The sequence below is a fragment of the Thermobia domestica genome, chromosome 12 (assembly GCF_964235325.1).
Source record: "Thermobia domestica chromosome 12, izTheDome1.hap1.1, whole genome shotgun sequence".
In the NCBI taxonomy this organism is placed as follows: domain Eukaryota; kingdom Metazoa; phylum Arthropoda; class Insecta; order Zygentoma; family Lepismatidae; genus Thermobia; species Thermobia domestica.
In genome coordinates this window covers 205113913-205339582 of record NC_137465.1, presented here as the reverse complement: position 1 = coordinate 205339582, position 225670 = coordinate 205113913, and the positions used below count along the sequence as shown (strand labels likewise).

General features: G+C 36.7%; 5 protein-coding genes across 11 annotated transcripts in view; 2 read left to right on the top strand and 3 right to left on the bottom strand.

The window, feature by feature from the left end:
- The first annotated feature begins 3036 nt into the window (after nucleotides 1-3036).
- On the top strand, nucleotides 3037-45879 carry LOC145666967 (uncharacterized). The gene is made up of 7 exons (XM_081734608.1): nucleotides 3037-3484; nucleotides 10990-11114; nucleotides 13131-13279; nucleotides 16374-19442; nucleotides 30878-30980; nucleotides 34537-34667; nucleotides 45233-45879. The coding sequence occupies exons 1-7, from the start codon at nucleotides 3356-3358 to the stop codon at nucleotides 45328-45330; spliced, it is 3804 nt and encodes a 1267-aa protein (XP_081590734.1). The 5' UTR covers nucleotides 3037-3355; the 3' UTR covers nucleotides 45331-45879.
- A 2016-nt stretch (nucleotides 45880-47895) lies between these two features.
- LOC145666968 (transient receptor potential cation channel subfamily M member-like 2) lies at nucleotides 47896-120984 on the bottom strand. The gene is made up of 13 exons (XM_081734609.1): nucleotides 120905-120984; nucleotides 114865-115019; nucleotides 102797-102970; nucleotides 98397-98609; nucleotides 94137-94610; nucleotides 86321-86569; nucleotides 73261-73435; nucleotides 67804-67945; nucleotides 63832-64010; nucleotides 62356-62485; nucleotides 55523-55573; nucleotides 53947-54037; nucleotides 47896-50597 (listed from the first exon to the last, which is right to left on the bottom strand). The coding sequence occupies exons 1-13, from the start codon at nucleotides 120948-120950 to the stop codon at nucleotides 50403-50405; spliced, it is 2274 nt and encodes a 757-aa protein (XP_081590735.1). The 5' UTR covers nucleotides 120951-120984; the 3' UTR covers nucleotides 47896-50402.
- Nucleotides 120985-124411: 3427 nt separating this feature from the next.
- On the bottom strand, nucleotides 124412-155751 carry LOC145666245 (transient receptor potential cation channel subfamily M member 1-like). Its single transcript, XM_081733309.1, has 7 exons — nucleotides 155705-155751; nucleotides 147539-147819; nucleotides 144010-144401; nucleotides 132969-133057; nucleotides 131091-131219; nucleotides 127379-127573; nucleotides 124412-124628 (listed from the first exon to the last, which is right to left on the bottom strand). The coding sequence occupies exons 1-7, from the start codon at nucleotides 155749-155751 to the stop codon at nucleotides 124412-124414; spliced, it is 1350 nt and encodes a 449-aa protein (XP_081589435.1).
- Nucleotides 155752-170260: 14509 nt separating this feature from the next.
- Nucleotides 170261-202868, bottom strand: LOC145666966 (uncharacterized). 2 transcript variants are annotated; one of them, XM_081734607.1, is made up of 2 exons: nucleotides 202731-202868; nucleotides 170261-174162 (listed from the first exon to the last, which is right to left on the bottom strand). In XM_081734607.1, exon 2 carries the CDS (start codon nucleotides 174014-174016, stop codon nucleotides 170363-170365), a length of 3654 nt encoding a protein of 1217 aa, XP_081590733.1. In that variant the 5' UTR covers nucleotides 174017-174162; nucleotides 202731-202868; the 3' UTR covers nucleotides 170261-170362. The 2 variants fall into 2 exon arrangements, with proteins under 2 accessions (XP_081590733.1, XP_081590732.1); XM_081734606.1 differs by having other exon boundaries at nucleotides 170261-174159; nucleotides 202731-202863.
- Nucleotides 202869-208024: 5156 nt separating this feature from the next.
- The window catches only part of LOC145666964 (uncharacterized), an 87637-nt gene continuing 69991 nt past the window's right edge, over nucleotides 208025-225670 (top strand). For 5 of the 6 annotated variants that reach the window (XR_014127842.1, XM_081734603.1, XM_081734604.1 and 2 more), the window contains exons 1-2: nucleotides 208025-208180; nucleotides 219880-222140. Coding sequence is in view for 5 of the 6 variants with exons in the window: in XM_081734603.1 (XP_081590729.1) it covers nucleotides 220028-222140 (2113 nt within the window). In the remaining variant the exon portion in view is untranslated. Of the gene's footprint in view, nucleotides 208181-209477; nucleotides 209496-219879; nucleotides 222141-225670 lie in introns of those variants that run through there. The other variant, XM_081734602.1, reaches the window with a different exon arrangement.

Here is a 225670-nt window from a genome sequence, read left to right as displayed (position 1 = left end):
CGGGGCACCACTCACTCACAAATACTTCGTTTCAATAATGTAAGCCTTACTTCCATGTAACCTCTCATGAGGGAAGTACAACAAAGATTATGCATACCCTAGTACTTTCCTTACATGTATTTTCTCAAGGCATTTTTAGTCAAAACAAACTCCCGCCCATGCGCCTTCCAAGTCCTAACCCTTTGCGCTTTGCGGATGGTCACGAAGAAATTGAACTGGAATTATATATGAGATCAAAAAAGAATCAGATTATCACGAGAGAAATACAATGGTATTCGGACGGCACATGAGTAATGATCAAATTTGCGTTGCATTTTATATCAATTCGCATTTCTACGATTTCGTATAGCAAACTCCGATGCGATACAACTTTACTAAACGCTGAAATGGAACGTTCAGTACACAAGGAAATCAAGTCCACTTTTGGTCTTTTGGACACATATCGTCTTTAAGATCTATATCATATCAGAAGCTGCTTTCAAAGCTTAGGCCTAAAGGTTTTACTCCAGATAGTAATAATAATATAATATAAAGTGTTAACTTCACAATGCGTTTAAGCGACCATACACAATTATCTTTTACAACTTTGATGACTAGACTGTGTACTTGATTCTTTTGTACTCTGAACGCCCCAGTACATAATAAGGTTATGACCTTCTTGGAACACTATGTTCCTGTATCACGAATCGAGAATCTTGATTAAAAAGTAATGAAGGCATTAATTTGATCAAGGATGTTATAAAATAGAGGATCTGCCCATACGTATCTTCATCATACGCTCAATGGAGAAAAAAAAAACAACAACTGAGCATCGTCTAAACCGGCAATTCTGATTGGCTACTCTCCTTACCGGCATGATTGTTGGTTCTAAACATTGTGATCTTAGTGGCGCGGAGTGGGCAGAGTAGGTGTGGCGAAGATGTGACGTATGGCTTCACGATTCTGTTGTATGGGCAGATCCTCTATTTTATAACATCCTTGAATTTGATTTAGTTTTCGAAACGACAAACAGATCTGTCCAATTTCGTTAGGCAAGGGAGCCTCAACCATTCAATTTCATATTCTTGTAGGACAAATATGATCTTTGTGTCATTATCATCACTGGTGATATATATAGCGCAACTAAGGATGCATGGACCTTCCCTCAAAAATGTTAAAAGACCCCCTGTTTCCACATATTTGAAGGCATTAAAATATATAAAGAACATTTTTGTTTTAGTTCGGTCTGTTACTTCTAGTCTGTCAGCTAGACATAAATGCAGTAACTTCTAGATCCTGCTCACAATTTTCCAAACTCATGAATCTTTGGAAGAGGGATTTGTTGATTACTTTGTCAATATTATTATGGCAACTTCCTTGGCTTTCAACGCTCAAGATTAAGAAAAAGCTCAAACACCTGTGACATTATGCTACGAATATACAGGTCTCGAGCAGCTGTTTCCCTGGAAGATCACGGATTCTGACTCGGTCATCAATGCGAGAAGGCTGTGTTGTGATTCATCGGACCTTGCTTGCAATGGTTTGGCATTGCTCTATGGTCCAATGGCGATTGGGACGTGCCCATTCCATTCGTTATCAACTATGCCGTGTGGTTAACACTGGTAGGGCTACATGTGAGGGACGTCAGGTGCTGTGTCCAGTCTTCGAAGTGGAAAATAAGCAGAGGCGGTATGTTTTATTATAATTTTGACTCAACATTCCGGCTATTTAAACATTGTTTTGATCACTGAAAATCCAGAGACGCTCATTACTGAAAAACGAGATGCGGTATGGCATACCACCGCATACCGTCTCACTTCGACCAATGGCTGAGTCCCATATTGAACTGTGTACAGTGAAGTATATACTCAAACACACTAATGCCTTGCCCACTGCTGAAGTTAGCTCTTAATTGTCCCACAGTTTTCGCCCTATTCTATTGTACCGACCTCAAGAATTTCATCATCTGATATTCTTAGTGAGGTGTGGTCGTTTCTCTTCTTGTGATTTGTTTTAGTGATGGTTTCACCGTCCTTTTTCCACCTTTGAAAGACACTAAGCATGGCAGATTGGGACACTCGACAAGTCCATGTTACTGAACAGCCATCTTGGCACTATATCAAATTCTGATACACCGTGCTCGTGGGTTTTCTCGGGGTTCTCCCGTTTCCTCCCACTTTCTTCATTCCACCATTTCACTCATCTTTCATCATCACCGTCTCCTTTAGCCTAACCGGCATAACCGTGGGACGTAAAACTCAAAGATTTCATTTCATTTCATTTCAAATTCTGATATATCGCACCCTTCCTCATTCAACGCACAAGGGCATAGAGGTTTGCATGAGCTGTACATTTTTAAATGTATAATCATATTTCTCGGGCCTAAGATTGTAAATATACTGCTCAACGATTTTTATCGGACCGTTTTTTCTGGAGAACTTTTGAAGCGCAACTGCAAAATTAAACCTCTAATTGTAGTAAATAAAAATACAATTTTGCATTAACTATTAAGTTTCTGTAATTTAGGGCTTATTTCGGGCTCATTTAATTATAACACGGGCTCGAGCCTAAAAGCAAAAGCATATTTCGGACTCGGATCGGGCCTCACATTATAAATTCACGAGTCGGACCGGACCTAGGCTAAAAATTCTGGTGTGCAGACCTATACAAAAAGTCTGGCGAGCGGTTCTGCTGTGTCTCGTGGGTCTTCGTCGGCCCAACGATTTCGTTCAAAGGATAACAGGTAGTCATAATATTTTGGTTGTTCAATGTATGTTTTGTTGACTTTTATTGAATAATTCCTCAGGTGTTGCCGTCGTCATAGGCAAGAGATGATATAGTTGGAACTTAGTTACTTAATTTTAATCCTAACATCTAAAAGTTGATCTTTGATACTTAAAGAGGCCCCCTATTGCTCTGGGCCTCCCGCATTGCGTTAGGCCACTGAGACAGAGAACATTTTATGAATCATATATAGCGACTAAACTGAGAATTGGTCTTTAAATCTTCCATTTAAGCGAGATTTTGTGTCAACTTTTTTGGCAACACTGCGAATGAATACGAGCATCGAGAGGAGCTTACGCCAGGTTGCGTTTTGTGCCCCTGGATGTGGTTAAAAATGAACAATTGTTGATTGTTCATCTGGGGATTCACGATGTGAATAGTTTGTTTACTGCACAAGAAATGAAAAGATACGTGTGTAGAGTGTAGTTTATTGAACGTGGTGCCAAAGAGAGTAAATTATGACAATATTTGAGTAGTGTACAAAATTATAATTCCAAGACGGAATAGAAAGGAAGTAATTACCAATGTTTTGTGATGTGATTGTTTACTGATTTTCTTTTTTCTGTTAGAAGTAAAATAATTTAAAGCGAAAATGAATGTACCAGTAATGCAGTTACCTCCAGCTGACAACGGACTTATTGATAAAATAGTGAATCAGCTCAAGTCACAAGGCATTTTTGACCAGTTCAGGAAGGAATGTATTGCGGATGTGGATACAAAGGTAATTTTTTACTTTTCAAAAATATTTATTATAGTAATAGTTATAATAATAATTAATTTATAGTAATAATTATAAATTATGCAATGTGTAAACAACAGTTCATTAGTTTAAAGACGGTGGGTTTATTGTGAAGCAGAAGTTAAACACACTGTTAGGAGTTGCTTTTCCTTAGGATCATGGTTCACATTAAAAATTTAATTTATAAGTTTCGGAGAGTCCATGGCTAAGTCTATCATTTTATAATGAAATACTAATGTCTAAAGAATGTATTAGATGAATGTCACTGATATGCAATTATCCATAAAGGAATGATAATACACAATATGTACAATTGAATAGGCTTACATTACTTCGATCGATTTACGGAGTTTGTGCCGCAGAATAGGGTCAAAATGTTTCTGTTAGATTTCATATTTTAGCACTACTCGAGCAGACGGTTCTACCGAATTTGGGCACATTTTCATGTTAGGTTGGAGCTTTGTATTTCTTTTAGCAGAACATACACTAAATGATGAGCTCCATTACTACTTGAAGCTTGACTTCTGAGGTGTTCAGTGTAAATACGGTGTGGACGTATGGTGTAAAAACTATAGTGCATAAAACACGAACCAACTTGTGCTAGGTGGCCACGAAAATGCACGAATGCTATCTAAGCGAGTGAGGGTAAGAGCGCAGCGGAAGGGGCCGAGCGGTAGGGAGCAGGTACGTCCGCGACGGTGGATATGCATAAACGAGGATAGTGGGTGCACACTTACATATGCAATACTTTCACTATCATTCAAAATTCATTTCAATATGCTCTGCACCGACAGTAATTACTTATATTCACAATCTCATTTCTTCACAAACAATTTTGCACATCGTATTTTACCTATAAATTTTATATTTGGTAGAACTGTCTGCTCGAGTAAATCCCATATTTGGAACCTACTTTACATGATCTCAAGGAACGCCTAGCCATGTGTATTCGACTCACTAACACAATGTTAATCGTCTCTTTTTACCCTCCCAGGGTCTCGCACTCCGCTCCTTCCAACATGTATAGTAAAAGGGTGCCAATAGAATAAGAGCTTGAAAAGCATAGCTAATTAATTTATGCAAGACGACATATTTATGGTCGTTATATATTGACAGTTATATTCTTAATCTGCACCCATATCCGTAATTACAGAATCTTAGAGTTAATTCGTTTTCAGGATCCACTAGAACGATTAATTAGGTGAACTTTATAGTGCCCGCTGCAGTTGGTATATTTACGCAAACACGAGAAATTGCACTCGACTAATTTTAATAAAATGAGTCGAAACTTCCCTAACCCTAAGCTAACCCGATCGTCTACTAGACTTCTTAAAGCGGTCTTTATCAATGCGCAGCTGGAGCGTGCATTTTAAGGTGAATTATTAACATATCAGACAGGGTTGGCTGGTTTAAACCAGCTGTTAAAAAAAAAAAAAAAAAAAAAAGTTTAGACAAAAAAGAGAAGAACGAAAAATGCTTTAAATTGTGTGAACTTCATGGTGACGTTTCCACATATCAAACCATCCGCATTACGTTTATCTACTTTTCACCTTCTACTCAAGGAGTCCCGTATTCAATTCTCGATCGAACCACCACTCATCTTTCAAGTGTAAACCAAGAAGCGATTCGATGTGTCCCTTTAAGCGAAAGTCTTCTCCGTGGTAGCCTTGGTATTTCATAAGGATGTTAAGCCTAAACATACGAAATGAAACCAAATTATATATTTCTATTGAATCAATGCGTGTTGTTTTATAAAGAAGCATGGTTGTTTAAATATATTGATAGGAATTGGCAAAATTTATGAATTGCCTACGTAGCTTCCAACATCAACTTGGATTTGACTTTAATTTTATTGAATGATATCTACATGCCAAATTTGTTATTTAATACCTCAGTTTTAACGTAGTGATTATGATACGTTGACCTTAAGATTTTACATACAAAATAAACAGGATTTTCCCAATGACTAAGGCTGGAGTTTCCCGATTTATATATAATTCTGGTATAATGTTTTTACTTGTGTAACTGTTTATCTTTTTGTCCTTCTGAAATGACTCTTGACAATTATATTAACAAGTAGGCCTATGTAAAGATCAGTACAACGTATTTTTATCAGGAGTCCTTCGTGAGTGAGTCGGCAATTGCATTTGTGACCAATTAGTCCCAGTTCCGTATCCAAATGGACAATTTCTCTTGGATGTATGTCGAGAAGCTGTTTGGATTCCGCTTTAAGCTTATGTAATCCCTTCCAGCATAACCTTGTTGTTGCATAATAACACCAAGGCGAAACAAACTCATTTCTGTTCATATCTAATATAAATACATAGAGTAAATTATTTAAACAAAAAGAAAAAAGGGTTATTTTCGTTTTTTTTCAATAAAAACCATGGTTTTTACCAACCCTGATATCAGAATCGTTGGTATAAGTGATGTCACAGAAATCATGGTGCTTGTAACATTTCGCTTTTGCAAATAAAAGATTAACCTAGCCTAACGTAAGCTAATTAATGCATTTGAAGGATCACAGTTTATGGAAAACATGACTTTCCTTGTAATGAGTGGTACTAACAAAGAACTAGTGCGTAGGTAAATTGAGACTTACCCTAATCAGAATTGCCATCGACTATAATAATTGGTCGCGGAAATGTACAAATGTGGCAATGACGTGTTCCGGTATGCCTCCGCTGCTGGAAGTGTTTCAGTAGGAAAAGGAGAGCAGGCACTATTGATGTACAAAAATATCAGAACACGTATTGTTTGGTTGAATGTAGTGTAGCGTGTCTTTCAGCTCTGACGCTATATGAGACGTGGTTCACTCGGACTTACCTGGGGGATTTATTTTGAAAGACCCTTCAAAAATTCCTTTGTAATTCAATGTAAGGAATCGTTTGGTGCAGGTCACGATTTCTGGAGATGACTGCATCCAGATCAAATCGAGGGCCAATAGTTAAAAGGTTTCGATTAAATTTTCGGGCTTGCGCATAGTCTCCACTCGTATTTCAAGCAACGAACGATTCCTTGATAGAGATCCGGAAAACAGCAGTCATACACAATTTAGTTAGGTTAGAGTTGAGTTGTTAGGAAATGAAATATAAAGAATAAGTTCAAGCTCTCCAAACAGCATTGGTGTGAAGAGCATATTTTCTAGATTAAAAAAAAAAAAAAAAAAAAAACTTATCAAAGCACCAGTTGGTATCTTTACTCAGGCAAGAACAATGGCACTACTTTCAGTAATGAGAACAAACATTCAATTTTTGCTTATGTTGAAACAAAGAAATCTTCCTGTAAGCGCATACCCACTTCTGATAACGAGCCTGCTCCCTACAAACTCTCGCCCGTGCTGTTGCATGCTTGCGTTTTCCACATTAGTTTGTAATGGCGACTCAGCAGCCAGCACAAGTTGATGGGTATTTGTCGCATAATTACATCTTGTACCCCAACTGCCGCTCGTGTGTTAAGGCATTATTCCACAGAATATTTCAGTCTTTTCTAGAATCATCTTCAAGTAGAAGCGTGGTGCTAGCCGGAAGTTTTGGACAGGTAATGAACTTTTTTTTTTTTTTTTTCACACAAGAAACAAATATCAAGATTGATCTTCATAACCAGTACGTAAAAGAAACAAAGCAATAAGTGCTCAAGTATGAATATTGCACAAAGGTATCTTGAAACATAAAAGTGACTCAATTGACATTTTTAGCGCTCTGAGAGTACAAAAGAGTAAATAGTATTTATTCTACAAATTCGTAAGCCCGTAAACAGGTGTAAGCAACTAATAACAGTAGACACAAGAAATAGGTGCAGAAGTTAAGGCAATAGATTTGTTCGCACAACAACTCCAAGTATTGAATTGAATTGACAGGAGTGTAGCGCGGAATATTTGGTGCCGATGTTTCTATTTACAGATTTTGGATTGATGTAATAATTTAATCAAAAAATATATTCCGGCTAGCATCGTGCACCTGTATTTGAAAATGATTCCAGAGAGGACTGAAATATTGTGTAAGATAATCTTAACCAGGAGCAGTAGTTGGGGGTGACAAGGTAAGACTTCGAGTTTTGAACTACGTGCTCAAGAGTACAATTTAAGAACTACATCGAGCATTCTTTATTTAAAAACTCAACAATGTCATCTACTTATAAAACCTACCTAATTTTCGTGTCTGCGTAAGGATACCAACTGTAGGACAGTTAAAACAAAGAAGACGGTGAAGTTGACTATTCAACTATTTTAGGTGGTCTCACAATTTATAACTTTGAATCGAGATTTGGAGATGAGAGAATTTGTCAAGATTTTTCGGCTTGGTGTAATATAATTCTTGAGCGAGATGATGGATACAAAAGATTGGATCCAAATAAAATTTTGAATTGAGGTTCGAGTTCATCGCTGCTCGAAATACACTCCAAAGGTAGAGATACACACGCAATAATACTCTGTAGCATAATGCTTCGGTTGGGCTTTTTAACCTTTAACTTCGATGGGGTATCTCGAGAAATCGGGTCCCTCACCAATCGATTTCTCGTTTTAAATTACATAAGAATCGTTCAAAAAGAATGAATAAAAATAACCCAGGTAATTCCGATATAACCAAGATATAGGCCTGCATTTTTAAGATGATATCCGAACTATCGGATTTTCACAACTCTCCCCACGTAGCTCGAACCTGGGACCCCGTACACTAAATGCGCGCGTTGGACACTAGACTTGCGGGGAAGACATATTGATCAGGTATTATATAGTAATACCTAATTTGGAACTCAAAGTTCCTCATACTACGTTAAAGAATAGATAAATAAAAGCTTTCATCTTGTTTCACAGATTTACAAATTGAAAGATTTAAATATAATGGCAAAGAAACAAGGATATGTAAACAAATGCCAAACCAGCTAAATAGATTACGTTTCGTGTAATATGCCGACAAAGTCCATCTGTTTAAAGGTGTTCATGAGCCTCTCATACATCCCAACTCTTGCGAAAGTCAGAAGTTAATATGAGCATTCAGTGCGTAATTTTTCACTACTTAATGAAGTAGGTTTTTATCTTCCAAACTATGCTATACATAAGTAATGAAGATCTTATTGGCAGATATCAGCGGAAAAAATGGTAAGAGATAGGGAGATTTTTTCTTGAAATAGATTCAGTTTTTCTTTCCCGCTCCAATCACTGTACTAAAATCAGAAGCTATATTAATTTACTGTCCCTTCCGGTTTGATTACATTTCCCCATAGAGCAGAAGTTGTTAATAAATAAGATGGTAAGTCCTTGTATATCATTGTCTCAAGGACGTTCTATATTAGCGGTTTTCAACCTTTCGATACTCGTGGTCCGGCAAAAGACAAGGACATACATTAGGAGAAAACACCACGCTCCATCTAGATGTTTAATTGTAGTAGTTATAATTAACTTCATTTATTATTGGAACAGTGAAAGTGAAAGTTAAAAATAGATCTAGAATTGCATTTTACTTTTGGTTAGAAACTTCACAATCACGGAACTACTGCGTTTAATCTAGTTTCCCTGAAAAGTCATTTTTATGGTCTCATTGCAACATTTGGTTGTGTTTATCTGCCGAACTTTTTCGATTCGTGGGTCCAGTATTGAAACTGGAAGATGTAAAGCGGGATCAGCGTTCAGTAGGTTCCTATATTCTGTCTCAATTGCACTCGTATAGGAATAAGTTGTTCGCATAAATCAATTTCAAAGCTTTTTAGCAAGAGGTCGCTGTTTCTCAGTGGTAGAGCGTTCACCTCTGGTGCATGGGGTCCCTGGTCCGATTCCAGCTCGCGCCAGGTGGATATACACTGAGTACATGGGTTTTTCCACGATTCTTCCGTTTCCTGCTGCTTTCTTCATTCCATTATTTCATTCATTTCTCATCATCACCATCTCCTTTAGCCCACCGGCATAAACGTAGAACGTAAAACTCAAAGATTTTATTTCATTTCATTTTCAAAGCTTTTTAGCTCAGATTCGGACACTCTTCAGTCATAGATAACCGAAACTAATGTGGTGTTTTGTTTTGGAAATGGGGTGGAGAATTAGATCAGAAGAAAGCTTTCATGGATGACACGACACACTTGATAGGCCAAAGTTGACCCTCGTTATTGCAAACCAGCAAAATATTTTCTAGAACGGCGGTTGAAAACTACTGGCCTATATCTCACGTTATCAGTCTTTTTAAGTCAGAACTGATATCCGTCTTGTAAAATTGGCCATCGTAGTTTGATTTGTTGTATGTCTACCGTAGCTCTACAATGTGAAATGAAATCCACCTGTGTTGTCATTTTCCCCATTGTCATTGAATCACATCAGTAGACAAGAAGGAAGACAATCTTAAAGGTAGTGGTTAGTTTATTGAGTAGAATTTTGAAATTTCTAAACAGTTATCCAGAACAATTACCTTTTACTTTTGTATAATATTTTGAAAAATGTGGAACAGTGGTATAGGAGTGATGAGTAGCTGTAACTGACATTAACCTAATCGATGTGAGGATAATTGTCAAGTTATAATCTCATTTCTGAAGTAAGTTTCATCTGTATAAAGGCATCTGAAGACATTCAATTAGTCAGAAGCCTTTGCTGTGATAGTTCGAGCGTTATGCGCTATAAGAGTGTTCTTACATTGTATCTTGTATTTTAGTAATTGACTTGAGTTTCAGTGTACTCTACCACTTTGTTCAGTAACATCTTAAAATTGCTAAACTGAACGCATTCTTAGTTTCTTGTGGAACTATTCTAGGTAACTTAGAAGAAGTTTAATCCTTGGAAACTATAGAACTGTTTTTCTTATATGGAAAAGTATTGTACTGTTAATAACAACTATTATCACTAGTTTTTAGATCTAAACTGTTCTTGTAAGTAAAATATTAAGGAAATTCTAGAAAACAACCACTTTCCACGTTAATAAAACAAACTTCTTAAAAACAAGTATAATGCACCAATTAAATTCAAAAAGTATAATGCACCATGTTGTTCGTAAATATTGGAATGATGAGGTGTCTTATATCTGTGGTTTGTAGACTCCAAAGCCGACTTCCGGTACACGGGAAGTAGGTTGAGTCTATAAGCTGAAGAGATGTCACTCCTTTATGGAGAAGAATGTGGGTCGATGTCCTAGGTTCGAATCTAGGTCATATCTGAGTTTCTTTCCGGTTTCCGATGGTACTTGATTGTCGAACTGAGAGCGTGCACTGGGGCAGTACAGGACCCCGTGTACAAACAAAACAGGTAGTTGTGATAAAGTACGTTGCTATGACAACAAAAGTGATTAGTAATAATGAACATACTGGACTATATAAGTCCAAAATAATCTTGTATCAAATTATTATTATTAATAATATATTGTTAGTAAAGTATACTATAAACCATGATTAAAATAACTGTGTTAGCATCACTTAAAAAAATGGTTTACATGTACGGTAACATTGTACTTTTATGATTGACATGTGTTTGTCTTTAAATTTCGTGTTTTTTGTTTTTTCTTCTACAGCCAGCATACCAGAATCTCAGACAGCGAGTAGAAGGATCCGTGACTGGATTTCTTGCCAAACAAAGATGGAAACCAGATCTCAATAAAAACCAACTGCGGGATAGTCTCAGGAAACATATACATGAGTAAGTATCAAGTGCTGATTAGTCAATTGTAGATGTGTAAACTATATATTCCACTCTCATAATGGACTATTGTCAGTCGTGCTTGAAAATTTCTCCAACTTTTTTTCTTTACCTTCCGTATGGGCAGTTCTTTTCATGTGTTTTGAGAATCCTTCCAAACAAAATACTTTCTTGAAATGGTTTGGGAAACCAGTCCTGTTGTCATTAACCACTAGGCACTAATTGAAAGACGTAGGCTTCACGAAGATTATTACATGTTATTTAACTTCATCATTTTCACGGACAAAAGAATATCAACAATCACTTTAAGAAATAACTATTGGAGCTGATGATTTCGGATAAACCTCATTTCAGAGCTACATATCTCTTGTCGTGACTTCCATCATAAGATTTGCTTCGTCACTGGAGATCGTTCCACGTTAATACCCACATCGCCCTCTGATCAGTTAGTCATACTTGAAACGACTACTTTCACATGCTTATCATAGTTGTTATCAGCATCTTGCTTAGGGCGGTAAGACTGATACGATCCCAATTCAAGGGGACACATTATTAGAAATACAGTTCTGAATTTTGGAAAAAATCCTATTTAATCTCCTTATAGTTGAATTGGTAATGACGAAAAAGTTGAAGAAATGGTAACACACAATGAGTCTTACAAATTTTCGACTATTAAGAGATTACCATTTAACCATATAAGGTACTTTCTAATAGTCTACATGAAAATCAAGCTCATCATTAAATATGACAAGGAAAATATATTCCTTTACATAGACAAACTTCCATAAATACTCGTATTTGTTAAGACACTTAAAATAACTTACCATTCCCATATTTACAAATATTACCCTTGCCTCCGCATGTACCGCAGAACTTAAGAGCTTGAACCAGATACCATTGCAGAAGAAATTCTTTCAGTCCGTAAGTAACAATAGTTCTACATATCTCTGAAATGCTTTTAAAGATGTCCATTTTGACTCTCCTGTAAACTAGTTGGCAACTGATTAAAATGTGTACCTTTGAAGTGAAATTGTGTAAGTCTTACCGCCTAGGGGTTGGCGCTGATAACAACTATGACAAGCGAGGGGGGGTGGGGTTAACCTCTCGCGTGGGAAGAGCAAAGTATAATTAATTGGTCAGATGAAACTATCTTTAAAGAAGAGGTAAATATTCTGATGAAAATCACGATAAGAAATTTGTACTCCTGAAATGAGATTTACCCCAAGAACCAATGAACTCGGTAACATAACGTATTCCATTTTTTAATTTACACATTTTCAGACATTAAGTGATTGTTCCAAGTGCAGGAGAGTGTAAAGAAGTGCATATTACATTTTTTAAGATTTACTTATAAGAAGCTAAGGTAGCTTTAAAGAGTTAGGAAGGATAATTTTTCAGCCTGCAATTTTAAGTAGAAACCATGTTCTTCATGTGAGCTTTGTCAAAATCGTTTGATAATTTTTAAAATCAAGATATATTTTGAGGGAGGTCATTCATAAATTTTAAATATTCTATGTTAGTTGATACCCTCTACCATTTCACAGATCTAATGAAAATTTGATTGTCATTTTTTTTTTCTTTTTAATTTAGCATGAAATGCCCATATACTTTGTAAATTTTTAGTACATATGCGGAGTATGAATTGCCTTATGATATACAAAGAGTGAAACATGCACGACAGAATGTGGATTCGAACCCGGATCTCCGGCTTATCTCGTGGACAAACACCGTGTGCGTGGGTTTCCTCGGGGTTCTCCCGTTTCCTCCCACTTTCTTCATTCATTACTCATCATCACCGTCTCCTTGAGCCTCACCGGCATAAACGTGGGACGTAAAACTCAAAGATTTCATTTCATTTTTTTCCGGCTTATCTCACCGTTGCGTTAACTACCACACTACTCAGTCCGCTCCCAAGTTTGCTCTTCGTATATCATTAAAGTCTCATCTATAGACAAATATTAGTGTTACATAAGATAGGTTATTTCCTCAACTTCTCAGATATTCCCTAATTTTCAGCTCCGGCTACCTGGACATAGGTGTGGAGAGGATCGTGGACCAAGTAGTAAATCCAAAGATCTACACAGTGTTTATGCCGCAGGTAGAGGATGTGGTGTATAAATTTCTCGGGATTGAGAAACCTAAGATGGGGAACGAGGCTCCGAAAGGTAAGACGGTTTAATAAAATCTGCTGGTAACTCGTGAAATAGGTTATAGAAAATCAAAGTTTACCAATTCCATCAGTGAACTAGGTAAAAGAACGTGAATTTAGTAGTACACTTCAGCCATTGTCTACGTTATACGAAGGTCACTCCGAAAGTTCTACATTCGTACAAAGTAGGAATCTCTTGAGAAAACTTCTAGCATAAATGTTAAAAGTGATTTCCATTACCAACAATACATTTCTGAAGTCTTTTTTCCAGAAATTGACAGCCAATTGCCATTCTTGTCTGGGGATACTATTGAAAAATTGTATTTTACAGTTTCAACTTTAAGTAATTAAACAACAAGTCACATATAGCCAAATGACGTGAATATGGAAGATAATCAATTCAAATTACTTAATAAAACAACAGGATGCATAGCAAATAATAATAATAATGACAAACATTCAACACTCACCTAATCATCCAAGTAACAATCCGATCACAGACGCTTTAGTAAATAAATTTTCACCATGATCAGTGCGTATTTTTGTATAAACTTAACATGTTCGGAGAACTACATTTTTGATAACTCACCCTCTCTGTAGAAACAGTGGTTGTGGGTTAAACAGTGCTCTTAAGTTCCACTAAAATTTATTGCTTAAACGTCTGCAATTAGCATTCTACTTACAGATTTCTGTAATTCCTGATTTTTCTTTAAACTTTTAAGCTTTCGACTCTCTCCAGGAGTCTTGGTCAGGGAGGTTAAAAACAAGAAGAAAAAGAATAGAAACATCAAGGGATAAAAATGGAACGTACATACCAAGGGAAGAGCTGTGTTGTACGGAAACATGTTGACAACTGCGTCAGTAATCTCCAGATGAAGTTGATGAAAACTAAAGTACGAGCCACCTTTCTCAATGTTAGTTTTTCATCTAAAAGTGCGTACACTGACGAAGATCTAATACCTGCATAGATGTATATATATATATATAATTAATATCTTTGTAAGTTCTGTTCTGCACAGATGCATAGCATGTCTTTCTTCATGATCATTTTCCAGCAATAAGTGATCCGTTGAATTCCTTGCATCACTCAAAAACTGTTACATATGCTGGAATGTTATCCGAAAAGTAACTTGAGCCGCTCATCTAGTTTTCGTCTCAAAATTTCCAGAAAAATTCTAAAAAGTCGTGGCTTGAAATGTTTATCGTGATAACTCCATTCCGACTTTTGAGAGTACCCATACCTCGTGTAATAGAAGACTACCTTATGTACGAATAACTGAATTATGTCTAGGCGTCTTCTTAGTTTCGCTTTGTAGGACTCTAATCTTTAGCGAGAACAAAAGAAAGAAAGCATTGCTGTACTTCTTATACGTTCTTTGTATTACAGATTGATACAGTATCCTTCCTAAATAGGACGAAGATGATTACATATAATTAGAATTTGTAAACTTAAGAGGCAGTATGTTAAACAGCACAGTATGGCGATTTGACTAGAGCCAGCCATTTAGAGAAATGAAATGTTCTTTTAGAAGATTCACTGAGAGAATTGGTAATTATTGGTAATTGTGTAAATCAGTTTGCTGTGTTTTTATTTATACTCCTTGGAAATAAATAGGCGATATATAAGAAGCAACCAGTCATTTGAAAGTACGACATTCAGTGCGTATGAATCGCAGTGAAGACTTGTAATTTCGAAAGAATAAACAGCATGGAACAGCATGAAGTCATGTACGTATTGTAGTGTTAAAAAAAATAGTTACGCAGTTTTTCTTTCCATATTGCTAAATAAAATTATTTAGAAAGGTTCCAGAAGCATAAAAAAAAGTAGCGCCTTTAAATTTTAATTGTACAAAAAGTGATATGAATGGCTGAGTACTCATCATCTATTCGTTCAAAGTGCTCAGTGCAATATTTCGAGTTAAAGCCTAAGTCGTGAACAGATATGTTAAAGAAAATACGCAGGAGGGCAAGGACAGCTACGAGTAGAAACATATCTAGCTCTAAGTGTAAAAATTCATTGACATGTAGTGCGATAATTACAGACAATCTCCCTTAGCCTTAAGGGCAAAACTATGGAACGTTAAACTGGGAATTTTTATTTCATTTCAGTTTTAGATAGGGCGCGTCCGATAGCTTTATAGCTGTCTTCTTTCTACCGTATTTCTTAAAATCAAAGTTACTGTTAAATTGAAGGATAAACGTTACGAGTTAGTGCTACGTAGTGTCATTCAATTGCTGCGGTGGGCAGGTCGCATGTACTTTTTCTTTCGTGTCAAAAGTTACTTGATGATAATAATATATTCGTAAACTTTCTGTAAGTACCATGCAAATGTTTATTCTTTAATTACTAAATGTGGGGTAGTAAAATTTCTATTTCGTAACTTTAAGGTAGATAGTGATAAGATATTTATGTATAAATATTGTTTATTGCAAATATTTTCACATATACAATACTTCTGTGCAGTAGCTCCTGTCAGTTCAGTTCAAGATGGGCCATTGGGCAGGCTTTTTGATTTGTTCCCGGCTTGGTGACTATTTGACATCAGACAGAAGACGCATTATTCCGTTTGGATTTGAACTTCATTATGCTATAATTACTGAAGACAGACTGAAACAAATATCATAGTTGTCAGTGTATTGTCCGAGAAGTTACTATCAGATATCTGGTAGGAAAACCGCCTGATTATTTTAAGTAAGGAACTGCAATATTTTTCCTAAACAGAATTGTAAGTAAGTAAACGATGACTGGCGAAAACCTAGCTTCAGTGCATGTTATGCGTATAAGTAGAGTCAGGTCCGTTTTTATACTTTCACATATGTATTGTGCCTTATTAAATTATAAGAAAAGTTTACAGGAAACCTACTGCTACAATACAGATAAATTTTACAATATCGTAGTGCAAATCCTACGGAAAATTAACGTTAGTTGTCATCACTCCTTGGGCTGTTGTTCTGATGTAAATTGAAAAGTGTTCGCTGAAATGTCCGTAGTACTAATCTGTTCAAATAATTTCATTGCAAGTTTATTTTTAGGTGCAAATACTTCAGAATTCGATGTAATAGATCTTTTATTTTGGGAGTGTGTAGTAATTGTATGATTTTCTTTGCAGAGAAACGCAGCATAATGGAAGAGGCGAAGTCCGCCCCGCCAGTAGAGAAGGAAAAGAAACCATTGACGTTGAACGACTTGTTACCAGCAGGGCTGGATCCAGTGTCTCCAGAGAAGCTGGAAAGCGATGATGACTTCGATGATTTCAACGAGGACGAAATCGAAAAGGATCCAGTGGACGACGAAGAGGAAGTGTCTCCTCCGTTTGAGAAATTGAATGATACGTTAGAGTCAGGGCAGCTGGAAGATAGCTCGCAGGATTCTGTTGCGAGTTGCACTTCAGAGGCCTCGAGTGTTCAGAGAGAGATGCTGGAGTTGGACGAATCAGATGTAGCCGTAGGGAAGATTAGGAAGGAGTTTAGGTTTAGTGTGGATAGTCAAGAGGAAAAGAGTAATAAGGAAATGGTGGAAGAAGATTCGAAGAAACAGGAGAAGAAAGTAGAGAAGGCAAAGGAAGAGAATAAAAAACCGGAGAAACCTCGCGTGGAAATGGACAAGAAACCCGAGAAGAAAGAGGAAGAGAAGAAGTCAAAGGAAGAAAGTAAGAAAAATGATAAATTGAAGGATGAAAAGATAAAAGACAAAAATGATTTTGCAGAGAAAAAGGTAGATAAGAAAGAGGAGAAACCGAAAGACGAGGGTAAGAAGAGTGATAAAGATGAGAAAAAGACGTCAAAGGAGAAACATGAACGCAAAGAAGAGGAGAAACGTTCGGAAAAATCAAAGGAAGAAAGTCGAAAGAGTAAAGACAAGGAAAAGAAAGATAGGAAGTCAAGTGAAAGTAAAGACAAAAGTAAGGACGGGAAACATGACAAGGACAAGCATCGAAGCAGTGGAAAAGAAAAAAGTGACAAATCGAGAAATGACAGAGAGAAAGACAAGTCAAAGTCTGATAAAGAGAAAAGCAAGTCAGAGAAACATGAAAAAGAAAAGAAACATGAAGACGAGAAACGCAGCAAATCTGAAACGTCGAAATCAAGTGAACGTCATAGAAAAAGTAGTGAAAAAGACTCTTCTCATTCAGGAGAGAAAAAGAAACTCGAGAGTCCGAAACATTCGAAACATAAAGACGACGGTAAATCGAACAAGACGCCAACGAAGCATAAAGACGAACACAAAAGCAGTTCAAAGTCAGGCAGCCAGCAGTCGTCAGAGAAGAAAGAGAAGGAGAAATCGAAAGACAAGCAAAGGGGCGACGACCACAAAAGTGAACGAGACAAACGTCATGATGACCGACGTTCCGACAGAGACAAAGAACAATCGGATGGAGACAAGTCAAGGTCTGATCATCATAGCAGCAAAGACTCTAGATCGTCTAGTTCCTCTCATAAGCACGAGAAGAAAGAGGGTCGGTCGAAGTCGGAAGGAAGCTCTGAGAAGGCAAAAGATTCCGAGGGTAGTCCGAAAGATCATGATGGTTCAGAATCAGAGAGTAGTCACGACAAATCCAAAGGCTGGGGAAGTATAACGTTTTGCAGTGACAACTCTTCCAACGCAGGAACGGGGGAGAATCTGAAGTTCAAAATTAAGAAACCAAAGATTGCAGCTAATGTGTTCGAAGTGAAGAAGATAATGATGGCAAGAAGAAATCTAGAGAAATTAGCACGAAGTTTGTCTGAAAATGCCGAAGTGCCAATAAGAGCAGAGCCTGTGGAGAATCCTTGTAAAAAGATAGAGGTTGTTGACCTTGTGGATAGACCAAAGGAGGTGGAGGTGATCGATCTCGATGGAGATGATTCGGTGGATGTTGATTTGAAGGAAAGGACTCGTCAAGAAGACTACAAAGACAAGAAGATATCTAGCGAAGTGAAAGTGAATTTGGTGAAACTAGATAAAGTAGAGGAAAGGAGGATAAGCCGTGAAGAAAAAGTGCAGATAGTTAAATTTTCTAGTGAAGAGGATGAGCATCAAATGAGTGGTGATGAGGAAGTGGGGCTTTCTCACATTGGAAGTGAAGACGAAACTGTTGATGAACGTTATAATTCAATAAATGAAGTCGTGGGTGGCCAGAAATCGGAAGAAGAAAAAGACTTTAGAAGTGAGGGTGAACCGGAAGAGAAAAATGATGAATATGATGAAGAGTCGGAACAGATTGAGATCCGGGGTTCTGCAAGGCCTCCAGAAGTGACGAGGACAAAACTTGGTACTGTAGAAAGTGCTATCCGTAAGGAAGTGACAGCTTCGTTAAGCGACGATGACGTATTAACCGTTCATGGTCGTAGTGAAAACAATGATGGAACAGATGGTGGCAGTGATAGTGAAGAAGAATGCTGTTTCCTAGATGACTTTTACGGCATTCTTCCCTATTTCGTGTCATACGTACGAAAACTGGAAGATAGTGATAGTTTATCGGAACTTTCCGCTAGTTCTGTTGAAACTGAAGACTTAAGTGAATATGAAGATGTGGTGAGCTTAGAAGATGTGGAAGTAACCCGAGAGACGGCACGAGTTATTGCAAATTTAGGGGGTAACGTTGAATCGGTTTCTCGTAAGTCACTTCCAAATCGTCCGCTATATTGTTCGAGCAGTAAAAGTGGATTAGTGATTATAGACCACTCGGGAACATCTCCAGATTCAGATCGAGAAGTTGCGAAATCTTTTCGTCCGAACTGCAAAATGACATCGTATTCATACGGGGTTAAACCTACCAGGGATGCATATTATTCAAGACCTGCAGACTTAGCACAATCAGTGTCCACTAATGACCTGTATTCGTTAAATCATAACAGCCTGTCGATTTCCCCTGTACACGCAAGAAGGTCACCAAGTGTTCCGTTAGTCTCCGCTGCTGACACTTGCTTCCAAGCGAACCCGGACCAATTGATGACTGTATCAGTGCCTGAGAATTTTTCAGTGCATAATCCACTGCCGACGCCGGAGAATGAAAACGATAGCAGGGACCAGGACGAGGAAAGCGTAAAGCAGCCTCGTCAGCAGAGGCCACGCACGAGAAGATTAAGTAATAGTACTCCTCCGGCGACTGAGAATTTTGTAATGCCTCTTAGTCCAGAGAGTGACGTTTCATCAGTGTCAGGAGATACAGGAAAGCGAGTGCCCTTGCATACCAAAGGTAAGTCAATTACCGTTAACGAATCTGTTTGTGTTTTCTTCTCTTCTATAGATTTTGTGTGTTTGTTTGTTCTTGTACTAGCAGTAAAGAACAGTTTATTAGAACCTTTACTCATAATAATGTTAATGATGATAATTTAGGGTGTTCAACTCGTGAGGGGTTCAAGCTGTCAAGGGATCTCACGTTTTAATTAGCTAATACATCATTAGTGCGTCGATTTCGATGTCAATATTTCTGGCTTTTTCATTGTAGTATCTTTTCACTGTCAAGTTATCTTATTATTAGCCCGAATAAAGTACAGTTCGAGCTTTTAGAAATAATTTTAATGATGATAATTATAAAAGCGTAAACTATTACACATACTTTAAAACGACTGTATATCGTAGAAACTCATTAATTTAATTTTATCGACTGAAGGCAGGGAATTTTCATTATTTAGTCTATACTCTTTTGTCTGCAAATTCTGTCAAAGTATTTGTAGAGCGATATGTATATTGTGCTGTATGGTTCGAAATGTGGTCGCTTACTCTGAAGGAAGAACGTAGACTGAAAGTATTTGAGAATAAAATCCTGACGCGAATATTCGGACCCAAGAGGAACGGGAAACTTCATAACAAGGAACTGCATAATTTGTTCCGTTTATTTAACATTGTTAGGGTCATTAAGTCAAGGAAGCCTACGAGAGCAAGTCATGTAGCCAGAATTAAAAAAAAGTAGGATCGCTTTCAAAATATGAACTAGAAATCCAACCGGTAAGAGACTAGGCACAGACGGGAGATAATATTAAGGTTGACCTCGAAGAATTAGGAATACAAAGTAGAAACTGGGTCCACTTGGTCTAATGATAGATTAATAGAGACCTTTTGTGAATGGGGCATTGAACTCTTCCATAGGTCGCACGGTGGCTAAGTGGCAGAATGCTTATCTCTGGTTCGTGGGGTCCCTGATTCGATCCCTGGTCAAGTAAGTTTGTGGTGATCAACATCGTGTCAGTGGGTTTTCTTGGGGTTCTGCCGTTTCCTCCCACTTTCTCATTTCACCAGTTCTTCCATCATCATTCATTGTCTTCCTTAGCCTAACGGGCATAAGCGTGGGACGTTAAACTGAAATATTTCATTTTATTGTCATTTCCTCCGTAGGTCATAGAGTTATTTATTATTATTATTATTTTATAATTTTTTTTTAAAAAGGTCTTCATTGTACTTTCTTTGGTGATTATCATCCCGATCTTCATCATCATAATCTCCTCCTAACATTTCATCTTCTGAACTGAAACTGGATTTATTTCATGATGAATATCATCCCGTAAAATGTTACCTTCACTGTCACATTCATTTTTGAAACCTTAAACAATAAACTTACGGGTAATTCCTGTTTCATGCTATATTGATCCACTGAGTCCAGATGTAAGTTCTCCAATCCTCCTGATGCAGTCAGTGCATGGTCGCCTTGCAGCAACCAGCCGTTGCAGTCCTTGCACATAGATTGTTCTTAAAGCGTTTATTCACAATATCAAGCATGTGAAGCCGAGACACCACCTTAAAGGGATGAGGAACGCTATGGCTGCGGGAGATTGATAATAGATGTTGACCTCAAAATTCCCTATAATATAGACCTAAGTATGAAGTACCTGTATTTAGATCCGTCTATGGGAAGGCAATGTACTATCGTGAACAAAAGTGCATTAGCACCTGTATTCTACATATTCTTAGTACATTCGCTGATAAGCTTAGTAGATACATTGTACTAAAAATGAGAAATTAAAGTCGGTTTTGATCATTTTATTGTATTTACCAGTAACTGCCACTTCTTTATAATTATCGAATCAGATAGACGTAAGCATTTATATTAATTCGTATGTGACAAATTTGGATTTCCAAAATTTACTCTTTAAATTGATATTCCAGTTACAGAAAATTGCTTTTAGAAGTCCTAAGGAAGGAAATTAGAAGTTTAAGGAAAGTTGTCATTTGCAGCAGCTAGGGACGTGAAACTAAAACAATGCAACAAACATTGTACAAACGAAATGCCTAAGAGTTATTTGCCCATAATAGATGGTCAATTTAAATTTATCGCTATATTTACGCCGCACAATTATGATAAATTATACAATTCTGTCTTTATTTAGTCTAATAAAATAAAATCGCACAAAAAGAAAAAATCACAATAAAATCTAATTGTTATCAAATTTCTTATGTTAAATAAATAGAAAAAATGCCATAAATAAATGTATCGCTTAATGTATAATACAACGGAAATTTGTATTTGTAAAGGCATTGTTGAAGAATTTCTATGTTCGATGTTTTACTCTGGATTACAGATTTCAAAATACCTGTCATATAAAGGGGCTGGTAAGAAGTTTGTACTGATCACGTGCCTTAATCAGAATAAAAGCAATATTTCCGGCCAGACCGGTGAAATACTGACCAGTTGGCAATCCTAGATGCAGTGGAAGATCATCCTCTTTGACATTTATGGAAGAGATTTTTGGAATTGTTATTTCTATACTTTTGATTTCTAAATTAAGATCGTATTTGTTGAAGTAAAAGAATGATAAGTGACAGTTATTTTATGTATTTGTCACATCATATAACAACGATCTGGTAATCCAAAATCCCCTTGTCAACAAAACATTTTTTAATCCTTCTTTATATGAACAAGCACTAATTCTGTTCTATTAATAACCCTTAGGGGAGACTTTGAATTACTGCAGTGAGTTAGATGATGTGATCATGAATAAAGTAACTCTATTTTATATATATTTCAACAAGTGGAATCTTGATCTTCAGGTCAAAGATGTAGGGGCACAACTGCTGACAAGAACCTCTTCGGTAATGCCCAGAAGAAGGATGTCTATCGCGCATTCTGAAATTACAGGCGGTTAACTGATAGTTGTTTTGGATCATTTAACAACCAATTAATATGGATTTGAAGTGTGTGTTTTCATGCGCTCTTTATCTAGCTCCCCACCTGTTTTCATGACACTGCATCAGCGCCGAGGAATCTTGATGGGGTTTTCTACATTGTAAAAGTTTTAAGCTAATGTACTGCTGCTTTTATGATCGGTTGAAATTGAAGGTGTTATAAATATTATTCCAACTTTTGCGTTGAGTACCTGTGTGGTAGGTTAATTTTGATTTCTTCGATCGAATTTGTGTGTTTTGTATGTATGTCTTTCTACGGACGATAAAGACGTTTTGACAACGTGTACTTTATCAGTGTTGTGTTTAGTATTTTGACGTATTTTGAAAGCTGACATTGTAACTGTTATATTTGGACTCTCAGATATGTATTTCTACTCTAATACATGCATGGTATTCTTTTCGTCATGCCTGTGTACGTCTAAACGTCCTGGCATGCACTTGAGACTTGGTAGACTTACGCGGAATCCAATGAAGAAACTTCGCAAGTTTCCTCTGTTCTTTACAGAGAAGCACTAATAGCATAAAGCATAGTACTAAGCACTAGGCCAGGGCCGCGGTGGCTCAGTGGTAGAGCGTTCACCTCTGGTGCTTGGGGTCCCGGGTTCGATCCCAGCCCCCGCCAAGTGAACTTTGTGGTGGACACACCTGTGTGCGTGGGTTTCCTCGGGGTTCTCTCGTTTCCTCCCACTTTCTTCATTCCACCATTTCATTCATTACTCATCATCACCGTCTCCTTTAGCCTAGCCGGCATAAAAAGGAAAGTAAAACTCAAAAACATTTCATTTCATTTCATTTTAAGCACTAAGGCTGTAAATTTTACGTCCTTAACACTATAGTTCGTTTGAAACTGAATGGATAAAAGACATTCCTGTTTATTTGCATTGGTACTGTCAGTTTCAGTTGATGTTTCGACCTGATATACTGGGTGATAAATTAATTTCAGTTCTGTTGTTCTGTCGTCGTAAGTTTTGAAACCGACAGAAATTCTTCCAAATGTTACGTTTCATTTTATTTGAGACTGCCCAACTTGTGTGTGGTGTGTGGTATTAAATACGTGTTCTCTCTATCCGTAATAATAATAATAATTCTGTAAATGATCAGGTTCATAAAATTTTTATAGAGTTGTTAGTGTTAATTTTCTCCGTGATTTTGATGTTAGAGTGGATACAATTTAGGCTGTTGTTTATAAATTCTAACTGAATCTCATCCTTACATAAATATATAGTATTCTCTGTGAATCTATACTATTTTATGTTTTGTAATTCTGGATACTTTAAAGTGTCGGTTTCATTTTTTCTTTTTTTTATCCAGAACTTAAAAAATCAGTCTCCTTATCAGACTTACTCGAGATATCGGAAAAAAGATTAATTGCAGCGGTAATACTTTGAAAAATGGATGGATTAGGTTGAAAGAGACCATACCAAAACAAAGAAAATTACTAGAAAATGGCTAATCGTGTATTTGTTCCACTCGGTTTCGAACATTTTGCATAACATTTTCAGGAATCAGATTTTAACAGAGCCTTAATACTCACAAAGTACATAGAGGAAAACATAACAAAAAGGCGGTTCTTCACTGAGCCGCAGGTGTCTGTCAAGCCTTATGCATCTGCCAAAAAAAATTTGCTAGTTGCAAAGGATCACATGCACTAGATTTCATGAACTCGTTCGTGATACCTAAATGATGCTTCATCATAAGGTTTTCCAAAACACCTAAAATGTACAAAACAGAAAATTGATATAAAGTGGAAGTCGTGAAAGAATCTTCATCGTGCATAGATGGACAGACATACAGGATTATTTTTATTCTCAGGAAGAACTGAAATTAAACTCTGACATGGGCACTATGAACAGAACATCATTAAAACTGCCACTGTCGAACAAACACAATTGCTACTGTAGAAAACGTGCATTGGGTGCTTGTGTTTATATGTTGTAGTGTGTGAGTGTATATACGAGTTGCTGCTGCTGTTGTTGTTGCCTGTGTAAATAATTCCCATTCGTTCTGTCCTTGTACTCATTGTTCTATCTTGTCTTCATCTTGCCTTTGTACAAAAGTACCCTTTAACCCCTTGGGGATCTTATGGTACAATTTGTACCATACGCGTTTTTCATGGTACATTGCATTATTTCTCTCCTATTTGAACTTTTTCGTCCGGGTTTTTTTTTTTTTTAAGTCCAGAAACATTGTAGAAGACATTACGTATGGTTTCAGACCGTCCTGCGTCCAGACATAGGAGGTGATGACATAATCTTAAAATGTATTTTTTCCCTTTTTAAGCCTATGTTCATTATTTTTTGGCGGGCTTATTTTTGAACGTAGAAGATTGAAATTTTGCACAAACATTCAGTCCACCGAGTAGTATTTACCAGATTTTTTGTTCCGATGTCAGTGTTAAAACAGGGGAGAACCAGAGGGGCAAAGGGTTAAAAAAAAGGGATATTTTTACCCCAAAAGTTCCGTTTTTCGTGATTTTCCCGCCTCACATACATGATGAAGACACGTGAGTCATACCGTCTGAAAGGTAGTTCCATTCTGAAGAGAATGACGGTCGACTTATTATTCTAGGGTAATTAGGGCCGTCTCAGGGAATTTTTAAAAAATATACTTCTATATAGGGAAAAATGGGACAAGGTATTTTTTTTGGGGGGGGGCGGGCTTACTTTTGCATCTAGAAGATTGAAATTTTGCATAAACATTCAGGCCACCTAGTAGTATTTATCAGATTTTTTCAGATCTCTGCATTAAAACATGGGGGGTCCAGAGGGAAAAAAAATTGAAAAAAGGGATTTTTAGATCAAAAAATCCCGTTTTTCGTGATTTTCCCGCCTGACATACATGATGGAGACACGTGAGTCATATCGTCTGAAAGGCAGTTCCATTCTGAAGAGAATGACGGTCGAATTATTCTAGGGTAATTAGAGCCGTCTCAGTGAATTTTTATCCAAATATACTTCTGTATAGGGTAAAAGTGGGGCATGGTCGGGAAATTTTTTCTGGCGAGCCTATTTTTTCACGTAGAGGATTGAAATTTTGCACAAACATTCAGTCCACCGAGTAGTATTTACCAGAATTTTTTTTTCCGATTTCTGCGTAAAAACTGGAGGGGTCCAGAGGGGCAAAATTTGAAAAAAGGGATTTTTAGACCAAAAATCCCTTTCTTCGGAATTTTACCGCCTTACATACATGATAGAGACACGTAAGTCATACCGTCTGAAAGGCAGTTCTATTCTGAAGAGAATGATGGGCGAAAGATGACCCTAGGGTAATTAGGGATGTCTCAGGAATTTTTTTCCCTGAGATCATGGTGTTTTGCGGTAGTTTTGGGCATGGTGGGAATTCCTGATAAAATTTCTCCCGCCCTTACTATTCAAGATAGAAACTTGAAAGTTGGTACACACACTTAGTTTACCAAGTACTATTTATCAGATTTTTTGGAGGTCTCTACGTACACACAGGGGGGCCCAAAGTTGGACAAAAAAAAATCCCCTCAAAATTTTCCCTTCGACATCAATTTTCCCTCTCCTGGTATATGGTATGGGCATGCAAGTGATACCATTTGAAAGCCAGCTCTATTCTGAAGAGAACGAGGTATGAACCATGATCCTAGGATAAATAGTGACGATGCAGTAGCTGCTTGACTGAAAGTCTCAAAAATAGCCCCAAAAGCCAAGATCCGGAAAGGGTTAAAGTTGGTATTTTAGAGTGTACCTAAAAGTCGACCTATGTATGGCTGTGAAAAAATATTTTGTTATTAAAGTATGAAGTGTTCGTGTTAGTCTGCATGTGTGTTGAGATGTGCATGCGATTGTAAAAGACGAAACCACGTAGATTAAGAAAAAGCTTCTGATGTGATCTGCTATGTAATGTAAAGTTATTGCAGTTGTAGTGTATAGGATTGTGTTATACATATACATTCCGTCACTCTGTTGCAATTTTTTTTTAATGATTGGGCTTTTCGCACAGATCCAAGCCTACATGCCTGGTGTACAGGGGTGTTGGAAATGGCTGTGCAAGATTAATAGCAGATTGGTCCAGAGCTTTTGTTATGCCATTCACGAAAGAAAGAGTAAATCTGGTACATAAATGTCGAAAGGGAATTGTAAATGTACAATCGTGAATTGTGAGTTAAAGTAAGTGCCTCTATTAAAGTCTAGTAAAATACCTAGGAAAGAACTGCCACGTGAGTTAGGATCATTTGCAACGGATTTTTCAAAATAATTACTTTTACCCGTAATGTTACAGACCTGTAAGCTTGTTAAATATCTGCGCCATTTTTTTGTTCCTTGATTTATATGGGAAACCATTTCCTTGTTCCTTGGGACGAACAGAGGTTTTTAATGTGTTTTTGGAAAGTCTTCCCATATTTCGCGCACTTCTTTTCAAACATTTGCAACATTTCCAGATAACATTTACTGTTCGTGATATCGCGGCGGTTAGGGCTCGAGAATACGAGAAGTTAAATCGCAACAGACTTGCGTTTTCTGCTTGGTCTGTTTCTTTTCAGCCGTGTCTAGGAAATGCTTACCTGCTCAATAGTGACTTATATTAACGAAACTCCTCACATGCCGTCCTCTGTAGGTAAGTTACTAGTGTACGTCGGTGCACTAGGCTCCGGGTTCGATCCCCGGTGAGAGAGCATCGAACGTACTACAATGATTCAGATCTCACTAGCAAGCGTAGGTCTGGTTCTATACCTGGAGACATCGGAAAGTTTCTGCAGTCAACCTGAAGACGAAGCCCCTCGGACATGCGTATTATATCTTTTTTCTTCTAAGTTAAGATGGAAATATTAGTTCCTAGGGACTTTTTTTTTTCGGTAAATCACTCAAGATGCATAACCGACAAACAGAGGCATGCCATGTTATCTTTTCCCTGTATCTCCGGAGGAAATCAGCCAAATAAATTCGCGAGGAGATAAAAGCAGTTCATGGGAATGAAAGTCATTCTACGACATGGTATCCAATTGGAAACGGAAATTTCAAACTAGACATACGACCACTTTGGATGCCTCTATATGTTGGAGACCATCTTTCATAGATGATACCGTCATGATGGAGAAAACAGGAGAATAACCTTTGAAAGTGTTATAGCTGAAATAGGTATCGGCTATGGATTCGTCTGGAACATAATTCATAACCAGCTGCACAATAAGTGCCAAGGCTTGTTTACCTTTTTCCAGAAGAGAGTTCGAGGGGGAACATCAAGGGAAATGTTGGATCGCCGTGAGCGTAATAAAAAGAACTTTTTAGACCTAGTACAATAGATGAAACGTGGGTATACCTTTGTGACTAGAAATAAAGAAAATGAGCAAGCTGTGGAAACACTACCCACGAGAAAAGCAAAGATGAAAAAGTCTGCCGCTAAAGTGGTGCTTTGTATTCTGCGACTATGAAGAGATTATTATGGCAGATTACTAACAGAAGATCGAAGTATCATAGTCTATATTTTATTCTAATCTAACCTAGCACGAAGTGATTTATTTCTTTTTCCGGAAATAAAGTGTCCACTCAAAAAACGGCATTTTGACATTCGAAATGACGTCATTTCCGAAGTAGAAATGTGATTTCAAGCCCAAATTACAGGCTTCTATGAAAAACACTTTTTCAGTATGAAGCACTGCTGACAGAAATGCGTCAAGAAGACAGCGACTACGTAGAGAACTAATATCATCATAGTCGGTAAGGAATGCACAGTTGTTCCTTCTAAGTGATTGCACGAACTTCTTGATACCTTCTCGTATAACCTCGATGCTGATAAAAGAGATAAATACAAATTCATCAATCTACAGCCTCCACCCTACTCCCTTGAAACACAGCTTCATCGCTTTAAACAATATGCTATTTTTTTTTCTTTCTTCAAAATACCGTTCGTGTTTATTATTATTAGGTCGAGGGACGTTATCCCTCATATACGTGACTGGCTAAATGGCCATAGATGCCGACAGCCCGGAAATCTAATCCCTAATGCATTCATATAAAACGGCTTTGTCCGTCCGTCCGTCTGTTGACAGTATCAGAGCTAAAACGGTAAGAGAGACCGAGATGCAGTGTTTTGCAATCAATTCAGGTCCCAAGATTAGGTTTCATTTGCTCCATTAACCCTCTATTCAAACCGGAAGGGGTTAATATTAGCAATTTCCGGTTTGAACGTTTATTTCCATAGAACGAAAACGGTAATAGATAGCAAGAAGTGTTTTTTACAAACGATTCGGCGCCTCAAGACAACATATCGTCTCATGAGAACCAGAGGAACGTAATTCCATTTTCGTAGATTTACAGGCTAGAGGACAAAAATGTTATTTTCTTAGAAAGATATGTTTTAATAAGATGGTAATTGAGCTATATTGCAACAGATGATCAACAAGGAGAACAGATGGCGTTACGTTCCATTTACAGCAAGTGGGGCTTTCAAAATTATGTCCAAACATGAAGAAAACGAAAACCGCATTTCTGGAGTTACGTTCCTCTGGTTTCCATGCGACGATATATCATTACTATCCAGAACACTCTACCAAAACTGTAAGTGGTACAGATTTACTGTTACTTCCGATTTCAATACCTATTTCAACGTTTATCGCCTATAGAACGAAATTATTAACAGATAATAACGAAGTACGTTTTTGTAAACGATTTAGCATCTCAAGACAACATATCGTGACCATCCACGACAATCTACCGAAACTGAAATTGATTCAAATTTACTATTACTTCCGGCTTCAATACTGATTTCCGTAGAATAGAAACCTTAAGTGCTTCCAAGATGTGGTTTTCTGCAATCGATTTAGCGTCCTAGGAATATGTTTCATTTGTTCAGTTGAAACTGTGTTAACATCGGAAGTTGCTAAAATTAGCTATTTCCGGTTTCAGCGTTTAATCGCTACATAACAAACACGGTAATATTTAGTGAGAAGAGTTGGTTTGCAAACGATTTAATGTTTCAGGACAACATATCATGACTATTTACAACCAATCATACCTAAACCAGAGGTGTTCAAATTTACAGTTTTTCCGGCTTCAATATTGATTTTCGTTGAGCAAAAACGAAAAAAGATATCAAGAAGCGGATGTTTGCAATCGAGTGTCCCAAGAATAGATTTCATTTCCTCTCTTAGCCCTCTATTCAAATCGCAAGCGGTTTAAATAAACGATTTTTGGTTTCAAGTATTATCGCTATAGAACAAAAACAGTTGAAGGATAGCGAATAATGGCTTTCTGGTATGAATGCAGCGTCCGAGAAACAGGTTCTGTTTTTGTTCGATCTTATTACTCTATTGCAACTAGTACGTACAGATGCACTATTTCAAGTTTGAGTATTGAATTCGCATAGTTTGGAAGTCTTAGTTTCACACTGTAAAACGATGCTCACTTGTTATAATTAAGATGTCCATATCTCGGAATCTCCTAAGGTTAAAGACGTGAAATTCGGTATTTACTTCTCATTTTAAATAATTAGACACGTGTTTCACCGTTGTTAATATTTGGCCTAAAAGTGAAGAAAAGAGGGTAGTGTTGTAATTGTTAAAATAAGATTACCATATCTCGAAATCCCTTAAGATTTGAGGCACGAAATTGGTAGTGGGCTTTTAATTTAAAATCATGAAAGGCTGTTTCCGAGAAAATTGTACATGAATTTGTTGTATCACTTGCGCCTATTCTCATTTGAAAAGCCAAAATTGAATCTAATATGGTGGTCCAAGATGGCAGCTGGGGTGGGCAACATGTATCAGACAAATAGTACTTGGTCCAATTTGTTTTGCATATGCCCATATTCATGCCGGGTTACATCTAAAGAAACTAAAAGCAAAACAATTTTTGTGTCCGAGCGTTATAGTAGTGTATGATTGAATTCCGCATATATGAAGACCCATAAATATGGAAATTGCCGGTATGGGCCGCTAAAATTAGTGCAATACTCATTGGGCCGCGGAGAAATTTGCTTTTGAATCAATTTTACACGAATCCCAAGAGGACATTTTGTGAAAGTACCTTGTTAGAAGCGAAAAAATTGGGGGTTGCAATTACGGCCATATCTCGAAATCCCTTAAGATTAGAGATATGAACAAAAGCGGAACCCTCGGGGGGTCACGTTCTCAGCTAGCCGAAAGCTAGTATCCAATAAAACAGTATGTTCCAACTTACGGTAACCATTTTTTTTTTTTTTTTTTCTTATCGAAATAGTTATTTCTTGATTTCTAATGAATACACTTAATGTTTGGTGTTGAGTACTGAGGCGATTGGAAAGTCACGTAAATTAAGAGGTAGGAAACTTTACTTCCAAAGCCAGAAATAACAACGATGTGAACCGTATACTGAGCACACATCAATTCAATTTAAAATCTTGTGGATGGCTATAGCTCTTACGGAATGGTCGGTAACACCAGCAATTTCTAAAAGAAAGTGTTAGTATATGGATTAGTAGGCATAAATGGAGTTACGTAATGGCTAAATTACTGGCTGCAACTTTATTTTATGTATATCCTTAATATTTTTTTTTTAAATTTTGTTTCAGAAAATCAGGGAAGACCTCTGAGAAATGAAACAAAGCTTCATGTGAACGATAAGCTACAACCAGCCAACAACGTTATTTATCCAGCGGACACAGAGAACTTGAGGTAATCACAATGAATTAATTTATTCTTAACTAAATGGACAAAATAGAGCACGTAGAAGTAATCCTGATTTGTTGCGCCAACATATTTTTATTCTGGAAAAGGAACGTCGCATAAGTGTGAAGTGTTTTGATATTAATCATGTTACTGATTCGTTTTGGATATTTCTTTAGCCTGTGAAAATAACGAAGTAAAATTCTCCGTGTGCGAAAGTTTTCTTTGATGGATGTCTGACTTCAGTATATGTATGGTATGGGTAATTGTAGACGTGAAACCGAGATATTGTGCCATGGACTTTGTGAAGGTGAGCCCGATTTTTACATTGTTGCAAAACGAAGTTATCTGTGTGTGCGTCACGAGCACTAAATGCCAAATGTTTTGTGTCACTTGACTATCACACAAGCGTCTGAAGTTCTCACAGTTATTCTACTTTTTCTTCATTTTTGTGTAATAGATTGACTGTCGTTGTTTTTATAATCTGAATCGTTAAGTAACCAAAAACTTACTAGTTCTAAAAGAAAATAGCAATTATTATGTAGGTTATGTGAATCGAAAATTAACGTCTTGTCGTACTATCAAGAATGTGAGCTTGAAAGAAAGATGAAACAATTTTGTATAACAATTGCTTTGGGATTGGTATTTGATTCCTTTCAGTGTTAGTTGCAGTATGAGAAAGCACTGAACTCTTATTGACGTTATTATTATTATTATTATTATTATTATTAAGTATTGTGCCTTTCGGCAAGTAATGGGACTAATGAGTTTCCCAGTTTTAGATTTGAGCCTGGAAATATTTCTTCCGCGTTTCTCGATCTTCATCTTCCTCTTTTAACTCCCAAAATTTTCTCCTATTTATCAAATCATCGATCAGTTGTGTTCTTCTTCCTATTGCCTGCTTTCCTTCCATCTTTCCTTCTATGGCAGTATGAAGAAGATAATGCCTTCGTAACATATGCCCAATCCAAGTGGCCTTCCTACGAAGGATGCTGGCTGGAAGTCTCCTCTTCTTTCCTATCTGTTTTAAAACATCTTCGTTTGTTCTCTCTCTCTATCCATTTTATCTTCTCCATTTTCTTCCAACACTACATTTCGAAGCTCTCTCAAGATTTTTTTCCCTAACTTCCGTGATGTCCAAGTCTCTGAACCATACAGTCCAATGCTCCAGATATAGCACTTGATCAGTTTCTTCCTAAGTCCAATATTGAGGCTCCTAATTAAGTGTGATCTTTCTTGTTAATTCTTTCTTTGGCTATATCTGTTCTTAACCTAATCTCTTTGGTGCAGTAATCGTCTCTCGTCAAAATACTTTCCAGACACTTGAAATGATCGATCTCTTCAAGTTCTCTTTATTCTACTCTGACCCGTAAGGACGCGTTTTCACGGGATATTTTCATGACTTTAGACTTTTCGATGTTGATTTCCATTCCATGTAGTTTCCCAGTGTCAACTATTTTGTCAACATATAGTATGTCCCAGTGTTGTATTATTATTATTATTTAAAAGTAAAAAGATGGCGATTTGTGGAAATTCAGTATTTTTCAGTTTTGGTATTATTTACTAAAAACCGAAAAGGTATAGAGATAATACAAATAAGTTTTAATTTAGTTCAATTACGGATTGTGAACACGTGTTCCTTGTTTGCTGTCTGTCTTGTGTTGTGTTTTTGCTGTATGACGTTGCAAAATATGCATGTTTAGTTCAGTTGCTGTGTGGGACACTTACAGACATTAATAGGCTTCTATATAAACGAAATGCAAGGGGCGTGGTACAGCGCACGTGAGAGTTGCATTTACTGACGTAGTAGTGTATGATGTGTCTGCGAGTAAAGAGTCATGTCAAATGAAAGTGAATCGAGTCAGGGAAGGCTACATTGTAGGACTTTTCCGATGCACACTTAAGTTATTCCAGTACAGGTAAACAGAGTAAGAGACATGGATTTGATGGACGCTCTCTGTGAATGCCATAGTGCAACAATATGCAGCGCAACCGCCTCCAGAGTATGCATCACCGAGTAAGCTACATCCAAACTGCCCTCAGTGAAGGTGACACCACCAGTGCTGTGCGGTATTAAGACATAGACAGCATACGACTATCTCCCGACACAACGTGCTATAGCCAGTCAATTTTGTCTGTCCCAACCAACTACCGACCATGTCTGTGACGAAGTAGGCCTTTCAAGGTGGTCCAGAAGGCGAATGTTCATGCTCTGAAAGCCAGACAGTTGTTTAATAAAAAAAACAAATGTAGAAAGCTGTACGAACGCCACCTGGCGAGAAATAGGTAGAAGTTTGCAGTCACCATAGACGAAACGGTAATATGTGTGTGACTGGTTGTGAGAAAAGTGAGAGCAGTACTCGTACAAAGGGCGAAGCAATTTTATTTTTCTATGCACCGAAAGTTATCCACGCGGTACTATCAGAAACATATTTTGACGGGTGTTTACAACAACGAAATTCCCACCTGTATGGAGGTTAGCCACTGTGACACACTTTCGGCTGAGGGGGCAGAGGGGCGGTGGTTGAGAGGTAGAACGTTCACCTCTGGTGTGTGTGGTCCCTGATTCGATCCCACAAGTGAGTTTTGTGATGGACAAACACTGGATGCATGGGTTTTCGCGGGGTTCTCCCGTTTCGTCTCACCTTCATTCCGTTTCATTCATTCTCATAATCATCATCTCCTTTAACCTACACGGCATAAGCGTGGGACGTAAAACACAAAGATTTCATTTCAGGATGCACAATTCTTAAATCATTTCCTGATTATTTTTATTACAAAGAAATCCATTTACACCAAAAAGAATAGATCATTTTACTTCCGTTAAAATAAATAGTTTTTCGTTCTATAATAAAGCCAGGAATCGTGCTCAGAAAATAAATATCGAAAGGATTAGACCTGGAGAAATATTGTCTTGAATTTGAAAAAGTTCGCGACTTTTATTAAAAAAAGAAAAAGAAAGAAAAGAAAAGAATAAAAATTTAAGTACTCTAATGGGCGAATCTATTGGCCTCACCAACACCAAAATTGGATGAATAAGACCTAATTTTTGTCGTCTTTCTTATCGAAAAGATCTTACGTATCTGACTGTACGTCACCAGCATAAAATCCATTGTACCAAAAATCGAAATAATTCCACAAAATTGGTGATGACCGACACGATTCTTTCCCCAGTACATTTTTGGGTCTTGAGACGAGAATAGCATCATAGCAGATCTTACTACGTTGCTGCTAGACATTCGGTAAAAGGTTACGGAAACTAGATATTTTGTTTCTAAATCTCGTGGAAAAAGATTGGCACATCTGCTAAAGATGATTCTGAATTTTTTTTTAATTATTAAGGAAGTATGTAGAGAATTGTGGCAGACATGTGGATTACGTATTGCATAAATAAATGCATTGTTCGTTAGGCAAATTTTATATTTGTTCTGTATAAAGAGTGTGTTCCTTTTTGTCTACAATTTGTATGTCGTTAATTTACTTGCTTTTGTGCGTTACTAGAATACCATGTATTTTTCTCCCTTTCTTCCTGATGTAATTACTGTTTTCATTTTTTCTCGTATAGCGTTCGTCACCATGTAACACCACCCAGTCGTTTACAGCGGTACAGTAGTGACGACTTGTATAAACCACGGCCTCTGTTCAAAGGAGGTTCCCGAAGAGTGCGTACCAGAACCCTAGCGGAGCATACAAATGGTAGGTGATAATTGGTTACGAATGATAAATATTCTCTTAACGAATGCAGGAGAAGGATTATTATTTTATGGTTTCTTTATTAACGTGATCATACTGAAACTGATGTTTATGTTATTACATATTAGTAATATTTTTAGAGTATGTTTCATACTGTTTTAAATTTAGTATTACTTTTATATATGGACAATTATTTTCTTATCTCACAAACAATTGATATTTGTGAAAAAAACTAAACTTGTGTTTCATTACAATGCAAAACCACGCTCAGGTATTCTATCATTCTACTTAGAGATTTCTCTTAATTCCTAAATTTCCTTTAAGCTTCCAAGCTTTCGACTCTCCCTGGAGTCTTGGTCACAGAAGTTAAAAACAGGGGGAAAAAAAAGAAAAAAGAAAAGAAACATGAAGGATTAAAAAAGAAATCGACTTACCAAGGGAAGAACTGTTGTAAATCGACTTACCTGTGTTGTAAAAAAAAATGTCCAGTGCGTCAGCGATCTCCAAATGAGGTAAAGCGAACTAAAATATGGTAGAGTCAATTTGTGCCCCTTTCTTGTTCCTTGTTGGAATGTTGCCAAATCTTGTTATTGTTTTTATTGCCATACCAATGCTGTGAAAATTTATTTATTCATTTAAATTCAGTTGAATTTAAACAAGGATAGGTGAACGACTAATGGAAGGCGGTAATTACAAAATTTTCACAGCATTGGCATGATAATGAAAATAATAATATGAATTGGCAACCTTCCAACAAGGAACTAGAAAGGGACACAAATTGACTCTGCCATATTTTTAGTTTGTATCGTCTTTATCTGGGGACTACTGATGTAAAGGAATGGAAATCTATAAGTAGAATGATTGTGTTTCATTAATGGCTGATAGATGCTGTAGGACTAAATATCCCTTTATTATACCATGTAATTGTGATGGAAAAGTATCCCGTAATATTGAAATCGAAAGCTTTTTTTTTTTTTTTCTTTCTTCTTTCTTCAAAACTATACAATCTTATTGTTCCTTCGTGTAGAACCTGTCTGAGTGGAAAGGTTAACAACACTCTTCCCAAACCTGTAATGAACTAGGCTTCGTGGAGAAAGTACAATGCGTACGTTATAGGTTTATAATTGTTTTAATTTGTTGTCCTTCCTGTGAGTAAAAATTGGAATAAACTTCCTCATAAGTGTGTGTAATTCATTTTTCTGACAGTTGGAGAATATAAACACAAAAATTCATGTGATGAACATATAAACTTGATACTTTTTTTAAGAAGCCCTGTTCACTACAGTTTTGAGAAGTGAGGCGTTTGCCTATTCACTCAGACAGGTTCCACAAGAAACCAGAAATCTTGCCATTTGTGTCCAGTTTAACGCTATTTAGAAGACATCTACAAACGTGTCAGCGCACACGGAAACTCTTTGATTTAAGTTCAAGTACTCCATGATACGATAGAAGACTGTTCATATTTGAGTTATTGCATTTCATTAATACAAGTGATCGAAAATGGGCGCTCGAAGAAACCATTCTGGGGGGGGGGGGGGGCTCATATCCCTGATTGCTATATTACGTATGGTATTTTTTATTTGTATTTAGAAAATCTTAAGAAATTTAATACATTTTCGTGAGCCAGAGGAGGGGGGTACTCGGGTCCCACCCTGGCCCCCTCTTCGGGCGCCTATGATGCACAGTAACTGAATTCGATCAGAGGGTAGGCGAGGACGAATTAGGAAAGTTTAGATGGTGAAATTGTTGAGTAATATATCATTCGAAAGATCTTTGTGTCACTATTTTGCTTTTACGAGATGGCGAATAAGCAAATTTGATAAATAAAAGTAGTAAGAATAATGAAAATACCGAAACCAATATTGCGTTAATTTAAAGGGATGATATTTTGAGCTAATAAAATCCGATTAGGGATAGGCGAAGAAAGCTTAGTAATGGTAAATAGCAAAGAGAATCAAGTAGAAGATGGTTTGAAAGCTTCTTCTTAGACAAACAGTTTAGATTTTCAAACTATGATGTGCATAAATATGAGGAGTCGTATAGAATGACTGTGCCCTCCATTTATCTGTGGAGAGGTATCAGAGCAAACACTGTAAGAAATAGGCCTTTTTTAGTATCATCCGAAGTACAGCCGTATTCCATTGGTTTTGATCTCTTTTACGTTGGCGAAACAAAAACGACCTATTTTTAGCTTTGGGAAGAGCGAAATATCCGATGGTGCTGAACTGTTTTTAAGGCTGTCAAATTGTCTGAATCAGATATTGCCTAGTTTGCACATGAACTTGATGTTTGCGCGTTCCTCGAACTTCTGAAATTACACCAACTGATCACTACACATTCCTCCATTTAGATACACTATTCGTACGCTGCCTGTTCATACTTGCTAAATCCATAATTAGAAACCTGAGGATTGTATTGTACAAGATTCATTGTGATCACATCACAAACGCCAGAACTACAACAGGATTCCGGGAACTTTTTGACTGCTCGTCGTATATAGGCTCATTGCTAGGTTCCATCTCAGACTTTATTCCTCTGTTGCATCCACAAGTTTAAGAGGAGGAGGAGAAAAAAAAAAAAAAAAAGACATTTTAGTATGAACCTTAGTTTTCTTATTCTTCAACGGAAACCGTAAGTATTAAAACTATTACAAGTTGTTGTTTCATATTTGGTTCCTATATAATAACAAAATTGTAACTGAAATGGATTCAGCATCCGAAGGACAGGCTCAATCTCTGACTTATCCATCTATTGCGATCGCAAATTATAAATCTGGCTACTTCCGGTTGCAGTATTGAATTTGCATAATTTGGAAGTTTCATCTGTAAAATGATGAAACTCACTTCTTGACGTAACTACGATATCTTCAGGTGGTTCCGATTCAAAATTAAGATCTGTAGATTAATTTCTGAAATCGACTTGTACGTTAGTTTCGATAGAGATCACATATTTCCAGTTTCAGTTTTGAGAGCAGTTAAATTTCACAATTTCGACCCCTGTCGTTCCAACTGGGCTTGAGTAGACGAATGTCGTGAGTACAAGGTTTTAAGTAATCGGTTTGTGTTTATGTTTTGACCAACCTGAAATCGAGTTCATAAGGAACAGGACAGAGAGCGTTTCATTTTTAAAATAAATTTCAAAGATGATGTTCGAAAGGATCGTGAAAGCCTAACTCTTACAATTTCTAAACATTTTTAAGTGATTTTGTATTTTATTATCGACAATGAGTTATTTTGTAGTCTTTCAGATATTGGTAATGGTTGGTATTTAGCCTTCCAAGGGTCTGTGTTAAGAAAATCCATGAATAGGATACCTCGAATTTTGCTTTGCGTGACCCCGCGTAGCGTAGCCGCTAACGCTGTCGCCTTCGGTGCGAGCGGTCCCGGGTTCGATTCTTGGTAGGGGCACTCGGTCGAAAAATGTAAAACGCTTTCTCGGGCCAGCCATCTTGAATGAGGTTCACTGGGTTTTCCTCATTCACACCAGACAAATGCCGGGGTGGTACCTAACTTATAGGTCTCAAGCTGCTTCCTTCCTTCCCCAATTCTTTTATCCTCCCCTTTCCCCGGATAGTGTGCTCGCGAATGACGTCATCCCTCATACGTGACGGGCTAACATGGCCATAGATGCCGAAAGCACAGAAATCTTAATCCTAAATCGAATTTTGCTTTGCATCTTCAGCACAGTGTATCTCAGTATTTAATTCTGTTTTCTTATATTAAATTAATATTTTTGTGTAAGACTTCATAATTTTTGTAGCAAATATCATTATTATTTGTTAGCGGTATTTCTTTTTTCAGCGCATTCTGTATGAATCTGCATTTTTCCTATTTGAAATATGCAGGGAAAATACGAGTGCCAAAGTAACACAGAGTTCTTTTCACTGGTTCACATGTGTGATCTGGTGACTTTCCCCTCTGTAACAGAGAGTGTCTTGTTGATTTCATAAGTGGTCACAAGTATAGTATTGAAATGTTTACTTGTTCAATCATACCTCATACATACATACATACATACATACATACATACATAATAACACATGGAATTGCAATCAGGGGAATTAGGGGGTCATACGTTGAGACTTGTGAAACCTGGGTCTTCTCAGTGGTGTGCAGGGAGCTGAATCTTGCCACATGTAGTGTTCCGGCAGTCACCCCCTCTACCCAAGACTACCACGGTGTTCTGCAACTCCACATAGCCATTCGAATTGAGCCTGAGTCTCTATTGAATGGTGTGGTGGCATCACATTACCCTCATTTAGAGATGTAACCAGACACCATCACTTTTTGGGTAAATTGAGTGTGCATGACACGAATAACGTGCGATGGATTGTAGGCAAGCCATCTGTTGTTCTGGGGTCGTGTACCTGATTCTGATAAACTTACTGTTTTACCATCACAGAAGAACCACAGTGTTTTTTGGTTCAACGGCAAGTCTTATTTTGTTAAGAAGCTTCTCTATCTTGAGCAGGCGGTTTGCTCGAGTTTTTCTGAGGAGTTTTCCTTTACGCTTCTTGTAGGAGTGATGGTAGATGTCCTCACGCACAGCCAGGTTCATGCAGACACTACAATACCTATTTCCTGTCGTAGAGCTCGTTGCGGCAATCGTAACATCGTCTGTGAAGAATTAAATGAACGAGAATTTCTCTTGCTAGAAAATAATCTATATACTAAAATGCTAGGTTTATATGTTTGTTGTCAAGAAAAGTTTATATGTTTGTGGCCAATTGTTTTCAAAATGAATATCGGAAACCACAAGCTCTAGAAAGATGCCGTTTTCGCTGATCGATTGCAAATTTTGTGTAGATTGTCCAATTCTAATTATTTTTTTTTATTTTTTTTTCTGGCCGCTATTTCTTTATTATAAAGGTAACCAAGAAAGTTGTGTCGCTTTTTGTGGAGGTTTGTGTTCGATTGGCCCTCACACCTTGAGTTGAATGCGAATCAAGATAAGGCGAAGGTCAGTTGTTGATGTGGGTACATTTCACATACTATCTGGTTGTGGCAGTTCAGTTATATCGTGAACTTGCGTAAGGACACAGTGAACATGAGACCTTCACAAGAGCGTCATAAAGTCGTATATGCTGTACGAGTTCAAGCAGGGGTCAAACGCCGCTGTAGCTAAACATTTGGTGAGGGTGTCGTGACTATGCGGATAGAGCAGCGGTAGTTTAACAAGTTTAAGGACGATGACGAAACACTTGAAGATACAACACGTGCCAGAAGACCAACACATGTACAAAATAAAGATCTTCAGGCAGCAATTGAGGTGAATAGTGTCCAGACATGTGAGGAACTGAGACTACAATTCAGTGTGAGTGGAGAAACCATTCGGCAGCACCTCCATCAACTTCGGAAGCACTACAAGTTGGGTCGATGAGTCCTACATGATTTGACTCAAGGCGAGCAGACACCTGTTTCTTTGCTGTCTCGTCTGAAGAAGGAGCCGTTTCTGGACAGGGTGTTGACATGTGATGAGAAGTGGGTCCTGTACGAAGCTCCACGGCGCCGTCATCATTGGTTAGCATCCCATAAACCGGTTCGAGAACAGCCGAAACCTGCACTGCATCAGAAGAAGGTCCTTCTGTGTGTTTGGTCGACTGCTCGCGGCATCGTGCATCGGGAACTGCTACCAGCTGGTCAGAGCATCAATGCAAATGTGTATTATTAGCAGTTGAGCCGTATTCAAGAAAAACTCAAAACCCTGGGGCCAGCACTTGTGAACCGCAAAGGATTCCTCCTGTTACAGGACAACGCTAAGCCCCACGCGGCTAGGATGGCCCGGACACCATTCTACGCGTTGGATGGGAAACACTATTGCATCCGCAATACTCCCCGGATATTGCACTGTTCGAGTATCACCAGTTCCATTCCTTGGACAATCACCTTAGAGGACACCAGTTCAAATCGCAAGTAGAGGTGCAAAATGCACTTGATACCTTGTCCGCTTCATGGCCCACCAAGTTCTACCGCGATGGAATCCATGACCTTTCAGAACGTTGGCAGAAGGTCGTCGATGCTGATGGAGACTATTTTCGATCTTCCAGGTACGTCTTAGGTGACATATCAATGTTCGAAGGTGGTGGGTGAAAAAGCGACAGAACTTTCTTGGTAACCTTTATACATTTTTAGGGGTACTCTGGAAGTATTGAAATTTTGAAAAGTAAAGCATCATATCCTATGAGTTATAGATTCCAACACCACACATTTGTATACGGGGTTAGTATATCTCTCCGACGTTTATTTCATGGCCAAATGATAATGAAAAGCAAAGGATAACCATTTCTCCAATCTAAGATGAATCTTTATTTTTTGGAGTGTTTTGCCCAATGAACACCATATATCCCTGACATTATAATTAATTGTATATGTAATGTATGTGCTTATTACATATTGCATACAAGAAGAAAGAAAACTCTGATCGTACATGATTTAGAAACTCCAACCGGAAGTAGGCTCAATCTTGCAAATGGTGCGAGATATTGTAAAAATACTCGAAAAAAAATCTCCCCTTTATGGTATCCCTTGCCGATTTTTGTCAGGACGTTTTTCACTTGTGTGTGTAAAGGGACATGTACAGATGTGAGGAATGACAAGGAGATTCGTGCTCATATGTGAATGATGCGCTGTGTAGAATGTGCAGGTTCAGCTTAGTAGTATTAATATAAATAAAAGATAAATGGACTTTGTTTGATAAGAAAGATAAAGAAATTATTGCTCGTTGGAACATTGGTGTTTTTATAATAAATAAAGGATAATTGGATGGGTTTCGCGAGCGTCACAGTATAGTTTCCTGTCTACTGGAAAGCGAGAACATTTTGAATGCAGATGAAAGTGAATCCCTGTATTGACAACTGCCAATCAGTCCAGGAGTCTCTTTTATAAAAGGTTAGCTTTTGCGAGAGAAAAGGAAATTGAAAAAACGCGTTATGATGCATCTCTGTTGTAAATGAAATGGAGAAAAGCCAAAGCAGTTTGAGTTTTTATTTGAAAAGCAGCTTATTTAGTGTTTTAAAGTGGAACAATATTTGAGTGCTTGTCCTACCAATATTCTGGTATTCTAAATTCTAAGACAGAGCGGTTGAAGAAAATCAACCTGCTGGTGAAACATTAAGTTACAATTCTTTCTTCAGAATTTTGCAAGTGGATGCAGCCTTTTTAGACCATTACTTAGACTGTGAAACTTCATTGTGCGAAGCCACTGCTCGAAGCTCTCGTAAAGGCAGCAGAAAACAGTTGTCAGTGCAGTGCGGTGGCTTAGTGAGCCTTCGAAAGAAAAAAAAATGCCGTCGTCGAGGAACGAGAAACGAAAAAAAAACTTATATAAAATACGAAGGCTAACGTGTGGAAAAATAATTCCTAAGACGTTATTGAATGTGTTCTCATATGGGAGAACTTACCAAATCTTGAAATTGGTAATTGAATCAGGCAAGTAGAACAGTTATGAAAAAATATGTTATTTAAGGGGAAAGAACAAGCTTGGATTTTTTCCAAGAATCAGGAAATAATTGAAATTATCCACCAAGAAAAGAAAAAGAAAAAAAGAAATGGTTTCTCTCCCTCTGTGGTCAGTCATTTCATAAAAGAAAAAGTAAGGGGGGGGGGGTAAGTCGAGATTAAATTTTTAACCAAATCAGGCAGAAATTTTGAAAAATTAGTGTCTGATTTCAAAAATTACTGTAAAGATCCGCTTTCTTCATGAAGAGTTTATTTGGCCACATGTTCTTGCTAACAATTTTGTATTAGGATGATGATAAGAAGCATCCATACAAGAGTCAGGAAACACTACAGAACAGGATGTAACAACTTCTTCTTTATCTAGGTATTTGCAGGAGTTACACCACAAAATAACGGATGTAAAGGGTTACAGCGAGGCTTTTTACTGACAGAATTGTTTTCGAATCATTCTATATCACGACTAAAAATCCTACCTTAAATCTGAACAGAGGGCTTGAGAAAAAACGAAAGTAATAGTAGTACACTGAAACTTCTAAATAATAGATACCAGTGGAACATGATTTTTTTGTCCGTAAATAAGGAATGTCCGTTTCAAGAAGGTTACACAAATTTAAATTACTCTCAGCTCATGTGGTAGTTGTATGGAGTATTCAAAATATTAATTATATACTAAATGTAGATATAGGTTAATATCGAAACACTATATACAGTATTCCAATAACTGGGAGAAATGAGCAAAGAATATCCCTCTGTAAAGAAACAAAAGCAATCGCTGGATGATTTATTTATATGGTCATGTACTGCAAAATATAATACTCGTGCAAGTTTTTTTATTTCCGTCTTAGGTACAAGTCAGGGTGTCCATAATATCTTGGGTCAATTTATACAGGTGATAGAAGGATCCAATGTACGTATTTTGAGATACGAAACCGGAGGTCGAAAATTGTTAGTTCAAGCGCCACGCCATCTTGTAGTTATATCAATTTGTGGGACGTTTCAACAACAAATGTGTTTATCAATTGATGTAACCAGGTTTATTGTGCATAACGCTACATCTAAATATTTAAGGTTTAGCACAAATAAATTACCGCTGAACTGTACGTACCAAAAACTCGCAGAAACTGCACAAAGTGACGACTATCAACCTCGAAGCCCATAGCACGACGCCCAAGGAAATTTTGCCTTACTTGCTCAAATATCCCTGGCGTCTCTTGCATAGTCAAGCAGGCAGTTTGGACTCTTGCAAGCAAGTCCTCCTAGGATTCTACTGGCGATTCATACACCAAGGACTTAATGTGTCCTCATAGTTAAAAGTCGAGAGGATTGAGATCCTGCGAGTGCGCTGGTCACCGGATGGGACCTTGTCTTTTAATCCAACGATTAGAGAAGGTTGTATCCAAATAGTGGCGAACATCCACATTGAAATCGACAGGTGCGCCGTCATGTTGCACCCACATTCTCTCGCGGACATCTAGAGGTAAAGTCTCCAATATTTCGGGCAGTACATCACGAAGGGAGGTCCTTCGTGTATGCATCACCAGTAGAATCCTAAGAGGACTTGTTTGCAAGAGTCCTAGCTGCCTGCGTGATTGTACAATAGACGCCGGGAATATTTGAACGAGTGAGGCAGATTTTCCTTAGGCGTTGTGCTACGTGCATCGAAATTGATGGTCGTCACTTTGTACAGTTACTGTGAGATTTGGTACGTACAGTGCAGCAGTAGTTTGTTTGCACTAGACCTTACATACTCAGATGTAGCGCTATGCACAATAAAGCAGCTTATATCAGTTGATAAACACATTTGTTATTGAAACGTCGTACTTGTTCCCACAAATTGCTGTAAGTTCAACATTGCGTGGCGCTTGAATTTTCGAGCTTCGGTTTCTTATCTCAAAATGCGTATCATCTGTATGCCCCTCTATCATCTGTATAAATTTGACCTAAGAGGTTGTGGGCACTTTGTGCATATATCTTGGAGAAAAGTCTGCAGTCTGCAATAGTTGCCTTCAAACTTGTATACACCAGTTTTGATCGAAGTTTGCTTGTTACTGCTGGATGAATTGAAGATTTATTTGTAGAGTGCAGACAGAAAATATTTTCTGTAGTAAATACGTAGGAGCTGAGAATCATTCCTGTTCGTTGTGAAGAGGTTCCGTAGCTGAGTGTGTTCCTTTTCATAATAATACAAATAGTTTTGCCGGGATTAAATCGTCTGTCCGTATTATCGAGGTGTCCGTTGAGAGAGGTCTCACTGTATTACACAAGCAAAGCATTTACAAAGACGCATTTCTAAATCGGACAATGTACCACGAAACCATAGATACCGATCTTAGAGGAATTTCGTAGAATTTCTTTCTTTCTTTTGTCGTTCCAGTGCTCAGTTTTATTAACCCTTCAGGCCTTGAATTAAATACCCATCAGCTGCTGCGAGAGGCGGTAATTTTAAATCACCAAAACAACAATTTTCGCATAATGTCACAAAATTGAACATATCTCTAAAACCATTTGCTCAATTACAATGAAATTTTCAGATCTTGTTAACGAAACTTACACTACTCAATCATGTGTAATAATGACATGTATACTATAATGACAAAATGAAGACTTACATGTTGCGCTTACAAAGGACTCCTTCTGTGTTATGGTCTTGTTAGTTTAGAAGTCAAACTGTGTATGGTACAGTTTGGGAAACCAACAGATGACAGCACATTGCAGTCTGCTCTTGAGTAGCATGCGTTTTAGTTCATGTGGGGAAACAACAGATGGCAGAATATACATAATTTCGTTAGTACTACACGGGATATGCCTGTGCGTCGAACCGGCTTGAAGGGTTAATACAGCCCCTTCTTCTCAATCACCTTTGTTTTGTGGAAGGAAACGTCACATATTTCTTCAATAAGCAATGTGATCGTGTGCTGAATAACATCGTGACCGTGCTTTTTCGTGAGGTTCCCTTACTTTCTCATTTCAGCAATTTTTTCATTGTCATTTTGTGCATTTTGCATATGTGTTCTTCAGCCTACGAGGCATAGTCGTCAAACTCGTTATTTCACTTTTTATTACGTATCTGTTTGTAGAGGAAATAATATTAATTTGTACAACTAATTTCAGATGCATTCCATCCACTCTCATCAGCGCCAGATGGCGTGATGAAACGAAGAAATTCTGCGTCGAACGAGCTACCTCTTCCAGCAAAGAAACGACGGTGATATTGGGCAATGGACGCCATTGGATGCTCCTCGGATCTCTGTGCCACCCAGTAATCGAAGCTGTTCCAGGGAGAAGGAGTGGTTGTCAGGCCAAGAGTCCTCAAATGAAATGAACTTCGTAGTTTTGTGTTTTCAAGGTTTCAGGTTATTTTTGTAGTTCTTCATTTTTCCAAAAAAAGAGAATTTTTAAAAAACAACATAGATTTAAGATTACAAAAACCATGTTAAAGTGGCCTCTGTTGGATGAGGCTACTGACGTGAGTGGAATTTCTTGTATTGGAAGCTACTGTTTTGGTGTAGCTTTGCATCTTGTTCTACTGTTCTTTTGTGCGTGAAGCATTTCTTAGTGTTGTTTATAGTGTTTCCAAAAAAAAGTGAGATTATTTCTGATAAAAAGAAAAGATAAAATATTTTATTAGTTGAAGACTGTTCTTCAATGTTAGTACCTCATATAATGCTTAAAAATATCAGCAACTATGAGTAAGGACTTTTGTATATAAATATGTAACATTTGTAATACTTCCAAAATATATTTAAAAAGAATGTGGACGATGCATGTTTTATTTTTATGTGATCTTGAGAGGAGTAAGTTTTGGGATAAGGAGTCAGTAATATGTAGATGATAATTCTGTTCCTATTAGGTACCAAAGGAAGTTCTGATGGATTTTGATTGTATAAAGTGATACGGGATATAAGTGGCGCAGCCCTTAACGACAGAACAGAAATCGCGTGTTGTACAATACCGGTAGTATTTTGAAACGAAATCGCCCATTACCGTGCAGAGAATCTTCAGAAAGGAGTATAAGTGTTCATATGCTTCGGATAAAACTGCAATCAAAAACTTTGTGAAGCAATTCCGTGCAAGGGAAACGTGACAGGAAAGAAAAAAGCCAGTTTGCTAACCTACAGACGACTACAGAAGGTCGTTTCACGTCCATGGTAAACGAAGTTTGAACTCACCTCACCTTAAGAAAAACGATGACGCTCCAGCGATTGTGTTCCATTTCATACCCCTGTCTTGCAGCAATAGCCTTGAAGCGGAGTTCCCATTGCAGGAGATTGCGTTGAGGAACACTTCGGTCCAAATGATCTAATTTCTCCTGACAAAGACCCTCAGTTCTGCGGGCACCTCTGCTTCCCAAAACCGGTTCCCACAACGGAAACCCGCAAAAATCCATCGGAGAGGCATCGAGGGATTTAACAGGGTGAATACCCGTTTCACGTGCCATCCGATCTATGTATGCCTGCGTAGACTTTGCATGTCTTGTCCTTGTGGATAACAACACGAGACGTGTCACTGCCATACTGAGAAGGCAAATCATCTGTAGAGTAACTCCAAAATGATGTTCTGGTAATAGGCAGCATTGATTTTGCCTTTTAGTCCACTCTGCGCAATGGAAGTTTACCATTATAGCAGTAACCACAAACAACCATGAACCCACATGGAAAACTTACAGCACATTCACGTACCTAGTCAGATCGATATCGTGGACGATAGTGCTTTTTTTGTCACATCCCGACAGATACACCCATGCTTCATCCAGTGACACTACATATTTCCAGTGGTCACCAGCCGGAGGGCGTCCGAAGAGCTTTCGGCTGTTGGTCTTTCTCTCCTGGCCATGGAAAGCATTCAGCTTATGAACTTGAGCTTGTACCTCTGCACGAGTTTTAAACCTTGGCCTATAATGCGATCACCAAAAAATGTCCCTAACATTTGCTGTAAAGGCCCTTCTCTTTCTACGAGAACTCCACGGTTACCAGCAGTAGGTGAGTAATTGTTTTATTGCCAGTTTTTGCATTAAAAAAAATCAATTACGAGTTATAAATTACGTACAAATTCTCATTGCTTATCATTAATTAACCTAAAACGCACCTGTTGCAGTAATTTTACAACAGTGGTTTACAGGAGCCGCGTTTCTGTCAAAAAAAAAAAAAAAAAAAAAGACTTGCATTAAAAAGCCTTTTTACATGGTAACACTGCATCAAGTTTGTCACATTTTCGCACCAATAGAAAAAAATGTTGATGCATACTGTACGTATACCACATATACACAGAGCTTCACCCGGAGGAAACCAATTTTCTGCAACTGAATATTGATTTTCGTTATTTTGTACGTTTTTTATTTTACACTTTTGGTACTTCCTTTCGCTACTACACAAACGTCATAAATTCCATCATCGGTCATGGTATCTCGAAAATATCTACATAGAACACGTTTACATTTGTTTCAAGTCTCAGGTCTTTATCGTTCTTAGTTCAAAAGATACACGAATCAAACTTTGGGTTACGCAACTTTACGGACACACTATACAACCGATGTCGGAAAGGGCACAGATGTATCTCTCCCAGAAAACTCGGATTTTCGGTGCTATGTAACCACTCACGTACACACGATCTGTCGTCTTTGCAAGTGAACACATAACACTTCCGCACTACCAGCTCTGGTTGCTCTCTGCTGTAAATACGTGTTGCCGATTAGTCACCTTATTTGATTAGTAAGTTTATTCTCCTCTATTTGATTGGAGTAAATTTATCTAATACATTCTGGTTGAATTCTGGTATTCCCATTATCAGGTCTTTTTCGATGGAAAGCATAACCAATGCTGAAAACCTTTCTTGGAGCATTAAATTCCTTGAAAGTGTCAATTCTTTTCGATGTGGAAAAACGCTCTCCTTTTGCTGACGTCATAGGTAAAGTTAATATTAATTTCAGAAGCTTTGTAGATTCATTAAATAATTGTTCCAGATTAGTGCGAACAGTTCATTCTAGCAAATCCAGTCTCTGATAGTGATCCTAATTCCTCTTCAGTGTACTGTGAAGACAGTTCGTTACGGAGATTAGTGTTACAAAAAAATGTAAATTGAATACTCTTTATTCACAGTTTATATAGGAAAATTTAAAACAAATTGTGTAAATATATAAGGCAAACAACATTGCTGCCATAAGATGCCCTGTGAATTTAAACATTTTTTTTTTCTTTCTTTCGAACACCCTTCTGAATTGCCCTTTGCTTGTTTTGTCTAAGCCTTAAATGCAAGTTCTTCCTCAGCGGAGAGCTGGGCAAATTGCTTTTAAAAAAATTACAGAAGTCATGGTATAGAATTCATTCAGAATTTGTAGGTTATTTACTAAATTAGAGCACACACACAACTCAAGTGAATCTAATAAATAAAAATCAAAACTGATTCAGAAAGAAACAGCTGATACAAAAGAGGTATCTATATGAATCGCGAATGTCACATATACACGAACACACACACGTGCGTAAAAGGAAAACTACATTCCAAATCATCCGTCTTGGTTGTAAGTAATGTACGATGAACACAATATACTTCCAGCGAGAGAAAACAACGCTTATCAACGTGATACGTTCTGGAAAGCAAACTTTGAAACACGCCAGATTTAGGATTATCATGTAACAGAAGCCAAATGTCAAAGATCGTCAAACAGCATTGCCAGTTCTACATCCAGAAATGTTTGGTAGGAGGGTTCCAGAGTATTTGAAGGGGTCCCATACGTCTATATAATATCGAACTTGTCTTATTCAGCATCCGAAAAGACGATAATTAATTATTATCACCTATATTTTTAGAAAAAATGATAGACCGATTATTTTTATAAGAAAAGAGTACAAATGAGCATAAAATCAAATCTTTAGCCTACATCAATCATTTCTCTGTTAAACAAGTATGATTTGTCAAAAAAGTTACAAATGTTAGTCGAGTTAAGTTTTGGGAGGTCCGGTCCCGGTGGACTCCCCTCGTGGCTGCGCCCCTGAGCGTTGCTAACTAGTCCCAAATTTAATGTGGCATTTTCTATCATACATTTTTATGTGGAAATTTTCAAGAGTATAAAATACATTTGTTTTATAAAACAAATATGTATATACTAAAATACTATTCACAGAGTGGGGATTCTATATATTGACTTATTATGTGGTTCACAAATTACTGTACAAGAAACCTTCATTATCTATATTAGCTAAGAATTAATTTGTAAATGCGTGTTTACTTTCATTTGATTTCTAGTCTATTACATATTTTGTTTCGTAGATTGTAATTTTGCGATCACTTTTTTTAATTGTCATTATATTGGTTTGCTTCAGTATAGTCCCGTAATTCAAAAATATGAATGCATAAAAGTAAATTCCATTTGTAATTGGTAGTGAAATAAATTCAGAAATCTTATTTAGCGCGAAAAACCTTCTCGTTCACTGGAAACCGTGCTGCGTTGTTGCAGAAGCACTGCAATGACCAAGAGTCTTCATCTTCTGAGATAGGAGAAAGGAGACTTAACATTCGCTCCAATTTCCGTGCTGTAGAAATCTGGTCGTTGTATGTCCGTTGCAACGCAATATAAATTAGAGACTCTCTAACGGATTGTTTTTCGCTTTTTTAAAACGAATTAATGGATTTTACAGTTATAGAAGTAAAAAAAACACACACACACATATATATATATATATATGTATTATTTAAAGTATATGGGAATATTAGAAAGTATTTCTTTCCTGTTCTTTACTACTACTGGTAATAATATTTTTTCTTGAAATACTTTGGTCGTTGCGCAACGCTGCAACATTAACACTAGCCGCCACTGCTATGAACGTGAAACAACCTTCTATGGAGCCTGTCGATTGGGAACAAGGGATCTGATGACTGTCATGCATATGTGCTCTCCATGCCTTAGGGCATATAATAATAATGACCAGATGTTTTTAGAACTTAATAGTTATGCAACCAGTTAGCAAGAATATGGCTCACTGATGATTAAAAGAGTTCGATTATGCACGGAGCGTTCAGAGATGTGTAATAGGGTCGCATGTATGAAATAAGCGGTTTTCCTTTTGTATTTAAATAAGTGTGTATTTCTCGAGTCATATATATAGTTACGCTACGCATTTCAATTGTCAGTTGTCTTTTTTTCTTCAAACTCAACAGCAATGAAGACTAAAGAAATAAATATTCTACCTTAAAATTTCAATTTTTTCTATTTACTGTAAGCTTACAACTACTACAAAAGTGTGGCCATGTAAAAATGAACGCAAATTATTTTGTTTACAAAAAATTATTGCTTTTTATGAATAATGTTCAACAACTCTTCAATCTGAGATTGTTGTCTGTGAGTATGTTCAGAGATCGTGCGAAGGTTCTCCATGATAGACTGCATTTGAGTTCTCATCTTCTGTTGCCAGAGCTTAGCTGTCTGCGAAGAAACTTCTACACCATTTGAATCCTCTTCAATTCTTGACCTGTTGTCCATCTGGCAAGATATAAGAAAAAGAGGATAAACATATTTATAAAGAAAGAACTATAGAATAGTACGACGATTAAAATTGTCTTAGGCCGGGGTTTTAAAATCAAGAAATATTGGTTGAATGCCGGATTGCCAACTGTGCAGATTTTGTTCCATGTTCTGCCTTTGCCACTTTTTCAGCCAGAATAATTCTCAGAAAATTTTGACATGAAAATCCCTAAGTTTGACAACAGATAAAAGACACAAATCACTTTATAATCAATATCTGTTGTTTCTGATCTTATCAAAAGAAAAAAGTGAATATACAAAAAATGAAAAGATTTCTATTTGAAATACCAAATCTTAAAGTTGTGGAATTTTGTACTGTCGGTTCCAGTGAGGAATTCAGTAGTAAAACTTTTTTTCTCTTTCTTAAATCATAAAACGTTTCAAAACATGAAAAACATCTGCATGGCTTCAGTGGAAATTGAGCTAAAACTAGATGTCTCGTATGAACTTCTAAGATTTGAGTGAAATCAAAAGGTACTGTTGCAAACGGCAAGGAGTGGAATCAGTTCTATATTGAAACGAGATTAATGAACAAATGGATTTTCTCTACTATATGCATCGGTACAGTGTGTGTTAAGGTTTATTATTATCACGTACTAAATATATTCCGACTTTTGTACTTTGCAGTTTGGCAACCCTAACTGAACGAGGTGTAAGTTTTGCTCTCCTAGACAACAATTATTTGCACATCGCTATTGTCCTCCCAGTTTAACTTATGTGTATAAGAATTACTACAAACGTCACGGCAATTTTTCTCTTTTTTAAACAAATATGGGAACAAGGCTAGAAATTCTGAAATATGCAAATAGAGCGTTAAACGTTACATGTACGGAGTATGTTACACACACACACACACAAAATATATATTCCCATCTTGATATAGCACGGGAAGAATTAATACAACGAATTGTGCGTTTCATACGTGTTTTACCTCGATTTACAACATTACAAACCATTACAATTACAATTATGCACAAACCCAGAAACACACACACACATATACACACACCAGTGACATTCGAATTGGTCTCCAGTGATGAATTTTTTTGGGGCAGAGCATATGAGCCAGAACTAAAACGCAAGTCAGCGGAATGGTATCATCCAGCCTCTCCACGCAGGTAGAAATTTCGACCTCATGTCAAAAGTGAAGGGGTCGTTGCGTGAATTTCACTTTCGAATACGTGAAGACATTGACACAGCAGTGAGCCGTAAAATCAGATTTCGCCATGGGTAGTAGGCGCCTTCCATATCATTGACTGCCGGTTGTGTATCGTTTGGGAGACTACTTCGAAGAACCCTACGACGTCATTGGTATGTGTTTCGAGGCTTTACGTTTAATTATTATAATTGTACTTATAATGTTGTAATTCGATATATAAAATGTACGAAACGAACGATTTTTCCCGTGCTATATCCTGATGGGAATATATGTGTTCATCCAATTTCCTGCATGTAATGTTTACATATGTACTAACCTTCCATTTGCATATTTCAGAATTTCTTGCTTCATTCAGTTCCCAAGACAAACACCGTGTACGTGGGTCTTCTCGGGGTTCTCCCGTTTCCTCCCACTTTCTTCATTCCACCATTTCATTCATTTCTAATCATCACTGTCTCCTTTAGCCTAGCCGGCATAACTGTGGAACGTAAAACTTAAAAATTTCATTTTCAGTTCCCAAGGCTTTTCGCGGTTGCCCTCGTATGCCTCGATTTAACGTACCTCGAAACAACGAACTTCGTATTTAACAACAAAATTTGACCAATGTAGCATATGTAGTTTGGAGGCAAAAACTCTGGAACAAAATCTTCGACCAGAGGTTTAGAACTCATGGATTCGGATGTGATTATAATAAATTAGTGGTTCGTATACGGATCAGTGCGAGCATCAATGCTCGTTTGAATTGGAATTGCGCTACATTCATGATTCGTGCGCACGCGCAGCTTTTAAGCGTCGTTTGCGATCAGTTTTGATTTGAGGAAAATTCCTTGGCTTACTGAAAATTTTAGGCAGTTTAGGTCTTTCACTATTGAGGAACAGCATTCAACTGAAAAGTAACTGAAGCTTGAGGTGTTTTTAAAAACCTCTGTAATACGCAATTGTACGAAGTTCTTGTTAATTATAAGGTATATGCATTACAATTTTACATTTACGTTATACAATATAATTTCAAGTGTGACATCCTATTTTAAATATTTTCGTAACATAATTCACGATTTAACGGGACACCCTTTCGCCCCAATTAGTTCATTGAGTGATGGGGTTACTGTACTATACACCTATAAAGGTAGAAGATTTTATACCCACTAAAACTTTGAAGAAAATGTTGAATTCAGGTATACCCTACTACAAAAAGATCAAACCTCGTATATGACGGTTTCCGTCACATACTATTAGTTCAGCAGAATACATGGGACATGGCAATATATACTCTATGAATTGAATAAACATTTCGTTTACTTAAATCGGATGTATAGCTTTCTCACACTTCAAAAAAAGATATTTGCAATGTTAACAGATAAGTTTTTTCGTCCGCAAGCGTAGATAACTGAAATTCAGAACCAGGTAATGAAATGTAACAAGGTGAAATGCAAAATTGTTTTAGTTGAATTAAGTTTTACTTATTGAGATCTTTAACAGCGAATATGTGTTGATGTTAAAATGGTAAAATATCTCCCCCCCGAGTAGAAAATGAGCCCTAGCGGGCATAACCGTGGGACGTAAAACTTTTGCAAGGTTAATCTTTGATGCATGGTTTACTGGTTCACGTTCACATTCAATGAACATCTGGTGGTCATCTTAAAAAAGAAGCAACATTTCATAGTTATGCCTTGTACGCTAAAGGAGACGGTGATTATGAGAATGAATGGAACGATTGAAGGAAGGAAGTTCGAAGAAACGGGAGGACCCCTCACACGGTGTTTGTCCACCACAAAGCTTACTAGACACGAACTGGGATCGAACTAGTGCCCCCAAGCACCAGTAGTGAGCTCTCTACCACTGCGCTCCCCCTTCCCCCCAGGCGAAAATGTGTCACAATGACTAAAGCATTCACCTCTCTTGTGAATGCTCTGGTTCGATCCTAGTTGATATTGGTTAATTGCGGGCAGTTTAATATTCTCCGTTCGTCCACTCTCTTAATTTCATCATCATTTATTTGAACTTTCGACAGGGCAGATCCACAAATCATTAAAAAAATCATTTAAAAACGAAGACTATGATAGTGTTTCATATGAAGATTAATTTCTGGTGACAGGAAGTGTGCGTCAACTATTCAAAATAGATACAAGAATATTGCTTGAAGCCTACCTTACGATCTGGAGTGACGACGTCATTCATATCTCCTTCTCCGCTTTGGTGTTTGTCCCAGGAGTCGTGATCTAGTGATGGTTCGTTGTCCCTGTGAAATAATAGCAGCAACTTATAAACGAAATGAGATATCTTTTATATTAAAGTTTACATAATTTCTTCCGTGAGTAAAACAAGCACGTACAAACATATGCATGTATTATATCGTAGTTTAAAATATTGGCAACCGATCGAGATGTTCTGAAATGAAACAGTTGATATGGGTATTCTACTTGAAAACACGATCTCTCATCAATAATGATACGAAATTAGTTTTACGTAAATTATAAACTACCTGGTAAAGATTGCAAATATTTCGAAAATGCTGGTTAGTGCTCAGTGGCGTATTTAGCGGGGGTTTCCGGGCTTAAGCCCCCCCGAAATCTTACTTACTATAGTAAAGTATATGGAATATCTTGCAGAATTTTCACATTTTCAGGTAAAGCCCCCCCGAAAGGTAGCAAAGCCCTCCCCGAAACAAAATCGTAAATACGCCACTGTAGTGCTATACTATTTACGGTACTGTTTCTTTTTTCAATATTACAACTCTTAACGTAGACATGTTAATTAATGTAATCAGGGAAAGTTGGGATCTATTAAAGTACTAACATAAATTTTAAACATTTTTAAATATATAAAATCAAAACCAAAATCAGAGGAATAGAATAAAAATGTTGGATAAAGAAAAAAAATGTTTGAAAGAGTAATTATTAGTTCACTTACTCATTGACTTAAAAATCTGAAGATAACCGCTATTGGATCTTTTCCTGTCCCAAATAAATCTAGTTACGGTTATTTTACAAATTGCCTCCCGAACATGCTGCTCTATATTCTTCTTCTACTTTCTTGTCTGACCAAAGAGTTCCTACTTGTACCCCTACTCTTACTTCAATACAGGATTTGTACTCACCCTATCTTGAATATTACGTTCTTTTATTTGTATCGTGTTTGCTCACTTGTCTTAAATGTCCCCCATTTATTCCTCTATTTTTACAGCATACATTAGTTTCTGTTTTTTCTTTTTATTTTATTTTATTTTATTTTTTTTTTTTGACTGCAAACCCTTTCTTTTCGAAAATTCTTTGCATTTATTTTTTTGTGAATTAACTGTCACATCAATTTAACACGATAGTAGAACTATGCTATTATAACCTTTTAATTGTTTTCGATGTTATACGTGATGCAAGGGTGCCCATCAAGGGGGGACAAGGTGGGGCGCTTACCTCCCCTTAGAGTAAAATGTACTTCGAAAGATCGAAAACCCAATAGATTTTTTAGAATAATTACAGCAAAATTTGAAACTATATTTGAAATGTCGCTTATACTTACCCCCCTCTGGAAACCACAACATGGGCGCCCTTGCTGTGGTGCAACGTTTCGTACGAAAGTAGCATAAGATACTTTCCATTAACCACCATACGACCGCACCATTAACCATCTTTTTTATTTTCTTATTTTAAAACAAACTGTGCCTAAGTATTTAAACTAATACATCTCCACTACGTTGTTTTTATTGATTGCAAATAAAACTACTTACCATATTTCAGTATCTTCTTCTATATCCAAAAATTTGCATATTTCTTCTAACCTAGAAAAGAAATTATTTTAAAAAATGAAACTTTAAACTTTGAAGTTTTAAGGAGATAGAGTTTTAAAAAAGCGTTATCTGCGCTTTAATTTCATTTGTTATATAAATCAAATATGGAGAATAGAGACTATTTTTTTGTATTAAACTGTTTTATGTATTGCTTTTCAACATACATTACTGTTTCTGAAAATTGGAATGCCAAGAAAGGCACGCGTGGAAAATGAAAGGACCCCGCTCAGAGGTTATGGAAATCCTGTTTCCGTTAAATTGGCTGGTATTGCAGTGTGTTGTGTATTTTGTTTCCCTGATGGGCTCCAAGCCCGAAAACTCCACGTTTCTGAGTTATCGGCTGATTATTATCGTTACTTAAAGGCACGTGTTCCCTCGTAAACTGAAAATAAATAATTAGGTCTACATTTTATCTGTGAAGTGTGAACTAGTCTCAGTAGGGTATACTAGGGTGTTTGGGATCGCTAATTCCGAATCCGAGACCGGTTAACTTTCATCACGTCAGGTTCAAGATCATTTGAAGGTCAAATAGAGAGAGAACGTTGCAAAAATCTGAGCAAAGAGCACTTTTTATTTTATTTTATTTTATTTTATTTTATTTTTTATTTTTTTTAGTCTCTGGATTCGATTATGTCATTTTCTTGATCCGACAAGGTTATTTCGAGGCCATTGCAGGGTCAAACTTGAAAAACCACCGGAAAAGACTGGAAAAAATCATAGATAGTTTTTGGGTAGCTGATTCAGAATCCAAGATCAGTGTTAATCGAATCAGTGATATTGTCCATTTAGTTTTCCAGTCAGTAATTTGTAGTGTCATCTTCTCCAATAAAGACTTTCCTGCATCTCTTATCTCATCATTTTCGAACTTCAACATCCAGTATTTCACCTTTATTTCCATCGTTGTTCACATTACGATTATCACCATCTTGTACGTTTCCAGTAGAGCTCGACTAGGGTATTTAATATGTTATTAATGTCGAGCCCATCCTGAAAACCATGGGGCACTGGCCAGGCCCGTAGCCAGCCCAAAAATGTAAGAGGGGTCGGCTGAAGTTAGGGGGGCCCGATCAAACCATATGATAGTTCATCACCATATTATAGTTCTTTTGCAAGCCTACTGTAAAAATTTAAGGGGGCCAGCAAAATTTATGGGGGGCAGCCCCCTAGACCCCCCTGGATACGAGCCTGGCACTGGCTACATGTGCACAACAACCTAATGTCCTAGCACGGACTTACAATTACAATAATGCCCTAATATCGGACCATCTACTTCCTTGGCCGATATCTCGTTATCATTCACTGCAAAGCGTATCCAAAGCTGATAGCGAGTAGCGTTTCTAAAGCATGAAAATATGCTAAAACGTCACTATCCTGGATCAAACTTATTTCTATCTAATTCAAAAAGATCAGTTTTCATGGTCTAAATAAAGTTTTCTTCAGCTACCCTAATACCCTATCTATGATTTTTTCCCGGCTTTCCTATGGTTTTTAAGTAAGACCTTGAAATGACCCTGCAATGACCTTGAAATGACCTTATCGAGTCAAGAAAATGAAATAATTGTATCCAGGGACCCTAAAAAAATGTACTTTTTGTTCAGATTTTTGCAACGTTCCCTTTTGATTTGATCTTTAATTGACCTTTGAACCTGACGTGATGGAGTTAACAGACCTCGGATTCCTATTCAGCGATCCCAAAATCCCTAGTACATCCTAGTGAAACTAGTTCATACTTCATAGATAAAATGTCCATCTGATTAGTATTTTAAGTTTACGAGGGAGCTCGTGCCTTTAAGTGACGATAATAATCAGCCGATATCTCAGAAACGTGAGGTTTTTGTTCTTGGTGCCCATTGAGACTTTTCATCAGGGAACAAAAATACATAAAGATATTGCAATACCAGCCCATTTGACGGAAACCGGATTTCCATAAGCTCTGAGCGGGGTCCTTTACACAACAGATTCATTACATGATTCTACAGAAATTATTGTAATTTTTTGACTGTATGCAGGGGTGGATCCAGGACGAACTTCTGGGGGGGTTGTAATAGTCCTATTTAGAGTTACTTTTAAGAGCTCCAAACTCTGAGATGGGTTTTATTTATATATATATAAAATAAGAAAGTTTCCTCTTCTGGGGGGCTATCGCCCCCATAGATCCGCCACTGACTGTATGGGACTTATGCAGAGTTCGGTTTGACATATGATTAGTGTCATACTAAAAGGCTGACTACTGCAGGAAACACATATTAGTCGAACTCTTTAGTATAACACTGATCACGCGTCAGAACGACTTTACATAAGACCCTGTATTTCTAACAGTGACAAATTCTATATGGTGTGAAACCTAATCATATTGCTGCAGTTCTAACATTTATACGTGGTGACATCGAATCAAATGGGTGTTGGATGTCTTCCTGGTGAATCACGGGTCACGTTGCTTATATGCAACTCCACAAGGCATCGACTGTCTACTGGAAGATATTGACAAAGATGTCGATGCTTCTTCAACCATAATCTTCACATGTTCGATGGGCGACATGTCAAACAATCGTGCCAGTCAGGGAAGCAACGATACAAGTCGTTTCTGGAAGAAGGTTGGTATATTTCAGGATACCAGGATATTGCCGGGCATTGATCTGTTGAAATATGGCGTGTGCACCCTAACAGCACAAGATGTGCTAGGCATGTGCCATTTAGGTGTTCCAGCTACTTTTTAGGTACTCGACACTTGGCACATTGATATTCATGGGCTTAGTATGTACTTCAGCTACCCACAATATTAGGTACTTGTTACACCTAATTGATATTTGCAACTACGTACCACAAATATAGCATTTATATACCTGGCTCAGTTTCGCACTCTGACAGTCATTTGTTTTTATGTCATCACTTCGGACATATATCTGTCATGTTCTAGGTACGTCCTTTAGGTACACATTGTTTCAGATATCCTAACAGCACAAGATGTGCTAGGCATTCGCCATTTAGGTGTTCTAAATTCATCTCCCACATTTGATGCATTTGTTGCTTCTTTTTCTAAGCGATTGTGTACTGGAAGCAATAAACGCATCAACTTTATTAGATGACAACTGTCCCCGATCATTTGAAAGTGAATATGGAAGAACCATGAAATAAAGTTAATAGATACTCGTCAATTTGTTATAAAATTACATGGCGAGCAGATTTTATTGATCCCAAACAGTTATAGCAGGGGTGCCCACAAAGGGAGGCTATGACGCAAACTGCGTCATTGAAATATTTGAGGGGGTTAAAAATCTATATAAATATGTTTGAGGGGGTGTAAAAAGTAATCAAAAAAATTTCATGGAAGAACACCTACGGATAGACAATTGAGGGGGGTGCGTCATGGAGATGAGGGGGTGGGCACTGGTTATAGTCGAATATATGCGGTTAAAGGAGCACTCTGATTAGCCGAATGCAAAAGACATCACTAATTTATCCCTCTACAAGCGACGTTCTCTTGATCGCATCTGTGGCCAAGTCGGAAGAGCACGCGAATAGTAATCCAGAGGTTGGTGGTTCGCGTCCACCCTAGGATAGCTTAATTTTTTTTACTTGTTTAAAGCGTTGTTTAGACTCACCTTAATGTAAAAACAATACGCATATAGGCGACTTACCATATTTTGGAGTAGTAATTTTGTGGTTCATTGACTCTTACGACATGGGGAACATACTAGGCACGTTCCCCAGGTACATATCAAGCATGCGCCTAGGGGTGGACTTAGACTGTGACTATAACTTGCCATCCATGTGATAAGGCACATACTGAATACTTTCCCATGTACCTGAGGGAACATGATAGACATATACCTGCTATGTAGTTGTGCTGTTAGGGGCAGTCGTCTGAACGAGGAGTGAGCCCGGCCCCTCACTGGAGACGTTGTTCTTAATGCGTAGCAGCCGAAATTAATAGTGCCACACACCATCACTCCTGCCATTCATCCGCACCACAATAGCGTCTAACGCGTAGGGCAGATTAAAACGAATGCCACTGAATGAAACAGTGTTGTTTAAGTTGAACATGGTAACATACCTAATGCATACGAAAGGGAAACTTGAATGAAATAAATAAATAACCAAGAGTAACGCCTTTGACGTTCCACCTGCCAATACGAGTAAAATAAATAATTAAGAGTAACCCCTTCGGCATTGCCCTTGTCAATACGAGCGACAGAAATAACGAAAGTAACGTTTTCGGCGTTGCTTCGTTAATAGTAGTAGAATAAATATAAAGAGTAACGCCTGAGACGTTGTCCCTGTCAAAATGAGAGAAAAAAAATAAAGAAAGAAGAGCCACGCTTGTAAATTCCCGTCCAGATGACATGTCTCTTTTTGCTTAAACATAGGCTTAAATGTTATCGGGGTCGTCACAAAACAATGGTCCCGAGTACTAGGTTGAACACTAACATTGGCCATTTTGGACATGTTATTTTTCACCTACCTTCCCTGACAGTGGGAACAAAACTTGGACTCGAACGGCTTTAGGAGTTTAACTATTCATCTCAGCGATCCAGTAAACTATGGGTTTGAAACTAATATCCGTTGTTTTCGATTATTTATACAAATTTCTTTCTCCCATTAGAACGGGATTAAAAGAAACACTGAGACATATATTTTTTCTTAATAAAGAGTTGATATACCAAAATCATCTTCCAAACTTCACGGATTCAATTTTTATGCGTGAGATACAAAGTTTTTTTTCATAAATTTTCACTCTCCCACCAATCCCACTCACTCGAGCCAAAAATTGAAGAAACGGCTTCGTATGCAATTAGATCTGGTGAAGATATATCTCTGTACAGAATGTGATGTCTCTAGGTGACCTATTTCTATGCGAAAAGTTCATGATAGATACAGACACTATTTTATTATTATTATTGTCATTATTATTATTAAACATTTGTCGCCCTATATAACTTCTTTCTACTATTTTTTTAAAGAATAAGTCTAGAAATGGAATGCGACTTCTACACCTATATTTATTTCAATTTCAGTAAGTGTTCCTGATTCTATGTTCTTTGACGTCCTCCTTGTTTCCCTGTTGTGCGCAACAATATTCTAGCGACATACAGTTCAGTGACTCAGTTAATATAGTTTGGATACAAACGCTTTATTTAGCGTTTTATAGTATGCATACTTTTTCTCTGGACGTACTGTACACACATACACATTTGCAGACGGGCGTGCAATTCTACATTTTTTTTTTTTTAAAACCACCTACACCATTTCCATGAGTAGGGAAGACTTCCGGGAGATAGAAATTACCATAAAACGCAGTAATCCAAGAAAGGACCCCTTATTCCACTCCGAATCTAGATGTTATAGTCATGGAACTTCGGAATATCTTAAACGATCCACGGAATCCTAGGATCGTGATACGCTCTAAAGTTGCGGAACGAAGGAGAACGGGGAGCAGATCATATATCCCTCTATGAGATGGTGCAAATTGTCATCTGAACTTGGGATCGGCAATGTTCTGAACGAGCCTTCACATTCCCCCAAACCTGGGAGTTTCCGAAGTATTTAAGGCGTTTAAAATAGTGAGTAGCGTCCAGGTCAGTGGCTCTGGGGACAATTTGCATGTCTATAAGTATCGCTTGCGACGGAATATAAGCGGCAATATTAGCTTCCTTAGACATTCAGAGGTTGAAACGTGGAACTCCCTGACCATAGACCACCCCTGCTCCCCACAATCCTCGTATACTGTGTCACAGATGACAGATGTCTGATTCGAGCTTCGTGGGTTCTGTCATAATTCTGAATGATATGAGCAGCTATCTCACTGAATCTACAGCTGGCCACAGGCAATGGATATCCCTAATGTCCGGCATTCATGTGAAGTTTGAACGTTACATTAAGCAAACAGTTAACCCTAACATGGACGAAGTCTATGAAGTCACTATCGGGGAGGCTTAGAGCACCACTCAAAGAAAGCGGTTACATGACGCGCGAGCACGGGAACATTCCCCTAGCTCATGACTGTCGGTAGAACCATGTAGCGGCCATCTGCTCCCTAACTGTGCGAGTATCCTTCATTTCCTGGCTGATAGTCTCAACTCAGCCACATGCCCATTCAACCTCTCGCTGGATGGACGGCGAGTGATAAGCAGCACGAAAACCTCAAGTAGACGGTTTTGGAGCTCGCTGACGTGCCTTAATTTCAGCACAGAGATGATCAAACTCAAGAAACAGATGCTAAATCCACCCTCTCGATGCGTAGAAGGATTTGGACACATTGTGAAGCAGAAGAGCTCTTCCTGAAGTTGAGCTCAGGGCCATTCTCCTGAAGCACCTCCACTGCATGCCAGATGCAGTAGAATGTATAAACCCAAGTCATCTGCAAAGTCAAAACACGCAGCCATATTCAGTAAGTTGTAATATTATCTTCCAAATCCGCGCACATAGTTCTAACTGCTATTTTCATCATACGTTCTTAATGTAGTTGACTGAGTGAGTAGACCGAACGTAACCATTACAATGACACTGCCAGAATATGGTATAAAAATGTATGCTTCAACCGGGAATGGAACTGGAGCCACACACACTAATAGCTGGGCTACACGAGAACACAGTTTTGTATATGCAGACTCAAAGGTGAGTTCTCTCGAATAAGTTATATTTTCTCAAATTTCTTGAAATTAATAAAACCACTGAAATGTAATTTGTGAGAAAAGCTTTCGTTAGAGGTAGTACACACACACACAAAAGAAAAGCTCCCTTAGCAGATACAATGAAGAAATGTTAATACGAACCTATTTTCTATCCGTTTCATCCTTTGATCAATGTCAGCGATCTTTTTGGACTCGAGATTTGCAACATGGGTTAACACACATTCTTTCTCAAAGCCATCAAGAATGTCGAATGCTGATGCATCTAACATCACTATTCAAAAGAGAAAAAGACAAAAAGTGTTACTTTGTGTTGTATTTGCGTATCTTTACAACCTAAGTTACTAATAGTATGTTCATTAAATATAAATACCGTTCACCTCTGGTGCTTGGGGTCCCGGGTTCAAACCCTGCTCCCGCCAAGTGAACTTTGTGGTGGACAAACACCGTGTGCGTGGGTTTTCTCGGGGTTCTCCCGTTTCCTCCCACTTTCTTCATTCCACCATTTCATCCATTTGTCATCATCACCGTCTCCTTTAGCCTAACTGGCATAACCGTGGACGTAAAACTTAAAAAAAAAAAAAAAAAAAAAAAACATAATTAGCTGTTAAATTGTACGTCACTGATGGCCTTCAGACAAGTGATATGAGGTGTTGAATTCTCTGCCAGTTTATTAGTTATTGAACTTTTTTCTTTCTATAGGACGTGTCAGTATTGTAACACCTTTTTCTTTTTATTATTATTTCTGGTTTGGCAACATTTGACATATTTCTACTACCACCCTGTAAGAACTTTAAACTGTTTCAGTTTCGCTATGACATTCCCCATCTCTACGGGAGTGACAAGAATCGTGTGTGAGTACATCAAGACAAGGCGTCAAGTCACACATCTTGCTCAATCCGCCTCTTCCTCCAACAAATGACAGCATAAACTGTAATTCGTGCCATGCCATTCACAGACATTCTAATAAAGTCCCCTGATTCGTCACCGATGGACTTTTGCGCCTCGGCCTCTTGAAACGAGCCTTGTTTCAAGCCTATCAGAAGGAGTGGTTGCGGCTTGACATGACTACACTGCGTGAAAGTTTCCTACAGTGGAAACTTTGCTGTCGGGCAATTGCTCAGATACAGGGCCACCAAACAGAGCACTCTCGATGGTAGCGACATGGTTTCTTTTAAGGTAAGTGCAGGTTGAAATCGTCACCATGGATCGGAAACAATCTCTGTATTCGATTAAAGTGATAAACACGGAGGTACAAAATGAGCCACTTTTATTATGAATTATGTGACCACTATAAATAGATAGGCTCGTAAGTAGATAAAGTTTCTGTAGGTAGATAAGTTTCTATAAGTACTAGATAGATGAACTCGCGTGAGTTTCCAGAGCTACTGATGAAGGCAACAGATATTGTTGAAACAATTTAGTACAATTAAAGTTCACTCGGACGCAGTATTTTTTTATTTTTTTTTTTTTTTACTAATTACATAAATATGCGTGAAATCGTATCGTTAAATAAATATACAGAGAATTTATTTTGTGTTTTGTAATACTAATATCTGATGACGGGGGATGAACATTTGATGTGAATACAATGATACGTAAAGTTGATGCATTGCTCACCTGTTCGAGTGCCACAGCGGCAAATTGTTGTCCAAAGCCAACGGAAGAATATAACAATGTCTTCGAACAGCACCAGAGGAGCCGGGAGACAAGGCTTCCACTCGTATTCTTCAACCAGGCGATACATCTCAGACTTCCAGATCTCCACCGAATGCTCTTGCACTTTTTGGAAAACATACCTGCCATACAACCAATGAAAAATACGATTATCTTCTGCTACTTTTTCTTTCCATATCACTTGCAATATTTATTAAACTACAATCGACTGGATGTCTACACTTTTTATTTATTTATTTTGTTTCACGGAATGGCTATGCATCTGCTTGCATATCTTAACTGTGATACCAGTATTAAGCGTATGTTTAGTAAGAATGTTAGTGTAAACATTCACTTCTCTAAATACAGAGAACCCTAAAAGTCACGCACCCTTTAGTTTCAAAGCATAGTTCAGAAAGGAAAAGGTTGAGAGGAAACTTTTTTTTTTTTTTTTTTTTTTTTTTTAAGATTGTGCCATGCGTATGGAGCAAATTTTGAAACAGTGACAAATTAATAACCAATTAACATTAATGTCAGTTGTTAAAAATGTTATTATTATATTATTTATTTATTTATAAAGTCAGTATTTTTTAAAATACTGAACACATTTATATGATTGATTGCAATATTTGCCAGTATCATTGAATAGCCTGTATGGCCGCTCAATAGAATAACAAACAAGAATTTTAGGAATGATCCAACAAAATGGATCAAAATATTGCGATCTTAGCCAAGAATTTTAAGAATGATCCAAAAAATGCATCAGAAGATTGCCAATTATTAGGTTTTGGATCAGCGGCCACAAAATTTCTGAACGACCCCTAAATCGAGTATTCGTATTTATTGCGGAATAAGCACATCATACTGAGTTAAATGATAGTTTGGGTTTGGCTACACTATATGTAGTTCTCCATATATAAGGCGTACAAGAAAATTTTTGTTGAACTATATTGAATCTTTTGATGCATTTTTGTATCAGGGGCCATAAAATTTGCGAAGGGTCCCTAAATTAAGTTTTCGTATTTTCTACGGAATAAGCACATCATACTGAGTTAAGTGCTAGTTTTGGTTTGGCTACACTGTGTGTAGTTCTCCAGATATAAGGCTTACAAGAAAATTTTTGCCCGAAATATATTGAATCTTTTGATCCAAATAAAGAACTTGATAGTTTTGTTACAAAGCTTAGGTAAACCTTAATAAAGTTTGTGGAGGATTATGAATACGAAATCAAGTTCATGTTCTTTTAAACAATAAGAAGTATACTAGTAATAGTATTGCAGATATGAACTAACATAATAATAATAATAATAATAATAATAATAATAATAATAATAATAATAATAATAATAATAATAATAATAATAATAATAATAATAATAATAATAATAATAATAATAAATTTTATTGTCCTTAAGTACATAAGCATAAATCTATAACTAAATCTATAAATAATAATCTATAACTATATTAATGATGAAATGACATTACAAAATAAATGACAATAACGGTATGCATAGATTAAATATTAGTTCAACACGAGATTAGGAAATACGTTACAATTCTATTGAACAATTAAAATACTTCTGTAAAGAATAAAAGGGCATTGCAATTAACCAGTTGTACAACTTAAGTTTAAACATATCTATATGTTCATTTGTTTATGTTACAGACAACTTGTTATAGGATAGTTTTATTCCGAGTGTCTCATAAATATTTAATGATTTGGACAGTCGTTGATATGGGACATTTATGAGTTTATTGCTTCTAGTATTGTACGAATGGATATCTTGTCTCAGGTGTAAATTTTGGTCATTACTTTTTATATAGAGGAGTACTGTGTAAATATATAGATTTATTATCGTCACAATTTTAAGATTGATAAAAAAAAAATGATGAGCTAATTTGTCTGCGTTTGAAATAATTCTGATGGCCTTTTTCTGTATTAGAAGAATGCTATTTACATGATAATTGTTACCCCGAAGTAATATGTCATACAAAATTATACTCTTAAAAAAAGCAAAATAAGCAGAGCTGACAGTTATTAGAAAATGAATTTTTAGTTGCTTTAACAGATATATTACCCTTGAGAATCTACCAGAAATATAATTAATATGCTATTCCCATGGTAACTTGTTTGTCAATATAAATACCTAGAAACTTTACATATATTGATTTATTCTCAATAGGGACTTCTTTTAGACTAAAACTTATCAGTTGAATTTTATTCTCATTAAGTGGAAAAACCATTAACCTTAAACCAAATCATAATCTGATCCCATGTTTTTTCAGCTATAGCATTAAGTGCACTAAGATCAGGACTAGTATTTAGGAAGGTGGTATCATCAGCATATAGTATAGAGTATGAAGACAAGAAGTATACTCTCCTCACTCCACTTCATTCCTATGTACCTAATTATGTCATGTTTAAATTTCGAAATTTTACGTAGTAAAATGTGTTAGTTTAGTGAAAGGAGAGGAATCTATTATTTTGTTGATTTTTTAAAATGAGGTTTATGTACTTCAAATGGTCCACACATTCAGTTAAAATTATTTCATTTAAAGCAGAAAAATTCCCGCGTAACAACAAAATTGTGAATATTCCTTCAAAGTAGTTATCGGGAGCTATTTAGCACGAAGCTCAAGAAATAAGTAACATAGAACATTTGCCCCGAAATCGTATATGTTCTTGGTTCTTTTGAAGCTGTTGTAGCCTACTAGTTAAAAAAGAAAATTGAGAATGTATACCTAGGTATATGATTTGGATTCGAATATACCTATAACTGACGGTAAAATTCCAATTAACTTATTGATGATGATAGCAGGGCCGACCCTAGGCAATTTACCGCCCTGTGCAATGACTTCATTTACCCCCTTTCTCCAGAAAGAAAAAAATCTTAAATGCCACGATTTTAAGTGTATTACCCAGGGAAAGAGCACTCGGACTCAGAAAGACCTAAACACTACTAATATAATCTCATTGTGTCTGTTTTCCCCTTTCTTTAACTAATACTCTATTATGTCAGTGAAAGATAAAGCAAACACACCTGCGGATGAAAGATAGTAATCCTTTCTGAGTTCAATATCGAGCTTCTATCTCAATATATAAGTTTGCAATTCTAGTGAACTAGATCTTTTACATTTATTTCTTGATTTTCCTTCTGCATCTGTTAAAAATAATTTGATTCCACCTTTAATGATAAGGAATTTGTTTGTGACAAAGACAAAACTAGTTTTCATATCAAAACTGTGATAATTATCTAAATGGAACAGGTGTTCGCTACTTGTCGAGAATTGAGTTGTTGTATTTGACAATAATCAAGCAATTCATGCTCGGATTTGTTTCACCATTTGTTTTACTACTGTCCATGTGACCTTAAACTAATGCGACCCAAACAAGATTTATGAATGTAGTATTCAAATAGGCCAGCTTAGTAAAATTAAGTACCATCATCATGAAATCTGTTTCCAACAAGAAATATTTATTTTACATAATATAGTTATGACAGATTTGGCCACCCTTCGAAATTTCCCGCACGGTGCAAATGGACATGTTTCATATATGGTAGAGCCGGTCCTGGTTTATAGCATCCTAAGAGGATACCGAATTGTTGCTTTATATATGAGCTATAGTATTGACTTAACATGCTTTCGGTACTATATTTCTAATAGTAATAAGCTGCTAATAGCTAATAGCCCTCCTTGCTGGTCTAATGACTAGCGGGCGTGCCTTTGGTGTGCGAGGTCCTGACTTTGATTTTTTGTGAGCTACAGTGGTTTATATCCCATTTTAAACTATAGGTCTCGTCATGTTTAATGACACTACTGACAAAGGACGTAAGTAGAAGAGAACCAGTCTAATAGCTAAGGCGTGAAATAGGTTTTGTCTAGACATTAGAAAATTTTGAAGTGAACGAATGGTAAGAAAGTAGTACTTACGTAAATATTGCGATGAGTAGATTGAGCAACATGACGTTACCGATGAGTAAGTAGATGGCAAGCAGCAGAGGAGATACCCAATGATAGGCATGCAGGTCTTCACAGAATGAGTCATCAGTGCTGCACACCTTCTTCTCTTCGCCTACATAAAAGAGACACGTCAAACACTAGATAAATATATGAAAATAAGACAAAATATTGTTGAGGAAGCTATGTAAATTCTTCAGGCCTTCCTCAATTTTGACACTAACTAGCTTAGAACCTAAGATGGTTAACACATCTTTATTGTGCTTTTACAATCTAAAGATATTTCATCGCCTCGTGTTTTCTTCTTCTCTCATCTGACATTGATGTTTACGTATTTCTGTTTAGAAGTATCAATGTAACTTTTGTAATAAACATGTAGTAATGATATAGCCACCTAACTCGATCCTTCTTCCTATTTACTTGTGCATAAAAACCTGACCCAGGTGTTTCTGCAAACTTAGTAACTCTTCGATTACCTGCTGAACATAAAAGGAAACAGAAATAAACGAGAATGAAGTTGACAGATCCCAACCCACCCAAAGTATACAACTCGCACCATGTTCAAAAAGAGAGTCTTCTATCCTTAATACCTTTAGCCTTATATATTTGAAAGTATCCACTTTGTCGGAAGTATTATTTGATATTTTGATGCATCCATAATTTGCAATATAACAATCCCGGCGACTTTCTATATATTTAGCCTTCTCTGCTTTAATTCTAAACCCATGTCCGTGCAAGCATTTAATAAGAACTCTGCATTTCTTTCTATTGTTCTTCTATCATCCGCTATCTTACTAACATCATCAGCATACGACATAACCTGGTGAATACCATTTCACTCTAGGACCTGGTTCTCCTTATAGAGTAATCAAGAACAAAGTTGAATAATAATGGCAATAACATATCTCCCTGTGTCAGGCCATTCTCTACGTGAAAACTCGTGGACAGGAATTTTCTTACTCAGACTTTAGTTTGGGATTTATTTAAACACATCTTAATTTATCTAACTAGCTTTCATGGTATTCCAAATTCTGTGAGAATGCCGTATACTGTTTCCTTCCTGACCGACTCGTAGGCTTTTCTAAAATCAATAAATAATTGATGAACCGGAATATTCTATTCCCATTTCTTTGCAAGTATTTATTGAAGAATGGTAAATATTTGGTCGATAGTTGATTGATTTCGCCTAAATCTGCACTGATAATCTCCAATAATTTCATCTTTGTATGAGGTCAATCTTGCTAATAGAATGTTTGAGAGGATTTTATAGGATGTTGACAGAAGAGAGGTGCCTCGATAATTATTCGTCTTTCTTGTGAATTGGAAAAATGATTGATTCTTGTGGTAATTCCTCCTTGTTCCAGAAAAAGATAATGAGTTTATATATCTTGTTCCACAATTTTCCCCTCCAGCTAAAATTAACTCAGCCAGAATTTCGTCTACCTATAGATTTGTGTTTTTTTTAATGTCTTTACAGCGATTTCTATTTCTGTTCGGTTAGGCTCTGCTCTGGAATATACAGCTCCGCTGTATGCATTTCCCTTTCTCCGTGAATATTAGTTTTTGACTGCGTGTTAAGCAAATTGTCAAACAAACCTTTCCATCTGTTTAAGATGCTACTTGTATCAATGAGAATTGTTTCATCGATTTTCTTTAATATATAAGAACGAGGTTGATAATCTTTCTTAAATTCTATAATGCCCTTATACATGTCCCGAATTATTATTATTATTATTATCTTCAAGTTTATTAATTTTAGCTTTCAAAAAAATCGTTCTAAACGTTTTGGAAGTTTCCCACCTGATATCAAGGAAGTTTTGTGTATTTATATCGTAAGGATTTTGTAGCCAACGCAGTTTTATCTGTTTTATCTTCTCTACAAGTTTAGTACATTCCTGATCGAACCATAGTTTGTTGCTATGTATTTCCATGTGCCCAAATTTTTCTTTTGCTGAAATTTTAATGCTATCCTTTATTTAAATCCAAGTATACTGAACGCTAGTGCGCTCCAAGCCTTCTAAAACCGAGAATCTATTTGACACTTCAATCTGATATTCTCCTCTAATTTCTTTACTTTGAACCTCTCCGTTTTCAGATGTTGATCAATGAGAATGTCTTCTTCCGTCTATTAAGACGTGATCAATTTGATTATGTGTTATATATATATATATATATATATATATATATATATATATATATATATATATATATATATATATATATATATATATATCTGTAAGGTCCAAGTATATTTATGAACGTCACGATGTGGGAATTTTGTACTCTTCACGATAAGGTTTTTGGATGTTGTAAAGTTCACTACTTTCCTTATACACACTTTTATTCCCTACAATCGGTTTGAAAATTCCTCTTGCCCTACCTAATAGAATTTTCATATGATATCTGGGAGTTGGTCAAATGCCCGTTCTACTTCTTCGTAAAAACTATCTTTTATGTCGTCATCCTTATCTTTTGTTGAGGCAGGTATATTTTATACAATATCATTACCGATCCTTAAGAGTAATAATAATAATAAAAAAAGCCTACCGTTAACCCATTAAATCTGTTCAATTGCTGATATTATTCAACTGCGTGTGAACGAAAAAGCCTTTTCCTAGTTACTAATGCACTTACTGATAGTGATTATTATTCAATAATAATAGTACTTTCATTTCAGCCTAGCAACGTGGAACGTACCAATTTTACAACGTAGAGTAAACTTGAAAATTTAAGTGCTCCTATTGCGACAATGTAATTCAAATTAATTCAAGAGCCACTTGAAGAAAAAACCAGTAAAATTTAGAAAGGAAAGCGGAAGGCATCGTCAACGTAATAATGCTACACTCAGATCTTGGCCTCCGAGAAAAAGTTGTTTTTGTTTGAATGTAAATTGTTTATTACATACGATATATGTAGCGAATGTCAAAGCGAGGATAGAAATCAGAGTTTTAAATAATAATACCGACTTAAATAAAATGAACTATGTTAGAAGTATTTTTGGTTACACTTCATCAGACAGGAAGGGATGGTTCAGGAAGAAAGAAAGAAGAAACATGGAAAAGAAGATTGGTGGCTAAAATGCATCTACAGAATTCACATATTAAAAAAAAAAAAAAAAAAAAAAAAAAAAAAAAAACAGAGGCTCTTAGTATGTTGTGGAAGTAAAACCGTAAATTTTGATATTTAAGAGATTACAATAGTTTCTCATTTCACCATCTTGGTCTCCTGAAATTAATATTAAATGAAAAGACGCACAGACCAATATTAATTCTCATGAGCCATACTTTGATTTCGTGATGGCCACCGCTCGAATACATCTACACTGGCTTCTATAGTCATATCATAGTGTTGCCAGGTTGAAAATGAAAACAGGGTAATGGGAACTGGTTAGTTGTGAGAGCTTGCAAAGAGAGAATATATGAGTAGAAGTGAGTAAACAAATGAAAGATATAAGCAATAATATGTGCATATATATTGAAAATCAAAACAAATTTAAAGTGATAGTTAAAAAAAAAATGAAATGAAATCTTTGAGTTTTACGTCCCACGGTTATGCCGGTTAGGCTAAAGGAGACGGTGATGATGAGTAATGAATGAAATGGTGGAATGAAGAAAGTGGGAGGAAACGGGAGAACCCCGAGAAAACCCACGCACGCGGTGTTTGTCCACCACAAAAAAGAGAAAGAAACATTGGTATTCAACCATATGAGGGTGAATATGGGCGTTACAAGAAATTGACACCAATCTATTCGTGTAGATAGATTGATATTATAATCTCTTTCCAAACAACGTAAAAGGAGCCTGAGGGAAGCATTTTGAGAATACGCAAGTGGAAGATGTGGCTGAATATACTGTGGTAATGGGCTACTGTTTTAGTGTAGTAAATGGAATTGTCCCTCATCTAACAAATTTTCAGGCAAAATAGAGGTTGGTTAGAATAACAAAAAGAGGGACAATTTAATTCAGTGTCAGCATTAAATGAAGCTTTCTGGTTAATATGTAATAAGAGCGAACTCAACAAAAGTTATGGAGCCTAGAATCTGAACGTCGGAAATAATTACATTTGAGATATTCGAGTGGTAATACCAAATTGCTCTATAACAGCCAGTTCTCGTGCCTATATGTATCGTTTATGGAATATATTCCTCTTTCCTTAGAAAATACATTTGACAATAAATGGACAATTATTTTGACCAATCAGAGACCATTTTCAGGAAACAAGACATTGTTGACTTCACCATTACTGCGTGGAAAACCACCATGTCTTGTTCACCGTCTTCTCTTTTTCTTTTCTTATTTTGTACACTGACCAGACAAAACATTATGACCACTATTTAATGTTGATGTATTCACCTTTGTCTCGTAAGACAAAAGGAATGCAATTTGGCGTGGAAGCAATGAGACCTATGTAGGTGGCTGGAGGTACGGCGGACCATATCTGCAGGCGCAAGTAATTTAATTCCTGTAAAACCTACAGAGGGGAGGATCAGCTCGGATCTGACATTCAATGATATTACAAAGGTGTTCGATTGGGTTAAGATTGGATGAGTTTGGGGGCTATTTCAGCAATTAAAATTTACCACTGTGCTCTTCGAACTACTGTAGCACAACACTGGCCTTGTGACAAGGAGCGTTGTTCTGCTGAAAGATATCATTACAAACTGGAAACATAGCCTATATGAATGGCTGTACATGATCAATAATACTGTGCACGTCTTAAGGAGCTGTTTCCTTGGAAGACAACAGATTCCGACCAGGCCATCGTCCTGATGAAGGCAGCATCGTGATTCATAATACCATGCAATGTTGTGCCATTGTATTTGTGGTCCAAGATGATGGGTATGTGCCAATTCTAGTCGCAATCGACGATCTCCTGCTGTTAACATTGGTGCACATGTGTAACAGTGTATGATCAACTGTTGTATGCTCATACACTCTTGTGCTTTGTTCATAGTTAATTGTCTCACAGTTTGGGCCCCAACTTGTTGTTCCAACCTTGATAGCCAACGACGTTCTATATTTTTTACTGAGATGTAGCCGTCCCATTTTTTGTGGTTTGGTGCTGGTATCACCGTCCTTTTCCCAACTTTAAAAAACTCTAACCACGACATCTCGGGAACAACCGACAAGTCGTACTATTTTCGAGATGCTTGTTCCCAGCCGTCCAGCCATCACAATTTGGCCCTAATCAAACTCTGATATATCGCCGGCCTTCTCCATATGCACAAGTGCAACTGATCGAATAAGATCACTGTCACCATCTGGCGAGCGATTCTGCTGTGCCCCGTGCCTCTTACGTGAGCTCAATGCCTTAGAAAAGTAGCGAGTAGTCATAATGTTTTGGCTGGTGAGTGTAAAATCTGATGATCAATGCATGATAACGTTTCTTTTCTATTTGAAACATACAATAGAATCAGTTATAACAATTTACCTTCTATTTGCTCAAGTAGCAATTCGCCATACATCTGCCAGTATGGAAGAAATAACACATCTTGAACTACAGACCATCCCAATTCTCTGTCAGGTTGCAGCAATGCTTGGCTGGCCACACCGTAGCTCAAAATAAAAACCACTAAGAGGAGAAACCACACCATCACCTCTCGAATCTGGAAGGAAAACATCACCACAATAACACTAATATTAACAATAGAACTTTTACCCCCCAAAATAAAGATTGAAACTTTCAGGAAATAATCATTATCTCAGCCTAAAAAGCTTAGTTCAAGCATGGTGTTACAGTGGAAGAAACCTCACTTTCGGTACGAAACATGGATTGAGTATAGCCCGCTCCCCCCAGTGATTTTAAACGAATCATAGTGATTCTGACGATTCATATTAGTTCATAATGAATCGGAATCGCTTGTTATAAACATTTTGGATGTAAACCCTGTGGTAAGGAAGCTTTAGTATAAGTAGTAGTAGTAGTAGTAGTAGTTAGTAGCAATAGTAATAGTAGTAGTAGGAACGGGTTAGAAGCCCCGCAGGGGTTGGTTGGGTTCTGTTCTCGATATAAGAAGAAGAAGAAGAAGTAGTAGTAGTAGTAGTAGTAGTAGTAGTAGTAGTAGTAGTAGTATTAGTAGTAGTAGTAGCAGTAGTGACTCTTCCAGTTCCGGTGACAAGGAACTGGGGGGAGCGGGCTATACACAAGCCCGAAACATCTCTGGTTCAGTTTCTGGCCATTATGACGACTCACCAAGGGTAGTCGTCAACCTGGTTCGATCGAGGATATATAAATCTTGAGTGGTAGTAATAGTTTGCGTGTAAAAATATCTTTAATAATTATACATATTTATTATTCTCACCTTTTCTATCAAAATTATAAAGTCGATGAATGGCACTAAATGGTTTATTAGTTGATACACTTTACAATATATTTTCATTCAAACTGTCATGCACACAGACACGATGATTAGGTATCCAAAAACAATTACATAGCCACCAACTACCTAACACTATCTATATCTCTTACAGATATTAAAAACATTCTTCTTTTGTTAATATTAAATTAACATTCTATTAAGTATAGTGCACATGTATGAGCACTTTCTGCCCAAGGTACAGGTAATTATTAAACTATCCAAAGTATTTCGTTATATAAAATGTCGCCCGACAATTGGACTGAATATAAAAGTCATAAGCGAGCTTGGCTTTTATCTTCAAGAACCACTGGTCCGTTTACAATAATGGTCATACATTACATATGTCCATCACATTTTGATCGCCCCTCGCATGTATCTTGATTACATATCATAGATATAGATACATTTATAACAAATCTTTCACTTCATTAATACTTATCTTTGACAATAAAGTTTCAACACAAATTAATATAATGAAAACAATTTTTGTGTTTAATCAACTATGAATTAATTTATAATCCTTCACGTTAATAAGAAAGAATTAAAATCATTGGAAACTTATCGTTGGTTAATGAAAATCAAAGAAAATAAAATTGACTAAAAATCAAAAATTAAACATAACCTACGTTCGAATGACCAAAAGGAAGAAAATAAATCTATTTTTACATAAACAGAAGACACCCTTTTGTGATTATTTTTTTTTCAGTCTTCTTCATTCCTATTTATTTGAGCAAGAATGTCAGGCGCAACTAACTCTTTCACTAGATGCATCCATTTTTCCTTTGTATACTGAGTAGGTTTCCAAACCTTTAACTCATCTATATTACGAAGTCCAATTGACGTACCCGTTTTAGCGTTCAACAATTCAAAAACTTTAGGATTTATTTCCTTAAAACATAAATAAGGACCTGAGAAAATGTCACAAAATTTATAAATCTTCTTTAACAACATATTACTTTGTGGATGTTGTTTAACAAAAACTAAGTCATTGACCTTGATCCGATATTTTCCTTCTTGCAAAGATTCTACTTGAGAATTACGTTTCAAAAATTTGTTATGTCTTCGGATTTTTACCATATTCACTAAATTGGAAGAATCTATGATTGTTGAATCTTCTAACTTGACATCAAAATGTTGTTCCACAGGGAAAATCAAATCAGAACCATTATGTACATTAGCAGGAGACACGCCTAAAGTATCTGATATAGAATGATTCAAAAGGTACGTGATTTGATTGACATGCTTGATCCATTCGGCATGTTTGTCTTTACAAAAGTGTCGAAACAACATACCAAAATTGCGATGTACATTTTCTACAACGGAGCTACTAGGATGGTACGGAGTTACAAAATGAATTTTAATGTTAGCCTTGTTCATGGCTTTGATGAACACATCACTTTTGAACTGTGAACCATTATCACATAATATGTGTTCGATAGGGCCACAATGGGGAATATATACATTCAAGATTTTATTTATGATAGCAGCGGAAGTTGCTCTACGCAGAGGATAAGCTACTACATAACGTGAAAAGATATCCATGGTTGTTAGTAAATAAGTTTCTCCAGTAGCTGCTCTTGGTAAAGGTCCATATAGATCGATTGACAGAAACGAATGTGGTCTCTCAGGCGTTATTGAGAGCATTGGTTTTTGTACAGCCTGGTAATTATGTTTAATTCGCATGCACTCAATACAGTCCTTGATATAATTTTTGATTTGAGTTCTCATTCCCTTCCAATAAAAGGATTTATTAATCAAGGCACATACTTTTACATAACCAAAATGACCGAAATCGTCATGATATGCCTTTAAGATGCGTGTTGTTAGCGTAGGTGGAATACAAATTTTGCTTCTAGATTTAAATTTAAAATCTTTAATAAGTAGAATTCCGTTGGTTAATTTAAATCTGGAATTCCAATGTTTGGGACAATTACATTCCTCACTGCATGAAGATAAATGTTCTATAATTTGCTTATATTCATGATAATTCATTTGATGTTCTCGTAGATCTTCTATTGAAATTGTAGCTATTTCATCCTGTAAGATCTTAAATTCGTTAATGGACAAGATATGTTGTTCTTCTCCAGGAAACAGACGTGATAAGGTATCTACGGGTCCATTATCTACCCCTTTAATGTGTCGTACTTCGAAATCATAAGCTTGAAGATCTAACGACCAGCGAAGTAGTCTGTTATTATATCCCTGTACGCTGTTAAGGTATCGCAATGAATTATGATCGGTAAGTACTATGAAATGACATCCGCTAAGATATGGAGCAAATTTTTGTATCGCAAAACGTACAGCCAAAAGTTCGATTTCTGTCGTAGTGTATCCTTTTTCAGCTTTCTTTAAAGTACGGCTAGCGCAATGAATCACAGCCGGTTCCTGAATAGTTGGATTAGGTTGCCAGAGTACTGCAGAGATTCCAAGTTGGGAACCGTCACACTGAACATAGAAAGGAACGTCATATCGGGGGTGATTCAAATGGATGTTTCGTTTTACGCACTCCTTCAACTTATTAAAACTGTGTTCTTGAATCGGACCCCATTGCCATGGTACTCCTTTCTTTATAATCATAAATAAAGGTTGGGCTATCTCGGCAAATCGCGGGATGGCTTTGCGAAACCAATTGAAGAGTCCTAATATTTGCCGTGTCTGTTTCACATTTAATGGGGCAGGCAAATCTTCTATAGCTTGTACTTTAGATTGACTGAATTGTAAACCAGAGGCATCAATTTGGTATCCAAGAAATTCTATGGAATTCTGCAGAAATTTTGATTTCTGTAGATTGATAGTAAGGCCCGAACTTTCCAATCTATCTAAAACTATATCTAAGTACTTCAAATATTCAGGTGGATTTTTTCCCATTATTAAGATGTCATCAGCGTAAGTTATTACGTTGCTACGTAAGTCTTGACCCAAGCAGGATGCTAACGCCGCACTACCGTTGATAAGTCCAAAGACTACACGGTTGTATTCGTATAAGTGACCTTCAAAACTAAATGCTGTGTACGGTTTCGAATCTTCATGTAGCTCGACCTGATTATATGCCATTACTAGGTCTAAATTTCCGAAGACGGCAATCCCTTGTAAAGAAGCTAGTATTTCTTCCACTGGAGGATACCTCACTTGTTCCAGATCAATGTGACAATTCGTGCGTCTCAAATCTAATACCACACGTAGAGAACCATTTTTCTTGGGAACAACATGTAATGGATTAAGATGCACGCTTCGTGAAGGCCTAATGATCCCATCTCTTAACATATCTGTAATTTGCTGACGTACATTTTCCCTGTATCTATATGGAATTATATAAGGCTTGGTTACTATAGGTTTGTCTGTTTTAACTTTAAAAGAATAAACAAAATCCTTGCAACGCCCAGGACGTTCTGAAAATACATTTTTATGTTTATACAGGATATTCTTAAAGTCGGCTTTTACTGTGTTATCTGTAAAATCAAGACTGCTTTCGAGTGATTTAACACGTTCAGAAAACAATACATCGTCTTTTAAATCCACCATTCGTTGATCATTTAATTTACCACTTTCTGTACTAACAGAAACATTATTCACTACATGAGAAATATTATTATATTGACAAGCAATATTATCTAATTTTGGAAGCAGTTTCTGAACGATTTCCTGAGGTATACCAGGTATAGTCAACGTTTGGTTTTTAAAATCAAGCATGACACGTAATTGAGATAATAAATCTAAACCCATAATTAATTTCTCGTTAAGTTCCTTTATTACCAGAATAGGAATTGATATTTCAAAATCTTGAATAGTTATTGTCACACGAGTAATTCCAGCTACTCTCTTTTTATGTTTACCGGTAAAATCAACTATAATAAGGTTCTCAGCCTTTTGTAGCTTAGGATTCGAATAATTACTAGTGATTGCTTTCCACAATGAATACGATAATAGAGAGGCATTTGCTCCTGTATCAAGTAAAGCTTCAGTACTTAACCCATTGACTTTAATAGGTATTTTAGCGGTACTATATGATTTTAAAAATACAAAATTTTCTTCAATATTAAAACCATCATTGACAGTATCATCTTCGAACCAACAACGATTTACAACAGGTATAAATTGGTACTGACATCTATTAATTGCTATTTCCGAATAATTATTTACAGAGACGTCATATGAAAGATCATTTTCATCATTAATATGAACATGTAAATTGGAAGATAAATGTTCATAAGAATTATCACTTAAATTTGTAGATAAATGTTCATGAGAATCTACAGCTGATATGGGTTTAACCCCTACCACATCAGCCGCAATTAGTTTAAACTCATATTCGTGTATGGTTCCAATAAAGTACATTGTACAGCACAATCATGATTATGTCCCGTATTATTGTTCTGTACAGGAATTACTTCGATACCTGGATCTTGATGCGAAGTGCCATCTCTTGACCTCCAATTACGTCTATCCACGTAGTTTGCTGTATTCATGGAATTTCGCCATACATTCCGTCTATTTTTAAACCTATTTTGATTATATGGTCCAACATAAGGATTGCTACGATTAATTAGGTTAGGCTGATTCCCTACATATCTTTGCCTATTTTGCTCGTTTTGATTGCTAGAATTTACTCGGCTTAGGTTGTGTTCCGTATCGTTCACACTTCTGATATTTAGATTCCGAACAGGTACAAAATGATCTGAATTATTCTTATTCTTACCCACTCCTACTTGTTGATTCAAAGCATGGTATTGAGTTTCATAGCATTGGACAAGCATTAATAAATGGTTGAAACTCATACACTGTGTAGAAAACAAGATCTGTTGTAACTTAAATGGGAGCAAATTTCGAATCGATGCTATTATTCTAGATTCCGATTGCAAGGGATTAACGACTTTTAATTCGTTGTATGTATTTACAACAAACTCTACAACAGATTTGTGCAAACGAGGATTGAAATGTTGATTTCTAATGGTGACATCTCGATTTGCAAGCAAAAAGTCATTTTCATAATTCGCGATCAATGCCGCTTTGAATTCCTCATATGTATTGATGTGATCACGTACTGCTTTAAACCATAAAGAACATGGTGGGAGTAATACATGAGGGATTAATTTCATATATTGTGATCTATCTATACACATTATATTGCATTCGTCCTGAAATTTCTCCAGGAAAGAAGTAGCGTTTTCATTACATTCACCACTGAATTTACTCATAGCCCGTATTTCACTCATCTTAACACTTAACTTTACCTTTCTTTTATCATTCCGTGTACTTATTGGGTGACAATTCCTATCCATGACGTGATGTGTCGTTGCACCATCCATTTTTCGCCCAACTGTACTCTTCGGATGAATTTCTTCCAAGATAATATCTTCATCAGACCCAGGTGAAGGCGAAGTCATCTCTGGTGAGTGGGGAAACTCCAAGCGCTCACTACCCATATTATTGTGATATGTGTTGTCCTTAACTTGAAGCGTCCTAATTTCCTCCTGTAGAGTAGCTATCAATTGCGTATTTGCACGTATGTTGTTAGAATTATTGATAACCTGAATCTTTTGCTGTTGTACAGAAGATTCTATTACTTCTAAATCCTTTTTTACATCACTGATTTCTTGGATTTGGTGGTTGTGCTTATCTTGACAATCCTCAGATATTCTTTTTAACTTTTCCTCGAACTGCGAGGAGATGTGATTCATAGCCTGAACAATTGACTGTTTCGTTTCATCTGACTTCTGTTCCATTCGTCTACTTAATTCCTCGTATTGCTTATTGGATTCTTCAGACTTCTGTTCTATGCGTCTACTTAATTCCTCGTATTGCTTATTGGATTCTTCAGACTTCTGTTCTATCTTCTGTTCTATCGTCTGTTTCAATTCTTCGTATTGCTTATTGGATTCTTCAGACTTCTGTTCTATCTTCTGCTTCAATTCGACCAAATTTTGTTTCATGGCTTCAAAATCGTCCTTACGACATTGTTCTTGTCGCTGTAAGGTTAGCAAGATTCGTTCTTCGAATGTCATTCCTGGTGCTACACTATGTTCACCGTTATCACTATTATTGGATTCATTCTCCATTGCTTCACCGTTCATTGTTCTTATAATTATTCTACCACTTCTCAGTCTTGTGAACTTTGTATTCATCAACTTTATTACAGAAGTAAATTCACTCTTACTTTGCTTCGGAATATGAATTTACAGCAAGTTCCCGGGTTTCGGCACCAAAATTTTTATGACGACTCACCAAGGGTAGTCGTCAACCTGGTTCGATCGAGGATATATAAATCTTGAGTGGTAGTAATAGTTTGCGTGTAAAAATATCTTTAATAATTATACATATTTATTATTCTCACCTTTTCTATCAAAATTATAAAGTCGATGAATGGCACTAAATGGTTTATTAGTTGATACACTTTACAATATATTTTCATTCAAACTGTCATGCACACAGACACGATGATTAGGTATCCAAAAACAATTACATAGCCACCAACTACCTAACACTATCTATATCTCTTACAGATATTAAAAACATTCTTCTTTTGTTAATATTAAATTAACATTCTATTAAGTATAGTGCACATGTATGAGCACTTTCTGCCCAAGGTACAGGTAATTATTAAACTATCCAAAGTATTTCGTTATACTATCTGATCTTCTAGTGGATAATGCTGTGTCTAGATTTTCTTGAAGTTCTTTTCACTTTCCGTTGTCAGTTTCCTTTGCGTGCATTCTCTTATTGCACCAATTCTCACAATCAACTTATTTCGGTAGACAAATAAGTTCGTTTTTTTTTCATTGGTTAAATGAACCGCCAATGACTACGTATGAATCGGTAGCATGGGAGTCTCTGGCATGTTAAAATTGGGGGTTGGGACGGAGACGACTAGAATGCTAGTAGACCCCAACTAAAGTTACGTCAAAATTATGAGTAAACTGGAATCTATTTTACTAATGGCATCCGCTCTTTCTACCTTTTGCAACAGAATTTATTATAATTTTATTCTATTGCTGGTAGACTACTTACCGAAAAAAATAAGTTTATACATAATGGTTCTTAGGTAATTTCTTCACCTTGACATTCCTACCGGTAAATTCCTGCTCAGTGTTCGTAAACGCATTTGCAGCAGTGTAGTTTTATAGTTCTCATATATTTCGATAGTTTAGCTAACAAGATCTTAATTCTCTGAAAGAAGTCTTACGATAACACTTGATTTGATTGCGAATTTCGAATTTTTGATCTTCATTATTCTATATTCTTAATAAACTCAAAAGGTATCTTATCTACATTTTTGTTTTTCATTTCGCTATATGGTTTTGAACTTGTCCAATGAACCATCCTCGATTACTTCGTTTTCCGTTTTAATATCTAAAATGTACAGTTTATTCTTGATGTCATCTGGCTCCTCAACGTATTCTTTTCATCTTCTTCAAACTCAATTCGCACATTAAACACTCATTTCTATTTTTAGTTTCTATATTGTCATAGTAGTTGTCCCTTTCTACCCTTCTACAGTATTCGCATGAAATTTACTCCCATATATGATATTAAAATTTCTCTAACTTTTTAAATTCTTCTTGTCACCTTCGCTTCTATTGTATATTTACCTGTCTTTGTAGATTTCATTTCTTAATACGAAAAATGAACTTTCTGCACATCCTTTCCTTTTCCAGTCTCCCTTCATCATGGAAACCAATTGTGTGTCTGCAGCCGAGACTACTTTGACTAACCAAGAAGCGTAACTTTATAAAAACCTTCTTTGATAGTGACACACGTCAGACGGACATTCTAATCACATTAACCTAATGTTTAAGAACAGACATAACTTTAATTTGTTCTGTAGTCTATATAGATCTAAATACTTTCAGCATTGATCAATTTATCTCGTACTCAAAATGTTTGGGGGGACGCGTCCCTCCTGTCCCCCCCTTCGCCAAAGACGCCCGTGATCGTTATAGAGCGTATGGTTACATCACGTCTAAATAGCGTGCCTCAGTTAGTTTGTTAACTATGTTAGTTATGGGAATAGTGTGCTTGCTAATATTAGGATAATAGACGCACTAGAGCATGAATATGCAAAAATCTGTTATTTTAGCATACCTGCATTATGAGTTCAGTTTGATAGGAATGAAATTTAATTCGTTCGGGCGTTTGGCGTGGTGGCCGGTGGATTGTGGTTTCGGGTGTTGCAGTACGAATGATTGGAGACAGAAGATATAAACTGAAATCGTTGACTAATTAGCACAATTTTAAATGCAAATGCTATGTGACATGTGAAATTAATTAAATTCTGTTTTTAAAAAAAATAAAAAAAATAATGCAGAACATTTTATCAGGTTAGTCACCTTATTTAATTAGTAAGTTCATTCTTCTATCTTTGATTGGAGCAAATCTGACTAATACATGCTGCTTGAACTCTAGTATTCTTATTGTCAGGTCTTTTTCGATAGAAAGCATAACGAATGATAAGTTTTCTTGGGACATCCAATTCCTTGAAAGTGTCAATTCTTTTGAATGTGGAAAAACGCCTTTTTCCTTTTGCTGACGTCATAGGTACAGTTAATATTAATTTCAAAAGCTTTGTAGACCCACGAAATAATTTTTCTACATTATTGCGATAAATTCAATCTAGTAAACCCAGTCCCTGACAGTGATCAAAATTCCTCTGCAGCGTAGACTGAAGACAGTTCGTGGCAGAGATTAGTGTTATAAAAAGATACAAATTTAACACACTTTATTCACAGTTTATCTACGAAAATTTAAAACAAATTGTGGAAATATATCTAGTGCAAATAACATTGCTGCCATAGGATGACCTGTGAATTTAAACCGGATTTTCCCGAACACTCTTCTGAATGGCCCTTTGCTTCTTTTGTCTAAGCCTTAATTGAAAGTTTTTCCTCAGTGGAGAGCTGGACATATTGCTTGTTTGTAAGTCATGGTGTAGAATTCATGCAGAGTTTGCAGCTTATTTACAGAATTAGAGCACAGCTGATACAAAAGAAGTATATGAATCGAGAATGTCGCATACACACCAATTCACATACGTGAGTTAAAGAAAAACTACATTCCAAATCATCCGTCTTGCTTTTAAGCAGTGCGCGATGAACATACATACTTCTACACGAGAGGAAGCAATGCTTATCAATGTGATACGTTGTGCAAAGGAAACTGAAACCCGGCAGATGTAGAATTAGCATGTAACAGAAGCCAAAAGTCAAAGAACGTCAAAACAAACAGCACAGCCAGTTTTACACCCAGAAATGTTTGCTGGGAGGGGTCCAAAGTATTTAAGAGGATCCAATACGTCTATGTAATATCGAACCTCTTATTCTGCACCGAAAGGACGATAAGTGATTCTTAATTACTGTCACCTATAGTTTTAGTAAAAAAAAAAAATGATAGGACGATTATTTTTATAAGGAAAGAAAGAGTGCATGATGAGATGGAAAATAAAATAGTTAGCCTACATCAATCATGTCTCTCTTAAACAAGTTAGTACAAATGTTAGTCGAGTTTCGAAATTTTTGGGAGCTCCGGACCCTGTGAAACCCCTTCATGGCTGAGACTCTGAGCATTGCTAACTAGTCCCAAGTTCAATATGACGTTTCCCATCATACAATTTTATGTGGAAAGTTATCAAGAGTATAAAATACATTTGTTTTATAAAACAAATATGGATACACTAAAATACTATCCACAGAGGGCGAATTAAATATATTGACTTATTAATATTTGGCTCACAAATTGCTGTACAAGAAACCTTCATTATCTATATAAACTACGAATTAACTTGTAAATGCGTGTTTGTGTTCATTTATTTTCTACTCTATTACATATTTCCTTTCTTATTTTGTAATTTTGCAATCACTTTTTTAATTGTCATTATATTAGTTTGCTTCAGTATAGTCCCATAATTTAAAAATATAAAAGCATAAAAATAAATTCTCTTTGTAATTAGTAGTAAAATAAAATTCAGAAATCTTATTTAGCGCGAAAAACTTTCTCGTTCACTGGAAACCGTGCTGTGTTGTTGCAGAAGCACTGCAACGACCAGAGCCTTTAACTTCTGCGATAGGAGAAAGGAGATTTAACATTTGCTCCAATTGCCGCCCTGGTAGTTGTATGCTCGCTGCAACACAATATAAATTAGAGACTCTGTGACAGATTGTTTTTCACTTTTTAAAACGGATTAATGTATTTTACAGTTATAAAAGTAAAAATATGTTATTTAAAATATATGGGAGTATTAGAAAGTATTTTTTCCTGTTCTTTACTACTACTGCTAATATTATTCTTTTCTTGAAATACGTTGGTCGTTGTGCGACGCTGCAACACTAACATTAGCCGCCACTGGCCTTTGGTAAGATTGTAACAAGTGTGAGAACACCACAGAACTAGTTCAAGAAAATTTTATTGTCATTGAAACGGAAAAAGATGCGGGATGACTACCAACCACACATTAAGCTGAATTTAGAAAGCAGTAATTGAAACGGATCCTACACATATTTGCCAGGGGCGTGTAGGAGGGTAAGCAATTAAGCTTGCACCGAATTGTTGAAGTGTGGAAATCCAAAAAGATGTTCCATGAATTGGCATGAGACAAACAACTCAACGTTTCACCGTATGGTTCTTGTTGCATAACGTTACAAGAGAGAGTTTGAACGTTCTATGAGGATGCCCTACAGAAAGTCTAAACGACTGTAGCAGTCGTTGACGACAGAGGAACCAACACCCACCAAAGCTATAACTGCATCCAAAGGAAAAGTGTTTGATGGATGGGCAGGCACCAGGAGTGGCCACTATAAGCTGCTGTGACGATCGAACAATTAAATGCAGACTACGGTGTCCAGCTCCAGCATGTTACTGATACACTCTGGCGAAAGCAACCTGCACTGATGAGCAGAAAGGTCCTACTGTGTGTTTAAGATCTATTTGTCCTTGCATGACCTGGCTGACTTCAGGAAGCATTAGAAATCTTGGTGGAGAACTGTTACTTCTCCTGTGTATTTTCTACGCATCTCATCAGCTAACTAGCACTTTTTTCCTGTCGGTATATAACAACTTGAAGAATAGAAGATTCAGGAATAAGGATGACATGAAGGTAGTGTCTTCGCTTCCAAAAATTCTTTATTTTTTTAAGGGAATCCTTGATTTTGTTGGCAAAAGGTTTAAACTGCACAGCCCATCTTTTTCGCCAAGATTTTTTTTTTGTTTACTTTAAGAAGCTCACGAACATTTCTAATTACCGGTCACTTAAATTTACAATACGTTTGATTTCGCATTGACAGGGACCACCGTACCCCTTTCTAACTGGCTTAGTTGCCTCATGTAGCTTCGTTAGGATAAGTAGAATACAACCTGCCTTTGGGCAGAACATAGGGCTACAGGCAAAAAACATAACACACATAAAAGAGACACGCATGCAAAACTTAAGGTTTCATTTCTTAAATCTATTTTGAGAAATAATTTAGTAGAATGACGAAACTTTTGTAGATGATTGTATAAATTAAAAATTACGTGAAACAAGAATGTTTATTTAGCATATATTTTAATTACGCTCGACCCTAGCCATAGGGGCTAAATAAACGGTTCTAATTGGCAGAAGTTATCAGTTTCTCGCCACGTAGCATACTTATAGCACAAATCAAAGAGTAGCTGCTGACGGTCTTCGTGGCCGAGCATGCTAGAACACGAGCTAGTAATGAAATTCGCTTTTAACGTGGGTTCAAAACCAGCCCAAGGAATGTTTTTATTTTTTAAAATTTTAATAACGCTTTTATCATTAAAATAAGATGAAAATAATATTCATTTGCCCTTGTACGTAATATATAATGCACAAAAAGTTATTTACTTACGCCACGAAACATACCTGAGCGAGCATGAGCGAGCGAAGGGGGTTAGAAGCCCCGCAGAGCTCGTTTTGTTCCACCTTGACCCCATACCACATGACATTACGTCACACTCGGGTGGTGCAACTTCGATGTGAATCTACTCTCACTTGCTTCCTTGTGACCAACTTAAAACAGTTGGCTAGGGTAGCGCGTGAAAAAATATGCGTTTACTTAATAGCAAATCTTAGATTAAAGCCAAATGAATGGAAGTAGAATTCAGAAGTGATTAGATATTTATTATTTAAAATGTAATACTTACCATTCTGTAGAATATGTTCAATTTTGGTCCAAGGTCGTAGTGTGCATGGTAAAACCTGAAGAACCGTATGTAGAGAGCCGCAGTATTGAGAGCTAAAAGCACACGAGAAGTTTGGAAGGTTTTTCTAAAACAACGAAGAACTCCTGCGGTGCCTGCGAGGATAAAAATGACGGCATCCAATTGGTTCCACACATTGCGGAAGTGTTCTTGGATCTTCTCCCTTAAGAACACTGGGGGCTGATAGAAGAGCTATGAAAGAATCAAGATGATTATATTTCCTCCGAAATTTTCATTTATGATATTATGTAGTTAATTGGACAATATCGATTATTGTTTATATACACAGGTATTATTGTCTGCATTAAAACGAGTAATACTATTCAGCCGGTTCACTAGAACCGGTTGTTAAAATATTTCACGTTCGTAGAACCGTTTGTTATATCCAAACATAACAGTAAATTTTACTCAGTTATACCCAGGAACAGTAAATTTTAGTTTAACTATCTTTTTTTTAAAAAAAAAAAAAAAAGAAAAAAGAAATTCTTACAGCTACAGGGTTAAACACATGATCTCACTGAACAAGGTATAAGAGTTTGTTTCTTAATCTCAAATGCTCAGATATCAAGAACGAGAACTGGGTTCACACGAGTGTAGTGGTGAGGGTTATTTATATATGAAACACACACATACAATTATCAACAATTGTCGATCCATTGCTGGATTAAGATCTTTTCAATACTTTTGGAGAACCATCTAATCTTGGATAATTCGTTTCTAGATATTCGCAGTGCTATCTAATTTCGTCACACCACCTTGTATTAGGATGCTGTGAAAGTCTCTACTCGTCACATGTGGTATTCAGTAAGAAAAAATTCTTTTGTCTACCTTGTATCGTTTGTTTTCTAAGAGACTCTTGATATATATATAACCGGTTGTTAAAAAGGTAGAATAACGCCACTGAAAAATCAAATTTTCCTCATGGACAACAGCAAAAAGTACTGATTTAGATTTGATATATTTGATTCAATGTCTAATAAGCCAAAACTCATCAGTTTGTTTTGGTTTCAGTGTGCTCTTTTCTTCTATTTCAAATTTAGAAAAAAACGTTTTTAAATGTGCTGGAACTGGAGAACGTTTGGAATGAAATGAAAGATCAGACTTACGTATGAGACAACAGCCAACCATTAAAAATTTGTGTATAAGAAATAATATAGCTAGTGAAGTCGGGAGAGATGTTCGACAATTTTTATCCTTTCAGTGACACATTTATCATACAATCTCGAAGAGTACTGAAGAAGAGTTTGATTAGGAAACAGGTCAATTTTGACAGGATAACTGGGATACTATCACCTAGAACAAAAGTAACTTCTCACTTACTCCAATATTCTCAGACCAACTGCACACTCAGGTGAAAAAGCTACAAGTGAGAAAACCACACAGATCAGAATCTAAGAACCTTCAAGCTCACACACAAAGGTGGATCACCAAAAGAACTGTAATACAGCAAAACTGATGACCCACCTTAATGAAGTCCAGAAGACAGAGAAAAAATACACCCTAGAAGCAAAACAAAGATCCGGCCTTCTCAGGACCAGAAATTCAGAGAAACATCAGACACACACACAAGCAGCAGCAAAAGACAGAGTACCGTTCACCTACAGCAGGCAACAAACAGAACCGACATACTCCCCTGCAAACAAATAGAAGTAAGAAGAGCGAATCACTTGAAGATTCAGAACCAAGAAGAACGAAGCAGCAACCATATAAAACGAATGAAACAGCATTTACTTGCGTTGTGAAAGGTGTCGATACCAATTTAGAAGTGCAGGAAATAAAAGATGAATTAAAAAAACAGAACATAAACATTCAAAATCTAACTAGAATAACATCTGACAATGGACCCACACCACTACTTCAGGATATTTCCAGAGGACCCGGAACAAATAAATCAATTATTAATAACTGGAGTGAAAATACAACATACCCGTTACAAAGTAGAAACATCAAGGCTATTTCCCAGACCAATACCGTGTCGTAACTGCTACCAGTACGAACACTTCAATTACTGGTGCCAAGCTGACAGAATCTGCAACGCTGCGGGAAACCACATAAAGAAAACTGCAAGACGCCCAGAAAGAGAATCTTCTGTGCCACATGTATCAGTGACTCCCACCGTACTGGTATCGGTAGCTGTCTTAAGAGACCAAGAGCTCCACAATCAACCAGACCACCACCACTATTAACGCAAATAGATGTAACCAAAAACTCAACAAACGGCTCTTATCAGGACCAACAAGCGACTCACCAGGAACAAATAAACAAAACAACAGAAGTGCCTAACAAGGAATTACAAAAGTGGATCAAGCAAGAAATAGAAGAAGCAATAAACAAGGTCATAACCTGGATGACGTACATACTAACAGCCACAAGACAACATAAGAAATATCTAAAGACAGCCTTGCAAACCGCATCCAAGAAGATATTTGAAAATAGTTAATACACTCCAAACCACAACAAGGCACCTTTACATCACACGAACTTTTGTTGATACAGTAAAACGGAAAAGCAATCCAACCATACAATAGCTAGGTAGAAGAAGCAGCGCGCTGAAGTGAAAGAAGTCAGGGGATAAAGCAGTTGTGACTGATGCAAACAGATGACGACCAAGCGAGGCCATGGACAATGATGGCCAACTTGCATGCTTAAAAAATAACAGATGTTCCACTAACAATACACTCTCCCAACTACAGACAACATAGATTAGTATAATAATTAACAGATATCAAATTAGATTTTTACAATATAACAGATAATTTATTAATTTATAATTACAGATATGTTTACATGGATTTTTGACACTTCTTCTCAGTGTGGTTTTGCTATATAAATCTCTATTCCATGCAGCAAGATCGACAAAGAGTTTTTCCTGGTTCCCAGTTCTTTATAAATCCTCTATCAAAACAAAATAACTCTTCTTCTTTCTACTATTTTACCCTTCTTTCTTTCTATCTACACAAATAGAGATTTGCGTATAAATGTCTTCCCGAAAGATAGAAACCGCGATCCCCTCGACAAATGTTTTAGATTACTAACTGCATGTGAGGAAATGCATGTAGACAGAAGGTTGATTACTTACTCTCTGTCAGGACGCGGGCTTTCCTAAAGGGTGTCCTTATTTTTAACTTATCTGTTTCTGTTTCATTGGTTAAGCAAAAGATTCCATATTTAAATAAACGTAAACACAGCCCATCTCCATCAGCGCCATTCTTTCGTTCAGGTCAACATTGCAAAGTCACACACTTTTGAACTCTGTGGCGCCGGTGTACCCCAAGGATCTCTTTTATCTCCTATATTATATATTCTTTATGTAGGTGACATGCCTCTACCTAAGCCTCCACTTTATGCCTTACAATTTGCTGATGATACTACTTATATAGCGTTGGGATCTTCTGTTGATCGCATTAATCAACTCCTACAACCAGCTTGGACAAATTCGTTACATGATGCCTGAAATGGAAGCTCAAACTGAACTCAAATAAGACTCAAATGACTCTCTTTGGGCTCAAACGCAATAAATACTGTATCAGTTGCAATCTAGAACGTCTAGATTTAACTCTTTTTGACTCTACAATACCAATTCGGGTGTAACTGGGTGTAATCTTTAATATCTGGGTGTAACTTCGACAAACACCTTACCTGGAAGCCTCATCTCAAACAATTGGAGGCTAATATCCAGCGCAGTTTGAACCTTTTATCAAACCTTAAAGGCACCACGCGGCGTCTTAATACAAAACTTTTACTGCTAACATATAAAGTCTTTGTACGCCCACCAATCACGTATTGACACTCACCTGGTTATTGGCAGCACCAAGTTTCTATGAGTGCCTACAAGTCCTCGAAAGACATGCTTTACGCCTGGCATACTCTGTTGCTTATCCCACTGCTGAAATATATCGTCGTGCACAATTTTCAACCCTTTGCCGCACCTTTACCATCTATGCCAATGCTACATAACGATACGACTCCAATTGGCACATCCAATCGTCCATGAGCTGTTAGACCAAGTTCCTACTATACCGCGGTATGCCTACCCACCACTGGATCATCTCTTGGCTATATACGAACGCACCGAAGCCATAGGCCAATATAATCCAGACCGCCGTATCTACCACTGAAATCCACATATATATTGCACATAACCTCTGTACATGTACCAAAGGAGCATTTTTATCACAATAGTCAGCTCTGACACATTATTATTAATTTGATTTTGTTATTAGTTTTCCTAGTTCAACTCATATTATAATATAGACTGAAACCATTCTCCATGCTTCATTATCCACAAAGTTGAAAATATTTCTGGCCACAGAGGTGTTGCCTTCTACTGTCCGCCCATCCATTGAATGGGAGTGAAACCCTTGTTTAAAAAAAATCTCATCCCATGTGAAGTAAAATGCGCATTGAACTTTAGCTTTGATAACAACATATATTTTTGGGAAAGAAGAATTGGTTGTAGTCATTTCGGTGATTTGCAACTCTTGTTGAAATTCAAATAATCAATTGTCTTAGATCGCAGGGAAGGAAAGTACCGAATGTAGAATTTTCTTTTATTTCTTCAAATTTTGGAACGGAATGTTAAAAATTCGCAACATCTGGGATTATCTCTCTCTCTTCATATATATATATATATATATATATATATATATATATATACAGTGGCAGATCCAAGGGAGCTATTAGCCCTTTCGACGCTCAGGTATACACTGGGTAAAATCAATCCTGCTGTATACTGGATAAAGCGGTAAACTACGGTTTAGACTCTCCCTTGATCATATCCTGGATCCACCATTATATATATATATATATATATATATATATATATATATATATTCACAAACACAAAATCAGTTTACTATTAATTGTCAAATTTTAAATAGGTGTTTCTTCAAAAATCAATCTCAGTTCACCTCTGGTACATGGAGTCCTTAGTTCGATCCCAGCTCGCGCCAAGTGAACTTGGTGGTGTACAAACACCGTGTGTGTGAGTTTTCTCATGGTTCTCCCGTTTCCTCCCACTTTCTTCATTCCACCATTTTATTCATTTCTCATCACCGTCTTCTTTAGGCTAGCCGACAAGTCCTCGCTGCTACGTGATGGTTAGGCCCTACTTCAACACCCTGACTCTAGATATCTGTTTCGACTCGACGAAACCCTGCCGCAAGTGGCACACTAGTGGCAATCTTTCGACGTGTCGCTATATCGACAATCGACATTTACCAGCAAGTGGGCCACTAGATGTTGGCGACGTTTAAGGCATGAGGATAATTTATGAATATAAGAATGGTACATTTGATATAATTGTTATAATATAAACCCTATTAATGATTGGAGCTTTCCATAATCTGGTTCGAACTTAGTTGATTTGATTTCCAGTTTCGTCTCTTTTAGCAGTGAGGCTATAGGAGACATAGACCTATAGCTTTATGTGTGATCCGAAACACACGAGATCCCGCTTGGATTCGAATTCGGGTCTTCCAAACATAGGCGCATATGCTAACCGCTTAGCTACGAGGGAGCTCTGGTTTGAACTGGGGTGCACTGATTCTCAGACATAAAGATAAATGCTTATCTGTCGGTCCATTTCCAATACAACTCTTTCAAGAAACCTCATTCTTCTTTTCATTCTCAGATTAGGTATCACGTCTCATGCGGGTAGAATCTTTCACAGAAAACTATCTGGCCCTCGAGTCGTAGTTTGCCCACCACTGAACTGAGGCATTTCGAACAAATTTATGACTATGTCAAGTTGAAGTGTGTACTGTGTAGTGCATAGTGCTGTGTAATTGATAAAAATAAGGTAACTTCGCTTTTAAACGTAAATTGGAATAATATCTGTTTTAGCAGATGTTCTGTGAAATGTGAGGCTTACGTAAATGGGTCATGTGCTGAAGCCCAATTGAATGTGTCAATTGCTTCCATACTAATTATGATGGAGAAACAACTATAGATACACGGTCACGTACATCTGTGAGTATTTGTAATTGTAAATTTCCAAGCTATGTTCTACATCCAGCGGCGCAAATCTGTCTTCAATATTGGGAGGGACGGGTAAGGCCGTTCCGCCCATAATCCTTTTTTTAAGCGATGTTCAAAATATTTATGAAGTTGGAAAACAATGCTGTGGAGAACCAGTTGCAGTAATCCTAGTAATTAGTTTCAGATTAAACAAAATCCCAAAATTTAGCTTCAGGAATTCATTTAGAATCTCCGTTGCCTTGTGAGTTTCCCAGGCTTTCAGGGGAAGTAGTTCCGCCAATGATTCAGTTGTAAGCACATAAATACATTGAAACAATTCACACTAAATGTATTTGGAGTAGGTATTTTATTCTGTATCAGTTGGAATAAATAAGATTATTTTTCAAACAATTAGATTATTTTGTAATGATAATTTACATTGTAATATAATACTTATTAACAATACTGGGAGCCATGTATGAGCGGGCACTTGAGAGCGTGGTAACAATGACCTATATGAAGTTAAATATTCATCCAATACTGCATTTCCCGTTCGGCCAACTAGGCCCGTGGCTAGAGCGCAAAATTTAAAAATTAAATAATATATTTTTTACGTATCAAAAAGTTAAAAAATCAAGAGCAAACATACTATTTCATGAACAATCTTCTTTTACTATTCTAATATGTTTAATGATAGCAAGAAATCTACAAATAATTCAGAACATTTTTCCCATTTGTTATTTTTTGTTACGTAGTTGTATCTGTAGCATCTAGTGAGTGGTATTTAACTGTTTTGTTAATTCACTAATTAAGAATAATTTGGTTCTATAAGTTTTATTTTTAAGTTAGAAGTGGTAAAACATGTAATTATTGGGGGCACCGCCAGCAAAAGTGCATAGGGGCGTCAAGCTTCTAAAAGCGGCACTGTATTCGTCTTATATTTCGAATAGAAACCTAATTCATTTATTCGTAGTTTTTCTTTTTCATTGAGTTCGTTCTTCATAATTTCATATTCTCATCTTCATTAAACTCTAAAAATTAACTGTGACTTTACATTTGCCTTAATCCTTAATCCATCTCAATGCCACTATAGTATTGTGTACAGTACACCAAGATGAATTTAGTAACACATTAGAAAATACAATAACAAGAATTTTAAGTGATCAAAAAAAGATTAAAGGATTGCGGTCTTGATCAATAATCAGTTTTACGCGACCTGTAACGACTGCTTCCAGAAAACTGTCTGTGATAGTTCGGTTTTGGCTACATTATGAGTTCTCCAGGTATAAGGCTTACAAGAAAAAATTTTTGATTCAAGTATAATGGATCTTTTGATTCAATAATTAGTTTCTGGATCAGAGACCACAAAATTTTTGAATGCCCCTAAACCGAGTTTTCGTGTTTTTTTTTTTTTTTTTTTTTTTTTACGGAACAAGCACATTATACTGAGTTAAGTGATAGTTTGAGTTTGACTAGACTATATGTAATTCTGCAGATATAAGGCATATGGATGTCTTGATCCAAAGTTGAATCAGGGATCACAAACTTTTTGAACGGCCCCTAAATCGAGTTTTCGTATTTTCTACGGAGTAAGCATATCATATTATCATACTGAGTTAAGTGATAGTTTGGGCTTGGTTACACTGTAATATCTAGTTCTCCAGATATAAGGCCTAAAAGAAAATTTTTGATTGAAATATATTGAATCTTTTGATCCAAAAAGAGTAAAAAAAAAATGGTGCTATTCCATCAAAAGATAATGAAAAAATATACAAGTTTAACTAAAAATAGTAAATCTTACCTCCCTGAGTTCATCAATGAAAAGGATGAGCATCCATGACCAGACTACAATCTCTGTAACGTTAATTTCCCAGTCGAAGCAGAAGAGGACCAGGTACGTGTGACAAGTCACCAGAAGAAGGTAAGCAACAGCAGTGCTGAGGAACTTAACAGCTGGAGCATGGTAGAAAGTGGCTAGACGTTGTAAACACCTTGGAGGACCTTTGTCATCACCCAGTGGCAAGAATTTCACCACAGGAGTCCATAAGAGAACAGGAAAAAGCCAAGCAGAAACCAGGACCCACCAATACATTGGTTCCATTCCTCGCATCCAACTCATAGTCACACATTCCTGGCACGTGGGACACGACAACACACACAAGAGTCTTCCAGACGATGCTACTTGCAACACTGTCCGTGAACCCCATTTCTCATGTGGTCGCTCAACAATATTCAGGGCACATTCTCTGTTCTTCTGGTAGCCCATATCCAATAACTAGAATGATATACGTGGAAATTATAAGAAATTCTTGAATCTTGCGCATTTGTGTTTGAAATTTTGACTACCTTTTAATAAATGAACAATTGTATTATTATTATTATTATTATTATTATTATTATTATTATTATTATTATTATTATTATTATTATTATTATTATTATTATTATTATTATTATTATTATTATAAAAGAGGTTTTGTCACTAAGAAGAAAACAACAAGCATTATTTTTCAGACTCATTAATAGGAAGTAAATTATAAGGCAATATTTATTTACTAAGTAACAACTTATTCAGAATACCAACACATGAAATAAGGAAAACAAATCTGTTGTGTACAAATGGTACATTATAAACATATTAGCATTGTTAATAACAAACGGTCCTACAGATTAGTCCTATAATAAAAATTTTATTATTTGTTACATTTTAACATACTGTAATCAATAAGAATTAGTGCATGGTTCTCTTTTATTGGTTTATATTGTAAGAATCCATACCCACACGCATTGCAAACCACATGTTCTTACTACGAACACGTGTTTTTACTGTCATAAACAAACATTAGCAGACGACAGAAGGCGACGACATTATCAGGAAGAAACGAAGAGGAATTCGGAACATTACGAAGAAGCCCGACTTCCCCTTCTTGGGTCTTCCGTCCAAGAAGACGGCTATAAAAGAGGACGACGAGACGAGGAAACTATCAGTTCAAAGCTGATTACTCACCTACCAGAAACTTTCTCCCGAAGCCGCTTTGGCTACGAAGATTCCTTCTAATACCAACTTCTAAGGCTGCAATGAGCTACGGATTGTCCCTTTAAAACTTATTTCCTCAGGCTTTTGTGAGGGAAGGAGATTCCTCCTACTCCTTACTTCTGAAGCTACTATGAGCTACGAAGTAATGCCGATCCCCGTCTGAGGCCGTTGTGGCAGATTTAACAATTCGTGATTTTTGTGAATTTAAGGATTAAGATGGTTGAACACCTAATTTGGCTTGTTGTACTTCGTCAATGATATTTCTTCTGAAAGCTAGTTCTATATTTTTGTTGACACCAAGTGTGAATTTGTGAAATACTTTTCAATTGACAATTCAATCACAAGTGAGGCCAATTTTTCCAGGTCCAATTTTTGAAGAAATGTAAATATGCTCAGAAAACACTTATTAAGATCCTATTCGGGTTTCTTAATTAGAGTGCCAATCTTCTTAATGTTGAAGAGTTGAAGTTGTGTAAACTGAAAACGATCTTTTCATATCATATAGAAAATCACATGAAATCATAGGAATAATAATATCAAAAGATCGTTAATGAAGTTTCAACTATATGTAAAAACTTTTATGACGACTCTCACGTTATTTAATTATAAATTCCGAATATTTGCTTTTCTCTTCTTCCTCTGTATTCTTTAAAAAAATACAATAAATATATAATCGACCTTTCATTCTTTATTTCGCTTTGTTGAATTTGTTTCCTTTTTACACCTCTTACTATCGCAATTTCCTTGCGATTCTTATTTACTTCGTTTTCCTTTTTTTAATGCTCAGAAAGTACAGTTTACAAATTCTGTGTTACAGCTCAGTGTACTCTTTATGTAATCTTTAGCCACATTCTACTCAATACTCATTGCCATCTTTAGTTTCCACATTGCAATATTCTGTTCGATAGAGTCTTAAATAACGTACACGCGATATAAACCCTTAGCCTTTTTTTATATATATAAAAATAAAGTCTTATAAAAGTTTTACAAAGTTCTTTTAAGTTTCTAAATGTTTTCAGAGTTTAATAAGGATCTTTGGCACACGAAAATGGCCTCCGAATAAAGGTTCAATTGTCCTTAGCTCGTAATGGCTTTAGACAGGTATCGAGGATAACCTCTTCGCTCATAGAAGCCTCAAGAGATGGTTCCAATGGAATTCTCCATAGCCCATGGCGGCCCCAGGAGAAGGTGTTAATGGGTGAGTGATCAGCGATAAACTGATTTTCCTCTTCTTGAGATCTTCTTTTATAGGCATCTTCATGAAGGAAGGAGGGGAAGGTGGGCCTTCTTCGTAGTTGTTTTCCGAATTCACTTCGTACCTTCCTGGAGATGTGGTTTTTCTTATGATGCTTACCATTGTTTGTTTGTCGACTTAAAAATGTCTTCGTAGTAAAGACATGGTTACAGTCCGTGCGGGAATGGAACCTTACAATGTTGTGGGTGTAGCTTTTCATTACTTTCACTGAATTTATCTGCATATACTTTCAAATTTATCTGTACTTCCTCTTGTTGTCTTTGTGTCTATTGCATATTTCCCTATCTTTATTTAATTTCACTTCTTAATTCGCAGTTCAACTTTACATACATTATTTTACATTTTTTGGAGCAACTTTGTTTTCAAGTTTTACTTTCCTTAATTTTGTAAACTTTTTTCTACGATTCATGTTTCTTAGCTGTATTACGTTCAAGATGCAGTACCTTTAGTAAAGTTCAAAACATTCCCACGACTAGTTAGTTTCTATATCTACTTTAGTTTCTATATCTACTTCCTCTTAATTGATTTTTTTTCAAGATTTCAAACTAAACTGCTTTTTCTTCTCATCTTTAAGCTTTCCAGTATCTAACCTGTCTCGTAGTTTTATTTCCACATGTATTTTTCAGTGGGATTCCACCTCAGCCATCTCAGGGTTGTGATCCGACAAATTTTGCTTTTTTTTTTTTTTTCTTTATTTAACCCTTATACGGGCAACCGGGGCCTCCCAGGCCCAGTAGCTTCATATTTATTTTCGAATTTCTCAATAACCATACATATTTCGATGTCATAAAATTCTGAATTCTTCTATCTTTAGTCGAAGTTAAAGCCATGAACATATCGAGTTGGTAAGGCTAATAGAGTTGGTAAGACCCCAGCTGCCGTCTACATTACAAAAATAGCTTGCCCGGATAAGGGTTTACCATTGTCGTTGAATATCTTTGCTTTGACATACCAATTATATGCTTTAACACTATTCATTAACGGTAGTCTTTCTCTATCTCTCTTGTTTTCACATCATGGCATTCAGAAGACAAGTTTCATACAAATATATGCACAGTATAATTTTTTGACGTATCTATTTTACTAATACTTAACAACAAATATAACATTCATGTGTTCCCCCTTTATTTACTTCTTCCATATAAGTACTTTCAGCCTTCATCCATTTCCTTTTCTACCTAGTACACAAAATTTTTGAGAGTGCTCGTCTCCCGTCTTCCCCCGCCAAAGACGCTCGTGCAACTTAAATATACGATTACGTTCTCGAGCTGAATAAGTACTGCTAATTGTGTAACTCTGGTCTTAGAAGACGGTATAGATAAGTCAAGTATAACATATATTCAATAACACTTCCAGCATCATTTATCTTCGGTGGGTTCCAAAGGTAGACTTATGAGCTATTTATGGACCTTACAATGGTTATGTTTTGCTTATATATTAACTGACAGAGAGAATTTTCAATTTTCAATTAACTTTCTGGAAAATAAAATTTTATTCGAATAAATTTCTGAAAAATGGAACTTTAAACAGCAAATCAATCAAAAATAAAGTATAGAATCATATTTACATGAAAATAAACTGAGATACACACCGATCTATGCTTTCTTTAACCTAACAAACTTGTTGTTTGGAACCGAAAATGCGTTTCGGAACCTTGCACTTAGGCTGAGAGCGGAAGTGACAAAATTACTTGACTCATCCATTCAAGACAATGGTGGTATTGGAATTAACACATAGTATAGTATCCCTTTAGTATACTTTCTCCTCACCTGAGCAACCAAGTTCTCAAAATAGGCTTTTCTTTCCCTGAGTTCCTCTCGTCGACGTGTATCATGATAAGGCTGCAGTTTGCAAAAATTCGATAAAATAGTTGCCGCTGCAACGCTGCACATTATTGGTGTGATACAATGCTGCAGTAGGAATGCAGATAGTGTGTGGCGACAGCAGAGAACACTCCAAAGGAAGAGTTCGCGATATGGATCCTTAACATTAAAAGAAAGAAATTCAATTCATGGTTACTTTATGTTAATAATCTCCTACCATGATACAAGGTATGTCCAATAAATATCCGATCTTATTTGTTATTAGAAAAGTAACAATCGTAGGGTAGCAACATAGCACACAAAGATGAGGGCATCTTTTATTGCAAGTGGTGTGATCGCCATGTGCTAGTAGACAGCCGAAGTATTGTAGGTTTTAGTCATTTTCGTCGATGCTTTATTCCAAAAGAGGCTTTCCGGATCGGCTTCGAGCAATGGACAGGTCGTTAGGTTCGGCTTGTGGAAGATGCAGGGAGCTACTTTGATTAGGAATTATTACACATCAGTTTAGCAACTCTTTTCATCGCTACATGGTGGGATACTTTTTGGACAGGCCTTGTATACCAGCATATAATTAGTGACAAGCTTCAATTATAGCTCTTCTTCCGCTAGCAAATATTCACAGAGACAAAATGTTAAATGTGTCCTAAGCTTTGTTTCATTAAATAATAGTGTTTCATTAAAGAATTCCTTCTTATAGCTCTCATCTGCTTAATATTTTGTTTCTATGAGAACAAAATTCATAATCGCTGTTCTGTACTCTTTTCATTTAAAGGGCCGCGGTGGTTCAGTGGTAGAGCGTTCACCTCTTGTGCTTGGGGTTCCAGGTTCAATCCCAGCCTTCGCCAAGTGAACTTTGTGGTGAACAAACACCGTGTGCGTGGGTTTCCTCGGGGTTCTCCCTTTTCCTCCCACTTTCTTCATTCCACCATTTCATTCATTGCTCATCATCACCGTCTCCTTTAGCCTAACCGGCATAACCGTGGGACGTAAAACTCAAAGATTTCATTTCATTTCATTTTTCTTTTCATTTAAATACACACAAGAAGTTGTAGCAATTGACAGTTTATAGCATTCTTGAATATATAACATAGTATAAAAGTAGATAATATATCCAGAAATAGCAATACTGAAAATACAGGAAGGTTCTGAACACTTGTTTTTGATATCTAATAAGCAGAAAGCTGTAGATAGGATTGTCTTATTTAATAAAACAAAGTTAAAGATACACTTAATATTTTGTTTCTGTGAAATATGTTTAGAAACATTTTAGATCCAATGACCTTTAATTATTTATTATTGAATATCACGCAATGCTTAGAAATTAAATGCAATTTGTACGTATTAACTCTGGTTTTCTAGTGACTGTTGGTGTATCTGTTTACTTTTAGATGCCGAACAACACTTAAAAAGCGTCAAGCTCACAGCCAATATAAGCAAGAAAAGATAATATACCGGTAAAAATTGTATCATTTGCTTCGAATACTAGGGATGCGCACGAGACAAGATTTGTGGCTGTCTCGTCTCGAAAATGTGTTGTAAAAGTGATGTCTCGACTCGAAAAATGTATATTTCTCTATTGGAAGAGCTGTGTCTCGACTCGAATTTTGTCAGGAAAATCCTGTCTCGATTCGTCTCGTGCGCACCCCTATCGAATACAGTCATGTTCAGTCACAAAATTAATGATCGAAAAATATAAAAGGAAGAAAGGCTTCACGAATAAAACTAACAAAGAAGACAATTGGAAGTATAATCTAAGTGGTATATACTGTATTCAATTTTGTTGTTCATTAAAAGAAATAAAACTATCAATTTATGAGTTAAGACATGGTTTGATGTAAGAGAAATATGGAATAAAATATATGAATTTAATTACAAGCAGGTAACCTATGAATAATTAGATAGTGCTAGATTATGTCATGGTTCCAGTGATGCTATTCAGCTGGTTCGCACCGGTTGTTAAAATATTTCGAGTTCGCAGAAACGTTTGTTATACCAAGTCCAAACTCTCTCTCACACATACACGCGCAGCTGGAAGGGAGAGCTTGTTGGATACAAATTTTTCACAGCCAAAAACAAATGATCTATTTAAAGAATCTTGCTTTGCTCTGTACATATCAGAAGGTTACTGGCGGAGTGGGGAAACGGTAATTTTTGTTTTATCTTTGCTTTTAGAAATTCTTATAACTATAGGGTTAAACATATCTCTCTCCTAATATATCAAGAATGAAAACTGGGGTTGTATGAGTGATGTGGTGAGGGTTATTTATATTTGAAACACATACCTACCATTATCGTAAATTACCCATCCATTGCTGGATGAAAGGCTTTCCAATACTTTTTGACAACCATCTATCTTCGACAATTCGTTTTCAATATATTCGCAGTGCTACATAATTTCGTCACGCCAGCTTGTATTAGGATGCTGTATATATCACTATTTGTCATTTGTGGTATACAGTAAAAAAAAATGGTTTTGTCTATCTTGTATGTTTTGTCTCTTTGTTTCCTAAGAGAATCATATCTATCTACCTATCCATTAACTATCCCTCTCATATATATACAGAACCGGTTGTTAAAAAATTAGAATAACACCACTGGTTCTATCTATGAAGTTAGGTAATAACTTTGACGTTAAAAGCAATAAATGGTAGGACTGGTGCTTGTGTAGAATTGAGTAGAAGTTGTAGCATAGTGTAAAGGTTGTAGTGGATTGTGTGACAAGTGAATAGCTCATACACGTTGGGTGATCTCTAAATCTCATTCAATCACTACGTCACGTAATATAAACATACAAAGAATCTAATTAAAGACGCTTTACAGTCAATTTCATACATATAAATTAACGGTGTTGCTCTTTGTTTAATCAACCCATTGAACTATAATGAGATTTTTTTGTTTTCTTTTAAAATAAACTGGAACTGTAGAAGTTTGGTTTTATTTATTTTCTTTCATCAAATTTATGCAAATGTACCTTCCAGCCTGAGAGTAAAATTTTATGTATTTTTAATATTTAACTAGCTGAACCTGTGGTCTCTGCACACCGCATCATTCACATATGAGCATGAATCTCCTTGTCATTCTTCACATTTATACATGTTCCTTTACACACAGACGAAAGACGCATTGATAAAAATGGGGTACCATAAAGGAGAGATCTTTCTCGATTATTTTTTCAATATCTCGAACCGTTTGCAGGATTTGATCCTACTTCCGATTGGAGTTTCTAATTCATGTATGTTCAATGTTTTTTATTCTTGCATGCAGTATTAATAAGCAAATACATTACATACACAATTAATTATAATGTCAGTGATATCTGGTGTTCATTGTGCAAAACACGCCAAACAATAAAGATTCATCTTATACTGGAGAAATGATTATCCTTCTATCTCATTATCATTTAGCCATGAAACAAACGCCTGAGTGATATACAAATACAACCCCTATATACAAATATGTATAATGGAATGTAGTACTCGTAGGATATGATGCTTTACTTTTTTTTAAAAAAAATCAACATTTCCAGTGTACCCTTAAAAATGTAATAAACAAAGAACGGCAATGTTTTTTTAATTAAATATTCAATTAGAACTGGACAATCTACACAAAATTTGGGATCGACCAGAGAAAATGGCACGTTTCTAGCACTTGTATTTTTTTTTTTTTTTTTTTTTTTTTTTTAGATCTCAGTGTCGAAAGGATTTGAGACATATAAACTTTTCTTTGGAGACAAACATGTAAACCTAGCATTTTAATAAATAGATAATGAAATCCAACTTAACTAATTGTAAATTTGTATATATAAGTTTTTTTAACTAAGGGACATTTAGCTAAACTTGAAGAAAAAAGAAAAATAATTTCCCATCAGGGGCGAATCTAGCCCGGGAACGGGGAGCCTAGGGCCCCAGTTTTTTGAGTGACAAAAATAATTGAAGCTATTACGTACACGTTTTTAAAAAGTTATAGTAAATTCATGATATACCTATCATAGCCTGGGTTCTGGTTGGCCCCTCAGTGTTTACTTTCTAGATCCGCCTCTGTTCCCCATACAAATCAATGGGCTAAACATGAGACGGCGTAGTAGACCAATTTAACACCGTCAGTGTCGCCATCTCTTGACTGTGAGCCTAACAATATGAATCTATGAATATCATTGGTAATGAATCATGACATAGCAACAAACTGCATAAAAGGCAATAAATTTAATTCAGCCCCCAGATTGATTTTTATACTTCTTTTTTTAAAATGTAGTATGTATGTACATATGATCTAGTTCTTTATCCAACTCAAATTATAGTTACAAAATTTCACAACATGAGTTTAAGCCATCATTTTGGTCTACTTACTTCAAAGATTTCTGATTTAGAAGTGAGGACATGTCCATTAACTTTTCCATCGTTGTTCTCATATTGAGGGTCTTCGTGGCATCGAGATAGAACTGTTAAAAGACGATGAACAGTTTGAAGCGTTATCGAGTCATCAGGGCCACAAATCATACACAACTCTGGACATTGATCCGCCTACGAAAGAAAATTCAGGACAAAATTCAATAATACCGTTCTGTACTCTTCTTTATTTAAAACTTTGAACACACACAAGAAGTTGTAGCAACTGACAATTTATGTTGTCAGTTGTTTATTTTTCCTGGAATAAATAACATAGCATAAAATTGGGTAATATATCCAGCAGTGACGTATTTAGGATTTTGTTTCGGGTGGCTATACACAACACAGGGAAGCAGAAGGCAATTGCCCACTTGACTTTGAGAATTAAATATATTTTAATTTATGCATAAATTGAAGTTTTAATGACAAGATTTACGGACTCGTGAATCTTATATGATATGATACACACACACACACACACACACACACACAAAAAGCAGTGAATCTAACATTTTATTCTATTCATAAAAGAAAAAGGAAGCACCCTTTGCCCTACCTAATTTCCCGGGCTACTAATTCTCCTCTCTTGATTTCCTTTAATTCAAACATTTTCCTTTCTTTATAACTAAACGATATAAATATTCCTAGTTTGCTATAATAACTAAAATCCCGTTATGTTGATATCCGTGCAAGTTGATGTGGAACACAGTTTCGCTTATCAACTCCTCTTAGTTTTGGTGTTACTGGCGGCGGCCGACTTGAATCAGAACTAACAACGGTTGAAACTACAGGGGCGCCGGAACCGGGGGGGCAAGGGGGCAGTTGCCCCTCCTGAAATTTCCAAAGGGGGCAAGATACCCTTTTTGCCCCCTCACTTTCAGACTGTAGAAACATCACGCAACGCTGATTATATTAACTAAATTTTGCTTTTTATAGTAATGTGAAAAACAATCTCTATTCCAGATTCATCTTTCTCTTTGAAACAAGGGACCGGGCGCTTGTTCTGCCCCCATGTTAGACAGAAAGAGTTAGGAAAAAGAATTGAAAATTCTCTTTATTTCCATTGGTATACATTCTCAAAACACTGTAAATTCTTTTAAAATTGTTGTTTCAGTAATCGTAAGTCTGCAATATGAAACGAGTCGTCGAGCGAGATTTTAAAGTTTGAAAAATGAGTAACACAGTTTAAATGAGTAACAGGACATTTAGGGACTAAATACATTTTCCATAAAGTTAAATTAATGTTCTTACAAACAATGTGCAGAGTGCAGTAAGTTTTATAGTCAGGAGGAAAAATGTATAAGGTAGGATTAATAATTCAGAGCATATGAAAAATGCGAACTCTATTGTCGTTTTGTTCGTTTAATCCTTTCACTACCATTTTTTTCGGAGTGAGAAACATTAATATACGGCTATTTTAAGTTGTTTTCAAACGTATAAATATATATAAAAAAACGTTTTCCACCGTTTCGTTTTTCGACGTGGGAAGGGTGGGACATTATGTATCCCTCTGATATTTTTACGTGGGACCTATATGTCCCAGTGGTATTGACATGAATGATCATCTTGTATTTTCAATTATGAAACGTATATTGTCAGAAAAACAATTGGGTCGTATTTATGATTACAAATATTTTACATTTTGGCATCCTTTTCCAAATTACAGTTCATGCAACCACTGCTTTATCACTAGCATATTGTTCCTCACTTTCATCTGTTCCATTATCACTTTCATTGTTCACGTTCACTTCCACTACTGTCTATTTGATAATGTTAATAAGAATTCTGTGAACCATTAGCGGGCTTCTCTTTACCAGTGGATCATCAATTCATAGCAATAAAATGTGGTAAATTACCAGGGGTCCTCTGAGAATGTATCGTGGGACACATATATCCCAGTGGTAGTGAAAGGGCTAAGATATGAGTGCAGAAACAGAACATCTATTTCAGCTCTCCTTTCAGACCAAGTTTGTAAACAAGAATAAGAAAGACAGTCACTGCTTATAATAACTAGTCGTGTTAGATATTTAGCTCCCAGTGGGCAAGCAATCAGTGAGCATTTGCATAGTACGGGCAATTTGATGTTACTCTGGATGAAAGAAAAATGGATGTGCCTGTTCTCAACCAATGGATTAATCGACAGGATAACTGGCTTAGTGCTGATTGAAAGAATGAAATTTTAAAGATTATGGGACATGCAATACAGAGAGACTTGGTAGCAGAAGTTATAGTCTCCATTTTATGCAATCATAGCCGACTCCACGACTGATATTTCAAAGAAAGAACAGTTGTCTCGTGTGTGCGCTGTATTGACTCTGATTCATCAAATCCAACAAAATATTTGTGGAAATGATCACCCCACATGGCACAAAATCGGAAACAGAATTCACGATCAAAGATATTCTAACGAAACCTAGCCTGAATGCAGAAAATATACGCGAACAGTGTCATGATGGTACAGCTGTCATATCAGGACGAGTAAATGGTGTGCAGAAGATAACTTCGACTCAACATCCGAAAGCTGTATACATTCATTGCAATAATCATGCATTAGATCTTCCATTGCAGGAAGTAGCACGAAAATGCGAATCTTTGTGTGACGTGCGGGCCATAGTGAAAGACGTTTGAAACATCAACCTGGATTCTGCAAAACGATAGACAACATACGCACGCCGACATTGTTCTTGAACCCTGTAAAACTATCAACGAAAGTAATCCTAAACATTTGCTGCTTGTTTGTCCTACTCGCTGGTGTGTTAGGCGAAAATCTCTAATCAGATTTCAATCTACTACAAACGAATTCAAATCACGTTGGAAAAGAATCATCAGTAATACAAGTGGTCCAAATGATGCTTAAAAAATAATTCTAAAAGGGCATTTGAAGAGAATGAACAAATTCGGAATATTTTTTTCTGATAGTCAGTATACGTGCTTTTGTATCTTGTGGACAACTGGCGAAAGTGCTTCAAAATTCTGATTCTTCTGCTTCTGGAGCTAAAAGAGCAGCAACGATTCTATCTAGAGGATACTCTGAGAAACCTACGAACGGAGAGTGCATTTGAAAACATCTGTAAGGAAGCAAAGAAAAATGCAGACAGACTACACTTAAAATTGCCCACTTCATCAAGATCAAAGAGAACACCAATTAGGTTGGAGGAGACTGATAATCCTCCTATAGCAGCAACCCTAGAACCTGTATCAGATCTTCCAAAAATGTACTTCGAAATCATTGACTATTTGTTGAATGAAGTACAGCGTCGTTTCAATCAGCCAGGCTTTAAACAACTCATAGAACTCTAGAAGATACTTTCTGAAGGAGCTTTATGTGTTGGTGGGCCTCGTCGGATTTTAACCTGGATAGATTATGAGCACAGCTCAGGCTGCTTCATTACTTTGATGACGACTGAGTCGCTGACGAGACGACCATCAGAATATTAAAAACTATTAGTGCAGAAAACCCCAACTGTTCGCAGTCTTCTCGACCAAGTTGTTCGTCTAGGGACTTTCGTTCTCACTATGTCAGCTTCTTGAGCATTTGCGAAAGATCATTCAGCTATTTGCGTAGTCTAAAGACATATTTGAGGACGTCCATGACGCAGGAAAGATTGGCTCATCTGCTGTTGTTGCATATGTGTAGCGACCAGACTTAAACACCATTGCAAGAGAATTAATATCAAAGACAAGCGAAAGAAAAGTTACTATTGGTCAATTTTGAAAAGAAATAAATGGGGAATTACGTAAGTGAAAATATTATACGTATTATAACCAATTATTTAAATTACAAAATAGCACTTAAAATTCAATATAAACTTGAATTATGTCTTATTAATTGTGTCGTACTTTATTAGTGTGAAGTGAAGTGAATATAATGAGATTAGGAAGAGAGGTTAATGTAATAACAAACTGGATACACTGAAGTGTAGTAAAAAATATAAATAACTCTGAATAATTAGTGTAATTGAATTTTCTATATAAATTTTATGAAGTCTTTAGTGAAAATTCCATTTTCCCATTTCTGGTACGAAGTCAAGTAGGTAGAAAAAAAATATATTTTCTTATTTTTTACTTAATTATGTAGCCTGTTTTATAATGTTCAGTACAAGTTACTTTCTACTACAAAGTGCTACAAAGTTTGTAGTTCTAAATAGCAATTTCTGCAACACCAGAACTGGATTTTTAAAAATATAATTTTAATTTCCTTATTTCCAAATAATTTAAGTAGCTTTAAGATTCTTTAATAGTGTCCGTGTGACCATGTCCAATACAGTTAAAAATATGTACCAGTATATAAAACGGTAAAATTTGTGGTTACAAACAGTCATTGTGAGCAGTACAAATTTTACAATTTTATGTTTTTAATTCTGATTTCACTGGTTGAAAATTTCTGTACCAGACCAAACTCCAGAACAAAACTGACACGGGATTAATTAATCTAAAGATGTAAACTAAGATGCCTCTAATAGATGGAAATTTCACTCTCACGAAACTGTTTACAGGTTCATTATATTATTATTATTATTATTATTATTATTATTAACCAATCAAATCAAATTATTGTTACATTACAAACATATTAGTATTATCTTACCTAGGTTACATTCCCGTATCTATTTTCTAGACAGCAGTTTGCTCCCCCCAGCTGAAAAATACTTCCGACGACACTGTGAAACTATGATAGGAAAAACGAAAGAAAGAAACAACTAAGGTAAAGAAACCGAAGAGCAGAATGGACGAAATAAAAGAAAAACGAACGCAGTTCTTACATGGAATGAAATTTGACAAACACAGTATTATTTCTGAACAAAGAGCACAAGAAAATGGACAGTCAATGAAAGTCTAAGAAATGGTAAGACGGATTATTGTTGTACGTGGAATACAAAAAAAAAAAAAAAAAAAAAAAAAACTAACAAATTTATTTCCGGGGGGACTTGAGTAGTCCCCCTGAATACGCCACTGATATCCAAAGAGAGAGAAAGAGCAATGTGGAAAAGAGAGTAAACTCCAGAACACTTGATTTCGGAATATGATGTGGAAGAGATTGGCACTGGGAAAAATAGGGAAATGGAGGATCAAAACCAAGGATCTTATAAAATAGAGGATCTGCCCTTACAACAAAATCTTGAAGCCATACGTCACAGTTTCGCCACCCCTACTCTGCCCACTCCGCCCAATAGGATCGCAATGTTTTGAGCCAACAATCATGGCGGAAACGAAAGTAGCCAATCAGACAATGGTAGAAACGAGAGTAGCCAATCAGACGTGCCGATGCTCGGTTGCTTTTTGGCTTCACCGATTTAATAGGATGAAGATGCATATGGACAGATTCTCTATTTATAACATCCTTGATAAAAACACTAAAGCTATCACGAAAATTGAACGTTCAAATAGAAGAAAATGAACCAAAGATTTTTAATAAGTGTCAGAATTTTGTTGAACATCAAGATATTAAATACAAGGATGAGTCGCATATATATTTTTGCACGCGCTACCCTAGCCATCTGTTTTAAGTTTGTTAGAAGGAAGCGCGTGAGGTTAGATTTACATCGAAGTTGCACCATCCGAGTGTGACGTAATATCACGTGGTATTATCGTGGGGATCAAGGTGGAAAAAAAATAATCCTGTGGGGCTTCTGATCCCTTCGCTCGCTGACGCTTGCCCAGCTGTTTCGTAACTTAAGTAAATCACTTTTTATGCATTATATATTACGTACAAGGGCAAATGAGTATTTTTAAAATCTTATTTTAATGATAAAGGTGTTATGAAAATAAAAAAAAACTTTCCTCGGGTTGGGTTTGAACCTACGCTAAAAGCGACTTTCTTACTAACCCATGGCGCTAGCACGCTCGGCTACCAGGACCGATAGCAGTCAGCGTTTGATTTGTGCTATATGTATGCTACATGGCGAGAAACTGATAATTCAAGCAATCAGAACCGTGTATTTAGCTCCTATGACTAGGGTCGAGCATTACTAAATCGAAGTTGCACCATCGAAGTTGCACCATCCGAGTGTGACGTAATATCACGTGGTATTATCGTGGGGATCAAGGTGGAAAAAAAACTAATCCTGTGGGGCTTCTGATCCCTTCGCTCGCTGACGCTTGCCCAGCTGTTTCGTAACTTAAGTAAATCACTTTTTATGCATTATATATTACGTACAAGGGCAAATGAGTATTTTTAAAATCTTATTTTAATGATAAAGGTGTTATGAAAATAAAAAAAAACTTTCCTCGGGTTGGGTTTGAACCTACGCTAAAAGCGACTTTCATTACTAACCCATGGCGCTAGCACGCTCGGCTACCTTTTTTTTTTTAATAACTTTATTTCCATCGAAATACAGAGAAATTTACAAGGATATTTACTATTCACAGCCTCACTGAAAGTGTAAAATATTATTCAAGATAAAACATTATTAAAAAAACAACAACAACAACAACAACAACAACTTACTGATTCAGTTCATTTTTGTTTGTGGGTTACATCATAAGAAAGTGTGGGAGCTATTGCAGATAAGTAGTTTGCAAAATATTTTCGTTTACATACAGGAGAGAGCTTCATAGCCTGGTATGTTAAATACATTTCATACATTTCAAGACACAATGGTCGTGCTGTTACAAGAATAAACATGATAGTTTGTACAGTAAACCAGATCACAGCATTATGTTTATAGCTAGGAAAGTAATGAAAATCTGGAAATAATATTACATTATGTACGCTAAAAACAGTTTGTGAGGTACGACATATTCTACTAAGTATAGTGCTAAAAGCCTGCCAAATGGGTGGTATGTCAAAACAGTTATGGAATCGATGTTCAAGAGTGTCTATCTGATTACAATAATAGCATACATTTGTAGAGGTGATACCTAGATTAAAGAGCCTAGCAGACGTTTCATATACATTATTAACAATAAAATACCACATTTCTTTCTGTTTGTGAGTTAAAAACTTGGCAGTTATGTTTTTCCAGATGTTACTCCAGTTTTTGCATGGCACGTGAAGCATGACGTGTGGCTTAACAGATACGCACGTGCTCTGATAGTGCCAGTATAATTCTTTGACTGACCTAATTTCGATCTGCTGTCGTGCGACTATTGCATACAGCATATCAAGTACTACATCGCGAAGGTGAGGGAATTTAATCGCCCAAGGAAAGATAGGAATCGGAAGCACAAGGTCAATACACTGAAAACAGACATTGAAAACCGTAGCAGTAATCGAATCGGGGTGGGAACAAACCATACGACAACTTCTATGCACAAGCAGAGCACGTGACTGAATTCCAATATCCATAAACTCTATTCCTCCTTTTGCTGCAGGCAAAAGTAGTTGTGTTTGACCTACTCTTAAAGCTTTATTATGCCAGAGAAAAAACAACGCCTGACTGTTTAAAGACTTATAGATAGGCTTTGGTAACGGGAAAATCTGTGCAGAATGCCATAGTAAGCTAAACACAGTAGTTTTAAGAAACAAATTTCTACTGAAAAGACTAAGATTACGTGATTTATGCGTTATTAAAAGACTTCGGATCTTAGAGGCTATGACTTCATATGTTTTCGTGATAGTCTGTTGTAAAGTAGGATACCATACAATACCAAGTATTTTGATTGATGGAACAGTTTCAAACGTTCTACTATACAGAGACTGATATTGTTCATGTAAACACAATATTTTTGTTTTTGCTTTATTAAGTTGCGCGCCTGAGGCGTGTTGATAAAGGCGTAGTAACTTCTGTATACATTCCAGATCTGCGTCATTGCGTAATATATAGTGTGTGTCATCAATGTATGATTGCACTGCTAGACTGTTGTTATACACAGGAACACCAGGGAGTAAGCGGTGTGCCGCATATACAAGAGGCGCTAAAGATAAACTAAATAAAATACTAGACATTGTGTCCCCTTGTAGAATACCATTACAAACAGAGATGGGAGCACTTAAACCTCCATTTAGCTTTAACCTGGTAATTCGTTTCGTATATATTCCTTTGATAAGAGAAATGAAAAGGTCACCAAATCCATATTTAGCTAAAACTTGGAAGAGATAATTGTGGTTAATTCTGTCAAAGGCCTTGGAGTAATCGGTGGATAAAATTGCTACCGAAGAAGGATCGGCGGACTCATGAAAGGAAATAAAATCTCTGAGATTGGATAAGGCCTTATAAATAGGGTTATTGTGGCCAAGACCGTATTGGCAAGGACTTAACAGCTTCTCAAGGTATGTTTTCATTCTGATCGTCAGACAACGAGTTAATAGTTTTAGGTCCGTGCACAAGAGACTTAGTGGCCTGAAATTTGTAACACTAGATGCTAATGAATGTTTGGGGACCAAAACAGTAATGCCCGTTCTGAGAGACTGGCCTAAAACAAAATGTGTGCGGTATTCATTAAAAAGGTCGGTGAGAAAAGGAGCTAAAATATCTATAAATGTAACATAGAATTCTAGTGGTAGAGAATCAATACCTGTGGACTTTCCTAGTTTGCCTAATCGGATGGACTGTTTGACCTCGTCTAGTGTGAACGGACCCGATAGACACTCTCGATCATCATCCGTTAAAACACAGGGAATATACTCTAGTATAGAAGAATCAGTACAACAAGTAGGAGGTTGAGCATATAATTGTTTATAATAATCAATAAAACAAGTCATGACGTTTACGCCCTCATACACACGGCCATCGTCACCCTTAACTTTAGAAATCAATTTTTGTCTGCCCCGTGTGCGCTCCTTGCGTATTTGGTGGATACTTGCCTGTTCAGTGTCATCATATTGACGTGTTTTGCTACGAATCATAAAACCTTGCATACGTCGTTTATGCAGCGTTAATAAATGAGCTTTGATCTGCTGAATTTGAGGTCGTACTTGACCCCCGCGTTGTTGTTCTATCATGTAATCTCGTAATAGACCAGTATACTAGTGATATTGCTGATAATGATCGGCGTTTCTAGTTCGACAATATTGTTTGGTCACAGAGCAAAAAGTTCGTTTAACACGATTTTCCCAAAATTGCATGAGAGAACCTTTGTAGCGTTGTTTCACATGAAGGAGGCCTTTCCATTCAGCATGTATCAGAGCTTCATATTCGGGCTCACGTAAAATTGACGTATTAAAGTACCCCAATGGGCTACGTTTGAGAAATTTGTGGGCTGGTAGTTTGATGGTCATGAGTACAGCATGATGATCACTAAAACAGACTGGGACCACAGCCATGTGTTGAACCTGATGTATAAGAGTGCGACTGATATAGAATTTATCCAATCTTGAGGAACTCGTCCCTGTAAAGAAGGTATGGCCAGGCGTGGTTGGAAATAAGTGTCGCCACACGTCGACTAGATCATAGGTGGCAATTAAATTGGACAGACTGGCTGAGAAGGTATAATTTGGGGTCATATCTATTGGTGCCAAAACAGCATTAAAGTCTCCGGCTAATATACAAGGAGAAGAACCATTATGTAACGCTTGGGCAAGCTCAGTATTAAAGAAACTATTGCGCTCTCGTGCATGATTCGAACCGCTTGGAGCATATGCTGTACACAGGCGTATATTTTCTAGTGTTCCTAAGGTGATACGTTCAGTAGGCATTTGGAGAAGCGCTTGAAAGTCAATATCACTGCGGTATAGAATAGCAGTTCCTAAACCATTTTCAGTGAAGCGTGAAACACATGAATAATTAGGGATGTCTGGGAAATCGGGTACTGCCACCTCTTGTGCAAACAGAATATCAACTTCTTCCTGATATATAAAATCTCGTAGTGCGTGTAATTTGACCGGAGAAGTAAGACGATTTAAATTGACTGTGGCAAAACGAAAACTAAACATTACAAAAAATATATAAAGTAAATACATGAAAGTAAAGCAAGGCGGGAACAAGAACATGTGTAAAGTAGAAACAAGGAAGAAATATATAAACAATATAAATTATTGATACCAAAGATGGGCAATGCACTATTCGCCGTCTGATTGAACAACAGATTTCAACTTTTTGGTCGAAGCTCGTGTTTTCCTAACATTGTGACCACTTGTTGTTTCATCACTGCGGTTACCTTTAGAATTTTTAGACACTGCACTACTGTTAAACTGGAGTTGAGTTAACTTGCGCTTTTCGCAGGATGCTACACTCAGATCGGAATCACTTATGGTATCACTTGTAGCATCTTCAAAACCAGTGGTGTCAATGGAACCAACTGCGAGAGGAACGCTTGAAGGGGTAGCACTGTGCCCCTCTATTGTATTTCTATCACCTACCTCAGAGTTTAGTAGAAGTGGCTGGTCAGTCACAGGAACTGGAGATGGAACACCTGTCTCATCAGCATCGGGAGTAGGTGTCACTTCCATACTATGTGAGTTGTCAGCAATGGAAGGGTGGACGGGATGAATGTCGGGAACACTAGATGCAGCACTTGCAAGTGGCAAAATCGGGCACGACACGGGTATGTGGGTATCCTTCTGTAGAACAGGAAATGCACTGTAAGAACCGGTATCGGGAGCTGATGTATCCACTGGAAGGTTGCACGGCATGCGGACACCTGGAGACACAGAAGTAGACCTGGGTAAAGGTGGAGTTCTCTTCTTAGGACAATCCTGTACAAAATGGTCCTGAGAGTTGCAGACCGCGCAGGTCTGGATTTGACCGGCGTAACTGACAAAAAGACGTAAACCACAAACAGTAACAAAGGATGGAATGTTACGTTTAACAGTCATTTTGACTAGTTTGCGACCCGTGCGGGTAAGATAAATATGATCAGTAGAGTACTGTTCATCAGCAATATTCTGAATATCCCCATACTGGGAGAGTACACGACTTAACTGGGTATCACTAAGTTCCATTGGACATAAAGAGACTTTCACAACAACAACAGAGTTGTCTGCCAAATCAATGGGTAACACATGATCTCCATCAGTATTGGTATAAGTCACGGTGCCGTTGGTACCGGCAAGAATACGTTCACATAGCACTTTACTAACTAGTTTGATGTATAAAAGTTTACGAATAAAGTCGAGTTCTATACTTAACACTTGGTCAATTGTTAACTTGAAAACACTTCGAATCCATTCATGAATATGAATAGACGTAGGCTTTTGACGCACAGTTACGAAATTAATTCGGAGCGTATTAGACCTCATACAACTCATATTGCTTACACTCGACGTTACACGTCAACTACAGAATATATATATATATATATATAAAAATGGTGTTGCTCACAAGTGAAACAAAGAACTTGTAGTACACACTTCACCAAATCACTAAGTCACAGAAATAATTAAAAAAAAATCAAACGGCACTATTCGACAAACAAAGCAGATACAATAGTACAGCACGGACAGAGAGGCGATGTTATGTGCCCCGTGTCTCAACGCGAACTGACTACCAGGACCGATAGCAGTCAGCGTTTGATTTGTGCTATATGTATGCTACATGGCGAGAAACTGATAATTCAAGCAATCAGAACCGTGTATTTAGCTCCTATGACTAGGGTCGAGCATTACTAAAATATATGCGGATGAACCATAAATGCCAATATCCTGGCAGAAAATATACCTATATTTATCACAATACAATGAAACCAGGTTAACAGTCAAAGCAGTGATGGCTCTAGAGTTCAACAACTTGAAAGTCACATCTGCAGTGGGAATTGATCACATATGCGGACCCCTTATTCTTATCTCTCATTAAGCGCTTTGGCACAGATGAATTTTACACTACAACCCTGTCTACCAGAGCCGGATTAAGGCAGAGGCTTAGGGAGGCTATAGCCCTGGGGCTCCAGGTGGATAGGGGCCTCCAATCTGATCGAAATCTCAACTGGCTATCTAAAAAGTATCATAAAAATACAATCATCATCATAAAATAAAATATGACCAAAAATATTAAATATATTCCCTTAATTTTCCTACTGTACTTAGACAGAAATGTATTTAAGTGAAATCAGCAGGGGCCACATATTTTTTCTAGCTCCAGATAGGTTAATCCAGCTCTGCTTTCTACGTCTGTTTATTCAAACTGATCAATTGAAAGTAATTATAATCTTACCGTGGCCTGATAAAGTTGTTGTAATCTATTGGGAGTGAGGTAGTCCTGCAAGCAGATTCCATTCTGTAACAAAAGCTGAACAAATTCCACTTTTTCATCTAATAAAGCTTCTGTAAGCAGAGTCTCTAAGCTTCCTGAAGGCCAAGAGCTTTCACCTGAAACATAATTAATTCTTTCTTAGTTATGACATTGGGGGAAGACTGTACACCAAAAAATAATGATAACATTCTTTGAAAATGAGTTGACGGTAGTAGGATAATTTTCTATTACAAGTAGTGCTTTATTAATAATTTTAGTTTATTTCTGCCAGCTTGAGCCTCCCAGGTTTGGAATCACTGGTCTATACGTAAAGTTAATTGGAAACACTACATTAATGTAGTCAGTGAGTGTAAGCATGTGGTATGATTTCTACATGGGATACTAGCGTATCAATACGTAAGAGAAATTTAAAAATAAGAAAAATTTAAACATAAATACTAAAAATCTTATATATAAAAGAGAACGCACAAATCCTTTGTTCCCTCATCACGCTAATACGGCTGAACCAATTTCTTTCATTTTTGGGGGGTTATTAGGATTTGGACCCTAGATGGTTTTTATCATATCACTTTAATTTTCAATTACCAGTGTCTTGAGATAATTGACCATTCAAGTGTGCATAACGTACAAATCCTTTGTTAGTTCATCATAGGTAAAAATAAACGTATTTATATGCAACCCGCATGACCGTGTCACTCGGCGGGTTAACATAAATGACAGGCGATATAATGTTAACATTTACTGCAATCTACTATGGTTTTTATCATATCACTTGAAAGCGAAAAAGTAAAAATTATCTAAGTAACAAAGTTTATTGCGTTCCGGGGTGACCGCAGCGAAGCGGGGTGAACGCTGCTAGTATTAAATATAAGAATAATTTGAGATTTGTAACATAAGATTTTTAAGTCGCTGTATTAGAATTTTCATTGTCATTGAGTAGTAGATTTCAAACACATTAACATGTACTAGTATGTTACAATTATAGCTGATCGATTGATATGTAGCATATTGTGGGGCTAATCACAGTCAAAAAAAAAAGTTATGTATATTTTATTAAACTTTTGTACAGGTTGTAGAACCAGAAATTTAATTGTTGATGTTCTTTGAGTTAAAAGAGACCATAAGTTTCGAACTAACAGTATAATTCTAAATATTATTCTATGCTACGTGACGTCTGTAGGTGAGTGGGTCATAGCAGAAATAGGTTAAGAGGAATTTAACCGCAGTTATACGATACATATAAAAGACTGCCGTAAATTAGCTTCTGGGGTCAGTTCGATGGAGAAGCAAAGGGGTTGCGAGTTGAAATCTGTGCTGTACAGCTTCTGAAGTCTCCGTCATTTGCAGTTCTGACATGGATTTCTCCTGCTTATCAAAGATTAAATATTCTGGTCTCTTCTGCTTGCTCCTTCAAGTTTCTTGTAATTAAAGCTAAATGTATTAATTATGAAGTTCTAACAGAGATTTAAGGGAAACCTATATTCTTTCCAATGAAATTTCTTTACATTTATTTATTTATTTATTAACGGTATTGGAAGTAATTGAATTCTTTAATTAGACCACAATATATAATAATACGCAATATAACAAAGGAATCAGTGGTAGCTTATACTTAACATTAACTTCTTTAGCCTAGCTTACATATTTCTTTAAGTTCTGTGATATTTGTACACTTACAAGTAACATGTGTGTAACTGTTGGGAATGCGTGGGTCATCGTTAAGAAACACAGACAAAAATTAATACAATTCGCAAGTTAACACAGTTTTTTTTTCGATTTTTTCAAAAAAAAATATGCAGGGAATTCACTTTTAAGCATGTAATTTTGTTTATCTCGATGCCATGTATTGGCTGACAAGTGTATTAACTTAGGATATTGTTTTAGTGAAACAGAGATTAAAGTGTAAGAGTTAGTGATAATTTTCGCCTATATCGAACTAAATATAGTTTGTACTCTCTTTTTATTAGCGTTAGTTAGTTGGCTACCTGAATTGGAGTTCAGGGCCTCTTGAAAACCAAGCCTATGATTATGTAGAACCAGCGTTGCCAGATTGGGCTACAAGTAGCAGATTGGACGATTTTTTACGTGTCCTCACTACCAAAATTTCAAATTGAGGAACATGCTATTTTTTGGGCTACTTTTAATTATCTGCAGACTATAACACTTAAGAATGCGCTACTTTCTCATATGCGAAGTCACAAATACATGTTTTATATAATACAAGTTTTGTTTCTTGAGTATTATATCTTATATATAAAAGAGAACGCACAAATCCTTTGTTCCCTCATCACGCTAATACGGCTGAACCAATTTCTTTCATTTTTGGGGGGTTATTAGGATTTGGACCCTAGATGGTTTTTATCATATCACTTTAATTTTCAATTACCAGTGTCTTGAGATAATTGACCATTCAAGTGTCCATAACGTACAAATCCTTTGTTAGTTCATCATAGGTAAAAATAAACGTATTTATATGCAACCCGCATGACCGTGTCACTCGGCGGGTTAACATAAATGACAGGCGATATAATGTTAACATTTACTGCAATCTACTATGGTTTTTATCATATCACTTGAAAGCGAAAAAGTAAAAATTATCTAATTAACAAGGTTTATTGCGTTCCGGGGTGACCCCAGCGAAGCGGGGTGAACGCTGCTAGTTTACAATAAACAATAGCTTTAGTAAAACTAACATATTCGATACTAGTCCATTTCTTGCTTTAGTACTTTTTAATCTCCAGATCTGACAACACTAGACTTTTGTTGAGTTTGCTTTGCTGCAGTATCATTGACCTTGCTGTTGTCTCAGTTAATGCTTATGCCAAATAGTTGTACGGAGCTGTGTAAACGTCAATATCTCAAATTTAGATGTGTTACTGTATTATAAATATTAACATAATAAGTAAGTGGAGTTGCAATAAAAACTTCAAAAATTTACGCCTCCGTTATAAAAAAAAATGAAGAATAACTGAAAAAGCATACCGTAAGACGGGGTTACTTTGCACAAAATATGAAGAGTTTCACAGTCCTCTGTCTGCAAAACCATGATAGTAAAGAAGAATTTTCAACTGCCACCGTAAGATAGAACATCTAACTGTATTTTGGCTATAATGTTGGCGGTTAACATCACTTCTAATTACCGGGAGAGTTCGTTGTTATAGAAGTATGAAAAGCAGTCACTGTAAAGGCCGCCAAAATTTGAAAGATATCACGTACAAGAATTTCCGTCAAAGTTAAGTAAGTTTCGTAGAATACTACTGTGTTGTGTATAATGAGACTTTGATGCAATAGTTGAAATTGAAATGTAAAACGTTTGGGAGAACGCGATTTCAGCCTCTACTTGGGGTTACTTTGCACCGGTTCAAAATACTTCTTAGATAGGAAATTATTACTACTGGAACTTCTTGCATTCTAAATTTAGGTAAATTTCTTATTTAGGTAGATGCCGGAATGAATTTCTTGTTGAAAAACAAATTATGAACAGTGGCGGATCCAGAAAAGTAGTTTGAGAGGGGCTTCAGTCACAAAGGCTTCGTTTCTTTTATAAATCACTAGACTTTTTTGGAGGGGGGGCTTGCAGCGTATACGCATAGGAATTGCTAACATTAGATATTTTTAAAAAGAAATCATGCAATTTGAGTGGGCTTCAGCCTGAAAGTCCCAAACCCCGTAAATCTTTCACTGATTACGGTTTTGATATTCTTGAACCTAAGGAATAACCAAGGCAAATTAGTTCATGGGGATTTTTTTTTCTGTTCTTGAGTTGGCATTTTTGTGGGATGTATGCTAAACTATTAGAATGTGGTTCCTGTGCCAGTACCAGAAAATACATAATTTTCTTTACAAATATCGATAATTCACACTAAGTACTGATACCGGTACCATCATTCTAATATCAATATTTGTAGACTGCATGCAGTTTTGTGTAGAAAGTAAAATGTATAAATACTGAAGGAAAACATTGCACAGAAACGTTATATGCATATGTTGAACATACTTTTTTGTATGTTGTGCAAAGTAACCCCAACTATGTGGTTACTTTGCACCAAAGTTTATATTTCAATAACTATGGTCATATTGAATGTTCACCAATGAACTTGCACTAATGTTTTCCTTATATATCTAGCTATTGCATGTTTAAAATACAGTGTTCTAAATCATTACGTTTGTAAGTTACATGCGATTTTCTTTGAAATTCCTTAAATCTTGTGCAAAGCAACCCCGTTTTACGGTACTGTAAACTTTGTAAAGTATATCTCACAGCTCTGAAAACTATTTAAGCAAATATATATCCTTGGAAATCAGAAAGGTTGTCCTTTTTATACTATCATCGTCTGCCCAGTTCATGGCATACTACAGTTCCACTGCTCCTGACATAGTATGGAGTTTACCCTGGCATACTAATGCCAACAGTCTGAAACTGCGCTCGCCACCTGACCGTTGCCAACCCAAATATCTGACGTATTTCCAACTCTAGGTGTTATAAATGATTATATATCGTATGATTAGTAAAAATGTAAAGCTGAAAGATAATTCATTTTTATGATTGGGCTTCAAATAATTCAAATCCGCTACTTTTGGAGGACAACCTCGCTACTTTTTAGTTTTCAGATCTGGCAACATTCTGTGGACCTATACCTCAATGTGGGATCCAAACCACATGACTTCCCACTACGAATCTTACTAGTGATAAGGGTGGTATTAGTTTCATCTAAATAGGTGACGTAAATCTCGCACAACGTCAATTTTTAGGTTTACAAACTTTTTTCTCATTTATCTCAAATACTACTCATGAGAATTCACAATTACCCATATCACTTTGTTCAGCTTGATTATATCTATCGATTGGTAGATGTCTCATCTTTGGGCTTTTTCCTGTTAAATGTCAATAAAATATTGTTGAATTCGTTAATAATTTTTTGTAGTTACTTTGAAAAATACAAAGGTGAGTCAAAAAGTTCCCGGAATTTTGCTGTAACTCTTCATTACCCCAATATAAGCACACATTTATTAACCGCTTTTAAAGTAGGAACCTTCGGAACACATACACTTGTTCCATCGCTCGTGCGATTGGTGAAAATACTGACGAAAGGCCTCTTTTGGTATTGTCCCAAGTTCAGCCGTCACCTTAATTTTGATCTCTTCTACTTTGGCGAAATTGAAAAGGCCCACTATTAGCTTTGGGAAGAGCCAAACATTCGATGGTCCTAAACTTTTTCTTTTTCTTTTGGGCTTTCAAACTCTATGAACCAGATTTTCTCCAAGCACATGAACTTAATGTTTACGCGTTGCTCGATCTGTGAAATTATACCAACTGATCACCACACACTCCCATGTTCAGCTATCCTTGTACACTGCCTACCAAGACGTGTTCACACTCGTTAAATTCAGAATTATTCAACCTGGGGACTATATTACCCAAGATTCATTGTTATTGCATCATAAATGCCAGAAATACAACACCATTCCAAGAACATTTTGACTGCTCCTCGTATTAAATATCCATTTTTTTTTTGGGGTATTTTAAGTGATAATAAATCTTATATTTTCAACATGTTACACTTTGTATTTCATTAAGTCAGATAGCAAATATCTAATTTATTTTTTACAATTTTTGATTTGTATTTTCGAAGACATTATAGCAACAGTTCTCCAAGATACATAGAAAGTTGTTAACAATTTTGTTATCTTACTAAGTTTGCTGGGAACAATTTTATTTTCCACATGTAATTTAAAATCAAATATATTTATAAACAAAACTTTTACAAATGAACATATCAGAACAACCTTTTATGTTATCTTGAAAAGTTTACTCCAGTATACAGTAATTTGAATTTTAGCAAACGATTGATTAACCTGTTAGTTTTGAAAGAACATAAATATTGTAATTATAAAACAATATACAGCTTTTCTGGTAATTGAGGTTAGGAATTTACATTATACTGGAAACACATGATATTAATTTGTGTTAATAAATGTCTAGTGTTGTGTAAAATATTACCTGACAAAATCTTTTGCTCTGCTATGTCTGCTCTTCCCCACCTCATGGCCAACTGTAGTTGAGTATATTTTGTTGCATCGTCACCTAAAATACAAAATAGCATCAACTTAAAAGCTCGAAATAATTTTATTGCCTATTTATTAAATGACGAATAAAAATATAGCGTATTATGACTCTTGTTACTGGAATTTCTACTTCTTTTCGAATGTTATGGCTTATTTACTGGCAGTGCATGCTGTAAGTGATTTGCAAGAATATTTTCAACTTTATTTAATGGATTCTCACCTTTTCATCTTTTGGCTTTTAGGAACATGTCAAAAACTTAACACAATGAAGCTTCGCTAATACTGTTCCGTTCAATAGACAACTTATAATACGCAATACAATTGTTTTATAGTGTAGACATATTAGACCTTTTTACGCCTGATAAAACTTCGTAGTAATAGCCCTAGCAGCGAATTCTCGGCGATTAACGGTCATAGCAAAACGAGGCAAATAACAAGTTGCTGTCTAAACCTGCCGCTAGGTGCGCTCAGTAGCCACAGCGTACTCCCTCTGCCGATTTTTGCGCTAATTATTTCAAAAGTTCGGTTTCCTTTTGAACACACCTCGGTGTCGTCCAATCAACAATCTGATGTCATTTGTCCAATAGTTTAAACTTCGCACTGGCAGTTTAAACTGCGCATTAAAACCGAATTTGGATTTTTTTTTTTTTATTTTGCTTACAACGAAATTTCTCGACACATTATTATTATTATTATTTTAAATATGCATATCTAGACAATTGAATTTCAAGGAGGAAAATAAATATCTTGGGCATCTCCTAACTACGGACCTGTACGAAAGTCACATGCACAGCGAAGTTCTACAAAGAAACAATTAAATCATTTGGATGTTTCTCTCCTCTTGTCTCTATTGGATTCTCTACTTTGCAAAAGTATCAGAAGATGAGTTACCCGCGAGCATGGTGGAAAGACAACAAGGTGGTTGCATCAAGCTGACCAGAACTTTTACTTTCAAAAACGGGACGCATACGAATCGGCTACGGGGGGGGGGGGGTGACTTCCACATTGCATTTTGGGACTCAGCAGTGTTTTCAATTTACAAAATACACTAATAAGAATGATAACACAGCGTTTCTAACTTAAGTACTACCCAACAATACTTTTAACTTCTTCAACACTCAGAATTCCCACTCAATTCCCACTTGAACCACAGAACACTCAATTCTCATTTGAATATTCAGAAGTTCTAGGCACGGCTGAACCTTCCCAATGAGTGTTGGTACGGAAAAGTGTAGAATTAGCATTGACCATTTATATTTTGAATGATAATTACGGGACACCTGGGTCATGTTTGCTTAAAAACGGGACATTTAGGTGTCCCGTTTAAGAATCAGAAAAAACGGGACAACGGTTGAAAATAAGGGACTGTCCCGGCTAAAACGGGACGTCTGGTCACCTTGGGTTGCATGCGCATGTCGCCTGGAGCGCTGTCGTGGCTGTGACGTCATCTGGTTTGCAAAAGACAACGGGAAAAGGCGCGGCTTTAAGTGACACGTGGAAATTCTTTGTTACCAAGATATTGTTAATTCGTTCTTTTAAATGATATCGAGAATGCCTAACTGTGCAGTGTACGGCTGTAGTAATTATTACAGAAAAACTAAGGGAACTAATATAAAATACTTTAGATTTCCTCAAAAAGAGGGAAAATCTCTACAGAAATGGATTTTAGCTTGCAGCGACAGGACAAAATAAACCTAAAATATGGTAAGTTTTACATAAAAGTAATAAATAAATGCAATTTTAAATGGAATTCTATAAACACGATTTCATTATGTAGTTTCTTTTTAGTATTAATAGTATGTAATAATAGTATATAGGGCTACAGTAGCTTGTGTTGATTCTGCTCTGCATACAAAAATCCAATAGTACGATTTAAAAAGAATTCTCATTCCACCAAATTCCACATAATCATTCACTTACATTTATCTTTTGTATTCTTTAGTCCACGGGACAAAAAAGAGAAAACTTATCAAGAAAATTATTTAATTTTATGATTTATATGTTTTCTAGTCTAGCTGTAACACCCCTACACCGTCTTCACCTACGCCTAGTACTTTGTTTCTTGCTTGAAATAGTCAAGTTGGAATTTCTTTGTTTGAGGTGCTTTGTGTATATACATATTTATTTCTATATATTTTTAGAACACAATAGTATATGTAACGTTTTATTTCGTACAAATGTTTAATAATACAGTTTGTTATGGCGTAAATTTTGACACTAAAATTCAGAGAACTGTCAGTTTCACCAAACCTTTAGTTTAAATACAAATTCTATAAACAAGCGATCAGCGACTTCAAATAAGATGATCTTTTTTATAAATCAAAAATAAAAACGATGTTTAAAATATTAAATACGTGCGTCCCTGCTCAATAAAGTTTTTAACCTCCCCTGAGATTCTGACGAAACTTACGTGAAAAAAACTGTCCAAGCATAACGAAAATATACGTACGTGCATTTCTGTTTACGAATACCATGAATTCTCCCTTGAGATATTCTCAAAATTTATATGGGGTCATCAGTAAAGAATTCTCTTTCAAGCAAAATAATAATAATAGTAAATCAAAACCGATCAATGTGTTACGAAAATATACTTGAGCATACATAAATATATAATAATGAAATGCATTAACGACACACTGTTTTATAGATTATTCAGGCCTATACATACTCGAGTGTATTACTTCAGATGTTTAAAAAAGAAAACAAAGAAAAGAAAAGAAAGAAAAAGCAGAAAATGTAGTGAGCAATATTGGCTTGTTCAAGCTTCAAAATTGTTTAATATGAACTGATATTGCTGTTTCTTTTGCTATTGTAAATATCTTCCTTTGAATTCACTTAGCTTAAGCATTGATTACATTACGTTTATATAATTATTGTTTGTACTAAAATTTTTACTTCGTTGAAGATCACTATAAATAGAAGAGAAGTTTGCGTGTAAGATACCAGCGAGCAAGCGCTTATTAAATGTTCATCTGACTCTCGCTGGCCACTTTTGCGACCAAGATGACGTCATGAGCCAGAGCGACGAGAATGTAGCACTGCATTGCACCTTGTAGTCTTTCCACCATGCCCGCGAGTATTACAAATGGATATCATTTCGTCATAACCTGAATTTCCTGTAAGCTATCCCCCTATTCGGATTGCAGGGATACTCAGGTGGTCGTTAGGTTCTGGATATAAGATTGTAGCACGGAAGTACTAAATCTTTCACACAAATAGATTAAGACATCTAGGATTGGAGGAGAGGCTGTTCCCATAGAAAATGCATAGATCTATGTGGTTCTAGTTAGGAAGTCTTTGACAAAAGGGTAGGTTAAAAGGATGGGAAAACAATGGGTAGTAGTGCTTCTAATAATAATGGATTGGAAGAGAATACGATCCACTGGCTAGCCTGCAGCGTTGAATGTTCAAATTCTCTTAATCTATAGAATTAGTGATATAATTATTTACCTCGTAGCACCGCAGAGAGTATACAGTGATCCAAATCACTGCCTGACCGAAGATCAAATATTGTTATAAATTTCCTTAGTTGACAAAAATCTATTAAATTTTCCACAGAAGCACGTACTTCTTCGAGACTGCTGAGACTACTCTGGAAGCTCTCCATTACAAGACGCTCCAGTTGTCGAGTCTGGGGAGAACGCAGCGTCCATGAACCACTACAACATAAATGCAAGATGTTACGATCCAAATATTTGTTTTCCTACATCAGACTTTGAAAACTTGTTAGATAGCAAGCAGTTTTCATCGAGTTAGGCTCTTACTAAGTAATAAAGAAATAATTTCGAACTATATTTTATTAAAGCCATAAGTTCACAACTAAATTCAGATTAAAAGAATTCGCTAACTTTTAATATATTTCTAATTTAATTTACGATTATATTGGTAAAAGTGGACATGTTTGTCCTGCTAATGTTATCGTTATTTCATTCTGTCTAAAAAAAAAAAGTGTAAAATCTCTTTCAGGCGAGCCAACCTGAATGAGGTTTTCCTCATTCACACCAGGCAAATATCGGTATGGTACTGTACCTAGCATACTAGTCCCAGGCCGCTTCCTTCCTTTCCTTTCCTCTGCTACTGTAATCGCAAAGGGACGTCACCCCTCATACGTAACGGGCTAACATGGCTATAGCAGTCGAAAGCCCAGGAATCTAATTCCCAATCCTATCCTTATTTAAATTAACTGGCAACATTGCTACGTTCTATTAAATTACAATCCACCATTTATATAAATTTATTCTTAGTTCATTTACTGCACGCATGTGCATTTTTTGCCTCACTTCCTTTCAAATAATAATAATAATAATAATAATAATAATAATAATAATAATAATAATAATAATAATAATAATAATAATAATCTACTTTATTAAAAATAAAAGAACATACCTAATATTTTTCATTCTATAGTTTCTAGAGATGTCTACCATTGTATAAGTGAACTATACTAGGTTAAAACAAAGTTGTACTATCTTTAATGAAAACTTTAAATCACAAAGGCTAACGTTAGACATGCTTCTGAAAAAAAATCCAAAATATGTTTAATATATTACCCAAATTAAAATGTAAAATTTCCAATAACTTAATTCGTAAATTTATCTCGTTTTAATATAACTAACTACACTATTTTTAGTTACATTAATATTATTTCTTTTGATTTTTTAGTATATTGTACGTATTTTTATTTCTTTCTTGGTTTTATATATCAAGAGGCATGTTATTGAAATGTTAAATAGTGTTTAGCGTTTGAAGCAAAGTTGAGGATAGTTCGTTCACTTTATTGAAAGTTTTACAAAAGAAATAAACTGAATTTAATACAGTAATCAATAAAACTTAATGTTCTAATTGACGTAGTATTATAATTGTAATAAAGATACCATTATAACATTCTCTTTCTATAATTTTTAAGTCGTTTCTTCGTTTTTTCACAGTTTACTTCTCTATGCTATGAACACTCTTAATAAAGACTATTAACTTGAACGCACTACGTTTAACAATTTTATTCCTAATCTTAGATGGTATTTATTATTCATGTAATTTTAAATCAAACGGTATAAACTATAAGTTCGTTATTTGAGATACACGGTGGCCCATAATTATGTATTTGATGTTGGACTGTGTAGTATTTATAATTGTGGACAAATAGTTTCGATATGGTAACACTGTTTAGCCTGAGAGTGAGGATAACGATCACTGGACTTAGACAGTGTTGCCAATTTGGGGAAAAAGTCGCTAAATCTAGGGGATTCGCCTTCCAGGATAGCGACAAAAAAAATAATAATATTTTTTTCCGATTTGCGACTTTTTGGTGATATTGGAATGACGATTTGGCGACTTACAAATCTAGCGACTTTTGCGCTGCGAACAACTTGTTCTAAAATAAGTATTATTAACTCGAATCAATTCAGATATACAGGTCTTTTGCTTGTTTGAATTAGTGCAGATGTTGACGAGCTGGGAAAGTACGTAATATTTATCTTTATATTCCCGCTTTGATTGTTGTTATCTTCTAACGGGGACGAACTCCAGGTTTTAATGTTCTTTAGTTTACAGAGCTTCTGTTTAGAGGCACAAATAATACATTACCGATAGCAAACAGAAGCGTGAGTAGACCTTTTAGACCAAGATTTTTTGTAAGGAGAAGAGATTTTTTGTAAGGAGAATTCTTGTAAGAAAAAAGGTACGAGAGTAATGTGTTTATGTTCTAGTTATGTTGCTAGTTTCTTTACTACAGTCTGTGAAACATCATATAGGTCTACATAATTATGGACCACTATGTAGATATACGTATTTCGATACTTTGCAAGTATCAAAAGTATCAAGATATTCAACGGATTAGAAATTATTTATAACAAAAAGACGAGGCAAACGCAATGTTGAAAAATATAGAGATTGAAAATAGCTAAAATACTAACATAATGGAATTTTAACTTTGAATTGAAATGGCTAATAAAGCTAGTAAGATTTTGCTGCGCTACTCCACTGCTTGGCAAAACTGTTGTTAAGGTAAGAAAAAAAATACAATTAATAGGAAATTTTACAAGATGATCAACTATAAGGCAACACTTAAAAGATACAGAATTAAAATACAACAGAATGAGACAAACTATTTAAAAAAAGCAACAAAGAAAGTGAAATGGGGAAACTTTTCTTATGAATAAATAATATGGTGTATTAAAAGATATGAGTAAGAAAACAAAATTGTTATCTGCTGACAGTTTAGGTAATTAAAATAAATGATAAATTATGAAGAAAATTAATACAGTACAGACCTTGAAGAAAAATTAGATTTATTCATAGGAATTGATGAATTGTAATTAAAGGCATATAAATCATAATATGGACTGGAATAAGATCAAAGCAGTTTTATTATGATATATCCGGATATGAATGAAACTATTTTCTCTACCTGTTCAGTTCGCGATGCAATCGAGGACAAATGAAAGCTAGAATATTAGCCAATTTGCCAGACCCTTGTAACACTACAATTGGAGTACCATGTTCTAGCTGTTCCCTTAATTCTGTCAGTGTATTCAGATCTCCTCCAACTAGCAAGGATACGACAGGAACAGCCAATGTCACCAACTCTTTTTCCAACCGGGATCTGAAAAACAAAATCGAATTACTAGTGTTATAGATTTTACTAACAAAACTCAGAACACATGTAAGCGGTAACTGGACATATCCATTTTCTTATGTAGTCCCAAGGTAAATTATTAATATTTTTCTTTAAATAGCCTTTCCTTATACATAAAGTAATTAATATTTGTTTATTACTTTAAAGGAAACAGTAATAAGAATCTTGTGTATTTTCTTTAATACCTGGTACTCTTATTTTGACGGTAGTCTTCAAGAGAAATCAAGTTTTATTTGAATACCTAAGTTCGAATTTGGTCTTCAGAATATTGCATAATTATAAGAAAATTTCATTTTCCTTGAAAACTTATTGAAAACAATGGTAAAAACTCGTGGATAAATCGAACTTTTTAATCTTCTGTTTAAATAATTGGAAGCAAACGCGCCGACTACGTGGGTGCTCCGGAACTCCGGCACCCACACAAATAATCTTGTGGGTGCAGCGCACCCACAAGATTTTTAGCTTCGACCCAGGTTCGAATTCTTTTCTCTTGCGTTTAAGTCGGCCGCGTTTAAGTCAGTGCTAGGGCAGCCCCAACTTATCCTTATAGTATCGGTATATTTTACTTTATCATAGCACAGCCCTTTTGACAGTGTTCCTAAAAGATTTTAACTAAAAATAAATCAATCAAACATCGTGACTTTCCTGTAAACATATAGGATAACACGGCCCGCCATTGATATGCACCCACACAAATTTTGGAAAGTCGGCGCCGTTGATTGGAAGTAATGAAGTATAAGAATTTTTAGGAAGCTATTGAACAGATTGTAAACAGAAGAATGCACTTGCAACTGATTTTCAATTATTTAGAGCCAGTTGCTGGGAATAGTGACATAAAAACAGTCTATTTAATGATGAAGAAAAACTGAAAACGAGATCGGCGATGAAATAAAGAAACAAGGTGCCAATTTGATCTGAAGCTTCTGAAATGGTTGAAAATTTAAAATTTATTGAATGTAAACCAAGTGTTACTAATATATTTTCGGTGATGCATTAAATTGAAAATTTTGTTGATCGTGTAAAAGTTATCAAATTAGAAGATCACAAGAAGATTATGATTCTTTTTAATGTGAGAACATAAATATTATTACTCGTATGGGTGATGATTTTTTGTGTTAATTCTATGCATTTGGTACTGTACTTAGGTGAATATTTCTTGATGTGTGTGGTTTAATTGCAAGTAAATGTAGTTTTTTTTTTTTTTTTTTTGTATCTTTACTGTATTGTATCACGCAAATAATAATTTCCCTTAAAGGTAAAGTCTACTGCATATTAATTTTTTCATGTAACTACAGTATTTTTATTCGCTTGAATTCAGGTATTTAACAATGCATATTTTTGGATAATTCGAACCTTTTACGTGACCTCCTGGGCTTCGAATTAAAAGGACTCCGATTTATATATAAAATAATTTCACAATATAGAAGCAGTGTGATACCACTGATGTAAACGCTACATTCTCTGCACCAAATCCATGCAAGACCCTTCTTAAATTTTTGAAAATTCTTAAATGCTAAAGAAAAGTGTGCTCCAATGAAAATTGGACACGAGTAATGTAGAGCAAACTATTGTGACGACTTCGGTAATAATTCGTACTTATACTTCCTAAGGGGATCTAGGAAATTTCAGGTTGATATTTAAAGAAATATGTAGAAAGCAAGGGTGCCCATGTTGTGGTTTCCATGGGGGGGGGGGGGGCAAGTATAAGCGACATTTCAAATTTTGCGGTAACTATTCAATCCCAGCTCTTGCCAAGTAAGCTTTGTGGTGGACAAACACCGTGCGAGTGGCTTTCTCGGAGCTCTCCCGTTTCCTCCCACCTTCTTCATCTACCATTTTTCATTCATTTCTCATCATCACCGTCTCCTTTAGCATACCCCCACCATTATCGTGGAACGTAAAACTTGAAGATTTTCTTTTTTTTTTTTTTTGTATCTAAGATTTCTTTTGTGAGTGTGTGTGTGTGTAAGTGACTGAATAATCAGCAAACATAGCTTCGGATACGATTCCCCATGAGGACATTTTTTTTGTTATATATATATATATATATATATATATATATATTATATATATATATATATATATATATATATATATATAGGGGAACGTGGGGCATAACGGGATAGGGGGGCATAACGGGGTATCGGTGTTTTTTGAACTGTAATTAACTGCAATCTAGCGATAAGTACCTAAACGAGATTCTCAAGGACGAAAGGCTGTTGCGCTTGAGCAGCGTTCTTATCAGTTGAAAAGGAACAGTGCTGTGTGTCAGTTCTTTGTTTTCGCGCTATGGCATATAACGATTGGGATTTTACTTCGGTCAAGGTAAGGCAAGTTATTTATTACACACTTTTAAACTATTGATATGTTGAAAGAATATTTCTTCTGTGTTTGTTGTGTGTTTTTGAGGTTTACGGATTGTAAGTTATAACAGAGATACTCGTTGATTTAACACTACAACTCATCTGGGGCAAAACGGGGTGGGGCAAAACGGTATTGCAATCACCCCATATTGCCCCATTACCCCATTATGCCCCGTAAGAGTATCGATTGTGTAGTTTACTATCCAGCTCGAGACATTTCTTGTTAATGCTAGGATTGCATTTGCGCAGTTTTGTTTAAGTTCTTCATGCTGAATTTTCAAAATTTGGTTATGTTGATTTGATGTCAGGAAATATTAAGATTTAACTGACAATAATTCGATGTAATCTGCATAAACTTTGTAGTACAATTCCCAATGATCACATTTTTTCTTTTTCTTAATAATGTCTAATTAAGAATGTACCTTTTGAAGTAATTATCAACATTTTTTTTTAAAAAAAAGAGTACTCATCTTTTGTTATATTTGATTATTGGAAGTAATCATATATTGTTGTTTTATGATAAGTCTATATTAGAGCTGGATATTATAGATGTAATAGTGTACGGGGCAGTATGGGGTAGGGGCATAATGGGGTTGACTGAAATCCAATGTTCCATTATGCCCCACGTAGGGGGCATAATGGGGAAAAGAGCCATTTTTGGAATAAGCTAAGCTAAAAGGTGCAAAACAATATTTTTCAAAGGATTTGCTGGTTGAAATATCACAATAAATGTCCAACGTGTCTACCGCAGAAAAATTACTGCAATTGAGATATTGGTTACCAATTTAGAAAGGCAAATATCTTAGCTTCCCCATTATGCCCCACGTTCCCCTATATATATATATGTGTGTGTGTGTGTGTGTGTGTGTGTATCGTGATACAAGTAAGGATCTGTTTGTGGGAATCAATAACGAATTCTGCCTAGAAAACTTCCAATAATGGTAAGCATACCCCTTCATGTGCTGTAAGCCATAAAGTTTAAAGTTTGTGATAATTTATGAATCACACTATCTATTATTACATGAACATGAGACGAGATTTTCCCGGTTCCAAGAACCAAATATATTAGTATTTCCTTTTAGAAAAAGATGAAGTAAAACATTTTAGATTGATAAAATTACCTGAAGGTTTCGGCCGCTCCTTTGAGTTGATAGCGATATCCATCGTCTACCAAGAGGAAATGAGTATGATCTGAGTTCAATGGGAGGCAAGGTTTGTGAGTTTTGAAGCATTTCCCTGATGCTTTGTACCTGAGAATAAACATAAATTTTTTAGAATTAATATTAAAACAGGGTTAGGAACAATATAACGTACTAACAGATACAATACTAGATCAATGAGTAATAACTGTGTTTCAAGGTATTTTTTTTTAAAGAATGTTCCTTACAAAAAGAATATAGGGCTAGTTCTTGTTATTCTTTGATTATTAAAGTTTAATGTAATCAGGCGCGGCTCTACGATATAGTAACAAAGTCACAAACCTTCGCAGTTATTAATAAGAACAAAAGTATTTTAAAAAATAAACAAAAACAGAGAAATAGAACCAACATGAAGAATGAATATGTTAGGAAAATTTTTCTACATTAGCAAGGAGGGATAAAGTTTTAGTTTGTACCGATGTGACTTCCCTCTTCTGGAAATCAGGAGCCGCCACTGAAACTAATATATGAAAGTTTTATATCTTGATAATAATAATTTTGGTATTTTCAGTATTAATATACATGTAATTCATATTTCAATTTCAACCAGGAAGAAAAACCACTAACTGCACTGGCCTACCGCTTTCTGTGCCATTACTGAAGTCAAGCAGCAGTGGTATGATCAGTGTTGGCAGAATCAGTGTTTCCCGAGCGCTATGCGAACAATTGGTAATTTGTTGAATGAAACAAAGACTTCGATCAAAAAAAAAAAAAAAAAAAAAAAATACTGAGATGGAACTCGCAAAGGATGTACCCCGAGATTCGGCGTGAATGTCCTAGAAATTTTGAAAGAATTAGACAATGAAAGTGACGAATAAATAAAAATATGTTTCAAAAAAGAAAAGAAAAATATTACAAAAATTTAAAAATATTTATTTTCTAGACATATTCAAGAATGAACACTAGTGTTTAATGAGAAAGTTTAGCTTGTTGTTTTTTCTTGTACGTTAGTGTGTCAACGAGGAAGACTGTGCCGTAAAAGATCGACAATTAATGCTCTAAAATAAGCGTTCCAGTACTGGGTTCATCGTAACTGTAATCAACAAAAAGTAGTAAAATACTATCTGGTTATTACCTACAGGAAACTTACCCTATATAATATTCGAATCAGGGCCGTTTTTCCGCGTAGGCACGCTAGACACGTGCCTAGGGCGCTAAAGATTTGAGGGCGCAAAAATTTGAGGGCGAAAAAGAGAAAAAATTAAAATACGCTGGTGCTGAAAATGTAATTTCCGTTTCGGTTGAGTTACCTGGTTACCAACAAACTAGATCTCGCCGGCTAATGTGAATATGATACGTATAATTTTACTTTTGTTAATTGAAAATAGAGATTTATATTACTTGATAAATTAGAATACTTAAGGACAGTTGTCTGAGGATAACTTGGGAGTGAAAACAAACTATTAACTGTACTAATATTAGGAAAAATAGTGTTTTCTGCTATTAGGAGACAAAAGCTGAGACTGTGGAAATGATTCCTTGTGCACTTTTTAATTATAATTATTTATGAAAAACCTATTACTGCAAGCCCCGTCCCTTTAAAACTACTAGCTTGTCACTCAATATGATAAACTGAACATCAACAGGATGAAAGAATAATAAAAAAAGAAAACAACAATTATATCAAAAACAAAGAAAGGTAATAAAGTAAGAGAGTTAAGGGAACATCCCTCCCGAACCAAAACTGGCAAGGTAATAATAACTGAAGGAGGGAGTACTCTGAAAATAGTGAGTGGCGTAACAATTTGAAGCGCCTAGGGCGCCGGGAAGGTTAAAAACGGCACTAATTCGGATCGTTACCTTACAGATCCTCCTCTTGTCTTCAGCTGGTGTCTATTCTCTACACCGCCCCAAGGAGCTATTCCTAAGCACATCAAACGATTAGGACCCTGAAAAACATCAAAGGAAACAAATCTCAATTAGGGATGCGCTCGAGTCGAGACATGTCTCGAATCTCGACTCGACTCGACTCGAATTCGAGTCGAGATTCGAGTCGAGACACACTTTGTAAAATTCGAGACGAGTCGAGACACGAGACGCAAAAAATCTCGACTCGACTCGAATGTCTCGAAAATCTTTCTATAATTTTTAATATTATTTTGAAGAAAATATTCACTCAGAAACAGCCTTGAAACCAATTCCAGCTTTTATTCCTTCAGAAAGGTACAGAACGCATAAAATTAATAGTTAATCTTTAAAGATCAAGATTTAATTATAAGCTCAATTTAGTTAATAGTTAATGTCGTTGTATTTGGTTGTACTGCAAATATAATGATAATAATAATTGATTATCTAGTTTGTATAAAACTATTATCCGTAGTCTAAATCTAGTTTGTATAAAACTATTGCGATAAAGTGAACTTCATAAATTCTCTGAATGAGCAGTTGGTAGTCTATAGTAATTTAGCATAGTTATAATTATTGTGTTTTCGTTCCCATGAACGCAATAGGGTTACGTAACTTCTGGATTATTCGTTTGCCCAACTATTCTGAGGCTTTAATATGTTGCAGCATATCACGAGCTACGGATAATATATAATGTAACATTTGTTGTAAATCACATATTATGATACGAGACTATTTTACATAGTATATCTTATCTAATATAAATAAAATAAAGAGTTTGTTTGTGTGTTGGTCTGTCTGTCTGTGTGCGACCTGGGGACCAGACGAGTGGACCGAGAGTTCCCAAAATTTGGTCACGGGTACCTTAGTCCAGGCCCCAGATCAAGACCAAGCGTTTTTTTTTTTTTAATTTCGAACCAGGGGGGTCTCGGGGGAGACGTTTACTGGGACCGACCTGGGGACCAGACAAGTTGACCGAGAGTTACCAAATTTTGGTCACGGATACCTTGGTCCAGGTCCCAGTCTAAGGCGAAGCGTTTTTGTCAAAATTGGAACCAGGGGGTCTCAGGGGGGCGTTTAGCGAGACATGTAGTAAAAGTAATCCAAATTGATCGACATTAGTGTCAAATCCATAGTTTTCACGGTCGCTGAGATCAATGGTGACACTTCCATCAGCGATGACTTGCAAATTCAGCTACTACTGTATGCGGGCCGGGTGTCAGCGGGTGAGGAATACCGAGACATGTATAAATAGCCCATATTGATTGATACTAGTGTCAAATCCATAGTTTTCGCGGTCACTGAAATGAATGGTGATACTTCCACAGGTGTTGACTTCCAAATACAGCCCCCATGCGAAGAATGGGTATATTAAGTTAGTATTACAATAAATGGACTGCTTGAATGCCAAGAACTAGTAGAGATAAGTATCATTCACTTCTATGAATAGGTATTTTTTAAAAGGATTTTTGTAAACACTAAGTTATAAAACAATGAACTACATACAGTAGTTATGGTTTTGGTTCCCAACATAAAAGAAATATGGATTGTTCATGAGATATTGAACTTCAACTTTCACTCCTGGAAAATTTCAATTTTGGAGTTAGGCCACTTGGCATCAAAGCAGTTCACTGTAAGATAAATACATTCCGCACATTAGTAACATAGTTGTTCAGGGGCCTTCGATTTCCATCCTCTCAAATGAAAGCTGAACGATTGCTTGATACATGCTGACTATATAGGAGAAATAGTGTATTAAGTTTTCGAGTTTTGGTGCGTATCCGTATTTACACTCTGATATAACTTTAAGTTCACACTCAAATCGAGCTAATTGTTTAATGCATTTCGAAAGCTTTTGTTTTTGTGCAGCTCATTAAGGAAAATCTATTTCATAATCGTAACATTTATGTACTAAGAAACTATGAACGTAAAGTGGACTCGACCTAGCCCCGTGGCCGCTGTGACTCAGTGGCACAGCTCTCACCCTTGGTGTGTCAGGACTCTGATTCTGTGTGTGTGTGTGAACTCCGCGGCTAGTGTACGCGTCTTTGCCGTGGAAGACTCGGGCTCAATTCCCGGCGCGAGCTCATGTAGTTCGGATTCCACGTTAATCAGTAGGTCTACATTTCATATATCCTCGCTGCTGAAAGAGACGGTAAAGTCAAAATCAACTCAACAATATATATGTGTGTGTGCTTATGTGAATTTCCTTGTGGCTGTATGGTTAACACATACACCTTGATCGCGGGAGACTCTGGTTCGATTTACGGTGGAAGCTCATGAAGTTGTTACCGGTATCCCACTTTAAACTGTAGATCCATGCCTCATATAACCATAGATATAATATGGTACAGAGTAAAACAGGCATAGAAATTTAAGCTTTTTAGGCTAACTTAATCTTACATATAATGCAACTAGCTTGGCCAAGTTATAATGGAGGAAATGCTATCATTGCAACACTCTGAGAATAGAAAATGTTCGTCAGGTATTACTATCCCCCCTCTCCTGCAGAATGAAAACCCTGACTAAAACTCAATATATATATATAAAACTATTTTGTGTAATGTAACAAACAGTGGCGGATAGTATTCATGTTTCCTTGCAGAGGTCCTTACGAGGGTTCGCTTCCATCTTCCTCTCCCCAAGAACTAAAATAAATTAAAAAATTGCTATTACTTGTTAATCTTGTACAAAGGACGCAATTAAAGTCCCAGTGTAACACCCCTTCACATTTAGATTTTTCCCCTGGAAGAAAACCAGTTATTATTGTTTCTTGATTTCTCAGTCTCACCTACATAAACATACGAATAGAATTACAGGATAGGACATGTTTAGAGTGCTTGCACGTGATATCTAACTATATTTCTCATCAAATGTGTCACAGATGAAAATTTCCGTTTGTACTGCCTCTATTTTCTGGTACATATGTTTCATTTATGTTATGTTGCTAAAATTCGTTAGGAAACAAGTACAGACTGCGCCTGTGTGCCTGACAAAACGTAAATGTACTGGATAATTATTTCTTCACTTTCTTCCAGAAAAAAAAGTAACCCATTTCATGTCGGCTAACAAAAGGAGGTAGCGGACCAAAGATAGCCGTTGTTTATCTAAGGTCGTTACACAGCAGGGGTTTCATTCAGTCAGAGGGAAAAGAAAAAATAATTTAAGGTTTCTGCATTTGTTTTGAACTGCAATATACTTCTTCCTTTTATTTTAAGAACCATTTCCTTCTCATTTGTCTCCATCAGGAAAAAAATGCAAAAAAATCACTAGAATGTGCCTATTTACCCAAAGTACGTACTAGATCACTAGTTCAATAGTAAAATCACCAAATCTAGTACGAAATCATAAATGTGGCATCCCTGGGTTGGAGCGAAAGTAATGGTTGGAGTAAAAACTAGTCCGTATTTCTACTGCGTTCTGTTGTTGAATTCACAGAAATGTTCAAAAATAAATTCAAGAAGTAAAACACGATCCTACAAAAGACTGTTTACTTGCTCACTGGTTTTCGTATTGTGATATACCGCTAAAGGAAGTGCTTCAGTACAGAGTCGGAAGCGGTATGTATTGTTTATACTACTTACAACGTTACAACCCACATAAAATATAAATTCACCCTTTCTCCCTTCCCTTTTTCGAATACAATGAACCGACTCTTTTGCTGAAGAAAGATGCTAAAAGAAAATTGAAACATCTGTGTATAAACTTTCTTTGAAGCGCAGTCTTTTGTATTTGTAAGGTTTTGCGAGTGTTTTCGAGATAGCCAAATCTTTTACCATGGACTCCTGCTGCGAACTGACCGTGAGTAAACACCCGATCTCGCTGTGCTCAATTTCTCTCGCACACGTGAAATGGGTTTGTTGTTTCCAAAACAAATAGGAAGTTACCTTGTGCTTTTGCATTTCTGCACGCACACAGGTACCATTGTTGTTTTAATGATCAGAAGGAATATCAAAACCATTCGATATATATGATACGAAACAGCTAACAGAGGGAGGCAAAGATAAAAGTAGGCCTATACCAAGTTTTCCGCGTGGTACCATTATGGAGAATAAATATTTGATAAAGTCACGTAGATTAAACCTATTCCATCTGTCCTTATAACTTTTCTGGTCTCATCAGTTTCTCAGGAGAATACGTACAACATATGTCCAAATTCCATATATACTCTTTCTAAACTAATGAGTAAACTCATTAAGAACACCAACTGATATCAATAAACAGGAAAGAAAACAATACTTCTATCATTTGGTACACATCTCTATGAAGCATGGCTTGTTTCTTTTCGAAATAGCTCCTTCGTGTCACAGCTGTGGTTAGTTTTGTTTTGTGTTAGGATGAAAGAGAGAAATGCAATATTTGCTTCGCGGTGAAGTTATATATATTATTAAGATAAGCGGTGATAAGCGAGGTTTAACAAAGAGTGCCTTTCGGATGCACAATTTAACGGGTAGTTGCAGTCCGTGTTGAGAATCGAACCAAAGCTATGTAAGACATGTTATGATAAATCCAAAAGGTGTGTTGTATCGGTGCAGTACCAGTTTTTCACGTTTTTCAAAATGTTCCAAAACCCAAAGAATAATCTTTAAATTCTGATATTTTAGTCGTCACAAATTACAATTTTATAATGTAGTCAATGTTTATAATTACTGGGCAGTTGGGCGTTTAAACTAATGACATCATAATAAAGTCAAAACCATAATTTTGAGTTGAATTGATTCTGAGTTTAACGTCCCGTTCAGCAGCGAGGCTATGTGAGACGTGGACCTACTGATTAACGTGGAATCCGAACCACATGAACTCCCACCGGGAATCAAGCCCAGGTTTCCCACGCCAAAGGCAAGTATGCTAACCGTTAGCCACGAAGGAGCTCCACCATAATTTTAGTGGGCGATAAGAAATATCTCGCCAGTGCTTTTACAATAAATAAAATTTTATAAGTATTAAAGAATAGTGGTAAGAGATTTTATAATAGCTCTTTTATTTATGAGATATGAGTATTTTAAAAAAAAAAACAACTAAAGAATAGGTTGGCGGAACCACAAAAGACTCGTAAAATAAACTTTCTTATAAATACATACGCACCTTACTCACCTTTTATAATTGCCATGCTTACGTTCTCCATAAAAACAGAAATTCTCTTTTAGTGATACTTTACACAAGATCATGAAGTGGGTTCAAATTTAATTAAAGGCAAAATACAATACAATAATCCACAAATATTGCCTCAAGTGAGTTTAAAGATTTCTAAACACTAGTGCGAAACCGGGCTCTGCCGTTGCGATCGATTTACTGGTCTTGAGACGAAAGTAAGAAGGGACTTACGCACACAGTAAGTAAAAACAATTAATATGCCTGTAACTTTCCTCCAAATGGGCGTATCTTAAAACTAACCTCACCATTATTTTTCTAATTAAATTCTAGCCCGAAATTATGTATCATATTACCCTATTCCCATTTTGGAAACTTGACCTTAATTCAAAATGGCGGATTTCAAGATGGCTGCCATCAAGGTCATATCTACCATACGACTTCCCCCCAGGACTTATATGTATCCACATGGTTTTTCTTCACTTTTCTTCATTAACGCTCCGTTTATAAAGGGTAGTAAGGGACTTCTGTAGTAATCTCTAATAACCACATCACAATTCTTAAAAGTTATTTAAAAATAATAGAAAACATGCACCATGGGAAAAATTTTTCATCACAAGTAATGATGCATACATGCCTTCTATCAGCAAAAAAAGTTTCATTGAAATTGGAGCCGGACATTTGAGTGATGTCCCTTGTGGGATGTGATTGAACGTGACGTCAGAACACATCGCCCCCCTTCCCGGAATTTACGGGAATTAGGTGACCTGAGTGAGCACATGTGGTGCCAGCTCTCTCCAGCGACCTATCAAGGATCATTGCGTGTATGCCAAGACGTGTCGCCGTTTTTATCCATGCCAAAAGTCGACATACTGACAATTAGGTAGGTAGTCATGATGGTCTGGCTTATGTGTACGTATATTTTAACTCGTACATTTTGTCTCGACTCGAATTTCGAGACGTCTCGACTCGAATTCGAGTCGAGTCGAGACAGAGACTGTCGAGTCGAGACACGAGTCGAGACAGAAACATATTTTCGAGTCGAGACACGAGTCGAGACAACATTTTCTCGAGACGAGTCGAGACAGGCTTAAATCTCGACTCGACTCGACTCGAATGCATTCCTAATCTCAATATAATTAGTTTAACAATTATGAGTTACCGATTTAGTAAAAAGAAAAATGACAATTGTAAGATTTCCTTTTCGATTTCTTAGTTATCTGAATAGTAAATTTTGGTGTTTCTGATTTGAGGTTCCATTTCCTGTGGTGCACAGATTCTACCATGTTAAGATAATGGCATGAACTATGAAGTATTTTGATATCTAAAAGAAACATAAAAATTCACTTCTTCTCACTAGCATGCTTCCCCATATTAAAGTAACTTCTACATTTTGAAGTGGCAAACATATATATTAAGCCATCAAAGTTAATATTTTCTAATTAATATCTCATATTTGATAGCTAATAAACTTAGGTGCTTTAATGTGACACGCTGTTTCGTAATTCATTCTTTAGTAATTTCATTCTAAAAATTGAACATTCTCCGTAGGCGTTAGTGACCATCATTGATACAAAAATCCTTATAAAACGATATATTTTTTATGAATTGGCTTTTTGGTAATAAGAGTTTGAAAACGACAGTTAAAAGAAGTAAATTAAGGTTTTTGACAAAATTATAAGCTCTTTCCTCGCTGTATTTTCATAGAATACTTTGCATCACGTAATATTAGGGCTATGCAAGCACGTAGCCAAGGGGGGTCCGGACCCCCCTTCCTTTCGAGATCAGAAATGAAAAAAAATAAGGAAGGATGAAACAAAATTAAATATGGAAAAGAAGGATCAGCATTAAAAATAAAAAGCTACAGGAAGCTTTTGGTTACTCTTTCTTATGATTAGATTTGTGTTGCAATATATGGTGGCGAGGTGAGGGAGATATCCTGGAAAAATCAGGGAATTTGAAATTTCTAGAAAAGTTACGGATTTCTCAGAATTTCTGCTACTAGGCAGGGAGATTTCAAGCTTCCGAAAACATAGTGACGTTGTATAACAGCGTGGACATTTTTTTAATCATAATTTTTCGTCATCGCATCCTTGCAGTATCAAGCATGTTATTTCAGAAACAATTTTCTGCTGCTCCTTTAACCTGTCATTTGGAACAGACAGTAGTTGACGGAATAATAAAAAGAAAAATTTTATGTGGAAAGAAAGTTCTGTTAACATTTGATTCAACAGAGAAAGGAACGCAGATATTGTAAAATATTTTACAAGATATTATTGAATATGTAAGTTTTATAATAGTGGATATATACTTTTTATAATAGTTGAGGTCATAATGAAAGGAAAATTGTTATATTTGAATGAACAGAGGAAGGATGTAAATGTTGTAAAATCTTTTTCAATACTTTTTTTATTATTATTTTACTCGAGATTTCTTTATAGTTTGTTATTAAAATACTTACTAAAATATCCTCATTTTAGTGTTCTAACAAAACAATATATGTTGATAGTAAAGTAGTTTAGATTGATCGAGCTCCTGGGCTTTCAGAATTTCATGTCACCCCCCCCCCCCCGAAATCCTGGCTAAACCAACCAATGTATGTTCCAGTAAAATAGTTTAGAATGATCGAGCCCCAGGTGTGATGACCACAATATTTCATGTCACGGATCCCCCCCCCCTTCACGAAATCCTGGCCACGTGCCTGGGGCTATGTAATATTTTAACTCGTTTATGTAGAGCATTAAAGTTTTGTTTAGTTTCTCTATTAACTAAAGTCAGAGAACGGGACCCATGGCTGCCGATGGGTTCGCCATCACCTTAAAAGTGACCCTGTTTCTAACAGTTGGCGTAGCTATTTGAAGTCAAGTACGCCTTGTTGGAAAACATTTAATGGTGTTTCAATATAATGACTTACATTTTTGGGGCCTACATAAATATCCTTTCCGTTTTGAATTGATAGATTCTACCCGCACGTTTTCAAAAACAGAAAAAAAAACGTATTTTTGACTTCCACATTATTATTATTATTATTATTATTATTATTATTATTATTATTATTATTATTATTATTATTATTATTATTATTATTATTATTATTTCAAAATGTATTCATTCTTACATTAAAATGGTCTTATCACTAGTTCTGATGTACTGCTAATAGTACTGATTTGCTATTGTTAAGCAAACTGCTTGAATCCATTCTGCATTCCCTAGGAATTATAACATTTTTCTTTTCGGGTGTAGGAATAGCGTTACTTTTAGGAACTAGAACAATACAGTGCTTATATTTATTTGTATGTTTCGGTAACTTGTTATCTGGTTCTTTATTATCAATATCGATATTCGTCTAAGTTCTAACTTCACATTATTTGCTGTAGAATGAAGTGCATAAGCAAACGATTACTCAGATTTCCGATAAACTTTTGACACCTATTACGCCATTTCTGAAGAAGCATAGCGCTTCTACATTTTTAGTGAGCATGGCCTAAAGAATTTTTGAAGTCAAATAATGTAGTTAATATGCCGTACACAAAACAAGTATTTATTCCAAATGTTTTTTTCTTCTTTTAAATTAACCTAAAAATAATGGGAATCTCCATTACACACAGCCAGTGCCGGATTTACGTATAAGCTAAACAAGCTATAGCTTGTTGCTTCGCTCTCTCGGGGGCCCCGAACAAAATACAGACAAGATGAATGCACATTTCCAAACTATAGGATGACAAATAAGTTATAAAACTTTCATAAAGAAACAGTATTTTGTGTTGTGTAGGCTCCTATGATGTGAATAACGGGGTCCCTCTTGCTAGCCTGCTCCCAAAAATTTCACTAGTTTGCTCATTTCTGCAAATAGGATGCCTACGTTCTTCATGGACTGATTGCATGGCAACATGTAGCGTGCAGCTGCACAGTGAAGTGCAGACAATTTGTCATTGACAAAGGATAACTGGACATACGCGGGGCCCCCATACCTTCATTAGCTTAGGACCTCATGAAGTCTAAATCCGGCTCCGTACATAGCTAAGTGGCAAAGGACTGCGGTAGATTGCCAAATATTTTCATAATCTGAGATAGATCACTGAAAGTTAGGCCACCTCTACAACTGATTCACAAGAAAACGGAACTCATCATCCTATTCGTGATTTACTATTAGTGACCCTGCCTAGATACATTTAGGCTAGTAGATAAACTAACACGGGAGGGTCCCACAAGTTGTAGCTAAAATCTGATTGCCACATAGCACATCTGATAGAGCATCATGAGAAATGAACATGAGCAAAATTTAAGGTGCTATGGACCAGAAGAATAGGAGCTACGGGGATTCAAAATTTGAATATCCAAAGAATTGTATCAAGGAATTATGTATGTTTAAAGTAAATTTCTTAAAAACCGTTAAAGCAATCAAAACAGAAGTTGCATAATATAATGAGAACAAAATACCCTATCGAAAACCATAAACAGTATTGCCATAGGTGAAGCAGTGTTGCCAATTCAGCATAAAAATATTTTATTATAAATAGCATCATGTACAAGTGTACACAGATTTAAAATGCACTATTATCACTAAACATAACAGTGAAGTAGTAGTGGTACAGTGTTGCACGCTATTGTAGCTACATGTGCTGAAAATGTACAATGGAGAAGTCTGATGTGTGGAAACAAAGGGTAATACTAAATAAAAGAATGCATTAGAAAAAAGTGAGGATTTTGCAATATACTTCTGCAGCCCCGATGAATAAGCAGACAACTCGCGAAAACAAAACGATACACACGAGGATAGAAACACGTATTTTCTAATTCTGTAAACTGGTTCTCCAGGTCATCTTATCAATATTTGAAAGAGTGCTTTCTTGGTTTGTGTCTTTCGTGTTAAGTAACACATTCTGTTACTTCCTCTCCTACATACTATATGATTATGTTTGTGCACCGTAATATTACCATATTCACATTGGAAATATAATTATTTTGTTACTACCTCGTTTTGTTTTTAGTTGGACCGGATAGCGGTGTGGTTTAGAAGGCTAGACAACCGATATTAGGCATCGAGGGTTCCAATCCCGCCTCGGACATGTTTTTGTAGTACTTTTCACCTTACATTTCATTGTTATCTTTCTCTTTCATAGTGATTCCGATCTCATTTTGCACTCCTATATACCTTCGAAGCTGACGTAGGACTAAAAATTGCATCACCCAATTTCGTTTTTCAAGTGCATTAATATTTTGTGACATTGCTGACATTTTGCTATGTTATACTATCTGTATTATGCATTTGAACTAAATTCATAGTATGAGACCCAGATTCCTTTATTGTCATCTATTTCCACATATCAGACTTCTCCTTTGTACATTTTCAGCACACGTAGCTCCAATAGCGTGCAACACTGTACCCCTACACTCCACTGTTATGTTTAGTGATAATAGTGCATTTTAAATCTGTGCACACTTGTATATGATGCTATTTATAATAAAATATTTTTATGCTGAGTTGGCAACACTGCTTCACCTATGGCAACATTGTTTATGGTTTTCGATAGGGCATTTTGTTTTCATTATATCGTGCAACGTTTGTTTTGATTGCTTTAACGGTTTTCAGGAAATTTACAGTAAACGTACATAATTCCATGATATAATTCTTTGGATATTCAAATTTTGAATCCTTGTAGCTTCTATCCTTCTGCTTCACAGCACCTTAAATTTTGCTCATGTTCATTTCTCATGATGTTTTATCACATGTGCTATCTGGCAATCAGATTTTAGCAACAACTTGTGGGGTCCTCCCGTGTAAGAGCCTGAATTCAGGTAGAACACTTAAGACAAATACCTGTGCAATTGAGCATTTATAAAACTAATTTTCCTTACATATGTTGCACTTGGTGGATTCACTATTTACAGAATAAGATCTCACCATTGTTAGAGATTTGTGTTCTTTGAGGACCTCCGCCGCAAGACGAGAAACTCCACTGTTTAGCCCATAAGTGGCTACCCATCCTCTAGTTGCAGCTACTGCACGACAGAGCCCAGAAGCAAATATCCGTCGTCGTCTTCCCGTCAACTGACAAGGGGTGTAAATATCACCTCGAATGGATACAAAGAGGTTGGGCAACGGAGCCATTCTTCGTAGTAGCTGAAGAATAGGTTCCATCGGAGAACAGTCCGAGACACGAACAAACAGAGCTCCATCAGGACTTTCTTCGCCGGACCAGAAGACTTTCCCACCGGAGTCAGTCGGGAACTCGTGGATGGCAAACGCTTCGTTCCATTGAGACTTGTTGGCGGCCGCTTCAGGTTCATATTTCGCTATGGGTGAAATGAATACAAATAGGATACAAATTTAATAATTTTAAAAATTCACAAATAATAAATATTTAAATGCAAAGACAAGTAACTGCTCGACATCTGATTGCTTTATACTATCAAGAAAGATTTAATTTGTGATTTAAAATACAGTAAATAACTCATTGGAATTAATTAAATGTAGAACTTCGATTTTATGCACAGTTATGAAACAAAATGGATTAATTTCAATAGTAGGTTGAAAATATTTTTATACAACAGATTCATTCCTTGTAAGTGGAAAAAGGATGAAAGTGGAAAAAGTAAAATGCTCACATAACGAAATCTCAAACAACATATCTAACAAAGATAATAATGTTAATGAAATCTTTTAATGCACTCGTGTGAGAACGGAGTTTGTTCGGACAAGTATAATTTCGTAGTACTTAAGTAATAAGATAAAGTCAGTGGCGGCTCTTTAGGGAGGTTACTTCGATAGAATTTCAGTTTTTCCGAAGTGATTTCCCAAAAAACTCAACAGTAGATAGAACCTATGCGATTTACAGATAGAAATTGTAAGGTCAACATTATTCAGTCAAACGAAACAATGCCCAATAATATAAATGTGAGATTTTGTATTTCAGGTTATTTTCACCGAACTGTATGACTTCTTCTAAAACTTTACACAATATGTTTCAGATTGTCTTTTGTTCATCTAACATGGGAATGCGGTGTAGGACCTATACGGCACAGGACAGAAACGTCATACGACCGAAATTTCAGCTCAGAAATTGTTTCCGCCCTACGCCGCGCCGTTTCGATCGTATGACGGTTTTCCCTTTCGTATGCAGGTAACTGTTTTCGATCCTATGCCCTTTCGGTCGTACGCCGTGTCTGTGCTATGCCGTCTCGATCCTGTACCGTATCAGTCCTGGGCCGTTTCGGTTCTATACCGTTTCGACCCTAGGTCGTGTCGGTCCTTTATGTAATCCTGTAACATCACACGCAGTACTTACCATTTTGTTCCGTGTTTGAGGCTTTCTTTCAGAAAATTTCCTTCAGATGTTTCTCTTTTTCCGAAATGGAGCCACCTTACGGAATGCTCTTAGGAGTAATCATTGAATGAAATTTTAAAAAAAAAGTAGTAGAAGAAGAAGAAATTATATCCTGTAGACAAATTTCAATCAGAGCGGACATTTCCGTTCTGTAATTCAGAAACACTCTCTTTGTTGTACGTGGCTTTAGTTCTCACGTGTTTCGAGAGAGATTTAAGGCACTTCCACTTTTTTTAAATTTTAGTCAACAACTTAAGAGCTATGAAGAATATCAAAAAAAATGTAAAGAGTAAGCCAGGTAGTATCTACAAAACGGTATTATATGAAGTAATAATTGTTTTCAATACCCCAAATTGGGTGCCCAGTGATTATAGTGTCAAACTGAGCACCCAAATTTCTGGTCCATAAGAAAAGATTATGAAATGGTTATAAGTTTTTTTTTTTTTTTTTTTTTAATACGAGGAGCATTCAAGTTATAACACCTCCATTTTTTTCTCACTGTGATGACTTTCTGATTGTTACGATACTCATAAAATGGCGGCGTTTTCATTGCAAGAAAAGCGTGTAATCATTCATTTTCTCCCTTTGCGTGGTGTGACACCGCTTGCAATCCATCGCCAGTTGAGTGAGACATGTGATGATGGTGTCATGGATGTGTGTAATGTGCGTTCGTGGGTTCAACAGTTAAAGAAGGCAGAACGTCGTGTAATAACAAACCAAGACAATCTCAGTCTCGCACAAGCCGATCTGACGACAGTGTACAGAGATCCCAATGAAATGTCAACTTTGGAGTCTATGTGTGCCACACTCATTCGGCGACCCTCCAAAACAATTTTCTCCATTCGTTCGATCATCAGACCGGCCTGTGCGAGGTCGAGATGTCTTTTTTGTCACACGACTTTCTACCTTATTTGAACTGTCACACAACAAACGCACATTAGACATATCCATGACACAAACATCACATGTCTCACTCAACTGGCAATGAATTTCAAGCTGTTTCTTACGGAAATGGAGAAAACGAATAATTAATTACACGCCATTCTTACAGAGTATCGTATCAAAAACTGTCATCACTCTCACCACTGCAGCTAGATTTTTGTGTGCCGTGTGGTGTGGCCATCTCTGTTATGCATTGATAACGAGTGCTCGGATATTTCAAAATAAAAATAGCACGTTTCTTCTGTCATCAGTCCTGAGAAGAAAAAATGGGAAGTGTTGAAACAAATGGAGGAGATGCTTAGGGAAGAACTTAAGAAGGATGTCAGCACCTATCTGCTAGCTGCAGGTATGTCTAATAACGATACATTTAATCTTCGTTACTTAAAAAAAAAAAAATCAAACCGTGTTTAATTAGTTTTAATCTATCTATTCAATTGAAACTGTTAAGTAATCAGGGCTTGTGACTGCATCACGTAAAGACTGTTATTATTATTTTTTTTTTTAAGTGCCATAGCACATATCAGGCCACAGGCCTGGCGTCATATATTTGGATCTCGAAATATCATCAGCTGATATAATTACCGGCAAAGGCAATGGGAAGTAAGATTTGTTTTGAGCTGAGGGACAAATGAAACTTTCAGCGTTGCTGTTTCATATGCTTTCTTTTACGTTGACTTTTTAAATTTTAATTATCTTATGAACATCTCCGCAGTTACTATTTCCTCAGAAAATGTTTGAGACGAGACAGTATACATATGCAAAGAATACAACTACTATCACTTTCAAGCCAGGGCAGTAGTAAGTGAGTGGTGGAATGCTCATCTCTGATGCATGTAATCCCTGGGTTGATCCCAATTGCTGCCAAGTAAGCTTTGTAGTGGGCAAATATCTTGTGAGAGTTTTATAAACATCTTGTGTCGGTTTTCTCAGGGTTCTCCCGTTTCCTCCCACTTTTATCATTCATGTCATCATCATGTCTCCCATAGCCTCGTGCATAATCGTGGGACGTTAAACTAAAAAAATGCCAAAAGGTTAATGACACATTGCTCATTCAAAAAGTAAAACACCAAAAGATGAACTTGACTTCGTTCTATAGAATACCATTTCATATCTATTAAACTCTTCATATCAACTTATTACTTTGTATCAACTCTTTTTTATTACCTTTCCCATCCTCTGCACGGGTCGCTGAGAGATACTTTGGACGAGTGTCGTGTTCCCATTCCGGCGCTCCACAGTAACATATATTCTCCTGGTTAATGCGCTTTGCTGTTACAAATAGAACACATTCTTTGCGACAGAAGTCCTTGAGCCAATCGGATTTGTCATCTGTTGGTTTGGATCCACCGGATGACAATCCTAATTTCATTCGTTGTAGCGCCCATGTTTGTTCACTTATTTTATTTTGATTTCCTCTGTTTGGGTTGAAATCGGAAGCATTAAACCTACTGGAGACAGAAAAATAAGAAAAAGAAAATAATACATAAAAAGTAAAGAACACAAGTGCTATAAGATTTTATGCTACATGAAAATTTGAAGCATTATTTTGTTAAACCTCTAGTTTAGGAAAGGACTAATCAATGTAATTTAATCACATCCGGTGTAAAATGCAGAGATGGAGTGGGTCAGTGGGTCGTGGCAGGGGCGTCATTTAGGGGGGCAGGGGGGAAATTGCCGCCCCCCCCCAAGAGTTTGAGGAATACATATACTTTAATAGATTGTTTACTAATATACTAGTACAAAATGTGAAAGTCTTATGTCTGTGATACTCTTGCCCTCCTCAAGCGAAGTCTGAAATGACGCCCCTGGGTCGTGGGACAAGATTTATGAGTGAGTCAGTGTGTCTGGGTCAACAGGATGTAACCCAATGCGACACACCACCCACCGTGACCCACTACGACCCACTCTGTTCAGTTATTGTAGACAGCATCTTCCAAACACTGGTAAATTTGTCTAGGTTTTACTTTCAAAGCTCCAATTTTTCTTCCTTTTTTATTTGTTTCTATTTACTTACCTGGGATGAGTATACCTAAGTAAAACAAGAACTTCAGGCACTTTTGGATATTGGTATTTGTAATTGTAATAATAACAATAGGACTTACTACTTGGCTTACGAGAGACAGTCGAATTTTACACTTTTTTCTTCCTTTACGTTCCCCTACTTTACCTTGATTTGAGACTTTTAAATTGCATCCTATTTTCCACTGAAAAGTATCTGTAATTCAATGAGAAAATAATTATATATGCTAATTAAATTGAAATACATCCTAAAATGGCCCATGACAAACACTTTACCATTTTATACCATAAGTTTTCATTCACCCACGTCATCTCTGGTAAAAGAAAACAAAAAGTGTGTTTCTGAAGATACGTTTACGATTCCAAACAACTTTGCTTCTAGCCAAAGAAAGCATAGGCTGACATAATACAGAAGTATTCACATCTATTTTTATGTAGATATGATTCCTTCTTACAGTATACGCCTATGTTATGTCCACACAGTTTTACCCAAAATTTCAATTATAAATGTCAGGGTGAAAACATTACACGGGTCTTTCAGTTTTATTTTCCGTACTTGCACCGCATCTGAAGCAAATAAGAGGTGTTTTGAAATCAAACGAAAAATACCGCAATTCAATATTGCTACTACCTTGCTGCTATTGCTAATATTGCCAATATTGCTAATACTTATCTACTTAAGGAGATTTGAGCTGCTTTTCGTAATTGTGTAGAAACATTTCTATTTCCCTTTCATAAATAGTAGGCAGTGGAAAAACACAGAATATACAATGTGGAAATGCTAGTGCGGACATTATATGGTACACGGTATTATTTTGAAAATGTAACAAAAGTTACAGTTTCTTCTATCACTATAATGTTTATAGGAACGGGGTCATTTGTGGAGGATAAGAGGCAATTGCCCCCCTGAGCGTGGGAAATACGTGTCTTTTAATCAATTACATACTAACATATTAGTAAATGCGTGGAACTCTTACGTCAGTGGATACCTCGAAAGAAAATTTGAAATACCGCTGTCAGTTTATTGGTTTCTTCCATTTGAACTCAGCCATCAGAACTAAGTTAAATTAAATTCTTACGTAGGACACGTCCTTTAGCAAATAGTGTGTGAGCGTAGTCCCTTCACAATTTGATTTTGGCCACCATTTCTCCCGGGAATAAAAATTCTGAAAGATTATTTTAAACTCTGCCGTAAAAAAAATCAGGTCTATTTAAAGTTAACGAGAAAATGAAAAATATAATTCTAGCTTTTAAAACGGGATTTTTTAAAGTCCTAAGGATAGTATTTCAGTTTCCCATATTTTCCACTTTTTTACCCACGTATTTGAAATACTAATAGAGGTAATAAGTATGGATTTTCTGCATCTGTAAGTTATAACACACGAGCATCGTGTTCCTAACGGCTGTAACTTTCATTTTAGTTTTAAGAAAATGATTTGATTCATTTTTATTTTCTTTATGACTACAAGAATCTACTATGCACTGCTGTTCTATTATATTCTTATAGTATTCTCTATTGAAACTGTGCTCTCGAACATAAGAAGGCTACAGCATTTAGCATACATGAAATACTTATTAATTAGCAGCTAATAGTAACTAATAGAAAAGTACTTAAGTTACGCTTAATACTGGTTATTTGACTACTTCTTTTCTAGTTAATACAAAATTGTTCAAAATTAGTGGAAACTGTTCTCAATGGAAGTACCTTGAGATTCCACTAAGCATAAGTTTCAGTGTATTTTTAGGTTTAAATGTCCAATTTATTTGTTTCTTAATTAAACTTTCAAGCATGGTGAAAAGGCCATTTTATACTGAAGTCTTAAGATATTAACAAAAAGGAAACAGAATGTTTGGAAGGGAGCAGAGTGAGACGTATAGATTAAAGGATTTATCCGGGCATTCGCCTCGATGACGCTGTTTCTATGATCACCCTGGAGGGACAGTTAGTACGACTACTAATGAGATGGCAATAAATAAAGACGACTTTAGAACAACAAAATGGAGTTTTATTTATTTCAAATGAACATAACTACAGTTACTTCGTATTATTGTCTCAAAGAAATATTTTTGAAAATTATGAAACACTTCCTTACTTCATGTATCTACAGACGCTCTGAAAGATCCAAATTTTTAGTATTATATATAGATAGTGTTGCCACGAGACGAGACATTTCTCGTGTCTCGTCTCGTCTCGTCTCGTAAACGAGACGAGACACGAGACGGGACAGAACCCTCTTAGACGAGACACGAGACGAGACAGACTTCTTGTCCCGTCTCGAAAACGAGACGAGACGAGACGTCTCGTGAAATGTCTCGTCTCGTCTCGTGTCTCGAAAATGAAAACGCTGGCGGGAATGGCCAAGATTGAAATTGACAGTGGTCATATAGATTGCAAAAGGAAAATCCCCTTTGTGAGAAAACATGTTGAAAAGCCTTCATAGAAAAGTGTCCTCTGTCTATTGAATGAAACAATCGTGATACATGAGCTTCCAGGAATATCATCCTTAATGTCTTGTCCCTAATTCCCCTTGCTGTAAACTGAGGAATTCTCATTTTTTTATTTCTGGCTGGAATGATGACAAACAAAATCAAAGACAGGGAAGATTTTTACAAGGTCAAGAAACCGAACTACCATCACCATCTATTCAATTTGAAAACTGGGTAAGGTCTACACTTGTCTTTATTCTCTGGTGGCGGTATTCTTTTTGCTATATGAACCGAAAACGGCAATTGAAGTATGTCATCTTGCAACTAAAATTTTGTCTTCTCTATCTCTCTCTCTCTCTCTCTCTCTCACACACACACACACACACACACATACACACACACATAAAACACACTTTTACCATTTTACCAATCGCTCGCTTGTTATACAGCAGTCATGTTGTAAAATTCACCTCTTCGTTTGGAAGGCGGGCGAACGACAAAAGAAGCAAAGATATTATCGACGAACCCTTCAAATTGTTTGCTTTCAGCAAATTTATGATACTAACAATAACACTTTAGGTGAAGAGGCTTTACAGGGGGACCTTCGTTTTGTTACGCGGAAATGTTTGATCTGACCAGGGTGCGAAATTGCCCTCTGCTTCGAGAGGAGGGGAATACTTCCCTTTCCTAGTGAATAATATTCATTAGGACCTGAATTATCTTCAGAAATTGTTTCTTACAGGCGCACTAAACCTCTCGAACTTGATAAGTGTAAAGAACATTTGGTATAATATTCATGGAACTCCGTTGAAAGCAGAAAATATCATGAGAATGATCAAAATTCGAACATTGAAGAATATAATTAACAGAAAAGAAATAGAATACCCAAACCATGTTTTTAAACTTGCTATAAAATGTATATCCTATATTTTTACTAATTCCTTACTCCCATGAAAGTATCCTGGGGAGGATATTCTCTCCATTTTTTTCAGACTGAAATCCTTTTATCCCGTACGATTCCCCCCCTGACAGTATGAAAAAACAAATGTTGTTAAAATCCATACACATGACCCTTCCGGGACTCAACCCGGGACCTTCAAGCCGATGGTCTATCGCCGCAGACCGCTCGGCTTGGTATGAAGATGTACGTTGTATGATTGGGAATAGATCCCGACAATATAAGGAACTTTAATCCAAAATGGCCACCCAAAAATCAACTTTTTTTTAGCCATTAGCTAATCTGGGTGTACTGTCATGAGTTTGTTACACAAACGGGGCAAGCACCACATAGTAGCACACACCCCGCGGTTATGGGAACAGATTTGAACCATGGAAATGAAGACTGGCCCCAAGCATTCTTTCGTCCGATGTGTCGTTCAGCTCCCATTACTATGGCACTTTAAGTAGAGCTTAGTGTGCAGTAACATATAAAATTTCAATCAAATACTTTCCATTACTCAATAAAATTATTTGGTTCCGAGCTTTAAAAAAAATAATTGCAACAAATCTATATATGCTAAAATGGAAAGTAGTTTTTGGATTGTTATGGGTTAACACTGTGAAACCTAAAGGCTGGAATATATGAAATCAAAGTGTACATACATATCTATCTCTCTATTTATCTATATATCTCTCCATCTCTCTCTCTCTCTCTCTCTCTCTGTATATATCTATATCTATATCTATATCTATCTATATCTATATCTATCTATCTATCTATCTATCTATCTATCTATATCTATCTATCTATCTATCTATCTATCTATATATATATATATATATATATATATATATATATATATATATATATATATATATATACAGACACTATAAAGCAAGTGGGCTGATAGTATACGATAGTGTCGGGGATGATGACACCTTTACATCGAACTTTGCTTGTCGTGTAAACATTATTTAACATTAGTGTCTTCATCTTCGACGTACCTATGAGCAATTTACTGTATATTCGTGTATTGAAATTGGTGAAACATATTTCAATGTTTTAGAATGAAAAAAAAAAAAAAAAAGAAGCCAGGGTCGAGAAGCCCCAGACAACTAACAGCAGAGATATATTATCTTGTAAACTATTTGTCCTTGCCTTGTGAGCTTATTTGAATTTATTTTTAAGACCTTTAGGCAACTTTGGCCGAATGGATGATGATGGGAAAATTAGTGGAATGAAGAAAGTGGTAGGATACTAGACAACTTGGAGAAAACACACACATTCGAAAAATGAAATGAATGAAATGAAATCTTTGAGTTTAACGTCCCACGGTTATGCCGGTTAGGCTAAAGGAGATAGTGATGATGAGTAATGAATGAAATGGTGGAATGAAGAAAGTGGGAGGAAACGGGAGAACCCCGAGAAAAAACACGCACACGGTGTTTGTCCACCACAAAGTTAACTTGGCGGGGCTGGGATCGAACCCGAGACCCCAAGCACCAGAGGTGAACGCTCTACCACTGAGCCACCGCGGTCCCCACACACATTCAATGTTTGTCCACCACAAAGCTCACATGGCACTAACCGAGATCGAACCGACTACCACATACACCAGAGGTGAAGGCTTCACGGTGTAGCTACCGTGACATTTCTTGTCTTGTGTGTTCTGGGTAATACTTGTAACTTACAAGGGAAGAGAGGGAGATTATATATCGAAGTGGAAGATGGTTTATATACCAATCGAAAGCACTAATGAAGCCTATTACAAAACTGTAATAAAAATTTTCTGAATGCATATACTATGCGAGTTATATGGATATATAGAGTGTCCAGATAATCCGTTACCACCTCTTGAAATCGCAAACGATAAGACAGATGCCAAAACTCGAAAACATGTGTTTGATCAGTTTAAAAGTACAACGTATCAAAGCAAAAATTCTTGTCACAAGGCCACCCGCAGTGTACTGGGCGGTGTCCAACTCAAAAATTACAAAATGTAAGAGGGTCAAGTAGCATATCGTTCGAAACTTCTTGGGAAATGAAAGAAGACGGAACGAGACAAACGAGACGAGACGGGACAGAACCTCTCGAGATGAGACACGAGACGGGACAAGCACATTTTTTTGAGACGAGACACGAGACGAGACATGCTTTGCACGAGACGAGACGAGACAGCCTGAAGTCTCGTCTCGTCTCGTCCCGTGGCAACACTATATATAGACCTATATTCAAGTTGAGTAAAACTTGAATTTCCAGGAGAATTGAATAAAAATTACCTTACTCATTCTTATAATTATTTGGATTGGGGTTGGATCTTCAGTTTAGCGTCCCTTTCAGCAGCGATGCTATATGAAACGTGGACCTACAGCTTAACGTAGGAACCGAACCACAGGAGTTCCGGCGGACCAACGCTGGGAAGTACCAACTCCTAACCATGCAGACAATTAGCTTACCTACTTGGGTTTGATTCCCGACGGAAGCCCACGTGGTTTGGATCCTATGTTAAGCTGTAGATTCACGTCTCATGACTTTGGTGCATGGTCAAAAGAACTTAAGTAACTTTTTGTCCGTTTTCACTTTGTGATACATTATTGACGAGAAAAAAATTTTTTTCATTTGGTACTATGAGCTTAGATCGGGGTGCAATGACCATGTTCAATTAGTCACATTTCATAACATTTAGTCGGTGTTAATGGTCTCACTACAGTGGTAAATTAAACTACCACTAATATTAGAGTTTTTCTGTAGTATCTTCAAAATAAATAAAAAAAATATTCTAAAAACAGAAACGTAGTGAACTAGACAATATGATTTTGCATGTGATACCGTTATCACAACTCATCTATCTGCTTTTGATTAGCAACTGTAGATAATTTAGCATTTTTGCGGGTTCTATAAATAGCGGCATACCAAAAGCAGATATGTGAATTGTGGTAAAGGTATCACATGCAAAATCGTATTGTCTAGTTCACAACGTTTCTGCTTTTCGAATATTTTTATTTGTTTTGAAGATATTACAGAAAACTTCTAAAATTAGCGGTAGTTTAATTTCGCTGTAGTGAAGAGCAAGTTTGTTTTGGTTCTTCTGAAAAAGTATTTTTTTTTTTTTTTGACTTAAGCCCTTTTGTCCATTATAACCTTTGTATTGAAAGAGATGTTGGACTGTAATGCAATCATTGGGGCTGCGGTTGCTCAATGGTAGAGCGTTCACCTCTGGTGTGTGGGGTCCCTGGTTCGACCCCAGCTTGCGGGAAGTGTACTTTGTAGCGGACAAACACCGTGTTTCTAGGTTTTGTTGGGTTCTTCCGTTGTCTCCTACTTTCTTCATTCCATCATTACCGCCTCCTCATTCACTCATTCATTACTCATCATTACCGTCTCCTTTAGCCCACACGGCATAATCGTGGGACATAAAACTAAATGATTTCATTTTATTTTTCTAATGAAATCATCGAACCAATTCGACCGCCCAAAGGTAAAGGGAAATATCTACATTTTGGTTGTTTTGAGAAAAAGAGCAAAAGATTTTTGATAGTTACTGTAAAAGAGTTCGTTTTCTTTCTTCATTGACGCCGAAAAGAAAAGAAATTCTTTAACAGTAACGTTAATTATCAAAAATCACCTTTTTTGCTCTTTTTCTCAAAACAACCAAAATGTAGATACTCCTCTTTACCTTTGGGCGGCCGAATTAGCTTATGTAGGACCAAACCAACAAAGTGTGGTGGTAGTAATTCTGGTATCTTCCAGTCTTTTGTTCGCTCCATACAAAAATTTCTGTTTGATTAAGTCACGTAAAACTAATTAACCTTAATTAATTAATTAATTAAAGAATCAATAAAATGAATTAAAATTTGAAAATCGTATCTTAGTAAGATTTTCTTTTTTAAAATATTGATTTTCTCTCATTGAAAATTTAGACAGCTAATTATGATATGACTTACTTGCGGAGAGTTCTTGATAATTCATCAATTGGCTGAATTCTATTCATGTCGGTACCACATCAAAACATTCCTTTGTTACATAAATATGTTGGCGGTCAGAACTGCCTCACAAAGTCCTTGAATGAGTGTTGTAAAAATACATCTTCCTGAAGACGTTGGAGGCCATTTCTAGACATTGATTGCGCTCCTTCCAAAATTACCGCGAACTGTTTCTCAATGACTGTCCACAATTACACAACTACGTAGATCTAATATTTTGCTTCTAACGGTTATCGACTATCCGTCTGACTAGGTCACATTCCCATAGCAACAAGTCTCGATGTACACACATTGATCATAGCACCTGCGTAATAATGTATGTATTTCATCTAATATTAGTGTTACGTGGCTTGCATCGACACGCAAACGACTTTTTACCTTTTATCTGAAGTAGAAGTTTTTGCCAAAGTTGGATTCTTGATAACAGTGGAAAAGTTTGTGCTGTCATCGATCGTTTTCCATTTATTCTTCCTTTGTGTTTTAATCATGAGTTTGTTAACAATTTTAATAGATTGCTTAGTCGTAGGACGCTTACCTCTGATGTGAAGGGTTTGTGGATCGATACCAGATCGTATAAATTTGCAGTGGGTTTCTTCAATGTTCTCCTGTTTTCTCCCTCTATCTTCATATTGTTTACTTCCATTATTATTATTTTTTGTTTGTATTTATTACAACTAAAGCTATAACAGTGGAGAAGTCATTTATTTTTAGATCACTTCTTATTGAAACAATTTATGAAGTTTTTTTCATGAGATCGTCAGCTTCTGAACTATATAATCATTATACAGAAGCAGGGATAACTCATCACACAAACTTCCTTCTTCGTGAGTTCAATGGACGCGGCCGGTTGCCAGAGGCGGATCTAGAGGGTAAACACGGGGGAGGGGGCAGTCAGAACCTAGACTATGATAGGTATATCATATTTACTATAAATTTTCAAAAAAAAAAATGAATAAAGTATCTTTGAAGCTTTCCTGGCGACGTTCTCGGCTAGATGCTAACATAGCACCAAACAGAAACATAAGATTTTATTCACAGAGACCAAAAGAATAGCAAAATACTCAAGAGTTTAGGACAGAAGGAAGCTGTAGCAATCACAAAGAAAAAACAAATCTTAACAGAGACACAGGATTCCAACTGAATCAAACATGGACACCAATCATATCCCGCCATTTCAAAGCACCTATCAGAAGCCGCCATTTCAAGCACCAATAAGAAGGCGCCATTTCACCACCAATCAGAAGAGTCCAATCATACATATATGAAGTATATATTCCATACACTCTATTGCCCCATCATATTCGCCTGAAGATGAGGACGATGTCAGTCCTCGAAACGTCGCAAGATATAACAGTATTTACCAGGCTGCTAGCCCGAGAAGACCTGTTCCCAATATATAATAGCTTAAATTATTTTTGTCACTCAAAAAAACTGAGGAGGGGACTAGATCCGCCACTGCCGGTGGCATGGTTTTGTAATCCAGCTGTAATAATGGGAACGGCCTATACTGTGTATCTCCCAATTACACTGGATTCAAACCCCGATCTTGATTCGTAGTCCATGTTAATAGTAAATGACGTTCTTAATACCTTAATTTGCAAAAGGTCGCTAAACGCAAGAGATCAAATTCATGTTTTCAATGATTCCATCTTTGATTACTTCGCCATTGGTATGCATTAGTGCGCTTAATAGTTATGACAATGATTTTTACCAAGTACTGTTAGCTGTAAGCATCCATCGTTGGCAGGTATTGATTCAGAGCTTGGATAAAAAGAGAGCAAGACGTATCTCTTCATTCCATTGCTCAGATATCCTGTGCTGTTATGTAAGCCCGCAGATTAAAGAAGTAATGTGGTTTGCATATATACAAAGTACATTACGTACAGATAAAATGAAAATAAAATTAAACCTTTCAGTTTTACGTCCCACGATTATGACAGCTAGGCTAAAGGAGGCGTAATGATGAGAAATGAAGGAAATGGAGGAATGAAGAAAGTGGGAGGAAACAGGAGAACCCCGAGAAAACCCACTCATACGGTGTTTGTCTACCACAAAGCTCACTTGGTAGGAGCTGGAATCGAACCTAGGACCCCATGCAACAGAGGTGAATGTTCTACAACTGAGCCACTTCCCAAGATTTTCAGAAACGATTAAAAATATGAAAAATGCCGAAACTATCATTTACATTAGAAGGATAACTTTATGGCTGGAGAAAGCTATACAGAGCGTGGCGGAGTCCACTTTACACACATGTTGAATATGTAGTTCCTATTGCAGTTATTTATTTAAAAATATAAATTTCATTGTTATTAATTTAGAAAAATAATTTAGCTCCATCTTAAGAAGTTTACTTTTTTCTGCAATTCTCTCAGAATATTGAGATTAATATTTTTTTTTCTGGCGGTACGTAACACTACATGATACCGGCACTCTTTCTGAATTGTTAAGGAGTTTGGCTTATAGTAACTTATTGATATATTTACCCTGTCCGTATGTTCGTCAGGGAATCCAAAAAATCAAGAACTACTCGATTTATCACCACTAGATTTGTTAATGATTTAGAAGGTTAAAAGTTGATAATCGAATTCGTCGTGAAGGCAACATTCAAACCAGAGTGATCTGGTAGATATCAGGCACGCACTTAGAAATATTTGTTGAGGGAGACCAAGGTTTGGGGGTTCCAATAAAACAACATAATATGTTTGTAGTGTCGTACGGGTGTTATTCTACAGCGGAAGAAAACAATAAGCAATTTTTAACATACATTATCACGAAAAATAGATAGTTTAATAATATCACGATAAAAGTAGATTGTTTTTGTCAGAAATAAAATAGTACAGATGATAAATAGTTCAAATTTTGAGTCTACATCTATTACTTTTGTACAAATGTACAAATGCATGTTAAATTACTATTTTTTTTGGGGGGGGGGAAAGGAGGTGTCTTGACCCGGTGGATCCAGGCCCGTATTTAGGTAAGTGCTACTCTCTGTTCGAACACAGAGCAGCGGAATTTAGAGAGCGGCAATATTTTGGATCTTTTTTTTTTTTTTTTTTAAATATTAACAATAAAGTAAAGATTCATAATATTTAAAACTATGAACACACAGAATCCCATGCAAGCCAAGAAAATTGTTATTCAAGTAATCTAAAACATATGAGAAATACATACAGGAGAAAAGCAGTTTCTTTGAAAATACTTTGGGATTTTTTTATTTGGGTAATTATTATTATTATTATTATTATTATTATTATTATTATTATTATTATTATTATTATTATTATTATTATTATTATTATTATTATTATTATTATTATTGAAGTAACCTAGAACATAAGAAAAGAAAATGCATACAGAAGAAAACACATTCCTTCCAAATACTCATTCGTTCGAATAGCTTAAAAATATCTACCTTAGGGCGTATCACCACATCATTGAGAGAATTAGGCCATTTAAAATTACGTTGTAACTTTTGTAATACCTAAACTGGTATTCAACAAGACCTGGTATGTTTGCAAAATCAGAGTTTGTTTCCTTGTTTGGGACTTAAGTTTGTGCGGAGGAGGGGGGACGGCAAATTATTTAGAGCCTATTGGTGCACTATATATTTATATATATATATATATATATATAAATATGAGCGTGGGCGGAGCCCTAACGTGGGTGCGTCCCTGGAAGAAATCAACCACTTCCGGTTTTAACGTTCATCACTATAGAGCTAAAACGGTAATAGATAGGGAGAAGCGTTTTCCTAAATCGATTAAGCAACCCAAGAATACATTTTATCTCCATAAATCTGGAAGTCATAGAAATCAACTAGAAGTATCGGTTTTAATATCGATCTACAAAGAAAAGAGATCAGAAATGTTGAGTACCGTTTTTTAAAAATCGATTTAACCTTCCAAGAATAGATAAAAATCTCCTCTCTTAGTCCTCTGTTCCAACCAGAAGTGATATTGAACCACTTCCGTTTTTATCGTTATTCGCCATAGAGTAGAAACGGTAATAGATAATAAGAAATGGTTTTCTGCAATCAATTAAACGTGCTAAGAATATATTCCATCTTTACCCTCATGTCTCTACTAAAACCAGAAGTGATAGAAAATAGCTACCACTTCCGGTTTCATTATTGACAAAATATCACGCGATACAAACCAAACTCCCTGGTGTGGAATACTACTGCAATCTAAATTACGATCGCTTTAGTCATTTTTTAATTTTTATATTGATTTAAAAAATGATTTTTCAATTTAAATCGATCGGGAGACCAGGATCAGCATGCTATCAACATCTAAAAGGGGATAAATCAATAGATGGCAGCACTTGATAATTTTCTCGATTTGTTTAAATTTTTACGCTTGCTTTCACAGCCAATCAGAACGTGTATGAATAATGTATTTATCAATATTGGTACCTTGTTTTCCACAAGAAAAAAAACACTACTTAGTAATTGTGTAAACGTATTATTTTAAATATAATAATTAAGAACCGGATTTACATGTAAAAACATATTTTTGTTGCAAACACGTACAACCCCAAAACAAAGTTTATTATCCCAATTGAGAGTCTGCAAGTGTAAATTACAAATTTTATTTCACATAAAAATACACATTTTCTGAAAAAAGTTATGTAAATAAATATTTTTGACATTTTTGTAATAAATACATATTTTAAATAATTTTCCATTATTTTATTATAAATTTCACAAAGAATTGTTTTTTTGTTTTCGAAAGAAATTAACATCGGGAAAAAATAGGCTACATAAATCTATCCATTTTATTTACAAGCGATTTCCTCACTGCAGAAACAGCGTCGTCATAAATTCTGCATATCTGTGCTGGGGTAACTTGTGCCAAACAAAGAGCTTCTACAGGAGCGCATTGTACTTTGAAGCCAAAACTGAGGGGAGGACTAGTGATCGTAGGTGAAGGAGAGGTAATCTTAGGCACAGCACTATATTTTATATTGCTAAAGAAGTGTTTCGTTGCAATATGTTATCATTGCTTTCACCATCACGTGATTCTGTTAGTGTTAGAAAAGTGGGAAATGTTATAGTAGGTGTACTGAAAAATGATGAAATAATTTCCAAACAACATTTCTTGCTAGCCTCTAAAGAACTTTCAGTTACGAATCACGTGACAATTGTTAGGCCGTTCAATGAATATGTGCACATTTTGTGGCCGAATGGTATGAAATATGACAGTGTTTTGCATTTTCTGACTGATGGTGTTCCTTATGAGGGAAGTTGGTGAAGCTCTTACTGTATGCTACCCTAATATGATTCATGTGACATGTGTCGTAGATCTACATCTATTGTGTCAAAAAAATCCGAACCCTTTACCCTAAAGTGGACAAGTTAATGTCATAGGAGACAAAAATTCGTAAAATCGCCAAATGGAATTGAACTTTTCAAAGAAAAAAATCCGATCTTGTGCCTTATTTACGAGGCGGGGTACCTGACTTAATGCAGCACTATTAGGTGGAGAATTTTGAAACACTTGTACCTGTAGTAACTAAATTAAACACAGACGATGCTTCATCCATTGAAATTGTTAAAAAATTTAGTGATAGTGACTTGAAATGTGATTTGACGTTACGTTATAGTATCTCAGCTTCGTTTTTTTTTTTTTAACAACTCCTGAATTAGTAATTATGAGGATCTAGCATAATTTGACCGATTCGCATAATTTCCATCAGCTTTTGGAATAATTCCGAGCTGTGAGTCTGGCAACGCTGATGAGTTTCTTTACGTCCTTCTCACTGGACACTACGCTCATCTTCTGTAGGCATGAGGACCTCAGCATTTCTTTGTGGCATGTTTTAATTCTAAATTTGAAAACAGAAACCTCCATAGGTAAGCCAGTGTAAGTGTTCTGCACACTTATAGAAACAATACATACTTCTGTAGAATATTTTCTATACGATATAACACGTTGAATTCCGATGTGAAATGGTAACTTTGCTTTCAAAATCTTCTGAGAAGTTTCCTTCAGTGTTTTGATTTGCCAGTCTCTGTTGAGAACTTTGATAACTCCATCAAATTCTTCATGGAATTGCAGGATTTGGTAGTATTCATTGGGTGACAAAATAATTTCCTTTCTTCTGTACTCCTGAGCTCCTTCGTGGCTAAGCAGTTAGCGTACGCGCCTTTAGCGTGGGGTCCCGGGTTCGATTCCCGGCGGAAGCTCATGTAGTTCGAATTCCATGTTAATCAGTAGGTCCATGTCTCATATAGCCTCGCTGCTGAACGAGACGTTAAACTCAAAATCAACTCTTCTGTTCTCCTGCTCAACACTACCGAACACATGATTAGGAGCCATGTAGCTATGTCCTCTGATGGGAAAGAAATTATGTATAAACGTAAATTTTGTACTTCTTTCCAAAAAGGCAATGAGCATGGTCATTACAACGCTGTTCTTATTTTGACCTGGATATGAATCTGAAAAAAGATGAATAGTGGATGGACATGTTTCCATTTTTCTTTCAAGGTCTAACAGAAAATGCGACAACCCTGTACGTTCATTCATGACTTTGGTTGTGCTTTGAGAGACTGGTTCATTCTATGTAACACTAGTGACACAGAAGTAGACGTGAAGCGAGACCTTGTTGTCGGTTCGGTCATTCGGCTATGTGTTGTAGCGGATTTTGAGAAATCGCTGTGCATCCGCTTTAAAGAATTTTCACAAAACGCTCATGATTCAGCACGCTATACACACGGCACATATTGTGATTTACCAATTCTGATTTCACAGCTCGATTGGGAGCTTAAAAAGCATTAAGCATACATATCCCATACACACCTCCGTTTCTCAAAATTTGTGCTTTATCGAGTTTTGAAAAAACGTTCCTCATATTATACACAGAGTAAGGATATAGCAGCGGCGGCTGGTACTATATGTTGCATAGTTGTGCAACCGGATATTTTTTTTAATACTAAAGATATTTTTAGGTATTTAAGTAGTGTATCTGTAAAAACATAAACCTTTGCTCTAGAGCGCAAAACAGTATTGATGCATTTCTAAAAAATTAAATTTAAAAAACTGAAAGAAAGAGAGTGATATACAAATCCAGTGGCAGCGAGCGTTGCCACTGGAAGCAGTAACATTGAGCATATGGCAGCAAGTTCCTATCTCTTAACATGAGGAAGTGGATTTATTCTTGCATCGCTGCTATCCTCCCGTATTGCGCTCTTCCAGTTGCTACTTCATTCGAAACTGGTATATAGTCAGCTTCTGTAGTAGTTACGAATTCCTCTGCTTGGCAGCGCTTGACTCAATTGATAGGTTGATTGAGATATAGACGCTTGGAAGAAAGAAGTTATTCACAAAACAGAAACTCGCAAAGAACAAATACGCGTCTGGTGGTAGCAGGGGCGGATCCAGGCTGAATGTTTGGGCGAAGTCGATAGATTTTATTTTACATTTATAATACAAAGGTAAAAATTCTTGGGATAGATTTTATTTTTAAAATAAAAAAATATCCTATTCTGGGGGGGGGGATCAAGACTCGAAGAAGAGAATGTCTTACCACTGGTCTAATTCCTAGCTGTGTGTCACTCGTGCACATGATCCCGTATTCGATTTCCGGCGGAGAGCATAAAAAATTAATCTCATATCATTCACTTTCAATACTCATCTGCCTTCTTTAGCCCAAATTGCTGGAATGTTAAACTATTTTTTTTTTCATTTTCGAAGGAAAAATCTTATATTTCATGCTTCTTTATAATAGAACAGCAGACAAAATACATAGTTACTGAAAATGAACTTTTTGTCCCTTATATTCATACAAAGAAATGCTAACAAAATGCATATTGTCGGAGGAGAGAGGTGTTTCTGTACCCTAAAGAAAATAAAGCAGAAAATATTTGCAGTAGCGATGCCTTTTATTCAGAAAAACTTGGCGAGCATCATTTCAGATTTCAATGAAGTCATAGAAAAATTTGAAGCTAGAAAAGAACGAAGAAAGACCTTCCATTTTAAAATAATGCATAGTTTACTCAATAAAATAATTTTGTTAAACTGTGTGCATGAATATATGCAATTTTCTTGCTTTTTTAATTTTTTTTTTGGGGGGGGGGTTAACGATATCATTCATGGTTTACAGTACATGCTATATATTTGATTTATATTTTGTTCAATAGCATGAACGTAGAAGTTTTGTATATAAATAGTGTATAAACGTACATTGATAGTGATTGTTTGAAAAAAAAAGAAATAACATGTATTAAATCAATATTAGAGAATACACTTAAATCAATAAATATACAAATAGAGCTTAAAAGTACTTTCCTCTTCATATTTCCTGAATATTTTTTGGATAAGACTCAAGAATGCTGGGGGAGGGGAACACTTGCGCGTAACTACATACCGTACCTTTGATATTGCAACCGGTGCTTACAGACCACGAACCGCTACAGGGATATAGTATAAGGGATTTCAACTGTTCTTCCTGCTAAAACTAAATTATGTAACTGGAGACTGTCGTGCTCGAAAACAAGAACGATTTAAATCATTCATAGCGCGTGGGTTTGATACAATTAGCTACTGCAAGTAGCAGACGATGTAATTAGTTACTACTGCATTCGGTAGGGTCGCTATTATCAGTTTCGTTGCATTGTGGGAACGATTTGAAGTTGAATCGAGTATAGCAATGTTCGTAATTTGAGGAAATTTTCGTAATCTAGGGAAATTTGGTAGGTATTTTTTTGTGCAAAAAACGGAAGAAGGGAGTTTTCGATAAAACGTGAAAATCCAGGGAAATTCTCTCGCTGACTTATTGACCAATACAAATGCTTAAGTGTTTCTTTGTTCTTCAAAAATAAACAAATACAATAGCAATAGTTTGAGTGTGATTGTCCAAAATAGCAATTTGCATCTATTTTTGGCTTCTCGGTGTATGTGTGTATCTAGTTCTAGTTCTAGTTATCTCCCTTTTGGGAGATTTATAAAGAAAGTCCGGGCCTTATAGCCCAGTGGACTGCTTCACTAAATTTGTTTTAATTATTTTTGCAAACGTAGATTTGAATAAAATGGCGCGTTCCAACTTGGACGAATTCGCCTGTTCTGAGTAGATTTGTTTTCACACAATTTGTAAAATTACTTGGGGGTTAGAGGCTCACCTGCATTATCAGATCACCTGCAAGATATATTTACACCCCTTCCTGGATTCAACTCGCAATATATCCCGAATCATCAACCAAAGATCCGATCCACACTCACCTACTCTAACCCCGAGCAATTATCATACCGTCAATGAACAAGATCCTCTCACAGCTCCTATATTACCAAATGAAATCCATAACATCATTACCCGAAAGAAAAACACCGCACCAGGACTTGACTTCATATCCTACCGCCATATCAAAGAATCACCCCCTTCCATGTACTCTCTCCTCTGTGCAATATATAACTTCATGCTCAGAACTGGATATTTTCCAACTGAATGGAGTCTCCAAATTTCTAGTATTTCTGAAACCAAGAAAGCCTACCCAAGACCCCCAATCCTATCGACCCATCCAACTCACATCTACATTCAGCAAAATACTGGAACGCATTCTGGTCCGACGATTACATACCCATCTATCCATACACAATCTCTTGCCACGAGAGCAAGCAGGCTTCCGACCCAACTACAGCATCCTAGATCAGCTCCTACGTCTTAGCACAGCAATTTACAACCAGTTTAACCAATCAAAACCCTTATGCCTTGTAACCTTCGACCTAGAAAAAGCGTTCGACAAATTCTGGCACGCCGGACTGATTCACAAACTCCACAATTTCTTCCTACCTGAGCCATTCGGCTCATACATTCCTTCCTAACCGACAGAATAGCATGTTACCATCAATGAAGCCTTCTCACACCCTATTTTCCTCCATTGTGGAGTCCCGCAAGGCTCTGCACTATCACCTCTCCTTTACATACTGTATGCTGCCGATCTCCCGGAATTCCCAAATAACCTGAACCTTTTCCAATTCGCAGACGACACAGACTTTCTCGCAACAGCCAACTCCGTTCAACAGATAAACAAAACACTACAGACCAGCATTGATACCTTTGCCCGGTGGTGCTCCACTTGGCGCCTAAAGATAAATCCTACCAAAACCCTAGCCTTAGTATTCCTACCCCCTAAGTCACGTAGCAAGCTCTGGAGAAATCCCCGACTCCTAGATATCACCGTCGACGATACACCAATTCCTCCAACAAACACACTCACCTATCTTGGGATCACCTACGACTCAAAGCTAACCTGGAATCCACACCTGCAAACCATTACCTCAAAAGCCCGAAACCGACTTAACCTTTTAAAGCGATTATGTGGCACAACCTGGGGACTCAATGCACATATAACCACCAACACCTACAAAGCCTTCTTAAGACCTGTTCTCACCTATGGTCATACTGCATGGACCTCAGCAAACCACAAGTTCTACCTGAAACTAGCCATCCTAGAAAGGCACACACTCCGCCTCGCATACCGAATAAGCCTGCCCAGCCCAACGAGAGAGCTTTACGACCGGATAGATTTCCCTCCTATCCTGTTACACCTTGAAACCCTTCGGCAAAAATACATCAACAATAGAACAGAAACCGCCCATCCCATGATCCTAGACATCATCCAATATGATGGAAACCACGACTCGCCGTCAATCCATCAGGATTCACCTCTCCAACATTACATGACTTTACGCCATCTTTCCCAAGATCCCGCTACCATAGACCCTGAAATTCTAAACATCTATAGACCTCAACAACTATCATCCGACATCTACCCGTCTTATGAACCTATAACAGGATACCGAACACCCAAACATTCCTACACCAAAACGTCGAGCAGGCACATGTCTGCTCTGGCCGGCCATTCTAACTAAGGATTTCCAGGGTTTCCCTTAGTCACACCAGGCAAATGCCGGAATGGTACCGTACATAGACCCTGGCCGAAAGAACCTTCCAAATCCTTGCCCATATTCCAAAATAAAATAATAAAAAAATATAAAAATAAAAATAAAAAAACTAATGATTAAAAAAACTACCAAACCCCTCAACAAATAAATCATCCTCTCCTGATAACTCTTACTCCTCTAACCCGAAGAAAGAGCGTTACCCTTTAAACGGGATGACGACCAAAAAAAAGTTTGGTGTTATAGATGGTGTTACTGCGTAAGGCACCAAATATTTAAACTCTTTTTTTCGTTGCATCTCGAATATGCTTTTACATCACCTCTGCACTACGAGAAAATCTCCTGTCCTACATGTAAGTCACCTGGGTACTGCGTGTCAAGCACCTGTGTGCTACGTGTAAATCACCTCTGTCCTACATGTAAATCACCTGGTTACTGCGTGTAAATCACCTGTGTGCTACGTGTAAATCACCGCTGTCCTACATGTAAATCACCTGTGAACTACATGTAAATCGAATACGTGCTACTTGTAAATCACCTGCGCTTTAGGTGTAAATCACTTGTGCAGGACGTGTACGTGTACATTGCACATGTCCTGTGCACGTGAAGATGTTGAATAGGACTTTTGATGTATATGTGCATCACATGTACAGGCGTGCATTTATACAGATGATACACGTGTTACATCCGTGCAATTGTACATGTACTATACGGGCACTGTACGTGCATTGTGCTGTCTGGGTTATGTATGTTGCATGAAAGTGCAATTCTTTACAAATAATTTCATTTATGTTCAATTGCCCTGCGTGGAGTAATTTTTCAGTTATAGGAATTAATGATCCTGAAGTTCGGTTGGGGCACATTAGTACACATGCATGTGTTGTGAATTGGTACGGACCAATGTGCTCTGTACCAATCTCTCCTCCATTTGTAATTATAAGGGTAGACTACTCTTTGTGCATTTTCCATGTATCACAGTTTTCGTTATGATTAACATCAAGTAGAAAAGTTACTAATAACATGGGCTATCTCATGTATGATCGCTTAATTTCCGTAATCAAAAGATAAAAATAAATTAACCAAAACTTTCCTATTATTATATTTCCGACTTTCCGGAACTATAGGTATAGTCGATAGGTACACAAACTTTCGAATGGCAAATTGTTTAACCAGTTAGGAGCCTTGACAGCAACAATGTGAAGATTCTTGCCCCCAGATCATAACATGCGAGGATTTTAATAGGCACATGTCTAACAAAATCAACCTCAAATATATATTTGTACATGGGCGCTAAAAGCCAGCGTGTAGTAAGTGTCATATTTATTTGAATTTCAGCAATCTGTTTGAAAGTTATTCGGCGAATTTCTTGAAACTTTAATATTATAAAGGCAACCAAGAAAGTTCTGTCGCTTTTTGTGGATGTCTGTGTTCAATTGGCCCTCACACCGTAAGTTGAATTCAAATGGAGATAAGGTGAAGGTCAGTTGTTGGTGTGGATATACCCAACATCTACCTGATTGTGGCAGTTCAGTTACACAGTGAACTTGCGTAAGGTCAGAGCAAACATGGAACCTCTACAAAGAGCCCTAAGGGCGAGTATAGTGTACGAGTTCAAACCGGGGTCAAACGCAGCTGTAGCAAACGAGAAGATATGCCAGGCCTTTGTGAGAGTGTCGTGACTACGCGGACAGTGCAACGGCGGTTTAACAAGTTTAAAAACGGTGACGAAACACTGGAAGACGCACCACGTGCCGGAAGATCAACACATATACAAAATGAAGATCTTCAGGCAGCAATTAAGACGAACAGTGTCCAGACATGTGAGGAATTGAAACTACAATTCAGTGTGAGTGAAGAAACCGTTCGGCAGCACCTCCATCAACTCTGGAAGCACTACAAGTTGGGTCGATGGGTTCCACATGATTAGATCCGAACCAGAATGCAACGCGAGCAGATACCGGTGTTTCTTTGCTGTCTTGTCTGAGGAAGGAGAAATTTCTGGAAGGGTGTTTACATATGATGAGAAGTGGGTCCTGTACAAAGCTCCACAGCGCCGTCATCATTGGTTAGCATCTCATGAACCAGTTCAAAAACAGCCAAAACAGCAATGCACGAAAAGAAGGTCCTCCTGTGTGTTTAGTGGAATGCTCGTGGCATCGTGCATCGCGAACTGCTACCAGCTTGTCAGAGCGTCAATGCAACTGTGTACCGTAAACAGTTGGTTTGTATTTAAGAACAACTTAAAACTACCTAGGTAGAGCCAGCACATCTGAATCGCAAAGGAGTCCTGCTGTTACAGGACAACACTAAGCCCCACGTGACTAGGATAACCCGGACATCATTCTATGCCTTTTATGAGTAACACTACTGCATCCGCCATGCTCCCCGGACATTACACTTACCACCTGTTCTACCGCGATGGAATCCATGGCTTTCCAGAGCGTTGGCAGAAGGTCGTCGATGCTGATGTGACTATTTTTGATCTTCCAGGTACATCTTAGGTGACATATCGATGTTCGAAGGTTGTGGGTGAAAAAGCGACAGAATTTTCTTGTTTACCTTCATAATAACAAAGCTCCACCTCCTTTGGAGACAAGGGGATGCTCGAACCAAAATTATAACATCTTATCCAGTTAATAGTTGAGGTATGAAATTTCAAAATTTTGTCAACTGTAGGTAGCCCTTGGATTATTTACTTCTATTTTTCCTTATAAAGACAGAACCTCATTTATAGTACGTTTTTATCTTTGTAAATAGCTTGCAGAACTTTTAAATTTTGATGAGAACGCAAGCAAGCATTGGACCTTTTATTTTATTTATTTATTTATTTATTTATTGTAACAGGTTGAACTAGATCTACTGAATTACTAAAGATTCTGTTAAATCTTCACATTCTTTTTATGAAACATGTTTTTATTTTGCATTTTTGCTGCTGTAGATCCTTAAATCTTTGTTAAAATACTTGAGTTTGTGGAAGTTTAATTGAATGTTATATCTCAAAATATTTCATGGAAAAATAAAAAAAAGGATTACGAATATCCATTATCAAAACGTCTGTGTAATATTTCACTTTGCTCGTTCCAATCTGCACCAAGCCAGTACCAATCTGCCCCCACATGGGGAAGATTGGTACATATTGCAGACCTTTCGTAAAATGTAATTTACTCCAGGTAGGACATTAGTAGAAACAATATTTTACATTGTAAATGTAGCTAAAGAATCACAGTTTAAGTAGGAAAAAATCATGGTTTTCAAGCTAACGATATGTTCTAAAATCTCGGATAAGTAAAAATCGTACCGATGCCCCCTCCCCCTCTCCCCTTCTGTAGTTCTGTTTTTTTAATTTCCTCATATTTTACTAATTTGCAAAAAGAAAAAAAGAAAAGAAAGAAAAGAAAAATACGAATTCCTTACCTTGACACTTAAGCCAGTAGTTATTAGGGCCCAGGTATGTACAAAACCCTGCAAATTTCCATTACCCCAGTGAATTATAATTCCCTTACCCCATATATGCCCGCAAAAGTTATTTTAAAACCCACGATTTGACTCCTAATCTTTATTTACATACTTCTCTCCCAATTATTTATTGCTGGGCATCGAAATAAATGAAAGAACAAACTACATACATACATCCTTTTATTTTATTTACAAGTTTCACAACAGCTAAAAGTGACACTAACAATTATTTGACACTGACACTAGGCTGTACATTTGTAGTTTCTTATGTACTGACATCACTTTCATCACAAGATTGACTTACAACTACCTTAGATGACCCAGAGGCTTTATTTTCTGTACTATGGACAATATTAGTATTCTTTGTCTCTGATTTACCTTGCTTGCAGGGTGCAATGGGATTTTGGACACCTGATGCTATTGAACATTTTAAACAAGTATTTTTGTCATTTTGCTTACTAGTAACTCCAACGCCTTTTGAAGGACTTCTTAACGGTATACCCTTTCGGGCTTCAATATTTAGCTTTACCTTTGAGGAATGTTTCTTATTCCGCTGAGTGCTCTCCACCATATTCGTCGTAGTTTCTATCGCTGTCTTGACTATATCTTTCATATTTCTTCTAATTATTTTTTGTGTCCCTTTCCTATTTGTGATGACTTCATTAGTTTTATAATTGCTAGCGATATTCTTTGGTGGTTCAGGCCTGGTTTTACCCTCAATGATTGGCGTTCTTTTATTGCCTGTCGATTGTTGTTTATGTAAAGTGGCTTTAGGTCTCGCTTCTCTGTTCACTGGAACTTGATAGGGTTTCTCAGCTCTACGATTGTCTATTTGAATACTTCTTTTCTTGAAATCTAATTCCTGTTTCCGGTCTTTGATAGCAAGTGATGTTGAAGATGAGGCGATTTCTCTACTGCTCAACATATTTCTTTCTTTATTTTTAGCCGAAAAATTTGATTCCAATGCATGATTTACTACATTTGATGACGTTGAGCTTCTTACTTCTTTAATTGGAAACAATTTCCTTCCACTAAATCCAGAAACAACTGGTCTTTTTTCTTTCAGAAAAACTGAACCAAAGGATTGCCATTTGTGTACGCCGTGGCCCAAATCAGGTACATTGGTATTCTTTTTCTCCATTGCCTGCTGTTGTTCTAAATTTAATGATGTTCGACTAACCCATCGCGGAATACGAGATTTTCTGACTCCATATTTTGCCTTAGATGATGAGGCATCTTCGTTTGTTTGTGGTAACAATCTTGATTCAGTTAGTGTTTCTTCTTTCCCGCTTGCTGCACTATCTAAAACAGGTGTTCTTTTATCAATGGGAGTGTTGGAAGGAATTTGGAGGACACTCGTTGTGTTAGAAAAAAATTTCATGCTTGATCCATTAGAAGAACTTGATTTTTCGTCCTCATGCAATGTTTTATCACAAATAGTAGTTCCAGAATCATTTTGTAGTACACTAAATCTCTCTTCAGAAGCAACCGAGATAGGTTTTTCCACGATTTGTTCATTACTCAATTCGTTTATAGCAGATCTTCCTTCAGACGGTGAACTCGTTCGAGCCTTGGCTGAATCACTGTTATTACTAACTATATCAAAATCATTTTCATTAATTATCCACAATTTTCTCCTCAGATTTTCGGTCCCAAATGGTCTCTCCTTTCCATCAACTGGAATCTCTTCGTTAGAAGATGCTACTAGTATCACTTCCGAACCGAACTTATTTTTCCTGATTACATACGCTCCTGCACCATCTGCATCTACGTCGAGAGGATTCGCAAATGAATTTGTTGAACTACAGTCGTCTGAAGAATGGTAGTTTTCTTTTGAACTAATATCTGGCAATAAACGAGTGAGTTTGTCATTTATTGAATATTTATTCCATTCTTCAGGTACAGAACTATTTGCTTCACCAACTGTGTGATTTGACTCAAAATCATAGGTATTATTTCTTGATTTTGCTGTTAAGATTTGCGTATCTATATTTTCTTTACGAGCACTGTATTTATCACGTAGCAATGCTAACAAATATTTTAAAGAATTAGCTTGATTTGAATTTCGATTTTGAAAGTGGACAGGAAATTCTATTTTGGAATCAAACTCATTACTAACATCATTTATTTTAGAAATGTTTCTCTTAGTTTGTATATTATCTAAAGTGTTGTCTTCAAGATCATTACATGCTTCATCAACAAAAGAAAATTCACTTTGTTTTTCTGACATTTCATCTGGATAATTGCCAACATCCAGCTTAGGTTGATCACTTAAATGACAAATATCATCCCCATTACCTTCACTTAAAAGATTCGAGGCTCCTTTTGCAGTTTCGCAACCTCTTTTCACTGATGCAGTATTGCTATTGTCCTTAATACTCACAGTTTCAATTGATTTTACAAAATTAATTTTCGAAAAGGAGCTTGAATTCAAAATCATAGCATCACCGTCTCCACACTCTTTACTTGGATATTCTAACGTTTCAGTGGTAAGTTCTAGTGGCTCCACCGAAGGTTCAGAATTAAAATTGCAAGTAGACAAGAACACTTCAGCTGCTCTTTCCAATGACACATCTACAGTTGTTTCGCCATTTGACTGACTTTGTTTGTTCTTAGGAAGAGATGGCAAAGCAGGTGAAATTGTGAATGATACGGATTTTACTAGTTTATCATCTGCAAATAAATCATTTACTTCAGTAGAGGATGATTTGATTGTGATTGTAGAATGATTTGTTGAACATTCAGTTAGAGTTTTGCTCTCAGAACAAAAGACATCAGTCATTTTCTCAGATAGAAAAGATGCTGAAATAGAAGTCTCGGATTCTCGTGTCAAATGTTTAGGTAAATTGGAATTACTTTCTGCATCTGTACATGCCGCAACAGCTTGAAACAAAGAGTTTATTTCTGTGGATGTCTTTTCGCCTTCAGGAGAATCTCTTGCGCTCCTTTGCGTTGGAAATGCAGAATAAGACTCAACCTCAGTTATTATCGCACCCGCCTGTCTTGTGTTTGAATTCGTAGAAGGAAATATTGTTGTTATGAATTGAGGAGACGCATAAGCAATCGTCAGCCCTTGAGTAAATATAAATGTTGGCTGGTGTCTACTACAGTTGAAACAATGCCCACTTCGCTGCGGATTCTCATCTAATGGTACCGTTAATCCAGATTCGGAACTGAACGCCGACTCTTCTAGATAGGGTGATTCCGCTGGAACATCTTCACCTCTTTCGAAACATTTATCACATTTTCCTGTTTGTTGCATCGCATGAACACGACAATGGCAATGACGACAATCGGGTACAGACTGACACTCTTGTTGACATCTGAATGGTATTTCACATTCTTCAGACGCTGGCTGCCAATCGGAATGGGTCGCATATACATTTCTTCTATTGGTACAATTCGTTTCACACAGTTCTTTATCTTTGTTGAATTCATAAACTATATCCGAAGTATCCACACCAATAGATTCACGCGTACAGTCATGTTCTTGTGTAGGGAATTGGAATGAAGGCTCACTAGTCCGTTTCTGTGCTCTTCCAAGCTTCTCTTCGACTAGATTCATACACTTGGAGACTACGTCTGAATAGCTGTTGTTAGGATGTTTAATACGCCTGAGACATGTGAGGGCCCAATGTAATTGAGAAGTGCTTAATGATCGCTGGGTTCCAGACACTAATATACACAAAACAGCTATTGTATGATCAAGCAGTAGCCAAAAGGGAGGGAACTTTACGTATGGTGTACTACCTTTACGGATATTAATTGTGGCTCTTGTTCGCAGCTTGTACGGCTTCGGATGGAACACAGACATCAACGGGAGTGACGACAACTTCTCATGTGTTCGGACACGAACACGTGGTCCTCGTTGAGCAGAGAGACCTCTCGGAGATGTAATATTTCCACAACTATATTCCATGGTAGGGACTACTGTTCAACATACATGCGATCATTAGACGTCCAAAATTCTATCAGCCTCCAGAAAAGTTGGTGATATAGACAACCATTTCAGAATCTTAAAATTATTCCAAGATGTTGGTTGGTCGTTAACATGGTTCCGATCTACTGGAATAAAATCATATAGACATATATTAATAAATCTTCTATATCCATATCCATAATGCTACCTAAGAATACAAGATTTATCGCCATTACTCTCGGAACATTTAATTAAAACATTAAGTTTGATGCTAGACTAAAATTATATCCTCTAAAGTATGTTTGTTTTTTCTGGACTCGCTTCCCTTCTAAAGGATGGATCTATCTGCAACGCTTTGTTGCCACACAACTATTAAGTTGAGAGTTACAATACGCTAGGAAACAGCAAAATGCCACACTACTCACAAATCATTGTAACACATTTGTTGGCGCGTGGCAACTAAGCACTTCAAATACAAGCCAAGTAACAATGACCTCATTTGGAGGGCTGGCTGACAACTAACGTCACCTAAAAGCAAACCCAATAAAATGTCTGTTGCATTAAAACGTTCAGTTGAGTGTTAGCAGAAAATACTTTAAAGGGCAACCAAGTGCACTGGCGGGAAGTGTGTCAAGATAAAAGAAACGTAGTGTAACAGAAATAAAATTATATTTGAAAACAAGCGTTCAACTCTGGAAGAAACGTAATATATAGTTTATAATATATTTAAACATCAATCTTGACATTTTTGTTTGTGTAAATTATTCGTTTCATATCCATGTGCAAGTTCTAAGTAGTAGAAATCTAAGAAAAGCAAAATGTCAAAAGGCTAAGCAAATAATTGTTTAATTCCAAATTAAGATGATCCGGTCTCATGCATGCAGGCCTTTATCCTAGGTTTAGATGGAGTATTCATGGAGGTAAGATAGTGTGGTAGAAAGCGACCTGTACTTTGAAGTTTTATCTTGCCTTATAGTCTGTGCACCCGTCAACTACAAGGGCTTCAAGCTCTGATTGTGGTTCTGTGCACACGTAATACTAGCTCCTTCTCTTCATAACCCTGGTATTACAAAATACAGTAAAACACAAAAACTATATTCAAATGAACTTGCATCAAGTTGATAAGTAATCAAATTCGCTCTCTGTGGTGGATATGGGTACCCGTGTAACATGAAAGAAATAGCATAGGTGCGGACCAAGGCAAAATTTTCACGTGGGCAAAGTGGCTTTTTGATGCCCTCTAGTCCTAGCCCATATTTTACATTTTATTACAATGATTTTAGTATTTGAAACCCATTTTTCAAAAAGAAAAATTAATACTCAAATACTGATATAGGTATATTTAATACTTAAGTATACATACGTTATCAAGTGCATTGTGTTTTTATTATTATTTATGTACCGGTATGAATAAACAAAAAATCAAACAGCATTTATTGAATACTACTAATAGTGACATGATTACTCCTATATTGTAAATTGTTTTATTATATCAATAACACCAGGAGTCATCCTACCATATATCCGACTATGTAACAATCTATTCTGACAACGTGAAATACAAATAAAAACATTTCACATATGTTGAATGTGTTTTAGGCATAGCAATACGAATTAGTACAAAAGCTGAACACCCTTACAAGACTAAAGCTTAATAACAGGTTTTATCAAGTATTAGAAATCCTCTAACTTTCTTAAGTTTGATGAGTAAGTAAACCATATCAAAGTCAATTTAGGGAACGTTATGAGAAAGCGTCCATATCTTTTTCTTTCATAAAATCAAATAACATTTATCGTGTGGAAAAAGTTCACAAAAATACATGGCCTACTGTAAAGCACACCAACTACCCCCAAACTCTTTCTTCTATATGCCATGTCTCCGTTTGTTGATACAGCTCACCAAGTACTATGAAACTCTCTTCTTCCATGGCGAAATGGGAAAAGATGATGTAATTGACGCTAATTTACAATAATAAAAACCAATGAAGTCAGTAGAAAACACTTATAAAATTTACTTTTTTACGTTCGTTTTGGCGCCCCCCCTGACTGTAGCGTCCCGGGCAGTTGCCCAGCTCTTGGTCCGCCCCTGAGTTAGCACCTATTTCAACCTCTCTACCTACTTATGATATGTCATTTAATCAAACTGGCATTATAAAAATCCAGCTTGAGATAGGTACTAACTAAATTTCAAAATCCATTTGAAAGGAGTCAGCCGTTTTCCCGTGATGAGATCACAAGCAACAGTTAGAATGGATTTCAATATGGCGGTTCCCTTTTTCCTCTTAAAAACGAAACAGAGTTCTATTTCTTTTCACAAGGATGTAAGATTATACCTACTTCTTTTTAAAAAAATCCACGAAAATTCCTACATAGTTCTATTCAATTAAACTTGGACTTAAATGTTATCGAGACTATTACCAATCAGCTTAGCGACCCCGAAAAACTATGGATTCGATAGTAATCTTAGTCATTTCGGATGTTTCATTTTCCACCTCTTCTCAGCCAATATCAATTGGGTTGAACTCGAACTTAAACAGTATCGGAAACATCATCCAAGGGAAGAGCATGCTTTCGTTACAGCCAGGAATTACTCATTGGAAGAAATTGCACTGGAGCACTCTCTGGTGTGCCTTACTCTCACTGGCAAGCAGATAGAAGCCAGCCTAACAAAATAGGGTCCAGTCAGTGAACCTATTTTGGGTGGATGGCTGACGTAGTCGCGTATTGATTGTCGAGTTGAGATGATCCTCACACTTCTTTATCGGACACACTCCTTCCTATTGATTGAGTTGCTAACTGTCCATATTGTTTGGACTGTATTATCCCGCTGGGTACTTATTCGGGATATCCTTGTAGTGCTCGGACGTCGGAGAGCGTTGTAGTTCAACCTTGAATCGTACATTGTTTATTGTTCGTGCTCTTATTGTGTTTAGTGTTCAGAGAACTATTATCATCATAATAGGTAATCTGCCCTTATTGGCAGGTCACTTGCCGCAGCTGAGAAGCTTCCATGCTTCACTGACCTCCGCTAACCTCTTCGTCTTCACGTATGATCTATCTGTATTTAAATAATCCATTAATTGTAGTCTCCTTCGCCCTATCCCTCTCTTCCCTGCCATCATACCCTTTAGGACGTCCCTCATGATACAATTTCTTCTTAGGCAATGTCCCAACCAGTTTCTCTTCCTCTTTTCAATAATATCTCGAAGTGTTATTTTCTCCCCTACCATTTCTAATACCCTCTCATTCGTTTTCCGCTCGAACGAACTAATTCTTTTCATTCTTTTCGACACCCACATTTCGAAGGCTTCCAGTCTTTTTCATCATCTTTACGTATTGTTCATGTTTCCGCCCCGCCCCATACAGTACAACACTCCATACGAAGCATTTTATGAGTCTTTTTCTCAACTCTTTATTCAAGGTTCCACAAAACAGACTTTTCTTATTCCTAAAATCTTCCTTTGACATTCCTATCCTTGCTTTTATTTCACGTTCGGACTTCATGTCATTACTAAGAAAACTACCCAAATATCAAAAACTATTCATGTGTTCTATTTTATCCCCTCCCACTTGTATATTTGACACAAACCGCTTCGCTCCAATCACCATGGCTTTTGTCTTTCTAATATTTATTTTCATCCCATATTCTTCAAAGCCATTACTCAAGGTTTCTAACTTTTTATTCATTTTCTCTTCAGAATTTGTAACAAGCACCATATCATCTGCAAACCGTATACACGTAATCATTCTACCTCCTACTAAAATGCCGTCTTCATCATGTAGGCTCTTTCTCACTATATCTTTTAGATAGATATTAAACAGTGTTGGCGAGAGACAGCATCCTAGTCGAACTCCCCTTCCAATAGCACAGTAGTAATGGTGGTACCTGATCGCGTTTTTGCGCACCCGGATTCTGGCGCCCGGACGCCTAGGGCAATGACTTAGGGGTACTTAGGACCACCCCCTCTAGATTTTGGCAGCGGTACTTTGGCCCACCCCCTAAATTTTGACAGGATACCTAGGACCACCCCCTTAAATTTTGGAAATTGTCAAATCTAAAAATTGGGTATGGTATCCTAGGACCATAGTATGTACCTCCATTAGTATTGGGGGTCCATCTCATTCCTTTTCATGGGTAAAAAATTGCAAAAAAGTTAAATTTCGGAGGTTTTTGAAATAATTTATCTCCTTTGATGAGGTCTAATTACCCTATATAGTTATATGGGCGTATAAAGGAGTCCAGTCCCTTTCATAAGACATGGATACATTGATGCACCAATTTAAATTTTGGGAGGGATACCTTGGCCCACCCCTTAAAGTTTGGAAATTGCCAATTTAAGCATTTGGTATAATAGTATAGAACCTAATATGTACCACTATAAATTTGAGTGGTCCATCTCGTTCCTTTTCATGAGTAAAATCTTATTTAAAAAATCAAATTTCCAAGGATGTTGACCTCTTTGATGAGGTTTTATTACCTTATATTTTGGATATTGCCCAATTTAAACATTTAATATAGTACTATAGGATCCTAATATGTATCACCATAAATTTGGGTGGTTCATTTCGTTTCCTTTCATGGGTAAAAATTGTCAAAAGTAAAATTTAGGAGGTTATTGACCCTTTTTATTTTTTTGGATGTCTTACTACCTTATGTGATTATGGGGGCATGTACAGGGGTCTATTCTATTTCTTTAGATATAGGTACATCGATGCTTCCATCTTAAAGTTTTGGCAGAGGTACATTGACCCACCCTTAAATTTTGGAAATTGTCCAATTTAAAAATTTGATATAATAGTATAGAACTCTAATATGTGTCACTAGTTATAAACTTCGGTGATCCATCTCGTTCCCTTTTACGGTTAAAGAAATTGCCAGAAATAGCATAGAAATAGCCTCTAGATATAGCAGTTAGCTGCGAATATACTGAATAAGCAGTCGCGGAGAGCCGACTAGGAGTGGTCCCCCAGCTTGGGGATTTGGGTAAGGCTAACAACCTCATCCTGTAAAAAAATTACTTGTTCAGAAATATTCACAAAAGCCTCGGACAAGGACTGATAACTTGGCACGATCTCAGCAAAAGAAAATGGACATGAGATTTGGAACTTGGAATATTAGAAGTCTTTATAGGGCAGGCGAGTTAAAATCCGTAACGAGTGAGTTACAGAAATACAGGATAAACCTAGCAGGAGTTCAGGAAGTCAGGTGGGAAGGAAATGGATATGTGAATTCCGGAAATTTTACGTTCTTTTACGGGGAAGGAAATAAAAATCACCAGTTAGGAACAGGGTTTTTCGTTCACAAACGAATATTACCAACAATTAAACGGATTGAATTTGTTACTGACAGACTTTCTTTTATTACTCTTAAGGGATGGTGGTGTGATATTATTGTTTTAAATGAACATCCCCCAACTGAAGATAAGGATGACGATATAAAAGACAGTTTTTACGAAGAAGTGGAACGGATATTTGACCAACTCCCGCAATACCATATGAAAATTCTATTAGGGGATTTCAATGCGAAGGTAGAACGAGAGGATATTTTCAAACCGATTATAGGGAACGAAAGTCTGCATAAGAAAAGTGATGACAACGGTGTTAGACTCGTGAACTTTACAAGATCCAAAAACCTAATCGTGAAGAGTACAAAATTCCCACATCGCGACGTTCATAAATACACTTTGACATCACCAAACGGAAAAACACATGATAAAATTGATCACGGTTTAGTAGATTGTAAAAGGCAATCTATCACAATCGTTGTCCGGTCGTTTAGAGGGGCTGATTGTGACACTGATCACTACCTAGTAGCAGCTATAATACAAGAGAGATTATCATTGAATAAAGGTAATATTCATTGTCCGAAAACGGAGAGATTCAATTTAAAGAAATTAGGAGAGAGCCAGGTAAGAGAGGAATACCAGATTGATGTTTCGAATCGATTCTCGGCGTTAGAAGATTCGGAGTGCATTAGTGTTGAGGATACCTGGATTGAAATTAGAGATAGCATTAAAATTTCAGCAAAAGAAAAATTGGGACACGCGGAAATACGTAGGAACAAACCATGGTTCGACCAGGAATGCATTAAACTAGTAGAAAAGAGAAAACAGGCAAAATTACGCTGGCTACAAAATCCGAATGAAATAACTACACAAAATTTCGCAGATACCAGGCGGGAAACTTCCAAAACTTTTAGAACAAGGAAACGCAATTTTTTGAAAGCTAAAATTAAGGAACTTGAAGATAATAGTAAAGGCGATCAGCGAATTTAAGAAAGGTTATCAATCTCGTGCTTATATATTAAAGAAATCTGACGGTACAGTTCTCACTGATACAAATAGCATCTTAAATAGATGGAATGATTTCTTTGACGATTTGCTTAACACGTAACCAAAAACTAGTGTGCGTGTAGAAAAGGATATACATACCGTAGAACCGTATATTCCAGAACCCAACCGAATAGAAGTAGAAACTGCTTTAAAGAAATTAAAGAAACACAAATCTCCGGGTGGAGATGAAATTCCGGCTGAGTTAATTTTAGCTGGAGGCGAAAAATTGTGGAACAAGATACACAAACTCATTCTCCTTATATGGAACAAGGAAGAATTGCCACAAGAGTGGAAAGAATCAATCATTATTCCAATTCACAAGAAAGGCGACAAAACTGACTGTAATAATTATCGAGGCATTTCTCTTCTGTCAACATCCTATAAAATCCTTTCAAATATTCTATTAGCAAGATTGACCCCATACGCAGATGAAATTATTGATATTATCAGTGAGGATTTAGACGAAATCGATCAACTATCGACCAAATACTTACCATTCGCCAAATACTCGAAAAAAGTGGGAATACAATAGCCCGGTACATCAACTATTTATTGATTTTAGAAAGGCGTACGACTCAGTTAGGAGAGAAACATTATACAACGTTCTTACAGAACTTGGAATACCGAGAAACCTAATTAGATTAATTAAGATATGTTTAAGTGAATCCCAAAGAAAAGTCCGGGTAGGAAAATTTTTGTCCACAAGCTTTCACGTCGAAAATGGCCTGAAACAAGGAGATGTGTTATCGCCATTATTATTTAACTTTGTTCTGGAATACGCTATAAGGAAAATCAACGAGAACAACCAGAGCCTAGAGTTGAACGGTATTCACCAGGTTATGTCATATGCTGATTATACAAATTTAATAGGGGGTGATAGGAGAACAATAGAAAGAAATGCAGAGTCTTTATTAAACGCTTCCAGGGACATGGGTTTAGAAGTAAATGCAGAGAAAACTAAATACATTGAAGTGCGTCGGGACCGTAATACAGTAAATTATGGATGCGTTAAAATATTAAATAATACTTTTGATAAAGTGGATAGTTTCAAATATCTAGGATCAATATTAACAGAGGAAAATCATATTCACGAAGAAATTATATGTCGACTAAAAGCAGGGAATTCGTGTTACTATTCGGTTCAAAATCTCTTGTCGTTCCGAATTCTGTCGAGGAATTTGAAGCTTAAAATATACAAAACTACAATCATGCCTGTGGTTCTGTATGGTTGCGAAACATGGTTGCTGACTCTGAGGGAAGAACATAGACTGAAAGTATTTGAAAACAAGATCCTGAGACGAATGTTCGAACCCAAGAGCAACGAGAATGGGGAATGGTGGAAACTTAATAACGAGGAACTACATAGTTTATACGGTTTACCCAACATTGTTTGAGTCTTCTAGCCTAGGAGGCTTACGTGGGCAGGTCATTTCGCTAGAATGGAAGAAAGTAGAAATGCTTTCAAAGTCTTGACTGGAAGACCAATCGGAAAACGACCATTAGGAAGACCTAGACGAAGATGGGAGGACAATATTAAGATAGAGCTCGCAGAGATTGGAATAAAAAGTAAAAACTGGATACAGTTAGCTAAGGATAGAAGTCAGTGGAGAGCTTTTGTGAACGCAGCATTGAACCTCCGGGTTCCATAGGCCATAGAGTTAGTTAGTTAGCTAACCCGAAGAATGAGATAAACAGGATCACCAAATTCTACGAACAATTAAAAATTATTGATTTGACAATGAGAGATGTACCCCTTCCAAAACTTAGGATTGATGCACAAATATATCTATGTGTTATGAAAAGTAATAAACATGTACTCATTCAATAATAAATCCGTATCAAAAAAGATAAAACAGGTCATTAACCTTCGAAATTTAAATATTTGGCCATAAGAGGGACACCGAAATTTACAATGGGTCCTAGAAAACGTTTACCGAATTTTATTTCGTAATTCCCAAATTAAAGAAATGGTCTTATGAATCCAACAAAATTTAAAAATGCAAATATCAAAGTATAAAGGAAATGACCCCTGCACACATCCAATCTTATCCGAAATTTACATTTTTGACAATTTTTAGCCCTGAAAGGGAACGAGATTTATAATGATATTTATTAGGGTCCTACACTAGTATACCAAATTGGGCAATTTCCAAATTTTAAGGGGTGAGCCAATGTACCACTTCTAAATTTTCAATGTACCTATATCTTAAGAAAGAAAATAGACCTCTGTACAAGTGCCTTTTAATCATATAAGGTAATACAATTTTATCTAAGGAAATAAATTGGGTCAATAACCGAACACTTGGTCGTAGTAATTTTTGGCAATTTCTTTAACCGTAAAAGGGAACGAGATGGATCACCGAAGTTTATAACTAGTGACACATATTAGAGTTCTATACTATTATATCAAATTTTTAAATTGGACAATTTCCAAAATTTAAGGGTGGGTCAATGTACCTCTGCCAAAACTTTGAGATGGAAGCATCGATGTACCTATATCTAAAGAAATAGAATAGACCCCTGTACATGCCCCCATAATCACATAAGGTAGTAAGACATCCAAAAAAATAAAAAGGGTCAATAACCTCCTAAATTTTACTTTTGACATTTTTACCCATGAAAGGAAACGAAATGAACCACCCAAATTTATGCTGATACATATTAGGGTCCTATAGTACTATATATATTAAATGTTTAAATTGGGCAGGGGCACAAGCTGTGAATACGAATAGTGCATAGTGTAAATAAAGGACAACACCGAAAGAGAAAGCCAGAAACAGGTGCTAAACGCAGAAAAAAGAGTAAAAATTGTCGAAGTGGGAACATAAAATAAAAATAGCAGCAAATACGCCGACAACTAAACGTTTACCGGGCAATGATCTTGGTGTAGTGCTTAAGGTGCTGGCTTACAAATGCAAAGGACGTCAGTTCGAATCCCCTGCAAGGAGATTTTTAAAAATTTTTGTTAATAATGCATACAGCCCATGAGAGATGGTAAAAGACATATTTAGTCTTTCGTAGCAATTATTATTGGTAATGTTTAATACTAATAATACTTTTTTCTTTTGGTATTGCTTTTATTCTTGTCTTCATTTCGAAAGAGAAGAATATTGGAACAAATGCCACCAATATTCCTCTTATTTTGAATATAAGCGATATTTGCAATTAGTAAAGAATAAAAATTGAACGTTCCGACGTAGCTGCAAAAAGTAAAAAAAATGGAAGTGGAGGGGTTCGAACCCATACTCATGTCCATTAAAAATACAATCACTAGATGCCTTAAACCTCTCAACTACGATTTCTATGTTGAGTGCTGGGTGGCTTGTGTTTAGGTTTGGCTGATCAATACGTTTTGAAAAGAAGCCCGGTTTAGCTCTGACACAGCACGGGTGCGAGGCACTTTTATCGTTCGTCACCCTCTCAGACAACCACTCTCAGTTCGAAAATTTCTCCCTCTCTCTATGTCTATCTATCTGTATATATATATCGATATTGTGAATGCCATAACCAGCGTAATTTTCTGTGGATTGAGACCAAACTTGGCACAAATATTAATTGTTGAAATATCTTGAATGAGTTCGTTAGCCAGAATAATCAGATGAAAATGTTCAAAATGGCGGCCCTTCAAACTCTTAAAAAGTTCCAAGTGAACTAAATTTCGCCCATAAATGCGTATTCACAATGTTTGAGTGACTTTTCCTCTTTTACTGAAATATTTTTGTGCAGGGACTTATCCTCTTTTATTGAAATATTGGACCCGATTAATCACCTAAAGAATGTTCACGCCCTTTCGCTACGCTCAGGCCTTTCTTTCCTATCGAAACAATACGATTGTTAGTGATGATATGAAGTTACACATTGAAAGTGAAGTAACTTGTAAAACGTATTATTTGAAAGAAAGAGAACGGGAAATGGTAGAGTGATGGGAGCACGTTGGATAGTGTGCATTCATAGTACTCAGAAAAATTAGCGGTTTCATTGCAAAATGAACGAAGAGGCATTGTCATGGGGAGTCATGGGGCCACGGCACAGCCCTCTTTAGGCAAAATGTCGATAACTTATGTCGAGATAACAGGAGTGATAGTGGGATGGGATCAACGTTGGACACCATGGACCAATAAGGCGCATTGAAAAATGTGAGGGGGTTCCAGCCAGCCTTACTTATTTCCACATGATAATATAAAATTATATTTTGCGAAATAAACGCACGAGTTAGGAGCAATAATTAATATTATTATTGTTATTATCAATAATAATAATATTATTATTGTGGTCTTGATCTTGCTGCAAGAGTCTTGCAAATCTTGCTTTTAAGAAATCTTATGCTTTTCATACGTAAACTGTATTCTGGATAAATTCTACATTGCGCCAATAGTAATGGAAATACAATGCATGTTTCTAAGTGAAATATAGTTTACCATCGTGTAAGTATGATGATGGTATACAACATGGGTGATGTCCTTTATTTTTTTTCAATGGGTCCCCACGCTTCATTACTGATAAGATAAATTACAACGTTTCGTAATCTTTTTATATTTTTTAAACAGATTTAATACTCTGCTGGTTCCCAAATTGGGGAGACGCATGAAAGAAAATCGAGAAGGCACAGATTACTGAAATACCATAAATTGCTGGATTATTTTTACACTCTAAAGGCGTCAGATACATTTTTTTTTATTTTCAACTAAGATTAACTAATCTTTGTATTGAACAAACTTCCAATTAAATATTGATATTTTATTTTACTGATTCCAATATGAACTGTATGGAACAGAAACATGGACATTACGCAAAAGCGATTTTAAAAAAAATGTGGAGGCTTGGGATAAAAGGTGAGAATTAGCTGGGTTGAATGGGAACTGAAGGTCTTAGAAATAGTAGCAGTAGGGGATAAAAAGAATTTTAGATGTAATTAAAAGAAGGAAAAGTACTGGTTGGGACACTGGCTGAGAAGGAACTTTATTATGAGGGACATGCTAGAGAATAGGAAAGGGAGGAGTGGAAGGAAAGGGAGTGGAAAGGGAGGAGTGGAAGGAAAGAGATGGAGGGGTAAAGGAGACAGTAGTTTAAGAAAGGTATTACAGAAGTAAAACAGAAAATTGCTACGACAAGACGAAGAGACTAGCTGAGGACCACCGTATATCGAAGCTTCTGAGTTACAACAAGTGACTTGCCAATAATGGCAGAATAGCTATGTTAGCAATATTGGCCAAAAAAAGAGAGAAAAATTAAAATAATAACGATTATAATCAAACCTCTTAATATTTTAGAATAACTTGAGTAAAAACTGAAAACGACTCAACTGTCCATGTCTTTTGTGTAAACTCAACTTATTCAAATACTTTTAACCTATATTAGAAATCAAAACTCCAAACTCACTCAAATAACTGTACAAAATCACACACACACTTGTGAATATGGATTATTTATCGTTGTATAATGTTATATCGCTCAATTTTCGTGTGCCATATACCTGAGGAGGCTAAAAGTTATATTGATAAACAATTATTCAACGTATAAGCACCTGCCCATGAAATCAAACTTGCGGTTACATACAAGTTTTTGTCAGTGTCATGAAAATGTTATTTTGATATTAACTTTTGAGCACACATTAAACATTTCTAACGGATGCTTGATCCTTCGAGACAAGGCCATATCCATGTAGTCGGCACCTATGGTGTACGGAATTACCGATGTTCAATACTACATTTCTCTTTAGTTTTAGAAGAAGAACACCACTAATATGTTTTGAAATGATGTAATATCTAGTTTTACGTGCCACGTTTATGCACCGAGGCTAAGAGAGATGGTAATGATGAGAAATGAATGAAATGGTGGAATGAAGAAAGTAGGAGGAAGGGTAAACTCCCCTAGAAAACCTACGCACACGGTCTCTATTCACCAAGAAAGCACACATGGTGCAAGCTGGGATCGAACCAGGTACCCCAGCACCAAAGGTGAACGCTCTACGACTGAGCCAGTGCTTGTGCAAGACTCTTGCTCAAGAGTCTTGGTCTTGGTCTTGCAGGTATGGTCTTGGTCTTTGTCTTGCATCGGGATTCCTGGTCTTGTTCTTGCATGCAGGACTCTTGCAAAACTGCAAGATCAAGACTCTTGCGCTCATCACTACTTGAACGACAGGGACACGAACACAGATACATTGAGGACATTTAATATTTCAAAGGCTCTCCCACAGAGAATCGAAACTGAGACTCCGCCTACTAAACTATCTGGTGGGTGGGGTACCTGGTTCGTTCCCAAGGCAAGTAAGCTTGAGACGGACAACATAATGCTCGTGGGTTTTCTAAGGACACTCTCACTTTCTCATTCCACCAATTCGTACATTATAATTCACTTGGTTTAATAATAGCCTTCCTTAACCTAACAGGCATAATCGTCGGACATTAAACGTAAAGATTACATTTTTCAAGCAAATCCGAACCAATCCGAACCGAAAAACAGTTATATTTTCTTTTGCTCATTAACGTGTTTTCACAAAAAATATATAGAGTAAAAACATAGGGAATCATAATTCCATTCAAAAGTGAAACAGCAGACTCATTATACCTTAACCTAAAACGAAACCATTATATATCGTTTGGAACTTTTCCAAAATATATACGAATATTGTGAAAAGTGGCAATATAGTGTCCGTTTTCAAACAAAACTGAACCAAATTATGATTTGTTTTCTGAAATAAACGAACGTATTCTGTTTCTAGCTTAAACCGAACCCAAACTAGTTAACCGAGTTGTGATTCATTGACCCACAATCCACTGACCCACCACCCATCGTGATCCCCTCTGACCCACCACCCACCATGAACCACTCCGACCCACCACCCACCATGAACCACTGACCAACCGAAACACATCGTCATCAACTCTGACACATGATCCAAGGCCTCATCTCTACCAACTAGAGATTTTACACTTATAATAAATAAAAGTTGTGAAATTCTAACTAATAGGAGTTTGAAGTTCTACGGTCAATCGCCCAAGCACCGCTCTGTTACATTAACGATGGATCTGACCTTTACGATGTAAAATGGTAAAGTGTTTGTCATGGGTAAAATTCGATGAATTTCAATCATCATGGTATATTTATTTCTTTTGTTGGATTATCGATAGTTTTCAGTGGAAAAACGGATGTAATTTTTAAAGTCCCAAATCAAGGTAAGTAGACCAACGTACAGAAGCTTACATTACAAATTTTATGTCTGTTTTTCTCACAACTGTATGGGTTGACTGCCCTGTGCTCTATGCGCTCTATATAATAAACAAGCTTCAGCAATTATTATAGTACAAAACGCATGATTAAGCATATGATACGAAGAACTGTATTGTTTGTTTCTCAACTACGAGTAATATCAATCGTTTTCGATAATTTTTACAAACTAACCCACTATCAATTTACCATATGTAGAAATTGCCGCCTCTCTTCATAAAGAAGAAGTTTATAAAATGCTAGAAGACGTTCTGTTCAATTTCAATAAAGAGTTAATATACTGAATTTCAGCTCCGTAAGTTGAACGGCTTGTGCGATACTCAATTTTTATTCGCAAAAATTCTTATCCCCACTATCCCTTAAGAAATTATTATAATGAAACCAACATGGTAACATCCCAGTTTGGATTAAGGTCTAACTATGTACCAACTTTATTTCATTTGACTGCCATTTGGCCGTGATAATTAATCAAACATAGTTACATTCATTTTTTACATATTAATAATTTATATATAACAGTGATTCAAAAATGTATTTTTTCCAGTAGTTAGCTATCCTAAAATCTCACAGGCTGTGTGTCTCGAAAGCCAAGTAGTAGTATAAGTCCTAGTGCTCTTATCACAATCAGAAATATCAACATCCAAAAATGCCTCAAGTTTTGTTTTTTCACTTAGAGATACTCATCTCAGGTAAGTAAACAGAAACAAATGGAAAAGGGTAATGGAGGCCTTGAAAGTAAAACGTAGACAAATTGATCAGTGTTCAGAAGCATATTTTAAAATCACGCTCGACCCTACTTATAGGAGCTAAATACCCGGTTCTGGTTAGTTGGAGTTATCCTTTTTGCGCCACGTACCATGAATATAGCAGAAATCAAATGGCTGTTACTGGTGGTTTTCGTGGGCGAGAATACTAGCGCAATGAGCTAGTAATTATAATTGCTTTTGGTGTGGATTCAAACCCGGGCCAAGGCATTTTTTTTATTTTTATAAAAGAAATTATACTCAAAAAAGTGACTTACTTACCTTACGTGTGCAGTTTTGCTATACGTTTCCACTGTTTAAGTAGTAGTAGTGGTGAGAATAGTAGTAGCAGGAATGGGTTAAATGCACCGCGGGACTCGTTTTGTTCCACCTTGACTACCATTATATAAATTTTACCTTAACTGCTTCTTCAATGTTCTTCAATTCCAACAAAGTGACAGTTTTCTTCTATTGCTACTATAATACGCAATACACACACCAGAAGGTTTGGACAATCGTAAACTGCAACCAATCAGAAACGTGTTTTAGTTTCTATGGCTAGGGTCGAGGGTGAAGAGAAATATGCTGTTCAGATGTTGTTTACAATGCAGTGAGCAGAGTTGGTCGGTGGGTCAGAGTAGATCATGGTGGGTGGTGGGTCGCAGTGGGTCATGGTGATTGGTGGGTCGTAGTGGGTAACGGTGGGTCGCAGTGGGTCACGTGCTGTTAACCCACGACCCACTCAGAAAATCCGACCCACTTGACCCACTGACCCACTCCATCTATGGTGGAACCCGTCAAGTACCTAGATTGCAGTTGATATTTCTATTGTCTCGTGAAATCAACTTCCATTATGTAGTTCAAATTTGGAGATAAAACACCTATAGTCCGCTCTTTCCGCCCATAGGGTGATAATGTACTAGACCGACGAACTGTAAGAGGTGATTCCTCACATCAGAATAAGTCAAAAAGTTCCTAAGGACCTGTGGGGAAAATTGCATAGTTTCAGAGCTATGGCTGCAAAAAATCGCCAAAAAACAATTTTAAAAAGCTCTATTTCAAATTCGAGAAATCGTGGAGTGGCGGTTCTTATCAGCGTAAAGGAAGTCACGCATACGCAATCCAAAAATGCATATTTCATTAATTTTCAATGGGTGTGATTAATATTTCCTGAAGGGTAAAATTCCCTGACATGCCATCAACCAATTTTGTGACATGCTCTGACTTTATGGTTGATCCAAAGTAGGCAAACGATATGCCTTGGCAGGCCTAACACGAAATCCTTTGGCGCGAAGTCGAAAGTGTTAAGAATCGTCAACAGCGCTGTCTCTCGTACTCGGAAAAAGGAATGCTGCAATTTTTTTCCTTCACGCTTGTAAGTAAAAAAACGTGAAATATAACTTGACGAAATACATCACATCATACGTTATTCCGAACACAAAAAAAACATGGAGCTGCAGGTTCCCAACACTTCCGACTTCCGTCCGAAGCACTGGATGTCGATCGTTGTCAAGGCTTACCTCCTGTGTACTTTGGACCCCCCTTGAAATCAAGGTATATCTGAAAACTCTATTGAGAGGATATTTGAGAATTATACCTTCACGGAGTACTCTATACACCCATTGAAAATTGATATAATATGCATTTTCGGACTTTGTGTGCGTAATTTCCGTTACGCTGATCACGATTATCATCAACAGTTTCTGGAATTCGAAATAGGGCGTGTTGAAATTAGCTTTTTCGCAATTTTGAACAGCCCTAGCTCTGAAACTATGCACTTTTCGCCCATAGGTCCATATGATTTTTTCCCTTATTTTGATGTGAGGAATCACCTCTTACTATTTGTCGATATGTTTTATATATATATATAGTATATTTCAAAACAACATAGACAAGGTTTGGAGGGTGATTCCTGACACAAATATAACACAAAAAGTATAGACCAACCTGGGTGAACAATACTTCCTTTCGGAAGGGTGTCCCGAGAAAACCCACGAGCACGACGTTGTCCATCTCGAGCTAACTTGCCTTGAGAACGAACTTACTTACCTTGATTTCGGACTTTAAAAATTTCATCCGTTTTTCCAATGAAAAATATCGAATTCAACAAGGAAATAATTAGACCATGGTAATTTAATTGAAATTCAGAGTAATTTTATCCATGACAAACACTTTACCATTTTATATCGTAAATTTCAGATCCATAGTTATTGTAATAGAGTGGTGCCTGAGCAATTGACCCTTAGAAATTCAAACTCCGATTAGTTAGAATTTTACAACCTGGTTTTATAATAAGTGAAAACTCTTTAGTCGGTAGAGAAGAAGCCGTGGATCAAGTGTCAGAGTTGAGGACAATGTGTTTTGGTGGGTCAGTGGTTCATGGTGGGTGGTGGGTCGGAGTGGGTTACGGTGGGTGGAGAGTCATGGAACAGTGTGTGATGGGCCAAAGTGTGTCGTGGGTTAAATGGGTCACGGTGGGTGGTGGGTAAGTCGGTCGCGGGTCACAGTGGGTCGTGGGTCAAGTTATCATTGACCCACGACTCGGTTAACTAGTTTGGGTTCGAATCTGTCGATTTTTTATCCTTTTGATAGAAAATATTGTTTCTGTTCGCTACAGGTAGTCACTCTTTTCGTATTTTTCGCCGTCCTTCACAGTTAAAGTAACTGTCTATTCTTATTCTTTCTACGAATGATGGATCTTCTCTTTAGTTTCATGTCAAACATGCACACGTATTGAAAAGACGCTGTGGATAATAACAATAATAATATTAAATATTGCTCCTAACTCGTGCGTATATTTCACACAATATAATTTTATATTATCATGTGGAAATAAGTAAGGATGCCTGGCGCCCCCTCATATTTTTTTCGATGTGCCTTATGGGTCCACGGTGTCCAACGTTGGTCCTATCCCACTATTACCTCCTGTTCTCTCGAAGTAAGTTATTGACATTTTGCCTAAAGAGGGCTGTGCCGTGGCCCCATAACTCCCCATGACAATGTCTCTTCGTTCATTTTGCAATGAAATCGCTCATTTTTCTGAGTACTATGAGTGCATACTGTCCAAAGTTTCTCCCATCACTCTACCATTTCATATTCTCTCGATATAAATTGTTAATATTTTTCATGTTAAGATATGGCGATTCAATCATTACGCTTGATGAACAATTGAGGAAGATATTGCGTTGCCAAAAACAACACCTTTTCGTAATATATAATAATAATAATAATAATAATAATAATAATAATAATTATTATTATTATTATTATTATTATTATTATTATTATTATTATTATACTTACCACTAATGTTGCCTACCACTATTTCCAATGCAATATGTTACTAAAAAGCATTTGTTCGGATATTCTTCTCTTTCGAAATGAAGACAAGAATAAAAACAATACCCAAAGACAAAAAGTATTATCAGTATTAAACATTACCAATAATAATTGCTACGAAAGACTAAATGGACCTCTTTTACCGTCTCTCATGAGTTCTATGCATTGTTAACATTTTTTAAAAAAAATCTCCTTGCATGGGATTCGAACTGACGTTCTTTGCATTTGTAAGCCAGCACCTTAAGCACCACACCAAGATCATTGCTCGGTAAACGTTTAGTTGCCGGCGTATTTGCTGCTATTTGTATTTTAGTTCCCACTTCGACAATTTTTACTCTTTTTTCTCCGTTTAGCAGCTGTTTCTGGCTTTCTCTTTCGGCGTTGTCCTTTATTTACACTATGCACTATTCGTATTCACAGCTTGTGCCCCTTTGCAATTTCTTATTCAGATTAGACTTTTCTTGCCCCTCAGTAAACATTTGACTGATTTAATTCTTATATTCTCCATGGCTGGAACGCAGGAAAATCGCTACTCAAAAAACAGGTGTACATTTACTTTCCTGACAGACTGTACCTATATCTTATGATAGGAAAATAACCCCTATATATGCCCATATAACCATATAAGGTAAAAGAACCTTATCAAAGGGGATAAATTGGGTCAAAAACCAAACTCGTGGTACAACGTATTGCTTACGTTTATATTTTAGCAATTTTTTACCCATGAAAGGAAATGAGATGGACCTCCAATAATGATAGAGGTACATACTATGGTCCTAGGATACCATACCCAATTTTTAGATTTGACAATTTCCAAAATTTAAAGGGGATGGTTCTAGGTATCCCTGTCAAAATTTAGGGGGTGGGCCAAGACACCCCTGCCAAAATCTAGAGAAGATGGTCCTAAGTACCCCTAGGTCATTGACGTAGGCGCCAGAATCCGGGGGCGGCAAAACGCGATCAGGTACCGCCATTACTACTAGCACTCTCCTCCGTTAGTTCTTCCCCTATCCTAACGCTTGCATGTTGGTTCATATATAAGTTTCTTAGGAGTCTTCGATCTTTCCATTCCAACCCAATCTTCTTTAGAGGTCCTAACAACAATCCCCAATTAACACGGTCAAAAGCCTTTTCGAGATCAATAATAACAACATATACCTCTTTCCCTTTTTCTATAAATCTTTCACCGATCGCCCCTGATAATCCAATAACATCTCTTATGCTCCAGAGAACTATGGTGGCTCTGATTTCACTAGTGATCCCGTCCTGCAGATTACGATGACGCGAATGATCCGATCTACAGGCACACATTCTGTGGTGAGAATTTCGATTGAATCGAGCGATGTACTTTATGCTAAGTGATATAAAATGCTTTCCCATCATTGGCTTAGTTTAAAAACGCAGGCAGGAATCATTCAGATTCGAATATGAAAGATTTAATGAACGACGTAAGGAAGTTGATCGGTTTCCATTTGAGTGATACGGCTCAAAGATCCAATTAGCTTCCATCGAATGTAAATAAAAGCTTTTTATAGACATAAGTTAGGAAGTATGTGTAGTATTCGTTGATTTAAAGAAGGCTATTAAACTCCTTGAACTAGATAGTTTTAAAAATGCTTAAGATGAGATGAAAAATGCTTAAGATTCGGAAGAGACTTACACTTGAACCAACCATTAACAGTTAGAATACAATAAATTATATTGGATAATGAAGTTGAAGAAAATGTTCGACAAAAACATTGCCTTTCAATGATAGGGAACAGCAAAGAAGAGTTTTATTGGGAGAAAAGGTTAATTTGATAAAAACTAGGACTAGTGTATTTGCTTTTCAAATGATGTGGCTGTTGTTGCTAAATCCGAAAAAAAAACTGATCTCAGAAAAGATAAAAAAAAACAGTGAAAATAATTTGAGATGAAAACAAATATGAAAAAGAATAAAGCAATGGCGGTTGGGTTTATTTAGATGTTCGACAATAAAGAAGTCTGAGCAAAGAAACTAGAAGAGGTGTTCCCAAAAATTCCAATTCTTACGTAGGTGATTAGTTTTCTACGTAGGAAATATCGTTAACTAAAATGAAAACGATAAATAGAAACCAAAATGGTGAAATATGTTATTGGTGGCGTGCAGTCTTGGGAAGTAACGTAACGCAAGTAACGCGTTACTTGTAACGCGTTACTTTTTAAGTAACGTTTCCTAGTAACGCGTTACATTTTTTCCAAAGTAACTGTAACGGTAACGCGTTACAAGTTTTTAAATAACGTACCTAGTTTGCGTTACTTTTTTCGCGTTACATTTCGGATGAGTAACTACAATATATGCATATTATTTTTTTCGGAAACAAATGAATCTTTCCTGTAAGTGAATTTCTTAGAATGGAACAATGGTACACGAACGATATCAGTGGCCGACGATTCCTGCACTGTTCGCCTTTTCCTGTTTCGCCTTATGACCTCTAGCAATGAAAGTTGCATGTAAAAACCTTTAATCATTTTTTATCTTAATATACGGCGGAACGGGAAATCTCGATGTGCATTTCCCGTTTCGCCTTACGAACTTTATGTTGGTAGGCTTGCAAATTAATTCATAGATACAACTTGATTTGTTTATATAACAAAATATAGTGCCACTTGCTGTTTTTGGAAGATGAGGACAGCCTCAGGGAAATTGCGTGTACTGATTGCAAGCAACTGGAAGATTATGTCTTAGATTTTGACAGCTCCAAATCAATACATTCAGTGAGTGAACTACGAGTGCAATGGTACTGGTAGTGTACGAACTGTGATTGGTGTTGTTTTTATAAAGATGGGGAACGAAAATATTTTATCGTTTGAACATTCGAAAGAATACTTTTTCTTAAAAGCTGAAGATGATGCTGAACAGAATTTAAAAGTAAAGTGGTGCCCCGGCGGGAAATATTTATCTACAACTAGGATGCAATAATTAATGACATACAGTAAGAGGTTAATATGAATAAACTGTGTTCTGATGAGCAGACCTACTTTATTGATGTGATGTTGATGGTGTGTAATATTAGAGTTCTTTTAGATCAGTTTGCATATCTTAAAGTCCCGTTGATTATAGAGTTTGGAACAACTAGCTTTAAAAAGCATATATCGATTTTAGAGTTACTGGCAAATTTTGATTCAGCCCCAGTTCGTGGGTTCTCATTTTGTCAGTTGTAGTGTACGTAATGTTTCTCTATATTCTGTATTTTTAATTTTACATAGCAACATTGTTATTATTATGTAATTAGTTTAGCAGAATAATAATAAGCAACCGTTTTTTCTAACGCATAGAGATGGGCACGAGTCAAGCTAAAACTCGACTCGAATCCAATTCGAGTTTCGAGTAGAGCCAAAAGTAATATTCTCGAGTCGAATTCCGAGCCGATTCACTGTTTTTGGCGTCGAGTTTCGAGTCGAGTCGAGTTTGATAAATGGCTCGCTCGTTTTAACTCGTTTTGAAATCATGACCTGATTACACTGGAAAGCGAAAGCCATGAGAAATGGAAGCTAAGTAGTAATATGGAATACTTTTAGTGTTGCTCATAAGAGGGGACACTGCTCGCATCTCGTCTCGTCTCGATAGCGAGAGTACAAGAGATTTTTTATAACAAGCTTAGATCGGTTCGGCTTAACTGAGCCAATGGCTCGAGCCGGCTCTCTTGGAATGAACCATCGGCTCGAACTGGCTTGGTCGGGATGAGCCATCTGCTTGGTTCGACTCAACTGAGCGAAGGGCTCTAGCCGACTCGGTTTGGTGAGCTGTTGGCTTGGCTCACTTCTCGGTTTGGGTCGATAGTGAATGAGCTGTGAGTCGATCTGCTCGAGTCATTGACAATTCTAAACCCGGACCGAGAAGTTTTTAAGATATTTGGCCAGTGCCCTATAATTTTTACCAATGTTTGGCTCGATCCCGAATACTTAACCTAGACCCTCAACCCAAATTCAGAAGCTCGTGAACAATGTCCTTGACTCCTAGACTTCACGACTACCGAGGTTGGCAATCATCTACTATTTTAATATTCAGATATAAATAATAATAAGTTGTAGTAGTAGTACTATCATTGATAATAATTATATTGTCTATGTAAAATACTTGAAGAGAGTACTCGAAACTATACACCAGATTTGACTCGACTCGACTCGAAACTCGACCCGAATTCGAGTCGAGTTGGAAGAAATTTTTCAAGCCGAGTTCTCTTGTCGAGCTCAAAGATGTTTGTTTCTAGTCGAATCGAGTTTCAAAGAAAACTTGCTCGAATTCACTCGTGCCCATTCCTACGAGTAACGCAGTATTGCATTTTAGTCAATGTTGCATTACATTAAAATGTTCATATAGCTGTCAAGTAAAAATTTGTCCTTGCATTTACATAAATCGATTCAGAACGTGCAATAATAATAATAATAATAATAATAATAATAATAATAATAATAATAATAATAATAATAATAATAATAATAATAGCGGTAGTAATAGTAGTACGGAAAACTGAAGTAATAAGATTTTTTCACATATTCAAAGTTTCGGACCTAAAAGTAACGCGTTGGTAACGCGTTACTTTCGGAGTAAAGTAACCGTTACTTTTTGAGGCAAGTAACGCGTTAGTAACGCGTTACATTTTAAGAGAAAGTAAAGTAACTTGTAACGCGTTACATTTTTACAAGTAACTTACCCAACACTGGTGGCGTGTTGTTTGTAACGGTGCCGTTTGCCACGATTTTGCCACAGTATCTGGATTCTGATCTTAGATCTCATTATCGTGAAGATTCACACCAAGGATGTTATAAAACAGAGGATCTGCACATATGTATCTTCATCCTATTAACTCAATGAAGCCAAAAACCAACCGAACATCGGCACGTCTGATTGGCTACTTTCGTTTCCGCCATCTTCTGATTGGCTTCTTTCGTTCCCGCCATGATTGTTGGCTCAAAACATTGCTATCTTACTGGGCGGAGTGGGCAGAGTAGGGGTGGCGAAACTGTGACATATGGCTTCAAGATTTTGTTGTAAGGGCAGATCCTCTATTTATAACATCCTCGATTCACAAATATCTTGAGTAAAAGGAAGGGTTGCCAGCCACCAGAACAAGAGGTAAGTGTTCTCGCCTTTGGGACGAGAGAGGTCTCATTAGATTCGCTGCAGAAAGAGATTATTAAGCTCCTAACAAATGAACACAAAACATCATTAATATCACAATAATATTACCATAATCATTAATCATGTTATTTTGGTGATAATGATGAGAAGCTTATTTCATGAGTCAATGAATAGAGTTGAAAAAGAAAAGACTCAAATGTTGAATATTGCATTGCACAGAACAATAATATGAACATTAGATAAGACGACAAAACATATGGTAAAGTACTTGACTTCCCCCCCCCCAAAAAAAAATGTGTATTATGAGAATGAAAAACTGCTGGTTGGGACGATAAATCAATGAGTGACATAAAGAATAATAGGAGTAAAAGAATATAGCGTGAAGTAATTAAAAATATGTTAGAGCTCCTCTGAGTTGTGTGGTAGAAGATATAATGGAAGGAAAACAAGGAAAATAGAGAAATACGAAATTAGTACATAATGTTAATAGAATATAATTCCTACGTCAAGACGAAGTTTCCTAAAAATCATAGTATGGATCTTGTAAATATATAGCAAGTTATTTGCCAGTGATAAATGGCGGATCTAGCCCGGGGCCGGGGGGGCTATGCTCCACGAGTTTTTTGCATGATTAAATATTATTTTTATATTTTTGAAAGTTTATAGTAAACTTATGATATTGATACCTGTCATAGTCTGGGATCTGGCTGCCCTCAGTTTTACCTTTTACATCCACCACTGCCAATGATAGAAGAAAATTATGATTAATTGTGCTCGTAGAGGGAGAAACCAGATCCCGTTAGCTTTTAGTTGAAGTAGCTTTCCATTTACCTCATGATTTTCATGCAAATTTAGGTCGGTCTACTAGCATTTTTTTTTTCTAGTCGTCCCCCTCAACTTTTACATGTCAGAGACGCCCATGATAACAGGCAACATTAAGCCAGAGGCGGATTTATGACGGACTTCTGGGGGGCAGTGGGTTGTAATACTACTACTTGGAGCTACTTTAAGATCCCGGAGAGATGAGGGGGACATGTCCCCTCCAATCTTGGAACTGGAAGGACTGTCCCCTCAATAATCCGATTTGAATGTATTTTTTTTGGAAAAAATGTGATGATTTGTGTTCGATTCCCACAGAGGAAAGTGAGATGAAACTGATGTTACCCCAGAATAAGCCTCAAATCTGCCCGCCTCCCAATGTTGAAGACAACTTTGTTTCCTGATCCTCCACAGGATTGTTTTTCAACTTCGCAAATATTTTGAGCAAAGTTAAAAGAAAAGGAAACGGTCTTACTTGCCCCCCCCCCCCCCAATGTTGAAGACAGATTTATTTGTAAATCGAATAGTTAAAAACCGTTTATTTATTAATCGAATATTTAAGAACCGTTTATTTGTTGATCGAATAGTTTAAAACCGGATAACTTTTGACGGTTAACCGTTAAACGATTCCCTCTTTGCACTCACTGAAAAATTTTGGCTAAAATATTTTGAGATGATGATTTTAACTAAACCGTCAATGTTATTTAAGATATAAATTACACGAACTAACACCAAAACGAAGAAGGTAACCTGGTTCTCTCTTATCAAAAAGCTTAAGAGGAGTGCATTAAGGTACGCATATCCTCATTATATGTAAATAAAGTGACAGTAAACTCTACTTTGAAGAGCTCACATAACGTCTATGTAGAGCATAAATCCTAAACAGCACAAAAATTTGTTAATGTCAGTCATATAAGCCATAATCGAGAATCAAACTCATGACCTTCGGAAACTAAATCTAGCCTGTGCATGCCTATAACGTAATAAAGAGAATACATGAGGTTAGAAACCTTCCCAAATTATATCTTTAGCAACTTTAGGTGATCAAATACTAAAATTAGTTCTGGAGACCATGACTTTGGTTCTGCCATTAACCCACCAATCATGAAATTTTAGTGTTCGTTCATGTACCCAGGTCCTATAAAAACCTATACTCATGACGTCATTATTATTTATCCACGAACGGAAACGAAAGGTAGTAACTAGGTTCAGCTCATCACTTCCCTCTTTTACCTTCTCTAGGAATGAATGTATTCTTTCAAAGTAAACCATTACACATATATGTTCTTGGTTTGTCATAAGAAATAACTCCTCAATGTTATTTCGTTACATGAGTATGATTAATCGTTATTACAATGAACCTATCAGTTTTAAACAAAACGTAAATGTGACGTCACAGACGAAAACAAGAGGTACTAACTAGGTCCAAAATAATAACATAATATCATCCCTTTTCTCCTTCTCAAAGAATGAATATATCTTTTCAAAGTAAACCATTACACACTATTTGACAATTAAACACCGTACTTGTTCAAACAAACAAAGCCAACAATACTGTGACAATGAATACGTAAGCATATGTAACACGATATAGTTGACGATTCTTTTTCAACATATGATTATAAATCAATACACAAAGAGGCTTTTAAAATCTTTCCAACAGTTTTATTTAATCCACAAACGAATACAATATAAATTATTATTGTTAACCAAGTCCGGGATCGCCCCTCTCCCTCTTTTATGCGTCTCAAATAAATGTGTGCTTTCCTGGACACACTTTTTGACAATTGAATATCGTGGTTCGAGTCCCATAAGTCCCGTGAATGAAAACTATACCTTAACCAAAAATCAAGTATTCCTCCCAAAGTTTTCGAGTTAAGTTGATTTTGAGTTTAACGTCCCGTTCAGCAACGAGGATAGAACCTACTAATTAACGTGAAATCCAAACCGCATGAGCTCCTTCCGGGAATCGAACCCTGGTCTCCCACGTTAAAGGCGCATACGCTAACCGGATAGCCACGGAGGAACTCCGAAGTTTTCGAGTTTCATATTAATACTAATACTAATTTATACTATTACTGGGTCTATTAATTCATAGTGTAATAGATCATCAAGAAAGAGAACAAACCTTGTTTTAGTAATTTTATACCCATAAAACGGAACGAAACAAGCCATCATAACCTCCAAGCTAAAAATCCCAGTTCAGTGACGTCTTTGAACACATTAGCTCGAACCGTGGGAAGTAAAACTAAAGATTTCATTTGCACCAGTGTTAGTCCATCTCATCAAAGGGATAACAATCTCCAAATTTTATGCCATAAAAGGGAACGAAAAATATAAAGCATTCGTAAACCTGTACTATTTCATAACGTAATAAATCATCAAGACAATATTTTTAGTAATTTTAAAGAATCATCATAACCTCTAATTCTAAACTTCCAATTCAATTACGTCATAGCAGGGCCAAGGTACCTCTGACTCATTCGCACCAGCGTGCATGGCCCCTGAATAATCATAAGCAAAATTTCAATAGGTGACGCGATCCCGGGCCAAAGCACCCCTGATTCATTCACTATGGTCCATGAGGCCCCAAATTGGATAATCAAAAGTTAGATCAGGTGAGGCCAGTACTACTGAGGGTCACTACGAAAGTTTTGAGATACGCATTGTTGTGGCACAGTATTTGAATTCCAACAATTGCGTTCGATAGTGGTATCCAGAGCGAAGAAGCGAAGCAAGTTTCAACTCGCCTCGCTTATCGGCGTGGCCGTATCGCCTTCACTTGTTTGTTGATGTGAGCAGTATTAGGCTGTCTAGAATGGAGCTGGAAAGGGAACATTTTCGGGCAATGATCCTTTACGATTTCAAAAGTGATTTGAACGAGGTACAAAGCTTGACTGTTTGCAGGGGTCATTTGAGGAATCTTGCTCCTTCCCGTGCTACAATTTTTCGGTGATTTGGTGAATTCAGAAGAGGCCGCTTAAAGATGAAGAGAGAGCTGGACGTCTGGCAACAGCTGTGTCAGATGAAGACATTGCCGCTGTGGAACAAATGATTCGAGAAAATCCTCGAACAACTTTCAAGGACATTGAATCTACAGTGAACATTGGATCGCCAGCAGTAACAAGAATTCTTCATGATCATCTTCGGCTCAGGAAGGTTTATCTCGTTGGGTGCCTCACACTTTGACTGACCAGCAAAAGCGCATGCGTGTGGAATGGTGTGAAGAAATGTTTGCAAGATTTGATGGAGGCAATTCTCGACGCGTCTCTGACGTTGTTACTGGTGATGAGACTTGGATCTATCAATTTGACCCTGAAAATAAACGCCAGTCTAAAGTTTGGATCTTTCCAGACGAAAATCCACCCACGAAAGTGAAACGACCGCGAAGTGTAGGGAAGAAGATGGTAGCAACTTTCCTTTTCAAATCTGGCCATGTTGCAACTGTTCCACTTGAAGAACAAAGACTGTTACTGCTCAGTGGTACACCACTGTTTGCCTAACAAAAGTGTTCTAGAAGCTTCGCGAACAGCGTCCAAGAACTGGATTGCGTAGGATCCTGCTTCATCATGACAACGCGTCCACACACACGGCCAACATCACGATTCAGTTTTTAGAACCTACGAAGGTCAAACTTATGACTCACCCGCCGTATAGTCCTGACCTGGCCCCGTGTGATTTTTTTCTGTTCCCGAGGATAAAAAGATCACATGCGTGGGAAGAGATTTTGCAGCCCTGAAGAAGCTGTAGTGGCTTAAGAGAATGAACTTTCAACACTTGAAGAGAAAGACTGGCAACATTGCTTCCAAAAGTGGTTTTCGAGGATGCAAAAGTGTGTACAGTGTAATGGTGAATACTTTGAGAAAATGTAAGCGTTAAATTGATTTTAATTGCGTAAGTTATTTCACATCTCAAAACTTTCGTAGTGACCCTCGTATATGCCTTCTGCATCTGAATGGGCCCCCCAAATTTACAGAGAAATTGGCGCCCTTGGCACCATGGTGTGTTAAAAGGAAGCGAAAGATTTTATGCCAAACATCCATGCTGTTTGTGTTGTGTGGGAAATTGAATTGTAGTAAAGAAAAATAAGTTGGAGTAGGGATGCTGTTATTATGCTGATTGAAAAATATGAGGATCATCCTTGTTTGTACGAAGTTAAAAGTCTTTTGTATCATAATAAGCTTATGCGACAAACGGCTTTAGAAGAAATAACGACTGAAACCTCTGTTTTTAGTTTCGGAGCCATAATTGCGCTTTTCTCCAACCAGTGATTTGTATGCCACGTCACGACAAGATACTTATCAAAATGCTACCGTGAAAAAACATAATGCCATAGAAGATTATATGATATTTTTGGTAGTATATCTCCTACGAGAAATGCTACGATAAATGCTTCCGTGAAAAACTAGCCTTAGGCATTATTATTTATTTCACATGCTACCATATGAATACCAATAAAAATTACAATTAAGCACCTGCTGACCTGCACATATTAGGAACAAATGAACTGATTAACGAATTATAAAGGAACTAGAGTCGGAACTGTACGAATTTAGAAAGGAGTGAATTTACAATACAGGTTTCAGCTGAACATTGATAAGTAGAACCACTCTAAAGCTAACAGTGGAGTAGGGTAAGGTAAGAACAAGCAGAGAAGAGTCGGGTTAGCTTAGAATTATGAAAGTTGGGATCCATTTTGTTAAAATTAATCTAGTTTAATTTCTGGTGTCTGCGTTAAGGTATCAACTGGAGTGGGCATTGTAAAGTTTACCCTCCCCAAAAAACTGAATGAAATATACAAATACAAACGTGTGTACCAAAAATTATAATGGAAGCAGGAATCATTATGGTGGCACCACATTCCTTACCTGTGGGAGCAAATAATAATAAACAAAATTACGGTACTAATAGAATCAGATTTTTTAAGGTACTAGATAACTTTTGTAAGTAAACAATAAATTTGATCTATGTGGCGACTCCCAGATAGTTGAACTGCACGTATAGCTTTTCGCAAATAAATTCTTAAGCTGAAACTTGTATCCCCATTTGTTTGTGTGATATGAATGTTACTACTTGCCCCATTAAACAATTATCATATGACTACTAAAATTTCAAATAAAATTAAATGTGAAGCTTTGAACAATGATTACCTGAAGCAATTAATCATACAGTAACGTCTGCAATTTGTTTAAACAGGCATTTAATCTACATGCCACTCAAAAACCACTTTAAAACCGAGTGTCCCTATCCCTGCAAGAAGTATGAGTCTTTTTTCCTTTCCCTTCTTCTTCTACGCTATATTACACCACGGAAAAATACTGCAAGAAAGGGAACACTGCTATCAAGGATCTACCAACGTCTACCATCTACCTCTTCGATTTCAACATGTACCGTTAGAAAATTAAATAAACAGTGTTTATAATACAATGATTAGGAAATAAATAAAATTCGATAGTAATAATAATTTATCGCACTGAACACTAAAAATGCCTATACTCTGGAAACTTATTCATTACTATCTGGTACTATCCAAGTTTACGAGAACGAGATTTTTAAAGTTTAAAGAAACATCTAATGTTATTTCCAAGGAATATACGATATGTACAAGTAATCAAAATATATGGGGATCTGACATCCCTAATAATTTTTAAAAATATAATCCAAAACGTATGTTTATAAGCATGTAATACTTCATAACATTGGAAAAGATACATGGCATCATGGGGGAGCATTACACCCAAGGCGAGACTTTTGGATTATTACCCCGAAAGCATCATAAAACTTTACTTTTATTATTAAGTTAGTGATTCACATCCTTAAACTCATCGCAATTAAACTTCAATATCAGAACCAAGGGAGTTATAAAATATAGGATGTACCCATACTGCAAGTTCATGAAGTCATACATCATACCTTCGGCACCTCATTTTTGTTGGCTCAATTTATAATCCATATCTTGTAAGTTAAAGTTAGAAACTGCAATATCTTACGTGCTATTTCTTGAAAATTAGGTAAACAATCGGAAGTAAGCCCGATCATGAAACCAATTGAGGTTAGTGAGCCTCACAGAAAGTAATGAGTTCGAGTTTCATTAAAGGTAATGATTCCAAGCCCGAAAGATGTTATTATTCGCTAGCCCAAGTGAGAGCAAGTCTAACTGAGGATAATAAGCGCAAATCCCGTTGAAGATAGTGATTCCGTGCTCAGTTCAGGGATATGAGCCGAAACTTTACGCTACGGACCCCGAGCCTGACAAGTAAACCTTACCTTTGGATGAATCGAGTTGTTGCTCGAGACACATGTGATAGAGTAGTACTAAGTTTGCTCATTATTCAGGGAAGTTTTAGGTGAAAAGCTTAAAGGGTTTAGGAGATAAGCCACTACTACTACCAGATACCAGAATGATAAAACAAATTTGCTATATGTACATTAATTACCACGTTCGCTTATAGTAAAGCAGAGTTAGAAGCTTCTAGGCTAATAGTTAGGCAGGTTTCCCACTTTTGAGTCTCATTTATCGACAAACCTTAAAAAAAAACAAAAAACATTAAATTCATCAGCAATAGCACTATTTTCAATGTCAATTTCCAGTCTGTATTTTCTTGTTATGTGGTAGAAATGTACTACTTCTCTCTAATTTGCATTTACTTTCAGTTTCTTCTGTTGAAATCCCTGTGTTATTACTATTATTTTTTTATTCTTAATTTTAAAGCTCATTTCCTATTTAATTATTGGCTTTAATAGTTAAATTTGTATCATGCGTGGAAACAGATGTTTTATTGAATGCAGCGCTAGAGTTACAACTTAAATAAATATTAAGAAAATACTGATCCTAATATTGACCTTTATAGTTATTACCGGGCAGGTTCGATTTCCCATGTTCAGGCTGGGAAATGTTTTTCGTCACATATGTTGTTCCTATTTCATTTGCTCAACTTTATTCTGAACTTTTAATATAAGATTTAAAATTAATTGTTTACGTAAACACAAGTACATTAATTATTCATACCCAGTGTTGAATTCAGACATTTTCGCCCGGGGGGGAATGTGAACTCATCGGGGGGAGGGTTGTTTTTTTCTGTATTTTTGCAAGAAAGCAGCGTATTTAACAATTCCATTGATACTAATTGCTAATAAATATTCAATGTGTGATTATAATAAAAAAAAAAGATTCGTTTAATTTTATCTAAAACACTAAATAAAGACTGGCAAAAATATTTTAGGCTAAACTTTAGTTGCTATTTACAATAGCTATTTTTGTCATTATTTCCTATATTCAGTAGTTACTGTTTGTTACTAATGTAGAAGTTTTTAAAAAGATTTAAATTAACCCAAAATTTTTTTTGAGTTAATTTAAATCTTTTTAAAAGCTTCTGATTCTAAATCAAAAAATCCTTTCTGATTCTAAATCAAGCATATTAGCCTTGGTTTCTTCACTGCATACACATCAATAGTTTAGTTTACGAAATCTTCACTAGGATTAGTGCCGTGTCGTGGAAAATCAGCGCTTGGGGCGAGCGTATACGACGGCAATCCCATACATATGAGTAAGGTCGACAGACCAGCTGCGAAAGGTGAGAAAATTTTAAAAAGTAAACCCTGCTTTTCCTTGATTTTGAGCACTTTTTATTACTTTTTTCCTTTTATTTTATATATGTGCACATGCCCACATGTACACATGTGTTTCGTTCCTATCTTTTTTCTTTCCTCCTTTTCTTTTTCTCTCCCGAATTTTGCGCCCCTTACTTCGGCGCCCGGGGCCGTCGCCTCCTTGCCTCTCCCCCATAGCAGGGCACTGAGCAGGATCTTCATCACATTCAATAGCAATCTTTCACTGTAACCGGCCTCAGTTCGTGGTCCATGTTCGGGCTGTCATTTATTTGTAACCAATCTCAAGTTCGTGGTCCATGTTCGGGCAGCTATTTATTTATAACCGCCTGTAGTTCTGTTCGCTGTCCTTGGCTCGTGGTATTACCAATAAGTATACTCCTGATACTTTAACTTACCTGGACAGGATGATGAAGACCTCTCCAAGAAAGGTTACAAACTGTTTCCAAAAAGCTCGTCGGTTTCAATAATGAGATGAGCATTAGGCGCCGAGAGGTTCGGGTGTCTCGTCTCGAAAACCTCACGGACGATCAGACGGTCATCCAGACCATAACGCACACAAACACCACTCATACATACAACGAAAACACACTGGGTTAAATGACACTATACTTATTTATTAGAACACTATTTTGAAAAAAAAAATAACGAAGAGAAATGAACACAACACTGGACACTAATAAATTTTGCCGCTGAAATTACGTTTTGCCCTTTTCGGGAAATAGAGCCCTTTCTATATATATGATTATAATTCAGGTATCACTATAAATACTTTGCTCACACCATTAACACACTTGGGGAATTCGCACTGGGGAAAAGTTGTCTGGATCGTCCCACGATGAATCCAGTTGTTACGCTGAACAGTCCTGCAGCGTAAAGGTGAATCTTCAGCAAACACACAAAAGAAGATCTCCACAATGGAATACAGATATTGGAGGGCGCGTATATAACATTTTAAACGCACAAGGTCTGAGGACCTGGGATTTCACTGATTGGGGCTAGCCGTAAAAAATCGTCCTTCACCGGCTAAATAGCTTGTGCCCCTTAACACAACTTATGTTTGAAGTTCAACGCGAGATGCGTGGTTGCATCTTCCAGACCTGGAGTCAAACTCCCTGAGCGTCCAAGCTCAAGCTACGGGTTGCAATGGTCAACGGAAAAGTGTTGGCAGTTCATTTCAAAAATCACTCCGTTAACTCACCTGTATACACATACAAACAGAATATGGAAAACAATTTCTGTTAATTTTAGTCAACTGCCCATAATGCACTAGACACTGCGATAACTTTGGCGTGAGAAAGTACAGATAACGAACTACGAAAACTGTGAGGCTGGTGCCACTTTGGCCACTGGGACATCTGGTCAGCCCGTATTTCTCTAATCTATTGTAATGTTTCCATAAGTGATTAAAGAAAGCACTTAATTCAGTTCCCAATAACTGCAGAATATATACTGTGTATATAATGAGTCAGGGAGAAACACTGAAATGGTAAGTCACTAACTGAAATGTTCTCAGCAAAAGCAATGTTTTAAATATATATATGAGAAAACGATGAAAGACTTCTTTGTCCAATTGTGTGGGAAAGAAGCAATTCCCACCAAAGAAAGAACTTATGTGCGTTGCAGAATAAAGTATAAATCGAAAATAATGATCACAGTCTTTACGAAATATACAGAGTGTCCACAAAAAATCCTTCTATAACCTGGTAGCGGTTATATCACTTATATACTACTATTATATTGATAAATTCTATATAAATCTCTAACCCAGGAGGGATAACTGTTCCTCCCTGATCCCTCTAAATGACGCCCTCTGAATCTCACCCTTTAACTGACTTATTTTTAATTAAAGAAGGTGTATTTACTTTAATAATCGTAAAACACATTTACGTCTATTACTTCCGATGCGAGAAATAAAATTTAGGCGCTCTATTTCAAATAATGCAAGAACTGTACATTTTCAAGAACTGAAGTCTGCTGACATCAGAGATCATATGGAAAGATCGAAAGATCTTCCCTATCTTTCCTTTCATATCTCAATCTGTGCTAATGCTACCTACTAATACGTATATAATATAAGGCAAGAGTATAGTACCTAGTAAAATACAAACCTTTCTTCAACAGTTGACAACTTGATGTTCTGGCAAACTCGGTCATAGCGTTAAGAAATACAGGTTTTATTGACTATTTGGTATTCTATCTCAGATATTACATGTTTAATATTTATATAGACTGGGTCTGTGTCATTTATATGTATAATGAGAGATCGGATTTCGTCTGCACGTGCACGGAAAGAAAAGCAAATAATTGGGTGAAGTAATTTCTACATTTTGTGATTGAAATTCTGGGAGTATCTCCGGTGGGACTGAATTTTCTTCGGGGGGAGATTCTCCCCGTGCTACCCCCTGAATTAATCCCTGTTCATACCTACTAACTACTTCATTATATTCTATGACATCATGCTACGTACTGGTAGCGGTACTTATGATGAAGATAAATGGTCTCTTTCCTTAACGGTTTGTGTCAACGCAACGCAAAGTCTTCTATATAGATATTCCGTTTATATTTTTTATTTGTTTAATTTTGCAAGTTTTGAGTTGTGTTACGCTCCGCAAATTTTGTTAAGGCTGGTACAAAATAAATAGTTTTAAGATCTCGAATAATCTCGATAATAGGTTTCGTTCCTTATGGATTCACGTCAACGTATGGAAATTATGCGTTTTGGGATAATATCACTTTTGTTCTATCCTTGTTCGAGAATTTGCGTTGCGTTCCTCTCCGCTAAATTGTTCGAAGACGGTACGGAATACAGCCCATGTTCTTTAAGACTTGAGTGTGGCAGTACTGTCTAGTGTGTTTACATAATGAAGGATTTAAAACTGGCAACAGTTGCAAACTGAATCCAATGAATTCCTGAATTGTTTTAGAAAATTATACACAAAAATAATTGGACACTAGATAAATAAGAGGCACTGAATTCTATATTTTAGTTGTAAGTTAAGAAAAATTCTTTATTTAATGAGTTACAAGTATCATGTATTAGGAAAAACCAAAACCGCGTAGTTGAACAATGTGGGGACCACCAAATTCTCAGCTGTCAGTCGAGTTTTTCTTTTTCTTTTTACATAAATTGTTTAATATAAGACTTAGTACTAGAAAAGGACAATGTTTAGCAGCTATTTTTTCCTAAAAATTGTTAGGGTAACCTTTATAAGACACGCTCCAGCTGCGCAAGTAGGGCCCTTTGAAAAAGTATAGTAGAGTAGGGTGGGGTAGAGTAGAGTAAGATATAAATAACTAGGGTAGGGGTTAGGAACGGGTTAGCTTAAGGTTAGGTAAGATTTGATCCATTTTCATAAAATTATTAGTGTAATTAGATCATTAAATAATTTCTCATTTCTGAGTGAGTATACCTGCTGGAGCGGGTGTTGTAAAGTTAACCCAATTGTTACAATTTCTGTAGTTTCTTTTCACAGTCGATTAGTTGTTTACTTTAAGCTAACCTAATCTAATAGAACCTAATGTAATGTTATATTATGTAATCAAATGAAAATCCATAGAAAGAAGTAGTGTCAAAGACACTAGACCCCCTTAACGAAACATTGACCACTTTAGGTTAGGTTGGGTTAGAGGTTAAATTCCAAAGTTGGTCATCCGTTTCTAGCAAAATTTTGAACATTTACCGTGAAGAAATTGATAATTTGCTTGTTTGTGTGCTTGATAGTGTATACGGAAAATGAGAGTGGTGATTATTTTCTTATATAAACGGTTGTAAATACGGAAATATTTGGCAAAACGGAGGGAACTACTTGGCGCAAGGTTACTTCATGGTAGAATAGAAAGGGTATAGGAAAGAAATAAGCATTCGTTTTGTAAACATGGCTGTGATAATCAGAAAACCTATTAAAAATAAGTAAAAAGTCTCAAATAATAAATCTCAAAATCATGCACGTGTAGTTTTCGCACACTACTAGAAATAATTGTTGAAAAATTGTAATTATTTCACTAATATACTTCTTATGGTTTTCGTAAAAAGATTTGCGCTGTGCGATATAAATCTGTCTCACTTGGCATAGATAAAATTCAAGGGAGCCACCAGAGGTAATTGTTGAAAAATTACTATCTTTTTTGATATACATATAAATACGGTTTCCGGATGTACGACATAAGAACTACAGAGCCGAAGCATAAACCAACCTTTGCTAGATGGCCACAAAAGCACGAATGTTATCTAACCGAGTCAGGGCAGATCGAAGCTGGTGAGCCCGTTTGGAGGTGCATCCGAAAGGAGTATGCGTGTCGCGATGGTGGGTATATGCGTAAGCAAGGATAGTGAAAAAAAGTTGGTTTTGGGAAAGATACGAGCTTCAATAATACTTGTCATGGTTTCATAGCAGTAACACTGCACTTGTAAACATAAAATACAGCTTCTGTACCTTTGCTGAAATACACCGCCGGTTGAAAATATTGAATAGAGTTATCTTTCATGTGCACTCACTTTCTTTATCCATTGTGAAGCACTTGTAATGATTTTACACTAGTAACCTAAAATACTGATGTATTACTTTGTATAAAATTCTGTCGCCTGCAGAAATGTGTTAATCCAAAATTAACCTACATTTCTGACTCCTCTTAGCTGTACAGTAGACTTCCGCTAGTCCGACATGCAACAATCTGGGACTGGCATGATTTTCTTAAAATTATTTATTTATTTTTAGCTGTAAATACTCGTAGGTAAGTCAAATCAGCCGGAAGCGTACGGGGTGGTTCGAGACTAACCGGAAGTGTTCGGCGTGCATTCTTTGCACGCTTGGCTGCTTATTTTGAACCAACACAATAAGTAATCAATTTACAACGCGACAGTGATCGTATAAAATATCGTGTCAAATTGTACTGTGAAGATTTTATTGAAATTAAACAATAGATGTGTTTACTAAACCGATTAGTAATTGACTCATTAGCTGGCATTGGACGAAACAATATGAGGCCGAGCTTCTTTTTGAATTGGAATCTGAGCCACTGCTCGGGTTATATCCGGGAAAAACACTCGTCAATGGTCAATGTCATATAATTGTAACGCATCTTAACGATTGATTTTATTTCTTAGAATTAAATTAACTGCCGTATTCACAAAAGCTTTCCGCTGACTTCTGTCCTAGCTAACTGGATCCAATCTCTACTTTCTACTCCAATTTCAACCAGATCCAACTTAACACTGTCGTCCCATCTGAGCTAGGTCTTTCTAATGGTATTTTTCCCATTTGTTTTTAGTTAAAATATTGAAATAATTCAGAATTTCTTCCATTCTGGCCACATGACCCACCAACCTGAACTTCCTAGACTCAATGTCCTAAACAAACTTAGGTAAACAGAATTAATTATACAGTTTCTCATTATTAAGTTCCTGTCATTCTTATTCGGTCCGTCTTGGGTCCAAACATTCATTGCAGGATTTTATTCTCAAATACTTTCGGTCTGCATTCTTCCCTCAGAGTAAGCGACCATGTTTCGCAACCATATAGCACAACAGGCATAATGATCGTTTTATATATTTTAAGCTTCAATTCTTCCACAGAAATCGCGAAGATTGAATATTTGAACTGAATAATAATCGAATTCCGTGCTTTCAGTCGACGTTTAATTTCTTCGTGGGCAAGGTTTTGCTCTGTTAATGTTGGTCCTAGATATATGAAATGTTCAGTTTGTCGAAAGTATAAGTTGAGACTAACGTATTCATAATCTGCATGGACTTCCATGCATTTAGTTTTATTTGAATTTACTTCTAAGTCTATGTCCCTACAGGTGTTTAATGAACCTTCTCCATAGAATTATCAATTTATAATTTAAATATGAAGTAAATCTTTTGTTAACTACATGTTTCAAAACACAAAGTTACACTTTATGGAGGAACCTGGCTGAAGCAGGTACTGAGTTTTTGTTTCAAATGTATTTTTACCTCAAACAAGTTCTCAGATCAATTTCATGAACAAAGGAACTTATATTACCATATTAACCTTAAAATATTCTGAAAATAGCCATTTATTCCTTCTATTTTATAAACAGAGCTTACATAAGGCTCCTGAATCCGACAGTTTAATTGCATTGCAACTTCGCAGGAAAGGCAACGTTACTTTAAAAAGCAACGATATCCAGTCTAGGAAAGATCCTAGAACTCGTAAGTAGTGAAAGCTGTAAATTTTGCTGTCTCATTGGAAAACCTACTGCAGGAAAAGAAAGTTGCTAGTTGAGTAAAGAAATCACAAGGGTGTCCAAACTTACGACACATACTGAAAACGCTTTTATATATATATACAACAAGATACGCACTTCCAAAAATTCCGTTTTTATTTTCTAGTCCAGGAAATCTAGAGCAATTTTACCCTCAACCTGGGCAAAATTGCAACCTTTAGTTTTACACCTGTATTTTGTTTAGGTACCCCACCTGATGAAAATATCCAAAATCCGACAAAATCGGACCACGGGAACACCCCCAAAAACGGGTTTCAAAATGGCGGACCATGGTTTTTCGAAAAAATCGTAGACCTTTACGTTGGCGGCTCTAGTAGTCCTCTTAATTGACACAGAGACATGAATGATACCTCTTTGAAACGCTCATAGACAACAAATTCTAACGAAGTGACTTTTGTACCCATCATGACAAACCCCTAGAAGAAAAAGAAGAAGAAAGTTGATTTTTGGTTTTTTTCTCTTTTAAATTGATATTTCTTGGACCCTTGCAACACTGTACGTCATCATACGCCTTCAGAAAAATTCCCACGCGTAGACCAGATATTGGTAACAATAACATTAAAAAAATGAAGGACGTAGGTTCAACAGTAAGGGAGATAAAAATTCGGAACCGAGGACCAAGGAAGGTCACTCTGTATATTTTTTACAGTGGTCTAAGTTATGTTTCTTAGATCTAGCATCCTCCCTAATTGTCACAGACATGGAGCATACCGCATTGGAAATCTTATGGAACCCCCTTGCCAACGACGTATCGTTTGTGCCCCCTGTGCCCAACCTGTAGAAAAAGAAGAAGAAGAAACCTTGAAAAAATTGGGAAAATCTACACTTTTACCTTTCTTGGGCTCTGGCAACCTTAAAAATCGTTGTGTAAAAGGTCCTGACGATAACCTCATCACACTTCAAGAAAAGGGAGCTGAAGGAGTGAACATTGCCAGTAAGGCTCGTGGTAGTAACATTCTCGCCGCTGCAGGTATGGTGGTTCATGTCTTTTGTCGCAAACGTTACGTTGATAAGAAAGATATTGCGATTGCCCTAAAAAGAAAAACGTCATCGCCGATTCAAAGACGAGTTACTCGCTCGTCGGATGGGTCCTTCAACAGCAACACTGACTGCCTTTTTTGCGGAACGCCTGTCTTATTTGATGACCGTCACGTGTTGAAATCAGAAAATGTGCGAGTGAAAACACAAGCATTGCCACACAGCATTTTAAAGTGTTGCAATGAACGAAACGATAACTGGTCACAAACTGTCCGAGGTCGAATTGAGTACTTCTCATCTGATCTTCATGCAGCAGATTGTGTCTATCACAGATCATGTAGTATCAACTTTCGAATAGGTAAAGCAATTCCTCAACAATACTGCACCGATAATCAGTCAGCGTCAAAAAAGTTCCGGGCTGGCCGACCTACAAATCATGAGAGAATCCGTGCATTTCAGCGCATCTGTAGTTATTTGGAAGAGCACGATGATGAGCAACTAACTGTTGGAGAACTTGTTACAAAAATGGGCACATTTCTTGAAGGGACTGATCACATTGCATATGACAGACGGCACATGAAGCGTCAACTAATGGAGTATTTCGGTGACAAAATTATAATTTCTAGTGACCGTGGAAAAAACGACTTCATTACACTTCGAGAAACTGCCAATCACATTCTACGGGCATATCGTGATTTGCCACGAGAGTATGATGAAGAAAAGGAAAAACATAGAATCATAGAAACCGCAGCTTGACTGATCAAAAGCGACATAAAATCCAAACTACAATCTGGAAGTGATGCATATCCTTCACCCAGCGAGTTGACCATTCAGGAATCCCTTCAGTACATTCCACCTAGCCTTAAACTATTCTGTGCCACACTTTTTGCCGGAAAGGACAATGAAACCAAAATAGCATCGATTGGCCAGTGTTTGATGCAAGCACCCAGACCAAGAGCTATATTAGCTCCTCTGCAGTTAGGTGTTGCTGTGCAGCTGCACCACGACTATCGATCGAAACACCTGATTGACACGCTACATCACCTGGGATTTTGCTCTTCATACGCGGAAGTGCAGCGGTTTGAACGCTGTGCTGCAAGTACATTTGGTAATCTTGTGACCGAAATGTCAGCAGACCAGACTCTTTGCAGCGGATAATGTAGACCATAATCTCCAAACGCTGAGTGGTTTAGGCACATTCCATGGTATGGGAATGTTGGCGGCCAATACTCCATCCACTACTACCAATCTAACCATTCTTCGGAAGCCTGTCTCTGATGCTGATGTGAAGTCCCTTGCCAGTGTTCCCATTCATGCATACGCTGAAGACAGGGCTATTCTTGAAAAGGTCAACTGTGAACTGGTAACAGCACCATCACCGAACGAAAGCTCCCTGGACATTTTGTGGAAACTTCCCTGGCGCTTTCCGTCACGCACTCCAAACTGGTCAGGAATGATGCAGGCCATTCACGCAGATCCATCTCTTCATCATCCAGGGAAATCCACTGTTCTCTGCTTACCGATTATTGACCTCCCTCCATCTGATATGTCATGCATCTATTCCACTTTAGTAAACCTGAATAATCTTGCGAGAAAATATAAAGTCACACCAATCATCACCTTAGACCAACCACTGTTTTGGAAAGCTTCACGTATCCTGCATGACAGAGCACATAATACCAGTATTAAGGACACGGTTCTCCTGTTGGGCTCATTTCATACTCTGATGAACCTTCTAGGAGCAATTGGTTCCCTGATGGATGGTTCAGGCTTACGTGAAATCTTGCATGAGGTTTATGGAGAAAATTCGGTTGTACATATGTTAAGTGGCAAGTCCGTAGCAAGAGCCTTCCGTGCGCACATGATGGTTGACCTCGCACTAAGTGCATTGCTTGTGGAGAATGTTTTTCTGGAGACCAATAACGGAATACACAGAACTATCAACGATGCTTACTCTCTCTACCAGAGTCTGATGTCGGGTGAGATTAATGTAACTGGAGCTAGTTCTTCACCTCTTCTTCAAGAAGCCCAGAAAAAATAGAAGAACGAAAGTCAGAACTTATTAACACATCAAAAACAAGTCAGTTGTGGCTTGCATACCAGCGCATGTTGACTACAGCAAGGAAACGTGTGGCAACAGACCGAACAGGAAGCTGGGAGGATCACCTTGATGCTATAGCAGAGTGCATTCCCATATTCGCTGCAGCAGGACACTTCAATTATTTGAAGTCGACATGCTTGTACCTACAAACAATGTTAACGCTGCCATCGGTTAATCAACAGTTCACGAAAGCTTTCAAAATGGGTTCGGAGTTATTAGAAGAAGCAACCGTTATTGGTTGGGTTGTCTTCTGATCTAGTCATAGAGCAGGTTCTGATGAGATCGCTAAAATCCACTGGGGGTCTAACCCATGGGAGTGGAATGTCGGAGATGCAACGATCTTTGTGGGTGCTCTCAATGCCAGCATGCTCCGAGTATAATCTGGCGATGCAAACTCTTACTCACACAGCATATGTCACTAGCGAACAACATAAAGAAGCCGAAACGTCAAGAATGTCACGTGATATCAGTGACATACGTCGCATTCTTGCACGACTGCAGCCCATCTCACCATTTGACGGAGACAAATCATTGAGAAACAATGTCACTGGCGTCATAGCGGATTCCTCGGTCAACGTCCATAATTTATTTTCAGTTGGGGAAGAGCTTGCGAAGAAACTATCTGGCAAAGACCTGTTCACTGTGAAGTGGAAGCGTGCTGATAAAGTCAAAACTTTAGCATCCCCGAGTAGTGTTAAAATTAGCAACGATATCTCCGTCGATTCGAATCTTTTGTTTCAAAGACTGTTAGTTGTCGCTAATGCAGGCAGCACATCTTTAGAGGAGACCTTAGCTCATGAATTATGTGCCTACCCACCAGCTTTATTTGCCTTTACCCAGCATGATGCGTAAGGCAGACAAAGCCCCACTGGCCCATGTGATACTAGAGTTCAGCAAGCAGCAGACCGCACAGTTTGAGAAAACGGAGCCAGACAATATTCTGTATGTCTTAGACGGAGGATCTTTGTTACATAGACTACAATGGTGTAAAGGCAGTTCGTACGACAATATCGCTGCATCATTTGCTGAGTATATAGTTCGTAAATATGGCACATCAACCATCGTGTTTGATGGGTATGGATCACCATCAACGAAAGATGTCACACACCGCCGTCGAGCTGGATCCTGTGCTGGTCCAACAGTGCATTTTATGCCATCGATGGAATTCGTGGGCAAAAAGGACAGCTTCTTGTCCAACAAAAGTAATAAGGAGCAAATGATCGACCTCATAACAGTCCACCTAGAGAAAGTAGGTTGCACAGTGCTTCACGCTGACGGAGATGCTGATGTCCTGATAGCCACAACAGCAGCCACAGCTTTCAAAACCTATCACACTTTTGTGATTGGAGAAGACACAGACGTACTACTCCTATATTACTCACAACCGACTCCATTCCGCCTCGTCTACCGCAGTGACATAAATACAAGAAAAAACGTTAAGCCCAATTATGACATACACCTAATTCGTGAAAGTCTCAGTCCCAGCTTGTGTGAACATCTCCTCTTTTTGCATGCCTTTACTGGTTGCGACAGCACATCACGAGTGTATGGGCTTGGAAAGCAGAAGGCATTTATAAAAATGCAGAAAGCGCTTCGAGAAATAGCTTCTGTATTTTGTTTTCCTGGCCAGCCAGCAAGCGCAATAATCGAAGCCGGGCATAAAGCAATGGTTCTATTGTTTGGGGGTGATGATCACATCGACCTCACTCGTCTTAGACATCGCATGTTCAGTGCAAAAGTCACAACAGCCAAATGTTTCGTAGCTCCAGAAAGACTGCCACCAACTGCGTCTTCCACCAAATTCCACTCTCTTCGCACATACCACCAGGTCCAGGTGTGGAAGTCGAAACCTGCAAACGCTACAGAATGGGGCTGGCAAGAAAGGAATGGTGAGCTCCACCCAATCTTATGTGATCTACCACCAGCTCCAGCGAATTTGCTCACCATTGTTCATTGCAACTGTGTTACCGCGTGTGCAACAACGCATTGTACTTGCAGAAGCATGGCCTTCCATGTGCTATTGCTTGTGGTGTCTGCCAAGAAACTGAATGTTTTAACTGTTCAAATGAATATAGTGAGGACAGTTAGCGTAGGCGATGACGATGTAGATGTGTAATTAGCCTCCAAAAGTCTTTCGTCTTCCCATTCTTTTGCTTTCGAATATTTTTGCTTTATATATAGGTGTTATGTTTCTATAAAACGAATTGTCTTGTACACTGTACTATGGTATGACCTTCTATTTGCTATTTCTTGTGGTGTGTGCCAAGAAACTGAATGTTTTAACTGTTTAAATGAATATGGTGAGGACAGTGTTAGCTTAGGCAATGACGATGTAGATGTGTAATTTTCCTCCCAAAGTCTTTCGTTATTCCCATTCTTTTGCTTAAGAATATTTTTGTTTTATGTATAGTACTTATATTAAAGCGACCTTTGATTTAAAGAAAGAAACAAGATTTTTTCAAGCGTACAACGATTATCAGGGTTGCCAGAGCCCAAGAAAGGTAAAAGTGTAGATTTTCCCAATTTTTCAAGGTTTCTTCTTCTTCTTTTTCTACAGGTTGGGCACAGGGGACACAAACAATACGTCGTTGGCAAGGGGGTTCCATAAGCTTTCCAATGCGGTATGCTCCATGTCTGTGACAATTAGGGAGGATGCTAGATCTAAGAAACATAAGTTAGACCACTGTAAAAAATATACAGAGTGACCCTCCTTGGTCCGTGGTTCCGAATTTTTATCTCCCTTACTGTTAAACATACGTCCTTCATTTTTAATGTTATTATTATCAATATCTGGTCTACGCGTGGGAATTTTTCTGAAGGCGTATGATGACGTACAGTGTTGCAAGGGTCCAAGAAATATCAATTTAGAAGAGAAAAAACAAAAAAATCAACTTTCTTCTTCTTGTTTTTCTAGGGGTTGGGCATGATGGGTACAAAAGTCACTTCGTTGGAATTTGTTGTCTATGAGCGTTTCAAAGAGGTAACATTCATGTCTCTGTGTCAATTAAGAGGACTACTAGAGCCGCCAACGTAAAGGTCTACGATTTTTTCGAAAAACCATGGTCCGCCATTTTGAAACCCGTTTTTGGAGGCGTTCCCGTGGTCCGATTTTGTCGGATTTTGGATATTTTCATCAGGTGGGGTACCTAAACAAAATACAGGTGTAAAACTAAAGGTTGCAATTTTGCCCAGGTCAAACCGTATTTTGACTCGACTATTTCGTCTCTAATAGTAGTTACAAATTACTTAAGTATTCCACTATAGAAATTATCAACAATGATAAATTATGGTGATCGGTCATGTGTATGCGATGTAATGTGTTGCATATGCAGCAGTAGTCAATTGAAATAAGAGTCGTCCGCACACAATATAATGCGTCCTATAAATTGATATATTTTAACCTCCAGCTGAATGTGCCTTAACATGCATAAGACACACAGGACGTGTGATTAAATCAACCAGAGACATCAGCATTAGCGCAGCATACAATAGAAGGAAACCATGCAATTTTGTTTGAAGATGCGTCGCTTTTATGCAAATCCACTCATACATATAAAGTGTTATTAAGGGAAGCAATAAAAATAAAATTAAGCATAACACATTGAACTGAGAGGAGTGTTTGATATTAAATGAAATTTGAAATATTTTGCTCCCATTGAAACAAACTAATAAACGAAGTGCAGAAAACACGGTGCTGGTGCAGTTTTGGCGCACCACATTTGGAAGATTTACAGGTAAAATTGAATACTTTGTACGAAAACACAAATTTGTAAGGAACACATTTCTGCAGGTGACAGAATTTTATACAAAGTAATACATCTGTATTTTAGGTTACTAGTGTAAAATCATTACAAGTGTTTTACAATGGATAAAGAAAGTGAGTGCATATGAAAGATAACTCTATTAAATATCTTCGAAATAAATTTTAGTTGGTGTATAATAATGATAAAGCAAAATAAAATATTTAGCTTAATACGTTTTCTTTTAGGCTTACCCAAATTTTCGATAATTATTATCTGTTACCTTTGATTATAGACGAAAATTCGACGAAATAACAAGATTTCACCTTGTTACATTCTTGTTTTCTTCCAGTTATTTCACAAAATTCCTAGTTCACACATCCTGCTGTTTAGATGTCTTCTTTGGTGCATCACCGAGTCCTTCAGTTAATGTTTCGTATAAATATTCGACATAAGTAATGAAAAGAGGCTAACAGTATGGTGAAATTGAACTCAAAGAATAGGATCTAGAACTAGTAATTTTGAGAAACAGCTTGAAGGAACAATAGAAATGTAACAAAGTGTAATCTCGTTTTTTGTTCCTCGTTATAGGTAAAAGCTAATATCTACGAGGTGGGATGGGAAAGTTTTAAGACAGGTGACGCCACTATTCAAGAGGAGTAGATATAATTACCTGTTAGCGTATAAGTGGTGGCTTAGTGTGACCTTGATACGTACTGCAAGAATCACTACGATCTCTTTGTTCAGTACAGCGTAGCAATCTGTTGTGTGCGCACGTGTGTGATGTGGCGGGACTATTTATTGCACAAAATGGATGGAAAACTGAAACAACACCTTATGAATCCAGGAATTTCTGACCAAATTCAACATTCTTCTACTTCCACAACCCCCTCCCCCCTTCCTATTCGCTTGATTTGGCCCCTGCCGACTTCTACCTGTTTCCTAAATTAAAATTATCTCTGAAAAGGAAGAGATTTGACTCAATTGAAGACATCCAGGCAAATATGAAGAGAGTTCTTCACACTCTTACGAAAGATAATTTTCAGAATGCATCGAGACGTGGAAACACTGTTGGAATCGGTGTGTTCAGGCAGCATGGGACGACTTTAAAGCAGACCTGTAAATACTGCCGTTTTTAATGGTAAGCCTAATCTTAAAACTTTCCAATCATACCTCGTATTTACAGAAGCTATAGGATGCAATGACGTTCTCAGAGGAAGGAAATATTCAACTAAAGTAACAAATACGGAGGCATTTTTCTTGTGAAAGCTAATAGTTAAAACTTATGAAAAAAAATACTAAGGTAACTTTTTTTAAATTTTGTTTCATTATGATACATTAATATACAAGTTGTAAACAAAAATGAATACGTTGCCGTTACGCTGTGATGTTCCTTTATTATATTTTCATTTGCACATTATAGAGAATACTTTTTACAGCATGAAGATCGTCTTCAGAACTAACGTCTTTCTTTGTTTCCATAGCTCGAACTACGACTTCTGTACACAAGTCCTGTGGCGGTGGCATGACTTTAGTACAGGTCCTACAGGTAATGTTTCTTCACTGAGGTTGTGTCGTAAATAAGTTATTCTAAGTCTGTTTCTTGATTATTTTTTTTTTCAGCTGAATGGAGACACACGAGGAAAACGTCCAGGAAGCAGTAAATCAGTAAAATTACGTATGATTTTTTTTTAAGTTACCTGTTAAACTCAAGACTTTTCAAACTTAGTGTATTCTTTTATAACAAAAAATGAATTAAAAGATAATCACAATGTCGAATGGAAAAAAGAAGGATGTATGTAGCAGCCCTGACGTCTTTGATGTGTCAACAAGTGACGCCGAGGAGAGTGTAGTAGATTTGTCTAGACTTGCTGTGTCTGGTTTTACGAAACGCAAAGCAGACAATGTGGAAGAAGAGATTGCTTCAGAATCTGCCAAGGCCATAGTTGGAGATATAACTGCTGCTACTCAGAATTGTGCGAAAGGTTCTAGTACATCTACTCAAGCTCCCCCTGGTGACAGAGATGCGTGCACCGGTGAGTTGTCACCCAGCAATACTTTTGACGTCACCCAGGCCCAGAGCTCACTATCTCACCGTATGAAGTCAAGCGAATCGTTTACGACGCCTGTTGAAGACGATGTGCAGACCCCTTCCAATGTTTCTTCGGGTCGTGACTTTTCTGTGACAAACATCATGAGTGGTATATGTGACGAACAGGTTCGATTTTCAAGCGATACAAAGAATTTCGATGGATCTTTGCGCGACAGTGTAAGCTCATATAGAAGAAACCAAACTCTTAGTACGGTCGAGAGTAGTATATTGACTTGCTTATACTGCAAACGAAGTGTTTGTGAATGTCCATCGGATCAGCGAACTACGTCTCGGAAGGAAATTACGAATCCCGACTTGGATCGAACTCTCCAGGGATCGGATGACAACGTAGATGTTGGAAGGGATGGATCCCCATCGGCACTATCAGCGTCTAGCGTAACGTCGGGTCGGCGCTTAGAATGGGATTCAGGAGCTGATGTTGGCTATCAGGCACAAGCAGATCCTCCTTCGTTGAGCACCATCGAGAAGATAGCTTTGGGAACATCACTTGTGCGATCTGAACCCGAAGGCATGAGTCAGAAGAAGAGTTCGACTTCACGAAGTGCTCCAATGACAACCACGAATACGGATATAGGAACCACAATATCCAGCAGAAGTTCATTATTAAGATTAGAACGACAAAAATCCAAATCTGGTGTTTCGAGTGAAATCGAAGCATTTTCTCTCCGACGAATTTCAGAAGAAGATATTGCGATTGTTTCGAAGTTGTCCGACGTATCCCTGAAGAAAAGTGCGTCTCTTATTGATGTACCCCAACGTGAAAAGTTTGAGTCATCACAGCAAAAGAGTTGCAGCCAAAGTGATATAGCAACTACCAAAGAATCTCCTAGGGTGCCAACTAACGAACTGTCAATCCCAGCTTTATCTATTGTTGCACCATCTACATCGAAAGCTGACCATGGAGAATCACTTCAGTTTCCGCGCAGTGTTTCGTTAGAAGCTGATATGGCTAAGAAAGGGTCCTACAAGGATCTTCTTCGAGACTTGTGTGTGACTCCATCTAGCTCCCCTGGACGAATAAAATACGATGAAACGAGGGATCAGTATCCTGTTCAGGATTCTACTTTGGATACGAGTCGGACAAGTAAAAAGCAGGGCTTGAAGTATTCAGACAAAGAGAGTGATGGCGGACACCATTCTGGAACTTTAGAAAGCGGAGCGAGTACTCAAACTGCATCCTCGTGGTCTCTTGGGAACCAAGACAAGTATCGGTCATCGACTCGAGACTCTTGTCTAGGAAGAGTGAGAAGCTTTGAGTATGTTCCTGGTCACGTCTATGAATCAGAGACACCGATTATTCCTGTTCGAGTGGAGGAGCCTCCATATGAAAGTAGCTCATCGTCGTCAAGTTCACGGGAAAAATCCAGTTCCCGTATGCATGAGGCGTCAGCACAGGAACAGCTCCCAAGAACTTTTAGTGGCGACTTGGAAAGACACATAGAAATGCTCAAGTCGTCGTTAGAGGATACTCCGGACGAGGTGGTGAAAGAGTGTATGATTCGATATATCATTAACCAATTAGTAGAAAATGACTATGTAGAAGATCTGATTTCTCCAGGTGAATGGACTCCTGCAAAGACTAAGTCTGGTCAAAGGTACAAAAGCCAATCTCGTGACATAATTCATGAAGAGACCGTAGCCAGCAGTGTAACTGAATCTTCAAAGGAGAGTAGCAGCCGCAGAGAGCGAAAGTCAAATCCTCTGAAACCATACAGGCCTCAGGCGACCAGAGATGTATATTACGTGGCTTCTGGGATAGAAGAAACGGTTGGTGAGTGCTCATTTTATTATTTTTCATATATGTAGTCAGTAAGGAAAATTTTATCCTTTCCTTCGGAATGTTATGACAATAAACCAACGTTGTTTAGTAATCAAATAAGAGAGGACCAAGGCGCCTATTTGCAAAATATGTACTTTTTTTTCTAGTAGGAAAGGGAGTCATAGTTTTTTTCGGTAGAAAGTGAGAGAGTACGTGAAATCCTTTTTTACATTGGGGCCGCGGTGGCTCAGTAGTAGAGCGTTGAGCATTCACCTCTGGTGCATGAGGTCCTTGGTTCGATCCCAGCTCGCTCTAAGTGAACTTTGTGGTGGACAAACAACGTATGCGTGGGTTTTCTCGGGATGCTCCCGTTTCCTCTCACTGTTTTCAGTCCACCATTTTCATTCATTTCTCATCACCACTGTCTCCTTCAGTCTAACCGACATAACCGTTGGACGTAAAACTTAAAGATTTCATTTATTTTTTTCCTCTTTTATGTGCATATAGAGATATTATCAAATTGCCCATTCAGTACACAAGGAAAGCAGTTCAACTTGGATATATTTCATCTTTTTGATCTCTGTATCAAGCTCCTTTTAGATCTTAACAGATTCCTGTCCAGATATTGTAAATAAACCTTTGCTTGCAATGATAACTTTAAACAATATTTTTTTCTTGCCCATTCCATATAAGTAATCTAATTTATGCAGGTGAATGCGAGTTTTATACATGAAAAGGTTGTAAACTCGACTTGTTCTTACGTGTCGAATTTGCGAAAATGCTGTTTTTCCACATAGATCTCTTGAATGCAATACAACTTCTAGTACTCTTTCAACATTTCGATTTCATTCTACGTGAAGAAGGTTCTTTTTTGCATATTTGAAAAGCCCTCCACAGATTCCATGACTTCAGTATCAAATAAAAGTGTGGTATTGTCTCCAGTCTTTGGAACAGAGTAGTAAGGGCAAAATAATACAAGAGTAGGAAACAATATTTAATGGTTGAAATTATTGGGTGCATATTACGTAAATATCAGTAGACCTACATTTTTACCACTAAGAATATCCTAAATTCCGTGGAAATCTCGTAGTAATTCAGGAAACTAAGTTCACTAAAATTTAATCTTTTGATATTCAAAAATTCGTGTAGGGACAATCACGCTTTGTTTGTTTGTTTGTGTTTGTTTTGTTTTTTATTAGTCTGAAAGGACATACAATGTGCAAGGTAATCTTATGACATTGTAAAAAAAAAAAAAAAAAAAAAAAAAAACTTTCTGTCTTTAGAAAATTTTGTGTTCTCACATTTAGTTTACAGGGCAGCAACATGAATAATAACTAATATAAAATTTATAAAGTTTATGACTACTATGATGTTCATAAAATAAGTTTATACAGGCGGATGCAGTGGTGACCGTAATACACGAATAATAGAATGTTCTCCGTGTTATACAAAAAAAGGTCTGTTGATATTTGAGTGGGAAACAAGTTGCAAGGCATTCACTTCGGCCGTTGTGACAGTCGATTCAATCGAACGCATTGTCGGTATGAAACAAAGCACCTTCTCTCATCACCCCACTTCGCATTTCCTTGATTACAAATCGCAGCTTATCTAAAAGTGAGCCATAGTATTGCCAAGTCACAGTTTGACTCTTAGCAAAGAAGTCCACTAACAAAAGAACTCTTGAACCTCAGAAGATGAACGCAATCATCTTTCCATCAGATGGGAACACCTTTGCCTTTTATGTCAGTAAAGAGAGAAGAGAGGGACTGTTATTTATTTTCCTATGGATAAGACCTGAGGCCGCTGCATAATTTGTCGGTATGATCGCAGACGTGCTTGTTTCGGATTAAATCAATAATCTTACATAAATCCCGATGATACGTTGTCCATTCCGAAAATTGTACTGAAAATATATTGAACGTGTCGTTCGTCAAGCTTGTGCCCTGGTGTGAATTACTGGTCATCATAACCATTTCAAACATTTTTCTCCAGTTTCGTCCGTAATTATTTATTTTAAAGTTTCCTGCAACTCCTTTTTAAATTCCGCGATGTACTTTTTGACAGTGACATATGACAGAAACTTATTCTCACAAGTACCGCCCATGTCTTCATGTGTTCCTTTTAATGTGATTCGTTCCTTCCAAAGGGAATTGCATCACACCCCAACTTGTAATTTCCTGCATAATACAGACCGACATAAGCCTATTTATCTTCAATCAACTGCGAAAAAGAGACGGAGCAAGTATGATGTATGGGACTATGACTAGATATTAAAGTTCAACAATGATGTCAAATAAACTACATCGTGCTACTCTTACCGTTTCATTGTTGGGCTTACTACTTTTCAGTCATGTTACCGTATATATTTGTGTAATGTATCATGATTTGTGATCTTTGGAACACTCTGTATAAAATTTGCTTTAGGATGTATTTAGTTAAAAAAAACTGAAAACATTGGGTAAATTAAATTAAGTTTATGCTATGGATAACCGTGCAAAATTGATATATATATATATATATATATATATATATATATATATATATATATATATATATATATATGTGTGTGTGTGTGTGTGTGTGTGTGTGTGTGTGTGTGTGTGTGTGTGTGAGTGTTAATCAATTTACTATTCAGTTTTCGTCATAGTTTGAATTCTTTTGTTTTCATTCAGTGCTAATATTTATGGAGCAATTTTAGAAAATCACAAGAAACTTATCCGTGAACTTTAGCGGAATCGAAATATTTGTTAATTATTTGTTTCTGAGTTGCCGGCATGGTTTCTTATGTATTCTCTGCGACTCGACAACAATTAGGTATGAAGATTAATATTTTTTTTCCTACATTATTCCACACATATACTGATGACACATAGTAATAATCTAAAATTTGGACGTAGAACTCTTGTATGTTACAGAAAAGACTTCAGTGAAAATATGATTACAAAAGTAGACTGTTTGTACAAAATAATTATGTACGAGTTCAATAATGAACACAGAAAGCAAATAGTTTTACAAAAATGGATTCTGCAAACCGTAACGCCCGTAATGGTGTTAAGAAAAATATTTTCTACGGCGACATTTTTTCCTTGCGATCGGGTAGTTTAAAACAAAGTGATCAGTGTGTTGGAGACGTTCTAAGAATGCCTGAAGTGTATTTATGATATGATGAACCGAAATTACGTATGCAGTTTAATGGGAACACCTTTCTTGTTTCACAGTACTTCGTTAAGTATGAATTTTCTATTTAAACTAAAAATTGTATTGGGTAGTCTTGGAGTTTAAATATCATTTTACTTTCAGATTTGTATAAATTTTAACGATAATAGAAATTACGTCTATATACCTTTGAAAATTTTGTTATATACAGTAAACTAGTATGGGCATCATTGTATTCGAAGGTTTTCCCGGAGTTCTCCCGTTTATTTCAAATTCTCATGCCACAATTTCTTACCTTCATTAATCATTCATCAACTTTACCCTATCGTGTTATAATCGTGTAACCTAAAACTGATTTTTTTTTTTTTTTTTTTAATTAATGGATA

Bases quoted from the DNA above. Each gene is read 5' to 3' on its own strand.
- LOC145666967 (XM_081734608.1), top strand. From the start codon at position 3,356: ATGAATGTACCAGTAATGCAGTTACCTCCAGCTGACAACGGACTTATT. The intron at 19,443-30,877 runs GTAAGTCAATTA...ATTTTGTTTCAG, and splicing joins AGTGCCCTTGCATACCAAAG to AAAATCAGGGAAGACCTCTG. The intron at 30,981-34,536 runs GTAATCACAATG...TTTCTCGTATAG, and splicing joins GCGGACACAGAGAACTTGAG to CGTTCGTCACCATGTAACAC.
- LOC145666968 (XM_081734609.1), bottom strand. From the start codon at position 120,950: ATGAGGTGGGGAAGAGCAGACATAGCAGAGCAAAAGATTTTGTCAG. The intron at 115,020-120,904 runs GTAATATTTTAC...ATTATGTTTCAG, and splicing joins AGAGCAAAAGATTTTGTCAG to GTGAAAGCTCTTGGCCTTCA. The intron at 50,598-53,946 runs GTAGGCTTCAAG...ATATCTTGCCAG, and splicing joins TCGTCACTCCAGATCGTAAG to ATGGACAACAGGTCAAGAAT.
- LOC145666966 (XM_081734607.1), bottom strand. From the start codon at position 174,016: ATGGAATATAGTTGTGGAAATATTACATCTCCGAGAGGTCTCTCTGCT.
- LOC145666245 (XM_081733309.1), bottom strand. From the start codon at position 155,751: ATGAATAGAATTCAGCCAATTGATGAATTATCAAGAACTCTCCGCAA. The intron at 131,220-132,968 runs GTAACGATCCGA...GTTTATTCTCAG, and splicing joins ACAAGAGGAGGATCTGTAAG to GTACAAAGCATCAGGGAAAT. The intron at 124,629-127,378 runs GTAGAGAAAATA...TTTATGTTGTAG, and splicing joins TTGCATCGCGAACTGAACAG to TGGTTCATGGACGCTGCGTT.